Genomic DNA, 233,995 nt, shown 5'->3' with positions numbered 1-233,995 from the left:
TAAAAACTAAGGTATTGGTTTTTATATTGTATTTGGGGAGCCCCGTTTCCGGGTGTTTTTACCCTATATGGGCTGGGTGGGCGTTGTTTTTCCTCCCGGTGTGATTCCAGCAATTTGGGGGTGACCGCACAAAATCGACAGATCCTGTGGAATTTGGGATGGAAAAGGCGATTTTGGATGTGTTTTGAATCCCAGAATAAAGGTTTGGGTTGGAAGGGACCCTAAAGCCCATCCCATTCCACCCCCTGCCATGGGACCACTCCAACTATCCCAGGTTGCTCCAAGGCCCATCCAGCTTGGCCTGGGACACTTCCAGGGATCCAGAGGCAGCCACAGCTTCTCTGGGCACCCTGTACCAGGGCCTCACCACCCTCACAGGGAAGAATTTTTTCCCTAATATTCCGCCTAACCCCACCTTCTGGCAAATTTAAAACCAGTCCCCCTTGTCCACTATCTGTTTGTGTAAAAACTCCCTCTTTTTTCCAAACCTCCCTTAAGTTTCCTAAGAGGAGGAAGAAATTCCTGTTGGAGGCAAGAATCAAAAGGTGCTGCTGCCTACAGGGAAACCTGCTGCTCCCCCTTAAAAAACCATCACAGTATGCCTTAAAAATATTTATCTAAACTCTGTTTAAAAATAGAAAAAGAATAAGCATGACAGAACTATTTTGTTCAGCAGGGCATACCGTGCACACAAACTTGGCCGTGTCCCCTGGATACTGTAACTCACAGAAGTTTTTCCAGGGTAATCCTGGGAATAAATCTTCACCCCGGGGTCTGCTGGGCTGTGCAAACCCCGAGGCACAGAATTCCCACTGCCTGATCTCTCCAGAGGGAGCAGCTGCTTCGGAAGAGGAGCAGGAAACAGCCTTTGCCCCATTTCCCATTTTCTGCTTGTGTGCCTGGATCAGATCCCTCCCTGGAAATGCCTGGCAGCTCTGTGGCTTGGGATTTATACAGCCCAAGTCCTGGATACTTGTCCTGCTCCTGAGAGATTTTTTTCACATTGCTCTGTGTCAAAGTGAAAGTTCAGAGTTTCATTTTTAGGCCTTTTAGCCCTCTTCTGGAATAATTTGATGCAGTATTCAGTTTGGCAGGTTGGCATAAATAAAGGACTTTCTGCTTTATTGCTGTTTTCTTACTTTTTCTCTTCTTTTCCTTTACCTTTTCATTTCTTTTCTTTTTCCTTTCCATTTTTCTTATTTTCTTATTTTTTCCCTTTAATCTTCCAGGTTACCCTGCTAGCTCCAGAGATGTTCTCTGCAGCTGGAATAGCTTCCCTGCTTCTGCACTCTCAGCAGGACTCATTTCCCTCCAGCTGCTCTTCAATCCACCCCTTCCCTGTGATTTGTTGGACATTTCTTGTTTTCATTAGCGGAGAAAGCTCAAAGAATGAACAGAGAAAGCCTTTGGTGTGCCCCTGGCATTCTATTTCTATTTCTATTTCTATTTCTATTTCTATTTCTACTTCTATTTCAATTTCTAATTTATATTTCTAATTTATATTTATATTTATATTTATATTTATACTTATACTTATATTTATATTTAAAGGTGTAGTTATATTTATAGCTATAGTTATACTTATAGTATGTAATAGTTATTGTTTGTATTTATAATATTTTATGTTTAAATTTATATTTATAATGTTGTGTGTTTGTGTTTATAATATTTAATGTTTGTATTTTGTTTTTGTTGTTGGTTTTTTTTTAATGGGCATATTATCCACTGAGGATCTAAACTGGCTGAAGGAATCCATGTATGTCCCTAAAGGAAATATGATTTATCCCATATAAATTGCCAGAACCCGTTTCAAGATTTCACTTCTGTGATATTTTTTCTCTCTCTGCAGCAGGCAGAATATTAAATCCAGCAATGGACACTCTGTGTGCTCCACTGCAGGTAAAATATAGGTGGGAAAAATAAATTATGGGTGCAAAGCTCCCTGTGAGTACAACACAGAGCAGGTACCAGGGTGGGATTCAGGCACATTTATGCAGATTGCACAAGATCTCACTCATTTTTGGGTGGTCAGAAGGAATCCCAGCCATGGACACGTTGTGGATGGCTGCAGTTTTCCTCCTGAGGGAGCAGGCAGGGCCCCACCCTCTCCTGGCGAAAGGTAACAGGAGTGAGGGATAAAAATAGCGCTGTTGTTATTCATGACAGCACCTATAGCAACTGCTGCCTGAATAATTCATGGAGCAGGCAGGACAGAGGGATGGAGAGAGGTGGAGAAGGCTGGGAAGAAGGCAGAAGCCTTCCCTGGTTTTTGGGACTCCCCAGGATTGTGCCCAAGGTCTCCTGGTTTCACCTCCCTGCTGCATTCTGGAGGTTACGGGGTGAAAAGGCAGCACAGGCTCACGGGGACATTGAGCACTTCCTATCCACTGGAAAAAACAGGAATTGAGCACTTAGCACAGGGCTGGGGTCTGGAGGGCTTGCAGAGACACAGAAGGATCAAGGGTGGATGCAGAAGAATCCATGGGTGAATTGCACTTGGAGCTCTTTAACAGCACTCAACGTGGATTTTCTCATCCCTTCCTCACACTTCTGTGTGTCAGCATCCACCTGTACTTGGGTTTTCTGAGGTTTAAGGGTACTCTGTGATCCTTCTGAGATTCTGGGATGTTGTGGGGTTTTGTTGTTGTTGCTGTTGTTTTTGTTGTTTCCTTTTTTTGGGTTTTTTTTTGTTTTTTTTTTTTTTGTTTGTTTGTTTGGTTAGTTAGTTGGTTTTTCTTGTTGGATTTTTTTTCCCTCTTAGTTCATCTAAATGTCAATTTTAAAGCCACAGTGCCATTATGAAGTTGCCATTTATTCACTTTCCTGGCTGCTGAGTAGCCTTGCCTCACCCATGAAGGGCAAGGGAGAGGCTTGTGGCTCATTCACAGCTCCAAAAATGGGTGGAGAGGATCCCAAATTCGATGGGGTGTCACCTGATCATCAAGCAACAGAGTGGAGTGGAGGTTTCAAATCTATTTCTATTAAAAAAGAAGGATAATAACATGGAATGCAATGTTTGGAATGGAAAAAAGTCACTTTTTAGAACTGAAATTATGTGGAGAAGTGAGACCACCTATGAGATGATTTTATCAGGGTAAATTCTACGTTTTCCAGGGAATTAAAAGGATTTGTATTTACTGCGCTCTCCTGAAGCTGCAGTTGCAGGAGCTGAACCCTAACCAGGGAGTGAATTCACTCTCACAAGCAGAGTGTTTTCCTGATTCTCATCACAAATAATTTAATGCTGAAGGAACCCTTCTTAATCCTCTCTCCTGACCTTTTCCCTAACATAGGCTGGAGAATTTCACCCCTTGCATCTTCACCCAGCTCAGGCATTTCTGACATTGTTTTCTTGAAATATTTGCTATCCCCACACACTCTGGTAAATCTTTAAACAGTTCTAGCTCTTGTGGGTTTTTTCCTAATTGTGGAGAAGAATAACATGGAAAACTACTATCAGGGTGTATAAATGGAATTTCTTTACTGAAAGACACAGGCGGCTGCTGGTATCTCACCAGGAGAGCCCAGGAAAGTGGGTAAGGAGTTAAAGGTCTGACCTTCAGTGTGTTTGGATGGGCTGTAACCACCTCCTTTCTTCCCAGAGTAGCAGCCCAGAGCATATGGATTTGTTTTTCCTCCCAGCTGCCTCTAGCATGGCCCTAGCACAGTGATGGGAACATAAAATCTTGTTGTGGTCCTGCTCCTGAGATGCACAGCTACTCCAGATCCCACGGGGATTCATCCTGTTTTCCTGCTGTGCAGGAGGAAAATTCAGCAATTAATAGAAAACCAAAACAAACCCACACAGGCCCTGCCTGCAGGCAGAAGGAAAACTGAATTCCAAATGAAACCAGAGGAGTGGCTGAATCAACAACAAAGCTCTGCAATGGAGCAACCCAACCACATTTGCAGGGAAATCCGAAGGGCCCAGACACAGAGCTGAGGTTTTGATGTTGCTATTTTGGTCTCCTCATCTGCTCTCATGACTTCTGGCTGTTACTAAAGTCAGTGACAGCTGGTTCTTTTTTTTTTTTTTTTTCCTATTCTCTCATTTTCTCCACCCTTAAACCTGGAAATCATCCATTTGTATGCAAAACATCTCTGCCTCTTCCTCAGGATCTCTGGGAGCTGCTTTCAGCCCTGGGGCAGGATCCACTGGTCACATCAACAAGTGATGTCCAGCTTTAGAATCACAGAATCACAGAATTGTTTGGGCTGGAAGGGACCTAAAAGAACATCCAGTTCCACCCTCTGCCATGGGCAGGGACACCTTCCACTATCCCAGGCTGCTCCAAGTCCTGTCCACTACCAGGAAAGTGTACATCACCCTTATTATAAAGAATTTTTTCCAAGTATCTAATCTAACCCTGCCCTTTTTCATCCATTCCACCTTGTCCTGTCCCTCCATCCCTTGCCCCCAGTCCCTCTCCAGCTCTCCTGGAGCCGCTTTAGGCTCTGGAAGGGCTCTGAGCTCTCCCTGGAGCCTTCTTCTCTCCATGTGAGCACCCCCAGCTCTCCCAGCCTGGCTCCAGCCCTTGGAGCATCTCTGTGGCCTCCTCTGATCTCTTTCCAGCAGCTCCACATCCTTCTGCTGTTGGGAGTCCCAGATCTGGAGCAGCTCTGCAGCTCACCTGAGTGGGACAGAGAGGCAGAATCTCCCCTCCCCTGCTGCCGTAGGACATGGGGGGTTTCAGGGATGGGTCATGTCCAGCTCTCACCCATCAGCACCCCCAAATCCTTCTCCCCAGGGCTGCTCTGGATCCATTCCCTGAGTTGACGGGGAGCTGGGAAGTTGCAGCACTCCGTGTAAGGCACATTAGTAACCCCCATCAGACTGTCACAATGTCACTGCTGCGGGCAAACCGCGAGGAGCCAGGAAAGTCCCGACCCCAAATTGCTACACAATCCTTGTGCAGCACGTGGGGAACAGCTGATGGTGCCCAAATTAACTGTATCAAGTGCTTCCTTCTGACTGCAGAGGGTGAACCCAAGTTAGCCTTGGTAACCCAAGGCTTTTATGGATTTTTTTTCCCCCTGAATTATTAGTTAAAGAAAGCCTTAGTGTTCCAATGTCTTCTTAGTGTTCTAATTCTGCATCTGCAGAATTTTTATGTAAAACTTGCCAAATGTATGATGAGCATAAATTCTTGCCCCATGGGAAGGAGTTCCATATGGGCACAGACAGGGCAAAAAATTTTCTCTTTTACCCCACTACAATAACAACAAGTCATTATTCTTTATTACAGGAAAAGGTAACTCCTACTTCCTGGATTACCTTTGGTGCTTGTAATAACTCAGCTGTCTTTGGTGCAAAGCTGCTACATTGCTTCTCAGCAGCACAGGGTGGACATGGTGTGTGTGGAGGCTTTTTGGTGGAGGGAGACCCTGATCCACAAAAGAAAATCCTTTTTTTGAGTAATAACTCTGCGCACCTGAAAATAACAGGACAACCTTTTGCAGGTCCCTTCCAAGGTCCCCTCCAACCCAAACCACTCTATGATGCACATTTGGGTGGGGAATTAAGGCATTCAGGACATGTTTGAGGGCACAAAGTGTGTTTGAATCATCAGATGACTCTAGAGGGTAGGGAGAACTCAGCCTGGTACAACCCAGTCCTGACTCTGGGACTAATCTTCTGGGCAAACACAACCACACCTGGGCTTTGACTTGGAGGGAGCTGGGTGATTCATTTCAGGGTTTAAATTGTCAATGCTAGGGAGTAAAAGCAGGGTGAGTTTGAGCACAGCAGGGTAAGTTTGAGATGAACTACAGAGCATGGCTTGGTACCACTCACCTGAGAGCCAGGGATCAAAGAGCTCTCACTGTGCAGCATCCACAGGCTTGGGGTGCAGAACAGGCTGTCAGCACCCTCCAAGAGAGCAGTTATCCCACACAGAGCTGCCCTTTGCCCTTCCCATGGCTGCCCTGGGGCATCCCTTGAGGATAAATGAGGTAAAAACCTTTCACTGGGGTAAAATAGGTGCAGGTGGCCTGGCAGCATTGCAGTGTCCGTGTTGCAGCAGGGATGTCACCCCCCACCATCCCCATCTGCCTGGGTTGTATTTTATGTCCCACCTCCTACATTGCCCCTTGTCCTGTCCCTCCATCCCTTGTCCCCAGTCCCTCTCCAGCTCTCCTGGAGTCCCTTTAGGCTCTGGAAGGGGCTCTGAGCTCTCTCTGGATCCTTCTCTTCTCCAGGTGAGCACCCCCAGCTCTCCCAGCCTGGCTCCAGAGCAGAGGGGCTCCAGCCCTTGGAGCATCTCTGTGGCCTCCTCTGGTCTCTCTCCAGCAGCTCCTTGTCCTTCTGCTTTTGGGGTTCTCAGATCTGCAGGTGGGGTCTCACAAGAATGAAGCAGAGGGGCAGAATCCCCTCCCAGTTTCAGGAATGGAGGAGGAGGAGGGTGCAGTGTTATGGGTCTTTCAGGAGATGTCTTAGAGGGACAGAAAATGAGTGCAAGATGTCATTGAGGGGGTTGGTAGCTGCCAGTTGTATCTCTTTCACATCCCTGAGTGCAATGGCAGAGAAAAATTGAGGTTCCTTCCCACCTTCTTCACCCTGGATGTTTTCCCTCCTCATTTTGGGGTCATTTGCTCTCCCATGTGGTGTGAGATTTGTGCTGGGATGTGCTGAACCTTCACCCAGGCTGCAGAGATCTTATCAGAGCCACAGAGTCACATTCCTGGGCTGCCTCTCTGTGGATGCTCTCCCTGCAGAACAAGCAGTCCTTCTGTTTTCCTCATAAACCCATCAGAAACCAGCGGTTCTGACAGGCTGGAGCAGCAGAACCTGCATGAACCAGCTGAGGCAGAGCCTGGAGAGGGCAAACTCTGTAACTCATAAATTAACCTGCTCCTGGGGTCATGGTGACCCTACAGCTGAACCCACCACTGTGCCTTTGGCACAGCTCCATCCAGGATCCATCAGCCTCTCCCACACATTTCCCTGAGGCATTGCTCAGGAGCCCAGAAGCTGTTCCTGAAAGGCCATTTGGGTGAAAATGCCTGGTTTTTGGAGCCCAAAGATTTTGGTGCTGGCAGCTGGCTTGAGGCCATACTGCCTTTAGCTTGGAAATCTTGTGGAAAATCATCTTCTCCTCCACACTTGCATGTCCACAGCACTGAAATCAGGGGGTTCCCCCCCACTCCATGGAAGTCATCTGGTCCAGCCCTCTTGCTCATTTAGGGCCACACAGAGCAGGTTGCCCAGGTCCATGTCCAGATGGATTTTAAATATCTCAAAGGGTGGAGGTACCTCTTGCTGGGCAACCTGTGCCAGTTCTTGGCCTCACAGTGAAAAAGTGTTTCCTGGTGTTCAGAGGAATCTCCTGTGCTTCAGTGGGTGCCCATAGCCCTGGTCCTGTGATTTTTACTTTAAATGTAGAATCTCCATCTTTGAGGGTGATCTCTGGGGCTGAACCAGGTGACCTCCAAAGGTCGCTTCCCATCCCAAACCACCTTGCAGTGACTTGTAAATCCTGTGAGGAGCATCTGAGGGAGCTGGAGGGCTCAGCCTGGAGAAAAGGAGGCTCAGGGGGGACCTTGTGGCTCTGCACAAGTCCCTGACAGGAGGGGACAGCCAGGGGAGGGTGGGCTCTGCTCCCAGGGAACAAGGGACAGGACAAGGGACAGAACCTCAAGCTATGGCCAGAGGAGGTTCTGGCTGCACATGAGGCAGAACTTCTTCATGGAAGGGGTGGTCAGGCATTGGAAGGGCTGCCCAGGAGGCGCTGGAATCTCCATCCCTGGAGGTGCCAAGGAGCAGCAGGACGCGGCACTCAGCTCCGCGCTCGGTCACAGGTTGGACTCGATGACCTCGTAGGAACGACTCTGTGATTCCGTGACTTTGCACCCCTCTCACGGATGTGTCACTGAGCTCTGTCCTGCACCTACCCCTGGGGTGACGGGATCAGGGTGGTGCCGCAGGGTTGAGCCCCGCTTTGTCCGGCCGGGCCGGGCCGGGCTGGGCTGGGCTGGGCTCGGCCCGCGGGGCCACCCCGGGGCGGGGCGGGGCGCGCATGCGCGGGGCGGCCGCGGGGGCTCCCGGAGGCGGCAGCGCCGGGACTCGGCGGCGGCAGCGGGACAGGGGAGGGGAGAGCGGACACCGAGGGGACACCGAGAGCGGGCACTGAGAGCGGGCACTGAGAGCGGTGAGTGCGGGACGGGAGAGCCCACACTGAGTGCAGGGGGTGAGTGCGGCCACTGAGTGCAGGGGATGAGTGTGGACATGGAGTGCGGGAGATGGAGAGCAGGCACTGAGTGCGGGCACTGAGAGCGGACACTGCGGGCGATCCCCTCCCTGCGGTCCCCTCCTCTCCCGCCGGAACACCCGAGGGTCCCCGGGGAGTTCCCGGTGCGCTCCTGCATCCCCGCGGCGCCGGGAGCATCGTTCCCATCGGGGGAAGCGGGATGCGGGATGGGTGCGGGGGTGGGCGGTGTGCGGTGCCTGGTGCTTGCAGACACCCCTGGGATGCGGGGGGATGCGGGATCTTCCCTCTGTGCCACGCACAGTTGTGGTTCATCCAGCCAGGGTTGGTTCAGGTGGGTGCTGGGGAAGACCTTAAGGAGGGCAGGGATGAGCAGGGAGACGCGGATTTTGCCTTAAATTCCCCCGCTACCGGTATCTCAAGGGCTTCCTGAAGGAGAGAGGTGGGCAGTGGTTTTCCTGCGTGTTTGTTTGAAATGGCTGTGGGCGGATTTTCCTTTAACGACTTTGACACCCGGGGAGCTCTGGAGGCCACGGGAAGGAGATGCATAGTTCAGCCGTGAGCTGGGAGAAGAACCAGCTCCCGGTGTTTGCCTTGGAGCTGCCGCCCGCTCCTTGCGGGGACACGAGCTGGGGCGCGTCTCCAAAGGGTCACCGAAGGATTGTTCCCTGCTGATCTTCTCCAGAACACTTCGGGGTCATGTCCCCCCTGTATCTCATATCTCATGTGGATATTTTCCTGGCTGAAAACACCACAAGCATCTCACTTTTTTTTTCTCTTTTTTTTTTTTTTTTTCCCTAGGGGCAGGGAGGAAAATATTGTGGACAGTCTAAAGTGTTCTGGTTTTCCTGAACACAAATATATAGATATATAAGTTCAGGTAAACATTTAACAGTTGTTTGTTTGGTGCCAAACCAATTCCTCCCTGGCATGAGCAGGGTTGGGTTTGGAGCATCCCAGTAGCTGTGCCAAGGTGACACAAGGGGCACACAGGTTTTTACTGGGATGGGGAGGTGCAATTGTGGGATTGTAGCTTCAGAGCTGGGAAATTATTTAAATATTGCTAGTTGGAGGATTTTTGGGTGGGATGAGGCTTGGAGCAACCTAGTCTAATGAAAGGTGGCCTGCCCATGGCAGGGGGGTTGGAATGAGATGAGCTTTAAGGTCCTTTCCAACCCAAAATGTTTTGGGATTCTAGGATGGCTTGCTGCAGATTAGGATGAGGAGTGTAGTGTTTCCTGGCAACAGTCATTGAAAAAGAGCAAAGTTACGGAAAGGTCATGAAAAAGGATGAATCCAGCAGGTTTGAAGTGTGGTTTTGTCCTCTGCCAGGGCAGGGAGAGGACAAGCAGCCATGAATTCTGAATTGTAGCAGCAGACTGTGCTCCTGCCTTGGGATGCTGTGGTGATATGTGCTGCAAACAGTACCTAGAAAACCACTCAGGGCTCACTCACTCAGGCCAAACCACACCATTGCACATTCCCTCCCACGCAGCTGGGGAAGGTGTGGGTTAACAGCCCTGCACCCTGCAGGATTTTCTGTTTCCTGGACATTAATTGCTTTTATTTGTTTACGTTGAAGCTGCAGCCGCAGCCTGTGGCTGAACCAAGGGCTGTGTCCCTGTGGATGCAGGGAGGGATGGCAGGGAGGGATGGAAGGGAGGGATGGCCACAAGGGAGGTGCCACCACCAGGTCACATGCATGAGCTTGCAGCTACTTGCACATCTTGAGTCAGGCACCAGCTTAATTTTTTATCTGTCAGTTTACAGGGTAACCCTTGCTCATGGGGTCAGACCAGTGGCCCTTGAAGTGCATAAACAATTAATCATTAGTAAATTTCAGAAGAATAAATGCCCAGGGAGGCTGCTGGAGGCTGCAGCTGTGCAGATGCCATAAATTATAAGCTGCATCCTTCACAGCATCATGGAATGGATTGGAAGGATTGGAAGGGACATTAAAGATAGGAAGGGACATTAAAGGTAGTCCAGTTCCAGCTCCCTGCCATGGACAGGGACACCTTCTACTAGACCAGGTTGCTCCAAGCCCTATCTAACCTCGCCTTGGACACTTCCAGATAGTAAGGGGCAGATTGCTCCCATCTCCTTCCCACCCTCCAAATCCTTGGGATTGGGTAGGTTCTAAGCAAGTGAATGCAGCACAGCCTGCATGCCTTTTGTGGAGGGAATCTGCCATCTGCCCCTTCCTTGGTGCTTTATAGACTCTGGGAAGGGCATCACTTCTGTCCCTGCAAACCCAGAACCTGGCTGGGAGAGCCCATGGGGTTAAATGGGACGAGGTCCAGGATGGGGACAAAGACTTTTATTTCAGGGGAGAGGAGAGCTCCCAGCTCCATGGGGTTGGCACAGGGCTGCAGTCTCTCCCTGGCAGTGCCTCCTCTCTGCCCGCAGCAGCCGCAGGGCTCTGCATGATTTATGTACATTTTTTTCGAGTGACCAAAGCTCTAAAATCCGCAGCCTCAAAAAAAAATCAAAAGCAAGAGGCTTTTGTGGATGACAGCAAAGCTGAGCAGCCTCACCCTTGAGGTTTTTTGGGGATGATTTGAACCCACAAGCAGCACATGGCCAGTTTGGTTTGGTCGCTCTGGCCACAGATGCTTCCAGGGTTGTCCCATCATCAGATGGATCCAAATAGGGAGGGATTGGCTGGCTTATTGAGGTTTCCCTGTGCTAGCAGGAGTTCCCAGTTCTAGATCTGCACTGAAGGAAGATTAGTGCTAAAGGAAGTTCAAGAGGTGAAAGTGGGATGCTGCTGTGACAAATCCAGGCTCCTTTTTCTGTCAGTGCAGGCACTTTGCTGACACAATTCCAGTTTCTGGAAAGGGTCAGTCCCAGCCCATCAGTGATCCCTGCATGGCTGAATACAGCAGGCAGGGACTGGTGGGGGTGGCAGGACCAAAACCATGCCCAGGGGTGTGCTGACACTTGACCAACCTGATGGTTACAGTTTGGGACTGTGTGCTGGTCTGGTTTGATTCCTGGTGTACTCATCCAGGGATTTCACAGCCACCTGAAATCCAGCCCCAAAGCATTGGGTGCTGTGTTGGTTGTGTGTAGGAAAAGAAAGTGGTGAAGGGATCAGGAAAACACAAACAGCAAAGGATTAGTGAGATCAGGGAGAAAAGCTGCAGAATATTGCCTCGCCCTTGAGATAGTTTTGATACAGAGAGAGTGAATTTGACAGAGGAAGGAATCCTCAGCCAGGAGAATTTATTTTTTTTTCAGGAATTATTGGCTGTGTTATCAGTAGCATCACCAAGCTCTAACCCGGGTTAGGCATGAGGAAACTGCAGCTGTGCTATCACAGCAAACCAGAACTGTGCCATTCCCTAACGTGGTTTGGGAGATAGCAGAGTGCAGGAGTTGTTCCTGGCTGACAGTTTGTGTGTGGCTCCCCCCATTTGAGGGGTGCAGCAGCACAGGAATGGCCAAGCCAGCCCAGCTGACCTCTGAGAACCTGATGTTGTGAAAATCAACCCTCTCCTTGCACGTGAGGCTTGGATTCTCACAATAAAGCCACCAGCCTCATTCAACCTTTGGTTTCCTAACTTTGGGGTTCCATTCCCCTGCTTTGCTCCCCCAAACACCACAGGGCCTCAGGGGTGTCCCCCTTGCTGGGATGCACTTGCCAGCAGCTTTGTTTTTGCTCTGTGCCCTCCGAGCACAGCGTTCCCTGTGCTGGCTCCACTGCTCTCATCCCCTGGCCCCATCCCAAAGCTCAGGCAATGCTCAGCCCATGTCAAGAGGCACTTGGTGCCCAGCAGGGCTGAGCTGGCTGCTGGCCCAGCTGGCTGCCAGGCCAGGAATTGCAGGGGAGCTGACACTGCTGTGGCTTCCGTGGGGATCCTGCCACCTCCCACTGGCTTTCATGGCTCGTCTCCCAGCATCACGGGACACTCGTTTCCTGAGGGACACAAGCTTGGACAAGCCCTGCTTGGGCTGCACACTGTGTGTGTGTGTAAAGGGGAGAATTTGAGCTGTCTTCTTTTATTTGAAATTTATAATGAGATTATTTTGACCTTTTTTTCTGAAGAGATCAGATTGTTTTAAGTTGTGCCCTTCAGTAAATCACATGGCATCACCTTTTACCTTCCAGAGCATGCCAACCTGTGCAGGTCCCTGTTGGAGGAGTAACTGAGCTGATGCAGATCTAACAGGGTACCTAAGTGCCTTGAGGGAAATAAAATCTTCTGTGCAATTCACTGTAAAGTAGTCCCAGCACTGCCCTGTGCATTAGGAGCACAGTATCTCATTTCCATCAGGCAGATGAGGACTGATACCTCCATTTCCTAGATGGGGAAGTGTAAGCCCAATTTAGAGAAGCCCCAAGCACCTGGCCCCTCTCTGGTTGTGGGGATTTCCACTTCTTTGATGCTGGAGAGTAGATAAGTTTTTCACATCCTGCTGCCTGCCCTGGCAGGGCTGGTCCCTGGCACAGACCATCAAATCATGGAATCACAGAGTGGTTTGGGTTGGGAGGGACATTAGGCTTACCCAGTTCAACCCCCCCTGCCATGGGCAGGGACACCTTCCCCTATCCCATTTTGCTCCAAGCCGTGTCCAGCCTGGCCTTGGACCCTTCCAGAGATCCAGGGGCAGCCACAGCTCCTTTGGGGAACCTGTGCTGGTTGTAAATCCCATATAAATCCCAGTAACTCCCCACAGGAGGAATCTGAGCTCTGAGTGTTCCTGCTGCAGTCTGGAACAATGTTGGCACCTAAATCTGTGGCAGGAGAAGGAAGCAGGTAATACCAAGACTGCACAGGAACTGCTTCTTGAGTTCTCTTATTTTCTCAGCTCTGGAGGGGCCTTTCCAAAACACGGGGCAAGAATAGGATGGAGGAGCTGGCACTGTGCTCCCAGGATGGTCTTTCAAAGTTTTCTCCAGCCCTTCAGAATGGTTAAATACAGGAGGAGATGTTTGTGCTCAGGGAGGACCAGCCTTCAGACAACAGGGTTTGGGATGGGGCTTATCCAGTGCCTCTGAGCTGGGTGCAGCCCTGGTGCAGCCTCTCCCAGAGCTGGGCTGCTCCCTGCCATCCTGGTGCACTGGGAGCTGTGACACCAAAGTTAACCCCATGTAGGAATGGGTCACAGTAAAACCCCAAAAGCTTCAAAATGACCTGGAGTCCCCCCTGGGACTTTTGCTCAACTGCCAGGAGAGAGGAATTCAGGCATTGATCACCTGCAGCTCTCCAAACCAGTCTGTTGGCCACTGCTGTTATTTTCATGCTGTCCACAACCAGTACTTCTTTTTTTTCCTGTTTTAAATGCCACGCATTTATTAAAGACTTCCCCAAAGCTGAGTACCCCCAGTCCTCCCTGCTTTGTTTACCAGGATTTACTGCCTTTTTGGAAGCTTGTGTAAAACTCTGGTGCCTGAATACCAGCCTGCAAGCAAATCTATCACACTGGTCCAGCCTCAATATCCCAGACAGTGAACTCGGGGCCAGACTGGTGGGAAAATCGACCGTACTCTGTAGGAAATTTTCTCATTCAAACCCTTCCATCAGACTGTGACCAAAAAGCAAAAGAGCTGGGAAAAAGCTCGCGTTTCCAATTACCCTCTTCAAAAGGGAGAGAAAAATTGGAACAGGATCGTTCTCCTCCTGTGCGGGGAGTTTTTATTGTGGATGTCATGATCCAGCCTGGCCATCATCCACGCCCTCCTTCTCGCCTTGCTGCTCCCTCCCTGAACAAACGATACTTGGTTGCTGTTAATTGGGAGCAGCCAAAATAACTGAATCCCCCGGAGATAGGAGTGAGGACGGAATCTCAACGAGACACCCCGCCGATGAATGTGGCTTTCAGCTGCTCCTACGCCCCCGTGAAGGGAAAAGAATAGGGGCTCTGTGAAAGTGAAACAGCCAGTGCTGACCTTGGGTTTCTGGGTTGGTGTTTTTTGTTGTGTTTTTTTTCTCTTTCTCTCTCTTTTCTAACGTTAATTGCTCGTCACTTTGTCCCATCACATGATCGCTGGAAGCTGCCAACTTGTTCTCACTCACTCACATCACAAGGTTTGAAATAAGCAGGGCACCAGGTTTCTGATTTAGCATTGTTCAGCCCAGTATCAGATGTGTTTCTTGTGATTTCGGACTATTATTTTGAAAATCTCTGCCCCTCACAGCCTGTTTAAAACTGGCATTTTCCAGCTCTGAAAGCCTGCCTGGAACAATCTGTGCTGTCAGGGAGATGTGCAGTGCCCAGGCTCTCTGGGGCAATGCTCACTGCATGCACTGAGCTCTGGGGATGAGAGACCTTGGCAAAATCCTGGCATGAGTACGAGCGGTGCAAGGCGGAGCCAGGCTGTGCCTGGGACAGAAGCTGCCTGTGTCTCTCACACCCTTGTCAGCATGCAAAGCAGGCAGGCCATGGACTGCATTCCCATGCATTCCCATTCCCAGGCTCAATTGCCACTCTCCCATGTGTTGCCTTTGCTCTATATGTGCAGTTTTCAGCAGGTTTCTCCACAGGAGATGAGCATCTCTGCAGGTCTTTGCCCTCTTGCCCTGTCCTTGCAGTTGTGCCCTCTTGGAGGTTTTCAGTTCCTGCTCTGCTGAGATTCACTCTGGCATTACTCTGTTCTCTCCAAGATGTAAGGAACTTCAGCATGTCCTTTCTTCCTCTGCCTCACCATCATGATCATTGAATCATAGAATTCCAGAATGGTCTAGGTTGGAAAGATCATTTTGTTCCAACTCTTCTGCCACAGGCAGGAAAAAATCCTTCCCTGTGAGGGTGGTGGGGCCCTGGCACAGGTTACCCAGAGAAGCTGTGGTTGCTCCATCCCTGGAAGTGTCCAAGGTTGGATGGGGCTTGGAGCAAGCTGGGATAGTGGAAGGTGTCCCTGGCCGTGGCAGGAGGTTGGAATGAGGTGATCTTTAACATCCCTTCCATCCTGAAGCACTCCACAATTCCATGATTTATGAATGAACTCCACTAGCTACAAGAAGCCAGAACAGGCTGGCTGTGCATTGGAACAGGGCAGAGTGAGTGTTGTCTCCTGTTCACACCTTGCCCTCACAGGACTGCCCCAAAGTCAACATTTGCCTTGCCTGCCTAGATTTTGGCATGTAACTCCATAGGGATACACAACCTGCTGAATGAACTGCATGTCCCATCATGGATTAGGACCCTGCAGACCCTTAGGAGAGAAAAAAAGTCTTTATGAGTGAGAACAACATTAACTGCCCAGCAAGTGTGCTATCTTCAGCATTGCACACCTGTGAAACTGAAACAGCATTTCCAGGGACCATTTTGACTTTTGTGGCCAAGGCAGCTCCATCAAACACAGCAGACAAAGTCCCCTGTGGCAAACAGAGAAACAAACCTCCAGCCTTGAGAGATGCTAAGGGAGAAAGCCTAGGCAGTATAGGGCAGAAAGAATTTTCTGGAAAATGAAACCTAGTTATGGCAGCTCCCCTCTGCTAGAATACAGAAGCAACATGAAAATATTTTGTTTCTTATCAGATGCTTTGGCTTTCTACAGGAAGTGAGACTTGCTGCCTGCTTGAGAGTCTGCTCTGACTTTGCTCTTCGTGCTGTCTCACCCTGAGACTGCCAGGTCCCACCTCCTTGCTTTCAGAAACTCTCTCATGGTGTTTAACACTGTCCTGTTCTCTGTATCACAGCCTAGCAGGGGTCTCCCATCATGGAATCACAGATTGGTTTAGGTTGGAAGGGATCTTAAAGCTCTTCTAGTTCCAGCCCCCTGCCATGGGCAGGGACACCTTTTCTAGACCAGGTACCCGCACAAACTGTTGGTGTCTCACCTCTGGACACAGCTAGTAGGAGAAAAATTGAAACAAGAGAAAAATTGGCTGTTTTCCACAGTCAGGCAAAATACTTATTTGTGTTTCTTTTTTTTTTTTTTTCCTACCTCCATCCCCTGCAGCTCCAGTTGTGTGCATATAAGCTTAGGAGACAGATTCTGCTCCTGCAAATCTGTGTGTGTTGATTTCACAGGAGTAACCAGAGCCCTGCACAGTCTGATGGGGCCCCATCAGCACCAATTTCAGTTTAACAAGGGCATTTGTGATGAATTCTCCTCTATTTTGTATGACACAAACACCAGCAGGGAAGAGAGGTATCTAAGTTATTGGAAAACAGGGGGTATTGGGAATTAATTTAATGCCAGGAGTTGTTCTCCACATATCAGGATCCTGCTGTGCCCTGAATCTGAATCTTGCCAGCCAGAGCTTAGCAAGTCTGGAGGTTACCAAGGAGCAGGGCATCAGAGGAGTGCCCAGCACTGGGTTTGGCTGCTCTGAGCATCCAGGGACTTCTCTGGCAGTCCCTCAGCATTGGCTCCATGGATGCTGCCAAAGCTCTGATGCTGTACCCAAACTGCAGCCAGCTTGGATGTGAAGCCTCTCATTTCTTGAGTCCTTCTCAGTCCTGATGCTTCTTACTTGTGGAGGGATGAGGGCTGCAGGTTTGGGACTGTGGATTCCTCCACTTCTCCCTCTTCCATACTCACTACAGTAATCCATGGCCAAGTTGTGTGACAGGGGAGGTTGAATTTCTTTGCAACTGCCATGATTTGTTTGGGACCCTCTTAAATCATGTGCAGACATGCTGTTTATCCCTTAGATGAGTGATTTACATCCCAGTTTTGTCCCTGAGCATTTTGTTCTGGGGTAAGGGGTGAAAAATCACCTTCATAAATCATCAGATGCTTCCTTGCCAACTAACTGCTTCCTGCAGGCCCTTGTTGGCAGCTTGTGGCTCCTGAACACACTCCAAGCTGAGTGCGTGAGGAGGTGGGGAGGAAGGGCAGGCATGTGACATTGCTGTGCCCATCTGATGCAGGCTGACCTGCAGGGACAGGGCTCTGCCATCCCCCTCTGTGCTGAATTAGGTCAGGGAACAGATATCCCTGGGAATCTGGTGTCAGGACCCAGGACATCCCTCTGGCTGTCCTGAGCAGCCAAGACCCCTGCCAGGGGGCTCAGAGACCCTGGCACAGAGCCCAAAAATGCCTCTGGTTTTGATTATGACCCGTGGAGCAAGTGACCAACCTTAGATGAAGATCTGCAAGCCATGACAAATTCAGTACAATGATAGTGAATTTATCACAAGGTGAAAAAGCAGATTTTGGGGTTTTTAGAACGGGGATTCAGGGGGTAAGATGGAGGGATCTGGGCATGTCCAGCCTTCCTCCTTCTTCTTCTTGGGCTCCATCTTCTGCTGTGAAGTTGACTCTTTTGGATTGGTTTAGAGTAGAAGCTCACTGTCTAACATAGGTGATAGGTATTGGGAAGTTATTGTAAACACGTAGTTTTTAGTATAAAGACATAACACCACCCCGAGGGCAGGCAGAGTGCCTCTGACTGTCTTGCTGAGCAGATCTCAGCAGGCCAGGAGAAAGAATTTTATAGATAAAATACAATAAACAACTTTGAGACCGAGAAATGAAGAGCCCTGACTCCTTCAAGTACCGGGCTGGGAAAAGAGACTTTTGAACTCCTCAGGGTCACTCTGACCAGCTAGAGACCCTGAAAATCTGGTGCTGCCTCAGTTCCTTCTCTAACTCCCCAGGAGATCTGGTACCCCTAAACTTGACAATATTCATAGAATCATGGAATGGTTTGGGATAGAATGGACCTGAAAGACCATCTTGACCCAACACCCTGCCATGGGCAGGGACACCTCCCACTATCCCTGATTGCTCCAAGCCCTGTCCAGCCTGGCCTTGGACACTTCCAGGGATTCAGGGGCAAGCACAGTTTCACTGGGCAACCTGTGCCAGGGTTTCACCATCCTCACAGGCAACAACTCCTTCCCAATATTCCATCTATCCCCAACCTTGTGGCAGTGGGAAGGCAGTGCCCCTTGTCCTGTCCTTCCAGGCCCTTGTCCCAAGTCCCTCTCCAGCTCTCCTGGAGTTCCTTTAGGCACCAAAAAGGGTAGGGTCTCTAAGGGCCAGCATCTCCATGGTGCCATGGTTAATCCCACTGGGAATGGCAGCATGCTCTTCTCCCCCGTGCACCACCATTAACATTTCCTCTTTCTCCCATCCCCTCAGGGCAGGAAGAGACGTTCCCTGGAGCGGGGCTGAAGGATGACAGCCATCCTGGAGCGGCTCAGCACGCTGTCCCTCAGTGGGCAGCACCTCAGCCGGCTGCCCCGGCTGCTGGAGGACGGTCTGCCCAAGATGCCGTGCACGGTGAAGGAGTGTGAGGTGCCGCAGCTCTTCCGCGAGCCCTACATCCACAGCGGCTACCGCCCCACCGGCCAGGACTGGCGCTACTACTTCCTCAGCCTCTTCCAGAAGCACAACGAGGTGGTCAACGTGTGGACTCATCTCCTGGCGGCCTTGGCCGTGCTGCTGAGGTTCAAGACGTTCGTGGAGGCCGAGCAGTTGCTTGTGGATGCGTGGTCCTTGCCGTTGCTCATCTTTGTCCTCTCCTCTGTCACCTACCTGACCTGCAGCCTCTTGGCCCACCTGCTGCAGTCCAAGTCGGAGCTGTACCACTACACCTTCTACTTCGTGGACTATGTTGGAGTCAGCATCTACCAGTATGGCAGTGCCCTGGCTCATTTCTACTACAGCTCTGACCAAGCCTGGTATGACAAGTTCTGGCTTTTCTTCCTGCCAGCAGCAGCTTTCTGTGGCTGGTTGTCCTGTGCTGGCTGCTGCTACGCCAAATACCGGTACCGACGGCCTTACCCCATCATGAGGAAGATGTGCCAGGTGATCCCAGCAGGGCTGGCTTTCATCCTGGATATCAGTCCTGTGGCTCACCGGGTGGTTGTGTGTCACCTGGGGGGCTGTGAGGAGGATGCTGCTTGGTACCACACGTACCAGATACTGTTTTTCCTTATCAGTGCTTATTTCTTTTCCTGCCCTGTCCCTGAGAAATACTTCCCTGGCTCCTGCGATATTGTTGGCCATGCCCACCAGATCTTCCACACCTTCCTGGCCATCTGCACCCTGTCACAGCTGGAGGCCATTCTTTTGGATTACAAGAACAGGCAGGAGATTTTCCTGAAGAGACACGGGCCTTTCACAGTTTATCTCTCCTGCATCTCTTTTTTTGTCTTGGTGGCCTGCAGTGCCATCACAGCTTACATCCTGCGATGCAGGATCAAGGCCAGCCTGGCTAAAAAGGACTCCTGAGAGTCACAGATGTGACAGGCATGACATCACCAGAGAAAATCAAGGAAAAGGGCATAACATACTAGAGACATGACTGTCTTACTTGCCTAACACGCCGTGACTAACCAGGACCCTGGATTCAGATGGAGGGCTGGACACTTCATGCTGGATGCATTTTCACAGCAGGGATTGCCTTTTGCCATCCAGGGGGGGCCATGGAGTGTTTTAAGTCAGAACAAGTCACTGAACCAAGGATGCTGAAATAGGCAGAGGTTCCTTGTTCATTCTGGTAGAGCTGTGGGTGAGACCTTGCTAAGGTCAGGGAGGGCAGCCTGGAGGCTGTGGGACTGCAGAAGGGTGTGCCAGGGCTCACAACACCATGAGGAGCACAGCTGGATGTGATGACCTCTCTGAGTTTGGCCATATCTGTGTGAGAACTGTTCCTGTCAAAGGCAGTAGGAAGGTTTTGGGAAGTTTGTGTTTCTAGGATTGGGGTGTGAGGGCACATGTGGCACTGTGGCTGCTAGAATCCTTTTCCTGTTGCAGTCAGGTTCTCTCTGAGCTCCCCTTTTCAAGGGTGTCAATGCCAGGTCACTTAGATGGCTTTGGGAAAACATCTTTGGAGATCCTGGCTTGGTCTGGGGTCCTCTGGGACAAACTGGGTCTGTGTCATCTGTCAGGGAGTCTCACCAACCTCTAGCAATGTCCATGAAATGTGGACTAACTTGGATGGGATCTGTTTGATACAGGAAAGACTCTGCTCCTCCAACACTACTGTGGGTCATGGTCAACAGGGTGTAAAGGTGAAGGAGTCTTTATTCCCCTTTTAATGGTGCTTTGTATCCTTGGTGAGCATTATGGAAAAGCTGACCTTGAAGCTGCAGGGTTGCTGTTCTATGATGAGTGGGGCTGTGGCTCTGGCATGTTTTTATCAGTATTAGATGAAGGTGAAACAGCAAAAGTAAAGGAGAGTGATGACATTAGGGTCCTGGACAACTTCGGGATGGGTTTGTCCTTGGGACTTGGTGATTCCTGTGTGGAGTAGCAAAGATAGTGGTCAGGGTCACTTAATGTCCATGGGTCACTCCTATCCAAGGTAACAAAAGCTGGATTACTGTGTCCCCCTCTAGAAGAATCTATTCTGTGCTTGCCTTGGGGGAATACTGAACATGGAGCCACCAAGGAGGATTAAATCCTTGCTAAAACCAAGGAATCCATGGGATCTATCCCAGCCACGGATTTGTCTCTTTGAGCCCAAGGGCAGGCAAATGAATTGTGATTGCTGGTTCTGAGCAGGCAGAGTGTAGGGTTGGGGGTATGGTTGGTGAGGACAAGCACTGATTTCTACGCTTCATCTGTGTTTCAGCTCTTGAGGTGTGTGTGTGTATTTTCATGTTCCTTGTGTGTGCATGGGATTTGTTATCCAGAAGGGCTTTGCCGTGGGATTTTATATCTGCAGAGCCTCCTAGCTGGGTTAAGATTAACCTGAAGGACGCAGTGCTGTCCTTCTGGAGGAGCAAGGTGGGCTGGACAACAGATTTGTTAATAGATGGTGGAAAACAGACCTGGAGATTGGCACTTTGCTGGTCGTGTGTTTAGTAGGTAAATTTGGGACTCATGGCCCTATAGAGAATTAAATACAAAGGGAGAGGGAAGTAAGTTTGGAATATAGGAGAAGAAGTCATAGGAAAGCCTTCAGGAGGTCATCAACTCCACCCTTTCTCATCAGTCTCAGCTGGTCTCAGCTTAGAAATTAATTACTTGATTTTTGTAGGGTGTTTTGATGGTACAGATGGTACAGCCATGCTGACCTAGAAGAAAATCTGCCTCAGGGGAGATGCCAAGCAGGGGTGGTCCCACTTGCACCTCGTTCAACCTCTCCCCATGCACAGAAGTTCATCTCACCACAGAGTGAGCCAGTTCTGGGAGAGGGACCTTTGGGAAACCAATCCTACTGAAAAAATGTCAGTAATTTTTGGCTGGTTTTAATTCTGAGCCAACTCACTTGGACAATGCAGCTGCTGGCAGGGAAGGGCTGGAGTGGAGGCCAGCAGCAGCTCCTCCTTGCATGGCAGCTGGCTGCTCAGCTCACTCAGCTGCACTGATGGACTGCTCCTTCCATGGCCTCTGGCTTTGTTTGTGGGTCTCCTCCCAGTTTGAGAAAAGGCTTCCAGTGCAAGCAGCTTTTTCTCACAGCCTAATTTGCCTTGGTTTTGTGGTGGGTAAGGCAGAACAAGGCTCTGGGTGTGGAACTGGCTGGATGGTATCAGTGGGTTCCTGTGCTGAAACAAAGGTAAATCAAGTTGGTCCAGAGCTCATTTCTGAGATAAAATGAAGAAGGATTGGGCATGGCTGGTAATAGCAAAGTGCTCTGCTGCTACCTGGAGTTACATCGGTACCAAAGGAAGGGATCAGCCAGGTGTCCCCTTCTCTGAGGGTTTGAAAGCAGATGACATGCCCTGCCTTTGTTGAAGAAGGGTGAGTATAGTAATCTCATTCAGGGACAGGGAGAGGAGCCCACATGGCTCTTCCAAGGTACTTCTGATCATATCTGGTACTTCTGATCATATCTTCTCCTCCCTGGCTGAGGAGAAGTGGACAGTGGAGCAGTGGTGTGACAGTGGAGGTGGTTCTGCACAGTCCCACGTTTCCCCTCAGGTGAAGCTGAGCCCATCTCCGTGTGGCCCTGCACTCCCACCTGGAGCTGACTCCTGGTTACGATGATGGGTGGAGTGAGCTGGGATCTCCAATACAGATCTGTGCTGCTGTGAGGATGCGCCCTTGTGTCACAAGGGGCTCACCAACACTGGAGCTTCCTTTATCCCCGTGTCCATCCTCCTCCTCCTCCAACCAGCTTCTTTCTTTCCTTCATCCTTATGCCTTACGCACCTGGCTGCCTTCCTGGGCAGACTCCACATGCTGCAGTCTCAGCTGGGAAGTGGCTGTGGAGGCTTTGCCAGTGATCCAGAGGACACCAAGGCTGGATCTGGAAAAATCCAAAGTGCCTCTGTGATAAATGCTCAGCTTGTCTGAGCCCCCCAGGAGCTTCTCCTTGGGCTCACTGCTTGGAGCAGGTCTCCTCCATCCTGGTGTTTCTAAGGAGGCATGCCTGGGAAGAACGTACCAGTGATCAGGCTTGGTGAAGAGCTGACCACCAAGGGTTGAGCACACCTGAGATCCCTCAGGGATCCCTGAGGTCACAGTCCTCTCCCTCAGGAATATCTGGTACTGAGGTAGTGTTCCTTCAGATCTTGCAAACCAGGACAGCTCCTGAGAATTCATCCCAATGTGCCTTGTGCTATTTCTTTTGGGGATTAATCCTGAAGGAACCTGAGGATCAAGGGCAGCCTCTTTGCTGTCTGCTCCATGGTCCATGGTTGCTGTTAACAGCCAATTCCCACTGACAGGATTTGCTCCATGTACAGAGCAGGAGGGGAGGATGGAGACAGGTGCCTTCAATTTGTATTTATGCCTAATTTGTGTAACAAGGCAAGGACAGGTTCCTCATGTGCCTTGCAATTTACATCTTTTACTGACAAGATTATTTTTAAGCACTGTTTGTTACTAAACAGAAATACAAAAGAGTTTGTATTTTTTTCCTTTGGGAAACAGGGAAGGATATGAGTGCTCCTTATTAACTATCCCCTTCCCAACTCCCACCTGCTGACTTTGTATTGTTGAAAACATTGACAATATTTTAAGCTTTGTACTGTACTGATCTTTATTTAAAAACTTTAATGGAAAAAAAAATCCGTGAAAGCAAAACAATTGGTGTGGTGTGAAATTCCCAAATGCACAACTGCATAACTACAGAAGGTTATGAGTCATTAGAAAAAAATAGGGATAATAATTACAGAGAGGATATATTGGAGAGATAATAATTACAATAATGAACAATAAGGTGTGGTTTTATCTGTGCATCTCAAAGCACTCCCAAGGTTTCATGATACCTTTTGGATTTCATTCCCTTTCCACAAGGGAAGTGCAGAACAACTGCCCTGACACTGATTAGAGAAATTTTAGTTCATCATCCACAGTCACAGAAGGGTTGATTTTGGAAAAGATCTCTGGGAGCCACTTGGTCCAACCCTGAGCTCAATCAGGGCCACTCAGAGCTGGTTGCTCAGGTCCATGTCCAGATGGATTTTGAATATCTCCAAGGATGGCAACTCTGTCACCTCTCTGGACAACCTGTGCCAGTGCTCAGCCACCCTCACAGTAAAAAAGAGTTTTCCTGATGTTCAGAGGAACTTCCTGTGTTCCAGTGTGTGCCTGTGCCCTCTGGTCATGGCCCTGGGATCCAGCACAGAGCCTCGCCCTGTCCACTTTGCACCCTCCCTTCAGGGATTTATATACACCTGTAAAATCCTTTAAATATTGCCTGACCTGATCCTCATCCACCAAAGCACATGTTCCCTGCTCCAGCCCTTCCCCCTGCTCTCAGGGACCAGGGGTTCCTGAAGGCTGATCCCTCTGGTAAAGACTGAGGTGAAGAAGGCTTTTCCATGTTCTCTCTAGCCAGCTCCCATATCCTAGTGAGCAATGTGCCCACAACATTTTCCCTACTCTCCCTTTTGTCACCCTATAGAAACCCTTCTAGTTGTGTTTGACATTCCCAAGCAGATTCCAGTTGGACTTTGCCTTTCCTCATCTCCACACACTCAGATAATCTCTGTATTCCTTTCTATCCACGTCCTTGCTTTCACCTTCTCTCTGCTGCTTCTGTGTTTGAGTTTTTCCAGGAGCTCTCTGTTTATCCATGCAGGCCTGCTGGTATTTTTCCCAGCTTCCTGCTCATTGGAATAGACTTTTCTTGAACTTGGAGATGACTCCTCCCAGGCCTCCTTATCCCAGGGGACTCTACCAAGCGGATAGAGGCCTTTGAAGAGGCCAAAATCTGAAGGCCAGTGTTTGATGTTTGCCTTCCTCCCTTCCTTCAGGATCCTGAACTCCACCAGCCAGCTCTGCTTTTGACCCCTAAAAGGGGTCAAAAGCAGAGCTGGCTGGTGGAGTTCAGGATTTTTCACAGAAAAATGGCTGGTAAGTTTGATGTCCAGCAAAGCACCTCTCCTTGTCAGCTCCTCCATCACTTGGAGGAGGGAGTTACCAGCACTGCATTCCAGAAACCTCCTGGGCTGGGAATTACAGAATCATAGAAGGGTTTGGGTTGGAAGAGACCTTAAAGATCATCTCATTCTAGCCCCCTGCCATGGCCAGGGCCACCTTCCATTAGATCATGTTTCTCAGGGCTCCATCCAACTGGACCTTGAATGTTTCCACAGATAAAGCGTTCACATCTTCTCTGTCCAACCAGTGCCAAGGCCTCACCAACCCCACACTAAATAATTTCTTCCTAATACCCAATCTAAATCTACTCTCTTCACTTTGAAGCCATTCCCCTTTGTCCTGTCACTACATGTTTTTGTAAATAGCCCCTCTCCATCTTTCCTGTAGTCTCCCTTCAGGTACTGGAAAACTGCAATTAGGTTACCCCAAGGACTTCTCCAGGATGAACAATCCTAATTCTCTTGGCATTTCCTCTTAGAAGAGATGCTCCATCCCTCTTTACTTGTCCTTCCAGCAGGTACCAGGGTGGCTGAAGTCCCCCATGAGGGCCTGCAGAGAGGCAACTGGCCCAGTACAACATCACCCAAACTGGTTATCCCTTGAATCCTTCCCCTGTAAGCTGTTGGCTCATCATCCACTCAAAATTCCAGCACTCCAGCTGTTCTCTCACTGCAGGGCAGCTCCCTCTCCTCACCTTTTTGGCTTGTCTGTATCCCTCCATTGCAACATTCGGGTCATGGGAGCCATCCCACCACACCTTCCTGATCCCAACAAGATCATGGCCCTGCAGATGCACCCAGATCTCTGCCTCGTCATGCCCAGTCCTCACACTGCTGGTGTTCTCTACACGCACTCCAGAGACACACCCCAGCACATTGACTTGCCAGATTTAGGGATCCCAGTTTTAGAGATTTCTCCATCATGGTGTTTTGTTGATTTTCTGATTCCTTTCTGTCATATTGCTCCAGATCCTCAACTCCTCAACGTTATTTGGGAGGGTTGTGTGTGATCACATACATAATTAATCAGGTTTTTTTCTGAATTTCAGAACTTAAAGCCACTAGAATATATTTTATTTTTTCTTCCAATGACCAGTAATTTTAATTACTATTTCTTAATATACCACGCAGACCGAGGCTTCTGCAGGTTGTGTCTTCACCCACCAGAGGGCGAGATGTCTCCATCTGTGTCCTCCACTGCCACAAAAGCAGAGCCCGATAAAGAATTCCTTCTACCTTTCATGAGTAGATAGCAGGGATGTGGGAAGCTAAAAAGGCTCATCTTAACCTTAAAAAGGGTCATCATAACCTTGGCAAGTCAGACTTATCTGTACAGAAGTTGTCAAGGATGAAGCTTAATCTAGATCTTCACTTTAATTCCTCATTTCTCCTTTCTCCTGCTTTACAGTCACTATTACTAAAGACCTTCTGCTATGGCTTTTCTTTGACTTCCTTCTGTGGAATCCCAGAATGGTTTGGTTTGGAAGGGACACTAAAGATAATCTCATTCCAAACCCATGAGCAGGGACACCTTCCATTAAACCAGTTTGCTCAACCTGGCCTTGGACACATGGTTGCCACAGCTTCTCTGGGCAACCTGTGCCAGAGCCTCCCCACCCTCACAGGAATGAATTCCTTCCCAATATCCCATCCAACCCTGCCCTCTGGCGGTTTAAAACCACTGCCCCTTGTCCTGTCACTGCATACCCTTGTAAATGATCCCTTTTTGGCTCTCTCAGAGCCCCTTTAGAGGCACTGGAAAGGACTTCCCAGAGCCTTCTTTTCTCCAGGCTGAACATGCCTAACCTGTCATCTTTACAGGCTGTGCCACACAGCCTTGTCACAAATTTGCAGTTACTGTCCTTGTGGATGATCCTTGGCACACAGAGCTGGGTTTCCTTCTCTGAGACAGGCCCCATTCCCTGTTAAATGCTGCCTGGATATTGCAGCTTGGAAAATCAGAGCAAGGGCTTGATCAGGGTCCTGCTCCTAAGTCCAAGTCAGCCATCACACCAGCAGCTTTGCCATCTTCCAGATTCAGCTGTTCTAGCCCTTCTAGCTTGGCCTTCAGTTCATTATTTTCCTTTCTAAGCTCATCAGCCTCATTCTTTATCTCCCACCGTCTGGCTTCTTTCTCTCTCCCACACCGTGCTCAGACAGACAGTCTGGCTGCAATTCTCCCTGCTTAACTTCTGCTTACAAAACCCTCGGATCTGTAGCCTGCCCTTGAATCACAGCCTGGCTTGCCTGGTGTAGTGGTGATAAAGAGAACAAAGCAAAAATGCACAAAAACCTTCTTTTTCGTGGAATGCTAGAAGGTTTGGGTTGGAAGGGACATTCAGGATCATCTCGTTCCAACCCTCTTGCCATGGGCAGGGACACCTTCCACTAGACCAGGTATCTCCCAAATCCTGTCTAACCTGGCCCTGAACGCTTCCAGGGATGAGGAATCCACGTCTTTTGGGGAATCCACAACATCTATAGGCAACAAATAACTTCTGTTTTCCATGGTGATGGATTTAGCTGTTTTCTCTCTTGCATTTGGGAGTGACTTTTGCACAGCAGTCCAGATGCCAACACCCGTTTGGGAGGCCAAGATGTTTTAATGTGAAGGGGGTTATGAGGGGCCACGAGGGAGCCATGAGGGCGCTCTGAGGGGCTGTGAGGGGTGTGAAAAACGCCAATCACTTGTTTTGAAAATTTTAAAAATTTAATAGTAATAAAATGGTTATAAAAATAGTAATACAATTAGAGTAATAATAATTTGGACAATTTGAATTAGGACAATATGAGACAATAGAGACAAAGAGTTACAGTACCTTTTTCTGGGCAGCATGAGCCTGAAAAAGGACACAGGTTAACAAAGGATTAACCCTTAAAAACAACAGCCTGTTGCATATTCATACACTTCATACATGATGCATAAATTCCATTCAAACACAGGTTTCTGTCTGGTCATCCTCAGCTTCTTCCTCTGAATCCTGACAGCGCCTTCGAGGCGGGAAGAAGTTCATTTCTTCTGATAAGAGGGCAATACATTATTTTTCTCTGAAAGATTTAGGTGTCTTGTGGCTGCTATCTTGCTGGAAGTCTTTTCTTTAAAAAAAAAGTATCCTACATAAAATAGTTTCTATTTTAACATTTTTTATAACCTAAAACTATATTTAACACACTACTTAAGAGAATTAATACAGCATTACTTTCTAACACAGTACATATAATATTCATTTTAATATTTGCGAAAAGGCAATCATAAAATACGCATTTTTCACAGGGGAAAATCCCAAATAAAACAGGATTAACACTTTTCACGTCTTTTTTTCCACGCTGTGGGGCCGCACTCTCCTCACGCGGGGGGGGGGCGGTTCGACCCCCTCAGAGCCCTCCCCGTTGCCATGGTAACCGCGCGCCCCTCGGCGCTCAGTGCGCAGGCGCAGAGAGAGAGAGGGAGACAGCGAGAGGCGTGAAGGGCCTTGCGCATGCGCACTGAGCGTGCGGGAGGTTGCCGTGGAGACGCGTCGGGCAGGCCGGGCCCGCAGCGCCGCCGCCGCCATGAGCTCGGGGCCGGAGCCGGGGCCGGGGCCGGGGATGCGGCCGGGTATGGGCACGGGGCCCCCGATCGTGCCCGAGCCGGGGCTGCCCTTCCTCCCCGGCTGCGCCATCAAGGACCCCACGGTGAGCGCGCCCGCCCACTGTATCCCCTTCCCACGGGAGGCCCCCCCGGGGCAAGGTGGGCCGGCCTGGAGCGTGCCCCCTGAGGGGTGACCTCAGAACGGGCCCCGCACCCGCTTCAGGTGGTACCTGGTGTCCCCTGGAGACATTCTTTGGGAATCTGGTACTCCCTCCACGGGAGTCTTGGGACCCCTAAACTCAACAGTATTCATGGAATTGTGGAATGGTTTGGGTTAGAAGACCTTGAAGCTCATCCCATTCCACCCCCTGCCATGGGCAGGGACACCTCCCACTATCCCAGGTTGCTCCAAGTCCCATCCAGCCAGGCCTTGAGCCCTTCCAGGGATGCAGGAGCAGCCACAGCTTCTCTGGGCACCCTGTGCCAGGGACTTGCCATCCTCAAAGGGAGCAATTCCTTCCCAATATCCCACCCAACCCTGCCTTCTGGCAGTGGGAAGCCATTGCCCCTTGTCTTGTCCCTCCAGGCCCTTGTCCCAAGTCCCTCTCCAGCCCTCCTGGAGTTCCTTTAGGCACCAAAAGAGGCTCTAAGGTGTCCCTGGATCCTTCCCTTCTCCATGTGAACACCCCCAGCTCTCCCAGCCTGGCTCCAGAGCAGAGGGGCTCCAGCCCTTGGAGCATCTCCATGGTTTCCTCTGGATTCACTCCAACAGGTCCCTGCATTTGTTGTGTTTTGGGCTCCCAACCTGGATGCTGCATTGCAGGTGGGGTTTCACAAGAGCAGAGTATAGGGGGAGACAGACCTGTAATTTCCACCCACACCAGGGCCTGGTACATCCTGTATTCACCAAACATCCCCCAGAAAACTTGGTGTCCTTTGAACCCATGTCCTGGGAACCTCAAACTCACCAGAACCTGGACATGACCCTCAGAGTATCCCCAAAGAACCTGGTGCTCTGTGAACTCATTTGACGCTCCCCAGAAGATTTAATATCCACTAAACTCTCCCCCAGGGACTTGGTGTTTCCCAAAAACCTGCTGGACTCACTTCTGAGGGATCTGAACCCTCTGTACCCACCTGGTATCTCCTGATCCCACCCACAGCAGACCTGGTACTCCCATAATTCTTCCACTGTTATTGAACATTGCAATCTGTTCCCAAGGGACCAAGTATCCCTGAACTAACCTTCAAGGGGACTTGGTACTTTTAATCTTCTCCCCAAGGAATCCATTGCATCATGTTCCCATCTTATAACCCTGAATTTGTCCTGATAGCTTTGGAGAGTGACACACACACCCCTCCTCCCCCTCATTTGTGAGCCTCATTTGAAATTCCAAAAGCTGTTTCCATAACTGCAGAACTCCTGTCTGCAAATTCACCCCTTTGGATATTCAGTTCCCCTGAATCCATCCAATAATTCCTCCACAGTTCATAAAATACCTCAGGGGAAATCCCCAAATCACTTTACAGTCCTGAAACCCAATTCCCTCAGGAAAGCTGCTGTTTCTCTGAACCATCTGAGTTTTCCCAGGGCAAAGTCCTCTGAACTGATACTGTCCTGAACCAAGTTCCTTAAATTCACCTGATACCTCCTCTCCTGGATATACCCAGGAGAACCAATATTGATCAAGCCTTGAGCATTCCTCCACATAAATTAATCCCCCAAATCATCCCATTATAATTTTTTTTCCTGGACATAATTTATCTATTACATGTCTATTTTCCTGGACATAATTTATCATAGGTACATCTTGAAGTCACCAATCTCATTGGCAATCAACGCCTTCCTGATACCTCTTCCTCCAAAGCTCTGTTACTTCCAAAACTGCTCTCTTGGTGTTGCTTGGAGAGCTGAATCCTTGACAGTGCAGGTCTGGAACCTGATAACCTGATGAGAGAGCTGGTATCCCACCACAGAACTGGTGTCATCACAGCTTCCAGGACCATCCCCAGGAAGTGACACATTCTCAGCTGTTCCCAGGCTCCCTGGAAGAAGCAATCTCATCCCCATCCTCCTCCTCATCCTCTGCATCTGATACCTTAATGAGGAATAACCTCTCCTTTTTCCCATCCAATGGTCCAGGCCCTAAGGATCTGATATCCCCAAATCCTCTCAACATCCTTTTGAAGAAGTGGTTCTACAGAGAAATGGTGGTTGCATTTATTTCTCTGATTTACTAAACAATTCCCCCAAAAAAGTCAAAAGGGGGGTTGTTTCATGCCTGGTTTGGGCTCACCAGGAATTTACAGCCTTCCTGGAGAGCATCTTTAACAGAAAGCATTCCTGGCTGCATTCAGCTTTTTATATGAAAATTTATTGTCACAGAATCATGGAATGGTTTGAGTTGGAAGGGATCTTAAATGTCATCTAGTTCCAACCTTCTGCCATGGGCAGGGACATCTTCCACAAACCAGATTGCTCCAAGCCCATCCAGCCTGGCCTGAAATCAGTGACAACTGAGTCCTCCAATAGTAAATAGAGTAAATTGCTCATAACAAATTCAACAATAAAGGTTATCTCAGAATCATCATCAGATAATAATATTTCCTTGAAATAATTTATATCATCTTGGAAATCTGCAGTTTTCCAGTCCATAAAACTGGCATCACAATATTTGGTTTCCAGGTGAATGTTGTGAAGTTCTGAAGAAAACCTCTGTGCTTAAGTCAAGTGTTGTTACTGCTTAGTGCTCACAGGACAGGGAAACAGACACTGGGAGAGGGAATGGTGTTTGTGTGAAGTGTTACAGACTTGGCAAAAAGAAAGACTTAATTCAGTGGAATTTCTTTAGATAAACAGTGCCAGCAACTGAGATTAGGAGTTTACATTCTGGGTTTTCCCTTTTAAATTTTCATTAGTCACCTAATCCTGGAAGATGTTATCTGGCATACAGGCTCACTTTGGGAGAGCTTATCCACTCAGGAGCCTTAGGAACCAATGAGGTGCTTTCTGTAGGCAAATGTGGGCTCTTAAAAGCCTGCACACTTCTGACAAACACTGATATTGCTCAAATTAAAGACAAACTTCCTGGTTTTCCTTGAATATTTTTCCCCACAACATTCCCTTGGTGTTTATTTAACAGAAGGAAGTGGCAGTCCTGTGGATGTTCTGCTAAAATGTCTTCAGACAAATCTTGTTTTTACCTGTTTTCCTCACTGCTCTCTCCATTGCAAGATCTATAGTAGCAGTTTAAAAAGAAAACAGGGAATTCTAGTGGGGCCTTGAAGGTATAAATAAGATTAGAGGCTTAACCATGAGCAGCAAGGGAGGGAGTACAGTTTGCATGCCGGAGGTTGGACTGACTGCGAGCCTGGGGCTGGAAAAGGAGCTGGAGCTTGTTCTCTCAGCACTAGAAATGCTTACAACTCTGTTTTACTTGGCAAAAGTCAAGAGATTTTATTATCAGGGACTCATAATTTCCCCTGCTTTCTCTGGAGCTGTAAGTGCTGAAAGCCCAGTGGAACCAGGCAGGCTCCTGCAGTGCAGGTGAGGTGCCACGTGTGCAGGAGTGTGCAGCAAGCGGGACAGTTTGGTCACTCCAGTGTGACCCTGCTCTTCAGTGGTGAAGAACAAGAGTGGCTGGCAGAGATCAGGTCCTGTGCACAGCTCTGGTTGAAGGCAGCACTGGGAGAAGGACTTGGAGCTGCTGATGGATGAGAGGCTGGGAGCCAGAAACCCCCACAATGTGCTGGGGTGATCCCCTTGTGGGGAGCAGGGGATGGGACAATTCTGCCCCTCTCAGGTGAGACTCCGCCTGCAGAGCTGCCTCCAGATCTGGGGTCCTCAGCATAAACAGGACATGGAGCTGCTGGAGCAAATCCAGAGGAGGCCACAGAGATGTTCCAAGGGCTGGTGCCCCTCTGCTCTCGAGGCTGGGAGAGCTGGGGGTGTTCTCCTGGAGAAGAGAAGGATCCAGGGAGAGCTCAGAGCCCCTTCCAGGACCTAAAGGGTCTTCATGAAAGATGGGACACACTTTTTAGCAGGGCCTGTAGCAGCAGGACAAGGAATGATGGTTTTAAACTCTAAGAGGCTTAATTGAGATTAGATACAAGGAGGAAGTTTTTTACAAAGAGGGTGGTGAGATATTGGCACGGGTTGCCCAGAGAAACTGTGGCTGTTTCATCCCTGCAAGTGTCCAAGTCCAGGTTGGATGGGGCTTGGAGCAACCAGGGATAGTGGAAGGTGTCCCTGCCCAAGGACACCTCCCATTGGATAATCTTTAATGTCCCTTCCAACCCAGGCTGTTCTATCAGTCTACAACCATGTAGAGAGGTGATAAAACAACTAATGTGCAATTTCATAATTGCAGTTTTGTGAGCATGGCATGCCTTGATTTAACCCAGCAAAGAAAATCCTGTATTATGCCCAAGGGAGGGTTAAGAAAATAAATAACAACGAAATACAGAGAGGGTGCACAAGAGTGAAGGGAGCACCATAAGGCAGTAACTGAGGTCCCATGGTGCTCTGTACTGCTGACAAATAGGGTAGGGAACAAAGAGCTGGTGAGATAAATGCCAGGGCAGATAAAGTGCTGATACATTGTTCTAGGCACTGACTATGGTGGCAGTCAGGAAATTCAGTGATTTAAGTTCTTCCAGAGCCTGTGGCTGTGCAAGGATCTGAGTTCACTCTTGTGCCTTGTACATCCACCACTCCCTGGTTTTTTCCACTGTTTTTTTCCCTAAGTACAAAATCTGATTTTAAATAACTGCTGCAGTAGTTTATAATAAAATGCTGGGGATGTGTGTGGGGTGAGACATTCTTGATAATGCACTCTCTTACTGGGGTTTTTTTGTGCTTCCAGTAGCTATATCTGCTAAATTCATGCAGTATTTTGATAGCTGGATTTCCTTCCAACAGAAAACATCTTTTCATCGGTGCCAGACAATGGACTTCAAAAATGGATATGCCTTTTTCCGGCTGCCAAGAGAGGGGGTTGGTGGGGAAACACTCTTTGCAAATCAGCTCTCTCAAGATGAATTAGATGATTTATGCACCAAGGGAGCCACACTGACCTATGGGCAAGTCAAGAGGCCTGCACCTTCCCGCTTCACTCCAGCATTCGTGGCTTATGACAAAAAGGTATAAAGAAGCTGATTCCAGGAATATCACTGGCCAAATTCGGAGACATAAACAGTCAGCTCCAGGGTTCACGGGACTGCATGCAGCAGTTTTCAGATGCCAGAGCCCTTAGTCAGAGACAGCTGAATCCCAGACTGAAAGAGGCTTTCTTTGCTCAGGAGGAGGATTATAATACGTAAACGATATAAGACATTCCCTGCAAGTTACACTTGAGCATTTCCAGCAGATGTTGAAAAAGAGGTTTGATTAGCTCTGGAAAGCTCCAGCTTGAAAGTATTGCTCTGTAAGCCACAGCCTGGAGTTCTGTGTTTCCAAAACTATCTTGAGGTTGTAACTGAGCTTTAACTGGAAAAGTCAGTCTGCAGTGGGAACCCTGGTAGCCTGTTTGACTGTGTTTTATCTATTTGTGCTTGTGTTGTCACCCCAGCATGTCACAACCTGAACTGCTCCATTAGTGCTTCCCATGTTACATCTTGGTCATCCTACCAGACTGGGTGCTGGCTCTGTGTCTGCTTAGATCAGCCCTGAGCTCCCCTTGGTTTTCAGTGTGCCAATGGCCCAAGCTGCAACCCGCAGCCGTGCATGGAGCAGCTGCTGCAGTGGGAGCTGCAGGGCTCGGGAGCTCAGCACGTGCAGGCTCCACACGCTGGCAGCCCTGCCAGAGCAGTGTGCAGCCAGCCAGCCCTCAGCCTGGCTGTGGCGCAGGCTGGGGAACAGATGTGCTCTGTTAATTGCTGAGGCTGTTCCTTCAGAGCAATGTAAATGTTGCTGGTTAATCTGTCAGATCCTTCTCTGCCCCTTCCTTCAAGCCACAGGAGCAGCAGGGGCCCCAGTGCTGCTGGGGATGTCACAATCCCTTGTGGGACACTTTGCTGACTGAGAGGAACTTGCTGGCTTTATCATCTCTTAATTATCCAGGCCTCTGGGCTGGTGTAGGCTGGGTATGCAAGGCATGATTGGCCACCTGCACCTTCTTAAGGTCATTGAATAATCTTGGAGGGAATATTTCTCCTACTGCTGCCAAGCAGAGAGACTGGCTGATTAGTTTTCTTGTTTCCCCAGCACAAATCAGTTTTTGCTGTCAGTGCTGAATAAATGTGACTTCAGATCATGGAAAGGGACCTTAAAGATCATCTTGTTCCAGCCTCCCTGCCATGGGTAGGAACACCTTCTGCCATCCCAGGTTGCTGAGAGCCCCTCCAGCCTGGCCTTAAAATGATGAGTCCTTTCAGATTTTAAAATTCTCAGATGTGGTTGAACTCTTTACTAAAATCTGTGGATAACTTCACTAAATCAGAAATCAGGGCTGTAAAGCTGACAAATAAACAGTTGTGTGTCAGTAAAGTAGATTACAGTCAGCAGCCAAGCACCTGGCAGTAGGTGAAACAGCAGGTGATCAAGAAGTAGGGAAAAGGCTGTATTTTTGTACTTGTCTCAGGCACACCAAAGTTGCAAAAGACACATCTTAATAAAAGCACTCCTTGTGCCTCTGCTGTCACTCACAGATTAGACCACAGTTGTCTCTGAAGACTTTTAGAATCTAATCCAGTAATTTTACACCACCAAAGCAAATTACAAATAAATTATTTGCCTTAATAGACTAATCATGGTGTTCAAATTGTTTCTTTCTCTCTCCCTTTGCTATATTGTGCCTTGGGCAGGTTTTGAAATTCGATGCCTACTTCATGGAGGAAGTTGCTATCTCCCCAGAGGAGAATTACCGGATCCGCCAGGTGTGCATCTACTACTACCTGGAGGATGACAGCATGTGCATCATCGAGCCCAAGGTGAAGAACTCAGGGCTGGTCCAAGGCAAACTCATGAGGCGCCACCGAGTGCCCAAGAATGTGCACGGGGATTATTACCACTGGAAGGATCTGAACGTGGGCATCGACCTCACCATCTACGGCCGGACCTACCGCCTGGTCAACTGCGACTCCTTCACCAAGGTGTGTGCTGGGGAGAGCACTGGCAGAAACACTCCCAGATCCTGGGAATGCAGGGGTTTCATTACCTCTGAGAGTCCAGCAGTTTGCAGCTGTAGCTTTTGTCATATGGGTGCTCTCAGTCTTTCATTTTGCTTTTTGTGGAGATTTCTTTTTTCAGGCCAAAAGGAACTTCAGGGTATGACATCTGCTGAGGGCAAGTAAGGTGCTCAGGATTTTTGCCCCAGGACTGCTGGGAGTCCATCTTTTGTCCTCAGGACTTCTCTTTACAATACAAATTCTAAGTACCTGTCTGGGCAGTTTAACTGCTTGGAGTCCAGGTGAAACATTGTGCATACATTAGAGGGAAATTAGTGATCCTGACTCTTTTCTGATTTAATATTCCTTTGCTAGGAATATTAAATTCCTAGTGGAAAGGAATACAGGCAGTAACTCTGCACACATTCACAGCCAATTCATGATCCATGGGTTGAGAATCATGGTATGAACTGACCTTTCTAAGAAAGCTTACTCATTGCCTGTTTTTCTATTTCTGGCTATTTCTGTACCAGTAAATGAGATAATGCAGATCCAATAACAAGAAATAAAAATTACCAGTATGCTGGTATCCTGCTAGGTTGTCCCCAGTAAAATCTCAGCCCTAGTCAGCTACTATTCTTCCAGGCCAGGAGTTAGACTGCTCCAGGGGCCATTCCCAATAGGTGAGTTACATGCAGTCACCCTGTCCTGGAGGCTGGAAGAGTTTAGATCCAGGCTTTTCCTTGTCAGTTGGCCTCAGTGCCTGGAAATGTTCCTAACGTGTAATATATTGGTATAAATGTGGCTGTGGGGCCAGCTCTGCTGGAACTGGTGACTGTTCAAGTCAGTCCACATCAAATAAAGAGCTGGTCCTCATTAAATATTGATGGAAAACATGGAATGAGCTACATGGGTCTACATCTCAAGGCCAATAGTGTATTTCTCATTTACTGACATCTTCCAGACCAGGAAATAGTGAGTCTGAAAGTGAGCTTGCCTTGTGAGTCTCCAGGGAGATCTCATATTCCTGTGGGAGATGTTTGTGTAGGTGCTTCCTGGGCTAAATGTTTTCACGGACCACTTCCCAAAGTGGGAACAAGTCCCTTGACTTCAGAGATTGTTTTGGGTGACTGATGCAAGTCCACAAGTAACACTCTGGATTTTGTTCATGGTCCACGGTAAGCAAAAAATCCCTTTATAAGCAAGCACATTGCACTCTCTCTGTGGGAAAAGTACTGTAGAAAGATGGAATGAAGCTGCCACTGACACATCTCCTTGTGCCTGAAGGGTCTTAATATGCCTAGTGTGGGTCACACTAGCTCCTTCTAACTATCTGACACAGCCCTGAATTATTGCAAACTCAGGCTGACTACATCTGTGTTTATACAGCAATTTAATCTTTTCCATTTACATAAAAGAGACCAACTGACAGCTATCTTCCATTTAAAGCCCTAAGGCCAAGGAAAACTGTGCTCAAGTGAAATCTGAGTTAGGATGTTCAGGACAGAGCTACTCTGATTAATTAAAGGGTAAGCAAAGATAAAAAGCAGCTTAAACAAATGTATTTGTCATCTGTTGTATTTTGCTGTTGCTGTAGAATTCTCTGTGAGGAGTGAACTTGCAGAATTCTGACCTCACTCTAGTCACCTCTTACCTTCAGAACTCCTGGCAGCACTAACACCTCAGATGACCTTCCTAGGTGTTCCTGGAGAGCCAAGGGATTGTAGTGAACCCTCCCGAGGAGCTGGTTTCGGATCCTTACACGGAGCAGCGTCAGATGCCTGTGCAAAAACGCATCATGCCCACAAGTCCCGACCCCTTCAGGCAGTTCCTGGCCTATGATACAAAGGTGAGAGAGCTGGGGATTGCCCTAATTAGTGTATAATTACCCACACCACTGGTGAGGGGCCTCCAGTCCTGGTTCTGGGTCTGAAGGTCTGGGTCCTTCACTTTAGGAAAGACATTGAGAATCTGGAGTATCCAGGGAAGGGGCTGCAGCACCAGGAGTGGCTGAGGGAGCTGGGAAAGGGAGCCTGGAGAAAAGGAGGCTCAGGGGGGTCCTTCAGGCTCTGCACAACTCCCTGACAGGAGGGGACAGCCAGGTGAGGGTCAGTATCTTCTCCCAGGCAACCAGAGAGAGGACTGGAAATGGCCTCAAGTTGTGCAAGGGGAGGTTTGGGTTGAATTAGGAAGAATTTCTTCACAGAAAGGGTGATTAGACATTGAAACAGGCTGCCCAGGGAGGTGGTGGAGTCCACATCCCTGGAAGTGTCCAAGGAATGACTGGAAATGTCACTCAGTGCTCTGGGAAGGGTGACAGGGTGGTGGTCAGTCAGAGGTTGGACTCAATGATCTTCCAACCTAGAAGATTCTGTTATTACAGTGAATATGTGCTATTGAAACCCAGGTCTTGTGAGAGTCTGCAATCTCACTTATTCTAAATTGTCTCAGTCTACTGAACAGACTCCAGATTTGTTCCTTTCTTGACTTTAGTGAGAAACAAAACCTTTTATGCTTTTTTCTGGGCTTTGTGCCTTGTAAACAGCTCCTCTTTGGATTGCAGAGCCTGTGCTCAATATCATCCATTACTCTCTTGCTTTCTGTTGGGATGAGATAAGCCACCTGCCTCTGGAATTCAGCAGCCAGATGCAGTTCTATTAGGAATGGTGTTGCTGCATCCACTCCTCTGCTCCCCCAAAATATTGATGCCAGCTGCCAGAGCAGACAATTTCAGGCAAACAGAAATGCCCCTTGCTCTGATTAAATTCTCCCTGAGTCTCTCCTCTGTCTTCAGGAGGTGAACCTTGGGGAACTCCTGTGCATCTCAGTGTGATGAGTTTGATTTCTGTGGCACCAAAAGATGATTCTGATCCATGTTTGACTGCTTTCTTTTTCTCCACCCCAGGTTCTTCGCTTCTATGCCATATGGGATGACACCAACTGTGCCTTTGGTGATCACCATCCCTGCATCATCCATTACTTCTTGGCAGATGACACAGTGGAGGTTCGGGAAGTGCACAAGAGAAATGATGGGAGGGACCCGTTCCCGGTACTGATGAGACGCCAGCGCTTGCCCAAAATCTTTGTGGACAAGAACAGTAAGTTTAGATTGTCACACCCATCTGTGCTCCAGTGTCATTATTTCTTGGTCAAAAAAAAGTTCTTCAAATGGTCACTAAATTCTTTATCTTTTGGGAAACAGTGGCAGGACAGCAGTGCCAGCATCTCCCTGTAGCTATTTATGCACCTTTATTTTATATCCATTTTCACTTGGAAACATTAACCTCTCCCTGATTAATTTATTTTTCCTTCTGCTCCCTTGTCCTCAGAGAACTTCCCCAGCTGTGTGCTGGAGATCACTGACCACGAGGTACAAGAGTGGTTCTCACCCAAAGATTTTGCTATTGGCAAAACTGTCACACTCCTCGGACGCACCTTCTTCATCTATGATTGTGACAAGTTCACCCAGGACTTCTATCGTGAAAAATATGGCATCACAGACTTCCAGCCAGTGGATGTAAATAAGAAACCACTTGAAAAGGTTCCACAGGTACTGCAATTTCTCAAAAGAAGGGAGGAAAGGAAGCAGTTGGTGTAAGCTCTTATAGTAAAGTAGAGGTTCAGCTTAGTAAGTACCTGTAGAAAACATGTTCAGCTTAAAGAAAAAAATCAATTTGAAAAAGACAAGCAAGAATGGTCATAATGAATATAAAAATGAAAGTCTGGCTGCACTTATACTACTGAACTCTCCCTCACTCTTCACAACAGTGTTGCCAAGTCCAAACTGCCTACTGGGGATAGTCACAGCCCTTGTTACCTCCCAAACTGAGCTCAGAAATTGTTTGGAGTTGTGGCTTAGACCACAGGCATGATGGAGATTAGGTTACCAGTGTAACCATTTGATGGCTGAGTTCCTGTGCATGGGAAGGATTAAGTGGTACCAGATGATTTTAAGGTCCTTTTCAACCCAAACCATTCTATGGTTCTTTAATATATACGTCTTTAATAGGCTGTGGCTTTCTGAGTTTCAGATTTGCTTAATCCTTTTATATTTTCATTAAATACAACACATGGCCAGGCTGGTATCAACCATCTCTACTGGGTAGAATGTCACAGCTCTTCCTACCTGGTGGCAGAATATTCCCTTCCAAATCTGATGGGCTTTGCTAAGTCTTATAAACTTTGTCTTGTTCTTAGTTGCAGCTGTTTATGATTGATATCTCCTCTGCATGCAGGTAATTCCTCCCTACAATGGTTTTGGCATCCCTGAAGACTCTCTCCAGAACTGCCTTAGTCTGTTTCCAAAGCCTCCACGGAAAGATGTCATTAAGATGCTGGAGAATAATCTCAAGGTCCTGCGGTACCAGGTGGCCCTGGTAAGTGTTTTCCTTGGTGGAATAGTGCCAGGAGGATGGGAGGAGCAGCCTGCCCAGACAAGGCTGTTGGCAAACTCTCCTTTGTGCCAGTGGGAAAAGAGAGCTCTCCAAGCCAACAGGAGTGTCCCTGAGGGGATGCCATGGGGTTGTTGTGTGCTTGCTGTGACAATTGACAGCTCAAAAAACTAGAAAAAAAATAAAAATAAGGCAAAAAAGTACAAACCAAACCTGCTACAAACCCACAGCCATTTATGGGAAAACTCCCTCTGCCAGTGCTGCATGGCAGATGGCCCTGGCTGAAGCAGCCTGCACTGGGCACTGTGCCTCTGCCTGCCTGCCACCACTGCCACCAGCCAGTTCTTGATGTCTCTGCTGCTGGCCCAGCCCCTGTCCTTCTCCAGGCTAGTCCTGGATGCAGCAGTCTGCAAGGAGCTGTCCTAGCAGAGCAGCAATGCCAGTGTAGAAGCTGGAAAATCCATGAGAATGGTGTTTTCCACCCATTGCAGCACTCCAGGCCCTGGCCCTTTGCAGCTGGTTTATGCAAGGAGCCTCTGGCACATCCAGCAGCAGCGATGGCATTTCCTGTGCTGCCTTGTGCCTGCCCTCTCCAAACACTCTGGTTTCTTTTCTCTATTGTGCAGGAGTTCCCTAAAGGTCACAGCTGAGGAGTTAAGATCCACTTAGCTTTAAGCTAAGCAAGTAAATCCACTGGTGTGTCAGGGGAGTGACTTCCTGTGACTAAGGGCTGAAACAGCACCAGCCTCTCTCAGGCACTCAGCATAATGAAAAAATGTAATTTAAAACTGAATTTTACAGCCTCTCTGGGATGAATCATTCCATATAGGATAGAGAAAGGATTTCTCTCGGATTACTCAGGCTGTGGAAACACTGAATATATTTGGTAACTTCAACCCAGATTCTGCTTCAGTGGCTTGAGTAAAGCAAGTAACCTTTGAAATTCAGATCCTGAGTGCTGTCTAGTGCTTTGTTATGCTATGTCAGCACAAGTGCTTTGTTTAGTCAGCTGTAAAAAAAGTTCTGGGTGCTTATGAGTGAGTTACTAGGTACTCCTAAGCACCCCAGGCAAGGAAAACCTGGTTCAAATGTTCAAACCTGTTCAAATGCTGTGTTCCAAACCTGCTACCTTTCCTGTAGGAATCACCAGTGCCTGAGGACAAAAATCGTCGTTTCATCCTTTCTTATTTCCTTGCCGATGACACAATCAGCATCTATGAACCCCCAGTCAGAAACTCTGGCATCACTGGGGGCAAATACTTAAGAAGGACCAAAGTTACCAAGCCAGGATCTACTCCAGAGAATCCCATATACTATGAGGCCTCTGACTTCACCATTGGTTCTACAATTGAAGGTAAAATCCAGCCTGGATTTATAATACTCTGCTCTGAAATGTCATTTATTGCATATCTCTTCCTTCACTTGAAAGATCTGCTGCTTCTGGGTCTCCTCACATTTGAATTTCCAGATTAGCAGCTGGTGTACATTGATACAACTTTGTTACTGTCAGTTACTGAACCTTTCAATCAGTGAAATTGTTCTTGCTTCATGAAGTGAAACAAGTAGCAGGGCTGGCTCAAAGTTGAGCCCAGCCACAGCAGAAGAATCTTGCTCCCTCCTGGATGATGAAATTACTTTAACCCATGCTAAACCACAAGTAACACTACTTCTTTAATGTTCCTCCCCTAGTGTTTGGCCACAGGTTTATCATCACTGATGCTGATGAATATGTGCTTAACTATTTGGAGAGAAATGCACAGAGTTTCCCTGCAGCCACAGTGCAATCCATAAGGGATCATTTCCTCCCACGGAAGGTGGTGGTGGAGACTACCAGCAGGTAGGCTACAAAGAATGGGGTGGTGGGGCTAAATAAGGCTCAATAAGGCAAAGGGCATTTTCAGCAGCCTCCCTGGGCTCCAGCCTCCTGCTCTGCTGGTGGTTCTGATACTCCAAGGGGCTGTTTGGGCACATCCAGAGGGTGTGAGGTGTGTACAGTAAAATGCTGTGGCTGCTGCCAGCCCCAAAACCTCCTGGGACAGCTCTGGCTCAGCAGCACAGACAGAGAAGTGGTCACAGCACCAAGGCTGAATTCAGTAAGTGTTTGGACTTCCAGCCAAAATCACAGAAGCACAAAATGGCTTGGGTTGGAAGGACCTTAAAGATCAGCTCAGTCCAACCTCTACCATGGGCTGGGACATCTTCCACTACCCCAGGTTGCTCCAAGCAACACTTCAACACTTTCATTTTGTGGGGGGACATAATTTTCAGATGGTGGACACATATTTTCCAAAAAAAGCATCACTTCACTGTAACAGATGCTGCCAACTTGAGCTGCTTGATGGTTGCAGGCTTAGCAGGTGGTGGGGAGAGGCTTTTTTAGGGCATTTATTCCTTCTTTGCTTATCAGCCCATCAGAGCCTAGACCACATCCTCCTTGTAGCTGTCTGGACCCAGTTTTTGTGACCCAGTAATACTCTGTTATCTCAGAACATGGTTTGGAGGCAGTTATATCATGACTCTGGTTGAAACTCAAGTTTCCCACAGTTTCTGACACTGTGGAGCAGGCAGGGAAATGCTCTGTTTTTTACTCAAATGTCACAGTAAGGCTGCCAAAATGAGTTTTTACATGAAATCCTATTATTCTTTTCTTCTGCAGTGGCTTCCCCAAGAAGGAGCTGGATGATTTAATTGTGGAAGTTCAGAAAGAACTGAAACTCCAAGAGCCTTTCGACACCAGGCAGTTTCATGAGGCATTTTATCATTGTGACACAGAGGGCTCTGGCTTCCTGGATAAAACAAGATTTTTAACTCTTTGTGACAGGTTCAATGTGCCAACCAGCACCATTCTTCTTAAAAAGGTCAGATGGAAGGGGTGCTGTGCATGTGGAATTCCCCTCCTGTGGCTCTTCCAAAAGATCTCTTCTAAAACCAACCCTAACCAGCTGCTCTAGCCTTCAAAGGGGAACAAATTCAAGAAAAGGGCAAGAGAGTCCCAGTTCCAGTTTAAAAAAACTCCTGAGCTGTTGGACTGAGCATGTGTGTTAGAAGAGATAATAATTGCTGTCCTCTAAGGAAAAGGGAAAAATGTTATCCAGGTTGCCCCCCATGTTTGGCTGCACTGTAATGTGTGAAAATTCCTGCTGGTTCAGGTCTTGGATGAGTAAAGGATCATGATAGAGATCAGGAATTATGACAGGGATCAGGGATAGGCTCCTGCAGAGCTTGGAGTGTCTGTGATGGCTTAAGCACAGCTGGGATTGAGTAGACACTGAGGTGTTCAAGGAATGTGCCTTAGGAAAGCTTAGAGACATTCTGGATTCAACAGCAATTGAACTGAAGGTCTAAGAACTAAGTACTTTTCAAAACAATATTAATAACTATAACATACAAAATTAATATATATTACTATATTAATATAATAACAAAGTATATAATATATGATAAATATACAATATAATCTCAAATTATAATATAATGTATAATAATATAATGATGAGTTATTATTTTGTTATTAAACATAGTTTATAATTTTAATTGTTATTAATTTATAATTATAGTTGTTATTAAAATTGCAATAAATAATAATGATATTATTATAATATATAAAAATATATAATATATAATAATATAATATAAAATAAATTGTTTCAATATAATAATAATAATTCATCGTTATATTATATTTGTAATATATAATGTATAGTAAATATATTATATATAATATAACAATGAATTTTTGTTTTTACTTTTATTTTTATTTTTATTTTTATTTTTATTTTTATTATTTTAGAATCATAACACCCTGGTTAACACTTGCTGGGTGCTATGAGCAACAAGCAGCACATGGAGATCACAGTCTTTGCATAGTCTGCAAAGCAAAAAATGTGAGGGAAACTGAGGGAAAATTCCTGCAGTGAGGAGGGAGGAGGAATCTGACTGGCAAGGATGTTTCCTCAGCATCATGTGATAGGCAGTAGATTAGTGGCCAAAAAAGGGGGATCGGACTTTAGAAGAATCTAGAAACCAGAGGGAGTTATTTCCCCTACTAAAATAAAAACTTTTCTAAAGCAGTCCACTGTGAGCATCACAGGCATGGTTAGAAAGGTGCATGGGCAGGGGATTTGTATCTCTGAATGTAGGATGAATGAAGGCCCTGACAAACACCCGGGGCTTTGCTGTACCAGAGTTCATCAGAGCTCACTCTGCCCTGAGGAATTTATAGTGTGGTGACCATCCCTGCTCCATTCTGAGAGTGGGAGAGAACATTCTTAAAATTATGTGGAGAACCTGTGACAATTGAAGCTAAACTCCCATGTTTGAGCCCCGCTCTAGGAGCTATGCACTAAAAACATCCATGTCCTTTCCTGAAATCTTAATCCCAGTGTTCCCAGAGCCCAGGGCAGTGTGGCAGGGCTATAAATTAAACATAGACAGAGTTCAGTGCCTGGAGAGGAGCACAGCTGTCAGTCACAGAAGCAAAGCCCAGAGAATCTGTCTCCAGGCGACAAGGGAAGAGGAATCCTTTCAAGGAATTGTGATATTAGACCTTTTCCATCTTGCTGGGTGTCAGAAGGAGATTAGTTATGCAATTAAAGAAACAAAAGCCTTCTTTCTTCCCCTGAAGCACACAAAGGCTGTGGCTCTGTAACACAATGCAGGGTCAGGCACGGACACCAGAACTGGGTCATTAGTGGGGCTGTCACCAAGCTCAATTATCTGTGTCTCCCCTTTATGCCATGTGCACACACCGAAGTGACACCAGGGAACAGTGACTGTTCACATACATTGCCTTCACCCCACTTTTGGCAGGGATTTCTGCAAAATTTCCTGTGGCCCATCTCAGCCTGTGGCCATGCTTTGTATTTTTGTGGCTCTCTTGCCACTCTGGTGAGGCCCAGAAGGAAATCAGGATTAAACACCAACACTTTTTCTCCTTGCATAGATTAGTGTCATTTATAGGCATTTAAAGTTGGACTTGAACTTTTAGATCATGAAGTCCAACCTTTAGATCATCAAGTTCAATCCTTAAATGGTTGGACTTGATGATCTAAAGGTTGGGCTCAATGATCTTGTAGGTCTTTTCAATCCTCAATGGTTCTATGATTCCAAGTTTACCTGGGATTCAGGATTACCAGGATGGGGAAATCCACATGGGGGAATGACATCTTCTGCTCAAGAACTCTGGGCAGTTTCCCTTAAAAACAACCCCAATTTTGCAGCTTTTTCCAACTCTTTATGATGTTTGCTGTGTGTTTTGTCCCCACAGCTGATTGACTACTGTTCCTGTGATGAAGACAAGGTAAACTACCGTGACTTCCTTCGAGCCTTCCCTAGTGACCTCTTCCCAGAAGCTGAAGGACAGGGTCAGCAATTGAATTCTCAGCTGACTTGAATATATTGTACTTCAAAAAGGATGTTCTGGTTTTCCCCCTTGCTTCACTCTCCACCTCCCCCTTTTACAGACCCAGCTGATTCCACCTTCATGTTAACTTTTTTTTCCTTCCTAACCTTCCCCTGTCCTTTTAGCTACTCCTAAACTCAAACCCCACAACTGCTGGATGTTGAAATGAAACTTATAGGAGAGAAAAAAATAATTCTGAGAACCAAAGTCAGGTTCTGTTGTTTCCTCAACCTTTTAGTGCAGTACTTTAGAGAGCTAAAGCTCTCTGAAACCTGGAGTGAAAACCACTCCAGGTTTCTCTCAAATGGGCCTTTCACCTCCAAGTAGTGAAGACTGCCAGTTTGTTATTAAAATTGCAATAAAACTGCAGTTGTTATAAACGTGTCCAAAAGTCTGTTTTAAATAGAATGGCTGGAATAGCTAAGGGTTAAAATAAAAGTGAGGGGGGAAACTCACAAATTGTCATTCTGGGTCTACTCAAAGTAGGGTAGTGATGGTGAGTTTAGTTATCTGGAGGTAACAAGGGTATGGACACAAATCTGCTGACAGCAGCTCTGCATTTTTCAACAAGAAGTTGGGAGAATGGTTTTAGGACTGAGATCCCATCTAAACCCACCTTATCCACCTGTCATCTCACCAGACAGGTCTCCAAGGAGAAGGGAGCACGGGCAGTTGGCATGGCAATAGTTATGACACCCGTGCTCTGTTACTCATCTCCCCGTGAAGGTAACGAGGCAGAAGCCTTCTCACCCCGAGTGACACCTGCCAGGTGTTGCCATGGAGCACCCAGAAAAGGCAGCTGTCACACACACAGAGAACAAAGCTCTCTGGAACAAAATGCTGCCTTAAATCAGCTTTTGTGCCATGGATTCCCACTTCCCCTCAGACAGCTGAGAGTCTCCATGTGACAGCTCCCTCCTGTCTCCCTTGTTTGGAAAGGTCACTGCTCTTCCCTTCTGGGCCTGTTTTGTGCTGCTGCTCACCAGACCAAGCATCCTTCCAGGGATCTCTGGTCCACCTCAGATTTCAAGAGACCAAAAACTTACAGATGAAATTACTTGAGCTGTAGAAAATCAGAAACTATTTTCTGCACAGGCTATGAAACCATAACCTAACCCTCAGCCAAGTGATGTTGTGTGCCTGGGGCCAGCTGCACAAAATATACAATATAGCTCACCAAAAATATGTGCCTAAACCACATCAGATAAATCATCTCCTACAAATACCCTTATCCTCCACTCCCTCTGATGAAAGCAGCCACGAATAATGAACTCTGGAGCAGCTGCCTGTGCTGTGGACATGGGAAATGTGGGAAGATGAATCCCAGCTGCAAGGGCTTGGGGTGACAGGGTAAGGGGGCATGGCTTTTAACTGAAAGAGGATTTAGATTGAATATTGGGGAAAAAATTGTTCCCTGTGAGGGTGGTGAGGCCCTGGCACAGGGTGCCCAGAGAAGCTGTGGCTGCCCCTGGATCCCTGGAAGTGTCCAAGGCCAGGCTGGACGGGGCTTGGAGCAATCTGGGATGGTGGAAGGTGTCCCTGCCACATGCACAGCTTAGCAATAATAAAGCATCAATGGAAACAGCACTGGAAGAATCTATGCTTTTTATTTATTTCAGAAAAATACTTCTGCTGAGTTTATCACAAAAGTCATTGAACAACGAACAACAACAAACAAAATCTGTACAAAAACGGAAGTGACAGGAAGAATGAAACAAATGGGATAAAATACCAGAGACTGTTAATTCCCCCCCACCCCCTCCAAAATCAGGAAATTTGCACTAAAGCATAAATATGGAAGAACAGAATTTTTCCTCAAGTTCCTTTGCTGAAGTTTGATCAGTTGAGTTCAACATTTTGGAGGAAAAACTACACACCTCTCCCTGGCTTTTCCAACAGCCATTCTTCCCAGAAAAACCCCACACACAGCTCCAAGGAGCAGGAATCTACCTTACTGCTGTCATAAAACCTTCTAAACCAACCTTTCATCCCCCATGAAGTTTCCTGGAAGGCTGTAAATCAAACCAAATCATCTCCACCCACTGCTGACACAACCTGGGCTCCATCTACCCAAGGCAAGAGCCTGAGGCTGCTGTAAAGCCCCAGGAGCAAAGGCAGGATGGCTCCAAGCTCCCAGAGTCACTTGGAGGCAAGGAGGAGACATCCCAGAGTGACCACACTTCCCTCCAACCAGGAAGCCTACCAAAAATACCTTTTTGTTAAGTTAAAACTCTGAGTTGAAGGTAAAGAGACCTACAGGGGAACTGGAACTTGGCTACTAATAACCCAAACATGATGAGTAAGAAGAAAGAATCCTAAATAACAACAACAACAACATAAAATGCAACTGTAATGCCCCATAATGTAAGAGTCACTCAAAAACTGTATGTGAAATGCTACATCTGTTTTTTCCTCTACCCCTTTCTCTTCCCAAGCCCATTCTCCAACTACCTAAGACAAAAAAGAGAACTAGTGCTGGTATTTCACAGCTCTTCTAGGCTAGGACAGGAAAACACTACACTTCACCCCAAAAACCACAGGCTACTCAATTCCTGACCTCCACATGTTGGATAATGGACACAGACTACCAAAGCAGCCTCAAGCCCATGGGAAGAGTGCAATGAATCATGTCTCACTGGAAGTTTGGGATAATCTCCATCACCTTCTGCACTGTGGTGGACAAGAGCTCCTGTTCGGGGTTGGATCTTGGTGTTGGATTAAAGGTTGGACTTCGACGAGTTTGGAGGCATTTTCCAACCTCAGCCAACAATTCTATGATGTTTTCTGCAGATGACACAGATGGGGCATGAGAAGAGCATCCAGTAAAGGGAAGTGAGCTCGTGGCATTTCATAGGCAGAGAGGCCAAGGACAGACTGACCATTAAGGGCTTGCAATGACAATGCTCCAAGAAAAAGCTCTTTGGGCTGAAAGGAAGGCTGGATCTGCTGAGAAATGACACGGACACAGGAACAACAGCAGCAGTTACTGCAGGCTTGCAGCCCAGGGATTGTGCTTGCACTACAACACAGGGATGGGGAGCCCAAGGCAGCCCCTCTGATGGAGATGGGATTGCAAACCTCCAGGATGACAGTGGATATCGCCTCACAACAAAGGCTCAGCTCAAAAAAAAAAACAACCTGCCAGAAGGATGGGGATTTCTGAGGACTAAATATAGGGGAGGGCTAGAAAAAAAAAAAGCGCCCCATCATCTATAGGTTTAAAAAACTAAAATAATAAAAAGAACACATGGAAATGCTTCAAAAACAAATGTCCCTTTTCCTGGTAGCTCTATCAAAAAGGAAACAGAAAACACATAAATGTAGCATATGTTGTACATACGTAGTAACAAAGGAGGGTGTTCAGCTACTGCTATAGTGCACAGAGAGGCTACAACATAAGGCACTTGGGATACAAAGCATCACCAGCTACTGTACAGAGATAGGATTGTGCAAGTGGAAAAGCTGCCTGAAGCCAAGCAGGCAGGAGGAGGAATCATTCAGCAGCTGTGTTCTTGGGGGGCTCTATGTGTCACCTGCTAACAGAGTCAGCAGCTCGCTGCTGCAAGGCACTGGTGCTGCAGAAAGGCCTGGCAGAGGCTCTGGGAGGTGCCAGCCAGCAGTCGCTCCTGGAGGGCACTGGCAGGGGATGGGAAGAGGCAGGAGAAAGGAAGAACCTCTCACACTCGACCTTTTCCATGTCCTCCCTAACATAAAGCTCTTTTTCCCCCTGATCATGCTGCACTGCGGGTCCTGTCGCTGCCTCTGAGGCAAAAAGTGTCTTATCCTCCCAGCAAAGGTGACAAGGAGCAATGGTAAGGAGCCACCAGGGGCTCTGCTCCAGCCTCCTTCCCCAGCTCCCCTGAAAACAGGGAGAGCCCTCTCCTGCCAAAATCTCTCACTTGACACTCAAATGTTGCGGGGATTGAGGAACAAGTGGAATTTGACCAACTGTCCTCATGTCCCTGCATGTCTTCTCCCTCCAGTGCCTCCTCAACAAGGAGAGGGGCAGGAAAGGACAAAAGACACCCAGATAAATGGGGAAAAAACCCCAACTCAGCTCCAAGAGGGGCAGAAAATCAACTGTCACCCATTCCTCAAAACACCAAGGATCAGTCCTGGACTGCACATGGACACAGCCCAGCTCTGTGTCCCTCTCCTCACCCAGCCAAGGGGACACACCACTGAGTCCCCTGCTCCTGCTGTGTCAAGCAGAACTAAAGCTACGGCCGACTTCACTGCACAAGAGGCACCAACAGCAAAGCCCAGCTCAGGAACTGCCCCAGAGGACAGTGTGGGGACAGAGGTGCCACTACTGCTCACCTGCCAAACCTAGCGTGGCGTGGCACCCCAAAAAAGAAGCCCAGAGAGATGGCACTGATCCATGAAACCCCAAGCAGATGCTGCTCCCCAGCAGACTCAGCGAGGGATGAAGCTGGTGGGATCTGGCTTTCCATAAAACCTCTTGCCAGCACGTGGAGGTGGCAGTGGGCAGAAGCAAGAGGGGAAAGTGGTGTGCAGCAACAGATGGCCTCTGAGGTAGATTTGAGACAACTCCATCTGCTAACAGCTACGTGTCACAAGCCAGGCTTTTCCTAAAATGCAAGCTGCTCCTTGCAGCCCCGGCCTCCTTCGCCTTCCTTCCCTGTCATCTCATTCACAGCTCAGAAAGGGATGAAGGGGCTAGGATTTTTGGAAGAAACCCTGGATTTGATAGCACCTTGGGTGGATACAAGCACTGTATCCTTTGGAAACAGAGTGAAGCGGGTGGCTGCCGATGGCATGGCTGGACTGGTACGGTAGGGACGAGGAAGGCTGAGGTGACAGCATGAGGGGCACAGTCCCTACTGATGCAAAAACCCTTTGCAGCAACCCATCTGTCACCTGGACGTGGTCACAAGCAACAAGAACACCAGGTTCGTGAGGCACAGAGAAGCTGGCAAAAGGTTGGGCTGACAAAAGCCAGGCCAACACTCAGAGCAGGGCAGGCCTCAAGGATTCATATGGAACTGAGGATGCTGCTGCCCCTTAACAAAACACTGAGAGCTGCAGAGCCCTGGGCTCAGAACAACCACAGGGCAGCCAAGAGAAACCCAGCTGGGGCAAGCAGAGGCTGGGAGGTGGACCTTCAATATGAAGAGGGAAGTTCTCTCCCTTCTCTGCTGGCCAGCTCTCAAAAATTCTCAAAAGCAGGGTTCAGAAAACCCCAGTTAACCAGAGGTCCACCAGGAGACAAGACAGGGTTGAGCTTCCTCCATCAGACCCTGGTCTCTCTCGGCAGCATCACCATCCTGCTGAGTGCTGGCCAGTTGTGCCCCATCTCACCTGAGAGCACCCCTGAGCCTCAGATCTCACAGCCCCAGCACATTCCCCCAGGAATCTGATCCCATAACACACATTTGGTGCCTTCAAGCTGTCGTGGCCCTGTCCCAGGGGCTCAGGGAAGCACCAAGAAGAGAGGGGAGGAACATGCTGTAGGAGAAAAAAGGATTGTTTGGAACCATCTATGATACATTTGTAACCATTTAACCAAAATAACTGAACATTAAAATAGAAAAGGAAAAAAAAAAAAAAATTGCATGCTGGTTTATGATCAGAAGCAAAACCAGGAGGGCTGGAGAAGGTTCCTATGAGGGGGATGGGAGAAGGGGAATGGGGCCTTTTTGGTTTTATTGCAAACGGTTCATGAGAGCAAGAAAGGAAGGGAGGAGAGCGAGAGACACCTTGGGAAGATGATCCCGAGCCTTTTGTGAGGAGCAGGAGGAGGGGCAGCTCAGTCCTGGTATCTCGCCCTCCTCCCCAGGAGACAACCCTTGGCTTCTATGGAGACTTGAGCTTCTTGGTGCGGGGTGAGGTTCCGTTCTCTGCTTTCACCACTCCGTTTTCATGGTAACCTGGGGGTGGCAACAAAGGGACACGGAGCTGGTGAGGGGTCTGGAGTGTGATCTGAGGGAGCTGGGGGTGTTTAACCTGGAGAAAAGGAGGCTCAGCAGGGACCTTCTCGCTTGCCACAAGTGCCTGACAGGAGGGTGCAGCCAGGTGGGGCTTCGCTCCCAGGGAACAAGGGACAGGACAAGATGAAATGGCTTCAGGCTGCCACAAGGGAGGCTCAGGTTGGACATTAGAAGGAATTTCCTCACAGAAAGGGTGATTAAACATTGGAATGGGCTGCTCAGAGAGGTTTGGAGTCACTACCCCTGGAGGTATCTAAAGAATGACTTAACATGGTACTCAGTGCTCTAGTCTGGTTGACACCCTGGTGATTGGTCAAAGGTTGGACTCCATGACCTCAGAGGTCTTTTCCAATCTAAACCATTCTGTGATTCTACAGAGAAAGCAACTTTGTCCCTTGCACAAGCCAAACGCTTTAATCTCTCACAACTGTCCCCCAGACATGGGGAAACCCCCATGACATTAGGACACAGCTGGGGACACCCTGCACTGTCAGCACCATGCTGGGAGGATGCTGAACCCCAGGGCTGCCCCCTCCACAGTGCCACCCTTGCAGCACTCACCCGAGTCCCTCTTGAGCAGCTTGGTTTGCTGCCTGGTGCCGGTGGCGGCGGCGGTCGCTCGCTTCCGACTGCTCTGCTCGTTCCAGTACTCCCTCCAGCGCCGCAGCTGGAAGTGGATGAAGCGCCACATCACCGAGGCCTGGAAGAGGCACACCAACAGCAGCACACTCATTCTGCCAGGGGCGGAGAAGAGGCAGGCTGAGAACACAGCAGCGAGGCCACCCCCAGCCCGGCCGTCCCCCCACGCTGGGGCTGGTGGCCGAGGTCCCCCCCCGTGGCAGATGCCATCCCTCCAGCCACCATCTCTCCTTTCTGCCACCACTGAGCCCAGAGCAGCCACCTTCCTTTCCCTCCATGCCATAAAGCTCTCAGGTTTTGATTCATTGATTCTTTCAACTTTAGGGCAGGAATGGATGTATCGCTGGTCAGGGGTCTCTGTACAAATTATAAACGGGATGGGACTGCTGGGAACGTGCTTTGAGCTGTTTTATTTTTCAGCATCAGTCTCATTACATGGTTATGACAATGGGAAGATGCCATCAGCTCACATCTCAGGCAGCAGACAAAGAACTTAATGTTACAACTTTATAAGTTTTTTGACCAATCACACAAAGCAAAAGCACATTGACAGTGGTTCTATCCAATCACCATAAGTACACATACCTTTGGTCAAAACAATGCTTGCCCACTTCGAACACAATACCTACTTGTAAGCCTGCTAGCTTAGCTCTAATCACAGTTCTACTGTCTCTGAAGCCTGCCTTTTGCAGCTTTCCCAAAACCCTCTAATTTTGTAGATTCCCACAGGATGAACAGGATCATCTCAACCAGCACTGCCCAAAACAAAGTGGCACAGTAAAGATACGATGTCCCTGCATGATCTAAAGGATCATCCATCATTACCACCTGGAAGGGAGGTAAGAAGGACCCTCAAATCCTCAGGTGTGCCAGCAGTCCTTGGCTTCAAAAAGCTTGAGAATGACCATGCCTGGCAGATTCTGAACTCAATCCACAGCTGCTGCAAGGGTGAGAAAGGCTCCCAGACTTGACAGACTGCAAGGCATGAGGACCCCATTCCACTCTGTGCTTCCCACATCAACAAGCAGCAAAACATGGCCAAGCAGGAGGAAAATGCCTTTTCCTTGATCACATCCATGTAAATGCACTTACAGGTACAACAGGGAAAGCCTGCAAGCATTTCTCCAAGATAGGCTTGCACTTTATAATTTCACTTGATTAACACTTAATTTCCTGACTTTTCCCCTCCGTTTTGGCTCTCTGTAGCCTTTAAACCCCTCCTTGCTTCCTTCACGCTCCCTTCAGCTCACTAAGACCTTCCCTAAATGGAATCAGGATCAACTCATCACTGTCCGGATCCCATCTGGATGGAACTTGGAGCAACCCGATCCAGTGATGGTATCTATGTCCATGGCAAGGGCTGGAACAAAGTGATCTTTAAGGTGCCCTCCAACCCACACCATTCTGGTATTCCATCATATCCAAACTCAGAAAAACCCATGCTGGGATAACACAGCCAAGGAAGACACAGAGGACATTCCTACCTGAAGAGAATATTGTTGAAGAGGAAGCTGAAGAAGTTCCCTCTCTCAGGGTCCAGGGCCTGGCTCTCCACGCGCGGCAGCCCGAAGCCGATGACCAGGATGTACAAGGTGAGGGTGAAGAGCCTGGTGACCACAAACACCACGGCCCAGACATTAAACCTGCAGGAGGGAAAGCAGAGGTGTGGGCAGGAGCAGCTCCAGTGCTGACCCAGGAGGGGAGAGCAAGATCCAAGCTCTCCTGGGCTCCAGAGGAGGACGGGAGGCACAGGCAGCTCCCCTGCTTACAGCTTCTCATTGTTCTCGTCCGTGAAGTAAACCAGCCGCGCCATGTGGAAGAAGAACTCAGCCAAGTACTGCAACAGCAAGAGGATCAGCCCCAGGCGGGTTAAACTGGCAGAGAAGAGGAAAAAAAAGCATCACTGAGCTGGTCAGACTTCATCCTTCTACCTTCATCCTTCAACTTCACCCTTCAAACCCAGCTGCAGCCTCAGCCCTGCTGTCCATGAGCTGCAGCCCCAGCCCAAAGCCAGACCTCAGTGCAGCAGTGGGGGCTGCAACAGGGGAAATTCCTGTCTACAAACCATCAACAACATCCAAAACACTGGCAGAGCTGGCATAAATCCAACACAAAACCCTATGGCTGGCAAGGCTGCTCTGCTTTTTATTAGAGAATGGTTTGGGTGAGAAGGGACCTTAAATATCATGTCACTCCAACCCCCTGCCCTGGACATCTTCCACTGTCTCCGATTGCTCCAGTGCCTGTACAACCTGGCCTTGAACACTTCCAGGGATGAGAAACCCTCTGGACAACCTGTGCCAAGTGCCTCACCACTTTCCCAGGCAAGAATTTGTTCCCAATATCCAAATCTCTCCTCTTAGTTTAACACCATTCCCTTTGTCCTATATAACTGCTTAGGTAAAAAGTCACTCTCCACTGAAACAATCCCATTTTTTCCTTCTAAGCCCCTCACCCCTGAGGATTCCCAGGTGCTCCCCAGGGCAGAAGCATTTGCTCAGCCCCATCTCTGGTGTGGGAGGGGATGCTGGGGCAGGGACTCACTTGAGCAGGTAGGCGCCGGCGATGTGCAGCAGGTAGAGTGCGATGCAGCGCAGCTGCCGGGGAATCTCCTCCTGGCAGGGGCAGAAAAGCCAAATCAACCTCTCAGCCCTCTCCAGCCACTCTGCCTCTCCCAAAACCTCCACCTGGCTCTCACCTTGCGGACTTTTTGGAAGTAGAGCTCGGGCAGGGCGTGCAGCCAGTAGGCCAGCTGGCACAGGTAGAAAAACTTCACCTGGTACCTGAAATGCAGGGAGGAGCCACGTGAGCCAGCCCAGGCCAAGGCAGGACCTCAAGAACCTGAGTGCCAGGGCAGCATTAGGCAATCCTTCCATTGTTTTGGAGCTATGGGATTTAGGAGAAATCATTTCAGGGCTGAAATTATTTGTTGAGCCGAGAGAGGCACGCATGGAGTTTATCCAGGTGCTTGTGCTGTGGTCTCTGTGCCCTCAGCAAACTTCACTTTTGTAAAAAACCAAGAAGAAAGGGTCATCTCCCACTACATTTCTGCTGTGAAAAATTAATAGCAAAGAGACTTCACCTTGGGAAAGGCAGGATGAGTAACCAAGCCCACAGAGCCTTCCTCATGAAACCCTCTGGAACATCCCTCCCCAGGCTCACAAATGAGATATCCCCACTCCCTATGGTCTCACTGCAGCATCCTTGCTGCAGGGTGCATGCAGAGGGTGCTGTGCTGTCAGCACCCCACTCCCAGCAGGCAAAACCATGGAGAGGAAGGAAGTGGCCAGCCCCAGAACAAAATGCCCTCCCAAGTGCTTACGGCAGATAAACATGCGGGTAGTTTTCCCACAGACTCCGGGGGTTTGAAATGTATCCTTCCTGAAAAAGAGAAGAGAGGCAAAGCTTCAGCAAAACAAAACAGGTTATGAGAGGGTGAGCTGATGGTACAGTGAAAGGAGGAACTGGGGATGACACCCAAGTCTCATCACAGCCTGCAGGAAAAATCATGTTCCCTGTGAGGGCCAGGGCTGAGCTCTGCATCTGTGGGTCTCCAGCACCCCTCTAAAATTTCACCAGGCCCCTTGTTTGGGGGCTGAGCGCTGCTTGCTCAGATGTACAGAGGGTCTCAAGTTCAGGAGAGGATATTTTGGGGTTTGGAATGCTCTGGAAGTGTAGGGGTGAGATTCCTGAGTGCATGGTCCAGAGGCTTCTTGCCCACTGGCATTTCCAACCCCAGCAGCACTTCAGCAACAAGAAATGCTTCTGAAGAGAAAGAGGAACAGAAAACACCAACAAAAATAACTGGATATGAATTGGATAGTTTCATTTTCCAACTCTTGCCTTACAGGATGGGACTCCCATCTCACTCCTGCCACACAGATGCTGCCCTGGACTTTGCAAGGAGATGCTGGCATGGGAAATTTGTCCTGCCCAGTCACCATCATCCATTCCCTGTCTGTCCCAAAACCTTTTTTTCAGCTGGAGAAGGCCAGGGAAGTACAAGAGTGACCTGCTCTACGTGTGTTGGGTGTTTGGGGAGCAAATCACACCAATGTGGGTTGTATAGGATGCTCCAGCCCCACAGCTGCTGAGGGATCAGTCTGGCACTGGGTAAGGGGAGCCCAAAACCAGCAGCATCAACTGTTTTGCCAATGTTTCCTTCCGCAGAGCCTTATGAGGCAGAGGCAGTGCCAGCAGATCTCTAGAGATGCTGGCCTTGAAGGGAAAAGTAGTTCTCTCAGAAGGGTTGGCAGGATTCTCTGAGCAGTGGGGAGGGAATCTGTCCCCAGGGATCCATCCCCAGAGCCACTGCAGACCAAAGCTGGACCCCAATGGCTGCAGGCAGCAAAGCATCATCATTTTACACTGCCAAAACAGTCAGATCTCTCCCAGACCACCTGTTCTTCCCTCTTCCTTCCTTCCCAAAATGACAGTTTTCCCTCTGAATTCTTTGGGTTGACACCCATAGGAACAGCAAGGTTTCCTTGTTTGCAAAGATTCCCTCACCATCAGCTTGCCAAATAAGGAACCACAAAGAGGGATCCCAAAATTCTGCCCATAAGCCCCATGACCCCACAAAAGGCACCCGGAAACCTCAAAGTACTGAATGTACATAAGGAGGAAAATAAGCTGAGGAAGGCATCAGGTCCTGGAGCAGAGGATGGAGATGATGGGGCCAGGCAGGATTTCTAGGGCCCAAAAATATTTCACAGCCCATTTACCTGTGCCTTGTACAATACAGGAGAAAGATCTCCCAAAACTGCCTTAAGGAAAGATCCACCACAGCTGAAAACAAAACTGAAATGTGCCTGTTTTGGCCCAGAAGCTGGCTGGACACTCTGCTGCCAGTGGGATTTTGTGCTCCAGAAGCCACAGCTCCCCCTGGAAACCCAAATGCCAGGCAGCCCCGTGCCTTACCGTCACCACGACGTACAAGCACCAGATGACAGAGGTGAGGTGGAAGGCAACCAGCTGCCCTGACTCATTGAACTTGCTGTGCTTGACCTTGGAAAGGTGCAGACGCCTGTTGATTTTCTGGGAAGGAGCAGAGGGAGAGACCAACAACAAGAAAACATCAGCCACCATCAACTCTGTCTTTCCTCCCCATCCTGCGCAGCCTCCACAGATGAAGGCTCACTCATCATCACCTCAGCCCCCAGACCACCCCCAGAAGAGCATTTAAGTGCAGAGCCCCCATGGGATTTGAGGTATTTTGAGGACACAGGGCAGGGAATGGTGCTCACGTCCAGGGCGTATTCCTGCACCACCGCGTGCAGGATGATGGCGATGAAGATGTAGAAGAGGATGGTGACCAGGTCCTTCAGCCCATAGTGATACTGGACCAGCTCCCCATCTGCAAAGACACCAGAGCGTGGGTCAGACCCCTGTGGCCCAAAGGATTTCCAGGGCACAGCTTAGTGGGGAGCAGCTTGGATGGGGACACCAGAGAGAGGTCACGACTATGGCAGTGGCCTAAGGGCTCTCTCCAGGGTTAGCTCATGGCACACGTGGGTGGTTTCCCCTCTGACAGGTACACACCTCAAGGGAGGGGACACTGGGGACACTAAAAGCATCCCCCTGCCACTGGGGACAGCTCAGCTGTGGAGATGGGAATTTATCACCTGGAGGGATGAAAACATGGGAAGCAGAAGCAAGTGATGGGATCAGGGATGCCCCGCTAGGAACATCAGGGCTTGGGATAGGATTTCCACCCCCTTAGTTATGATTTAACATTTCCTTATGATCTCCCACTCCTCCCTAAAAACCGCTGGAGCAGGATTCAGCTGCCTACATGCAGATGCCTTCTGCTATTCAGAGATCTGAGGCAGCAGCACAGGGCTGGTGAATTAGAAATAGGACCCACAGGAGGCTGTGCTCTTCTGGAGCAATAGGAGACCCAGCAGCACCCAAAATACCCCAGACATCTGCATTTAGGTGACTATTTTCAGCCCTGAAGCTTATGGGAAGAAGCAGAGTTGGGAAGGCAGCAGGAAATATCACCACACAAAGCTCAGCCCACTCCTGGCTGCTGCTCTCCCTCACCCTGATCCAGCCTCTCCTCTCCTGGTACCAGTGCTGGGAAGGGACTGCTCTGTCACCAGCCCTGCCTACCCTAAACAAAGCTTCATTCCAGGTTTCTAAGAACAGGATTTATGAACACACCTGGCTCAAGGATATGAAAACATCCTTAGGAGCCCCCAGTGCTGTGCAGACCTAGAGGTAAAAATGGTGCCTGCATCCCAGAGCAAGGTAAAAGACAGTACTGCAAGGCCAAAAAAAATAATATAATGTACATGTGCTGTGCCTTCTCTCTCCAGGGCACCTCTAGCAGGAGCTGTGGGGGATGTGGGAAAGCCATGGAAAAATTTAGATTCCTCCCAAGAAGCTGCTGCACTAAGATCTCTCTCCCCACTAGCTCATGCCCTATATTGATACCCCAATACCTGGTCCTGGGGAGGTGTTTCTGTGCCCCTGGGACTTCTCATACCAGGAAAGAATAAATCCCTTAAAAACGAGCAGCAGAAGTTGTCTGGACTGTGCCACAGGGCAGAAGGGACCACAATTTAATCTGGAAGCTGGACGATTCCTTCAGCCATAACCAAAGCCTTTAAGGGCAGAGCTTTTGTCTTCCACATGTCTGCCTCTCTGCAGCTCCCCTAATCCCAACCCTGCTCTTTCTCTGGATGATTACTCAAACACTCCCAATTAACTGCAGTTTTCTGCCACCAGGCCAAGCTTTGTGCCCCGGGCATTTGGCTCATCCCAAGCCCAGGCCTTTACCCAAAGCACCTCCTGCTGTCTCCAGGCCAGTGCCCAGATCCCTGCCAGATCCAGAGGGGCTCTGAGCCAGGAAGGCGGCAACCAGCAGCCAAAATAGGAATAACAGAGGCTGAGCCTCCTGGCTGCTGCTGGGACACCTCCTCTGGTCCATTTGGTTCTGAGCTGCACCAGCTCAGAGCCTCCTGGAATTTACTCCCTGTGAATCAGGGATGCTGTGCACTGTCACAGGCATCTTTTATGAAAAATCCTTTCCTTAAGATGTTTCCTCCTGAGAAGCTGAGAGGCCTCAGGAACAAAATGTAAACATTCATTATCTGCTGCTGTGGAATGCAACAGGTGGATTTTTGATTGGCCCATGTTGGATGTTCCTAATTAATGGCCAATCACAGCCCAGCTGGCTCGGACAGAGAGTCTGAGACAGAGCCTTTGTTCTCATTCTTGCTTATTCTATTCTATTCTGTTCTATTCTGTTCTGTTCTATTCTTAGCTAGCCTTCTGATGAAATCCTTTCTTCTACTCTTTTAGTATAGTTTTAATGTAATATATATCACAAAATAATAAATCAAGCCTGCTGAAACATGGAGTCAAATCCTCGTCTCTTCCCTCAACCTGAGACCCCTGTGAACGCTGTCACAGTGCACCATGTCCATCTCCACACCTTCTTCTTCAGGTGCCATCCCCAAAAATCAGCAGGACAGGGATGACATGCACAGCCCCTGCTGCTTGGCAGAGAGGTAAATCCCTCCTGCTCCCCAGAGGGACAAGGAGCTGCTCCAGACAGGCAATCCCACAGCTGGACCCTGCCTGGCCAGGCTTGGAGCAGCACCCTCATCCTGCAGGGAGCAGAGTGGCCTGGCCTTGGCAGGAAGAGAGAGGAAGCCCCCAGACTCCCTGGAAAGATTTCTTCCCAACCCTGGCTGCATGAGACATGATCAGAGTGGTCTGAGACACTCAAACTTTGCCTCTTCCCAAAATTTCTTATTTTTAACATCTCTGCCAGACTGCATTTACTGCCAGACAAGACCCTGAGCAGCTGATCAGTGAGCCCAAGGCAGCTGGAAGTGAAGATGTGGGGCAAACCAGACTCCTCCCTCTTCTTGGGAGGAATCCAAGCTTCTTTGTGGAGCAGAGGCATCTCTCACCTGCTGTAGGCACACTAACATTGTACTGAGGTAAGATGAACAGGAAGGCAGTCTTGGCTGTGACCTGTCAAAGACACAGAGGGGAGAAGCAGCAAATCAGTTGTTAAATCCAGTCCTCTGGACCAGTTTTTTTCCCATCACGATGGGAAAGGCAAACCACTCAGGGAGATGTGCCAGCACCAGCTTCACTTGCAGAAACACAGAAACTCTCACTGGTCACCCACAAGATTCCAGATGCATGGCCAAAAAGAGAAAAAAAAAGCTTGGGATGAGATATCAAGACATCCAAAACCCAGGGCTGTGCTGCTCACTTTTTATTTATTGAATCATAGAATCAAATCATGGAACATCCTGAGCTGGAAGGGACCAAAAGGATCATTGAAATTCCACTCCTGTCCCTGCACAGGACACCCCAAGAATCCCATCCTGTGCCTGAGAGCATTGTCAAAACCCTTCCTGAGCTCTGTCAGGCTTGGGGCTGTGATCATTTCCTGGGGAGCCTGTTCAGTACCCAGCACCCTCTGGGGTGGAAAGAACCTTTTCCTAATATTCAACCTGAACCTTTCCTGACACAGCTCCAGCCATTCCCTCTGATCCTGTCACTGATCACCAGAGAGGTGGCCATTGATTAAACTGCTTTAAATTCAAAGAAATTTAATTTTGCTGATCCTCCCCAGCAGTAAAGCAGGAGGCTTTGTGGGGATGGGGCAGAGCATCCACCCCATAGGACACCCCAAAACTGCATCTCTGAGACCAAAGCACCCTCAAACTGGGGCCACAGCAAAATCCATTGCACAGACATCCAACACTAAACATGCCTTCATCCCATCCAACCCCACACTGGCAGCAGGTCACCAGATTTTCCCTTTCCTGTGGCTCCCAGCCAACCCTCCAAGGCTTCACAAGCACCTACCCTTAAACAAAGCCATTCCCAAAAAATCCTGTGTCCGTCAAACACTGACAGAGATGAGCTGCATTTCACACAGACATGGCTGCCTGCTTCAGAGCTGCAGGATATTAAAATCCCAGCTGGAAATTGCTCCACAGCTTGCGGGGCAGGCTTTGCCAAGAGTTCCCATCCTGCCACCACCAGCATTGAGCAACTGGTGCAGGCAGCCCCGGCTCAGGGACAGCAAACTCCATGGTGTGTTTTTGTGATGTCTGGGGATTTTATTGCTTTTTCCACTGAGAAAAAAAAAAGAAAAAAAAAAAAAAAAAGGAAATCCCACATGTTGTGCTGTTGTGCTCTGTTTGTGGAGGAGTAGATGCAGGAGATGGAGACCATGGGCAGAGTTTGGGGTGGGAATGGAAAAAGTGCATCGCCTGGCCTCAAGCTGGCTGAGGGAGACACTTCTGGCTCCTGCAGACCTTGCTGGCTGGGAAAGCCAAGTTGCTTCATCCCAGAGCTGTAAAGCACATTCAGGACTAGAGTTTACATCCAAATCTTGCCGCAGACTGGCACAGGGCATGAAACAAAGGCATGGAGCCAGTGGTGGCTGTGGTGCTGCAGGGATGGGCGGCCGTGTCATGGATGTGCTAAAGGCAGCAGGCACTGATGGATTTACAGCTCCCCGAGTACCTGGCTGACATCCATTGCTATAAACAGCTGGAAACAAGACATCATCTCCAGGTGAAGCCTCCTAACCTGCTGGAGAGGACACAGGCCAGAGCTGTGAGTCCAGGAAAAAAGCCCCAGAGTATCTCCAGGGTGGGAAGCAATGCCTGGATAGAGCTCAGCCTCAGCACAGTTTCCAATCCTGATCTTCTTTTTCTTTTTCCTGATCTTCTTTCCCAGAGTACCTGGTAGGAAGGTTCCTCCATCAAGCAATGCTTTGTCCCATCTCCACACCTGCCTTTTCTTCCTGTGGGCTGAAGAACCACCAGCAGCTTTGGAGCCATCCCAGCACCCGAACCTTTCCTTACAGAGGGGTAGCAGGTTGCTTCCTAAAGCCTCAGTGAAATATTTTAACAACCAAAGACAAATTGGTTGTTAAAATATTGTAACCTCCTAGATGCAGGCACCTGCAAGGCAAAAACCAGGTTTCCTTGGCTTGGGAAATAGGGATGAGCACCAGGGATGGCAAAACCCTTCAGAGCCTGCCTTGAGCATTTCACAGGCAGCCAAGGAAAGCAGAAGTTTGGAGTGGGAAGAGCAATGTGAGGATTATTCAGAGGCACAAGACTTGCTGTCTGTTTGCTCTGAAACAAGATTCTGATATGGGAAAAGAAGTGCTGGGAACACTTCTGCCCTGCAGGGCAGAGAGCAGAGCCAGAGCTGCCACTAAACTGCTACTGGCAGGGGCACAATTCATGGAATCATAGAATAATTCAGGTTGGAAAAGTCCTCTAAGATTATGGAATCCAGCTGCTCCCCCAGCACTGCCAAGCCCACCACAAAACCATGGCCACAGGTGCCACATCTGCACCATTTCTGAACAATTCCAGGGATGGTGATTCCATTACTTCCAGCCTATTCCAATCCCTGACTGCCTTTGCAGCTTTCCTCATATCCAACCTAATCCTTCCTGGCACAACTTTTTAGAGGGTGGGAGAGGGATTTGTCTCCAAGGGACACACAGAGCAGGGACCATGTAGCAAACACTGTATATTTATTTCTCATCCACTCCCTGGCCTGCATTAAGGGCACCTCTCTGCAGAGGGAGATGTTCCTCATCCCAGCCTCATCCTGCCTTATGAGGGATGTGGCAATTGGGGACATGGATTAGTGGTGGCCTTGGCAGTGCTGGGGGAGCGGTTGGACTCGATGACCTTAGAGGGCTTTCCCTACATTAATGATTTTATGGTTCTGTGTGTCTGAACCAGAAAAATTTGGGAAGCAGCTGTCCTGGGAGCTCTCTACAGCCATGAAGGAACAACATCCTCAGCAGTGAGTGGCTTTCTGCTGGCTAAAGCCACTAACTCAAGGACCAAAGTGCAGATGGATGATAAAAAGGTAAAACTCAATGTGTCCAACATGACCAGAGTTTCCTGAGCTGCCTGGATCAGCCAGGACAGGGATGAGATTGTTTCTCATGGCCAGAAACCAAATCAGCACATCCACCTTGCAGCCCTGGGTGGCAGAGCAAAAGATAAAGCCAAGCAATCCCAGCACCACCACACATTCACTGTCTACCACCAGGCATTTACTCCCTCATAATGCGGTGACTGGAAAAATCCACATCCCACCCCCTAGCCTGGAGATTGCTGCCTAACACAGAGCAGCAAAGCTCTCCCCATCCTTTTTTAGATCCCAGAATGGTTTGGGTTGATAGGGACCTCAAAGATCATGTTCCAACCCCCTGCCATGGGAAGGGAGACCTTTCACAGAGCAGGGTGCTCAGAGCCCCACCCAGCAATTTAGAAGATGCTGTTTTTACCCCTGCCGTGAAAAGCTCCACATCAAAATCTCAACTCCACTTGTGTCTAAGCACACGCATGCAGGCAGTTTAGCACCTCGCTCAGAAATTACCCACTGCAACTCTCAAACACTAATATTTTTAGGAATGAGGGATAATTTTTGAGCATCCTTCCCCAGCACATTCTATTAATTCCTAGAACAGCTTGCCCAGATTGGTTGTGGACTCCCCATCCCTGGAAGTGTTCAAGGCCAAGTAGGAACAGAGCTCTGAGCAATCTGGTCTAGTGGAAGTTGTCCTGTCCATGGCACAGGGTTAGAATGAGTTTTAAGGTCCCTTCCAACTCAAACAATTCCAGGATTCTATGAAACACATTTCCCTTCTCCAAAGCCTCATCCCAGTGGGATTTGTTTTCACCACAGCCAGGAACCCCCAGGCATGCCACCATCCCCATGGTCCTGCTTGAGTTAAAACCATTCTAGAAGAAAGCAGCAGCTCCAAACCTCTGGCGGGGGAGGCTGGGGGAGTTTTCTGCAGTCTGAGCTGGGAAAATATTTCCAGGGCTTGAAAAACAACTCAAACTAATTACATACAAAATGCTGTCCAAAGGCTTTTCTCACAACTTTGGGTTTCTTTTTCCCAGTTTATTGAAAGACAAATTTGCTGATGCACAGTATGGATTGACACGGGCCCTATATGTAAACTGAAGCCCAAACTTTGGACCAAAGCCTCTCAAAGTAAACATCTGGCTTTGACAAAAAGCCCTTCCCAAGGGCGGTGCAGCCCCTCTGCCCCCACAGACAAACTCATCCCCCAGCATGACACTATTTCTACTGCCTCACTCTCCCTCCTGTTTATTCTCTTTTTAAAAGTAAACCTAAATACTGCACTTTTTTACCTTTTTTCCACTCTTCCCAGCACTCAACCCTTACATCCCCCACATGCCTCGGTTCCCACATCTGGCAAAGACCAGGGGAGGCAGGAATGCATTTTGTTTTCCCTCATTAACAATAGAAAGGCCTCAATTTTTAGAGTACTATAGAGGGGACTGGGAAGGGGAAAGTATATTTAGCAGGAAGCCTGGAAATAGCAGCTCATTCGTCAGCTGCCTTCTCTGAGTGTCACAACTCTGAGCCTGGGAGCCCGTGACTCACATCCCACGATCTGCACAGGGGGAAAGCCCTGCAAGGGCATGGAACCACTGCTAAAACAATGGTTTACAGCTTTATTTCATCACCCCAGGCATAAGACTGAGCCTCAGTTTCCCCACATTGGAGATTACAATAGCAGCCCTCATCTAATACAGAAATTTCTCCAAAATCTGGCAAGTTTTCCCCAAACCTGACTAAACACCACTCACAGGAGCCAGCCCTGATGGGACACAGGTTAAACCCAGCCTGGCCTTTGCTTCATTTTTCTGCAAAGCAGGGTGAAAAAAGATATGCAAAGTAATTTCTGCATGAGGATGGGAAGCACCTGTTTCGCATTTCTGTACAGACTCACTAAAAATAGTTTTACACCAAAAAAAAACAAGGGGGAGGTTTTTCTTTCTGGTCTGCAGCAGCCACACACACGTGGCAAAATCCCTCTCAGGCATCAGACAGCTGCACAACCAAGTGTGTTTTCACACCCTGAAGGCTTAGGGCTGGCTGGGAAATAAAAACCCTTTGTAGTGCCCAGCTCAGGACAGCTCTTAATGGGGAAACTCCCTCCAAGCCTGGGGATTCCCTCCCTGAGCAATGCAATGATCCCCCAAAACACACACACAACACTGGAATAATCAAATCACCTGGAACACCAATGAGCAGCCTCATGCCACCAAATCCCATCATGACCAGCACCTGCTCCCTGCCACAGAGGAATTACCAGCTTGGTGAATCCATGTGGATGGGGAAAGGTTGTGCACCCAAAAAGATGCTCAAGGTGCAGCTTATGCTGTGCTTGAGCAGTGGGAGACCCATGGCAGCCCCACAGTATCACCCCGAGCAGGGTGCTGGAGCAAGGAAGCAGTCAGCTCCTGAAGGATGCCTGGGAAAAGGTTAAAAACCTTATTTGTGTCTTCCCAAAAAAACCTTCCCTGCAGGAAACGGCCTATTGTGAGCAGGATTCGGCCTTTTCCGCTGGGCCTGAGCTTGGGGAAGGTGCAAGCCTGGCTGCAGGGTGGGAAGCAGGGATGACAGGAGAAGGAGGGGAAGGGACAGTGACAGGTCCTCCTCATTATGGCAAGGGATCAGAGCTGCCACCAAAACTCACCACAGAGGTGGCACAAACAGGCACGGATGGTTTGGAGGGCTGGGCAAGAGCAGAGGCTGATCTCCCCTCCAGTGGAAAAGAAAGCAGAAGGAATAAATGTAATAATAAAATAAAAGTAAACTGAAATGCCCACAAGGACAAAGAGCTGTCCCAAAGCCCATGCCCAGGGATGATGCTGCCAGCCACAGGGAGCACTGGAAGCTACCCTGGCATGGCAAGCTGTCACCCTGAGGTCTGCTGGACAGTCGCAAACTGCTGCCTTCAGCATCTGAGGGAGATTTCATTAAAATACATTAAAAAAACCACAGATACACCACAAATCCCTCCCTGCTGCCACCACCATGGGGGAAGGTTCATCATATTTTAGACCTGCCCTCACAGCACCATATCAACCAAAACCAAAATCTATCAAATCATAGCAGCAAGCCCAGGTTCAACCTCAACAGGACAGGGCTCCCAATATGCAACAAACCCATCTGCAGGGAGAAACCCTGAGACAGAGACACAACTTCAGTGGCATTTTCTTTTTAAAGTACGAGTACGAAACTTGCAGCCCAACTTTGCAGCATTTGCATGTGGCTTTGGAATACAGCTGGCCCTCCTGGGTCGGTTTTGAAACCCTTAAATAAATATACATACATGCACAAGGACGTCGAAAAGGTTTCGAGTGCTGTAAGAGGCTCGTTCATTCAATGAGTTCGCAGTAAAAAAAAAAAAAAAAAAAAAGAGGGGGATAGAAAAGCAAGGGGGTGCCAGCGGGGAGGAATTAAGGAAATGGATTTCCTCCTCCTGCGATTTGCTACAGAAGGAGCCTTTCCTCCCTCGCCAGGCCCCCCGGCCACCCCTTTCCCATCCGGATTTGCTTTGAAACGTGGCAGTGCCGAAGGGGAGGGTTCAGCGGGGGAGGCGGGGGGATCCCGGCCGGCCGTGCCGCTGACCAGGGCCCGCTGCTCGGGGCGGGATGCCCGGAGCCAGGCACGGGCAAGGAAAGCAGGCGGACAGGGAAGGAGCCGGAGCAGCGGCAGGGACAGAGCGGCGTTCCCGGCATGGCGGGGGTGGGACAGCGGCCTTGAGGGGGTCTGCGGCCGCCCAGGCAGGGCGAGGAATGCCGGGGATGCCTTCCCGTGCCTCAGCGGGATGGGAAAGGCCCGGGAGCCGCTGCCCCAGGCCCGGGAGCCTCCGGTGCTCGTCCCACGGGCTGCGGAGAAAACACCTGGAAAACGGCTACTGTTAGAGAAAAAAAAAGGGGGGGAAAAAGGCAAAAAAAATTTCTTCCATTTCCAAGAGATAGGAATATCAGACGAGGCTTGGCTTCTCGCTGGATGTGCCCCTCAGCGCTCGGGACGTCCCGGCAGATGCGGTGGGTTTGGGGCAAGGGTTTTGATACCGCCTGTGCTCCCCCTCCGCATGCAGGGACCCCTGGCAGAGCTGGAGCGGGGGCAGAAGGATGTGAAGGATGTGCCACCCCTAAAGCCAGCAGCAGGCTGGGTCCCCGTGGCAATGTGGGGACCCGCTCCGGTGCTGGGTGAGCGATGGGGAATGAATGGGGCGGCACTCTGAGCCCACACCGAGGGGTCCCGCACCCCACAGCCCCCTCCCCGGACGGGATGGGGGCACCTGGGCCGGCTGGGGACCGCCCCGAGCTGGAACAGCCCCAGGAGGGGACACCCCATGCAGACCAAGGGGGGGGTCACCTCGCCCACGAGGTGGGGACACTCGGAGAGCCGGTCCCGGGGGGGGGCGATGGCGGGGGCGTCTCACCTCGAACATGAGGGCGATGAGGACGCTGAGCACCAGGCAGAAGCCGATGTCGGCGTGGTTGTGGATGAGGAACTCCTGGCTGAAGAGCGGGTGGCTCTTGGCCCGCCGGCGGAAGGCCATGGCCGGGGCCGAGCCGAGCCCAAACTTCCCCGGGCCCCGCGGAACTTCGCGGAGCGCCGCGATGGCCCCGCGCAGGCGCCGCCGCCTGAGCCCTCCCCGCGCCCGCCCGGCTCCGCTCGGCCCCGGCGGCGACCCCGCCCCGGCCCGCACCGGGACCGGGACCGGGACCGGCACCGCCCCGGCCCGCACCGGGAACGGGAACGGGAACGGCACCGGCACCGCCCCGGCCCACACCGGGACCGGACCCGGCCCGCACCGGGAACGGGAACGGCACCGGCACCGCCCCGGCCCACACCGGGACTGGACCCGGCACCGCCCCGGCCCGCACCGGGACCGCACCCGGCACCGCCCCGGACCCGGCACCGCCCCGGCCCACACCGGGAACGCGAACGGCACCGGCACCGCCCCGGCCCGCACCGGGACCGGCACCGCCCCGATCCACACCGGGACCGGATCCGGCACCGCCCCGGGCCGCACCGGGACCAACACCGGCACCGCCCCGGCTCGCACCGGAACCGACACCGGCATCGCCCCGGCCCGCATCGGGAACGAGACCGGTACCTCCTCGGCCCGCACCGGGAACAGCACTGGGACCGGCACCGCCCCGGCCCGCACCAAGAACGGCACCGGCACCGCTCCGACCAGCACCAGGACCGGGGCCGGCACTGGCACCGAGCAGCACCGGGACCAGGTCACAGAGCCGGACCCGCACCCAGCCACGGGCCCGCACCCAAACCGAGACCCAGCACCCGAGCCCGCCCCCGAGCCGGACCGGACCTGGGCACGGACACGGACCTGGACCCAGCCCCAGTACCGGCACGGGACCTCAGCCCAGCCCTGGACACGGACCCGGCACCGGGCCCGCCCCGGGACCTGGACCCAGCACACGATGAAAAGCTCGGATGTGGATCCAGACCGAGAGCCGAGACCTGGCACGGGCTGTGGGCACGGGCACGGACCTGGACCAAGCCCCAGACCTGGATTCAGCCTGCTCCAGCAAAGCACAGCCCTGGAGCTGACACTGAACCAGGACCCAGCACCCATCCCGGCACCAGACAGAGAACCCAGCTCTGGTCACGGCTCCCGCTTGCCCCACACACACCCTAGCACTCCACAGCGGGTGGAGGCAGACACTGGTTTTGGCACCCACCTCACATCTGTGCCCTGGTGCTGTGCACATCTGGACAGCCACCCACGCTTGAACCCACCTGTTGTGAATGTGGGGACGCACACCTGCATCTGCACCTGGCGACTGTTTGAGTGCACACAGCCTCCCACCTCTGCACCCACCGACTGTTTGTGCACCACCAACCTCCCACCTCTGCACCCACATCTGCACCCACCTACCGTGCACACCTGGGCTCCCATTCACCCAGCACCCACCTGTGTCCCAGCACCCACCCGCCTGTGCACACCCTGCAACCCCCTGACACCGTGCTCTGCATCCCAAAGTCCCCGTGCTGAACCCCAAATCTCCCTCGTTAACCAGGGAAGGGCCTGAGGTGCCTTCCCTATCCCACCCCCTTCCCAAAACCACACCCCAGCTCGATCTGGGGGTGTAGCAGTGGGGACAGAGACAATCTGAGCAGGTCTCCATGGCAAAACAGTGGAACATTTGGTGTTATTTATTGAAGTCAATCCCTAAAATCCCCCCAAAGCTCCTCAGGGAGCTCCAAGGACGTGAGGGGACCAGACAGGGGTCTTTGGTGGCTTTGCTTAGGAAAATCAAAGTATAAACAGTGTTTTGATTTAAAAGATCTCCCTTCAAGCAAAACATGGATCCTTTTGCTCCCAGGGTCTTGTTCAGCTCCTCCAGCATCCCGGGATGTGGGGATCCCTCACAGATCTGTCTTGTGTCCAGTGAGGATGGATTCACAGGAGGGAGAAAACACTGCTCCAGCATATGTGAGAGCTCTGAGCCGTCTCAAACCTGGTGTTGAGAGCACAAAGCATTTTCCTCCCGCCAAATCCAGCTGGGGAAGCAGAGTCCCTGGGTTCTCATTAAGCACTCAGTCCTATTAGGCAAGTCCTGATTAGCTGGGCTTACCCTCTGCTCCCCCCCTCTGTGGTATTGTTTAGCCTTGGAGCCATGGGCACAGAGCTGCAGCCTGGGCCCTGCCTTTTACAGGAACACTGAAGGCACCAGAAAGGGATTAGCAGCAAACCCAATTTAATTAAAGGGGGGAAAAAATATCCAAAGTTTCAGCTTGGAAAAAAACCAGACAAATAACAACAGCCCCAGGGCAAATAATTCTATTTTCTGTAAGGTCCAAGTATTGTGGTTCAATGTTGTTGGAAGTGAAAAGATGGTTTTTCTGGGGAAATCTTTTTGGATGAGGGGGGTGGGGAGTGGGGTAGTGTTACATCATTTTGGAGCTGGAGGGAATGTTTTTCTCAAAACCAAGCACCCATGGACAATGCTCAGAAATTGGGCTGCTGGAAGGTGAGATCCCAGCAGGGCTGGGGCAAGGCTGCTGCCCCACACTCTTGGTACAACTCCATCCTGTTTTATTTTATTTCACCTTGAAAGAGGGACAAGAGTGACAAGCCAAGGGACAGTGCCAGCAGTCAGGACAGCCACATTCCCAAGCCCAGGCACTCTCCTGGGTATTGTTTAATTTCTTAGGGACGTAGCCTCTGTCCCTGCCTGATTGCTCCTTTTTCCAGATCACCAGAGTGGCACAGCCAGTTCTCCTGGGGAGCCCTTGGGTCACTCCCTGCATTGTCAAAATTCATGCTTGGTTCCTGCTCCCATGTTGCCCTTGAGAGCTTCTCTCACCTGTGGCATTGAGTTCTCCTGGGCTGGGGCATGACCCTCCACCTCTCTAAAATGATGGAGAGGGTTTCCTTAAGAAACAAAATGGAAAAGAAAAGGTTGACAGGAGGCAAGTGAGCAGAAATTTTCTATTCCAGAGCAGGCAAAAGCGCTGGACAGTTGTCCAAGTGCAGTGGGATGGAGATATCCCCTTGCTCCAGCCCTTCTGGAGAGTGGTTGAAGCCCAAACTTTGGTGATGAGACCCCCAAAAGCTGGGCAGATCCTGGTCTAGCTCAGGATCATTCCTCATCCAAAAACAGCTTCATGGGAGATGCTGCAGAAGGAGCAGATGATCTGCCCAGGTCTCCTCAAGCATTTGGGACATCTGGAAGATAAACATCAGCAGGTTCACAGGAGCAGTTGGTCCATTGCCCCTCTGCCAGCTTTTCCATCCTGGGTTTGGACTGGCCCAGGCCTCCATGTTACTCCACACAGAGCAGTGACTGGGATTTGTGGGATTTGTGCACCCCAAGGGTTGATCTGAGGACAGAGCAGAGTGTGGCATGATCAGGTCACCCCCCTGGGCACAGCTCCAAGGATACAGCACCAAAATCAGGACTCAGCACCATGGTGGTGACAGCTGGAGCCACTTCCACCAAACCCCCAGGGTCCCCCTGTGCATCCACTGTGATCTGGGGCATCTCCCCTTACACACACACCTTTGGACATGAAGGCACCATGGGATATTTACAGGTCAGTGACTCTTCTCCTGAAGAGGGCAAGACCCTGACAGTGATTTTCAAACATTCCCCATGGCCCAGTGATGCCTGGGAAGGAAAAGGAGATGCCCACAGCCACGGTCTCATTCCTTCAGGAGCTCACTGTGCACTCCACCACCAGTATCCCAGAGCTCCCCATTTCATTCCCACTGGCTCCCAGAGCAATGCCACAGCAGCATCAGTCCTGTACCTCCCTCACCTCTCCAGTCATCATCCCTGGAGGGACTCAAAAGTCTTGTGCATGTGGCACGTGGGGACATGGGTTAGTGGTGGCCTTGGCAGTGCTGGGGAATGGTTGGACTGGATGAGCTCAGAGCTTTTCCAGCCTGAATGATTCCATAACACAGGCACTGGAGGATATCTGGAGCTTGAGCAGCATCTCCCTCTGGTGGCAAAGGGACAAGAAGTTTTGGGGAGAAACTCCTCCCCACTGTGATTTTCCCAGTCTGGCAGCATTGGGAAAGATCTGGAAGTGCACCAGATCTTTGGGCCACAGAAAATGGAAAGGGTGGGGAATCTGAAGCTGTGATTTGCTGCTGGAGTCCTCCTACTTCAAACAGGGCTTTAGAATTCACTAAAGAATAGGTTTAGATGGGATATAGGGAAGAGATCTTTCCCTGTGAGGGTGGGGAGGCCCTGGCACAGGATGCCCAGAGAAGCTGTAGTTGTCCCATCTCTGGAAGTGTCCCAGACCAGGCTGGATGGGACTTGGAGCAACCTGGAATGGTGGAAGGTGTCCCTGCCCATGGCAGGGGATTAGAATGAGATGATTAAGCTCTCTTCCAACCCAACCCATTCTGGGATTCTTTGATTGAATACAGGTTATTTCTACAGGCAGAGACCTGTGGCTCAGTGCTGGGACTGTACCAGCAGGCAGGACCCTGGGTGCAACAGGGCTCTCCTTTAAGGACAGACCATCCCTATTATCCCACCTGATTTCACACTGCTCCCAAGGAGAAAGTGGAGCATGGCTCACCAATGACCAACTCTCATAATCAGGGAGCAAAGCTGTGGGAGCACAGCCCTCACACAAACACCCTCATCCCTACCCAGTCCTCATGCACCCTCTGTCCCCAGATTCCCCCCTTCTTTTGCCATTCATTGATCTATCCAGGATTTCCCCAACCACCTCATCTGAGGTCAGAGGTATCAGCTCATGGTGCACCCCTGCATTGTGGATGTGCTCTGAGAAATCAAAAGTCCACATTTATTCCTGACTCTCATGCACAAAAGTATTCTTTACTTTCTCAAAATTGTCTGTTTCCCTTCTGACTGACCTGTGGGACAGTTTCATGCTGGCTGAATCTTTTTCTAATACCCAGCCTTAACCTTCCCTGACACATTTTCATGTCATTCCCCCAGATCCTGTTGCCCATGTCCCTTCTCCACCCTCCCACTGGAAATCCTGACAGGCAACTCATCCTGGGGCTGCAAGAGCCAAGAGTTGGAAGAGAGACTCCTCCACACTTACTTTCACCCCCAACACAAGACACAGATACAGCAAAGGCTGGTTTGGGGTATTTTCAAGCATAATTATATATTATCAAAAGTAGAAAACCAAGCTAGATAAAAACTCCTGCAATGGCCTGGCAGCACTGCTGCCTTCTCTGTGATCCACACAATGAGAAGGGCTCTGGAAAAGCCACTGGAACTGCTCCTGCCTGCAGAGCACAGGCACAGCACAGAGGGCTGGAGTCCAGATGGAGACAGGGAGCCTTCATCCCCTTGGAATGTGGCTTCACTCCATACTCAGCACCAACTGGGTTTTCTGTGCCCCAAGGGAACATCTGGCTGGGTCAGCCCTGAGCAGTGAATGCATCATGGAAGCTTTTTTTAAATAATTCATCACATGCCTGTGCCCTCCCTGCTGTCTTTCCTGCCCTGTGGCAGTAGCAGAGTCCTGCCCACAGCAGGACAACATCTGGAGAGCACAGCCAGATGTGCTCCAGATGGCACTCAGGAGCCTGGTGGTGAATCCAGCTGATCACACCTCAATGAACATGTTAAGCCATGTCCTGGGCACAAACCTGTGCCCTGGGCACAAATCCATGCCCAGCCAGCCTGGTGGGAAGCACTGGCTATTTCTGAGACCTGGTATTGATGTTTTTAGCTCCTGACACAAATAAACCCTGCCTGTAATGTGGGTTTTATGGTGGGGGTAGAACTGGTTTGAGATTTGACCTAAATTTAGATGAAAGCATCCAGTCAAATGTGGATTATAACCTGGTGACCTGGTCTAGTGGAAGGTGTCCCTGCATGTGGCAGGGGTTGCAACTGGATGAGCTTTAAGGTCCCTTCCAACCCAAATAATTCTGGGGTCCTGTGATCTTCAGCTGGAAGGAGGCTGGAGAGAAAAAACCACTTGAGGAGGCAAGACAGTGGGCAAGCAGCAGGACATGGCTTTTGGTTATAATTCCAGGTTCTGAGGTTCTGGTCTGCAGCAGGAAGAGAATCTGCAATCCTATGTGATCCCGAAAACTGGAGTTGGCAAAGGCCTCAAGATAAACCTGGTGGGGAAAAACAATCAAGCAATGCTGAGCCTTTCTTGAGGCCTTATTCTGCCCAGAAAGGACATACAAGAGTAAAACCCATCATTTTTCTGATTTAGGCACTTATTTGTCCTGAGAAAACTGCTTTGGCCAGCACTGCAGCCCCTGGAGACAGCAACCAGATCTCCACACTGGGTCAGGCCAGCAGCTTGTGCAGGCACTGGTTTAGGGACAGACCTCAAGTCATTGTCACAAATACACCAAAGACAGGAGGTTCCAGCCTCCTGGCAGGTCTGTGACATAAATTACTCAATAAATAACCAGCCCTGGACTTTTAGGGCTTTTTAAGGCTTTTGAAGTTCTTCAAGACTGCCTCTAGAAGATGTACTGAGAGGAAAGGTGATGTCCCAGTGATGGAGGGGCACATCTGCCCCATGGCAGGGGCACTGTGGGGACAGTCTTTGTCCCACCACCTCCTGTTATGCCCTGTTGATGAGACAGCCACCCCAAGGCTGGCCCAAGGTGACATTTACAGGGTCACTCTGGTCACCCAGACTGGTCTGTCCCCTCTCCCAGCTCCCCCAGTCCTCGCTGGGAGTATTTAGGGCCGGCCTTGGGGGTGGAGGTGAAGCACGGTGACCTCAGCTTGCTCCTCACCACAGTCCCCTGCGGGCCACAAGGGTGGGTGTCCCAAAGGTGCTGGCACCCCACAAGGGCACCCTCTGTCCCCGTGAGCTCTGAGCCCTCTTTGGGGAGACCTGCCACCCCACAGCTGCCCGTGTTGCCAAAGGAAGAGCTTCTCTGCAGACACTTGTGGGCACAAGCGCCCAGGATTGGGCTGATGCTGGGCATCCCAAGGGATGAATCCCCTCCTCTTCCTCCTCCTCCTTCTCCCAGGCAGCCTGGGGGAGGCTGAGCTTTGCTGTCCCGTTGCACCAGGGCCATGCTTGCGGCTGTCCCTGTCCCAGGTGAGATGATGCCTCCTGCACTTGCACTGAAATACACAGAGGAGCTCTCGGTGGAATCCGGGGAGAAGCCACTGGGGTGGGATGTGGATGGGGGAAAATCAGGCTCCTGCCCTGCTCCATCCTCCTGTGCCATTCCCAGAGCACCAGCACTGGCTTTGATGCCTCCTCCATTCCCCACTGCCAGTCCAGAGGGAGGGATGTCCCTCATGGGGAGGGAAAGGTTTGCCCCAGGCTCAGCTCCAGGGGCTTTCCCCATCATCCATCCTCCAGGAAAAGCCTCTCCCACGCCGCCATCCCCGAAAGCTGCGTTGATCACAGACACATCTCCTGTCTTCAAGGCCAGCTTCACCAGCAGCCAGTGGTGATGGTCTGTCCAGCTGTCCTCCAAACCCCCCTTGGACTGCAGCAGTGATGAGCTGGTCTCCTTTTTGGGCTCCGTCTTGGTCCCTTCCACTGGCAAGGACTCCTCATCTGCCAAAGTCCCTGAACTCTGCTCAGCTTGGGAGCTCTCTCCAGACCCCTCCTCATCCCCAGCTGCTGCAGGACTGCACATTGTCTCCAGGAATCCCTGCCAGATCTCTGTGGACTTGGGGTGGAGCAGGCTGTAGTAAATCACCAGAGCTGTGACACCTGGAAAGGAGCAGAAAAGTGTCACTGAGGAGTCCCAGCAGCATTTTGGTCAGCTGTGGAGAAGAGGCCAGACCTTGAGGCACCTCCAGATCAACAGGAACTCTGCAAAGATGCTGCTGAGAATCAGGTGTATGAGCAGCACATCTTTCCAGCATTTATGGGATGCAAGAATCCCACTTGAGCAGATTTTGGCTAAGGAAGTGCACACTCAACCCCAAATTTAATCTGGATTAATTTGCAGACTGAAAGCAGAGAGATGTGTGATGAAAGAAACCTTCCATGTACAGCATCCCCATCCTCTGGCCTTTAAACCAGCCAGTTTCTAAGACAGCTTCCTACTTTTACCCTAAACTCATCCAAGACCACAGGAATTGCTCCTTTTCCATCCCATTTTTTAACATGGTTGAGCTGAGGGTCTGGGGAGTTGCACAACTTCCCTCTGCCCCCATCCCTCTGGGAAAATATGACGCTGCTTGGCACAAAAATGCTCCAAGGACTGGAGCCCCTCTGCTCTGGAGCCAGGCTGGGAGAGCTGGGGGTGCTTTCCTGGAGAAGAGAAGGATCCAGGGAGAGCTCAGAGCCCCTTCAGGGCCTAAAGTGGCTCCAGAAGAGCTGGAGAGGGACTGGGGACAGAAGTCTGGATGTTCATTTCCTGAAACTACTCTCAAAATGTGCAATCCAGGCTCTAAAATCAATGTTCTTACCTATTAAGGACCCTGACATGACAGCCCCAGTCACAGTCAGGCTGCTCCTCAGCTCTACCTGCAGGAACCGGGTGCCCAACAGCAGCAGGAGCGTGTTCTCCATCAGCATTATCTGCAAGGCAGAGGGAAGATACTCATCATTATATCCTTCTGATGGTTTTAGATGTGCCTCTCACAACAGACAACACACATTTTCTAGATTTTAATGGATTCTTAGAATCACAAAATGGTTTGGGTCAGAAGGGACCTTAAAGCTCATCTTATTGCACTCCCTGCCATGAGCAGGGACACTTTCCACCATCCCAGGTTGCTCCCAGCCCCATCCAACCTGGCCTTGAGCACTTCTCCTGTTACATTTTGCACTAATTTGTCACTTAAAACATAAAAGCTGTCAAACCATGAACTTTCTGCAAGGTCTTCACCTACTTTTTACCATTGACAGGAATCAAACCCAGTGCAGAAGACACCTTGGGGACCACGCGGCTTTGTCAGGACACAGCAAAACTCTGCATTCTGAGCAAGTGGTGATGTGAGAGATGAAAATGGAGAGTCTGAAGCTGTTGCTCATCCCCATCAGCTTCATCCATGCAGAATACAAAACAATTTCAGGTACTCACTGCATAAAACACGGCCACCCTGGTCCTGGAGGGGCCGGGGCGGACGTTGATGTAGCAGAAGATGTAGACAGCTCCCAGCAGGCAGTTGAAGAGCCTCCAGCGGCACGGCTGGGCCACAATATCTGTCTGCTGGGCCCCCAGCCAGAAGGACATGAGCAGCCAGTGCACCCCTGCAGGGAGAAAGGACTGGATTTGCAAAGCCATGCCCAGGAGAGGCTGCAAACAGCAGCATGGCAGGGCTGACATTGTGTCAGAACCCAGGACATTCCTCTGGCTGCCCTGGATGGCTCAAGACCATGGCAGGGGGCTCAGAGACCTTGGCATGGAGTAAAAAACACCTGTGCCTTCGATTTTAACCCATGGAAGCAATTATCAACTTTGTGTGAAGATTTCCAAGCCACAAGGGTTTGAGTAGAATGTTAGTGAATTCATCACAGGGTGAAAAAGGAGAATTTTGGGATTTTTAAAATGAGGGTTCAAGAGGTAAGATGGAGGAATCTGGGTGTGTCCTGTCCTTCTTCTCCTTCTTCTTGCCCTCCATTTTCTGCTGTGATGGTGACACTTTTGGATTGGTTTAGAGACAGACTGTCTAACATAGGTGATAGGCATTGGAAAATTATTGTAAATAAAGTACACATAGTTTTTAGTATAAAAAGATAACACTGCCCTGAGGGCAGTCAGTGTGCCTCAACCTGATCTGCCAGAGAGACCTCAGCAGAATGTAATAAATGTAATAAATAGAATGTAATAAATAAGAGAAAAATAATGTAATAAATAAGAGAAAATAAACAACCCTAAAAACCAGAGCTGAGGAATCTCGACTTCTTCTTTGGTCATGGGGCTTGGAAAAAAAGACTCTTTAATACCTCAGGAGCCATTCCAGCAACAACAAACCCGAGAACATTGGGGTGGGATGTGGGGAACAGGATCTCAGGCCTTACCTGCCACAGCAAAAACCCAGAAGGAATAGAGCCTGGCAAAGAGCACCAGGGCCAGCACCCGGGTGCCCAGCATCCCTGTCCTCCAGAGCAGCAGGCACAGGATGACAGCAGCTGGTGGGCTCAGGTGTCCAGGCTTCATCAGGAAGGTGAAGTGGCTGTAGGAGACCAAAGCCCAGGCCAGGGACAGCAGGGACAGCCCTGCACTGACACCTGTGTGGGGACAGGGGCAGTCAGGGCTCTGATGGAGGCCCAAATGCACAGCAGGGACAATTCTCTGTGTTAAGGAGGTGTTGGCAGCACAGCACCCCCATACAAGCCAGACACCCCTCGATCCTGCCAAGTGAATCACAGAATCAAGGAATGACTGAAGGGACCTTAAAGGCCATCTAGCCCAGTCCCTTGCAATGAGCAGGGACCCCTTCCACCAGACCAGGTTGCTCAGAGCCCTGTCCTGTGGTTGTGACAGTTTGGTCAGAGAGAGAAAACCAGATAAACTTTCCCAGGAATTGTTCTGGGGACTTTTGAGAAGGCTGAGAGAAAGAACTAAAACAATCTTGCAGCTGGTGTTTTAAACAGTTGTTTTCTCATAAGATGTTTACCAAAGGGTGTCTTCCTAATTAACCAATGGTGATGGGGTGTTGATTAAACAACCAATCAGGTCCACCTGTATCAGAACAGTGTATAAAAAGGAATGAGTTTCCAATAAACTTGGGATTAGCCGGAGTTAGAGTTTATGTGTGAGTTTATGTTAAAGTAGAGAGTTAATGTGTCACTTCATTTCGTTCCTGACTCAACAGTGACACTGCAACCTGACTTGAATGTTACCAGGGATGAAACTAGAGCATTTCAACTAAGTCCTCCTAAATCTGGTCTCTCCATGCTCAGCATCTCCCTGTGGATACTCTCTGAGCACCCAGAGTACTCTCTGAGTATCTCCCTGTGGATACCCTCTGTCTCCATGGACAGAGCTCTGCCCCAGGGCAGCTCCAGCCCAGTCACTGCCATCAGACCACAGATGGACAATGAGCAAGTGTGACATTGCACATGCTGTGACTCCACACTGCAACCTCCCTCTTTGCACATCTGAAAATTCACCTTTGGGGCAAAGCAGCCACCTTTGCATTCAGCCACAGCACATCTGTCAGCCAGGCATTTCCCTGCTACTATTCATTGAGGCTTCCCAGTCCCTCTGCAGCACATCCCTCCAGGGAGGGCACACACATCCCTCACCCCTGAACCATCCCCCTGAGAACTCACCAGGGATGAAGCCTGCTGGGTCCACGGCCACCACCACGTAGGTCTGGAGCAGGAGGTGAGGCAGGGTCTGCAGCAGGGCCTCCAGGAGCCGCAGCACACAAACATCCCCGAGCTGAGCCAGCAGCTCCCCGGCACCGCCGCCCGCCTTGGCCGCCGCCCGCAGAACATCCCAGTACCTGCAAGAGCCACCGTGACGGGATGCCCACGCTGCTTGGAGGAAATCTGGGGCTGCAGCCGGGTTGTGGGGGGTGGGTGGATGGCGGAGAGTGTCTCTCACCGCTTCCAGAGGCCCAGCTGCAGGAGGTGGAGCGCCAGGAGGCAGCAGCCGGGTGCGTGTCCGTCTGCCCGGAACCAGAGGATGCTGAGGAGCTGAGCGGCGTAGCCGGGCACCAGGCAGGCCATGGTGAGCCCGAACCAGCCCAGCTGGCCCCGGACAAGGTAGTGGATGATGGCACAGAGCCCTGGAGAAGGGCAGAGAGGCGGTGATGAGGGATGACACAGCCACACCCCCCCCAGCAACTGAGCGGTGCAATTCATAGCCAGAGAATCCCAGATTGGTTTGGGTGGGAAGGGACCTTAAAGCTCCTCTCATTCCACCCCTGCCATGGGCAGGGACACCCTCTACTATCCCAGGGTGCTCCAAGCCCCATCCAGCATGGCCTTGTACACTTCCAGGGATCCAGGGGCAGCCACAGCTTCTCTGGGCACCCTGTGCCAGGGCCTCCCCACCCTCACAGGGAAGAATTTCCTCCTAATATCCAATGTAAACCTGCTCTCTGTCAGTTTAAAGCCATTCCCGCCAGAACTCCATCTCCCAGCCCTTGTCCTGGGCTTATCTCCAGCTGCCGGCTCCCGGTGGCGTTGTCAGCTGAGGCGCAGCCACCGCCACCGAGGGGCCCGGCCCCCAGGAAAGCTCTGATAAAAAGCTCGGGCTCCAAAATAAACAAATAAATAAATTTTAAAAAATGTCCATTTTTCAAATATGAAAAAAAAAAACCCAAGAGGAGGGCCGGGCCCGTGGGGATGGCGGGAGCAGAACTGCGGATCTCCCCAAGCGCGGGCGCAGGGATGAACCCCCCCCCCTCCCCGGTACACGGAGGGGATTCGGTATCCCCGGGATGGCCGCAAAGGCGTCACTGCCAGCATCCCACCCGCCTTTCCAGCATCCCACCCACCTTTCCAGCATCCCACCCGCCCTTCCAGCATCCCATCCGCCTTCCCCCTCCCCTCCGCCCGAGCGCAGCCCCGCACGCCCCCGCGCATCCCCCGCGCATCCTGCGCGCTCACTCACGGGCGCCGCTCTCCGCCGCCAGCAGCGTCAGGCTGAGGCTGGGCACGGCCCCGCGCATCCTGGGAGCAGGACGGGGAGGAGGAGGAGGAGGAGGAGGAGGAGGAGGAGGAGGAAGAAGGAGCCGCCGGGGCCGGTCCCGCTCCGCCCGCCCTCACCGGGCACCTCCCCCAGTGTCCCCTCCCCGGGCAGTGTGACATCACGGTGCTTGCGCCACCCCCGGGGGCTTGGGGACACAGAGACCGAGCATCCGAGACCCCTGGAGCTGCTGTGCTCTGCCACAAGCCCATCCCGTACCCCCCAAATTGTTGTGCGGTGTCACAAACCCTCACCGATGTCCCCCGGGCTCTTGAGCGGTGCCACAAACCCACCCCGATGTCCCCCGTGCGGTGGCACAAGCCCATCCCGATGTCCCCCGGCTCTTGTGCACTGTCACAAACCCACCCTGATGTCCCCTGAATTCTTCAGCACCGTCTCAAGCCCATCCCATTGCTCCCTGTGCTGTTGTTCGCTGGCACAAGCCCACCCCGATGTGCCCCAAATTGTTGTGCACCGGTCAGGCCCACCCCGATGTCCCCCGTGCGATGTCCCCCGTGCGATGTCCCCGTGTCGCGGGGATGACACTAGGTGGCAGCTGGGACATGGCGTGCACAGAGCCATGAACTAATCCCGCTGTTTTCCCGCCTCACCACAGAGATGAAACCGCTGTGAAATGGGATCCCGAGCATCCGAGCTTGCAGGAGCCCTCTGGTGTGCATTTGCTTTTTATCCCAATTTCCAGCCCGGCAGCCTCCAGCCCTGATATCTTTATAGAAAATAAATTCCCAGCAGGTCGCTACAGGAAAAGCCACAAAAAGGGGTTTAATTAAGGCAAAATATCACCTCTGGTTTTGGTGGTTTTTGCAATATGCTGCAGGAAGCTCCCAAAACTTTGTACATCAGCTGGGCTGTTGGATGTACCTGTGTTCTGGGACTTTCATACATTTCTTGTTTTTTTTTTTTGTTTTTTTTTTTGGTTTTTTTTTTTTTTTTTTTTTTATATTTTATTGATTTTTATGGCAATAAAGCCCAGGCTCTGCTATATAACAGTAGCCAGCAAACTGCTCAGAAATGTCCTTGCCTGGTTTCCCTGCTCATGGGAGCATCCCCAGGCTCTCTGTGGGTCTCCAACACTGCTTTTTACCAGGAATTTGGCATCTTTGCAGCCTCAACTCCATCTGATTGGGTTTGGGGGCCCTTTGGGTGTAACGGACAACCCAATTTTCCTGTCCCACTGCCCTGCCCCTATTTGTGTTTCATTAATTAATGATGTTGGGCTGCTGGGCCCATCTCCAGCGAAGCATTTTAACAAAGTCAGGGGTGTAATGAGGGCTCTGGAGCCAAGTGAAGCTCAGCCTTGGCTGTCTCTGTCCTCCACAGCCGCAAATACCACGTGGCCCATTCCTAGAAAACCCAATTTTCAGCATACAAAGCACAACTCAGCCTCTAATGGGCACCAAAGCCTCTTCCAGACCGGAGAGTGGGATGGGGAAGAACCCTTTTTGCAAATTCGGCAGTGAGGAATCTGCCAGGGTCCATGCAGGCACAATGTGACCTTTCTTGTCACCCACAGAAGATGTGAACCCCATCATCTCATCCCCCCTGCCCTCCATCACCATCATTCCCACCCTGAGGAGTCTCAGCTGTCTCTCCTCAGTCTCTCCTCCTGTGTTCCAAGCCAGGAATAAATCCTGTGCCATCATCACCCCGGAGCTTTGCCAGGCAGAGAAAGAGGAAGCCAGAAGGCTTTCCAGAAGATATTCCCAGAGCTAGACACCCTCCCCAGCTCCTCTGCCAGCTCCCAGTTGCTCTGGCTGCCTCCCAGCCACCGGTTTGGCTGCACTTTTCTCTGCTGGATTGCAGCACTCAGGAGCCTCTTTTGCTAAAAAACTCCTCGTGTCTCCAAAAAAGCAACATCCTGGAGAAGAGAACGATTCAGGGAGACCTCAGAGCCTCTTCCAGGGCCTAAAGGGAGAGCTGGAGAAGGATTTGGGACAAGGCAAGTGTCCTGGTTTGAAAAGGAAGTGAGTTTTTTGGTTTGACCACAGCATCCCAAAAACTCAATTCCTTTTCAAACCAGGACAGCGTGGAGGGACAGGACACAAGGAATGGCTTCCCACTGGCAGAGGGCAGGAATAGATGGGAATTTGGGAAGGAATTCTTGGCTGTGAGGGTGGTGAGGCCCTGGCACAGGGTGCCCAGAGAAACTGTGGCTGCCCCTGGATCCCTGGAAGTGTCCAAGGCCAGGCTGGACAGGGCTTGGAGGAATCTGACATGCTGAAAGCTGTCCCTGGCCATGGCTCCAGCCCTTGGACCATCTCCATGGCCTCCTCTGGACTCTCTCCAGCAGCTCAAAGTCTTTCTTGTGCTGGGGACCCCAAGACCTGGGCTTGGTGCCATCACACAGAGCCGGCTGTTCCTCATGTGCTGAGCCATTTTTCAGCCCAGATGTTTGGCTGCACATCTGTCTGCAAACACCTCACAACACCTCAGGGAAGGGTTTCAGCAACAGCCCTGCCCTAAAGGATTTGGGGACCTGGGCACACTTTCTGCAGGTCCTTCCCTTGCCTGAGGCAATGCAGCAGAGCAGATCTGACAGGTGATTGTGGATGACGCCAGGCAGTGCAGACATTAGATTTTCCCCCTGAAAAATGTACATTTTTCTTGCTGTACAGTGGTGATTCTTAGAGCAGCTGGTCCTGGCATGCATAAGAACATTTGCCTTCCTGGATTAAGTGCAAATTCCAATTCCAATGCTGTTTGTGGGAGCTGCTGTGTAAAAGTGACCACAGCACAATTATGTGTAACCACGTTGTGGGACCACCAAGCAGGTTCAACATGTATTTGACCTCAAAAAAAAAAGTAAAAATGAGGAAAGAAAAGCACCCAAAGGAGCAGCCCAAAGAAACAAGAAGCCTGAGGGCAGCCTGAAAGCTGCTGACAGGGCTGTGCTGGAAGCCTCCGTGAAATAGTTGCTTTGATTGGGAAAGAAAACAAAGAGATCTAAGAAAAATCCCTGCAGGGCACGAAGGGCGAGCCCAGAAATGAGCTCAGCTCCAGAGAACTGCACCTCCCACGGAATGGGGCCGATTCAAGGAGGAAAGAGGGATAAAAGGGAAGTGAAGATCCCTTTGCAACAGGCACCTGAACTTGTAGAAATGTCTGTAAAAAGCAGGAAGCCATTGGAGAAATCCTTGGTGAGAAAGGAGGATGCTGTTCTCAGAGAACTCTTCTGCCCATGGCAAGAGAATAAAGATGATAAAACTAAAATTGCTGGGCATGGGCTGTGATAATTTCCATAAATAGAGATGGCATAAAATATCTTATGTGCCATGCAGGTAACCTGGTGATGAAAATGTTTTGGTGCAAAAATGTGAAAAAACCCCAAACCACTTTTTCCTTTTTCATTCTTAACTCTTTCAATTTCTCTTTTCCTCTCTCATTTTTTCCCTACCATTCCCTAGTGCAGATCTTTTCCATGGTCTTAATTGCCCAGATTTTCCCTCCCAACAGCAGTGATAATGTAGAATTAATGACAGCCCATTAATCCTCTTCCTGAACTTCCAAAGAAGAACTTATTTTCCATTTAACATAGGTTTGGTGGAGTTTTATTTTAACATTTCAGCTGATGATTATTTTACTTCTATGATGATATATTGTTCATGCTTGTAAGGAAATATATAACCTCTGAAAACAGATGGAAACAGAGACCTTGAGTGAGCTGCTGTGGCCAAAGGGTTGCTCAAAGGGAGGAGGCCCAGGGTGGTTTTTCTCATCTTGACACATTTCCTATGGCCATGCCGCAATGGTTTGAAAGCCAGACCTTGGTTCCTCTTAGGACAACAGCAAAGAGGATTCATTGGGTGCCCCCAGAGCTCCCCAAAGCCTCATTGGCCACCAGAAGGCTGTGAAGGTCAAACATCCCTCAGCATCCTCCAGAAACAGCACAAACCCACACTCTACTCCTTCATCTTCATCTTCATCCAGGTGGCTGACACTGGTCCTGATTCCAGCCTAGAGCTCCTCTTACCTGGTAACAACCAAAATATTCTCATTATTCAGCTTCTCTCAAAAGGTTTTGTCCTTAAATGGGATGGAGACTTCATTTCTTTCTTGTTTATCTGCATTTTGTTTTACAGCCTTAACTGTGCAGTGGCTCCAGTCTGTCATGAGCCAGTTCTAGAGGTGTCAAATGTTGATAAGGAAAAGGAGGTTTTGTTGGCTGCAGGAAATGCAAATACTCAAAAATTTATCCTGGAAATAATGTAATTCTTTAGGGGATGAATAAACAACAGCCTCTAAGCAAGAATAAGGAGAAGCTGGATTTTGAGTTAATCGGGAAGAAAACTGCTTTTTCTGCTCTTTTTTTTTTAGTAGAAAAGCTTGAGAAAACCCATGGGGTTGTTTTGTATAAATCTAGCAAAAATTGTCTTATTTTCTGAATTAACATTAATTAATTAATTGATTAATTAAATTCTGAATTTATCTTCTATAAGGCAAATCAAATTTATTGCAATGTATCACAAGTTATCGAGAAATTCAGGATAAATTTCTGGTCACTAGGTGCATTAATTAAAAGGGGATATAGAATTGAATATTTTGCATGGAAGATTGAATTTTTTGCATCATATGCCATGATCCTATATATGCTCCAGGAAAATCTTAGGACAATAGACACAATCATGACAAAAATGTGTAATAACCTCATTTAGGTAACTTCCAGCTCTTGAAGAACATTTCTCTGTGTCACTTCTGGGACTATGGAGGGACAAGGCTCTAACCAATGTCCTGGTCTCCTTTCTCTGCAGTGACCCAGGATCCCAGCCCACCCTCTGTCATGAAAATCCTTCCTTTGCTCCTTGTTCTCCTCTTGGTGGCATTTCAGGGAGCTGCAGGTAAGGTGAGGGACTAGGGAGAAGGTGTTGGTGTCTTGCAAATGTCTCCTGTCCCCTTTGTGACCAAGTTGCCTTCTGCAAAGAATCCTCACATAAATCATCAAAACTCATTGGAGATTACAGATGAAAAGTGAAATTAGCAGGCAAATATTCCAAACATCAATTCAAAAGGGGCAGCACCAAAATTACCATTCAGCACCAGTGTTTTCCCCATTAAACCCTGCAGGCTTGTACTTAAATCTCTTTGCCTCTGAGTCACCCAACAAACAAATTAAATCATGATCAAGTATTTTTAAACCACACAGAAAAAAAAAAAAAAGAAAAAGGAATCTGGACCCATGTTCTTCAAATATCCTTTGCTTTAGGAGCTGGGACAAAAGATGGAGAGGCACAAAATCATGATGCCTATTGGGGGGTGCAAAGGAGTCTGAAACCCCAAACCAACTCTATTATCCGGAAAAAAGGGATTGTATTTAAATATCAGCCCTGAAAATGGCACAGCCACATTTGCAGGGTGCTCTGTGCACAAGCAGGGGCTGGTGGTGTTTTGATCTCTGTGGGAACACGATGGAAAGTGTCCTCTAGGGATGTAAGGATGGGAAAAGACTGTGAAGAACTGCAGCAGACCAGAAATTTGGGAAAAGTGTCATAGATATATCCCTGGAGGGATTTAAAAGCCATCTGGATGTGGCACCTGAGGACATGGATTAATGGTGGGCTTGGCAGTGCTGGGTTAACAATCGGACTTGATGATGTTAAAGGTCTTTTCCAACCTAAAGGAGTCTGTGATTCTAGGATTTTATGTGGTAATCTGGTGTTATTCTTACCTGGGCCTCTTCCTGTGCCAGTTCCCAGAGGCAAAGAGTTCCTTTGGTCTGATTTATGTCCTTATTTAACACACAGGAGATGTTTGGCTTGTTTTCAGTAGGACCTTCTGGGTATATTAAAGCCAGAAATTTATCTGTATCTGGGAAGAAAAGTGTTCCTGAGAGCTCAGACTGCTCACAATGCCTCATAGACTGCTAGTTTGAGACCAGGAGTGTTTTATTCACCCTTTAAACCAGTCCTTTATTACTCCCTGGGATTTTCTGCGTGTGTATGTATCACTCTACTCACATGCTGGGAATCCAGCCCAGCAGGGATGTGCTGGATGCACTGTCCATATTTAATATCCATTTCCTGTTGGCTGGAACAAGCTCCCCTCTCTCTGAATATTTTGCAATGTTCCATGGATGAGCTGGAAACTGGAATTAATTGGTTCATGTGCACTCAGTCAGGTGCATCCAGAACACTTTGGCTGCCAGGCTTGCATTTTTATTAATTGACCAAACAGGGCCAGGCAACCTCCTGCCTAATTGCTGGTCTGCTCCCTGGGGTTGTTTTGATCCCTGACTATTAGCACCTTCATGGATAAAACCTGTTCTGGGAATAGCACAGGCTGCTGGCCGTTCCCAAAAGGCAGTTTGAATGTGGGAATCCTATTTTGGCAGGGAAGAAGGAATTAAAGTGTTTGCTTGGTCGTTGTGCCCACAGACTCCTCCTCTGAGGAGTGAACTGTCACGTCCTTGTCAGCTCACAGGGATTAAGCAAAATGCAAATCCCTGCAGGAAATAAAATGTCTCCCATCTTTGTTTGTTTGTTCTTTTTTAAGGTAGAAGCTTGGCAAGACCCAGGAGGCCTTACATGGAGTGTGGCTATCGTGGGACCTTCTGCCACAGGGGGAAATGCCCTCGTGGCAATGATTACCTGGGCTCCTGTCGTTCCGGGTACAGCTGCTGTAGGTGGTAAGTTTAGGATTTGTCTGGGGCAAAGATGACTTCCCAAATCATCATGTGAATCCCAAGCAGCAGGATTTTCCTGATAATCATAATTCTGAAGATCCTTTCCTTTCTGTAGGTTGTAGTGTGGCTAACTGTGGAGAATCCCCAGGAGTGATTGCTTTTGCCATCATTGGATTCAAGGAATTGTTGCAGTAGCCACCAAGGATTTGTCACTCTCCTTTCAATAAAAGCAAGATGTGGGGAGGTTGCATGGCTGCCCTGTGTGGTGTTGTCGTTCATTTCCAAAAGTAATTCATTCCCCATGTCTTATTTCCATTAAGAATTTTAAACAAGAATTCTGAAATGAATCTAAACCTGGCAGGAATGTGTAGTTCACAAACAAATTTTAAACATGAGTTCTGACATTAATTTAAACCTGCCAGGAATGTGTAGTTCACCAAAATATTTACCCCTCTTGGACTGCTGATTTAGTGAGTGCTGGCAAGTTCTCCACACATGCCTGCTGGGGAATTCTCTGTCATGACTGAGATCAGTCACCATTTCCACTGGGAGCACAAAAGTCTTCTCCAGTGTGACACTTCACAGCACCTCTGCTCTGAAAACTTTGGGTTCCCACCTTCTGATCCAGAGCTTTCAGACCTGGGAACAGCATATTGTTTTATTATGGGAACTAAAGTCACACTGAGCAGGACAAATTGGTAATCTGAGGTCTGATTTTACCCTTGCCATTTCTGTCTGTCATAAATTTGGAGTGAATCTGCAAAATTTATATTGGCTGCAGTTGCAAATCAGGAGATCACAGTTCGACCTGTGACATTGCTTGAGGCAATTATAGAAACATTTGAGAGACCAACCCCACTGTGCCTCTGATCACTGCTCTTCCAAGAGATTCAGCCTGAACTGTCCTGGACCACAACAGAAAACCTAGAAGGTGCAGGCTGCTCAGAGAACTCGTCTCTGCACAGTCAGGAGCATCCTTGTCCTGGCAAGGAATCCTTGGTGTCCAGAGAAGCTGTGGCTGCCCCATCCCTGGAAATGTCCAAGGCCAGGTTGGATGGGGCTTAGAACAACCTGGGATAGTGGAAGGTGTCCCTGCCCATGGCAGGGAGTTGGAATTAGATGATTTTTAAGATCCCTTCCCATCCAAACCATTCTGTGTTTCTGTGAAGGGAGGAGCAGTAGTGGCTGAGTTTTTAAGGGAAGCAACCAATCCAAGTGCAAAGGACTGACTGGAAGCCCTGAACTGCCCCAAAACATTTGCCCACCCTCACAGAATCACAGAATTTTTAGGGTTGGAAGGCCCTCTGGAGATCATCCAGTCCAACTTCCCTGCCAAGGCAGGGTCACCTGGAGCATGTGACACAGGAACACATCCAGGTGTGTTTGGAATGTCTCCAAAGAGGAAACTCCACACCCTCCCTGGGCAGCTGTTCAGTGCTCTGCCACCCTCAACATAAAGAAGTTCCTCCTTAAGTAGAAGTGGAATTTCTTGTGTTTCAGTTTATGGCCATTGCTCCTCGTCCTGTGGCTGGGCACCACTGAAGAGTCAGTCACCATCGTCTGAAACCCCTTGGGGATGTTTATATGGATTGTTGAGATTCCCTCTCAGTATTCTCCAGACTGAACAGGCCCAGCTCCCTCAGTCTGTGGGTCTGTTCAAAGCAGGTATTTCTGCAAATGCCTCTGGCACCATTGAAACCACAGCCTTGTGCAGGGCAGGAAGCTGGGCCAACAGCCTCCTCCAAGGGATCTCCCTGGATGGAAACCTCAGGAAGTTGCCAAGTGGAGCCAAACCAGCAATTTACAGTTGATGTCCTAAGAGATTTTTGCACAATCCACGCTAGGAGAATGTTTTACAAACTGGAATGGCACAAGATTTATGCTCAAGGACTGAGGACTTTGCAGGGAGAGTTCAGCCCCTGTAATTTTAGATTCATCTGCCTGTAGCCAGCATCATGCAGAATCCAGGCTTATCATGCTTTAACTCACCACCACAAAGATCTGTCCTTGCCTTTATGGCTGGGGAATGGCTTCAAGAGCCAGTTTAGGGTGAAACAGGCTGAAACCCTCTAGGATCCATGCTCCACATCTCCTCCCTGCTTCTTATCCCAGTCCCATCTCCCCAGCACTCTACACATTCAAACTCATAGAATCCAAGAATCATAAAATGGTTTGGGTTGGAACGGGCCTTAAAATAATATAGAACCAACCTACCCACCATGACCAGGGACACTTTCCACTATCCTAGATTGCTCCAAGCCCTGTCCAGGCTGGCCTTGGACACTTCCAGGGATTAAGCTGATGCCTGTGCTAAAGAGCAATAGCACAGAGATGCAGCTAATTGCCCCCTTAATGAAGCCCGTAAGGAACCTGACTACTGGACATAGCTGCTCCCGCTCCCTTCTCTCCTGGGTTTTGATGCCAAGACAGCTCAGCAGATATTAAAAAAGAATTGGGGCATGGCCTTTTCCCTTTTTCTGGCTGCAGCTGTAGGATCAGGATTTCCTTCAGTGGTGAAGGAAATAAGAAACTGCCCTGAGTGCTCTGTCTACCAGGGCAGAATAGTAGTGATCTCCCTGGGTACAGATCTGCAAATAGTTTGTACAATACTTTGTAGAGTTGTTTGTCACTGGGGAGTGACAAAACAATGAAATATGGTGAGTTTTTTGGATCAAAGGCATATTCATGTATTGCCCAGAGGAGCTGTGGCTGCCCCATATCAGAAATAAGGTATTTCCAATGAAGGAAGGAATGATGAGGAGGACTCTATTTTATTAGAAGGCTAAATATTATATAATATAATATAATATAATATAATATAATATAATATTATATTATATTATATTACATTACATTACATTATATTACATTACATTATATTACATTACATTATATTTAAATTGAATTTCTTAAGTATTTAACTGTGCACTCAACTGCACAGTATCTTGTGACTGTCAGCTGACAGTCCCAACACACACATACTTGGATTTAATTGGTTAGTGAATTAAAACACTCACACTAAAATTTAATTACTAATATTTTTTAAGTAAACGAATTTCTACAATGTATTTCCCTTGTGAACAACACTGATGCAGAAAATCAGATAAGGATTTTTTTTTCTCTGAGGTTCAGAGAATATGAATCTCAGAATATTTTTGGGAGGTTGTGCTTTGCTTTTCTCTGCAAAGAAAAATGTGGTGACAGCCCCATCCCTGGAAGTGTTCAAAGACAGATTGGATGGGGCTTGGAACACCTACTGGAAGATGTCCCTGCCCATGGCAGCTGGCTGGAGCCTCCTGGTCCCTTCCAAACCAAATCATTGCGTGATTCCATTATTCATGTGAGCGCTCACGAGTGTGTTTTTAACATCCACCCCCACACATATAACATGTCAGGACCCAGGACATCCCTCTGGCTGTCCAGGATGGCCAATACCCCTGCCAGGGGGCTCAGAGACCCTGGCACAGAGCCCAAAAGGCCTGTGGTTTTGATTATGATCCATGGAGCAAGTTACCAGCCTTGTATGAAGATCTGCAAGCCAGACAAATTAAGTAGAACGATAGTGAATTTATCACAAGGTGAAAAAGCAGATTTTGGGGTTTTTAGAATGGGGGTTCAGGGGGGCAAGATGAAGGGATCTCTGCGTGTCCAGCCTTCCTCCTTCTTCTCAGCCTCCATCTTCTGCTGTGATGTTGGCACTTACAGATTGGTTTAGAGTAGAAGCTCACTGTCTAACATAGGTGATAGGTATTGGAAAGTAATTGTAAACATTGTACACGTAGTTTTTAGTATAAAGACATAACACTGCCCCAGGGGCAGGCAGAGTGCCTGGAACTGTCCTGCTGGATGGACCTCGGCAGGACAGGAGAAAGAATTTTATAGATAAGATACAATAAAAAACCTTGAGACCAAGAAATGAAGAGCCCTGACTCTTTCTTCGAGTGCCAGGCTGGGAAAAGAGACTTTCTAACTTTTGTCAGGGTCATTCTGACCAGCTAGAGACCCCAACAGTAGCACTTGATGAAACTGCAGCAAGAATGAACACGTTTATGAAGATGCTCCATCAAACAGCAAAGGGTTACACACAGCAAACTCCACCAAACAAAGCCACAATTAAAGCTTGTCCTTCCTAGGGCTGTGGATGTCATCCCAAGTGGCGTCTTCCCAGTTATTTTCAAGTGAAGCATAGAGAGCTCGCTTCCCGCGGGGGGAGGAGGACAGAGCTCCTTTGTGTGGTGAAAGCTGAGTGTTTGCCAAGGCCCAACGAACAGGGATGCTCTGTGTCTGTGTCCCCAGAGCTGTCCAGCAAACCACAGCACTGAGAAGTGCTTATGCAAGGCAGGATGACACAAGATCCTGGGCTGGAGGCCTGAGAATCCTTCTCAGGTGTCAGATGAGGAAAGCTCTGCTTGTTTTTCTGTCAGGGCAAGGAACAGAAAAAGGAGCTTTGGGGCTGGACATTTGGAGGACTCAGCCATCCCAAGGGATATTGTGAGACGTGGAGGGACCAAACTGCTGCTGCTGGTGCCAGGAAGCTCCGAATCCCAGGCTGCTGAGCGCATCCTCCCACCAGTGACTGGTCACATCCCCTCTGCTCGGTTCTGTCCCCTGCACGACCTGCAGGAAGGGACCCTCCCACTCACCTCTGCCTCCTTTCTCTTCCCCACAGAGCTGCGACTCTGCAGGCGACTCCCAGGCATGCGGATCCTGCCCGTCCTCTGTGCTCTGCTCCTCCTGGTGCTCCAGGGAGTGACAGGTAAGAAATGTGGAGGGTTTGTCTCCTCTGTCGGTGCTTTTTAGGGAGGATTTGTCACCGGAGCTGATGAGTCAGGTGTCAGTTCTCCTGGTGGCTGTGCCATCCCTGCTGGAGGCCCTCTGACCCCACATCTTTAAGGAAAGACTCCAGGTGCAGGTTGTGCTGTTGGGACCAGAGCTGGGGCATTGTATTAAAGCTCTCATCCTTCCAAACCTGGGATTTGACCCCTCTCCATGCCTCCTGACCCTTGCATTTATGAGTCAGCAGTACTGGGCACAGCAGATCTGCTGGAGAGGAGGAGGAGAAGGGAGGAAGGGAAATCCTGCTTCTACCCTTGGAGTTCTTCCTTGCTCCAGGAAGAAGGCAGCAGGCACGATGGAGACCTCTCCCAGAGTCTGCTTAGGGGTGTAGTGACTGTCTCCCATCCAAATGCCACAAACTCACCTGGATTTCTGCTGCAGGCACCTGCTCAGCAGCTGTGGCAGGGGACAAGCAGGGCTGGGCTAACTCTGGCCACGCAGGGACCAGGGGCAGTGCTCAGCATCTCGGCTGAAAGTCTCCTTGTGACCATGTTCACAGGGGTCTCAGGATGAGGGAAGAGATGAGGATCTGACTCCATGTTTCAGAAGGCTTGATTTATTATTTTATGATATATATTATATTAAAACTATACTAAAAGAATAGAAGAAAGGATTTCATCAGAAGGCTGGCTAAGAATAGAAAAAGAAAGAATGATAACAAAGGCTTGTGGCTCGGACTCTGTCCGAGCCAGCTCACTGTGACTGGCCATTAATTACAAACAACCACATGAGACCAATCACAGATCCACCTATTGCATTCCACAGCAGCAGATAATCAATGTTCACATTTTGCTCCTGAGGCCTCTCAGCTTCTCAGGAGGAAAAATCCTAAGGAAAAGATTTTTCATAAAAGATGTCTGTGACATCTCCTCTCTCCGTGTCCTGCAGGGCTGTCCCCGGTTGGAGCATCAGCCCAGGAGTGCGAGCGCCGCGGGGGATTCTGCTCCCACCGCTCCTGCCCGCCGGGGATCGGCCGCATCGGCCTCTGCTCCGAGCGGGAATTCTGCTGTCGGATGTGAGTTCGGGGCTGCTGCTGCTGTTGGGGTTCGGGGTGAGGCTGTTGGGGGAAAACCAGGGATTCTGCAGCCTGAGCGTACAGGGCACTGCTGAGCCTCACTGCTGCCCTGGTGAGACAGGCACTGCCAGACCTTTCCGTTCCACAGGCGCTGGTATTCCTGATGGGCTCCTGGATCCCTGAGCAGGACACCAGCCCGTCGGGATGATGCTGCCCGGAGGCACCAAGCACAGCCAGACCTGGATCCCATGGGAATCCCATCCCCTAGTGTCCCCAATACAAGGTGGTGGTCATTGCCACTGCCAAGATGTGTATCCTGGGTGTGCATCTCTTTCCTCTGTGTGTAGGGAAGGGCAGAGGGGATGGGGTGAATTCCTGACAGATATGGACACACAAACACCGTCCCACCATCCTCCCTCTCTCCTTGGTGGCCTCAGCCACACCAGCATCTCCACCTGTGGTGGGAAAGGGGACACGGGTGACACTCACAGGGACCCCACTGCCAGCCTTGTTGTTCAGAAAGAGGGCCCCAGCACCTCTCACACAGGGTGGAGGGGTGGCTGTGACCACCCTAATTTCACTGGGGTCCTGCTGGTTGAACACTGGCTCCCAGGCTGGGTCAGGAGTCCTTGTGGGGCTGTTCCATGGGACACACACTGGCCTGGTGTCCTTGGGTCCATCCCCAGCTCTGTGGCACAAGGGGTGTTGTAGGGTCCAGGGGTGTCTGGGGGATAGGAGAAGTCATTCTGTTCCAGAGGAAATAGGGATGGCTGTGCCATGGGGCTTCTAAAGAGCTTGGGATTGAGTTGGGGGTCAGTGCTGGGAGGGTTTCAAGGCCTGGGGGCTCAGTTAGGAGCTCAGGTGGGTCATTGTGGATGGCTGGTGTGCAGATCCAGGATGCTCAGCTCATGGGGGCCATGGGGGTGGCCCCTGCACTGCCATGGGGCAGTGACCATGGGGATGCTGGGGACACCCAGTGCTCCCCTCCATGGAACAGGGCAGCCAGGGGTGGGAGCAGCCTCTCCTGGGGTATTGAGCATTGCTGTGGGGACAGGGTAGATCAGATCAGGGTGCCAGCTGTGGGTCCAAGTCTGGGTCTGGATCAGCAAGGCCAAGCTGAAGCTCTGATGGGGTTGAGCTCAAGATTCCCAGGTCAGAGCAGCTTCCCACGGCAGGGCTGGCCCCAGCCATGGCCTCCCTGCAGTGGGGATTACAGAAGCTGTTTCCACACCATAAGCAGCAATCCCTGGCTGTGCTGGCTCTGGGCAGGTCCTGAGTCTGGTTCCAAACCTCCAGGAGCAAAGATATTCCAAGGACCCAGCAATGGACTCCCAGTCCTACTTCTACAGATTGATGCTCAAGGAATGTCCCCATCATGCATCAAGGCCAGGTTGGATGGGGCTTGGAGCATCCTGGGATAGTGGAAGGTGTCCCTGCCCATGGCAGAGGTTGCAATGAGATGAATTCTGAAGTTCCTTCCAACCCAAACCATTCCATGATTCCGTGCATCTCTCTGAGAGAAGACACGAGCCCCTGTGTCCCTGATGTATCCAACCTCAATTTCCATTCCCCTCTCCAGGATCCAGCTCCAAGAGCTTTGGCGTCTCTGAGCAATGGACCAGCACCCTGGAGACACAGCACAGACTGTTTGTACAAAAAGAGGTACAAATAAAGTTCACTAGGAATGCAGGACAGGTAATAAGACGGATGTACGGCGTGGCCAGGAAGCAGCCATGGATACATTGCTTCTTTCTCTCTCATGATCTTTCCTCCATGAGCCACCTTGATCTTTATCTTTCTGAAATACCACAGAATTCCTGTAAATCCAAAACCTCTCCTGATCAAGTCCACACCTCTAAGGCCTGATAGGGCCCTGTGCACCTTCCTTCACCAAATCTCCCATAGATTGCCCATTTTTATACAGCATTTTGCCATAGTTTTATATAGCATTTTGCTGCTAGTTGAACCACATTTGTAAATTTTGTACCAAGTAGGGCAGTTTCAGAAGCAGTGAGTGGATTCAGACAGAATGAGGTAAAGTGTGGTCTCCCCTGAGCAGATTTCCTCTTTGCACTGCTTGACTATTTGAATAGACATCAGAAAGGCATCCTTAGGCTTATCACTTCCTGGCAAGTGGAATGCAAGTCACCTTGGCAAGGATGAAGCTGTTCTTGTGATGCTAAAAAAGAAGGAAACCAAAATTTTTTGAATGTTTCTATGTGTCACAGAGCACCAGCTCCCTAAGCAAACTGACAGGACAGGAAGAGACAGATATTTTATCAGAGAATCTCAGAATGGTTTGAGGAAGAAGGGGCTTTTAAGGTCATCCAGTTCCAACTCCCACCATGATCAGGGACACCTTCCACTATCCCGGGTTGCTCCAAGCCCTGTCCAACCTGGCCTTGGACACTTCCAGGGATGGGGCAGCAACCTCTGGGCAACTTGTTCCAGGGCTTCACTACTCTCACAGGAGAGACTGGTTGAGACTGGTTCCTACTTCTGCCTGCACCCACCAGCCTGTTTTTCGTCCATCTCAGGCAGTTCATGCCATGCCACCACAGCCCGGTGATGCTGTGCCACAGGTGTCACAAGAGGTGTTGCATGGGGACAACGGTGCCTTTGATTGCAACAGCCCCAGGAGGCACCTCAGCCTCTGCTGTTGCATCAGAGAGGGAAAAGGAGAAGCCCCAGCATCCCCACATGGATGGGTGGCTTTCTGATTGGCCAAGGGAAAATGTGTCGGCAAAAATCAGGGAATGTCCTCAGGGCTTGCAACAATATAAAATCAGAGTGTTTTGGCCAAAAGAGTGCTCCTTGAACCCGAGGTCCGCTGGACACACCTGGGTTTGTGGCTGCCTGCACACCCAGACCTTCATCAGGTAGGTAACTGTGGGGTCTCCTGGAAAAGGATCAGATCAGGTAATGGATTTCCCAGAGACTGAAACATCATAGAATGCTCCTGAGGTTGTCAGGGTGGCACAAACCTAAGAATTGTTTTTAAGAGGAAAGTAGAAGAAACATCATCCACTGTACCTGGAGGCAGCACCTTTGCAGTTTGGTGAACCACAGAGCTCAGGCTCCTGCCCCACCTGGGGTCCTGCTGATAGTGGAACCCTGGAAAAAGTTAAAGATAGAATCTAAAATGTTAGGCTTTGTGCTTTCCCAGATCAACTGCACCTGCGTAAGCAGTATGATAAATTATATAATTGTTAGATGTGATGATTGTTTAGTAATTAAATGTAATTATTATATAACTATAAGAAGAATAGCGAGAAACTATGTTGGAAATTCAGAGAGGGACTAAATTTATGTATACAATAGAACAATATAAGTTTAATAATTAACATGAAAATTATGTAACGATAGAGTATAAAACATGATCATTTCGGATGTATGGTCGGAGTCAGATTTGGGTTGAATATAGCCCGATTCCTAGAGCTCTCAATAAAAAGCACCGCATATAATCGCTCCGTGATTATGTGTTTTTGAACGCTAACACTGCCTGTCCCCATTGCCTTGGTGTCCCCTCTGTGAAGACCAAGGAGGAGCAGCAGCCATGAAGATCCTGTTCCTGCTCTTCCCCCTGATCCTCCTGTTGGTGAGAGGGGGGGCTTCAGGTGAGAGGCAAAGTAGGGAGACGGGGAGAGGTGTGATCCTCCATTACTGGGGTTTCCATGTCCTGAGAAGTGACCACTTTAGTGGGAGTGATGCAAAGGTAAGGGGGGATTGAGGAGAAAGGTGTTTCTCCAGTGATAGTTCTATAGGACACAGACTTGGGGTGGAAAGAGCCCATGGAAATAGAATATTCGTTTCTTTGGTGGGTTAGGAAAGGGGTTTGGTTTCAGAATTCCACACCGAACCCAGCTGTTTCTCTTTGGGTGTCTCTGAATGTTCTTTTGCCTTGTGTGTGATCTTTGCTGTGGGGAGGTTGGAGCTGAATCATCCACTGCCCAGAAATGCACAAACTCCACCAGCTTTTTGCAACCACACACTGCTCTTACAGATGACCCCTTTAACTGTTCTGTATGTTTCTTTCCCCATGGAAACCCAAAATGCAGCTGGATGCAGGCAAAGAGGGGGATTCTGCACTTATGGGAGATGCAACTTCCCTGCAAGACCCATTGGAAGATGCACACTGTATAGTGTGTGCTGCAAGAGATAAGGTCTGGAATCCTGCCTGAGCACAGAGTTCCCGCTTTTGTCCACAATGAAATATGTAGCAAATGTATTTCCTGTGAATGTCTGATACATAATCTCTTTATCTGTTCCTTGTGGGAGAGATGCCCATAAGGGAGGGAAAAGTCTTTTCTTTGGGGGTTTGGAGCTGTCCTGAGAGTAGAGTTGCAGCAGCCCCAGATCAGCCAGGGCCTCCCCACTCACCAAAGCCACCAAGGACTGAAACATTCCCTGTCCTTGGGCAGCACTGAGGACATGATCCAGGTGTGGCTGCATCTGCACAGCCCTGGAGCCAGGGCTGCCAGCACTGAGAGAGCCCAGGCCCAACCTGGCTGCACTAAGGACGGCACCTCACCTGCCCTGAGCCTGACTCTGCTGCACCTCACCCTGGGCATTGCAGGGCAGGGGACAGAGTGGCAGGGAAAGTTACAACAGCTGATGTGCTTGTTTTCCCTCTTCTTGCAGTGTCTGGGGCTGAGACCCTGAAATTCCCAAGCAGGACATGACCCTCGCTTCTGGCTGCTGGACCCATCTGCTGATGTCCCCAAGTGATGAAGTCCCCATGTGCTGATGTCCCCACCTGCTGATGTCCCCATGTGCTGATGTCCCCATGTGCTGATGTCCCCTGGCCTCAGTGGCTGTGCCGTGCCCAGCTGGGCTGGCAGCAGCAGTGGCAGCTGCTCCTGCTGGGTGCTGCTGGGCTGGAGCCCTGTGGTGCCAGCCCCGGTGTCTTTGGGGCAGGGGCTGCTTTTCCTGCCTTGAATAAAGACGAGCACTTTGGCATTGCAGGGCTGGGCCGTGTCTGTGTGTCCTGCTGCTGCTGCAGGGCTGCTGTGCCTGCTGGCCCTGGGGCTGCCACTGCCTTGGTGACAGCAGAAGGCCCTGGGCATGGAGCTGGGGCTGAGCAGCGCCTGTGTCCCTGGGGATGCTCCTGCCTGGCCGTGCTTTGGGGACGCTGAGCCTGGCACTGCCTGCTGGGCCAGCCTGGCTGGGCTGCCTGTGCTGGGGCTGCCCTGCAGATGCCCCCTCTAGGGAGCAGGATCCTTATCCTGATCCTGCTGATTATGAGTGTCCCTTGTCCTTGGCAGCCTCAGCTCCATGTGCAGAGCTGTGCTGGCGGCTGTGTCCCTTGAGTGGCCATGACCTTGGTCCTCCACAGGAGCTGTCCCTGCTGCTCATCCTTGTCCTGTTCATGTGACACAGCCCTCCCTGCTGTGGCTGCGCTGCTCCACACCCCATGCCACCAGGCAGGAGGAGGAGATTATGTAGCTCCTGTAGCTCATGGGTTAGGGTGACCTGTGAAATGGCTCCAAATTGAGCATGGCCAGAAAATGTCCAAAATTTTACACACAGGTAATAAGTGTGTTGTCTTTTCTCTGCTCATCTCAGGCAGTCTAGGGTGACAACACTGGTCCATCAAGAGCAGTGACTTGTCCATGTCTGCAAAGCAAACCTCAGGCATTAGGATTTGATTGGCTCAATATCTGTGTGTGTCCATGCCCACATGCCCAGGGAGCAACTTATGTCCCTGCCTGTTGCAGTGAAGACTTTCCTTCTCAAGAGTCCAAGAGTCATAGACTCAGAGAATTAATTACTAAAGTTTGTATTATAATTTTTTTGATGAAATTTTTTTGATTATATGTATTATAATTTTTTTTTTTATTACTAATGTTTGGAAAGCCCTTTGAGATCATTGGGTCCCACTCTTCCCCCAGCACTAACACATGTCCCCAAGGGCCACATCTAATAGGCTGTGAAATTCTATCAGCGATGGTTACTCCTTCAGTGCCCTGGGCAGCCTGATCCAATGTTTGACCTCACTTTTTTCCAAGAAATTGTTCCTAATATCCAGTCTAAACCTTCCCTAGCGCTAATTGAGCCATTTCCCCTGGTGGTCTCAATTATGACTTTAGAGAAGACAGTAACCCCCAAAGGCTTCTGCTGCCATTGCTTTCCAGAAGTGGACATTTTGGTGAGGGATGTTCAGATCATCCCTGCCTGCCATGGCCCTTCCTCCCCCTGTGCTCACCTCTCCTGGCACTGACCCTGCGGCTGTCACCACAAGCTCCCCTCACCCCTGCAGTGCAGATCTGTTCCACCCCATGCCAGCCCGGTGCCGCTGTGCCGCGGGTGTCACAAGAGGTGTTGCATGGGGACAACGGTGCCATTGATTGCAACAGCCCCAGGAGGCCCCTCAGCCTCTGGCCCTGCAGCAGGGAGGGAGCAGGGCCAGCCCCAGCACCCCCACAGCCATGGGGCCCTCCCGCCTTGGCCCAGGCCACTTGTGCCAGCAGCACCTGGGGCCTGTCCCACCCACCAGCACTGCTATAAACCCAGCCTGCTTGGGCCACTGCAGCATTGCCTGGCCCCAAGGCCATCTGCACACACCCATTCCTCTTGGCTCTGCTGCTGCCTCAACACCAAGATCTTTCTCAGGAAGGTGAATGCACGGCCCCTTTCTGGAATCTTGCCCATTTAGGGTCCCAGCTCAAAGCCCTGCACCACAGAGTCTCTGAAAAGACAAAGTGTTGGAAGCATCCAGGTGGAATATGTGGCCATCAGAGATGGCTGGGTGCAGTGGGTCTAATGCTGGCCAAATGCCCATGCACCCACTAGAATTATTTACTCATTTTCTGCTGCTAAAACTTTAAAGAGAATAAAGAAAAATGTATCAACAGAATATAATTAAATAATATTAGGAAATCAGAAGAAATTTTCAGAACACTTCTCGTCCCCACACCTTCTTTTCTTTCCCACTGACATTGTAACAAGACAAAACCTGTGACTTTCAGTCAGTTCACCACCTCTAAAATAGTGTTTCTTCAGTTCTCTTAGGGAGCGGAATCTCTCTTGCCATGTCATGGAGAGCTTTCCACAAGAAACAGCTCTCTCATGGCTTCAATGTCACAGTGAATCAGCCACCCAGAAAAGGAAAATCTGTTTGCAGTGTGAAAGTCCCTCCCAATGCCTTGCAGCTCTCCCACCGCTGCTTTCATGGGCTATGTCAGCTTATTGGGGTGATATTTTAAGGATGAGCTGTTCTTGCATAAAAGCAAAAGTTCTCTTCATCCACCTCTGGGAAAACAAAGGTTTTCTTTTTTTATTCCTGGGGCAAAACTTCTCATCTCTCTCATCTCTCTCTGTTCAAGATTCTCATTGGATCACAGGTACTGCAACATCTGCTTATTTCACACTGGTGCTTCTGCTCATGGCTGTAGCTAAAATGATACATCCCCCAATGCATTCCATGAATTACAGGGAAAAAGCAAAGTCTGATATATCAATTATATCTTCACCATAGCCCCACAAGAGAATTTCAGCCCAGAAACTAAGACATCTCCTCAATCCCCTCCCATGCGAAATGTCAAAAACAAAAAAAGCTGGGCTGGTGGTTTTGTCCTTCTGTCTGCAGCATGGCTGGCTAAAAGCAGTGTTCCAGATTGCAAGGCAAGATGTATTCTATCACCTTCTGTATGGCAGCTGTCTTTGTCAAGTGGGCAGTTTGCCTTATCTCTCTCTGAGTGATCACAATCACTCCTTCCTCAGGAGGGGACATCTGCTGATAACAGCTATTGAATGTCACTGCATGGCTGATAAGAACTACAGCATCCCATTGGGAGATGCTCCACCTGGAAGGAGGAGCCAAACATTCCTACCCAGATATGATCTGGAGATTCTGGAACACCAGCACAGCTTCTCCACTGGATTTCCCAGAAGAATAGCAGCTGCCTCTTCTTCCACGGGATTTTCAGAGGAAGACTACAGCCTTTTCTACAGGATCTCTGCTCCAGCAGAACCCCACCTGACACCCGAGGAGGACTGCAGCCACATTTCCAATTGGACTGCTGCCAACACCCTGACCAACAGAGCGTCAGGTTGGGTTCTGACTCTGTCAGTGTTGTCTTAGTTTACTGCATTGTTTATTTTATCCTTTTATTTTCTTCCCTATTAAAGAACTGTTATTTCCTGCTCCCATAATTTTTGCTGCCTGAGAGCCCCTTAATTTAAAATTTATAGCAGTTCGGAGTGGGGAAGGGGTTCATTTTCTCCATTTCAGGGGAAGTTCCTGACTTCCTTAGCAGGCACCTGTCTTTCCAAACCAAGACAAGCAGCTAAAAAAAGTTCATGGGGAGTCATGTCGAGGCAGCCATGGCCATGCACCGTTGTCCTGGTTGTGCTGATTTCAGCTGCACAGTCCTGTCCACGTGGCTGCTTCCAGTCCAGGATAGCAGTGGCCATGTGGCTCTGGCTGCTCCTGGCCTCAAGGCCATCCCCAGTGCCGATGGCAGCTGGTGCTGGTCCTGGCTGCATGGTTGCTTCAAGTGCCTGTAATAGCCTATTGTATTTGCCCCGATCTCCGACAAAGGAAGGAATGATGAACCTGACTCCATGTTCTCAGAAGGCTAATTTATTACTTTATGAAACTATATTATATTAAAGAATACTAAACTATTCTATACTAAAGAATGCAGAAAGGATACTTACAGAATGCTAGAAAGATAATAATGAAAACTCATGACTTTCTCCACAGTCCCAACACAGCTTGGCACTGATTGGCCAATGAGTGAAAACAACCCACCAGAATCCAATGGAACAATCACCTCTGGATAAACAATCTCCAAACACATTCCACGTGTGAGCACAACACAGGAGAAGCAAATGAGATAAGAATGGTTTCCCTTTTCTCTGAGGCTTCTCAGCTTCCCAGGAGAAAAAATCCTGGGCAAAGGGATTTTTCCAGAGAATGTGAATGCCACAACAGCCCCCAGCCAGCATGGCCTAGCAGTGCTGCTGGAAAAAAAGGACCTGGGGGCTCCGCCGTTGTTAAAAATGTGTATTTAAGGTTGGCTTTTCACAAATATTAAAATGAATATTACATGTGTTATGTTAGAAAGTTATGCTGTATTAATTTTCTTAAGTACTGTGTTAAATATAGTTTTAGGTTATAACATAATGTTAAAATAGAAACTATGCTAAGTAAGATATTTTTTAAAGAAAGGACTTGCACTGAGATAGCAGCCACAGGACAACTAAATCTTTCACAGAAAGAGAATTTATTGCCCCATTATCAGAAGAAACAAATTTCTTCCCGCCTCGCTTAGCCATGAAGATGCCATCAGGATTAAGAGGAAGAAGCTAACACTGACCAGACAGAATTCTGTGTTTGAATGGAATTTATGCATCATATATGAGGTGTATAAATATGCAACAGGCTGTTGTATCTAAGGGTTAATCCTCTGTTAATGTGGGTCCTTTTTCGGGCTTCTGTTGCCCAGAAAAAAGTACCCGGATATCCTCTTTATTTCTGTTGTCTCATATTGTCCTAATCCAAATTGTTCAAGTTATTATTACTCTAATTATATTACTATTTTCATAACCATTTTATTACTATTAAAATTTTAAAATTTTAAAAACAAGTGATTGGTGTTTTTAACTGCTGGGAAAGAGGCCCAGTCCTGCTGGGAAGGGGCCCGAGCTGCCCCATCAGGACAGGGCCTGGTGGGCTCCATGATGAGGGGCTCAGCAGCTGCTCACCACCCCTCAGAGGGCAGAAACCTCAGCCTGCTCACCACCCCTCAGAGGGCAGAAACCTTAGCCTGCTCACCACCCCTCAGAGGGCAGAAATCTCAGCAGCAGCTCACCACCCCTCAGAGGGCAGAAATCTCAGCAGCTGCTCACCACCCCTCAGAGGGCAGAAATCTCAGCAGCAGCTCACCACCCCTCAGAGGGCAGAAATCTCAGCAGCTGCTCACCACCCCTCAGAGGGCAGAAATCTCAGCCATGCCAAGTCCTGCTGCAGGCCAAGCCGGCCTGGCCACACAGGGCCAGCCCCACACAAGGCCTGCCCAGCCTGGCCAGTTTCCTATTCAAAGGCCAGAAGCCAAAAGACTTCTCCAGCCCTTTGTTCGTTTTTATATGTGTCTTCATGGAGGCGTGTTCAACTCTTTTAAGTGGTTGAACCGGGTGTCAATCTTCAAAACTAGCCAGCTGATTGGCTCAGCTGGGTCCCCCACAGGGAACCACCCCCGCGGCCTGTGGACCGCACCCCAACTGAAAACCAGACTTCGTTAAACTGCGACACTGGAAAGAGAATAAAAGCCTTCAGGTGAGTATAGGTGGCCAGAACTTGTGGGAAGTAGACCTGAAGTTTCCTAAGTACGGGAGACACTGGAATGGTGCCTTGATGGTGGAGGAGGGAGACAAAATCATTGCTGGGGGAATGGGGACTTTACCTTGGAAAGGAAGGAGATTCTGTTCTCACAGCAGTAGAGAGATTTCCCACAATTTCAGGTTTTCAGCAATTCCAAAAGCAATTTTATCTCCCTCTCCCCAGTTTCACTGGTAATTTATTTGGTTTGAATTGGCAACTGTTGACCTCAAGTCAGTGCTCTAGGGAAAGGTTTTTGGAAGAGCTCTGAGGGAGGTCATGGGAATGAATCCTCTTAGGTCACTGATTTCCTATAGACCAAGACACAGTGTAATACCCCAGGTGTTGAAGGGTGGCACAGACCTAAGTATTGTTTTAAAGACAAAGGTAGAGGAAATGTCATCTGCTGTGACTGGAAGCAGCCACAGTTTGGTGAATCACAGAGCCCAGGTTTCTGCACCCAGGGTCCTGCATGTCCCCATTGCCTTGGTGACCCCTCTGCAGCTCTCTGAAGACACAGGAGAGGCAGCAGCCATGAAGATCCTGTTCCTGCTCTTCTCCCTGCTCCTCCTGTTGGTCCGGGGTGCTGCAGGTGAGATGGGAAGAGGGGAAATGGGAGAAAGTGTGAGCCTGTACCAGTGGGAATTCAGTGTCCCCGGAAGTGACTGAGTTTGTGGGAGTGATGAGAAGGTAATGGGGTATCAAGGTCAAAGCTGGTTTTTGAGTGAGTTCCCAACTGGACACTGATGTGGGGTGGAGAGACCCCATGGGAAAAAAACCTGGCTTGTTCCATGGCTTAAGAAGGGGTTTGGTTTTGAGACTCCACGCCTGCACCCAGCTGTTCCTCTTTAGAAATCTCTTGCCCTGCAGAGGGATGGCAGAGGACCCCATGGGGTGTTTGGTTGGGGGGGGTTTCTTGGGGCACAAAGGTGACACTTCTTATCCAGTGGTTCATCCACTGAGTGTCCCAAATCCTCATCTCCCCAAGGGATGATCCCTGCAATGGCTGGACAAGGACTATTCATCAGAGGCCCCATGAATCATGGCGCAGGCAGGACTGCAAGCACAACCCGCTCTGCCAGATTATTGCTGTAATTATTCTCTGTGTGTCTTTCCCCATGGAAACAGGGAGTAGAATTCAATGCAATCAGAGAGGAGGATTTTGTTCTTCTGTAAGATGTCGCCCCCCTCTAAGAACTATTGGAAGATGTTCAGACATGTCCGTGTGCTGCAAAAGGTAAGACCTGGATTTCCTGGCTAAGGACAGGTTTGCCTTTTTCCCACAGAAGAATCTGTTTAATATTTCTTTCTTGAAAACTCATGATAAATATTCTCCTGCATTTATGCTTTGAAAGAGATGCTGAAGAAGGAAGGGAAAAGTCTTTTCCTTGGGGGTTTGGAGCTGCTGTGAGTGGGGCTGAAGGAGACAAACGAGTGCCAAGGCCTACCCACACACCAAAGCCACCAAAGAGGGAAACATTCCCTGTCCCTGGGCAGCACTGAGGACACGATCCCAAACTTGCTGCATTTGTACAGCCCTGGAGCCAGGGCTGCCAGCACTGAGATAGCCCAGGCCCAACCTGGCTGCACTAAGGACTGCACCTCACCTGCCCTGAGCCTGACTCTGCTGCACCTCACTCTGGGCATTGCAGGGCAGAGGAGACAGTGGCAGGGAAAGTTACAACAGCTGATGTGCTTGTCTCTTTTCTTCTTACAGTGACTGGATTTGAAACCCTGAAATTGCCAAGCAGGACATGACCCTCGCTTCTGGCTGATGTCCCCATGTGCTGATGTCCCCATGTGCTGATGTCCCCATGTGCTGATGTCCCCTGCCCTCGGTGGCTGTGCCGTGCCCAGCTGGGCTGGCAGCAGCAGTGGCAGCTGCTCCTGCTGGGTGCTGCTGGGCTGGAGCCCTGTGGTGCCAGCCCCGGTGTCTTTGGGGCAGGGGCTGCTTTTCCTGCCTTGAATAAAGACGAGCACTTTGGCATTGCAGGGCTGGGCCGTGTCTGTGTGTCCTGGTGCTGCTGCTGCAGGGCTTGGTTGGGAGCAGCTGGGGACCCTGCCTGGTTCGGTGGAGACTTTCCCTTTCAAGAATCAGTCCCATAACATTTCTGAAGTTGGAATAGTCCTCTAAGAAAATTGACTCCAACTCTCCAACCATTCTCCCAGGACTGCCAACCCCAACACTAAACCATGAGCACAAGTGCCACATCCACAGAGTTTTTAAATTCCCTGCAGGAATGGTGACACCACCAGTGCCCTGTGCAGCATGTCCTAAACAACCATCACCCATTCTGCAAACAAATTATTTCTAATGCCAACTCTAGTCCTTCCCTGGTACTTTTCCAGACCATATCCTCTCACCCTGCCAATTGTTACGTGGGAGAAGAAACTGACCCCAAAACTGACTGCACTGCCATTGCTTGTTAGACCTGGAGAATTTGGTGAGGGATGTTCAGAACATCCCTGCCTGCCTTGGCTTTTCCTTCAGCTGTGCTCACCTGTCCTGGCACTGACTCTGGGGCTGTTCCCTCAAGCTCCCTTTCCCTCTGCACTCAAGTGCTGCTCCCCCAGCCCAGGGGCTCCTTGGCCCAGAACATCTGGAGCCACACTGATGGAGGTGTAGAAAACGAGCTCAGGGCTCACCAAGGGCACACAGGGGGAAGCAAAGGGCAAGAGGGCATGCAGGAAATTTTATTTTCTCCATCTCATTTCCAAACTCCTCAAAAGAGCTGTTGGTGTGAAATGATTGGCAAACCTTTCCCCTCACTGTACAAAGCTGAGCATGATTGCAATATTCAGTCAGATTTTCCACATCCCACTACGGGTATAGAAGAGTTAAAACCAGAGACCACAAGGAGGGGAAGCATTTCCTCATTTCTACTCTTCCCAACACCAACCCACCTCTCTTGTCCATCCCATCTCTCTCGTGCCGAGCCCGGTGCCGCTGTGCCGCGGGTGTCACAAGAGGTGTTGCATGGGGACAACGGTGCCATTGATTGCAACAGCCCCAGGAGGCCCCTCAGCCTCTGGCCCTGCAGCAGGGAGGGAGCAGGGCCAGCCCCAGCACCCCCACAGCCATGGGGCCCTCCCGCCTTGGCCCAGGCCACTTGTGCCAGCCCCACCCACTGGAAATGGGGAAAAACCGGCGTGCTTGGGGCACAGGGACACTCCCTGAGCTGGACTCTTCACACAAGACATTCCAGCTTGGTTTGTTACAGACAGACCTTGGTGTGCTCTGAAACAACACCTTTCTCAGGTAGGTCACTGGGGACTCACTTCCAGCCCACCAAGACCCTTCCCTGCCCTCTTGCTCCTCCCTGGGTCAGTGCTGCACAGGGATGGGGACTGGGCTGGCTGGGAATCCTGGGAATGCTCTGGAGTTGGGGATGGATATTTGCCAGCAGAGCTGAGATGACTTTTCACACTTTTGGAAAGCAAAGGGGATTTTGCAGGGTGTTTGTGCAGCAAGCTTTGGGCTGGCTTGGGCAATGGGCAACATTGGATAAGACCTCATTTAGCTTGGCCTCTCCAGGCACAAAGATTCCCCTCAATCCTTGACCCTGCTTTGCTTCTTGGTGTGTTCCCTCTGCAGCCCCAAGAAGACCCAGGACAGGCATCAGCCATGAGGATCCTCTACCTGCTCTTGCCCTTGTTCCTCCTGCTGGTGCACAGTGCTGCAGGTGAGAGGGACAGAGGGGACATGACTGAGTTGGGAACCCTCACCTGATGGGTTTTCCTGGTCCTGTTATGTGACCAGAATTCTTAGGTATTTATAACATTTGGGAGGGACTTGCTGTGACGAAGGTCTGGGCAGCTGAAGGGCCAGCATAGCAAGTCCTGTGGATCCTGCTGATCTTTCCCTCTGTCTTTCCCCACATGAACATATTGCTGAGGAAAAAAATTAACCTTGACTGGAGAGTTTAAAACGTTGGTTTTGTTGTTCAGTTCCCATATAAGACTGGGACTCAGAGCCAGCAGCAGCTACTCTGGAACCAGGCATATTTTGACTTTCATGCCAAACTCACTTAGACCTGTTTCACTGAGCAGGATCCTCCTTGGCGCCAACAAACAAGAAAGAGTGTCAGAAAGAAAATGGCTACTGTGGATTTTTGAGCTGCAAATACCCCTGGGTCATCAAAGGAAAATGTTCCAGGTTCTTCTATTGCTGCAAAAAGTAAGTTTTGGAATTACAAATGTTGCTGACATGGCAGAAAGTGTTTAAGGGCCCTGAGTCACTAAAGGTTCCGGGCTCTTTGGGACAGAAGGCAGAGCTGAGGGGAGGGATGGGAAGGTGCTTGGAGATACCCTGAGAGGAGCCGCAGCAGCCCCAGGTCAGCCAGGGCCTCCCACTCAACAAAGCCACCAAAGTGTGAATCCTTCACTGTCCTTGGGCAGCACTGAGGACATGATCCAGGTGTGGCTGCATCTGCACAGCCCTGGAGCCAGGGCTGCCAGCACTGAGATAGCCCAGGCCCAACCTGGCTGCACTAAGGACGGCACCTCACCTGCCCTGAGCCTGACTCTGCTGCACCTCACCCTGGGCATTGCAGGGCAGGGGACAGAGTGGCAGGGAAAGTTACAAGAGCTGATGTGCTTGTTTCTTCTCTTCTGGCAGTGTCTGGGGCTGAGACCCTGAAATTGCCAAGCAGGACATGGGCCTTGCTTCTGGCTGCTGCACCCATCTGCTGATGTCCCCAAGTGCTGATGTCCCCAAGTGCTGATGTCCCCATGTGCTGATGTCCCCTGCCCTCGGTGGCTGTGCCGTGCCCAGCTGGGCTGGCAGCAGCAGTGGCAGCTGCTCCTGCTGGGTGCTGCTGGGCTGGAGCCCTGTGGTGCCAGCCCCGGTGTCTTTGGGGCAGGGGCTGCTTTTCCCACCTTGAATAAAGACGAGCACTTTGGCATTGCAGGGCTGGGCCGTGTCTGTGTGTCCTGCTGCTGCTGCAGGGTTGGTTGGGAGCAGCTGGGGACCCTGCCTGGTTCGGTGGAGACTTTCCCTCTCAAGACTCAGTCCCATAATATTTCTGAAGTTGGAATAGACCTCTAAGAATATTGAGTCCAACCATTCCCCCAGGAACTCCAACCCCAACACTAAACCATGAGCACAAGTGCCACATCCACAGAGTTTTTAAATTCCCTGCAGGAATGGTGACATCACCAGTGCCCTGTGCAGCATGTCCTAAACAACTATCACCCTTTCTGCAAACAAATTGTTTCTAATGCCAACTCTAATCCTTCCCTGGTGCTTTTTCAGACCATTTCCTCTGCTCCTTGTATCCTGGGGGAAGAGACTGAACACAAAAATATTTGTAATGCCATTGCTTTCCAGACCTGGAGGATTTGGTGAGGGATGTTCAGAACATCCTTGTCTGCCTTGGCTTTTCCTTCAGCTGTGCTCACCTGTCCTGGCACTGACTCTGGGGCTGTTCCCTCAAGCTCCCTTTCCCTCTGCACTCAAGTGCTGCTCCCCCAGCCCAGGGGCTCCTTGGCCCAGAACATCTGGAGCCACACTGATGGAGGTGTGGGAAACGAGCTCAGGGCTCACCAAGGGCACACGGGGGGAAGCAAAGGGCAAGAGGGATTGCAGGAAATTTAATTTTCTCCATCTCATTTCCAAACTCCCCAAAAGAGTTGTTGGTGTAAAATTAGTGGCGAACATTTCCCCTCACTGTACAAAGCTGAGCACGATTGCAATATTCAGTCAGATCTTCCACATCCCACTATGGATATAGAAGAGTTAAAACCAGAGACCACAAGGAGGGGAAGCATTTCCTCATTTCTACTCTTCCCAACACCAACCCACCTCTCTTGTCCATCCTATCCCTCTCCTGCCCAGCCCGGTGCCGCTGTGCCGCGGGTGTCACAAGAGGTGTTGCATGGGGACAACGGTGCCATTGATTGCAACAGCCCCAGGAGGCCCCTCAGCCTCTGGCCCTGCAGCAGGGAGGGAGCAGGGCCAGCCCCAGCACCCCCACAGCCATGGGGCACTCCCGCCTTGGCCCAGGCCACTTGTGCCAGCAGCACCTGGGGCCTGTCCCACCCACCAGCACTGCTATAAACCCAGCCTGCTTGGGCCACTGCAGCATTGCCTGGCCCCAAGGCCATCTGCACACACCCATTCCTCTTGCCTTTGCTGCTGCCTCAACACCCAGACCTTCTCCAAGCAGGTGAGTGTGGGTTCTCTCTCTGGATTCCTGCCCACTCAGGGTCTCCTACCTGTCCCCATTGCCTTGTTCTTCCTTTGCAGCTCTGTGAAGACCGAAGAGGAGCAGCAGCCATGAAGATCCTGTTCCTACTTCTCCCTCTGATCCTCCTGTTTGTCCATGGTGCTGCAGGTGAGAATGAAAGAGGGGAAATGGGGGAAAGAGTGAGAACCCAGCAGTGGGAATTCAGTGTCCCTGGAAGTTACTGTGTTTGTGGGGATGATGAAAAGGGAAGAGGTGACTGGGGTCAAAGGTGTTTCCTGAGTGAGTTTATAAATGGACACTGACTTGGGGAGGAGGGAGCCCATGGAAACAGAATCCTGGCTTGTTCTGTGGGTCAGGCAGTTGGAATGTGACAAATCCCTGCCTGCCAGCTCTGCTGGTCCAGGCAGAGGTGGGAACACAGCTGGCAGATAGCCTGGCTCTTGCTCAGCCTCACACTGGTCCTTTCTACTCTCTGCTCTACTGTGCCTCCAATTTAGGGGCACAGGGACCTTCCGGGTGAGACAAATTGCAATTGGAGATGTGGCTGGGGAGGGATTGGATATGAGCCCTTCTCCTGGTCTGAAATTCACCAGCATCAGGGAGCATCAGCCTGTCTATAGCTTCAGTCTGACCTCTCAGGTTATTCCTTTAATTGCTTTGTGTGTGTCTTTTCCCATGGGAACAGGCAATGCACTTGTGTGCCGGCGACAAGGGGGCTTCTGCTCCAGGCGTTCTTGTCCCTTTGGTACGCGTTTTGTTGGAAGATGTGCTGGAGAATATGTGTGCTGCAAAAGGTAAGGGCCAGTCCTTGGCTGATGAAAGTTCTTTCTCCTTTTTTTCCCCCAGAAAGATCTGTTACCTGTACCTTTCTTGACAACACATAATAAATATTTTCCTGCAATTGAGCTTTGAGAGAAATGCTGAGGAAGGGAGAGAATAGTTCTTGAATGTTTGATCTCCCCTGACTGGGGCTGCAGCAGCCCCAGTTCACCCAGGGCCTTCACACTCTGCCGCAGTGCCCAGGGCCTCATTCAGACTCTGCAGAGGACTCACCAAAACCAAAAAAGAGTGAAACGTTCCCGGTCCTTGGGCAGCACTGGGGACATGATCCAGGTGTGGCTGCAACTGCACAGCCCTGGAGCCAGGGCTGCCAGCACTGAGATAGCCCAGGCCCAACCCGGCTGCACTAAGGACTGCACCTCACCTGCCCTGAGCCTGACTCTGCTGCACCTCATCCTGGGCACTGCAGGGCAGGGGAGACAGTGGCAGGGAAAGTTACAACAGCTGATGTGCTTGTTTGTTGTCTTCTTATAGTCCCAGGGGCTGAGACCCGGAAATTCCCAAGCAGGACACGGCCCTCGCTTCTGGCTGCTTCACCCATCTGCTGATGTCCCCATGTGCTGATGTCCCCTGGCCTCGGTGGCTGTGCCATGCCCAGCTGGGCTGGCAGCAGCAGTGGCAGCTGCTCCTGCTGGGTGCTGCTGGGCTGGAGCCCTGTGGTGCCAGCCCCGGTGTCTTTGGGGCAGGGGCTGCTTTTACTGCCTTGAATAAAGACGAGCACTTTGGCATTGCAGGGCTGGGCCGAGTCTGTGTGTCCTGCTGCTGCTGCAGGGGTTGCTTGGGAGCAGCTGGGGACCCTGCCTGGTTCACTGGAGACTTTCTCTCTCAAGAATCACACCCATAACATTTCAGATATTGGAGAAGTCCTCTTAGAATATTGAGCCCAACCATTCCCCCGGGAACTCCTATCCCAACACTAAACCATGAGCACAAGTGTCACATCCACATAGCTTTTAAATTCCCTGCAGGAATGGTGACATCACAACTGCTCTGAGCAGCATGTCCCATAAAGCCATTACGATTTCTTCAAAGAAATTTTTCCTAATACCCAGTCTAATCCTTACCTGGTGCTATTTGAGACCATTTCCACTCATTCTGCCAATTGTTAGGGGGGCGAAGAGACTGACCCTAAAACTGTCTGCACTGCCATTGCTTGTCAGACCTGGGGAATTTGGTGAAGGATATTCAGACCATCCCTGCCTGCCTTGGCTTTTCCTTCAGCTGTGCTCACCTGTCCTGGCACTGACTCTGGGGCTGTTCCCTCAAGCTCCCTTTCCCTCTGCACTCAAGTGCTGCTCCCCCAGCCCAGGGGCTCCTTGGCCCAGAACATCTGGAGCCACACTGATGGAGGTGTGGGAAACGAGCTCATGGCTCACCAAGGGCACACGGGGGGAAGTAAAGGGCAAGAGGGACTGCAGGAATTGTTATTTTCTCCATCTCATTTCCAAACTCCCTAAAAGAGCTGTTGGTGTGAAATGAGTGGCAAACATTTCCCCTCACTGTACAAAGCTGAGCACGATTGCAATATTCAGTCAGATCTTCCACATCCCACTCTGAGTTTAGAACAGAAAAAGTGGGAGACCAAAAGGAGGGGAAGCATTTCCTCATTTCTACTCTTCCCAACACCAACTCACCTCTCTTGTCCATCCCATCCCATCCCATCCCATCCCATCCCATCCCATCCCATCCCATCCCTCTTGTGCCCAGCCCGGTGCCGCTGTGCCGCGGGTGTCACAAGAGGTGTTGCATGGGGACAACGGTGCCATTGATTGCAACAGCCCCAGGAGGCCCCTCAGCCTCTGGCCCTGCAGCAGGGAGGGAGCAGGGCCAGCCCCAGCACCCCACAGCCATGGGGCACTCCCGCCTTGGCCCAGGCCACTTGTGCCAGCAGCACCTGGGGCCTGTCCCACCCACCAGCAGTGCTATAAACCCAGCCTGCTTGGGCCACTGCAGCATTGCCTGGCCCCAAGGCCATCTGCACACACCCATTCCTCTTGCCTTTGCTGCTGCCTCAACAGCCAGACCTTCTCCAGGCAGGTGAGTGTGGGGTTTTTCCCTGGATTTCTGCCCACTCAGGGTCTCAGCTCAAAGCCCAGCAGAGCAGCATCTCCTGAAGCACAAACTGCTGGAATTATCCAGGTGTAAAACTTGGCTATCAGAGATGCCTGGGAAAGAGAATAAAAGACTTAATAGAAGTCTGTGAGTCCAGAACATGTGGAAAGATAATTTTGGGTTTCCTAAGTGCAGGAGAAACTTGGGTGGAGCCTTTTTTGCAAGAGGGAGATGAGATCTTTGTTGGGAGAATGGGGACTTCCTTAGCAAAACAGGGATGGCACTTTCCCCAAATCAGTATGGAGATTTCCCATAATTTCAGGCTTTCAGTAGCTGCAAAAGTTGATTTCTGTTCCCATTTCTGATATTTCCCTGCCCTCTGGCTACTCCCTGGGTCAGTGCTGCCCAGGGCAGGGGCAGTAAGTGTGGGGCTGGGGAATGTCCTTGCTGGGAACCCTGAGAATGCTCTGGAATTGGGGATGGGCACTGCCAAGCTGAGCTGGGAGAATATTCTGGTTACCAGAGAAGCAGAGGGGATTGGTCGGGGTGTTTGGGGCGTGTGTTTGATACATAAAGCCCAAAGGAGGAACAGCCCTCTATTGCTATAACTTTCAATAACAATTTTTTCTCTGCATTTCCCAAATTTCACTGGCCATTTATTTTGATTTTGTCAGCAAGAGTGGGTCCCAGATCTGCAGTCTGTGCTCTGGGAAAAGCTTTTAGAAGATCTCTGAGGAAGGTAATTGAATCAGTGTAGGTTATTGATTTCCCAGAGACTGAGACAGTGGAATACTCCCAAGGTTTGAAAGCTAGCACACGCCTGAGAATTGTTTTTAGAGAAAGGTAGAGGAAACATGATCAGATGTGGCTGGAGGCAGCCCCTCTGCACTTTGCTGAGCCACAGGCTCCTGTCCCACCTGGGGTCCTGCCTGTCCCCATTGCCTTGGTGTCCCCTCTGCAGCTCTGTACAGATCCAGGAGGAGCAGCAGCCATGAAGATCCTGTTCCTGCTCTTCCCCCTGATCCTCCTGTTGGTCCAGGGTGCTGCAGGTGAGAGGGGAAGAGGGGAGATGGGAGAAAATGTGAGCACCCTGCAGTGGGAATTCAGTGTCCCTAGAATGTCTGTGTTTGTGGAGGTGATGAAAAGGTAACAGGGGATTGAGATCAAAGGGGTTTTTCAAGTGAGTTTCCAGCTAGGCACCACTTTGTGTTGGAGAGAGCCCATGGAGACAGAATCCTGGCTTGTTCTGTGGGTTCAGAAGGGGTGTGGTTTCAGGCTCCAAGCCTGCACCCAGCTGTTCCGATTTGGGACTCTCTGGATGTTCTCTTGCCCTGCACAGGGATGGCAGAGGGCTCCATGGGGTGTTTGGATTGGGGAGGTTTCCAGGGCTACAGAGGTGACACTTCTTACCCAGGGGTTCATCCACTGAGTGTCCCAAAACCTCATTGCCCCAAGGGATGATCCTTGTAAGGGTTGGACAAGGACTTTACATCAGAGGTCACACAAATCATGGCCCAGGCACAGGGATGTGGGATGTGAGCAATCCCTTCCTGCCTGGCAGCTGTGCTGGTCCAGGCAGAGGTGGGACCACAGCTGGAGCCAGCCCAGCTCTTCCTCAACCTCACACTGGTCCATTCCACTCTCTGTCCGACTGTGTCTCCAGTTTAGGGGCACAGGCACCTTCCAGGTGAGACACATTGCAGTTGGAGATGTGACTGTGGGGGGCTGGAGCTGAGCCCTTGGCCTGAAATGCATGGGGAGCATCAGTCTGTCTATAATAAAACTGCTGTCCCTGATTGTTGCTTTAATGGTTCCATGTGTGCCTTTCCCTCTGGAAATAGGAAGTGAACTGCGATGCAGACAGCAAAGAGGATACTGTTCCTTTGGGAGATGCGTCCCCCCAGCAAGGCCCATTGGTAGATGTACAGGACAGACCATATGCTGCAGAGGGTAAGCTCTGCAATCCTGGCTGGGGAAAGTTTCCTTCTTTTTCCCTAGAAAAATCTGTTACAAATTTCCTTCTTGCCAACAGCTGAAAATACTCTCCTGCAGTTATGCTCTCTGAAAGATGCCAAAAACCAAAAAAAAGGGAAAAGTCCTTGATGGGTTTGGAGCTGCCCTGAGTGGGGCTGCTAGCCTAGGTCAGCCATGGATGCCCCACTCACCAAGGCCACCAAGAACTGAAATATTCTCTGTCCTTGGGCTGCACTGAGGACATGATCCAGGTGTGGCTGCATCTGCACAGCCCTGGAGCCAGGGCTGCCAGCACTGAGATAGCCCAGGCCCAACCTGGCTGCACTAAGGACTGCACCTCACCTGCCCTGAGCCTGACTCTGCTGCACCTCACCCTGGGCATTGCAGGGCAGGGGACAGAGTGGCAGGGAAAGCTACAACAGCTGATGTGCTTGTTTACTTTCTTCATACACACTATGGGGTTGAGACCCTGAAATTGCCAAGCAGGACAAGGCCCTCGCTTCTGGCTGCTGGACCAACCTGCTGATGTCCCGACCTGCTGATGTCCCCATGTGCTGATGCCCCCATGTGCTGATGTCCCCTGGCCTCGGTGGCTGTGCCGTGCCCAGCTGGGCTGGCAGCAGCAGTGGCAGCTGCTCCTGCTGGGTGCTGCTGGGCTGGAGCCCTGTGGTGCCAGCCCCGGTGTCTTTGGGGCAGGGGCTGCTTTTCCCACCTTGAATAAAGACGAGCACTTTGGCATTGCAGGGCTGGGCTGTGTCTGTGTGTCCTGCTGCTGCTGCAGGGTTGGTTGGGAGCAGCTGGGGACCCTGCCTGGTTCGGTGGAGACTTTCCCTTTCAAGAATCAGTCCCATAACATTTCTGAAGTTGGAATAGACCTCTAAGAATATTGAGTCCAACCATTCCTCCAGGACTGCCAACCCCAACACTAAACCATGAGCACAAGTGCCACATCCAACAGCTTTTTAGTTCCCTGCAGGAATGGTGACTGTACCACTGCTCACGGCAGCAAATCCCAAAAAACCATCACCGTTTCTGCCAAGAAATTATTCCTAATTCCCAGTCTAATCCTTCCCTGGTGCTTTTTCAGACCATTACCTCTGCTCCGTGTATCGTGAGGAAGGGACTGAACACAACAATTTTTGTTATGGCATTGCTTTCCTGTTGCGGGGGACTTGATGAGGGACGTTGAGACCATCCCTGCCTGCCTTGGCTTTTCCTTCAGCTGTGCTCACTGGCACTGACGGTCCTGGCGCTGACTCTGGGGCTGTTCCCTCAAGCTCCCTTTGCCTCTGCACTCAAGTGCTGCTCCCCCAGCCCAGGGGCTCCTTGGCCCAGAACATCTGGAGCCACACTGATGGAGGTGTGGGAAACGAGCTCAGGGCTCACCAAGGGCAAACAGGGTGAAGTAGAAGGCAAGAGGGAGTGCAGGAATTGTTATTTTCTCCATCTCATGTCCAAACTCCCCAAAAGAGATGTTGGTGCAAAATGAGTGGCAAACATTTCCCCTCACTGTTCAAAGCTCAGCACGACTGAAATATTCAGTCAGATCTTCCAAATCCCACTCTGAGTATAGAACAGATAAAACCAGAGAGGAAAAGGACAGAAACCGTTTCATTATTTCTACTCTTCCCAACACCAACCCACCTCTCCTGTCCATCCCATCCGTCTCCTGCCCAGCCTGGTGCCGCTGTGCCGTGGGTGTCACAAGAGGTGTTGCATGGGGACAACGGTGCCATTGATTGCAACAGCCCCAGGAGGCCCCTCAGCCTCTGGCCCTGCAGCAGGGAGGGAGCAGGGCCAGCCCCAGCACCCCCACAGCCATGGGGCCCTCCCGCCTTGGCCCAGGCCACTTGTGCCAGCAGCACCTGGGGCCTGTCCCACCCACCAGCACTGCTATAAACCCAGCCTGCTTGGGCCACTGCAGCATTGCCTGGCCCCAAGGCCATCTGCACACAGCCATTCCTCTTGCCTTTGCTGCTGCCTCAACACCCAGACCTTCTCCAGGCAGGTGAGTGTGGGTTCTCTCTCTGGAATCCTGCCCCACTCAGGGTCCTGCCTGTCCCCATTACCTTGGTCTTCCTTTGCAGCCTTGTGCAGACTGAGGAGGAGCAGCAGCCATGAAGTTCCTGTTCCTGCTTCTCCCCCTGATCCTCCTGTTGGTGCAGGGTGCTGCAGGTGAGAAGGGGAGAGGGGAAATGGGGGAAAGTGTGAGCACCCAGCAGCGGGAATTCTGTGTCCCTGGAAGTGACTGTGTTTGTGGGAATGATGAGAAGGTATCAGGGTCAGAGGAGTTTCTTGAAATTCCAGCTGGACACCATGTTTGGATGAAGAGATTCCAGGGAACGAGACACAGATGTGAGATTTGAGTAGTCCCTGCCTGACAGCAGGACTGCAAGCACACCCTGCTCTCCTGGATTTTTACTGCAATAGCTGTGTGTGCTTTTGTCTGTGGAAACAGGGAATGCAGCTCGATGCAGGCGCCGAGGGGGATTCTGCAGCTTTGACGGCTGCATCTCCCAGACAAAACCAATTGGAAGATGTTCATCAGTCAGTCTGTGCTGCAAAAGGTAAGGACCCAATCCCTGCCTAAATAAGACATTCCTCTATTCTTTTCCAGAGTGACCCCACACAAATTTCATTCTAATATAGAATTAGTGGATGTAACCTAAAAGAGAATGTACAAGATATTGAGAGGTTTGGAATTGCCCTGAGTGAGGCTGCAGCAGCCCCAGATCAGCCAGGGCCTCCCCAGTCATCAATGCCAACAGGGACTGAAGCCTTCACAGTCCTTGGGCAGCATCAGGGACATGATCCAGGTGTGGCTGCATCTGCACAGCCCTGGAGCCAGGGCTGCCAGCACTGAGATAGCCCAGGCCCAACCTGGCTGCACTAAGGACTGCACCTCACCTCAACTGAGCCTGACTCTGCTGCACCTCACCCTGAGCATTGCAGGGCAGGGGACAGTGTGGCAGGGAAAGTTACACCAGCTGATGTGCTTGTCTGTTTTCTTGTTGCAGTCGCTGGGTTTGAAACCCTGAAATTCCCAAGCAGGACATGGCTCTTGAATCTGGCACCTGAAAATCAACCCCCGATGTCCCCATGTGCTGGTGTCCCCATGTGCTGATGTCCCCTGCCCTCGGTGGCTGTGCCGTGCCCAGCTGGGCTGGCAGCAGCAGTGGCAGCTGCTCCTGCTGGGTGCTGCTGGGCTGGAGCCCTGTGGTGCCAGCCCCGGTGTCTTTGGGGCAGGGGCTGCTTTTCCCGCCTTGAATAAAGACGAGCACTTTGGCATTGCAGGGCTGGGCCGTGTCTGTGTGTCCTGCTGCTGCTGCAGGGCTTGGTTGGGAGCAGCTGGGGACCCTGCCTGGTTCGGTGGAGACTCTCCCTCTCAAGAATCAGACTCATAATATTTCTGAAGTTGGAATAGACCTCTAAGAATATTGAGTCCAACCATTCTCCCAGGACTGCCAATCCCAACACTAAACCATCAGCACAAGTGCCACATCCACACAGCTTTTTAGTTCCCTGCAGGAATGGCGACTGCACCACTGCTCACGGCAGGAAATCCCAAAAAATCATCACTATTTCTGCCAAGAAATTATTTCTAATACCCAGTCTAATCCTTCCCTGGTGCTTTTTGAGACCATTTCCTCTGCTCCTTGTATCCTGGGGGAAGAGACAGAATGCAAAAATATGTGTAATGCCATTGCTTTCCTATTGTGGGGGACTTGGTGAAGGACGTTCAGAGCATCCCTGCCTGCCTTGGCTTTCCCTTCAGCTGTGCTCACCTGTCCTGGCACTGACTCTGGGGCTGTTCCCTCAAGCTCCCTTTCCCTCTGCACTCAAGTGCTGCTCCCCCAGCCCAGGGGCTCCTTGGCCCAGAACATCTGGAGCCACACTGATGGAGGTGTGGAAAACGAGCTCATGGCTCACCAAGGGCACACGGGGGGAAGTAAAGGGCAAGAGGGATTGCAGGAATTGTTATTTTCTCCATCTCATTTCCAAACTCCCCAAAAGAGCTGTTGGTGTGAAATGATTGGCAAACCTTTCCCCTCACTGTACAAAACTGAGCACAATTGCAATATTCAGTCAGATTTTCCACATCCCACGCTGAGTTTAGAACAGAAAAAGTGAGAGACCAAAAGGAGGGGAAGCATTTCCTCATTTCTACTCTTCCCAACACCAACCCACCTCTCTTGTCCATCCCATCCCTCTCGTGCCGAGCCTGGTGCCGCTGTGCCGCGGGTGTCACAAGAGTTGTTGCATGGGGACAACGGTGCCATTGATTGCAACAGCCCCAGGAGGCCCCTCAGCCTCTGGCCCTGCAGCAGGGAGGGAGCAGGGCCAGCCCCAGCACCCCCACAGCCATGGGGCACTCCCGCCTTGGCCCAGGCCACTTGTGCCAGCAGCACCTGGGGCCTGTCCCACCCACCAGCACTGCTATAAACCCAGCCTGCTTGGGCCACTGCAGCATTGCCTGGCCCCAAGCCCATCTGCACACAGCCATTCCTCTTGGCTCTGCTGCTGCCTCAACACCAAAGCCTTTCTCACGGAGGTGAGTGTGGGTTCTCTCTCTGGAATTTTCCCCACTCAGGGTCCTGCCTGTCCCCATTGCCTTGGTGTCTCCTTTGCAGCTCTGTGAAGACCCAGGAGGAGCAGCAACCATGAAGATCCTGTTCCTGCTCTTCCCCCTGATCCTCCTGTTGGTCCAGGGTGCTGTAGGTGAGAAGGGAAGAGAGGAAATTGGGAAAGTGTGTGCCTGTTCCAGGGGAAATTTAAGGTCCATGAAAGTGTCTGTGTTTGCAGGAATGATGAGAAGGTAACAGGGGATTGAGGTGAAAGGGTTTTTTTGAGTGAGTTTCCAGATGGATACTGATTTGGGGTGGAGAGAGCCCATGGAAACAGAATTCTGGCTGGGTCTGTGGAATATGACAAATCCCAGCCTGCCAGCTCTCCTGGTCCAGGCAGAGGTGGGAACATAGCTAGGCACAAGGAGGGCTCCTCCACGACCTCACATTGGTCCTTTCTACTCTCTGCTCTGCTGTGCCTCAAGTTTAGGGGCACAGGGACCTTCCAGGTGAGACACATTGCAATTGGAGATGTGGCTGTGGGGGGATTGGATCTGAGCCCTTCTCTTGGTCTGGAATTCACCAGCACCAGGGAGCATCAGTCTGTCTGGAACCACAGTCTGACCTTTCAGGGTATTCCTTTAATTGCTCTTTGTGTCTTTCTCCATGGGAACAGGCAATAGACACGTATGTAGGAAACTACAGGGATTCTGCTCCAGGCATTCTTGCCCTATTGGTACACGTGTTATGGGAAGATGTGCAGGAGAATTTTTGTGCTGCAGAAGGTAAGGCCAAGATCCTTGGCTGCATAAAGATTTTCCTCCTTTGTCCTCTGAAAGATCTGTTACCTGTGCCTTTCATGACAACAGATGATAGATATTCTCCTGAATTTATGCTTTGAGAGATGCAGAAGAATGGAGAGAATATTCCTTGAGTGTTTGAAATCCCCTCACTGGGTCTGCAGGAGCCCCAGGTCAGCCAGGGCCTCCCCATTCTCCTCCAGTCTCAGGGTGCTCATCCTGGCATTGCAGAGGCATGACCAAAGCCAACGCGGATGGAAACATTCCCTGTCCTTGGGCAGCACTGGGGACATGATCCAGGTGTGGCTGCATCTGCACAGCCCTGGAGCCAGGGCTGCCAGCACTGAGATAGCCCAGGCCCAACCTGGCTGCACTAAGGACTGCACCTCACCTGCCCTGAGCCTGACTCTGCTGCACCTCACCCTGGGCATTGCAGGGCAGGGGAGACAGTGGAAGGGAAAGTTACACCAGCTGATGTGCTTGTCTGTTTTCTTCTTAGACGCCCAGGGATTGACATGGCGAAATTGCCAAGCAGGACATGACCCTCACTTCTGGCTGCTGGAACAATGTGCTGATGTCCCCATGTGCTGATGCCCCCATGTGCTGATGTCCCCTGGCCTCGGTGGCTGTGCCGTGCCCAGCTGGGCTGGCAGCAGCAGTGGCAGCTGCTCCTGCTGGGTGCTGCTGGGCTGGAGCCCTGTGGTGCCAGCCCCGGTGTCTTTGGGGCAGGGGCTGCTTTTCCCGCCTTGAATAAAGACGAGCACTTTAGCATTGCAGGGCTGGGCCGTGTCTGTGTGTCCTGCTGCTGCTGCAGGGTTGGTTGGGAGCTGCTGGGGACCCTGCCTGGTTCACTGCAGACTTTCCCTCTCAAGAATCGGACCCATAACACTTCAGATGTTGGAATAGACCTCTAAGAATATTGAGTCCAATCATTCTCCAAGGACTGCCAACAGCATAACTAAAACATGAGTACAAGTGTTGTTATTATATTGTTGTTATCATATTTCTAGAGTCCCATACCTTCTGGGTGGTTTTCCCGTACACAGCCCTTCAGAGGAGTGCTGTTCCAGCCTCCTTATCACAGCTCCTCTTTATCACAGCTCCCCCTAACCAGCCAGCCCTCCCACTTTTATCCCAGTTATCTTCATTAGCTGCAGCTGCCATGCAATTAAGTGTTGGATTTCTCGGCTGTTTAGATGGTCTGGGGAAAAGCCCAAAGATGGCCTTGGGCCCCCGGGTTCGAAAGGACGAGAGGAAGCTTCAGATTTGTTCTTGGTCTTGGTGTTTATTAATTGCTTATCTAAAAGATTTTCTCTTGGCCTGACAGAGTTCTGCTCAGCAGTCAGCCATGGGCACACACTGAAAGCCCCTGGGGCGGTCACCTATCTTTATACCCGGGGTTACGTATACAATATTTATCATTTTTCTCCAATACCCTCTACCCATATTAACCAGTGTTCCCCTAGTAAGGTCCAATCCCGGAGTGCCAACATCACCACAGAAGATGGAGGCCTAGAGGAAGAAGAAGAAGGAGAAGGGCACGCCCCAATCCCTCCATCTTGCCTCTCTAGACCCCCCTGTACAGGGATCTTAAACCCTGTATCTCACACTCCAATTAACTTGTCCCTTCACCATTCACCCCAGTGAAATCCTCCCGTCCTCATACTGATGTCATCTCCCATGTGGGATCAAAGTCCAGCCACCAGACATTTCTGGCAGCATTCCAGGACTCCCGAGCCCCCCAGGGGGGGTCTGGTTCACCCTGCGCCCCAGTTCTGAGAGACTGAGATCCCACAATTAAGGACATCACAGCTGCAGCCCATTTGGAACAATAAGTATGGGGACAATGCCACTTATACAATACATTGATTTTACTATGGCTCAACGGCCACTTGTACAATACATACTAAGATTCGATGGCCACCTATACACAAGTGCAACATCCACTCAGATTTTCAATTCCCTGCAGGAATTGTGACTCCACCACTGCTCACGGCAGCAAATCCCAAAAAACCATCACTGTTTCTGCCAAGAAATTATTCCTAATACCCAGTCTAATCCTTACCTGGTGCTTTTTGAGGCCATTTCCTCTGGTGGTCTCAATTGTTATTTGGAGGAAGAGACTGACCGCAAAACTGTCTGCACTCCCACTGCTTAGACCTGGAGGATTTGGTGAGGGATATTCAGACCACCACAGCCCACCTTGGCTTTTCCTTCAGCTGTGCTCACCTGTCCTGGCACTGACTCTGGGGCTGTTCCCTCAAGCTCCCTTTCCCTCTGCACTCAAGTGCTGCTCCCCCAGCCCAGGGGCTCCTTGGCCCAGAACATCTGGAGCCACACTGATGGAGGTGTGGAAAACGAGCTCAGGGCTCACCAAGGGCACACGGGGGGAAGTAAAGGGCAAGAGGGACTGCAGGAAGTTTTATTTTCTCCATGTCATTTCCAAACTCCCCCAGACAACTGTTGGTGTTAAATGAGTGGCAAACCTTTCCCCTCACTGTTCAAAGCTGAGCACGACTGAAATATTCAGTCAGATCATCCATATCCCACTCTAAGTATAGAACAGATAAAACCAGAGACCACAAGAAGGGAAACCATTTCCTCATTTCTCCTCTTCCCAACACCAACCCACCTCTCTTGTCCATCCCATCCCTCTCGTGCCCAGCCTGGTGCCGCTGTGCCGCGGGTGTCACAAGAGTTGTTGCATGGGGACAACGGTGCCATTGATTGCAACAGCCCCAGGAGGCCCCTCAGCCTCTGGCCCTGCAGCAGGGAGGGAGCAGGGCCAGCCCCAGCACCCCCACAGCCATGGGGCCCTCCCGCCTTGGCCCAGGCCACTTGTGCCAGCAGCACCTGGGGCCTGTCCCACCCACCAGCACTGCTATAAACCCAGCCTGCTTGGGCCACTGCAGCATTGCCTGGCCCCAAGGCCATCTGCACACAGCCATTCCTCTTGGCTCTGCTGCTGCCTCAACAGCCAGACCTTCTCCAGGCAGGTGAGTCTGGGTTCTCTCTCTGGATTCCTGCCCACTCAGGGTCCTGCCTGTCCCCATTACCTTGGTGTCTCCTTTACAGCTCTGTGCCGACCCAGGAGGAGCAGCAACCATGAAGATCCTGTTCCTGCTTCTCCCCCTGATCCTCCTGTTGGTCCAGGGTGCTGCAGGTGAGAAGGGAAGAGGGGAAATGGGGAAAGTGTGAGCACCCAGCAGTGGGAATTCAGTGTCCCTGGAAGTGATTTTGTTTGTGGGAATGATGAGACAGTAACACGGGATTGAGGTTTCCTGAGTTAGTTTCCAAATGGACGCTGATTTGGTGTGGAGACAGCCCATGGAAACAGAATCCTGTTTTGTTTTGAGGGTCATGGTCATGGAATGTGACAAATCCCTGCCTGCCAGCTCTGCTGGTCCAGGCAGAGGTGGGAACACAGCTGACAGATAGCCTGGCTCTTGCTCAGCCTCACACTGCTCCTTTCTATTCTCTGCTCTGCTGTGCCTCCAGTTTAGGGGGACAGGCACCTTCCAGGTGAGACACATTGCAATTGAAGATGTGGCTGTGGGGGGATTGGATCTGAGCCCTTCTCTTGGTCTGAAATTCACCAGCACCTGGGAGCATCAGCCTGCCAATAAATGCAATCTGACCTCTTAGATTATATCTTTAATTGTTCCCCGTGTCTTTCCCCATGGGAACAGGCAATGCAGTTGTGTGCTTGCGGTCACGGAGGGGATTCTGCTTCAGGGGTTCTTGCCCTCCTGGTACACATTTAGTGGGAAGATGCTCACCAGGCCGTGTGTGCTGCAGAAGGTAAGGCCCAGATCCTTGGCTGAAGTAATATTTTCCTCATTTTTCTCAGAAATATCTGTCACTACCTTCTTTCTTGACAATGTGGGAATCCTTAAAATTAGATGATTTGGTAAAGCTGTAAAAGGCAGTCCTCAGGAACAGAAGAACCAAAATTTAGAGCTAAGCAGTTTCCATAATAGTTCTCAGGTGAAAAGTTATATGAGAATTAGTTAGGACAAATAAAACAATGGTCTATGTATTAACTCTTGGATAGAATAACTTCCTAAGCTTCAGAAAGTGTATTGAGGAAGATATTAGGAAGTTCTAATCTTAATAATGGAGCTCTGTGCATTGTATTTTAAGGATTACAAGCAGGTATTGTATTCAAAATAAGCAAGCATTGTTTTAACAAAAGACATATGTGCTTATAGTGGTTGGAAAAAACTACTGTCAATATGGTTCTGCTTTGTGTGATTGGTCACAAAACTTTTAAATGTGTTGTAACATTGTGTTCTTTGTCTGCTGCTGGGGACATGAGCTGCTGGAATCTTCCCACAGTCATGACCGTGCAATGAGACTGGTGCTGGAAAGTAAACCAGCTCGAGAGGCGTTCCTCAGAAGTCCCATCCCATTCGTGATTTTGTACCTAAACCTGACACAGGCAATAGACACCTCATGATAAATACTCTGCAGCATTTAGGCTTTGAGAGAGATGCTCAAGGAGGGAGAGAATAGTCCTGGAGGGTGTGATCTCCCCTCACTGGGGTTGCAGCAGCCCCAGGTCAGCCAGGGCCTCCCGACTCTCCCCCAGAGCCCAGGGCCTAATTCAGGCTCTGCAGAGGAATCACCAAAGCCACCAAAGAGTGAAGCCTCCTTGTGCAGCACTGAGGACATGATCCAGGTGTGGCTGCATCTGCACAGCCCTGGAGCCAGGGCTGCCAGCACTGACAGAGCCCAGGCCCAACCTGGCTGCACTAAGGACGGCACCTCACCTGCCCTGAGCCTGACTCTGCTGCACCTCACCCTGGGCATTGCAGGGCAGGGGAGACAGTGGAAGGGAAAGTTACACCAGCTGATGTGCTTGTCTGTTTTCTTCCTACAGAATCCGGGCTTGAGACCCTGAAATTCCTAAGCAATTCATGACCCTTGCTTATGGCATTTGGACCCATGTGCTGATGTCTCCATGTGCTGATGTCCCCATGTGCTGATGTCCCCTGGCCTCGGTGGCTGTGCCGTGCCCAGCTGGGCTGGCAGCAGCAGTGGCAGCTGCTTCTGCTGGGTGCTGCTGGGCTGGAGCCCTGTGGTGCCAGCCCCGGTGTCTTTGGGGCAGGGGCTGCTTTTCCTGCCTTGAATAAAGACGAGCACTTTGGCATTGCAGGGCTGGGCCGTGTCTGTGTGTCCTGCTGCTGCTGCAGGGCTGCTGTGCCTGCTGGCCCTGGGGCTGCCACTGCCTTGGTGGCGGCAGAAGGCCCTGGGCATGGAGCTGGGGCTGAGCAGCGCCTGTGTCCCTGGGGATGCTCCTGCCTGGCCATGCTTTGGGGATGCTGAGCCTGGCACTGCCTGCTGGGCCAGCCTGGCTGGGCTGCCTGTGCTGGGGCTGCCCTGCAGATGCTCCCTCTGGGGGAATAGGAACATTGTCCTGCTGTTTATAGGCCCTGGTGTCATTCTGTTCTCTGGTCCCTACTGCCATGGCAGAGGGACATGGACTGGGAACTGGGGTCATAGTGGCAAAGTCTCATCCATAAAATAGCCTCAGCTTTGTTCCAAAGTCCCAGATTCAGCCCCAGTTGCAAAACCTGCAGCAGGAGCCATTCCTTAAAGAAATGTCAGTGAAGAACCTCAGGGAGCAAGGCATAGCCACCAGGAGGACTCACACTGGACTCATGATCTTGAGGTGTATAAATGCCTGAACTAAAAGATTTGCTGTGCTTTCTTTCATTTGCATTATTTCCATATAGAATATTCAGTATCCATATCACAGCTTCACTGTAGCATCACGTAAATTCTCCAGTATTCCATACATTCAATTCATTATTATCTTTCTGCTGATGTCTGCAGATTTTGGAGGGAAAGACCAGAGAGGCCAGGCTGGAGTCAGCAGTCACCTAAACGTTCCTTATCTCTTTCTTCCCCTGCACCAGAGAAAGGGAGGCTTTGGTTTCCTCTTTTGAAACTTCTGACAAGGACTCCCAACCCAGGACCTTGTGTAAGGACCCTACGGTGCTGTGGTTTGCTGGACACATTCAGGGACACAGGGCCACATGCAGGGGCACACACACAGACCCTGCTCACTGGAAACCAGCACCAATCTGCTCCTCTGGCATAAAATGGAACCTTTTCTGAGTCTCTTCAAGAAACCCTCCCAGTAAAGCCACCATCAGTAAGGTTGGCATTAGAAAGATGCATAGTTTTGTTGGACCACCTTGATTTACAGAACTTGTCATCTGTCCAGAGGTTGCTCTCATTTTATCTGAACAGTCACTCAAGAGAACCCTGCTTATCACCCTGACATAGCAGGTGTACAGACCTGTTGTCTAATCAGATGTTATTGCAGTGTCCAAAGTTGTTTTCCATATTGTTTGATGTTTTGCACATCCCATGCCAATTGGTTCTTCAATCAGAGGAGGAGAGACATAGGAAGAGGACAGGAGAACAGGGAATGGTTTCACACAGACAGGGAGCAGGGTTAGATGGGATATTGGGAAGAAATCCTTCCCTGTGAGGGTGGTCACACCCAGGCACTGTTTGGCCAGAGAAGCTGTGGCTGCCTCATCCCTGTAACTGTTCAAGGTTGGATGGGGCCTGGAGCAACTGTGGATAGTGGAAGGTGTCCCTGTCCATGGTAGGGGGTGGAAGGAGATGATCTTTCAGGTGCCTTACAACCCAAACCATTGCAGAGTAGATCCTGTGAGCCCATGCAAGAGGAATTCTGCTCCCCCAGGACTGCCCTGGTTCCTGTGCCTGCACCCACCAGTTCCTGTGCCAAACCCAAGGATTTCCCTGCTGGCCCCACAGCCCGGTGCCGCTGTGCCGTGGGTGTCACAAGAGGTGTTGCATGGGGACAACGGTGCCATTGATTGCAACAGCCCCAGGAGGCCCCTCAGCCTCTGGCCCTGCAGCAGGGAGGGAGCAGGGCCAGCCCCAGCACCCCCACAGCCATGGGGCCCTCCCGCCTTGGCCCAGGCCACTTGTGCCAGCAGCACCTGGGGCCTGTCCCACCCACCAGCACTGCTATAAACCCAGCCTGCTTGGGCCACTGCAGCATTGCCTGGCCCCAAGGCCATCTGCACACAGCCATTCCTCTTGCCTTTGCTGCTGCCTCAACAGCCAGACCTTCTCCAGGCAGGTGAGTGTGGGGTTTTTCCCTGGTATTCTGCCCACTCAGGCTCTCAGCTCAAAGCCCAGCAGAGCAGCATCTCCTAAATGAAAAATTACTCGAAGTGTCTAGGGGTAAACTTTGGCTATCAGAGATTTTTTTGGGAAAGACAACAAAAGCCTTCATGTGAGTCTAAGAACATGTGGAAGGTGAAACTGAAGTTTCCTAAGTACAGGATGGTCTGGAGTAGTGCCTTGATGCTGCAGGAGGGACCCAGGGTCTTCTTTTCTGGGGGAATGAGGGCTTTCCTTGGAAACTAAGAAGAATCTTTTCCCAAATCAGTACAGAACTTTCCCATTATTTCTAGCTTTCAGTAGCTGCAAAGGTTGATTTCCGTTCTCATTTCTGGGCATTTCCCTGCCCTCTGGCTGCTCCCTGGGTCAGTGCTGCCCAGGGCAGGGGCAGCAAGAGTGGGGCTGGGGAATCTCCTTGCCAGGAATGCTGAGAATGCTCTGGAACTGGGGATGGGCACTGCCAGGTTGGGCTGGGAGGATTTTCTTGATCCCAGTGAAGCAGAGTTGCTTGGGCAGGGTGTTTGGGGCACATGTTTGATACATGAAACATGAAGGACTGAAAGCCAGCTTGTTCCATAATTTCCAGTAGCAATTTTTTTTCTGTTATCCCCCACATTTCTCTGGCCAGGTGTTTTCAATGGATGGGAAACCATTGGCCCCAGGTCTGTTGCCCCTTCTCTGGGGAAAGATCTTTGGAAAACCTTCATGGAAATGAATTCAAAAAAATCAATTGAGGTAATCTATCTCCAAAAGGCATGAAACATTCCCAAAGCCATGAAACACAGACTTGAAACACGCTCAAAGTCTGGATAGTGGCAAAAAACTAAGAATTGTTTTTAAAGAGAAATGCAGGGGAAATATCTGCTGTGTTTGGGAAGCAGCCTCTCTGCAGTTTGATGAATCACAAAGCCCAGGTTTCTGCCCCACCTGGGGTCCTCCTTGTCCCCATTGTCTTGGTGTCCCCTCTGCAGCTCTGTGCCGACCCAGGAGGAGCAGCAGCCATGAAGATCCTGTTCCTGCTCTTCCCACTGATCCTCCTGTTGGTCCAGGGTGCTGCAGGTGAGAGGGGAAGAGGGGAAATGGGGGAAAGTGTGAGCACCCTGCAGTGGGAATTCAGTGTCCCTGGATGCGGCAGTGTTTGTAGGAGTGTTGAAAAGATAATGGAGGACTGAGTTCAAAGGGGTTTCTCAAATGCGTTTCCAACTCAACAGCAATTTAGAGGGGAGAAATGTCATGGAGACAGAATCCTGCCTTGTTCTGTAGGTCAGGAAGATTTTGGGACCCAAGCCTGCATCCAGAACGTCCTATTTGGGAGTCTCTTGCCCTTTTCAGAGACGGCTGAGAGCCACAGGGTTTTTTGAGTGGAGACATTTCCTGGGGCACAAATGTGACACTAACTATCCATCACCTGAGTGTACTACTACTACTACTACTACTACTACTACTATTATTATTATTATTATTAATATTATTTTTATTATTGCTGCTCTAATTGGTGTGTGTGTGCTTTTGTCCATGGAAACAGGAGATATAATTACATGTAGGCGCAAAGGGGGATCCTGCAGCTTTTTGCCTTGCCGCTACCCCACAAGAACTGTTGGGAGATGTTCATCAGTCCAAGTGTGCTGCATTAGGTAAGGACCAGATCTCTCCCTGAAGGAAGAGTTTCCTCTTTTTTCCCCAGAGGATAGATTATGATTTTCTTTCTGGCCAGCATCTGATAAAATCTCTCCTGCTTTGCTAATTAGTCAAAGAGGCCCAAAAGAGAAGGGAAAAGCCATTGTGTGGTTTTGGGGCTACCCTGAGTGGGACTGCAGGAGCCCCAGGTCAGCCACGGCTTCCCCACTCACCAAAGCCACCAAAGAGTGAAGCCTTCACAGTCCATGGGCAGCACTGAGGACATGATGAAGGGTTTGCTCAATCTATGCAGGTGTGCCAGCACTGAGATAGACCAGGCCCAACCTGACTGCACTAAGGACTGCACCTCACCTGCCCTGAGCCTGACTCTGCTGCACCTCACTCTGGGCATTGCAGGGCAGGGGAGAGACTGGCAGGGAAAGTTACAACAGCTGATGTGCTTGTCTCTTTTCTTCTTGCAGTCGCTTTGGATGAAATCCTCAAGCAGGACCTGGCCCTCAGTCCTGGCGTTTGGACCCATGTGCTGATGTCTCGACCTGCTGATGTCCCCATGTGCTGATGTCCCCATGTGCTGATGTCCCCTGGCCTCGGTGGCTGTGCCGTGCCCAGCTGGGCTGGCAGCAGCAGTGGCAGCTGCTCCTGCTGGGTGCTGCTGGGCTGGAGCCCTGTGGTGCCAGCCCCGGTGTCTTTGGGGCAGGGGCTGCTTTTCCTGCCTTGAATAAAGACGAGCACTTTGGCATTGCAGGGCTGGGCTGTGTCTGTGTGTCCTGCTGCTGCTGCAGGGCTGCTGTGCCTGCTGGCCCTGGGGCTGCCACTGCTTTGGTGGTGGCAGAAGGCCCTGGGCATGGAGCTGGGGCTGAGCAGCGCCTGTGTCCCTGGGGATGCTCCTGCCTGGCCGTGCTTTGGGGACGCTGAGCCTGGCACTGCCTGCTGGGCCAGCCTGGCTGGGCTGCCTGTGCTGGGGCTGCCCTGCAGATGCTCCCTCTGGGGGAACAGGAACATTGTCCTGCTGTTCACAGGCCCAGATATCATCCTGTTCTCTGGGCCCTACTCCAATGCCCGGAGGACATGGACCGGGAAATGTGGCCATAGTGGCAGACCCTCATCCGTAAAATAGCCTCAGCTTTGTTCCAAGGTCCCAGCCCCAGCCCCAGCTGCAAAACCTGCACCAAGAGCCATTCTTTAATATGGATGTTGTGTTGTGGTTGCTATGGAGAACAACATAGACATTCAGAGAGCCCGCAGGTGATTCATGAACTTGGTAGGAATAAAATAATTACTTGAACCAAAAGTTTTGCTTATTCCTCTTCCATCTGTATTATGCCTATATGGAATACTCAGTATCCACATGAAAGTTTCACTGTAGCATCACTTCAATCCTCATTTTTTCCATACATTCAATTTAATTCATTACTATTTTTCCGACTGCTCCTTGCAGCATCAGAAGTTGAAGACCACAGAGGCCAGGCTTGAGTCACCAGCAGCCCAAAAATTCCTTTTTCATTTCTCCCCCTGCACCAGAGAAAAGGAGGCTTTGGTTTCCTCTTCTGACACCTCTGACAAGGATTCCCAACCCAGAGTCTTTTGTCAGCCTGCCTTGTGTAAGGACCCTGCAGTGCTGTGGTTTGCTGGACACATGCAGGAACACAGGGACACATGCAGGGACACACACACAGACCCTGCTCACTGGAAACCAGCATCCATCTGCTGCTCTGGCACAGAATGGAACATTTTCTGAGTCCCTTCAAGAAACCCTCCCAGTGAACCCTCCATCAGTAATGAGTGCAGGTGGTGCCTCTGCTTCTGCTCAGCATCCAGAATCCATCTCCTACATTTTTTATGATTGTCACCTTGTCACTGTCACTTCACATCTCATGGTTGTGAAGCAGAAAATGCCAAGATGTTTCTCTTGCAAATCTGCAGCACCTCACCCATTGTAGTTTGAGGGGACCAGATTGTTCTGCCAAACCCCTGGGCTGCCAACTTGGGCACATGGCACAGACTCTCCTGCCTGGCAAGGACTGTCACATCTCCCAGTGGCATGGCTGCCATCAAACTCGCTGGATTCACAAGTGATGGCTGCATCCAGCTTGTATTTCTTCACCTTGGTTGGCATTAGAAGGCGGCACAGTTCTGTCGGACCACCTGGTTTAAAGAACTTGTCATCTATCCTGGTGTTGTTCTCATTTTATCTGAGGAGTCACGAGAGAGAACCATGCTTATCCCCCTGACATGACAGGTGCACAGATCTGTTTACTCTTAAGGTATTCTTGAATTTTCCAAATTATTTCCTTTCATAGTCTGTGAATATTTACATATCCCACACCAGCTGGTTCTACGATTCGTGCTAGAAATACAAAGGATAGGAGAGGATGATATATTTTAGCATTTAGAGAGTTTAAATAAGACATTAGGAAAGAATACTTCCCTGTGAGAGTGGTGAGGCTGTGGCAGAGGTTACCCAAAGGAGCTATGGCTGCCGCTGGATCCCTGGAAGTGTCCGAGGCCAGGTTGGATGGTTCTTGGACCAAACTGGGATGGTGGAAGGTGTTCCTGCCCATGGTGGACAGTGGAATGAGGTGATCTTTCAGGTCCCTTCCCACCCCAACCATTCCAGTGCTGATCCTGTGAGCCCATGCAAGAAGGATTCTGATCCCGCAGGACTGCCCTGGTTCCTGTGCCTGCACCCACCAGTTCCTGTGCCAAACCCAAGGATTTCCCTGCTGGCCCCGAAGCCCGGAGCCGCTGTGCCGCGGGTGTCACAAGAGGTGTTGCATGGGGACAACGGTGCCATTGATTGCAACAGCCTCAGGAGGCCCCTCAGCCTCTGGCCCTGCAGCAGGGAGGGAGCAGGGCCAGCCCCAGCACCCCCACAGCCATGGGGCACTCCCGCCTTGGCCCAGGCCACTTGTGCCAGCCCCACCCACTGGAAAATGGGAAAAAACCGGCGTGCTTGGGGCACAGGGACACTCCCTGAGCTGGACTCTGCACACAAGACATTCCAGCTTGGTGTGTTGCAGACAGACCTTGGTGTGCTCTGAACCAACACCTTTCTCAGGTAGGTCACTGGGGACTCACTTCCAGCCCACCAAGACCCTTCCCTGCCCTCTTGCTCCTCCCTGGGTCAGTGCAGCACAGGGATGGGGACTGGGCTGGCTGGGAATCCTGGGAATGCTCTGGAGTTGGGGATGGATATTTGCCAGCAGAGCTGAGAAGAAATTCCTGACTTCAGGAAAGCAGAGTGGGTTGTGCAGTGTGTTTGTGCAGCAAGCTTTGGGCTGGCTTGGGGGATGGAGTGCATTGGATAAGACCTCATTTAGCTTGGCCTCTCCAGGCACAAGGATTCCCCTCAATCCTTGACCCTGCTTTGCTTCTTGGTGTGTTCCCTCTGCAGCCCCAAGAAGACCCAGGACAGGCATCAGCCATGAGGATCCTCTACCTGCTCTTGCCCTTGTTCCTCCTGCTGGTGCACAGTGCTGCAGGTGAGAGGGACAGAGGGGACATGACTGAGGTGGGAACCCTCACCTGATGGGTTTTCCTGGTCCTGGTATGTGACCAGAATTCTCAGGTATTTATAACATTTGGGAGGGACTTGCTGTGACGAAGGTCTGGGCAGCTGAGGATCCAGAACAGCAGCTCTTGTAGATCCTGCTGATCTTTCCCTCTGTCTTTCCCCACATGCACATGTTGCTGTAGAAAAATGAGCTCTTGACTGGAGAGTTTAAGACGTTGGTTTTGGTGTTCAGTTCTCATACAAGACTGGTACTCAGAGCCAGCAGCAGCTGCTCTGGAACCAGACACATTTTTGACATTTACACTACACTCATTTTGACCTGTTTCACTGTGCAGGATCCTCCTTGGAGCCAACAAACAGGGAACAGTGTGAGAGAGAAAGTGGGTTCTGTGGCTTTTTGAAGTGCAGGTTCCCCTTTGTCCTTATAGGAAGATGTTCCACGTTCTCCGTTTGCTGCAAAAAGTAAGTTTTGGAATTACAAAAGCTGCTGTAGTGGAAGAAGGAGTTTAAGAGCCCTTCAGTGCTAGAGACTTGGTGCCCCTGCGGACTGAAGGCAGAAAGGAGGGGAGGGAAGGCAAGGTCCTTGGAGATACCCTGAGAGAGGCAGCAACAGCTCCAGGTCTGCCAGTGCCTCCCCACTCTCCCCCAGTCCCAGAGGGCTCATTCAAGTTCTGCAGGGGACTGACCAAAGCCACCAAAGAGAGAAACATTCCCTGTCCATGGCCAGCACTGAGAACAGGAGCCAGGGCTGCCAGCACTGAGATAGCCCAGGCCCAACCTGGCTGCACTAAGGACTGCACCTCACCTGCCCTGAGCCTGACTCTGCTGCACCTCACCCTGGGCATTGCAGGGCAGGGGACAGAGTGGCAGAGAAATGTTATACCTGGTGATGTGCTTGTCTGTTTATTCTTACAGTCGCTGGGGATGAAACCCTGAGATTGCCAAGCAGGACATGGCCCTCGCTTCAGGCTGCTGGACCCACCTGCTGATGTCCCCATGTGTTGATGTCCCCATGTGCTGGTGTCCCCATGTGCTGATGTCCCCTGGCCTCGGTGGCTGTGCCGTGCCCAGCTGGGCTGGCAGCAGCAGTGGCAGCTGCTCCTGCTGGGTGCTGCTGGGCTGGAGCCCTGTGGTGCCAGCCCCGGTGTCTTTGGGGCAGGGGCTGCTTTTCCCGCCTTGAATAAAGACGAGCACTTTGGCATTGCAGGGCTGGGACGTGTCTGTGTGTCCTGCTGCTGCTGCAGGGGTTGCTTGGGAGCAGCTGGGGACCCTGCCTGGTTCACTGGAGACTTTCTCTATCGAGAATCAGACCCATAACATTTCTGATGTTGGAAAAGTCCTTTGAGAATATTGAGTCCAACCATTTCCCTAGGACTGCCAACCTCAACACTAAACCATCAGCACAAGTGCACATCCAACAGCTTTTAAATTCCCTGCAGGAATGGTAACACCACCAGTGCCCTGTGCAGCATTTCCTAAACAACCATCACCCTTTCTGTAAAAAAATTATTTCTAATGCCCAGTCTAATCCTTCCCTGGTGCTTCTTCAGACCATTTCCTCTGATTCTTGTATTCTGGGGGAAGTGACTGAATACAAAAATATTTGTAATGCCATTGCTTTCCTGTTTTGGGGGACTTGGTGAGGGATGTTCAGAGCATCCCTGCCTACCTTGGCTTTTCCTTCAGCTGTGCTCACCTGTCCTGGCACTGACTCTGGGGCTGTTCCCTCAAGCTCCCTTTCCCTCTGCACTCAAGTGCTGCTCCCCCAGCCCAGGGGCTCCTTGGCCCAGAACATCTGGAGCCACACTGATGGAGGTGTGGAAAACAAGCTCAGGGCTCACCAAGGGCACATGGGGGGAAGTAAAAGGCAAGAGGGACTGCAGGAAGTTTTATTTTCTCCATGTCATTTCCAAACTCCCCCAGACAACTGTTGGTGTTAAATGAGTGGCAAACCTTTCCCCTCACTGTTCAAAGCTGAGCACGACTGAAATATTCAGTCAGATCATCCATATCCCACTCTAAGTATAGAACAGATAAAACCAGAGACCACAAGGAGGGAAACCATTTCCTCATTTCTCCTCTTCCCAACACCAACCCACCTCTCTTGTCCATCCCATCCCTCTCGTGCCCAGCCCGGTGCTGCTGTGCCGCGGGTGTCACAAGAGGTGTTGCATGGGGACAACGGTGCCATTGATTGCAACAGCCCCAGGAGGCCCCTCAGCCTCTGGCCCTGCAGCAGGGAGGGAGCAGGGCCAGCCCCAGCACCCCCACAGCCATGGGGCACTCCCGCCTTGGCCCAGGCCACTTGTGCCAGCAGCACCTGGGGCCTGTCCCACCCACCAGCACTGCTATAAACCCAGCCTGCTTGGGCCACTGCAGCATTGCCTGGCCCCAAGGCCATCTGCACACAGCCATTCCTCTTGCCTTTGCTGCTGCCTCAACACCAAAGCCTTTCTCACGGAGGTGTGTGTGGGGTCTCTCTCTGGAATCCTGCCCACTCAGAGTTCTGCCTGTTCTCATTGCCTTGGTGTCTCCTTTGCAGCCTTGTGCAGACTGAGGAGGATCAGCAGCCATGAAGATCCTGTTCCTGCTTTTCCCCCTGATCCTCCTGTTGGTCCAGGGATCCTCAGGTGGGAAGGGAAGAGAGGAAATTGGGAAAGTGTGAGCCTGTGCCAGGAGAAATTTGTGTTCATCAAAGTGGCTGTGTTTGTGGGAATGATGAGAAGGTAACAGGGGACTGGGGTGAAAGGTGTTTCCTGAGTGAGTTTCCAAATGGACACTGATTTGAGGTGAAGAGAGCCCATGGAAACACAATCCTGGCTTAATCTGTGGGTCTGAGAGGTGGAATGTGAGGGATCCCTGCCTGCCAGCTCTGCTGGTCCAGGCAGAGTTGGGAACACAGCTGGACACAAGGAGAGCTCCTCCTCCACCTCATGTTTGTCCTTTCTTCTCTCTGCTCTGCTTTGCCTCCAGTTTATGGTCACAGGGACCTACTGGGTGAGACACATTGCAATTGGAGATGTGGCTGTGGGGGGATTGGATTTGAGCCCTTCTCTTGGTCTGAAATGCACCAGCACCAGGGAGCATCAGCCTGTCTATAAACACAATCTGACCTCTCAGGTTTTTACTTTAATTGTGTATGTCTTTCTCATGAGAACAGGCAGTCCAATTCTATGCAGGATAAAAGAGGGATTTTGCATCAAGCATTTTTGCCCTCGTGGTACACGTATTGTGGGCCTATGTGTTCGAGGCTATGCATGCTGCAAAAGGTAAGGCCCCGTTCCTTGGCTGAAGAAAAATTTTCCTCATTTTTTCCTCTGAAAGATTGTTTACCAATGCCTATCTTGACAACTCATGATAAATATTCTCCTGCACTGCTGCTTTGATAGAGATGCTCAAGAAGGGAGGGAATAGTTCTTCTGGATTTGATCTCCCCTCACTGGGGCTGCAGCATGTCCAGGTCAGCCAGGGTGTCCCCACTCTCCCTCAGTCCCCAGGGCCTCATTCAGGCTCTGCAGAGGAATCACCAAAGCCACCAAAACTGAAGACTTCACAGTCCATGGGCAGCACTGGGGACATGATCCAGGTGTGGCTGCATCTGCACAGCCCTGGAGCCAGGGTTGCCAGCACTGAGATAGCCCAGGCCCAACCTGGCTGCACTAAGGACTGCACCTCACCTGCCCTGAGCCTGACTCTGCTGCACCTCACCCTGGGCATTGCAGGGCAGGGGAGAGACTGGCAGGGAAAGTTACACCAGCTGATATGCTTCTCTGTTTATTCTTACAGTCGCTTTGGATGAAACCCTGTAATTCCCAAGTAGAACATGGCCCTCGCTTCTGGCTCCTGAAAATCACCTCCTGATGTTCCCATGTGCTGATGCCCCCATGTGCTGATGTCCCCTGGCCTCGGTGACTGTGCCGTGCCCAGCTGGGCTGGCAGCAGCAGTGGCAGCTGCTCCTGCTGGGTGCTGCTGGGCTGGAGCCCTGTGGTGCCAGCCCCGGTGTCTTTGGGGCAGGGGCTGCTTTTCCCACCTTGAATAAAGACGAGCACTTTGGCATTGCAGGGCTGGGCCGTGTCTGTGTGTCCTGCTGCTGCTGCAGGGCTGCTGTGCCTGCTGGCCCTGGGGCTGCCACTGCCTTGGTGGCGGCAGAAGGCCCTGGGCATGGAGCTGGGGCTGAGCAGCGCCTGTGTCCCTGGGGATGCTCCTGCCTGGCCGTGCTTTGGGGACGCTGAGCCTGGCACTGCCTGCTGGGCCAGCCTGGCTGGGCTGCCTGTGCTGGGGCTGCCCTGCAGATGCTCACTCCTGTGAAGCACAATCCATGTCCTGCTTTTTATAGGCCCAGACTTCTTTATTTTCTCACACCCTTTCTTCCCTGTCACTCACTTAGAGGTTGGTGATCATCCTTTCTCATGGGGGATCCTCAGCCGAAGTGAGGATGAGCTCAAGGGAAACACAGTCCTGCTGCTAGTGGGAAATGAGCTCCCTGGGTTTTCTGCAGGGATGTTCCATATGTCCACATCGAGCAGGACATGGCTCCTACTGGGAATCTCAAGCTACACATGTGTGTTTGTGTGTTCATTGTGCACACCCTGAGAATCCCCTCTGTTGTCTGGGCACACCTGAGACTGGCTGGAGCCCAGGCAGGGCCTTGCCCTCTGTTCTGAGTCCACCTGGGCTCTGCAGATTTCTGGGAGCTGTTTGAGCATCCCTGCAGTCCTAGGTATGCCTCTGGGCTGGGAAAGGCAGCAGATCTAGCCCAGGGTTGTCCCCATGTCCCTGGACTGCCAATTGTTCCCTGTCTCCAACATGCAGGGGAACTTTTCTGGTGGAAGTTGGGTGATGTTTATAGCGCTTGATTGGGACACACTCAGGACCCCCTCTCTGCAGCCTTCGGCAGGGATTCTCCAACATGTCTGATGCCTCCATCCCTGCACAAGGCAGGACTCTGAGGGTGGAGCAGGATTTCCCTTCCCCCCTTTTTCTCCTCCTCTCCAGCCAGGCTCCTGTGTAGTGTGCAGTGGACTCAGAAAGACATGGAGTAGGAGCCATGGTGATAGGGGCAAAGCCTCATCTCTAAAATAGCCACAGCTTTGTTCCAAGGTCCCAGCTCCAGTCCCAGCTGTGAAACCTGCAGCAGGAGCCATTCCTTAAAGCTATGGGTTGGTGAGGAACGTCTGCACAGCCAGGAGAACTCACATGTGACTCATTATCTCGGTAGAGGAAAAAAAATACGTGTATCGAAAGGCTTGACTTCTGTCTTTTTTCATCTTCATTCTGTTTATAGGAAAATTCAACATCCACAGCACAGTTTCACTGTAGTATCACTTAAATCCTCTATTTTTTCATCCATTTAATTCATTACTGTTGTGCCTGCTGCTCTCTGAACATATACATGAGGAGAGCACATGGGACAGGCTGGAGTCACTTGAGTACTTGAGATGTCCAGCCCAAGAGTTCCTTTTTCTGTTTCCCCTCTGCACTGAAGGAAAGGAGGTTTTGGGTTCCTCTTCTGACACCTCTGGGAAGGATTCCCAACCCAAGGTCTTGTGTCATCCTGCCTTGTGTAAGAACTCCTTGTGGTTCTGTGGTGTGCTGGATACATCCAGGGACACAGACTCATTGGAAACCAGCACCAACCTGCTGCTCTGGCAGAGACCAGAACCTTTTCCACTTATCTTCAGAAAACCTTCCCAGTAAACCATCAGTAATCAGAGCAGTTGGGCCCTCTTTTTCTGCGGAGGATGCAGAATGCATTCCCATGTTTTTCTTAATTGTCACCTTGTCACTGTGACTTCATATCTCAAGGTTATGCAGGGAAAAATGTTGAGGTACTGTTGAGGCACCAGGATCTAAATCTCCAGAAACTCAGGCTCTGCAATTTGGGGGCAACCAGATTGCTCTGCCAAACCCCTGGAGAGGGAGTTGCTAACTTGGGCACATGGCACAGACCCTCCTACACAGCAAGGGCACCAGAACTGGGGTTGGTGCTGGTGCCTGCACCCACCAGTTCCTGTGCCCATCCCAAGATTTCCCTGCTGGCCCCACAGCCTGGTGCCACTGTGCCACGGGTGTCACAAGAGGTGTTGCACAGGGACAACGGTGCCATTGGTTGCAACAGCCCCAGGAGGCCCCTCAGCCTCTGGCCCTGCAGCAGGGAGGGAGCAGGGCCAGCCCCAAAACCCATTAATTGACTCTGCAAGGCTGGGTCTGCACTCATAGGAATGCTGAGACCACTGGCCTTAGGAAGTGAAGGACGTGGTAAAACCTATCTGAGCTGCCAGAAAGGAGAAGATACCTGGCTTTTGCCCTGATGGGAGAAACTTATGGACTTTTTCAGGCTGTAGGCCAAGGGACCATTTGGAGAGATCATATCCTGGAGGAGCTGTACAGCCAGCCTGAGAGACCTGTTTCCCTTGAAGGTGTGCTGAGGTCTGCTGGATCTGCAGGATCAGGCACATCCAGAAGGGATGAGGGAAGGACAGAGGCTGTGGGCTGGTAGAGGAGTTGGTGCTGTGGGCCTGGGAGACGGGGGAGAACTGATCAGGGACTGCAATGCAGACCTCAGCTCAAGGGCAGATGAGAAAGATGGAGACCTTACACCACAGTGTGGAGGGAACTCCAGGATATCTGGGATGGGTTTGGTGGGAACCAAGGCCGGGCACAGCAGACAGCCCCCAGCAGAGCCATGCCCACAAAGCCATGGCTATTGGAGACAAGGGACACCCATAACCATCAGGACCAGGATAAGGATCCTGCTCCCCAGAGGGAGCATCTGCAGGGCAGCCCCAGCACAGGCAGCCCAGCCAGGCTGGCCCTGCAGGCAGTGCCAGGCTCAGCGTCCCCAAAGCACGGCCAGGCAGGAGCATCCCCAGGGACACAGGCGCTGCTCAGCCCCAGCTCCATGCCCAGGGCCTTCTGCCGCCACCAAGGCAGTGGCAGCCCCAGGGCCAGCAGGCACAGCAGCCCTGCAGCAGCAGCAGGACACACAGACACGGCCCAGCCCTGCAATGCCAAAGCGCTCGTCTTTATTCAAGGCGGGAAAAGCAGCCCCTGCCCCAAAGACACTGGGGCTGGTACCACAGGGCTCCAGCCCAGCAGCACCCAGCAGGAGCAGCTGCCACTGCTGCTGCCAGCCCAGCTGGGCACGGCACAGCCACCCAGGGCAGGGGATAAAAGGAGTTGATTTTCAGGAACCAGAAGCGATGGCCATGTCCTGTTTGGGAATTTCAGGGTTTAACCCCAAATACTGTAAGAAGACAGGAAAAAAGCACATCACCTGGGGAACTTTTCTTGCCCTTCTTTATCCCCTCCCCCTGCAATGAAAACAAGCACAGGGAGATAACTCTCATCCTACAGAGGCCAACTCCAGGTGTTACAGATACAAGGAGGAGGATCCTCACACAATTCCAGGAACAGCCTTCTCATTTGGGCAACAGAGCTGAGCTTTCTGCATTGCCAGTGAATAAACTTTGTGGTCCTAAAGGATTGTAGGGTACAACTGCTTGACCTGGGGCTAATTCAGCCCAAATCAGTGCATGTCCAAACCCAAAAAGACTTTTCCTTTCCTTTCTTGGCTTTTGCCTCAGAGCATGAACAAATGAAGATGTGAAAGAGGAGCTAGCTGAAAGACAATAATACCTTTATCCATGAGCAGGAAGAAACCATTTCCAGAACTTACGTTTTGCAGCAGTGGCTCAGTGTTGAACACACTCCGATGTATTTATAGGGGAAACGACAGCCCCCCAGAGCACAGAATCCTCCTCGCCGGATGCACTTGTCATGTTTTCCTGCTGCCAGGGAAAATCATACACAGGGAAAGAGTTAAAACAACAGCCTGGGAGAAGAGTGTGTGACTGTACTTCTCCCTCTTCCCCTCTTACCTGCAGCACCCTGGACCAACAAGACGAACAAGAGGAAGAGCAGAAACAGGATCCTCATGGCTGATGCTTCTCGCAGGACTTCAGAGTTGCAGAGTGGACACACCAAAGGTCCTGAACATTACCACACACAGAAATGTTCTAAATTGCAGAGGGACTATCACAAGTGACCTGTTCTGAATAATGGATTTTAGATGCTTTAGGATTTCCTGGGAGCAGCTGGAGAATTGCAGGCCTGTTGGGCAATTTCCATCTCCTTATTCTCTATGAATTCTCTTAAGGGACATGTGGGACAAGCAATGCCTGATTCTTCCACGAGTACCCAAATCAGAATTCAAAGACTTGTGGAAAACAAGCAGAATATTAACCCCTGGAAGCTGTGCTGCCTCAGGTCTTTTGCATCCAACACTTCTGTTTCGAGCAGAAATACATGTTTCTGCTGAGACAGAGCCAAGGGTGGAACAAGAAAGACTTTCAAATGCAGTTACCAGATGAAACGTGTTGCTGCTGCTTTTATTCTCACAATTATGCCTCTCCTTCCCCAAGAGACAAAGCAGAGTTTGCCTCTCAGGTGGTGCTCATGCCAACACTCAAGACAAAGCCAACAGTCAAACAAGAATTGGGAACTGACCTGAGTTGTGGAGTTGAGGGAAATTCATGTCCCTGGAGAGGTCCAGAACTTTGTGAAGGACGTTCCTGCCTATCACTGTGGTCAATGGAACCATAGACCCTAGGTAATGGGGAGGGGCAGAACCCTGAGTGAGCAGAATTCAGGAAAGAGAACGCAAACTCACCTGCCTGGAGAAGGTCTGGGTGTTGCGGCAGCAGCAAAGGCAAGAGGAATGGCTGTGTGCAGATGGCCTTGGGGCCAGGCAATGCTGCAGTGGCCCAAGCAGGCTGGGTTTATAGCAGTGCTGGTGGGTGGGACAGGCCCCAGGTGCTGCTGGCACAAGTGGCCTGGGCCAAGGCGGGAGGGCCCCATGGCTGTGGGGGTGCTGGGGCTGGCCCTGCTCCCTCCCTGCTGCAGGGCCAGAGGCTGAGGGGCCTCCTGGGGCTGTTGCAATCAATGGCACCGTTGTCCCCATGCAACAACTCTTGTGACACCCACGGCACAGCGGCACCGGGCTGGGCACGAGAGGGATGGGATGGACAAGAGAGGTGGGTGGGTGTTGGGAAGAGTAGAAATGAGGAAATGGTTTCCCTCCTTGTGGTCTCCCATTTTATCTCTTCCATAGTGAGAGAGGGATGTGGAAGATCTGACTGAATATTGCAACCATGCTCAGTTTTGTACATTGAGGGGAAATGTTTGCCAATCATTTCACACCAACAGCTCTTTTGGGTAGTTTGGAAATGAGATAGAGAAAACAACATTTCCTGCACTCCCTCTTGCCCTTTATTTCCCCCCATTTGCCCTTGGTGAGCCCTGAGCTCGTTTTCCACACCTCCATCAGTGTGGCTCCAGATGTTCTGGGCCAAGGAGCCCCTGGGCTGGGGGAGCAGCACTTGAGTGCAGAGGGAAAGGGAGCTTGAGGGAACAGCCCCAGAGTCAGTGCCAGGACAGGTGAGCACTGCTGAAGGGAAAGCCAAGGTAGGCAGGGATGGTCTGAATATCCCTCACCAAATCCTCCAGGTCTGGAAAGCAATGGCAGTGCAGACAGTTTTGGAGTCAGTCTCTTCTCCCTGGTAACAATTAACAGGACAAGAGGAAATGGTCTCAAATAGCACCAGGAATAGATTAGTCTGGGCATTAGTAATAATTTTATTGTTGGAAGAATGATGGTTGTTCGGGACATGCTGCCCAGAGCAGTGGTGGTGTCATCATTCCTTCAGGGAATTTAAAAGCTGAGTGCATTTGGCACTTGTGCTCAAGGTTTAGTTTTGTGTTGGCAGTCATGAGGGAATGGTTGGACTCAATATTCTAAGACATCTTTTCCAACATCAATGCTTTTATGGGTCAGATTCTTGAGAGGGAAAGTCTCCAGTGAACCAGGCAGGGTCCCCAGCTGCTCCCATATAACTGTGTATATGGACCAATACAGGTATTGAACCAGGCCTGCAATCAAATGCGTGAGGTTTGCTTTGCAGAAAGGGAGAAGCCCCTGCCTTTGATGGAGCAGAGCATTGTTACTCCAGACCACCAGGGATGGGCAGAGACAACAGGATATTCAGCTTATTCCATGTGGGTTGACAAATTTTTATATTTCTACACCAAAACGGGATCCTTTCCACATGTAGGCCAGACCAGGACTTGCATGTTTTCCTGCTGCTCCTGCTCCTCCTATCTACAGGGATGGGATGTGGAGCAGCACAGCCACAGCAGGGAGGGCTCTGGCTCTGGAACAGAACAAGGAGCAGCAGGGACAGCCCCTGTGTGTCACCATAGCTATGCCCACTCAACGGACATTGAACGAGCAGAACTCTTCACATGGAGACATGGTTGTCAGTGAAATCTGGGACATCTGGGACTGGCAGGAGCAGCACAGGGATTCTAATTCTCCAGAGGGAGAATCTGAAGGGCAGCCCCAGCACAGGCAGCCCAGCCAGGCTGGCCCAGCAGGCAGTGGCAGGCTCAGCGTCCCCAAAGCACGGCCAGGCAGGAGCATCCCCAGGGACACAGGCGCTGCTCAGCCCCAGCCCATGCCCAGGGCCTTCTGCTGTCACCAAGGCAGTGGCAGCCCCAGGGCCAGCAGGCACAGCAGCCCTGCAGCAGCAGCAGGACACACAGACACGGCCCAGCCCTGCAATGCCAAAGTGCTCGTCTTTATTCAAGGCGGGAAAAGCAGCCCCTGCCCCAAAGACACCGGGGCTGGCACCACAGGGCTCCAGCCCAGCAGCACCCAGCAGGAGCAGCTGCCACTGCTGCTGCCAGCCCAGCTGGGCACGGCACAGCCACCGAGGCCAGGGGACATCAGCACATGGGGACATCAGCACATGGGGACGTCCGCAGGTGGGGATATCAGCAGGTGATTTTCAGGAGCCAGAAGTGAATGGGATGTCCTTATCAGGAATTTCAGGGTTTAACCCCACAAACTGTGAGAAGAAAGGAAATCAGCGCATCACTAGTGTAATTTTCCCTGCCAGTCTCTCCCCTGCCCTGCAATGCCCAGGGTGAGGTGCAGCAGAGTCAGGCTCAGGGCAGGTGAGGTGCAGTCCTTAGTGCAGCCAGGTTGGGCCTGGGCTATCTCAGTGCTGGCAGCCCTGGCTCCAGGGCTGTGCAGATGCAGCAAGTTTGGAATCGTGTCCTCAGTGCTGCCCATGGACAGTGAAGGCTTCGCTCTTTGGTGGCTTTGGTGAATAGTGAGGCCCTGGCTAACCTGGGGCTCATGCAGTCCCACTCATGGCAGCCCCAAAACCCACAAGGGCTTTTCCCTTCTCATTTGGGCCTCTTTGACTCATTATAGAAACAGGGGAGATTTTATCATTTTTTGGCTTGAAATAAATTTGTAATAGATCCCTCTAGAGGAAAAGGAGAAATCTCTTTCTTCAGGCAGAGATCTGATCCTTACCTCTTGCAGCACACTTTGAGTGTTGGACATCGCTGAACAGGTTTTATGAGGGCGCGGCAACTCCCAAAAAAGGTGCAGACTCCCCCTCTGCGCCTACAGGCATTTTCATTTCCTGTTCCCATGGACAGAAGCACACACAATAATAATAATAACACCAATATTAATACATTCTGCTGATGGCTAAGAAAGGGACACGTTTGTGCCCCAGGAAATGCCTCCATCCAAAGCATCCTCCATCCCCCTCAGGTTCTCTGCTACCCCCATGTAGGGCAGGAGACTCCCAAGCAGGAGTAGCTGGGTGCAGGCTTGGAGCCTGAATTCTTCCTGACCTACAGAACAAGGCAGGATTCTGTCTCCATGGCATTTCTCCCCTCTAAATTGTTATTCATTTGGAAACACATTTGAGAAACCCCTTGGCCCTCAGTTCTCCATTATCCTCTAAACACTCCCACAAACACGGTCACATCCAGGGACACTGAATTCCCACTGCGGAGTGCTCACACTTTCCCCCATCTCCTCTCTTCCCTTCTCACCTGCAGCCCCCTGGACCAGCAGGAGGATCAGGGGGAAGAGCAGGAACAGGATCTTCATGGCTGCTGCTGCTCCCAGGTCTGCACAGAGCTGCAATGGGGACACCAAGGCAATGGGGACAGCAGGACCCCAGGTGGGGCAGAAACCTGGGCTCTATGATTCACCAAACTGCAAAGGGGTTGCTTCCCAAACAAACAGATGACATTTCCTCTCAATTTCTCTTTAAAAACTGTTCTTAGTTTTGTGCCACTCTCCCAAATTCCAGAGTGTTCATGTCTCTATTTCAGGTCTTTGGAAGCGTTTCATGTTTCATGCCTTTTGGAAATTGATTACTTCAGTTGATTTTTTAAATTCATTTTCTTGAAACTCTTCCAAAGTTCTTTCCCCAGAGAATGGGCACCAGACCTGGGGCCAATGGTTTCCCATCCATTGAAAATACATGGCCAGTGAAATGTGGGGGATAACAGAAGAAAAATTGCTACTGAAAGATATGGAACAAGCTGTCTTTCAGTCCTTCATGTTTCATGTATCAAACACGTGCCCCAAACACCCTGCCCAAGCAACTCTGCTTCACTGGGATCAAGAATATTTTCCCAGTTCAGCTTGGCAGTGCCCCTCCCCAGTTCCAGAGCATTCTCAGCATTCCTGGCAAGGATATTTCCCAGCGCCACAATTCCTGCCCGTGCCCTTTGCAGCCCTGACCCAGGGAGCAACCAGAGGGCAGGAAAATGCCCAGAAATGGGAACAGAAATCAACCTTTGCAGCTACTGAAAGCCTGAAATGATGGGAAAGATCTGTACTGCTGAGGGAAAAGACCCTCCTTACTTTCCAAGGGAAAGCCCTCATTCCCCTAGAAAAGAACATCCTGAGTTCCTCCTGCAGCATCAAGCACTACTCCAGACTATCCTGTACTTAGGAAACTTCAGTTTGAGCTTCCACATATTCTTAGACTCATGAGAAGGGTTTTGTTTTCTTTCCGAAAAAATTGCTGATGACCCCTAGGTACTTCCAGCAGTTTGTGCTTCAGGAGATGCTGCTCTGCTGGGCTTTGAGCTGTGACCCTGAGTGGGCAGAATTCAGAGAGAGACCCCACACTCACCTGCCTGGAGAAGGTCTGGCTGTTGAGGCAGCAGCAAAGGCAAGAGGAATGGGTGTGTGCAGATGGCCTTGGGGCCAGGCAATGCTGCAGTGGCCCAAGCAGGCTGGGTTTATAGCAGTGCTGGTGGGTGGGACAGGCCCCAGGTGCTGCTGGCACAAGTGGCCTGGGCCAAGGCGGGAGTGCCCCATGGCTGTGGGGGTGCTGGGGCTGGCCCTGCTCCCTCCCTGCTGCAGGGCCAGAGGCTGAGGGGCCTCCTGGGGCTGTTGCAATCAATGGCACCGTTGTCTCCATGCAACACCTCTTGTGACACCTGCGGCACAGCGGCACCGGGCTGGGCACGAGAGGGATGGGATGGGATAGGGTTGACAAGAGAGGTGGATTGGTGTTGGGGAAGAGTAGAAATGAGGAAATGGTTTCCCTCCTTTTGGTCTCCCATTTTTTCTGTTCTAAACTCAGAGTGGGATGTGGAAGATCTGACTGAATATTGCAATTGTGCTCAGCTTTATATGTGGAGAGGAACGTTTTCCCCCACATTTCGCACCAACATCTCTTTTGGGGAGTTTGGAAATGAGATGGAGAAAATAACATTTCCTGCACTCCATCTTGCCCTTTATTTCCCCCCATGTGCCCTTGGTGAGCCCTGAGCTCGTTTTCCACACCTCCATCAGTGTGGCTCCAGATGTTCTGGGCCAAGGAGCCCCTGGGCTGGGGGAGCAGCACTTGAGTGCAGAGGGAAAGGGAGCTTGAGGGAACAGCCCCAGAGTCAGTGCCAGGACAGGTGAGCACAGCTGAAGGAAACCCAAGGTGGGCAGGGATGGTCTGAACATCCCTCACCAAATCCTCCAGGCCTGGAAAGCAATGGCAGTGCAGGCAGTTTTGGAGTCAGTCTCTTCTCCCACATAACAAATCGCAGGATGAGTGGAAATGGTCTCAAATAGCAGGAGGGAAGGATTAGACTGGGCATTAGGAATAATTTCTTTGCAGGAATGGTGATGGTTCTTTGAGACCTGCTGCCCAGGGCGGTTACCATTCCTCTAGGGAATTTAAAAGCTGTGTGGATGTGGCATTTGTGATCAGCGTTTAGTATTGGGGTTGGCAGTGCTGGGGGAATGGTTGGACTCAATATTCTTAGAGGCCTATTCCAACATCAGAAATGTTAAGGGTGTGATTCTTGAAAGGGAAAGTCTCCAGTGAACCAGGCAGGATCCCCAGCTGCTCCCAAGCAACTCCTGCAGCAGCAGCAGCAGGACACACAGACACGGCCCAGCCCTGCAATGCCAAAGTGCTCGTCTTTATTCAAGGCGGGAAAAGCAGCCCCTGCCCCAAAGACACCGGGGCTGGCACCACGGTGCTCCAGCCCAGCAGCACCCAGCAGGAGCAGCTGCCACTGCTGCTGCCAGCCCAGCTGGGCACGGCACAGCCACCGAGGGCAGGGGACATCAGCACATGGGGACATCAGCACATGGGGACATCAGCACATGGGTCCACCAGCCAGAAGCAAGAGCCATGTCCTGCTTGGGAATTTCAGTGTTTCAAACCCAGTTACTGTAAGAAGAAAACAGAGAAGTACATCACCTGGTATTACTCTCCCTGCCACTCTCCCCTGTCCTGCAATGCTCAGTTGAGGTGAGGTGCAGTCCTTAGTGCAGCCAGGTTGGGCCTGGGCTATCTCAGTGCTGGCAGCCCTGGCTCCAGCTCTTTACAGACGCAGCCAGACCTGGATCATGTCCTCAGTGCTCCCCAAGGATGGGGAATATTTCAGTCCTTGGTGGTTATGGTGAGTGTAGTGGGGAGGCTCACCTGGCACTGCTGAAGCCTCAGTCAGGGCATCTCCAAACCCCTCAAGGTCTTTTAGGCCACTACCCCTAATTCTTTCTTAGGAAGACATTTGAACCAGATTACACAGGGGAAAAAGGAGGAAACTCTTTCTTCAAGGCAGGGATTGGGTCCTTACATTTTGCAGCACAGACTGTTTGCTGAACATCTTCCAATGGGTTTTGCGGGTGAGCTGCAGCCAAGGAACCTGCAGAATCCCCCTAGGCGCCTGCATCGACCTGCATTCCCTGTTTCCATAAAGAAAAGCAAACACAGCTATTACAGCAATAATCCAGGAGAGCAGGGTGTGCTTGCAGTCCTGCTGTTAGGCAGGGACTCCTCACATCCCACATCACTGTCTATTTGCCTGGGATCTCTCTATCCCAACACGGTGTCCAGTTGGAATCTCGAGAAACTCCTCTGACCCCGAGACCTTCTCATCACTCCCACAAGCCCAGTCACTTCCAGGGACCCTGAATTCCTCTTTGTGCAGACTCACACTGTCCACCATTTCCCCTCTTCCCCTCTCACCTGCAGCACCCTGGACCAACAGGAGAATCAGGGGGAAGAGCAGGAACAGGATCTTCATGGCTGCTGCCTCTCCTGGGTCTTTACAGAGCTGCAGAGGAGACATCAAGGCAGTGGGGACAGGCAGGACCCCAGATTGGGCAGGAGCCTGAGCTCTGTGGTTCACCAAACTTTAGAGGGGCTACTTGCAAGCCACAGATGATGACATTTCCACTATTTTCCTCTTTCAAAGAACTCTGTGGTTTGTGCTGTCCTGCCAACATTGGGAGGATTTTAGAGTGCCTCACTCCCTTGAAAAGCAATTACACAAGTAGATGCATATAAATTATTTTTTCCAGTCTATTACGTCTTCCACAGACCTTCCTCTAAAAACAGACTGGAGACCAAGGGGCAAGTCTTGCCAATTAAACCAAAGCACTGGGGAGTGAAATTTGGGAAAATCAGAGAAAAATATTGTCATAGAAAGTTTCAGAACTAGAGTACTTTTACTCCCTCAAGCTTCCTGGTTTAAACACATGTCCCAGACACCCTGACCAAATCCCTCTGCTGCCATGAGATCAGGGAAATCCTCCCAGATCAACTTGGCAGTGTTCATCCTCACCTCCAGAGCATTCCCAGGATTCCCAGCATGGGCATCCTGCAGCACCAACCCAGGGAGCAGCCAGAGGCCTGGGAAGTGTCTTGTGCCCAGAAATGGGAACAGAAATCAATGTATGAAATTACTGAAAGCCTGAAATGATGGGAAAGTTCTGTACGGCTGAGGGAAAAGATTCTCCTTACTTTCCAAGGGAAAGCCCTCATTTATCGAGCAAAGAAGGTCCTGGGTTCCTCCTGCAGCTTCAAGGCACTTTTCCAGAATGTCCTGTACTTAGAAAACCTCAGTTTCACCTTCCACATATTCTCAGACTCACATGAAGGCTTTTGTTGTCTTTCGCAAAAAAATTGCTGATGACCCCTAGGTACTTCCAGCAGTTTGTGCTTCAGGAGATGCTGCTCTGCTGGGTTTTGAGCTGAGACCCTGAGTGGGCAGAATACCAGGGAAAAACCCCACACTCACCTGCCTGGAGAAGGTCTGGGTGTTGAGGCAGCAGCAGAGCCAAGAGGAATGGGTGTGTGCAGATGGCCTTGGGGCCAGGCAATGCTGCAGTGGCCCAAGCAGGCTGGGTTTATAGCAGTGCTGGTGGGTGGGACAGGCCCCAGGTGCTGCTGGCACAAGTGGCCTGGGCCAAGGCGGGAGGGCCCCATGGCTGTGGGGGTGCTGGGGCTGGCCCTGCTCCCTCCCTGCTGCAGGGCCAGAGGCTGAGGGGCCTCCTGGGGCTGTTGCAATCAATGGCACCGTTGTCCCCATGCAACACCTCTTGTGACACCCGCGGCACAGCGGCACCGGGCTGGGCATGAAGAGGGATGGGATGGACAAGAGAGGTGGGTTGGTGTTGGGAAGAGTAGAAATGAGGAAATGGTTTCCCTCCTTGTGGTCTCCCATTTTATCTCTTCCATAGTGAGAGAGGGATGTGGAAGATCTGACTGAACATTGCAACCATGCTCAGTTTTGTACATTGAGGGGAAATGTTTGCCAATCATTTCACACCAACAGCTCTTTTGAGGAGTTTGGAAATGCGATGGAGAAAATAACATTTCCTGCATGCCCACTTGCCCTTTACTTCCCCCCGTGTGCCCTTGGTGAGCCCTGAGCTCGTTTTCCACACCTCCATCAGTGTGGCTCCAGATGTTCTGGGCCAAGGAGCCCCTGGGCTGGGGGAGCAGCACTTGAGTGCAGAGGCAAAGGGAGCTTGAGGGAACAGCCCCAGAGTCAGTGCCAGGACAGGTGAGCACAGCTGAAGGAAAAGCCAAGGCTACAAATCCTCAAGGTCTGGAAAGCAATGGCAGTGCAGACAGTTTTGGGGCGAGTCCCTTCTCCCTGGTAACTATTGACCAGACCAGAAGCAATGGTCTCAAATAACAGCAGGGAAGGATTAGACTGGGCATTAGGAATAATTTTTTTGCTGAAAGAGTGATGGTTGTTCGGGACATGCTGCCCAGAGCAGTGGTGCAGTCACCATTCCTGCAAGGAATTTAAAAGCTGTGTGGATGTGGCACTTGTGCTGAAGATTTAGTGGTGGGGTTGGAATTCCCGGGGGAATGGTTAGACTCAATATTCTTAGAAAACTTTTCCAACTTCAGAAACGTTATGGGTCTGATTCTTGAGAGGGAAAGTCTCCACCCAATCAGGCAGGGTCCCCAGCTGCTCCCAACCAACCCTGCAGCAGCAGCAGGACACACAGACACGGCCCAGCCCTGCAATGCCAAAGTGCTCGTCTTTATTCAAGGCGGGAAAAGCAGCCCCTGCCCCAAAGACACCGGGGCTGGCACCACAGGGCTCCAGCCCAGCAGCACCCAGCAGAAGCAGCTGCCACTGCTGCTGCCAGCCCAGCTGGGCACGGCACAGCCACCCAGGGCAGGGGACATCAGCACATGGGGACATCAGCACATGGGGACATCAGCAGGTGATTTTCAGGAGCCAGAAGCGAGGGCCATGTCCTGCTTGGGATTTCAGGGTTTCATCCCCAGAGACTGCAAGAAGAAAGGAAACAAGCACATCAGCTGTTGTAGCTTTCCCTGGCACTCTGTCCCCCTGCCCTGCAATGCCCAGGATGAGGTGCAGCAGAGTCAGGCTCAGGGCAGGTGAGGTGCCGTCCTTAGTGCAGCCAGGTTGGGCCTGGGCTATCTCAGTGCTGGCAGCCCTGGCTCCAGGGCTGTGCAGATGCAGCCACACCTGGATCATGTCCTCAGTGCAGCCCATGGACTGTGAAGTCTTCACTCTTTGGTGGCTTTGGTGAGTGGGGAAGCCGTGGCTGTCCTGGGGCTGCTGCAGTCCCACTCAGGGCAGCCTTAAAGCCACAAGGGCTTTTCCCATCTCATTTGGGCCTCTTTGACTCATTATAGAAACAGGTTGACTCATTATAGAAACAGGGGAGATTTTATCATTTTTTGGCTTGAAATAAATTTGTAATAGGTCCCTCTGGGGGGAAAGAAGGATTCTCTTCCTTCAGGCAGAGATCTGATCCTTACCTCTTGCAGCACACCTTGAATGTTGAACATCTCCCAACAGGGGTTGTGGGGTAGCGACAACTCCCAAAGGTGCAGACTCCCCCTCTGCGCCTACAGGCATTTTCATTTCCTGTTCCCATGGACAGAAGCACACACAAACCAATTACAGCAATAATAATAATAATACCAATATTAATACATTCTGCTGATGGCTAAGAAAGGGACACCTTGTGGCCCAGGAAATGCCTCCAAAGCATCCTCCATCCCCCTCAGGTTCTCTGCTACCCCCTTGCATGGCAGGAGACACCCAAGCAGGAATAGGTGGGTGCAAGCTTGGACCCTGAAACCTTCTGACCTACAGAACAAGGCAGGATTCTGTCTCCATGGCATTTCTCCCTCCCAAATTGTTATTCAGTTGGAAATGCATTGGAGAAACCCCTTGGACATCAGTTCTCCATTATCTTCTAAACACTCCCACAAACACATTGAATTCCTACTGCTGGGTGCTCACACTTTCCCCCATCTCCCCTCTTCCCCTCTCACCTGCAGCCCCCTGGACCAGCAGGAGGATCAGGGGGAAGAGCAGGAACAGGATCTTCATGGCTGCTGCCTCTCCCGGGTCTTCACAGAGCTGCAGAGGGGACACCAAAGCAATGGGGACAGGCAGGACCGCAGGTGGGGCAGAAACCTGGGCTCCATGATTCACCAAACTGCAAAGGGGCTGCTTGCAAACCACAGCAGATGATATTTCCTCTCAATTTCTCTTTAAAAACAATTCTTAGTTTTGTGCCTCTCTCCCAAATTTCGTGAGTGTTCATGTCTCTGTTTCAGGTATATGGAATTGTTTCATGTTTCATGCCTTTTGAATATTTATTATGACATTTGACTTTTTGAATTAATTTCCTTGAAGGTCTTCCAAAGTCCTTTCCCCAGAGAAGGGGCACCACGAGTGAGGCTACTGTTTCCAATCAATTTAAAATACCTGGCCATTGAAATGTGGGAGATAACAGAGGAAAAATTGCTACTGAAAGATATGGAACGAGCTCTCTTTCAGTCCTTCATGTTTCATGTATCAAACACGGGCCCCAAACACCCTGCCCAACCAATTTTGTTTCCCTGAAATCAAGAATATTCTCCCAGCTCTGCTTGGCAGTGCCCATGCCCTGATCCAGAAAATTTTCAGGATTCCCCGCAAAGATATTCCCCAGCCCCACACTTGCTGTCCCTGCTCTTTGCAGCCCTGACCCAGGGAGCAACCAGAGGGCAGGAAAATGCCCAGAAATGGGAACAGAAATCAACCTTTGCAGCTACTGAAGGCCAGACGGGAAAGCTCTGTTTGCTGAGGGAAAAGACTCTCCTTACTTTCCAAGGGAAAGCACTCATTCCCCCAGCAAAGAAGATCCTGGGTACCTCCTACAGCATCAAGGCACTACTCCAGACTATCCTGTATTTAGGAAACTTCAATTTCACCTTCCACATATTCTCAGACTCACATGAAGGCTTTTGTTGTCTTTCGCAAAAAAATTGCTGATGACCCCTAGGTACTTCCAGCAGTTTGTGCTTCAGGAGATGCTGCTCTGCTGGGCTTTGAGCTGTGACCCTGAGTGGGCAGAATTCAGAGAGAGACCCCACACTCACCTGCCTGGAGAAGGTCTGGGTGTTGAGGCAGCAGCAAAGGCAAGAGGAATGGCTGTGTGCAGATGGCCTTGGGGCCAGGCAATGCTGCAGTGGCCCAAGCAGGCTGGGTTTATAGCAGTGCTGGTGGGTGGGACAGGCCCCAGGTGCTGCTGGCACAAGTGGCCTGGGCCAAGGCGGGAGGGCCCCATGGCTGTGGGGGTGCTGGGGCTGGCCCTGCTCCCTCCCTGCTGCAGGGCCAGAGGCTGAGGGGCCTCCTGGGGCTGTTGCAATCAATGGCACCGTTGTCCCCATGCAACACCTCTTGTGACACCCGCGGCACCGGGCTGTGGGGCCAGCAGGGAAGTCCTTGGGTTTGGCACAGGAACTGGTGGGTGCAGGCACAGGAACCAGGGCAGTCCTGGGGGATCAGAATCCCTCTTGCATGGGCTCACAGGATCAGCAATGGAATGGTTTGGGTGGGAAGGGACCTGAAAGATCTTCTCATTCCACCCTCTACTATAGACAGGGACACCATCCACTATCCCAGGTTGCTCCAAGCCCTGTCCAACCCAGCCTTGGAGACTTCCAGGGATCCAGGGGCAGACACAACTTCTCTGGGCATTTTGTGCCAGGGACCGTCCAACCTCACAGGGAAGAAGTTCTTCCCAATATCCCATCTAACCCTGCTCTCTCTCTCTGTGAATTCATTCCCTGTTCTCCTGTCGTTTTCCTATGTCTCTCCTTCTACTATTCAAGAACCATTTGGTATGGGATGTGCAAAAACTCACATAATATGGAAAACAACTTTGGACACTGCAATAACATCTGATTAGATAACAGGTCTGTGCACCTGCCATGTCAGGGGGATAAGCATGGTTCTCTCTCATGACTGTTCAGATAAAATGAGAGCAACACCAGGATAGATGACAAGTTCTGTAAACCAGGGGATCCAAGAAAATTGTTGCTCCTTCCAATGCCGGCCAAGGTGAGGAAATACAAGCTGGATGCAGCCATCACTTGTGAATCCAGTGTGTTTGATGGCAGCCATGCCACTGGGAGAAGTGACAGTCCTTGCCAGGCAGAAGGGTCTGTGCCATGTGCCCAAGTTGGCACCTCCTTCTCCAGGGGTTTGGCAGAACAATATGGTCTCCCCAAACTACAAGGGGCGAGGTGCTGGCTATTTGCAAGTGGAATATCTTGGCATTTTCTACTTCACAACCATGAAATGTGAAGTGACAGTGACAAGGTGACAATCATAAAAAAGTGGGAGAGGGATTCTGGATGCTCAGCAGAAGCAGAGGCACCACCTGCACTCATTACCGATGGAGGGTTCACTGGGAGGGTTTCTTGAAGGGACACTGAAAAGGTTCCATTCTATGCCAGAGCAGCAGATGGGTGCTGGTTTCCCGTGAGCAGGGTCAGTGTGTGTGTCCTTGCATGTGTTCCTGTGTCCCTGTATATGTCCCTGCATATGTCCCTGTGTCCCTGGATGTGTCCAGCAAACCACAACACCGCAGGGTCCCTACACAAGGTGGAATAACATATTGTGCTGGGTTGGAAATTTTTGTCTTTGGTGTCAGAAGAGGAAACCAAAGCCTCATTTTCTCTGGTGCAGGAGGAGAAAGAGAGAAAGAAACTTTTGGGCTACTAGTGACTCCAGCCTGGCCTCTGTGCACTTCCCCTCCTGATTTTGCAAGGAGCAGCAGGAAGAATAATAATTTCTATCATCAAAAGTAAAGAAAGGTGGAGGATTCAAGTGAAGTTACAGTGAAACTGTGCTGTGGATGTTGAGTATTCTATACGGACATAATACAGGTGAAAGAGGACAAAGGACACCTTTTGGTTCAGTTAATAATTTTACCCCTATCAAGCTCATTAATCATGTGCGCATTATCTGTAGGTCTATGTTGTCCTCAATGACATCCCCCACACCACACAACTTTAAGGAATGGATCCTGCTGCAGATTTTGCAGCAGGGACTGGAGCTGGGACCTTGGAACTAATCTGCAGATATCTTAGCGGTGAGGTTTTGCGACTATGTCCCCAGTTCCCAGTCCATGTCCCTCTGCCATGGGAGTAGGGCCCAGAGAACAGGATGATATCTGGGCCTATAAACAGCAGGACAATGTTCCTATTCCCCCAGAGGGAGCATCTGCAGGGCAGCCCCAGCACAGGCAGCCCAGCCAGGCTGGCCCAGCAGGCAGTGCCAGGCTCAGCGTCCCCAAAGCACGGCCAGGCAGGAGCATCCCCAGGGACACAGGCGCTGCTCAGCCCCAGCTCCATGCCCAGGGCCTTCTGCCGCCACCAAGGCAGTGGTAGCCCCAGGGCCAGCAGGCACAGCAGCCCTGCAGCAGCAGCAGGACACACAGACACGGCCCAGCCCTGCAATACCAAAGTGCTCGTCTTTATTCAAGGCGGGAAAAGCAGCCCCTGCCCCAAGGACACCGGGGCTGGCACCACAGGGCTCCAGCCCAGCAGCACCCAGCAGGAGCAGCTGCCACTGCTGCTGCCAGCCCAGCTGGGCACGGCACAGCCACCGAGGCCAGGGGACATCAGCACATGGGGACATCAGCACATGGGGACATCAGCACGTGGGTTGAGCAGCGAGAAGCGAGAGGCTTTTTCTGCTTGGGAATTTTCAGGGTCTCAACCCCAAACACTATAAGAAGAAAGGAGACAAGAATATCAGCTGGTGTGAGTTTCCATGCCTCTGTCTCCCCTGCCCTGCAATGCCCAGGGTGAGGTGCAGCAGAGTCAGGCTCAGGGCAGGTGAGGTGCCGTCCTTAGTGCAGCCAGGTTGGGCCTGGGCTATCTCAGTGCTGGCAGCCCTGGCTCCAGGGCTGTGCAGATGCAGCCACACCTGGATCAAGTCCTCAGTGCTGCCCAAGGACAGGGAATGTTTCAGTCCTTGGTGGCTTTGGTGAGTGGGGAGGCTCTGGCTGACCTGGGGCTGCTGCAGCTCCTCTTTGGGTATCTCCAAGCACCTTCCCTCTCCCTCCCCTCAGCTCTGTCTTCTGTCCCAAAGAGCCCGGAACCTTTAGCTACTCAGGGCTCTTAAACACCTTCTGCCATGACAGCAACATTTGTAATTCCAAAACTTACTTTTTGCAGCAATAGAAGAACCTGGAACATTTTCCTTTGACGACAAAGGGGAACTGGCATTTCAGAAATCCACAGTAACCCTTTTCTCTCTCACACTGTTTCTTGTTTGTTGGTGCCAAGGAGGATCCTGCTCAGAGAAAGAGGGCAAAGTGAGTTTGGCAAAAAAGCCAAAAATGTGCCTGGTTCAGGAGCAGGTGCTGCAGGCTCTGAGTCCCAGTCTTGAATGGGAACTGAACAACAAAACCAACATTGTAAACTCTCCAGTCAAGAGTTCATTTTTACTACAGCAACATGTTCATATGAGGAAAGACAGAGGGAAAGATCAGCAGGATTTACAGGACTTGCTGTGCTTGACTCTCAGCTGCCCAGACCTTTGTCACAGCAAGTCCCTCCAAAATGTTATAAATACCTAAAAATTGTGGTCGCTTATCTGGACCAGGAAAACCCATCAGGTGAGGGTTCCCACCTCAGCCATGTCCCCTCTGTCCCTCTCACCTGCAGCACTGTGCACCAGCAGGAGGAACAAGGGCAAGAGCAGGTAGAGGATCCTCATGGCTGATGCCTGTCCTGGGTCTTCTTGTGGCTGCAGAGGGAACACACCAAGAAGCAAAGCAGGGTCAAGGATTGAGGGGAATCCTTGTGCCTGGAGAGGCCAAGCTAAATGAGGTCTTATCCAATGCTGTCCATTGCCCAAGCCAGCCCAAGGCTTGCTGCCCAAAACACACTGCACAATCCAATGAAGTCAGGAAAGTCTTCCCAGTTCTGCTGGCAAATATCCATCCCCAGCTCCAGAGCATTCCCAGGATTCCCAGCCAGCCCAGTCCCCATCCCTGTGCTGCACTGACCCAGGGAGGAGCAAGAGGGCAGGGAAGGGTCTTGGTGGGCTGGAAGTGAGTCCCCAGTGACCTACCTGAGAAAGGTGTTGGTTCAGAGCACACCAAGGTCTGTCTGTAACAAAGCAAGCTGGAATGTCTTGTGTGAAGAGTCCAGCTCAGGGAGTGTCCCTGTGCCCCAAGCACGCTGGTTTTTCCCCATTTCCAGTGGGTGGGGCTGGCACAAGTGGCCTGGGCCAAGGCGGGAGGGCCCCATGGCTGTGGGGGTGCTGGGGCTGGCCCTGCTCCCTCCCTGCTGCAGGGCCAGAGGCTGAGGGGCCTCCTGGGGCTGTTGCAATCAATGGCACCGTTGTCCCCATGCAACACCTCTTGTGACACCCATGGCACAGCGGCACCGGGCTGGGCATGAGAGGGATGGGATGGACAAGAGAGATGGGTTGGTGTTGGGAAGTGTAGAAATGAGGAAATGGTTTGCTTATTTGTGTCCTCTCATTTTATCAATTCTGCAAATACTCAGAGTGGGATGTGGAAGATCTGACTGAATACTGCAAATGTGCTCAGGTTTGTATGGTGAGGGGAAAGGCTTATCTCCCATTTCACCTCAACAGCCTTGTCTGCATAGTTTGTATATAAGAGGGATAAAATAAAATTTCAGGTTTAGCACAGGGGAAGGAAATGCCACAGCAGGCAGTGTTGATATGAAGATCCCTCACCAAACTATCCAGTTCTAGAGAACAATGGCAACAGAAAGTTTTTAGTGTTGGTTTCTTCTCACAGGTAACAATTGACCAGAGGAAATATCCACAATCAGCACCAGGGAATGATTCAATTGAGTATTAGGAACAGTCTCTTTGCAGAATCAGTAATCAGCATTGGGACAGGCTGCCCAGGGCAGTGGTGGAATTTCCAGCTCTGGAGTACTTCAAAGCCATCTGGATGTGGCATTTAGGGACTTGGTTTAGTGGTGGATGTGGCAGTGCTGGGGCAATGGTTGCACTCAATGAGCTTGAAGGGCCTTTCCAACATCACTAATTCTATGACTCTCTGATACCTGGGAGACAAAGCTGTCCCTGAGCCAGGCAGGCCCCCTAGTAACTCTTCTACCCACAAGTACATGGACCCACACATGCAGTGAAGCATTCAAATGCCAGCACCTGAGCTTTGCTTTGCAAACAGAGAGAGGCCCCTGCCTTTCATGGACCAGAGAATTGCCATCCCAGACTGAGATGGGCAGAGAGGCCAGGACATTCTGCATACTCCCATGGGAAAAAAATGTGGTCATTTCCATAGCAATGGCACCTTTCCACCGGTCACCCAGCCCAAAATGTAAACACCTTCCTCCTGCTGCCTCTGCTGGGATGGCTTGTAGAGCAGCACAGTCACAGCAGGGAGAGCTGTGGTGCTCATAAAGGACAAGGAAGAGCAACAAAAGCAGCTCCTATGGATCACAATGGCCGTGTCCACTCAAGAGTTACATCCCATAACACACCTCTGCCCATGAAGCTGTGGCTGCCAGGGACAAGGGAAATCTGGGACTGGCAGGAGCAGCACAGGGATTCTAATTCTCCAGAGGGAGCATCTGCAGGGCAGCCCCAGCACAGGCAGCCCAGCCAGGCTGGCCCAGCAGGCAGTGGCAGGCTCAGCGTCCCCAAAGCACGGCCAGGCAGGAGCATCCCCAGGGACACAGGCGCTGCTCAGCCCCAGCTCCATGCCCAGGGCCTTCTGCTGCCACCAAGGCAGTGGCAGCCCCAGGGCCAGCAGGCACAGCAGCCCTGCAGCAGCAGCAGGACACACAGACACGGCCCAGCCCTGCAATGCCAAAGTGCTCGTCTTTATTCAAGGCGGGAAAAGCAGCCCCTGCCCCAAAGACACCGGGGCTGGCACCACAGGGCTCCAGCCCAGCAGCACCCAGCAGGAGCAGCTGCCACTGCTGCTGCCAGCCCAGCTGGGCACGGCACAGCCACTGAGGCCAGGGGACATCAGCACATGGGGACATCAGCAGATCGGGACATCAGCAGGTGGGTCCAGCAGCCTGAAGCGAGGGCCATGTCTCCTGCTTGGCAATCTCAGGGTTTCATCCCCAGCGACTGTAAGAATAAACAGACAAGCACATCACCAGGTATAACATTTTTTGCCATTCTTTCCCCTGCCCTGCAATGCCCAGGGTGAGGTGCAGCAGAGTCAGGCTCAGGGCAGGTGAGGTGCAGTCCTTAGTGCAGCCAGGTTGGGCCTGGGCTATCTCAGTGCTGGCAGCCCTGGCTCCAGGGTTGTGCAGATGCAGCAAGTTTGGGATCATGTCCTCAGTGCTGGCCATGGACAGGGAATGTTTCTCTCTTTGGTGGCTTTGGTCAGTCCCCTGCAGAACGTGAATGAGCCCTCTGGGACTGGGGGAGAGTGGGGAGGCCCTGGCTGACCTGGAGCTGTTGCTGCCTCTCTCAGGGTATCTCAAAGCACCTTGCGTTCCCTCCCCTCCTTTCTGCCTTCAGTCCTCAGGGGCACCAAGCCTCTAGCCACTCAAGGGCCCTTAAACACCTTCTTCCAATACAGCAGCTTTTGTAATTCCAAAACTTACTTTTTGCAGCAAAAGAAGAATGTGGAACATCTTCCTATAATGACAAAGGGGAACCTGCACTTCACAAAGCCACAGTAGCCATTTTCTCGCTGACATTGTTCCCTGTTTGTTGGCTCCAAGGAGGATCCTGCTCAGTGAAAGAGGGCCAAGTGAGTGTGGTATAAATGTCAAAAAAGTGTCTGGTTCCAGAGCAGCTGCTGCTGGCTCTGAGTCCCAATCATGTGTGGGAACTGAACACCAAAACCAACATCGTAAACTCTCCAATCAACAGCTCATTTTTCTACAGCAACATGTCTGTAGGGGGAAAGACAGAGGGAAACATCAGCAGGATGTACAGGACTTGCTGTGCTGGATCCTCAGCTGCCCAGACCTGCCTCATATCAAGTCCCTCCCAAACGTCAAAAATACCAGAGAATTCCGGTCACATACCAGGACCTGAAAAACCTCTCAGGTGGGGGTCCCCACCTCAGTCATGTCCCCTCTGTCCCTCTCACCTGCAGCACTGTGCACCAGCAGGAGGAACAAAGGGAAGAGCAGGTAGAGGATCCTCATGGCTGATGCCTGTCCTGGGTCTTCTTGGGGCTGCAGAGGGAACACACCAAGAAGCAAAGCAGGGTCAAGGATTGAGGGGAATCTTTGTGCCTGGAGAGGCCAAGCTAAATGAGGTCTTATCCAATGCTGCCCATTGCCCAAGCCAGCCCAAAGCTTGCTGCACAAACACCCTGCACAATCCCCTGAGGTCAGGAAAGTCTTCCCAGCTCTGCTGGCAAATATCCATCCCCAACTCCAGAGCATTCCCAGGATTCCCAGCCAGCCCAGTCCCCATCCCTGTGCTGCACTGACCCAGGGAGGAGCAAGAGGGCAGGGAAGGGTCTTGGTGGGCTGGAAGTGAGTCCCCAGTGACCTACCTGAGAAAGGTGTTGGTTCAGAGCACACCAAGGTCTGTCTGTAACAAAGCAAGCTGGAATGTCTTGTGTGAAGAGTCCAGCTCAGGGAGTGTCCCTGTGCCCCAAGCACGCCGGTTTTTCCCCATTTCCAGTGGGTGGGGCTGGCACAAGTGGCCTGGGCCAAGGCGGGAGGGCCCCATGGCTGTGGGGGTGCTGGGGCTGGCCCTGCTCCCTCCCTGCTGCGGGGCCAGAGGCTGAGGGGCCTCCTGGGGCTGTTGCAATCAATGGCACCGTTGTCCCCATGCAACACCTCTTGTGACACCCGCGGCACAGCGGCTCCGGGCTGTGGGGCCAGCAGGGAAATCCTTGGGATGGGCAGAGGAACTGGTGGGTGCAGGCACAGGAATCAGGGCAGTCCTGGGGGATCAGAATCCTTCTTGCATGGGCTCACAGGATCAGTACTGTAATGTGTGGGGTGGAAAAGGACCTGAAAGATCATCTCCTTCCACCCCCTGCCATAGTGAGGGACACCTTCCACTATCCCAGGTTGCTCCAAGCCCCTTCTATCCTGGCCTTGGACAGTTCAGGGAGCCATGGACAGCCACAGCTTCTCTGGGCAACCTGTGCCAGTTATTCATCACCCTCACAGAGAAGTATTCCTTCCTAAAATATATCTAATGTAAACTATGTCAACGTGAAAACATGTCCTTCTCTCCTATCATTTGTGTTTCGTACTTGAATTGCACAACCAGATGGGGTGGGATGTGTCAATATTCGCAGTTTATGAAGGAAAAAAAATTGGAAAATTCAAGAACATCTTAATATATAACAGGTCTGTGCATCTGCCATGTCAGGGGGTTAAGGAGGGTTGTCTCTAGTGGCTGTTCTGATAAACTCAGAGGAACACCAGGATAGATGACAAGTTCTGTAAACCAGGTGGTCCAACAAAACTGTGCCTCCTTCTAATGCCAACCAAGGTGAAGAAATACAAGCTGGAGGCAGCCATCACTTGTGAATCCAGCGAGTTTGATGGCAGCCATGCCACTGGGAGAAGTGACAGTCCTTGCCAGGCAGGAGAGTCTGTGCCATGTGCCCAAGTTGGCACCTCCTTCTCCAGGGATTTGGCAGAGCAATCTGGTCCCCCCAAGCGGAGCAGATATCCTGGGGATTTGCAAGTGGAACCCAGTGTCTCAACTTTTTCTGCTTCACAACCCTGAGATGTGAAGTGACAGTGACAAGGCGACAATCATAAAAAATGCAGGAGAGGGATTCTGGATGCTCAGCAGAAGCAGAGGTGCCACTTGCACTCATTACTGGTGGTGGGTTCACTGGGAATGTTCCATGAAGAGACTCAGAAAATGTTCCATTCTATGTCAGAGCAGCAGATTGGTGCTGGTTTCCAGTGAGCAGGGTCTGTGTGTGTGTCCCTGCATGTGCCCCAATGTCCCTGCATGTGTCCCTGGATGTGTCCAGCAAACCACAACACCGCAGGGTTCTTACACAAGGCAGGATGACACAAGGCCCTGTGTTTGGAATCCTTGTCAGAGGTGTCAGAAGAGGAAACCAAAGCCTCATTTTCTCTGGTGCAGGAGCCAAAAGAGGGAAAGGAACTTTTGGGCTACTGGTGACTCCAGCCTGGCCTCTGTGCTCTTCCCCTCCTGATGCTGCAAGAAGCAGCAGGACAAATAGTCATTTGTATCATCCAATGTATGGAAAGATGGAGGATTGAAATGTTGCTTCTGTGAAACTGTGCTGTGGATACTGAGTATTCCATATAGACATATTACTGATGAAAGAAGACAAAGGAAACCTTTTGGTTCAGGTAATTATTTACCCCTATCAAGCTCAGGATTCACCTGTCTATGATGTCTTCCATGACATCCCCCACACCATATCATTATTAAGGAATGGCTCCTGCTCCAGGTTTTACAGTTGGGACAGGATCTGGGACCTTGTAAGAATGCTGAGGCTATTTTAGCTATGAGGCTTTTCCACTATGTCCATAGTTCCCAGTCCATGTATTTCTGACATAGAAGTTGTGTCTGGAGAACAGGCTGATATTGGGCCCTATAAACAGCAGGACAATGTTCCTGTTCCCCCAGAGGGGGCATCTGCAGGGCAGCCTCAGCACAGGCAGCCCAGCCAGGCTGGCCCTGCAGGCAGTGCCAGGCTCAGCGTCCCCAAAGCACGGCCAGGCAGGAGCATCCCCAGGGACACAGGCGCTGCTCAGCCCCAGCTCCATGCCCAGGGCCTTCTGCTGCCACCAAGGCAGGGGCAGCCCCAGGGCCAGCAGGCACAGCAGCCCTGCAGCAGCAGCAGGACACACAGACACGGCCCAGCCCTGCAATGCCAAAGTGCTCGTCTTTATTCAAGGCAGGAAAAGCAGCCCCTGCCCCAAAGACACCGGGGCTGGCACCACAGGGCTCCAGCCCAGCAGCACCCAGCAGGAGCAGCTGCCACTGCTGCTGCCAGCCCAGCTGGGCACGGCACAGCCACCGAGGCCAGGAGACATCAGGAGGTGACTTTCCAGAGGAGAAGTGAGGGGGAGGTTCTTCTTTGGAATGTCAGGTTCTCATTCCCAGATCCTGCTGAAAGAAAGTAAACAAGCACATCATCTGGTGTCAAATTTCCCTGCCACTCTGTCCCCTGCCCTGCAATGCCCAGGGTGAGGTGCAGCAGAGTCAGGCTCAGGGCAGGTGAGGTGCCGTCCTTAGTGCAGCCAGGTTGGGCCTGGGCTATCTCAGTGCTGGCAGCCCTGGCTCCAGGGCTGTGCAGTTGCAGCAAAACCTGGATCATGTCCTCAGTGCTGCCCAAGGACAGGGAATATTTCCCTCTTTGGTGGCTTTGTTGAGTCCTCCGGAGAGCCTGGTTGAGGCCCTGGGCACTGGGGGAGAGTGGGGAGTCCGTGGCTGACCTGGGGCTGCTGCAGGCCCACTGAGGGGAGATCAAACCCTCAAGGACTATTCTCTCCCTCCCTGAGCATCTCTCTCAAAGCCTAAATGCTGCAGAGTATTTATCATGAGGTGTCTATTGCCTGTGTCAGGTTTAGGTACAAAATCACGAATGGGATGGGACTTCTGAGGAACGCCTCTCGAGCTGTTTTATTTTCCAGCGTCAGTCCCATTGCATTGTCATGACTGTGGGAAGATGCCAGCAGCTTATGTCCTCAGCAGCAGACAAAGAACTCAGTATAACAACTCACTTAAGTGTTTTCTGACCAATCACACAAAGCAAAAGCATATTGACAGTAGTTTTTTCCAACCACTATAAGCACATATGTCTTTGGTTAAAACAATGCTTGTTTATTTTGAATACTATACCTGCTTGAAAGCCTGAAAACACAATGCCCAGAGCTCCATTATTAAGCTGAAAGCTTCCTAATATCTTGCTCAATATACTTTTCTCTAGCTTAGGATGTTATTCCAGACAAGAGCAAATACACAGACCATTATATTATTTGTCCTAACTAATTCTAATATAACTTTTCAGCTGAGAACTCTTACAGCAACTTCTTAGGGCTACATTTTAGTTCTGCTGTTCCTGAGGACAGCCTTTTTCAGATTTCCCAAAAGCCTCGAATTTCAAGGATTCCCACATAGTCAAGAAAGAATTTAGTAACAGAGATTTCTGAGGAAAAAAGAGGAAAATATTATTTCAGCCAAAGATCTGGGCCTTACCTTCTGCAGCACACAAGGCTTGCTGAACATCTTCCCACTAAACGTGTACCACGAAAACAAGAACGTCTATAGCAGAATCCTCGTCGTCTCCTGCATGCATCTGCATTTCCTGTTCCCATGGGGACAGACACATGGAACAATTAAAGGAATATTCTGAGAAGTCAGGCTGTGGTTATAGACAGGCTGATGCTCCCTGGTGCTGGTGCATTTAAGGCCAAGAGAAGGGCTCAGGCCCAATCCCCCCACAGCCACATCTCCAATTGAAATGTATCTTACCTGAAAGGTCCCTGTCCCCTTAAACTGCAGGCGCAGCACAGCACAGAGTAGAAAGGAGCAGCAGGAGGTTGAGGAATAGCTGCGCAGTCTTCCAGCTGTGTTCCCACCTCTGCCTGGACCAGCAGAACTGGCAGGCAGGCATTTGTCAACTACTAAATCCCTGACTTACAGAATAAACCAGGGTTCTGTTTCTATGGGTTCTCTCCACCCCAAATCAGTATCCATCTGGAAACTCACTCAAGAAAACCCTTTCACCTCAATTCCCAGTTACCTTCTCATCATTCCCACAAACATGGACACTTCCAGGGACACTGAATTCCCCCTGGAGCAGGCTTACACTTCCCACAATTTTCCCCTCTTCCCCTCTCACCTTCAGCACCCTGGACCAACAGGAGGATCAGAGGGAGGAACAGGAACAGGGTCTTCATGGCTGCTGATCCTCCTGGGTCTTCACAGAGCTGCAAAGGGGACACCAAGGCAATGGGGGCAGGCAGGACCCTGAGTGGGCAGGAATCCAGAGAGAGAACCCAGACTCACCTGCCTGGAGAAGGTCTGGGTGTTGAGGCAGCAGCAAAGGCAAGAGGAATGGCTGTGTGCAGATGGCCTTGGGGCCAGGCAATGCTGCAGTGGCCCAAGCAGGCTGGGTTTATAGCAGTGCTGGTGGGTGGGACAGGCCCCAGGTGCTGCTGGCACAAGTGGCCTGGGCCAAGGCGGGAGTGCCCCATGGCTGTGGGGGTGCTGGGGCTGGCCCTGCTCCCTCCCTGCTGCAGGGCCAGAGGCTGAGGGGCCTCCTGGGGCTGTTGCAATCAATGGCACCGTTGTCCCCATGCAACACCTCTTGTGACACCCGCGGCACAGCGGCACCGGGCTGGGCACGAGAGGGATGGGATGGACAAGAGAGGTGGGTTGGTGTTGGGAAGAGTAGAAATGAGGAAATGCTTTCCCTCCTTGTGGTCTCCCATTTTATCTCTCTTATATTCAGAGTGGGATGTGGAAGATCTGACTGAATATTGCAATCGTGCTCAGCTTTGTACAGTGAGGGGAAAGTTTTCCCACTCATTTCACACCAACAGCTCTTTTGGGGAGTTTCGAAATGAGACAAAGAAAATAAAATTTCCTGCATGCCCACTTGGCCTTTACTTCCCCCCGTGTGCTCTTGGGAAACCCTGAGGTGGTTTTCCACACCACCATCAGTGTGGCTCCAGATGTTCTGGACCAAGGAGCCCCTGGGCTGGGGGAGCAGCACTTGAGTGCAGAGGGAAAGGGAGCTTGAGGGAACAGCCCCAGTGTCAGTGCCAGGACAGGCAAGCAGAGCTGAAGGAAAAGCCAAGGCAGGCAGAGATATTCTGAACATCCTTCACTAAATCTCACACTTCTGGAAAGCAATGGCATTAAAAATATTTTTGAGGTCAGTCTCTTATCCCAGATTACATGGAGCAGAGGAAATGGTCTCAAATAGCAGAAGGGAAGGATTAGACTGGGTATTAGTAATAATTTCTTTGCAGAAACGGTGATGGTTGTTTGGGACATGATGTTCAGAGCAGTGGTGGTGTCACCGTTCCTGCAGGAAATTTCAAAGCTCTGTGGATGTGGCACTTGTGCCCATGTTTTAGTATTTGTGTTGGAGTTCCTTGGGGAATGGTTGGACCCAATATTCTCAAAGGACTTTTCCAACATCAGAAAAATTATGGGTGTGATTCTTGAGAGGGAAAGTCTCCAGTGAACCAGGCAGGGTCCCCAGCTGCTCCCAACCAAGCCCTGCAGCAGCAGCACCAGGACACACAGACACGGCCCAGCCCTGCAATGCCAAAGTGCTCGTCTTTATTCAAGGCAGGAAAAGCAGCCCCTGCCCCAAGGACACCGGGGCTGGCACCACAGGGCTCCAGCCCAGCAGCACCCAGCAGGAGCAGCTGCCACTGCTGCTGCCAGCCCAGCTGGGCATGGCACAGCCACCGAGGCCAGGGGACATCAGCACATGGGGACATCAGCACATGGGGACATCAGCACTTGGGGACATCAGCAGATGAGTCCAGCAGCCAGAAGCATGGGGGACGTTCTTCTCAAGAATTTTCAGAGTCTTATCCCCAGATTCTGCAGAAAGAATGGAAACCAGCGTATCAGCTGGTGTCACATTTCCCTGCCAGTCTCTCCCCTGCCCTGCAATGCCCAGGGTGAGGTGCAGCAGAGTCAGGCTCAGTTGAGGTGAGGTGCAGTCCTTAGTGCAGCCAGGTTGGGCCTGGGCTATCTCAGTGCTGGCAGCCCTGGCTCCAGGGCTGTGCAGATGCAGCAATGTGGGGATCATGTCCTCAGAGCTGCCCAACGATAGGGAATGTTTCCCTCTTTTGTCACTTTGGTCAGTCCTCTGGAAATCCTGAAGGACACCTGGGCACTGGGGGAGAGTGGGGAGGCCCTGGCTGATCTGGGGCTGCTGCAGCTCTTCTCAGGGTATCTCCAAGCACCTTCCCTTCCCTCCCTTCTGCTCTGCCTTGAATCTTCAAGGGTGCCCTGAGCCTTTAGCTACTTGAGGGCCCTTAAATAGCTTCTGCCATGACAACAACTTTTGTAATCCAAAACTTACTTTTTGCAGCAAAAGTAAAACCTGGAACATTTTCCCGCGATGCCATAGGGGAATTTGCAGTTCAGAAGTGAGCAGTATCCCTTTTCTTTCTTACATTGTTTCTCATTAGTTGGACCCAAGGTGGATCCTGCACAAAAAGGAAAGAGGTCAAAGGGAGTGTGGCATAAATGTCAAAAATATGTCTGGTTCCAGTGCAGCTGCTGCTGGCTCTGAGTCCCAGTCTTGTATGGGAACTGAACGCCAAACCCAACATCGTAAACTCTCCAGTCAGAATTCATTTTTTCTACAGCAACATGTGCATGTGGGGAAAGACAGAGAGACGGAAAAAACAGCAGGATCTACAGGACTTGCTGCGCTGGATCCTCGGCTGCCCAGACCTTTGTCACAGCAAGTCCCTCCCAAATGTTATAAATACCTGAGGATTTTGGTCACTTACCAGGACCTGAAAACCCCTCAGGTTAGGGTCCCCACCTCAGCCATCTCCCCTCTGTCCCTCTCACCTGCAGCACTGTGCACCAGCAGGAGGAACAAGGGCAAGAGCAGGTAGAGGATCCTCATGGCTGATGCCTGTCCTGGGTCTTCTTGTGGCTGCAGAGGGAACACACCAAGAAGCAAAGCAGGGTCAAGGATTGAGGGGAATCCTTGTGCCTGGAGAGGCCAAGCTAAATGAGGTCTTATCCAATGCACTCCATCCCCCAAGCCAGCCCAAAGCTTGCTGCTCAAACACACTGCACAATCCCCTTTGCTTTCCAAAAGTGTGAAAAGTCTTCCCAGTTCTGCTGGCAAATATCCATCCCCAGCTCCAGAGCATTCCCAGGATTCCCAGCCAGCCCAGTCCCCATCCCTGTGCTGCACTGACCCAGGAAGGAGCAAGAGGGCAGGGAAGGGTCTTGGTGGCTGGAAGTGAGTCCCCAGTGACCTACCTGAGAAAGGTGTTGTTTCAGAGCACACCAAGGTCTGTCTGTAACAAAGCAAGCTGGAATGTCTTGTGTGAAGAGTCCAGCTCAGGGAGTGTCCCTGTGCCCCAAACACGCCATTTTTTCCCATTTTCCAGTGGGTGGGGCTGGCACAAGTGGCCTGGGCCAAGGCGGGAGGGCCCCATGGCTGTGGGGGTGCTGGGGCTGGCCCTGCTCCCTCCCTGCTGCGGGGCCAGAGGCTGAGGGGCCTCCTGGGGCTGTTGCAATCAATGGCACCGTTGTCCCCATGCAACACCTCTTGTGACACCCACGGCACAGCGGCACCGGGCTGTGGGGCCAGCAGGGAAATCCTTGGGATGGGCAGAGGAACTGGTGGGTGCAGGCACAGGAACCAGGGCAGTCCTGGGGGAGCAGAATCCTTCTCTCACACAATCCCGTCTGGAATGGTTTGGGTGGGAAAGGACCTGAAAGACCATCTCCTTCCACCCCCTGCCATGGCGAGGGACAACTTCCACTATCCCAGGTTTCTCCAAGCCTTGTCTAATATGGCCTTGAACACTTCCAATGATGGAGTTGCCACAGCTTCTCTGGACAACCTGTGCCAGGGCCTCACCTTCCTTAGAGCCAAGAATTTCTTCCTAATATCCACTGTAACCCTGTCCTCTGTCAGTTGGAAAGTTTCTCCCTTTTAGTGTCGCTCCAGACCCTGGCCCAAAGTCCTTCTCCAGCTCTTTTGAATCTCCTTGATGGGGATTCAAGCTCTCCCCAACCCCTTCTCTTCTCCAGGCTTGACACCCCCAGATAACTCAATCTCTGAGGTTTATGTTTTGGTATGTATGAGTCTGCTTTTTGAGTAAGGTCGAAAATGAAAAACTCCTTTGGGCCTTCTGCTCCCTAACTCCATCAGTGGGCAGAGTTTTGCTACCAAAGAGTTTTGCTCATTGTCCTGAGACAAATATGAAATATTTGATATATTAAGGATGAATGTTGAATATTGAATAATAATGAAATATTAAGGATGTCATGTGTTTTGGCGAAAGACAGTTACAAGCTAGAGGGATTTTCTTAGGAAGTGGGAGGTGGATGAAGTTCCCCAGTGAAACAGGATGGTTGTAAATGCCAGTAAGCAGCAACCTGGTGTCTCTGCCAAGTGCTTCATACCCAGCTGGAAATTTGGAACTGGCCCGGGTGGCATCCTTGGATAGAGAAATCTTTACCAGTAGAACCAGAGCCTCTCGTTATGCACACACGTGTTCATGGATCATGATCATGGAGGCATTTTCCACAGAGGGTGAGGTCAGCCTCAGCAGAGGAAAGCCATTCCAACCTCCAGTTTTGTCCAGGTGGGTGGAGAGGAGAAGACCCCCAGCTCCCACCCATCTGATCCAGAGGGCCCCTTTGGGATGTCACCTGGACAGCTCCCCTGGGAAATCTATTTTACTCCAAGGTCCACAAAGGTGTCCTTGAGGTGCCCCCGTGGGATCATCCCAAGTGCTCATGAGGGCAGGGCAGTCCCTCACTGCCATGTGGTGGGATGGGGTGTGGAGCAGCACAGCTCCCAGCTCCTGGCAAGGAGGGTTGCACTGGGCCCAGGCCCTCCAGGTGGTGAATGAGGGGTTTTAACCATTCCTGTTTTCCCAAGAAAAGATTTCTGCACAGTAAGAAATAAGGGATTTTGGCATCTGAACACATTCTGACAAAGGGAAGCTGAGTTCTTTTAGCCAGCCTTTCTCTTGGCACTGTAGGTTAAGGGCTATGTAGAACTGGAGAGCTGTATGGCTCAGAAAAACTCAAATTAAGGGGCAGCTTGCACCATAAATTGTTGCCCTCTGGGGTTTTGTGTGTCAAACCCCAGGCAGAATCATGACACAAGTTTCAATGACCAATGCTAAACAACAATTTATTTAGAAGGAGGAATAGCAATGCAGAACACAATTGGATTTACTCTATATTTTAAAGCCTTTTGCATAGGTAGTGAAAGGAGTGTGAGGCTTTGCAGCAGGATCCAGTGGGTTTAGGAGTAAGGAGATTCCAATCAAATTTGTAGGCTTAGAAGAAATTTTCATTACTCTTCAATGAACGGCTCATCAACTTCTCTTACGTTCCATGGCCTGCAGAAAGGAAAAAAGAAGTCAAATTTTCTTTCTGCTTATATTCCCTCCCCACTCACTCTCAGCCCGTGCTTTTTTTCCTCCTGGACACAAATTTTTCCCAAAATAGTTCATGTCATTTTTAGTCATGTTGCGACATGCTCTATGCAATCATACCTGTGAGTAAGGAGACTGTTTCCCTATTGTTTAGGAAAAGCAGTCAATTAAATTGATATCCCCAGATCTTGAGGTGAGCTCATTCACTCCTGAGTAAAAACAGGAGGCTGTTTTTCACATGATAATTCAATTTTACAAAAAATTTTACAACAGAAACCTCACCCTGTGCCTGAGAGCATTCTCCAAATGCTTCTTGGGCAACATGTAACACTTGAGTCAACACAGAACACCTGACTGTGCTCATGGCATAATAGCTTTTTTTTTCCTTATAACCTCATGTAAATATTCAAGAACACCTTGGGGTTTAGGGGACAGGCAAACTATTTACTACTTCTCTGCTCATCCTGCAGATGAGCCTTGGTGAACTCACTGTTTGCAGCAGGAGCGGAACCCAAAGCAACTTCCAACTTTAACCAGGTGGAAGGGACAGCCTCCAAAATGACAGCTCCCTCCTCTGCAGAAAAGCATTTCCCTCCGGGGTGAAGACAAACCTGCAACAAGAACAAAACCTTTCCTTCCCCCTTGCTCTGCAGGGCAGGGAATTGCAGTGGAAGGGTTTCTCATTCCTTGAGCTATTTTTGTCACAACCTTGGCTGGTTTCTCTTTTTGTTTTCAAATTCCTTGAGCTGTCTTTGTCACAACCTTGGCTGTGGGCAGTGACGTTACAAAGCAGGTCTAGCACAAGCACTGGGCTGATTGATTAATTCCTGACTGGCTTCTAGCAATTTGGAACAGAAGTAGTTAAAACATGCTGGGGATTTTTCTTCAGGTGCACAAAAATCCCTTTCTAGCATCCCTTCCCCATCTTACCTGGAGAGACCTGGAGAACCAAGAAGAGGAGAGAAAAGAGCAGGCAAAGGGTCTTCATGGCTGAGGATGCGCTGTGGCACTGTTGGAAAAGGACCAAGGAAGATGTAAGAGACAGTCCCTGGGATTAATAACAATTACATTTATATTAATTTTATCTTCAAGTTTTCAAAAAAATCAGTAAATCCCTGACTATTGTGTGGGGCAAAATGTTTTCAGGACATGGGATCATTAAGTTACTTTAATAGTTTTGTTGCTCAAACTTTTTTTTTTCATTTTGCAAAACTTCCTTAGCCAGAACAGAATCATGGAATCCCAGAATGGTTTGGATTGGGAGGACCATTGAAATTCATCTTGTTCCAACCCCTGGGGCTGAAACACCTTCCACTAGACCAGGTTATTCAAAGTCCCATCCAACCTGGTCTTAAATTTTTCCATAACTTTATTTTTAGCTAAATTAATTTATCTAGTAAATAAGCACATAAAGCAAAATTAGGTGATAATAATAAAAATATTAAAAATTACAAACTTCAGGGAAAAAAAAGTTCATTTTGTAATGTTTAAATTTATCAAGAGGTCAATTTGCTCAGCATCTCCAGTCTTGGTCTACAGCAGCAGTTCTAGAATGGAAATGTACAATCAAATAAATTCCCATTTGAAAAGAAATTTTTAAAAGTACATATATGATACTTTCATTGGAAGAGTTTCAACTAATATTAGGATTAACTTTATAGGATAAGATAGTCTAGAAGGGTGCTTATGGATAAAGAAGTGGCAGTTAATGTTTCATATTAGGAATTAATAGGAATTAGGAATGTTCTGATCTGTCACAAATGACGGTCTCTTAAGCAAGGAATGGAAATGGCATTGTGTTGAAATGTCCTATTGCTGAGAACAGAATTGATAGAGGGTGAACCAAAACTGTTTCAAAATTAGTATTAGAAGTTTACACAAGCTTCTATATATTTGAAAATATCAGGAGAAATAAGGAGACAAAGTGAACAGTTCTGAAATTGAAATAAGGGTTTAACATAGAGATATAAATAAAAAATACAATAAATAAAATATGTATTATATACCATATATAAATATATAAATATATAAATAATATAACTATTATGCACTACAGAAATATTATATAACTATTTATAATATGTTTATATTCAAAGGCTATATATTTAATGGAAATGTATAGATATAGACATGTAGATTTCCACTGAGAGGTCACCAATTTCTCTGGACCACAGACCTCTCTAAAGCAACTTGAACCAATCAAACATTTATTTTTCCTAGCACTTAGGAGGCAGAAAAATGTATTAAAGCATTCTAGGTATTAGCATATATTTGAACCACTTATTTAACATGCTCAATTTTCTGAAATCTTAGTTTTACCATTTAAATTACGTACAAATTAAAGCTAATAACACAGAGGTTTGGGAGTTGGATTTTTGAGAAAAAAACCCAAAAGCTGACATTGAAAGAAACGAACTGAGACATTACCAGGTACCAGGTGAGCCCTGAAGCCAAACAAGGCTTGCTCTTGGACCCTTCCCTCCTGAAGACTTTGGCTCTGGCATTGGGATGCCCTTTTATAAGGTGAGTCCCAAAAGAGACTGACAAGGGCTTTCTCTTCTTAGCCATTAATTGAGCCAATCCAAAAATTGCTGGTTTTCTCCTGATGGTTTCTAATCCAACCAGAAACCAGCTGCTTTTCATTTCTCAATGATAAAATAGGGTTTGAGCTTTTTTCCTGGAAAATCCCATGTTTTTCATGCAATACCTCTTGTGACACTCCAGTTTGTGTAAGATACGTTAACCCACCATGGTATGTCTCAAACATCTTGCACATAGGTTGAACTGTCCCTGCCTAGGAGCAACGTAAAACCTTGCAAAGATAAAGCATCTGTGTGTTCCCTGCAATCCCAGTTCATTTTCTGTTCCATAAATACAGAATATAAGAGCACAGAATGGATATATGGAACTAAAACAAATGTCCATTGGCTTCCTGGCCAGTGGCCACTGGAGATGACAGAGTGAAGCAAGATGTACCCAATTAAAGTGAATACATTATGGTTATGTCCCTGGACACCCTTCCAGCTGGTGGAAAATATGTAAATTTAGGCAAATGCAGTGGTAGAAGATGTCTTTGGGCCCTTGGGCCCCAGAACTCTTGCTTTGGGCTTGAGTTTTTCGCCCAGGACTCTGGTTGATTTTTTTGATTCTTCTGCCTTCCACAGGGCCTTCAGCTGATCATTCTAAAACCAGATTACGTCTTAGATGAGCATTCAGGTTTTGGTTATCGGCTCTCAGTCTGCCAGCTGTTGACCTCTGCTTCTTCTTTTCTGCCGTGGGAAGCAGCACTCAGCTTCTGCATGGATGGAGCACCTCTGCTGTGAAGAGATGGAGAGAGCTGGGGCTGTTCATCCTGGAAAAGAGAAGGCTCCAGAGCGACCTTAGACTCCATGTTAGTATCTAAAGTAGTATCTAAAGGGGTATTATGAAAAGGAGGGAGAGGGATTTTTTTATAAGGAAAAAAAGTTACAAGACAGGGGGAAATGGTTTTAATCTGACAAAAGCAGGTTTGCATTAGATGTTAAGAAGAAATTGTTCCCTGTGAGGGTGGTGAGGCCCTGGCACTGCCCAGATAAGCAGTGACTGCCCCATCCCTGGAAGTGTTCAAAACCAGGTTGGATGGAGCTTGGAGCAATGTGAGATGGTGGAAGGTGTCCCTGTCTGCATTGGGGAGGTTGGAATGAAATAGTCTTTAAGGTCTCTTAGAATCTAAACCATGCTATGTTTCTATGATTCTAGGATATGAAATGCTTTCTCAGATCATATTTTACTTTAAACCTCCATTCAATCAGAAAAAAAATATTGTTCATGCAGTATTTTAAAATAATACATGAAGCACATCATAATAGGTAATGATACATTTGCTAATTTGAATGAATGGTGTTTCTAATTGACCAAGATCTCTGTAAATTACATCATATCTTACAGACACTTCAATGCCATTTACAGAGGTCTTGGTCAATTGGAGGTCTTGGTCAACTAGTGTCTAAAGGTAATACCAAAATTAAACTGAAATATTTCCATTGCTGACTGGCAGTTTACCTCCTATTCATGTAATTTTTTCATTACTTTGATATGAAGTTCTTAAGTAGAACCATAGAATAGTCTGAATTTGAAGGGACTTTTGAAAGGTGAATAAGTCCAAGATCTCTGCAATGAGCAGGGACATCTTCAACTGGATCAGGTCACCCCGAGCTAGCTCAGAGCCCTGTCCAAGTAAACACGTGCACAGGAGTGTATAGAAATTACCTATAAGCATGTGAAAACATGACTACAAACCATTTCCCTTACAAGCATACCCTGTCACATCTTTCTATTCTCTAGATAATTTCGTATGTGAACTGTTTCTGCAATAGGAAAAAATGGTAATTGGATTTCTGGTGTGTCTGCCAACATCTGGCCACAAAACTGAAAAATGGGGAGAATAAGATTGCAAAAGTTGCAGTTGCTTCACCTCTTGCCAAGTGTTGGTGGTTAACTTGCCAACTGTTACTCTTACCCAACACAATTCCTCAAGGAAACAAAGGTGCATCATTAATTTTTATGGTCTGTAAGATTTTATGTGCAAGTACTCTCAAGGGCTTGGCTTTAACACTGGGAATTCTTGGCCCTGTTTAATATAAATTTCACATGGTCACAGTCCCATCCAGGCCATCAGAGAAACTCTGCCTGGACAAGGGGAAGGGAGAAGCAGAGGAGGGGTGGAGCACCTTTGGCAGAACTCAGAAAGATTTTTGGGTTGTGGCTCTTAGGGTGGGCAAATTTTTCATCCCCATCCTCAGCTCCTGTTCTTTTGAGCAAGAGGCAAACAAACACTTTCAATTATTATGGTGGGGTCAGCATTTTGTGCAATAATCCAGTGCTGAGGAGCTGCTGCGCCTGAAGCAGGTGGGATATATTTCAAAGGGAAATGTCCTCAAAGGAGTCTGCATAGTGTCTGGAGCAGAAATGTCTTTCACCTTTTTAAAATCACGATGTTTGAGTGATTTTACCAAGTTCACCTTCCAGAGAAGATAGAGGATCTTATCTCCACCTTAGGAGTTTGTATCTAGCACAGAGGATGAAGCAATTGGAGCAAAAAGGAGAACCTCAAACTCTGCTCCTAACAGTTTTCTCTTGAAAATGAAAAAGGAAATATTAGGCACGTTTTTCACTAGTGTTACCTTTAATTAAAGTGCTTCAAAATGTTCACAAAATGCATTTAATCAAGCTCAATATTTCATTGATTATGCAGTTATCTTGAGTAAATGATGAGATTAACATCTGCATGAACAATTCTGGCTCCATCTTTTGACATGACAGCTAATTAAAAGTACTGGGGTACACGCAGAGTCCCCTTTCTTTTTTGAGAACCACGATATGACTGGCAGTGATATGTGTGTGATCAAAGCTCCTTGGCATAGGCCAGGTACCCCAAAGTTTCTCAAATTCAAAGAACTTTTGTAAACCAAATGAAATTTTCTAGAGAAAAATGGCAGGAGTAATCTCACCAAATTTCAGATATTCTAAAAGGAAATATCCAAGTACCAACTATTTTCACTGCTCTTCCTTTATGGATAATGGAAAGAGACTGTTCTACAGACTTTTAATAGACATTTGCAAAAAGATTGTTAGAAATAAAACATAGAAGTAACAGTAGGGATAGAAGAAACCCAGAAACTTTGCAGGAGGTGGTATTTTGCAACAAGAGCCATGAGCACTAATTCTGCAGAACAACATAAGTGGCAGCTGTGTCTCTCACAGAGCCAGAATTTGCTCTTCAGAGGGTTTTTGAAAATACATTGTCACCTCTCCAAATCCACCCAGAAAGTCATTAGGAGTCCAAACCATCCAAGTTTGGTAACACATTTCACTGGGCACTGTTGTGACTGTTCAGCAACTGCTTTTGAAGAGATAACAACCAAATCACTGCATTGAACACCCATAAGTCTGGGGAATATATTTTTTTACTCTTTCCCTTTTTTAATACTTTCCCCCCCCTGTTTTGTGTTGCTGATAGGATTCCAAATGTTCCTGGTTTTCCTTTGCATAAGGTCCACTCAGAAAATTTCCCAGATGCCTCCAGGCCTTCTGAAGGAAACATCTGGAGGTGTCTTGGCTTTATCTACACTGCTGGACCATGAGGGCAAGGAAAAGAGACAGAAGCACACATTCCAGCCTGTATTTTGTTTCTTGCAATGAGAAAGGAAGGATCACTTTGCAACTGCAATGACTGCTCCTTTTGGTATTGAGAGCCCCTTATTTGTTTAATTGCAGAGTGGTTTGGGTTGGAAGGGACCTTAAAAATCATCTCAACCCAAGAGCAAGGATACCTTTCACTATCCCAGGTTGCTCCAAGCCCTGTCCAGCCTGGCCTTGGACACTTTTAGGAATGGAACAGCCAGAGCTTCTCTGAGAAACCAGTGCCAGGACCTTACCACCCTCACTGGGAAAATGTTTCCCTCTTTCCCTACAAAGAATCACCAGAAGCTCAACCACATGAATGCCACCATAACTGATTTTATTAAAGGAAAGGAAAGAAATAGTTTCCACAGTGTTGCCTGCTTCATATTTGTGGTGTTTGCTTCACTGCAATGGAGGATTGTGACAGCTTTTCATTGGAGCAGGAGCTGGTGCCACCAGGAGCGATGGGATCAGGGTGACTCCCAGGAACATTCCAATGGAAGCAGGAAGGATTTCCAAGGTGAATCCAGGGACTCTTCAGCTACTCCACCCCCTGTATGAAGAAGAGAGAGTCTCACTACCCACCTGTAGGTTTTCTGCAGAGATGTTCTCTTCGTCTCATGACATCAGAGCAGAGGCTGCCATGGGATGTGAATTCCCCCTCCATGCCAGCAGGTTTGGCACCAGAGAAGTGAGACAGGTGGAAGGAGCTGTGCCATGTTTCTCTGGAGAAAAAACAATGAGGATATGAGCCATTCCCATAGAGATTCCTGCATTTCTACTCACATTCTGCAGCAAGAATATCCATTGCTGCATGTTCCAATCCAGTAATAAGGGCGACGACAAATCCCTGGGAAGCAGCGTCCGTTTTGGATCAAACAAGAATTGTCTGGCCTAGGAAACACTTGTCCTGCACAGCACAAAGAGAAGAGTCATTTACCATGAAAGTGATCAAAAGAAAATACAGTCTTCTTCTTTACTCCCCTCTCTCCTTACCTACAACCCCTTGGAGCATCAGGAAGAGGACAGCCAGGAGCACATGAAGGATCCTCATGGCCACAGCTGGATGCGGATTCTTTACCTGCACTGAGCAGAGAGCACAAGGTTGAACAACACTGGACAGAGGATTCCCTCCTGACCAGGAGATGATGATTAAAAAATGTGCCTGGAAACACCAAAGCCAAAATTTTTGTCCAGTGGATTTGGACAAAGAACAGAGTGAAAACCTCATCCTTGGAGGTATTAGTAATTTCAAGGAATGCATCTCTAAAAAACCTGATCTAATCTAATTAGTACTACTTTAAGCACAGATTCAGACTAGAAGCTCCTGGATTAGCACAAAACCTAAGTTATTCTGGGTTTCTATGCTGTTTTGGTGCTGGTTTTCCTTTTTTTTTTTTTTTTCTTCTTTTAATTTTGGTATTACTGCAGTGAAAAAAAGATATCCCAGATCTCTTCAGCACCAGGCAAGCTACTCTTGTACCAGCATAGGCCCACAAATTATCCCCCTTGAAGTACAAAAGGATTCAAAGAATGAGCTAGTCTTAATCCTTAGGAAAGTCTAAAAACAGACATCTCTATCTTTTCAATATTAATTAAGGTAGCAACTCAAAATGTTACTGCATTCAGGCAAGACATGTGGCTCAAAATGCAAAGCTCAGCTGCTGTGCTGGCTGAGTGTCTGCTTCTGGAGTAAAACAGACATTTCTGTCTCTGATGTCTCAAGGGAAGGTTCCCAGGTCTCTGTTCCTCTTGGAGAGCAGCAAACCCAGTGCCCTCCTGGAACCCCTGCAAGCAACCAATTCATTGTTCTATGTATACACAGGAGGCACTTGCTGGACCAAAGAGAGGGAAGGGGTTAATCAAAGCAGAAACCTGAGACTGATGAAAGGAAAGGTTAATAAAAATGGAGAGGTGAGAGTGACTCTCCAGAACCAGGCTGAGTTACCCGAGGAGAAGGTGGAGGATCGCTGCCGCTTCTGTTCTCCTGTAGATACACCAAGACCCAAACACGGCTATAAAGAGTTGGGGATGAGCCAATGCAGTCACTGGCCAATGAAAAAAAAGCCTTTTCCAGCCTGTATTTTGTTTCTTCCAATGAGAAAGGAAGGCCCGGTTTGAAACTGCTTTCACCACAGAGCCCCTGATCTTTGTGCAACCCATCCCAGTTTGTGTAAGGCACGTTAAACCACAGGGTGATGTAAAATACTTGGGACATGCAGTGAGTGCTCCTGATCCTGAGGGCTCCTCAGCTGTAGAATCCCAGAATGGTTTGGTCTGGAAGGAACCTTCAAAATCATCCAGTTCCACCCCCTGCCATGGGCAGGGACACCTTCCATTATCCCAGGTTGCTCAGAGCCCTTTCCATCCCAGCCTTGAACACCATCAGCGATGGGGCAGCCACAGCTTCTCTGGACAACCTGTGCCAGGGCCTCACCACCCTCACTTGGAAACATTTCCTCTCCTTCCTTGGCAAATAATCACTGGCAATGTCACCAGCTTCTCCTGGTGATGGCTGTGATGCTTTACAGATCTTCTGGACCAAATCTTCTGGGCCAAGGAGCCAGGACAACCAGAAACCTTGATACCTAGGAGGGATCTCAAAATTACATAAGGAAGAGGACAAGGGTGGACTGTGGAAATCTATGTAGATTTTAAGAAATCTCAGTGCTAATAATGTCTTCCTCAAGGTATATCTACTTTACAGCTGCTTGAGTGTCCTGAAGGAAAAGGCAGCTCAGATGTTCACCTTCACGTTAGCAAAATTTAGGGTTTGTTCCCAGATGGGCCAACTCCACATGGGATAAATGTCAGCTTTACAATGCGGTAAGGGAAGCACAGATAAATATTACTGATGCTTTAGTGATATAAAACTCAATTTCTCCTCTCTGGATCCCAAGCAGCACTTTTATCCTCATATTTCCAGGGTTTTGGAAGCAGCTGGCAAGCCCTGTTTGCTTGTGCCTTCCCTGGGCTGAGGGGTCTTTGCTGTGGGAGAGGTGCAATTCCCAAAAGGAGCAGGGGCAGCTCACTCCACATCACTGCTCAAAATCCCCAGCAGCAGATGGGATTTCCAGGCAGGGTTTGGCCAAGTCAGACCTGGGCAGTTTTCCACAGGGCTGTCCAAGGTCAGTGCATGCACAGCAGCGCTGTTCCCACATGGATTTTGTGCCATTTTTTGCCCGGTGTGGAGGTGCTGTGAGGACAAACGTTGGGCAATCGTACCAAAGGTCTGTCATCCTTGCTGTCATTTGCACAGAGGACACTGGAGGAAGAGGATGGCAGAGAGAAGGTGAAGGATCCTCATTGCTTCAAGTGTCTGGGGACATCCCATTGTCACAGGTAAGCTGAGGTGACATGTGGACACACAGGGGTTAATCCAGTGCCCTTTACACCAGCTCCTACAGTGATTTAAGGTGCTCTGGGCTGGCTGAGATCTCCTCCTGGAATTCATGGAAAAGGGTCAGGAGAGAGGAGAGCAAGCCAGGGAGGAGGGATGGGACACAGGGACATCTCAGACAACACTGGTCTAAGTGTGGGCAAAGTAACTGAGACCAGAATGTTTACTGGGAACAAAGTCTGTGGTGTGCTGAGTGATAAAAAATCAGCTGGGATTTGGATGACTTCTTCCACATACTCATTTTAACAATATTTTATGTATAAATATATCTATGGTAGTGTGGATTTGCTAGGAGGGCTGTAGAGAAACAGGAGAGTAAGAAATATCATTACAAAATTTGTCTATGTTTAAATAAACAATTACCAAAATTAATATCCCGACTGTCCTGAGTAAATTATAGGGTAGAATATCCAGATTATTCTTCTCTACTTGCATGTTCTTCAGCAAAAATAAAATATAAAGCAGTTGAATAAATTTGGCCTTTGTTTCTCTTGGAGTATTTAAAGGTTATATGCACAGGCATACAAATATACATTTATGCTTGGAGAACATAATTTTGGGGGGTTCACACAATGTCCTTTGCAGTACCCCAAGAAGAGCGAACTGAGTAAGACATTTAGCCATCAAAATGCTTTCAGGATTAATTGATTTGCAATAATCATTCTTTAATTGCATGTGTTTAACTGCCAGGAAACAGGTGAAATGTATTACTTTTGTAATCATGAGTGGCCAAAACAATGCTTACAGAAAATAACAGTATGTTGGAGAGTTAAATTATAACTCTTAAATTAATAAGAGTTAAATTATAGTAATTAAGATATTTAAAGGAGGTTTTCCATCAATCATAAGAACAAATAAAATTAATTAGTTAAGATCTTATCCAAACTCTGATATTTGAGCTTGGCTCTGTTTTGTTCCACTTTGGGTAGGTGGTACATGCACAAAGTGGAAAAATAGGAAGAAAGAATAATTTTATCCTAATTTAACCACCTTTTCAGAAGGCTACCCCAAAATCTCAGTGCTCTATATCTCTAAAAACTCATTTATACATTTAATATTCACAGTGTCTATTTCTGCTTCTTTACATTTCATCACTTGAGTTATTTAAAAAAAAAACAAAATTTTTGAGTTGTTTAAAAAACAAAATCAAAATCCAAATAACAGAAACAAATGGTCTTCCACATTGTAAAGCAAACATACACATTCTTCCAATTAAATTATACAGGAATGGGATTTTAGATAGCTGTCTTTTTCTGGGGAGCCTGTTCTGTGCCCAGCCACCCTCTGGGTGAAGAACTTTTTCTGATATCCAACCTAAACCTCCCCCAACTCAGCTTCATTCCATTTCCTCGAGTCCTGTCAATTTGATTTTGAGAGCAGTGAGTGGTTTCTTGTCCATCACAGGGCTCCACAGCAGACTGCAGAGCAGGGAGAGCTTTCAGTCTGGCTTGTCAGAAAACATCATTCACTCACATATCAGCACTGGGAATCAAAAGACATCAGTATAATTAAGGAGAAAAAAAAAAAATCCATAAACCCCCGCTGTCAGAATAATTTCTGTACTCTTCACTGAAGAAGGTTGCTGGAGGGGAATTTCAGCTTTAGCTCTTCAGTGCCATCTTCTGGGAGAGACCCGAGTTGGCAAATCATCTTTGAAGTATACAAATGTTGGGGTTTTTTTCCTGGTTTCTCAGTGATATGACAATGAAAACACAATATCTGGGCTCACAGGTGCCTTCAGGGTTCAGGTCAAACCAGTGCTGCCCCAGTCTCTGTAGTCCAGATCTTCTGAGGGCACGTCTTTGACCAAAATATTTTTGTGAAAGTTGTTTCCTTTGGCCACTTGGAATCAGAAAGGCTGTGTGGAGATGGGCGGTTCTCTTGTATTTGTGAGGTTCCCAGAGGAAGGAGGGAATGATTAATCTGATTCCATGTTCTCAGAAGCTAATTTATTATTTTATTATATGATACTATATTATATTAAAGAATACTAAACTATACTATACTAAAGAATACAGAAAGGATAGTTACAGAAGGCTGAAAAGATAATGAAAACTCGTGACTCTTTCCAGAGCCTCAACACAGCTTGACCTTGATTAGCAAATAAGTCAGAGCAATTCACATGAATCCAATGAAACAACCACATGTTGGATAAACAATCTCCAAACACATTCCAAAGCAGCAAAACACAGGAGAAGCAAATCAGATAATTATTGTTTTCCTTCTTCTCCGAGGCTTCCCAGGAGAAGAATCCTGGGCAAAGGGATTTTTCCAGAAAACATGACTGTGACATGCTTCCCTGGAATTAATTATTCAGACATAAATATTTTCTTTTGGACAAGCAGAACACAGATGTGGCAAATCCATGAGAATGAAAGAGGGACCAACAGGTCAAGGGAGGGCAATTTGCTCTTGTGATTTCCTACCTGGTGTCCCCAACATAAGGACATGGAGCTCCTGGAGAGAGTCCTGAGGAGACCAAGGAGATGCTCCAAGAGCTGGACCCCCTCTGCTCTGGAGCCAGGCTGGGAGAGCTGGGGTTGTTCATCTGGAGAAGGTTCCAGGAAGACCTTAGAGACCCTTCCAGGACCTAAAGGGCTCCAGCAGAGCTGGAGAGGGACTTGGGACGAGGACCTGGAGGGACAGGACACAGGGAATGGCTTCCCACTGCCAGAGGGCAGGGTCAGATGGGATATTGGAATCCTCCCCAGTGAGGATGGTGAGGCCCCGGCACAGGGTGCCCAGAGAAGCTGTGGATTCCCCTGGATCCCTGGAAGTGTCCAAGGCCAGGCTGGACAGGGTTTGGAGCAACCTGGGATAGTGGAAGTTGTCCCTGCCCATGGCAGGGGGTGGAACTGGATGAGTTTTAAGGTCCCTTCCAACCCAAACCATTCTGGGATTCTATGAACACAGAGGGCATTCACCTGTATTTCACACAGGAGAGTCATTGCAAAATCTGAGCTTCCCCAGTTCAGCTGTTCTGGGGCTGTGGATGCATTTCCAGGCTCCAGACAGAGCCCTGCAGGGTGAGGTCCCCCTTGGATCCCAACCTGTGTGTCCCAGGCCATCGTTTTCTGTGGGAAATGGATCTGTAGAGAGTTCTTAGGGCCTCACAGAAGGCCTACACAGTCTGCATCCATATGCAAACTTTGAGATAAGAAATGCTGACTTAGAAATGCAATGGAATGGGACAGATATTATTGAGAGAGAAGTGGAGCTAGAAAAAAATTTCAAAAGATGGCCTTGCAAATAAGACTAGATACTTTGGAGAAATAGAACTATGAAAGGTGCATTGTAGTAGGACCCACAAGGGGTAATTTTAGATGATTGGCTTTAAGGCATCTACAGCATGGTGTGGCAAAAAGCTGATAGGCCAAGAAACACTTATAGTGTATTGTAATTAGGAAATGAATGGTTTCTGATTGTGATGTCATGAATAACAACATCTGTATTGTCTCACCCTTCACATGAGACTGAAAATTGAATATAAGTTTTTTAAAAGCCTCTCAGTTTCCCCTTTTCTGGGTCAGAAAAGGAGATTGTCTGACAGTTTCCCACTGCCCACAAGGGATTGATGTGTTGGGCACACACTGGGGCGGTGTGAGGCGTTTTTGGGAAGGGTCAACTCATGTCCCAGGGAAAGGGGAGGGAGCTCACAAGAGGTCACTGTCCCCCACCAGCTGCTGGGAAGTGACATTTCAGCTGCTGGGAATTGCTGTGGCAAGTCCATGTCCTTGGCCAGCTGGTCTGTGGCAGCTCCGTCACCCACAGAATGTATAAAAACAGCTGTCCTGGGGTGAGGCATCACTCTGTGAAGATCCCCTGGAGTGGAACCAGGTAGGACCCACTGGCCCCTCTCTCCTCAGGTCCTCTTGGATGAGCTAAAGGTGCAGTTTTCACACCAATTTCAACCAAAGAGGAGAAAAACACCTAATTTTTGATAAAATGTGTTGCTTCTCTAAAAAGAAATTAATCATACAAGATGTAGAATATTGCAGCTTAATTAAATCCCCATGAAAATCTGAAATGGTCAGTGCTTGGTGTTTCAGTAATGCATTTGGTTGATTGTTCTATTCAGTGATGGTGATTCTTAATTATTAAATTAGTTGGTATTATTTTCCAAAGGTAGCTGGAATCTTCAGTGAGAAATGACGGTGGAGAGACAGCCCAGGGCCTCCAGGATGGATAGATGGCTGTTTAGATTTTCTGTAAAGATATTTCAAGGAGTAATGACTGGCTTGTCATCTAAAAATTACCATTATTTGAGTAATTAAAGCTTTTGAGTGTTTATATTCAAATAAATAGGAAAGGCTTAATTTGTTAATTAAATAAAATGGATATTTTAGTCTTGAAGTAACTTGCTTTGAACATGAAGCACTGCACTGTATGGGCTGCCATGATTAAAATTAACTCCATCCCAGCCAGATTCAGTAAAATAGCTCAAATAAAAAAATTGATAAAAAATTTATAGTCATAAATACATTTTATCAATTTTATACAGGATGCTTTCAAATTTACCTTTCCTTAAAAACTGTTATTTCAATAGATTCATTCTAGAACATTTACTCTATTACATAAATGCCAATTTTATTTAAAAATTGAAGATAATTTGTCATTAATGCTGTTTGGGGTGGGTGATGACAAATGCAGGTTAAATGCATGACTTCTTTCTGTTTTTTTCTTAGCATCTGTAGTATTTGGTGGCACTGAATTTGGACATGAAGATCTTTTCTTTTTTCTTTGCTGTTCTCCTCTTAATGCTCCAGGGCACTTCAGGTAAGAGTTAAATAAACTTTAAGGCAATGCAGAGGAAAAATTGTGAGAATGAAAAAAAATAGGAATAAAAATAAAAACAGAAATAAGAGGAATAGGAATAAGAAGAAATAGAAAGAAATAGAAATAGAAATAGAAATAGAAATAGAAATAGAAATAGAAATAGAAATAGAAATGGGTTTAGTCCCTTTTGCCTAAAGTGCTGCTAGGGTGTTGGGCACATTTTTAGCAGTGACCAGACACCAAATGGGTCCATTGGATGCATTGAACCCTCCCAGTTTGGAAAATAAGGGAATTTAACAGTATGGAAGTGGCCAGCCTGCAGGTGAACTTCAAGACTGCTGCCATGCTATAACCTGTATTGCTCTTGGTCTTTGGGAAGGAAATCACGACTCTGTGTGTTTTATTTTCCATTCTGCCCAGGTTTCCTGCGTGCCCCCAGCACCGAGGTGCAGTGCAGACAGGCTGGGGGCGTCTGTTCCAGCCCCCGCTGCCCCCCGCCCCACACGAGACCCTTTGGAAGCTGCCAGCAGGGAATTCCCTGCTGCAGGACCGTGGTGAGTCCAGCATGTGATGGATCACACAGCCACAGAAGGGCTTGGGTTGGACAGGGCCTGTCAAGGTCATCTGTTCCACCTCCATTGTCATGGCCACCTTCAACAAGATCCGGTTGCTCCAAGCCACGACCATCCTGTCCTTGAACATTTCCAGGGATATCTTGGGGTTTATTACTCATTTATTACTCATTTTTGGACATCTGCTCTAGCCTTTAGATGGAAAATTCCTCCAGCACAAGCTGGCAAAGAGCAGAGATTCTGCACACTCAGATATAGGATTTCCTGAGGATTTCCTCACTGCTTCCCTCTGTAGCATTAATGGTGCAGCTCAAGTGCCTCATGGGGAAGATCACAGTGAAACCTCTTTGGCAGAGAGAATTAATTAGCCAGAAATGAATTATTTTTGCTGCTGTGCCCATTGGCTGGTTCAAGCTGCTCATGATGAGTAGTACTGGCTTCAAAGGACACATCTCATGATGTGGTTGCTGTCTTGAAACCTGGGATTTTTGGGTCAGATTCATAGAAAACCTGCTTCTTCCACCTTGCAAAGGCTGCCTGGTCCCATATTCAGAATAACAGCCTGAAAATCATGTTGTTCTCCGAGATTTTTTTCCTCCAGTTCCATAAACTTTCTCTTCTAGACAAAAATCAAAATATCTGGTCTAGTGAAAGGTGTCCCTGCTCATGGCAGGGAGTTGGAACCAGATGGTCTTTTAGGTCCCTTCAAATCAAAATCATTCTTTAATTCTGTGATTAAAAATTTATTCTTTTTCGCCTCAAATTCCTTACTGGAATCCTAAAGTTTGCCCCATATCTTTATTCCAGTGTGAAACTGCAGCAACAAATATCCCTGAATATTTGCACTCTGCCTCCACTGATTCTAACATTTCATTTTCAGTTTCTTTTTTTCCCTGTAAAATGCTGCAGACAATTTTCTTTTTGGAGGTTCTTACTTAAATTCTGTTCAATATTAGTAGCAAGAGATGTTAAAAACAAAACTTTATCAGCAGAAACTCTTTTCTGTGCTAAAAATTCCAAGAGGAGGAGGAGGAAGCTTCAGGCAAAGATTGTGGTCAGTTCATCATTAATTAAAATAGAAAAGCAATTCATGATTAAAATTCAGCAGCAGCAGGACTGTGAATATCCTGAAGAGTTAGATTCAGGAATGTCAGCCCTTGGTGCTCATTCAGTCCCTTCTGTGCATTTTATTTAATTTCTTTCCTGGTTGTAAATACAAAATCTGAAAGTTTCTTCCCTTGTTTTTTTTTTTGCAGTATGATTAGTGACCACTGACAGATGGGCTAACCAGAGCTTCTGGCAATTTAAGGGATATATCATCTCACTGGAAAATCTGGAATTCTGAGCAGAAAATATTCATTTGACACAAGCAGGCACATGCCACAATGTGAATAACAGAAAGAGAACCAACCCCTCCACAAACAGCCTTAATGACATGAAGAAACTCCCAAAAATTAATAAAAATACCAATATTTTTAATTTTAAAAAATATTTTACTGCTGAAATTTTATTGTGTCAACCAACATCTGTCCCAGAGAGGTCACCAGCATGCAGGAGTCTGTGCCTGTGAGGGGATGCAAAGTTCTTCCTTTGGCCCTCAGAAGAGCTATTTTATTATTGCTATTATTATTTTATTTTCCTTTTGGAGTCAGCAATAATGTGAGTAATGCCAGAATGCTCAGCTAAGGTGTTTATATTTCATAGTCTATACATCTCAATAAATTTTAATACACTTGCCCTGGAAGATCTGCATTTGATCCTTATCCCTGTGAGGAGGAACAATCTCCTTATTCCTGTGAGGAATTCTCTTGCTGTGAGCTTTTGTTGGAGGGTCTCACCTGGAATCAGTGTGAGATGTGCCTTGTGGTAAACTTATTCAAGAAAAGGGGAGGAAACCAAACCCATGTGACAGGAATATGTCCTTGTCCTAATCATTATTAATTTGACCAAGAATAACTTCAAGGCCAGGTTGGGCAGGACTTGGAACAACCTGGGACAGTGGAAGGTGTCCCTGCCCATGGGTGGGGTGCAATTGGATATCTTGAAAGTCCTTTCCCACCCAAACCATTCCACGATTCTGTGACTCTCCAGACCCAGTGTGATGAGGCCAGTGCAGAGCTGGCACAAACTGATCAGGCTGAGCACCCATGGAAGCCCTGAATCCCTCCAGGAGCTCCTGGCATGGAGAGCAGGGACACCTTGAGTCACCCCCTGTCCCAAATCCTTGTGGCCTTTGCACTGGGGGTGTTGGGGATGGGGAAGGGAAGGAGGGGATGAGTCCTGGTGATGAGAATCCAGGCTGATGGACACACAGCCCACTGTTTGGGGTACAGAGAAATTAAATTCCATGGACATGATGCTTGTCTACACTAAATAGAGACAGCAGGAGCAGAATTTTGTGAATGTGGTCACGCAGCTTCAAGCCCTTCTGCCACCCTGAAATTCCAAATATTTCAGGTTGGGCTGGCAGATGCAGCCCTGGACAGGAGTAGAGGACTGATCCTGTCTCCTGAATCCCAGCTCTGGGCTGGAATGGCAGCTGGAATGGGCTCTAATGCTTTTCCAATTATTAATATAACTGTTGCCACATAAATCATTGCAACACAGGGTGATTTAACAGGACTCGATGACACATGAACTTAAGGTAGTTAAATAAAATTCATTTATAGGCTGATTTTTACAGACAACGAAACCAACAAAATCCACCCTGACATACATGAGTAAGTATCAGCAACATGGTTTCACAAGAACTTGTTTTTATTAGAATTGAAACTGCAAATATCTTTATTGGACAAGAACTCCTCCTCAGATGTTGTTGTGCTCCTGAGGGCCTCCACCCCCATGGGAAAAGCTCCCCAGGGCACTGAGGAGAGGATCCATCGATGTCCAGATATGGGAGATGTCCCAGATGTCCGGAGCTCTTGTCTGAGTGGTCAGTGAGGTGTCAGATTTAGGAGCTGGGGGTCCTGCAGAGAAAATTCAGGTGCTTAGCTCATCCACCAAACAAATAAATTACACCTCAACACCTCAGACTGATGGAGACATCAGGGACCACATGAGGGTAAAGACAGCTGGAGACTGAGCTGGACCTGTGTTTCTGGCCATAAGACAACCCAGATAAAGTAGAGAATGGAGTCACCTCTCAGCACACCCCACAGCTGCTCACTTGTGGCTGCTGATGCCCCAGAATACCAGGGACACCTTCCACTGTCCCAGAATACCAGGGACACCTTCCACTATCCCAGGTTGCTCCAAGCCCCATCCAACCTGGCCTTGAACATTTCCAGGGATGAGGCAGACACAGCTTCTCTGAGCACCCTGTGCCAGGGCCTCACCACCCTCACAGGGACAAATTTCTTCCTAACATCTAATCCAGATCTGTTCTCTGCCGGATTGAAACCATTGCCCCTTGTCCTGTCACTCTTGCAAACAATTTCTCTTTTTCTCTGGAATATTCCAACACCACAAAAACTCTATTTTGGTTTCACCACACACCAACCCCAGCAATTAGCAGGTACTTTTTGGATATTGTAGGGGGCTGGAGAAGGGGCTTTGATGCTGAAAAGGGGAAAAGCTCAGTGATTCTTCTTGTTTTTGGTGCAGCAGCCCTTCCCTGGAGGAATTTCTCTTACCATTTGCAGCATTTTAGCTTCCCACCGCGGCAGGTCCCGATGTCAACCAGAGGAGCAGAGCAGGGAACGAAGGAGCAGGAGCCCCGGCTCTGCCTGCAGGCCAGAGTGTCAGCGGCTTCCTGGCTGTAAGCTGCAGAAAAATAGGGAAAATTCATGTTTGTTTGTCCTGGCAGAGGGCTGGGGACTTGAGGCATGACATTTACCTGGCACTGTGTTAAGGTTTTGTCATCAAATTGGATTCCATCCCTAATTTGGAAGGCATCACAGCTTTATTCTAAATCAGGGCTCTAACATTTCAACCTCTTTGTCCCAGCGGTTCTTGAGTCCTTGTTCTTAATCACATATTGTTCAAGGATTACACGTTTTGGATGACACTCAGCTGATTTTACCTTGTTTTCCCTTATCTCTTAAATTAAAAAGCCCTGTAGTGTTTTATATAATCTTATGAAGATTATAGTGTTTTATATAATCTATTATTATAAAATATATATAATATAATATAATATAATATAATATAATATAATATTATATTATATTATATTATATTATATTATATATCATATTATATTATATATAATTATTAATATAATAATTTTATTGTTAAATATACTTATATATTTTATATATTTATATTTTATAATTACATTTAGACATTATATATTTATATATATTATACATTTTATATCTTTTTATATAATATATTTTCTATTTTCTATTATATATTATATTTCATTATTAATATAATAATATATACACTATTATTGTGGTTAATATAATCTTTATGAAGAGATAGAAAATAACTGGTGGCCCTTCCCACAAAGATTCTACTGGAACTGTGCCATTTCTGCAGCCATCTCAGGGGTCACAAGCTGTTTTGATATAAATAATACATTTTGTGGTCTATGAAGTAGGAAAAGCCCAAGAAGGCAATCCCAAAACATGTAGTAGAGATTTTGTCTCAATGGTTCTACATTTTTTTCTTTCTTGATGGTCTAAGAAAGATGGTGCAAATTTGAGACTACTGCAAATCAAACTGAGACAACTTGAGCTGATTCAAAGACACCCAAATAGCCTGGAATGATACAGGGGCTCCAAAACCACTTAATGCATGTGGCCAATATGAAATTCAGGCAAGAGACAACAGTCAAGATAAGATTTTCCCCAAAACCAGATGAGGTTTCCTAATCTAGAGTACACAGTCAAGGACATGTGGGTCAGAATGTGAGAATAGAAAGCTCTTATGTTGCTGGGTTACATCTTTAGTATTATTCTAACAATTGCCTCGATAAAATCCTCAGGGAATTGTTCAGGTTGGAAAAGGGTCCTTCGATCCTCCATGACCAGTGAGTCCAACCATCCCCAGCACTGCCAAGGCCCTCACTGACCCATGTCCCCAAGTGCCACATCCACATGGCTTTTAAATCCCTGCAGGGATGGGGACTCCACCACTGCCCCAGACAGCTGTGCCAGGGTTGGAGAACTTCTGGTGAACAAATGTTTCCTAATATCCAATCTAAACCTCCCCAGGTACAACTTGGTGTCATTTTATCTTGTCCTGTCCCTGTTCCCTGGGAGCAGAGCCTGACCCCCCTGGCTGTCCCCTCCTGTCAGGGAGTTGTGCAGAGCCACAAGGTTCCCCCTGAGCCTCCTTTTCTCCAGGCTGAGCCCCTTTCCAGCTCCCTCAGCCCCTCCTGGTGCTCCAGCCCCTTCCTCAGCTCCATTCCCTTCCCTGGAGATGCTCTGTCCCCTCAGTGTCCCTCTTGTCCCAGAGCTGTCCCCAGCACTGGAGGTGCCCCAGCAGTGCCAGCACAGGGGACAGCACTGCCCTGGCCCTGCTGCCACCCCAGAGTTGGCACAGCCCAGGTGCCTTTGGCCTCTTGCCCACCTGGGCACACCTGGCTCATGTCCAGTTGCTGCCTCAGCACCCCCAGGGCCTTTTCCAGTTTTTGAGCCACTCTGCCCCAGTTTGGAGCTGCAGGAGTTGATCTGAACAGCACTTGGCCTTCTTGACCCTCACACAATTTGCCTCATCCCACGGATCCAGCCTGTCCAGATCCCTCTGCAGAGCCTTCCTGCCCTCCAGCAGATCAGCACTCCCACCTGACTTTGTGTAATCTGCAAATTTGCTGAAGTTTCCCTCACTCCCCTCATCTGGATCATTAATTAAGATCTTAAATAGGACCAGCCCCAGTACTGAGCCCTGGGGAGCACCACTGGTGTCAGCCTCAGTTGGACTTAACTCCATTCCCCACGCCTCTCTAGGCCTGGCCATCCTGACAGTTTTTAACCCAGTGAACAGTGCCCCCATCCAAGCCAGGAGCAGCCAATTTCTCCAAGAAAACTCTGTAGGAAATCATGTCAAGGATTTAACAAAATTCAGCTAGGTATCTAAACCACTAAATGGGACACCTTGTCATAGAGGAGATCAAGTTGGTCAAGCAGGATCAGCTTTTCATGGACCAACACTGGCTGTGCCAAACTCCCTGCCCAGGAGCAGCCAGTTTCTCCAAGAAAACTCTGTGGGAAATGGTGTCAAGGATTTAACAAAATTCAGCTAGATATCTAATCCACTAAATGGGACACCTTGTCATGGAGGTCAAGCAGGATCAGCTTTCCATAGAGCAACTCTGGCTGTGCCCTGGGTGTTCTGTATGTGCCACATGAAGCCACTTGAGTTGCTCCAAAACCTTTTCTGGCACCAAGGTCAATACAGAACCATCCTTTTTTCTCATTTTGTCATCACATACTAGAAACCATCAGTAAGACTATCAAGAACCTTGAATTGATAGCTTGAAAATTAGGACAATGACCAGGGAAAGGGAATTCTAACAGGAAAGTGATGGATTCCAGGAGCAGAGAGGTAATCTGACCCTGAGCACTGGGATCTAATGAACTTCTCTGCATCCTCGCCCTTTGAGCCTCCGTCTCATCTCTCTTCAGCCTTACCTGGAGCAGCCTGGAAGAGGAAGAAGAGAACAGCAACGAGGAAGAAGAGGATTCTCATGACTGGCAGCTGGCAGCAAGGCAGCTTTGGCAGGGATGGAGACAACACCAGTGTGAACAGAAGCTGTCCGAGACCGAGCACAGGTGGTGCCTCTGCATATAAAGGCTCTGGGACAGAACAGGGGGGTGGAGGAGTGGCTGCCTGGGGAACAGAGAGTTCACTGCCCTGTTCCCATGGAGACTGGTGAGGTAGGGAGGTGTTGCAACTCTCACGTTAGGAGATGCCCGACCTGAGCCGTGACCACGTCTGGCTGGCTGACCCGTGCCAGCTGGTGGGCTGTGCCCTGGGAGGGCAGGGGATTGGAGCAGGAGGGAGGTGGGTTCCTGGGATCTGCAGGGCTGTAAGCCATGCAGAACTGATGGTGCCCTGTGGCTCCTGACCATGGTCTTGTGCCAGCTTGTCCTCCCCCTCAGCCACCAGGCAGGGTGAGCAAAGAAGAAAACGCCTTCTTGGAGGCAAGAGCATGGAGTGGCAGGGCAAGGGGCAATGGGTTCTAGCTGAAAGAGCAGGTTTAGGTGAAATATTGGGGAAAACTCCTTCACTGTGAGGGTGGTGAGACAATGGAACAGGTTGTTCTGAAAAACTGTGGCTGCCCCATCCCTGGAAGTGTTCAAGTACAGGTTAGACAGGGCTTGGATCAACCTGGGATAGTGAAAAATATTCCTACCCAGGCAGAGGCCTGGAATGGGATGATCTTTAAAGTCCTTTCCAACCCAAACCATTCTGTGATGATGGCGACAAATGCAGGAAAGGATCAGAGATTTAATCCTTGCTTGGGTTGGAGTTGTAGGGCTGCAACAGAAGGAGACAGAGCAGGGCTCAAAGAGTCATGGATATTCCTCATCCTGGCTATGAAACTGGCACTTCCAGGAGTTTTCCAACATTGTTCACTCAGCTCAGTCACTCTCTGTACCTTTTATTTGTGATTTTAGCCATGGATTGGTACCAAATGCCACAGAAGTCATTAAACAGAAAGGACTGGAAGAGACACTGCTGTGTGTTGTGCCACGCTATCATAGGAGACTGGTCCTAATTCCCTCCAGCAACCCCTAAGATCTGTCTGAAATCAATGATAGCATAGTCTGAACCTTCTTCCCATATCTAGTCTGCATGGAATGTCTAAAATTACTCATTCTTGCCCAAATGGTCTTGGTTTAATGACATTTTCCCTTGCTGTCAATCACTTTGCTGAATGGGGTATGAAGAGACTCACATCTCTGATTTCACAGATTCAACATATCAAATCCACTTCTGTGCGGTATCTCCATCTCTCTTATCACCTTGTAACTTATTTCTGTATCTGAAAATGAAATCTAATCTTTTTTTTTCATGCATGTGAAGGTCCAGCCTTATCTAAAATGGATCAGAAGAAGTGTCACCAGAACTCTGTAAAGGTCTCTTAAACCCTTGTACCTGTCACTAAAAAATGCCACTCCTGTGACATACAGGAACTTCAAGTGAACTTTTTTTTTTTCAGGCAAACAAGACAAACCACAAATCATCAGTGAAACAAAGTCACGAGGGTGATTAATTATTTACAGCTTCAGCCAGAGCAGCAAACTGAAACGAGGGAGGGCAAGAACAGGGGTCAGCTCTGACTGCTCACAGAGGGCAGAGAGGTCTGTGCCTGCTGAACCAGCTGCTGCAAGTTGCTGCAAGTTGGAAAGGGCTTCAGGTTTATTAAGAAACCCCATTAATTCAGTATATCAGGGCTAGAAACAAGCAAAAATCTTCTTGTGGATGGATGAGGAGGTTGAGGAGGGTTGGTCTGTATCCAACAGGATACAGATGGCAAAGAAAACGAATTCCCACTCATACTTCATTGAGCCCACATCCTTGGGGAGCATGATGAGGAAATTATCTTTCAGACCTCTGCCAGGAGCTGTGAGAGCTGGGGTGGGCAGTGATGGGTTAGGGAAAGGCCCTGTATTTTCAAACACATGAAAATACATATTTGTATTTTCACACACACATTTAGAGCCTGAGCCAGAGGCACAAGATGAGGCTGTTGCTATCACTTCTCCTCCATTTCCCTCCTGGATATAGAAGTTTAAAGGAACCAGTCATTTATATTAAATCACTCTGTGTCCCTGTGTGCCTGGAATTTTATTTAAAGGGAGTCATAGGGAACACTGACCATCTCCCTGATGCCTGATTTGTGATCCAGGACATGGACACAACCCCACAACCCAAACCACTCTGAGCACCTGCACAAGGTTTCATACAGGCAGCACAGTCACAGACATGTTTTATGAAAAATCCTTTCCTTAGGATTTTTTCCTCCTGAGAAGCTGAGAGACCTCAGGAACAAAATGTAAACAATGATTATCTGCTGCTGTGGAATGGAACAGGTGGATCTGTGATTGGTCTCATGTGGTTGTTTCTAATTAAGGCCAATCACAGACCAGCTGGCTTAGACTCTGTCTGAGACACAAGCTTTTGTTATCATTCTTTTTTCTATTCTAAGCTAGCCTTCTGATGAAAACCTTTTCTTCTATTCTTTTACTATAGTTTTAATGTAAAATATATCATAAAATAATAAATCAAGCCTTCTGAAACATGGAGTCAGATCCTTGTCTCTTCCCTCATCCAAGAACCCCTGTGAACACCAACACATAGCACATCCACCTGCACCCTCAATTTCACTTCTGGAAAGACAAAAAGAAAGAAAAAAACAGTGGAATCCATGATCTTAAAACACAGCCAACTGTAAGGAAACCATCAAGTGTGAAACTTGTAGAAATAACAGAATTTATTGGAAAAGAGAAAAGTGCTTTTCTATTCCTTGCATAATTCCCCTCCTGCCTGTCCCAGGCAGCACAAGGGGCAGGGGTATTTAATTTGGGGAGTGAGGCTGCTGAGCAAACCCTGCTGGGCCATGATGTCACAGATGGCTCAATGCTCTTTGGAAGCACACAATGCCAGGGAGTGGGAAGGAAAGGGGGAATGGCTCCAGCCTCCTCCACACCCTCCTCCAGCTCCAGCTGGAGAGTGGCAGCAGTGCCTGTCCCAGGTCCAGGCTCCCTCCATGGAAACATAAATTTACCTGGGGTGATAACAGCCTGCTTGAGGACTGCTTGGCACCAGGGAAAGGGAGCTTGGACACAGTGCTCCACTTCTTTCTTCTTCTTGAGGACCAGGAAAAGATGATCCCAACAGTCTCCAGTGAACAGAGAAATCATTGAGGCTGTGACTAACAGGAAGCTGTTGATCTTGAGGTCTCTGTTAGAGATAATATTGTAATATTTGACCTGGCAGCCAGGTAGTGGGTGGTGGATTTTGTATGGGACTTGTCCTTTTGAAGGAAAATAATTTTGCCACTCAGAAAGAGAAAATTCATCTGTTTGGCTTGTTGGTTCTTCAGGGAGCTTGGGAAATTCATCTTTATACCTTGGGAAATCACCACCTGTGGTCTGTATTGTGGACTGTGGGGAAACCAGTGCAAATACCTTTGACTCTGAAAGAATTTCCCTGCTTTTAATTACGACTGATGAGCAGCTAATCTGCCTGATGAGAAAAGGAAGATTAATTTAGTGACAATCTCCTCTGTTCCAGCAGTAAATAAGAAGATGCAAGAGGTGGTGTTGGGTTCCCCTGTCCTGAAGTTAAGGGCATGGAACAAGTGACAGAGAGAGGGACAAGTGTTTGCAGCCACAGTGAAGGTGGCAGTGGGCAGAGGGTACACGATGTTTGTTCTCCTTGACAGAGCACTCAATAAAGGCTGCTCATGCATAAAACTGATTTTCAGTGGGAAACTCCAGTCCTAGTGACTGAAGCGTCTGTCCAAGGCCAGTCATGGGACCACCTCCAGTCTGTGTCCTGCCCATGGACCAGAGCAGAGAGGGGGATAAGTCACTGATAGCAGAATTTTGGAAAGCTCTGTTCCAATCATCATTTTGAAAACTGATCTGTTCTTCAGGTCACCAAGGATGAGTTTTTCTGAGGTCCAGCATCAGCTTTGGAAGAGGAATATCAACCAAATATCAATCCTTTTCTTCCATAATTTGAACACCATAAAAGAGTTTGGTTTGAGCTGCCAGCCCTCCATGGGAAAACACCAATGGTGTCCTAGGACACAAGTTCTGAATAGACATGGAATGAGGAAATCCTTGGGAAGTCTCAGTGGTCACTGCAGGAGAGAAACAGTGCAGGGAACTGGGATGGGAGAAGCAGATCCCTGTAGGGCCATCAGGAGAGGAGAGCAGTGGGAGCTGTCTCACATGAGGCCAAGGCCAGGCTCCACTCAGGCTCATGGAGGATGCCGAGGTGAGATGGGCACTCAGGGGGCTCCATAGAAATTGGGCACAAAAGGAAGAATGCGCCTGGAGTGAGGGTGGCTGTCGGAACCCAGAAAATTCCTCTGGCTGCCCTGGAGGATTCGAGCCCCTGCCCAGGGGGGCTCAGAGACCTTGGCACAGAGCACAAGACCCCTGTGCCTTTGATTTAACCCTTGGAAAAAACAATCACCAACCTTTATATGAAGAATTACAAGCCACGAAAGTTTCAGTAGAACGATAGTGAATTTATCACAGGGTGAAAAATAGATTTTTGGGGATTTTAGAATAGGGACTCAGGGGACCAGATGGAGGAATCTGGGCATGTCCAGCCTTTCTCCTTCTTCTTCTTCTTGGCCTCCATCTTCTGCTGTGATGTTGGCACTTTTGGATTGGTTTAGAGTAGAAGCTCACTGCCTAACATAGGTGATAGGTATTGGGAAGTAATTGTAAATAATGTACACATAGTTTTTAGTATAAAAAGATAACACCACCCTGAGGGCAGGCAGAGTGCCTCTGACTGTCTTGCTGAGTGGACCTTGGCAGATCAGGAGAAAGAATTTTATAGATAAGAAACAATAAACAACCTTGAGACCGAGAGATGAAGAGCTCTGACTCCTTCTTTAACCACTGGGCTGGGAAAAGAGACTTTCTGTCGTATCTCGGGGTCACTCTGACCAGCTAGAGATCCTGAGAGGTGGCAGCTGGGCTGAAATGAGACCTTGATGGGCATAAGGTCCAGTACTCAGAGACAGAAATGGAGACAATCCCTTTTGGAATAACACCTCTGTGATTTACGCACCAGAGATGCTTTTCATTGAAGTAACAGGGAAATCTGAGGCTCAGTCTGTTCTGAATTTATCCAGATTTAATAGCACAGATTTTCTTCAGGATGTTGTGGCTTCACCCAAGCCAGAAATTCAGCTTCAGGCAGCTCTTGCTCACTTCTGCCCTGGTGGAATGGGAAGGAATTCAGAAGAATGAAAGTGAAAATACTTGTGGGTTGAGATAGAGACAGATTAACAGCCAAAACAAAATCTGTGCAAGCAAAGCAGGACAAGGAATTTATTCACCGCTTCCCATGGGCCGGCAGGTGTCCAGCCATCCCCCAGAATCACCACAGGTAACAGTGTCTTGAGAAGAAAAACTCCATCACTCCAAGTGTTCCTTCCTTCCTTGTTCTTCCTGCAAGTTTTATTGCTGAGCATGACCCCACATGGTCTGGAAGATCCCTTGGGTCACCTGGAGCCAGCTGTCCTGGCTCTGTCCCCTCAAAAATCCTTGTCACCCCCAGCCCTGTCCTTGGTGGGGTGAGGAGCAGAAAAGGCCTCCACTGAGCTCTGCTGAGCCATAACAAAAAATATCCCTAAATTATCAGCGCCATTCCCAGCACAAACCCAAATCACCATTCCATACTGGGAAGTAAATTAAATCCATCCCAGCTAAAACCAGCACGCAGAAGGAACTCGAGGGATGTAGAACAAATCATCAATGTCTGTTTTGTAAGTTGGATGTGTCCAGGCTGTGGGCACAGGCTGTAACTGAGATGTCCTTGCTACAGTGTGGTTTTAAATTAAAAACTGAATTTTGTGACTGTTGTTAAAAACAGGTCTGATGTTTTAAAACCCAGTCTACACGTCACCCAAAATCTTGTCTCTATGGAGGGATAGTTCAGACCCCATCATTGTGTTAATTAATTCAGGGGTGTGTGTGTGTGTATTTTTAATGCTTATATATTATTATATATTACATATTGTATATTGTATATTGTATATTACATATTACATATTGTATATTATGTATTGTATATTATGTCTGTGTATATATATATATATATATATATATATATATATATATGTATGTATGTATATATATAAAAATTGCAATACTGCTGGTGTTTATTGGTTGCCATACAATTATCCTCTGTGTCAAGAGTTGCCTGTGGAGTTCTTCCCACTCAGCTTTCATTCCTGTCATTCTAAATTTTATTACCCATTTTTATCACCATCACCAAAACTGGTCGCTTCTTTAGTCATTCCCTTTCCCAAATCCTTTGGGAATATGTGAGACTGCACAGACTCCCTTCTTTAAAAAAAATACTTTTAAAGAATTTAAAATTCTTTTAAAAAATCACTCTGAGCCTTGAGTCAAAACCAGAGAGGAAATTACTGTGAGTAACAACAAAGATCACGGGTTTTGGTTTAAGAAAACCTTTATTTTCATGTGTGAATAAAATAATAATATATATATTGCTTCACATCCTCCAAGAGCTGCATGAACCTGAAGTGATTGAACCTCCAAACACCCCTGTGAGGTAGGCTGGAATAGGTGGCCAAGGAGCCAAAGTGGCTTGAGCATTAAAAGCAAAAAGGGAGTGACTTCAGCGAGGAAAAACCCGGATCTCCAGAAGCAGTGTGCTAACAGGACATGCCCTCTGGAAGCTTCTTTTAAAGCTCATTTGCAGGAGGCTTTAGACAGAGGAGGAATCCATGAAAATCAGCTCCTCAAGGCAGTGGAAATGTTGTTGGTCCAAGGGCTCTGGTCCAGGAAAGCCTTTCTCCTTATTCTGCCAAAATCCTGCAAGGATACAAAAGGTCCTGTTACTGCGCTGCAGTTCCACCTCGGTTCATTCCCCAAAAGCCCCAACACCTTCTAATTACCTTTCAAAATGAACCTACAGGGCGAGTCCAGCCTGCAGATTTAAAAACCTACATCTCTGTATGTGTTGGGTGTCCAGGTCTGCAGATTACCAGGGTATAAAATTGTGGCCACTGGGAAATTAGTTATGTGAACCACTTATAATAATTTTTTTTTATTCAGTTTGCACCAAAATAAAAACTGGGGATTTGATGTAATTGCTGAACACACAAGTTTAGTGCCATCTGAAGTGGTCTGGGGTATCTGCTTGGCCTCCAAACATCTCTCTTTTCTGAAAATCAATGTTTTCCCTCAGAGTTAACTCAGCCAGATACATTGATATGGTTTAAATACTCCAAGGCACCTCAAATGCCACTAAACATCTCAGTGTATCCTGCTGAATCAAGCCCTTCATGTCTAAATTCAAAGATTTGTTTTCAAGAAACCTGACCTGGAAAAAAATATTTATATTGTACTTCAGAATACCCTGTTGGTTTTAACTTCTACTCTTGTATTGGTCAGCTCAGCTGAAAATCTGCCAAAATAAGAACTTTAACCCTGAACACTAACATCCATTAGTATCAGATACACTTTTAAAGAAAGGGTACTTCTGTAGGAAAATTACATCTGAAACCAGACTTGAGAGGTCTTATTCCTTTCCCAGGCTCAGTTTTCTTTGTGTCAGGTCTAGCAGATGGTCTGACAGAAATTTGATGTTGGAGTTCTCCCATCTGCTTCTCCCAGTCCATTTGCTATCAGTGGAAATTGATTCCCAAGGAGCATGAGTGATCACAGAAACTGAGGGATCACATCACTGCTTTGTAAAATCATCTAATATCAGGTTCCTTCTGTTCCATTTACTTCCCTGAATTCCCAAATGCATCCTTAGCATCTTATTCCTTAACATCTTATTCTCCCAGCAACAAACCTGCCCTATTATTGGAATTACTTGGGCTCCCTGAAACCACTGAGGATCCCCATTTGCTGAATAAATGTATTAAACTTTTTTCTAGAGCCACCTCATCAGATTTCTTCAGTTTCTGGGAACCTTTAAGCCTTGGCAATTCTATAAATAATGGAATCACAGAATAAGGAGTTCTGGGAAATTCAGACATCACAGTTCTGAGCTCTCCCTTTGTTTCAAGCCAAGGTCTCTCCGGTCACATCAGTGACTGGGGATCTGCCTGAACATCATGGCTGGGATGAATTTTATCTTCACACTAAGAATTAAGTAGATGGAGAATGTGTTTTATTTTAAGCTGAAAAGCATTCCCCAAAAGCATGTCCAAAACCTTAAGGAAATAAAAAATATCTGGCTATCAGGGAAACTCCAGACATTATTAGAAAGTGGTTTCCAAGGTCAAAGTGAAATGCACACCTAAGTCTCCACTCACTGACAAATTCACTCCTCTTCACCTTTCTAAGAGTTGTGCAGTGATAGAAGGAAGGAGAGATGGGGAGAGATTGAGAAGCAAAGTTCTGTGAACACTTTCCCGCCTTTAAATGTACATTTGCTAGGTAAATTTTAAAATAAAACCAGAGGGATGATAAAAAGCTTCCCCTGATGGGTATAAATGCTGTGAAGCATTTTCCTAATAATTTCTTGAAAAAAATTCTTTCTTTTCCCATAAAGATTCAAAATAAAGTGAAAAATACTTGGAATTCTTGGACATTTTGACCATTCTGAATTCTTTCTGAATTCTGAATTCTTTCTCCCATACACAATTTCCATTCAAAGGAATTTTCTCCCCAAACACACATCAACATTATACATGTGTTCCTCCTCTCTCTGGACCTTCCCACTGAGGGTTGCCCTGCAAGCCCCCCTGGAGTTTTGCTGATTATTCAGAGAAACAGAGGATAAAGCAGGGGACCTTCTGAGGCCCCTGAGATGTTTTGTCACCTACTTGGAGCAGCAGTTCATCAGCCCCCCGTGGCAGGTCCCCGTGGCAGCGAAGGTGGGTGGGCACGCCCCGGCGCGGCAGAAGCTTCCCTGTGCGCTCCGGCACGCGGTGGTGTCAGCAAAAAGAGGGTCTGCAGAACCTGTGGGGAGTGGCAGGAGTTAAAATCTCAGCTTTCTGCCTGAAATGATGAGAGGCAAGTGCTCAACACGTCATGTGTTGTCTTTTTTAGCAAGAGGGGCACCCTGAGCAGAGATGCTCCTGGTCCCACCACCGCACCATCCCCGTGGCATCGGATTTTGCCTTTCAGCTGATGGTGGCTTTTTGCCCCCCTGTGAACACTCTTCTGCTTACAAACCCTTTTGCTCTTTATAGGAGTTTTGCTTCTCACCTGAAGTGGCCTGGAAGAGGAGGAGGAAGACAGCGAAGAGCAGGCAGAGGATCTTCATGGCTGTCAGCTGCTTGTGGATTGTGAGGTCCTGCAGAGCACCTGAAAGGCCAATGGTGGCTGCAGCTGGCTTGAGCAAGGGCTGGGACAGACACCGGGATTTATAGGGCCCTTGGGGTTGTGCAAGTGTGACAAGTCAATGAGTAACTGCCATGAACTTTCTGGAGAGGGACTGGACCCCTTATCACAGGTGGCAGTGAATGTGTTGCAATCCCCCAAGGGTGAATTTCCACCCCATGGGTCAGTTATATAATCTGACCATCAGCCAAGCCTGACTGAGCTGCACCAATTTTCATGGCTTTTGAAAACCTCTTCCCAACACAGGCACCAGGATGGGTCAGGGGGACTTGAAAGTCACAGAATCACAGAATGATGAGGTTGGAAGAGACCTTTAAGATCATCGAGTCCAACCTATGCCCTAATGTCTCAACTAGACTATAGCACCAAGTGCCATGTCTAGTCTTTTTTTAAACACACCCAGAGATGGTGATTCTATCACCTCCCTGGGAAGAGCATTCCAGCACTTTATTATTCTTTCAGTGAAAAATTTCTTCCTAATATCCAACCTATACCTTCCCTGACATAGCTTGACCATTGGAGTGGAGACCCAGCTTTGACCCTGGGTTTGTCACTCGCTGGCAGTTCATGTAACATTTTGTCTCCATCTCCCCATCCCTGTAGCCAGGTGGATGATGTCAAAGGCAGAGGAAAGCATTGGGAAAGACTTGAGGTGATGCAACTGTTCTCTGTCACTTTTTAAGCAGCTCTCAGGACAGCCTCACCCACTGCAGGGGGCTGACACAAAGCTCTTCCCCTCCTTCACTCCTTACTTGTATCACAGAATCACAGAACAGTTTGGGTTGGAAGGGACCCTAAAAATCATCTCATTCCAACGCCCCTGCCATGGAAAGGGACATTTCCACTGGAACAGGTTGCTCCAAGCCCCATTCAGCCTGGCATTTCATCCCACATCATTGCCACTGCTCTACCTTCAGCCTTAGGGGGCAAATTCTGACCTCTTTGCATTCAGTTTGTTTGTCCAGATTAAAAACCGCAGGAGTCAAGAGTTCTAACACTCACTAATATATCTAATTTCCTTTAAAGGAAATAAACTACTTCATATACATGCACAAGTTTGTGATGCAATGCCAACTATTTCCCCTCTTTTTGCCCTGAAAGGTCGGGAGAATGTGCTGATTCCACAAGAATTGTGTCTGACACAATGCTTTGAAGGGCAGCATCTTCTGGGGCTTCACTTCAGAGCATGATCCCTGTGGCTGTAAATTTTCTTAAAAGGAGATCAATGCAGGAAGGTTCTTCTTCACAAAATCCTGGGCTAATAAACAGCTTAAACACTGTCACAGCCCAAGTGTTTCTGCAGTTCCTACCTCTGACATTCTGGTTCAGTGGTTTGCTTCCTTATTACCTCATTCATTATATTTAACTCGGAGTTAATGGCATTTTTGTTCCAAGAATTGTTAGAAGGATGAAAACATTACCAAGGTTTATGTTTAATTTGCACAGTAATGGGCCAGATCGAGCAGCTGAGGGAGAGGCAACAAGGTGAGTTTATGCAGCAAAAACCAGCAAGATAAACAGTGATTTCCCTCTTCCACTCATAAAATCTAATTAACCAAGAAATGCCAAGTGCTCCTTTTTTGTCCCTCGTTTTTTCTGTACCCTTGCCTTAAAAATGATCTTTTCCTTTGCCAGCAACTCTTCAGCTTTCCCCATTTCTAATGGAGAAGAAATTTAATTTGCCACCCCTCTCTTTTCTCTTTAGTGGGATACAGAGGGGCAAATGCCTGACCTGCAAAAGCAGCATGAATAAACCAAAAAATAAACCCTTTTTTTTTTTTTTTTTCTCAAGACCCTTTGAAATGTGAATTCCTCTCACCTGTCTTTCACACAGACAGGACAGTGTGGGAATGTTGTGCAAATGGAAGCACTTATCCATAAGACATCCAAGTTGGGGAGGAGGAGTGTTTTTCCCAAATAAAATCAGAGTGTGTCACTGGGGAAGGCTGTAATTACATTTTGTTATTTGAAAAAGCTCCACTCACTTCCATGGCTTTATTTTCCCTCCTCTGGAACAGAGTCAATCTATTATTAAAGTTAAATTATATAATTTCATTTATATGGATTGCCACAGCACTCAGATTTTGCTGAACAGATTTTGCAGAAGGAGAACAGCCCTCTAGGAAACAGAGAAGAAGATTTTTGCAATGAGGGTGGCAAAACCCTGGCACAGGTTGCCCAGGGAGGGAGGTGGTGGATGTCTCTGGAAACAACCAAAGATGGGGCTTGGAACAATCTGGCCCAGTGGAAGGTGTCCCTGCCCATGGCCGGGGGTTGAAATGAGATGGGCTTTAAGGTCCTTTCCAACCCAGACTCTTCAAGGATTCCATGATTCTATGGAAGTGACCAACTCTTTGAGCCCTGCTAGCACAGGCAACCTGAAAATGTCACTCAGAGCAAGAGCAAAATTCCATGACTTTGAGTGCTAACAAAAACAAAGACAGGAGTAAACTGGTTTGCTTAAAACCGGGCAAAACTCGTATAAAACAGGCAAGGAGCAGAACAATTCGTGCAGCACAGCAGTGACCTGGGGCTGGAACGTGGAAGTGTGTGCATGGAACTCTATTCCACAGTACCCAGGGTCAGGATGAAGTCCTGGAGATCTCTGTTGAACATTAACTCCCACACAAGAGCTGGGAGTTCAAGGAGCTGCAAGTACCTAGCCCAGAGAAATCCAGCTCTCTAAGCAAAGAGGAGCTGGGGGGATTTTGCAATTCAATTTTCCTGAATTTTGCCCCAGCAGCCCCTTTGCAAAGGTGATACTGCAAGGAAAATCTGAAATGTTGAGTGGCGAAAACCTTTGCAAAGAGCATCTCAAGCTGATTTTTTCAGTCTTCTGCAAAACAGGGGTTTTACTTCTCTTGTTCCCTCCTTGGGTAACAAACTCCCCCCATAATAATTCACAGCAAGCACCATACATGATGTTATATAGGAGGAGTTTGCCTCAGTGTTTTCTCTTAAGTGTGACTCATCAGCTAATGGCAAATGCAAAGAAGTGTAAGAACTACTATGATTTTGAGAAAGGTTGTTTAAAATAGGGTACAAGTATTTGGATGGTGACAAAACTTCATTTTACTATTGTAAATATAAATATGCCTTTAAAATCTTATAGGCACATGGTTATTTAAGAAATCATGTGCTTATCTTCCATTAAAACCAAGTGCATGTTCAAACATAATCCAGTATTCTCCTGGCTTCCTAATGATAGCACAAATCATTATAATAGAATCATAGAATCATGAAAAGATTTGGGTTGGACAGGACCTTTAAAATCATCCAGTTCCACCTCTGCCATGGGGAGGCACACCTTCCACTACCCCAGGTTGCTCCACCTGGAACAGCCTGCTCTAATGGAAGGTGGAACATCCTTGGAGCTGTTCAAAACCAGGCTGGATGAGGCTTTGAGGAGCTTGGGATAGTGGAAGGTGTCCCTGCCCATGGTAGGGGGTGAAACTGGATTATCTTTAAGCTCCCTTCCAGCCCAAACCATTCTGTGATTCCATGTTTCTACCCTTTGACATCATCCTGCTAAGGGCATTTAGAAGAGGTTTTACAGTGACTCTGTGAGCCAGAGAGAAGTTTGATAAGAAGATCCATATTTACCCCTGAAAGAATTTTCTACCAAGGTCATTGACGTAGAAACCAAGAAAGACAGATAAATAAGAGAAACCTGTAAGTGCCTGTTCCAATGAGCACTTTGTCTTTCAAGACCAATGAGTAAAGTGTAAACTTATGAGTTTTGTAAGAATGTATAAAAAACATTCATGCTATAATAAATCAGTTTGAAGCCTTCTGAAAATGGAGTGTGTTGCTTTGTATTGTCTCTGTCTCAACTATGACAAGGGCACAATGAGAATGGGAAAACGAGGGCCAAGGTTGCTTCATCCATGAAAATTTATTAGTGGGCATCCTCTAATGGATACATTTGGCTTTCACACACACTCTTCCTACACATCACTTGTCATTAGAGTGGTTTGTGCCATTTCCCATGGGCTAAATGGGTGCACAGGGCAGGTTTTACCTCTGTTTCTCCATCAGTCCTCACTGCGCTTGGCAACAACCACAAAGGTCTCTTATTAAAGAAATATCCTAAAATTTTCAGATGAGGAGAAATACAGCTGATGAGTTAATGAATCCTGGTGTGTGAGACATTGGCTGGTGTCACTGAAAGGGCACAAGGGGAGGCCCCTGTACATTTCAGGTTCAGGGATGGTGCTGTGCTGAGGTCTGGGAGCCTGGTCAATCATTACCTGCCCTTGGCTGCTTCAATCTCAGCTGCTTGTGCCCTCCTGCTGCAATCCAGACACTGAGTCAACATTAAACAGAAATTCAAATGACAGCTGGGAGAATGTACTGTCCTCTGTGCCTCTCAGCTGAAGGGGAATTCCTCTGTGGAGGGGAGGGTGAGAAGGAATAATAATGAGTGTTTGAGAGGAAGGAGGAAGGCAGGATCTCCTGTAGGCTGTGGAGAACACACTGGTGCTTCTTTGGTCCTGATGAGGAATTCCTTGATCTGTCACACAGCCCTAGTGCTGATGCTTTTCCTGCAAAATACTGAGACTTCTGTGTGGATGGTATCGTACAGAATACCACAGAAGCCTTATTTTTTAAGAGTTTTTGTACAGCTAATGACAAATTAACACCAGAAGTGTCTTCATTAGACAGTGAGCAGGGTCTAAATGCTTCTGTCTGTGCATCATTTAAATGTCTACTCCTGTGGTGTATTGGGTAGGTTCTGTTGCCTTTGGCACCATCATCATCATCATAATCAAAAACAGAATCATGAAACTCCACTTGTTCTTGTTTGTCACCATGATATTTTATGAAAAATCCCTTTGCCAAGATTTCTTCTCCTGGGAAGCTGGGAAGCTTCAGCTTCTCCCTGTTTTGCTGCTATGGAATTGGAGATTTGTTGTGATTTGGAGAATTGTTTACCCAGCATGTGAATTGTTTTTAAATAATGACCAATCACAGCCAGCTGTGTCAGACTCTCTGAGTCTGACACAGGTTTTTATTATCATTCTTGTCTAGTCTTCTGATGTATCCTTTCTCTTTCTTTAGTATTGTTTTAGTATATCATTTCTTATAACATCATATCATATCATAATCAGTGTTCTGAGAACATGGAGTCAAATTCTCATCTCTCACCTTGTCCTGGGGACCCCTCACAACACCACAACACTTTTTAGGTAGAAGCTGCTACTGCTGCAGCCACAAGAATTGGATTAATATAAATTTATATCTGTAATCACTCAGGTCAGCATGATATTGACCTTCTGCTTGTTCTCATCTGTAATAGACAACTTCCTTGTGCCTGCCACATCCAAGACCACATTACAATTTATTGAGCTGCAGCTAATTCAGGCAGCAGAGTGTGAGCAGTGATTCAGCATGCAACCACTGAAAACTCATCATCAGCAATATTCAATTATTAGAACAGCCCTGGCAGATCTGTCCTCTGCTAGCCCTGTGCCAAAAATTCCTGGGCTGTTTCAAGGATTAGTCCTGGCTAGGAACTATTCCAGCAGGCACCTGGTGTGGTCACCTTGGACTGGAAGCCAAGAATTGCACAATATGAGTATGGTCAAATGATGTAATATCAGAACCCAGAGAAAGGCACTGCTATGAGTCCAGAAGGTTTCCAGACTGTATTTGCAGCTAATCATATTATAATTAGTACATATTGCAATTGAGAGAATGAGAGGACACAGTCTCAAGCTGCACCAAGGAAAATATAGGTTTGATATTAGGAAAAAGTTTTTTACAGAAATAGTGATCAAGTTGTGGAATGGGCTGCCCAGGGATGTGGTAGAGTCACCATCCCTGGATGTGTTTAAAAAAGATTGGATGTGGCCCTTGGTGCCATGGTTTAGTTGAGGTGTTGGGGCATGGGTTGGACTTGATGATCTTGAAGGTCTCTTCCAACATAATGATTCTGTAATTCTGTGAATTATTCATGTTTGTCTGGTTTGGTACCAGCTGCAAATGAGCCTTTTATAAGATGCTTCATCAAGTGTCCTTCTCCCCTTCCTTGTGGATCAGTTGTCTTGAATTCCTCTGTTCTGCCACTGGCAATCCTTCTTCTGCTATAAATGAGAAATAATAACAATAATTTTTTTTGAGATCTAAATATCTGTCTTCTACATAGGTGAGTGTCCTGATCAAAATTTGGAATTGCACAGAGTTTCATTCCTGTCTCTGCTTGGATGCCACTGTCCCCAAGAGAAATCACAGTGATTATGGATGTGTAAATCTCACTCTGAGTCAACCACTGCAGATCTCCACTTGTACAGATGGCACAGAAAAGAAAAGTTATCACTAATCAAAAAAAAAATTGTGTCCATTCAGTTATGGCTTGAAATATCATATCACAGGATGATGTGGGTGGGAAGGATTAAAGAACATCCAGTTCCACCCCCTGCCATGAGCAGGGACACCTTCCACTATTCCAGGTTGCTCCAAGCCCCATCCAACCTGGCCTTTGACACTTTTAAAGAACTGAGAAAACCAGCTGGAGGAGTCACCCAAAATAATTGGATACTTTGATTTACTCAGTTACCTCATTTCTAGCCCTCTGTAAAGCAGCCCACAGCTTCAAAGGTCAACATCAGGGACAAAACCCAGTTGTGCAAGCCATGACATCATCAAGCACGTCACCAATTTCCAATGAGCCAATCAGGGCATTGTGTAATGCAGGGGCCAGAGCTGGGAGTGGAGTTTGCTTTCTGCCACCCAATGGGCCACATCTGCTGGGGATGAGAAGTGGCAGTGCCTGGCTCTTCACTTGTTCCTACATCACCCAGTTGTTTGTTTCCCATGTTCTAGTTTAAATTTTACTTGATGTTTTTTCTTACACTTTTCTCCCTGAAATTAGTATTTCCTGGAACTATACCATTTGTTGATTGAAAGCACTTTTTAGATGGCTATAATATTTCTTAGGAGTCATAGAGACAGGACTCTGAGCATTTCCTTGATAATTGATGCTCTTTAAATATCTCCTTGAGATAAAAATGAGGGTGGGGAGGTCCTGGCACAGGGTGCCCAGAGAAGCTGTGGCTGCCCCTGGATCCCTGGAAGTGTCCAAAGCAACTGATGGGGTTTGGAGCAGCCTGGGATAGTGGAAGGTGTCCCTGCCCATGGCACAGGATGGAACTGGATGATCTTTAAGGTCCCATCCAACCCAAAAATTCCATTCTGTGGTCTATCTGGGAGCACCACATAAATATACTTTCTGCCTCTCCTTTCATTTCATCTCTTTTATTTCATCTCTTTAATTTCATCTCTCTATTCACAGATATTTCTCCCCACCATGCTGGTGTCCATGCTCCAACCTCAGCTGGGAGGATAGGATTTCAGGGCTGACATTGCAGCAGCTGTACAGTTCCAGCATGGAAAAATCCCTCAAAAAACAGGGAAGCCACTGAGTTGTTAACTTTTAATCTCCCTTCCTCACAGACATGTTGACATGGCATAAACCATCCTGACTCTCATCTGCTGAAGTTTACAAAATGTTTGAGATTATATTAATGACCCCAAGCCCCCTCTGCACAGAGGTCTCCACAGACCCACGCAGGGCCAATATTTCCTGCTCCCCTGTGCATGACTTTCCTGGGAAACCACATCTTGAGCAGCAGCACTTCACCCCCTCCTTCAAGGATGGGATTCCTCCTGGGTAATGAGCCACACACTTCTAGGAACCTTTGGAAAGGCCAAGATTTCCTAGCAGCATTAAGGGCTGCATTTCTCAAGTCATCTGCACATTTTCACTCCCACGTCTTTTCTGGGGGGATAAAACATTTTAACCCACCTTTTACCCCCATCTCCAGCCCTCCAGAGGGGCAGTGAGGTTGAGTTTGTGGGTGTGGGTGCAAAGGTCCTTTCCAGCCCAAACCATTCTGTGATTCTGAGGCAGCAAGGGTGGCTGGCCACATCCGTACTGTTAAATTCCTTCAGCTTCAGGAACAGGTGGCTGGATTAAAACTATCCACAGGGAGTGGTTCCTAACCCACACCAGCCCCCCTATAGAGTTGTTCTGGGCCCAAACTGAGCCAGTTTAGCCAATATTACAGAGCCAGGCCCTATACCTCTGTCCCTACACTGCTTTAATGCCAGCATGGACATGGTGCTGCTCCAGGACATTTTGAGATGCATGTTCCCACAGGAGAAGGTAGACAGAGCTTTTCCTTCCCTCCTTCCCCTCCACTCACTCCTCCTGCCCCAGGACACTCAGCAGTTTTGCTGATACGTTATTTGGACCAAAGCTGTTGCAATCACACCACAAGTAAGTGAAATCTCTGGCTTTTACCCTAAAATTTAATTTGCCTTTCAGATTACAGCAGTACTGTATCTAACCAGCCTTTTCCACCATGTAAAGGGCATAGGTCTTGTACAGTGACTTAGTTGCATAAACAGTTTTGGTTGCAGGAATATGATATAAAATCTCAGAGGAAGGAAGGAAGGAAGGAAGGAAGGAAGGAAGGAAGGAAGGAAGGAAGGAAGGAAGGAAGGAAGGAAGGAGCCAAGCGTTGGATCAAATCCCATTTGCAGACAGCTCCTTACATAAGGGACAGTTCTTACATAAGGGACAAAATCCCAAGGGAAAATTCAGGGAAAGGAAAGAAATTTGGTTGATTTTCCATGCTCAAAAGTCTTAGAGCTATATTATTTCTCTATCAACCTTGAAGATGAGGAGTGATTTGCTCAGCAAGGCCATCTGCTCCAGCCTCATCTTGCCTTTTTTTTCCTAGGGAAAAATTCCCATCATGACCTTTGCACTGCAAATATAAGGCACAAAAATTGTCTAACACACTTTTGGGGCTTTGAAAAGCAAATGGACTTTGATAGAGCAGGGAATGAAATTAGAATGGTGGGTACTGATGAGCTCTGGCTTTCATTCATTTAGACATTTATTCGTTTTTAAAATCTACTCTTGATTACATCTCACTGCCAGCATTGGTGTCTGCTCACAAGGGTGGTCCCTGTGCTTTATCCAGGTTTTCTTGGAATTTGTTCTAATATTCACCCAGTTTCTAAGACAACAAACTGAAAATCATTCATGAGTACATTCTGGGTCTGCACCTGGCAAAACAGCTGAAAAACTAGAAAAAAAGAGTTTACAAGAAATTAATTATGAATTAAAGTCTGAAATATGATGGCAAAGAAGCTTGATGATTTTCAGGCTTGGGTATTGCAACAGAGATAGAGATAAGAAATTGCTTTGAGCCTTTTTCTATTGTTGTTTTCCCATGAAATAAATCCAAGGAAATATTTCTCTCTTGAAGATTCTTAGCTGATAATCCATCCCATACTGGTTTATGGCCTGATTTAAAAGATATCAGTGTACAAACTGAAAACCCTTCTGCCTCCTGATTGCAGAGAAAGATAAATATCAACCACATGCTGTCAACAAAATGTACGTTGGGAAATAAATTACCCAGTGTCACAACCTGGGTTATTTTCCCCTAAATCCATTACCCCTGACTACTTCTGTTATATATGTTCCCACTTTCTCCATTTTATGAAGTTCCCTGCTGTCAGTGGGGCTTTTAAATAGATGGAATAAAATTGCCAAAACCCTACTCTTTGGGGTTTTTTTCCATGCCATTGCTGAAGATATTTACAAAAATTCATCCCCACATGGAAGACTGAACAATCACAGCCCTGACACCCCCATCCTGCTGCACACTAAGGCAGGAGTGAGATGAAGATGTAAACAGGGAAGGGATGACAGCACCAGGGACAGGCTTGGCCAGAGGAAATGGGAGACACAAAATCTGTTAGAATCACAGAATTACTGAATTATTTAGGTTGGAAAAGATCTCCCAGACCACCGCGTCCAACCGGTGACCGATCCCCACCTTGTCAGAGCACTGAGTTCCATGTCCAGTAATTCCATGGACACTTCCAGGGATGGAAACTCCACCACCTCCCTGGGCAGCCCATCCCAACTCCTGAGCATCCTTTCCATGAAGAAATTCCTCCTGGTGTCTAAATGTTAATAGGTTCCTCCATCACTTCTCCATCAGTCTCTTCATTGATTGGTTCAAGTGCTGAGGGAATAAAGGCTAAAGATCTCTCTTTTGGCATGAAATTATCCTCTCTCCACAAACAGGAGGACCTACAAGTTGCCCAGAGAAGAGGTGGAATCTCCCTCACTAGAGATATTCCAGAATTGTCTGGACACAATCCTGAGCAATGTCTTCTAGGATGAGCCTGCTGGAGCAGGAAGGTTGGGCCAAATGACCTCCAGTGGTGCCTTCCAACCATTTCCTTTCAGTGTTTCTGTGGTCTTTCTCCTTAGGAAGGTCAGCAGACCAAAAACAACCTTTCCTTGGTCACTCACAGGGAGATGTGGCCTTGTCCTCAACCTGGACACTGAGACTTGAACCAACAGGGTGGAGAGAAATAAAAACAAAACTTCAGCTTCCAAAACAGTCATGGGATCATTCTAGAAGGAAGCCAGGTGATACAAGAGTGACACTGTTGCTTATACAGACAGAAAAAAAAAGCAAAAGAAAACAAACCAACCTTGCTGCCTAACAAAATACACTTCAAGTTTCTACAGATAAACATTTCCACCAGACACAAGAAGTCCAGAATTGAACCCAATCTGTCACTGTGTGGAGTGCCAGCTTCAGGTTTCACATCCTCCTCTGGTCAAGCTATCTCTAAGACAATATTCAGAGTAAACTACTTTGTGTAACAGACCTCGATAGGGCTGATCATAATTCCCTGAGAACTGGATTTTCACTGGAAAATAAAGTTATATAGGAAAGAGGACTTGTTACAGGAATTTACAGCAATATGGAATATTTTAAGCTTTTCTCCCTCACATTTCCCATTTGATATGGCCTCAAAGATTTCCTTGTTTATGCAAGACAGAGTATTTTAACTGGAAACATTTGGAAAGTCTCAAAATTATTAAATTATCTTGGTTATTAAGTAGCTTGTGACAACTTTCCTTGAATGGGAGACACCAAGTTGTACTCTCTGTTAAAGTGTCCCTTTGATTAAATCTCATCACCAGGCTCTTCATAGAATCATCAAATGGTTTGTGTTGAAAGGGCACCTTGAAGATCCTCCTGTTCCAACCCCTCTGTCATGGGCAGGTACACCTTCCCTTGATTGTGACTCAAAATGCTCCTGCTTAAAAAAAAAAAAAAGGCTTTCAGAAGTCTTAAGAGTTTGACCCTTTGAAAAGTGAGAATAGTTGTGAACTCAGCATTTTTTATGAAATGTAAAACTGTTCCCATTGCCTGCAGTGAAAATACTTTTGATGAGAAGTCTACAAGAATAATGTTTCCTACCAAATATCCTTTCAAGAGAATGCCAGTTGTCCCAACAACAGCATCTTGAAAATTGTGCTATCTGGGGCTTTTTCATCTGTGGAAGATTTACAAAACGAAATGCCTGAGTTTCTTTACATTCTGAGAAGTCAGAGACAGAAAATCACATTATGGAGACAGAGCCATAAGGACAAGGACATTTGGTTTAATGATCTTGGAGGTCTTTTCCAACCTCTATGATTCTGTGACATTGAAAGCAGTGAGGCAGTGACATCTTGAGGAAATCCCTGCTCACTCAACCCTTTGGTTGCTCTCCAGGAGTTGTGGAATAAAGGATCTTAGGTTCTTGTCTTTCTTATTGATCCATTGTCTTATCTCAGTATTTCTCCTGTTTATATATCCTTAAATTCACCTTGAAAGAGCCCTTAAAGGAATTCAACTACTTTTTATGAATAATGACTCATATAAGGTCCTTCAAGCCTTTTTTCCAGCCCTCCATCCCCTCTGTCCATCTCACCATGGAGAATCAAGAGAAGACTAAGAAGAGAGTTAAAGCTCCTGATGGCCAGTCCTGATGGCTCATCTTAGGCTCCCCACAGCCAGATGTTTCAACAGAATCTACAAAAAAACCTCACTGACACAGTGAAGCAAGTTCAGTGAGAGCCATCAAGGTGGTGGGGAGTTGGATATGGAGTATGTGGAGAGAGATGGGGAGAAATTTGGATTATTCAATCTGAGGAAGAACGTACTAAGGGATCTTATCCCCCCTAATAGTTCCTTGCCTTTCCAAAGGGATTTGGGGAGCAGAAGAATTCATATCCAGACATGAAGCCACATCTGGGGTGCCCTCTATTATTGTCAGCTTTGCATACATAAGATAAGGGAAAGCTGAAGTGATACTTTCAAGAAGCATAACTTTGAAGATACTTTGAACACTCATCCAGCAAGGAAAGACCACTCTGCCATGGCTCATCCCCTGCCCTTCTGAAGGGATTCGGGGTACAGAGTTATGGAGGGGGAGGGCAAAAGGAAGTGTCCGGCAGATGACGGGACGTTCTGACCCCGGTGTGATTTGAACACACAGCCTTCTGATCTGGAGTCAGACGCGCTACCATTGCGCCACGAGGTCAGGGTGGAGCATTCTTGGCTCAAATGTCATCCTGGAATGTGGGGCATTCTTTGAGGGAATGGGAGTTTTGCTTCACCTGGCAGAGGAGTGGCACCATTGTTGCCTGCCTTGCCTTGCTAAACAAAATATTCTAGATATTTAAAATATCTACATGAGATACTTCAGAGGAAGAAGGCTGAAAATGGCCCCTGCCCAGAGCAGCCCTGCAGAGCTTCTCCCAGGAAAAACACTCCTAGATGTGGTGTCTCCAGAGGGACAGAAAAAATGGTTGCCTAGTGTTGGAATCCTGGTTACTAAGGATTCTAGACTTTCTGTGCTGTCAGGCACTGACCCCCAAGAGAACACCGCATTTGACCTGAAGCTGTGGAGAAAGCTTCCAAAATTTCCATAGAACTGGGATTATGGGTGTGGACTTTGAATAGAAGAGTGTAATATCACATAGTAGAAAACTTAGAGTTTAAAGTCCTAGAATATAGTAATATATATGAAACAAAATAGAAGTTTTAGACCAGAAGCTAGTCCTTCTTCTTCACCTTCTTCTTTGTAAGTTTGAGTAGTATTGTGTAATTGATTTTAAAAATTCCCATTGCAAGCCACAAGTAGTTAGTTATTAAGTCAAAAATAAAATAATTTGTGTCATTTCTTAATTAAACAGTTTATCCTTAAAAAAAAAACTTATATAGGGAGAGATACATCTCCATTTTTATTTTGTTAAAATAAAATACTGTAGAACTCACAGTTTGTGAGTAATATAACATAATATAGATAAGAACTAATAAACATCTGAATCCAAACATGAAATTCCATCTCATCCATTTAAGCCCAGGCTTAACAAAAAAAGGGCAAAAACTCTGCAGCTCAGCACCTCCCTGGGGACTGAAACCCCATTCACCTGGAAGATGTATGAATATCAAACCCATAATTCACAGGCAACAGGCCATAACCAAAGTGCAGGACAAAGCAGGGAGGTGTGGTGGGTGGGTGTCTGCTGCACTTTGCCTCATGAGGAAGCTGAAGGGAGGGAAGGCTTTCTCTGAAAAGAGGAAAAAGCTTCACCACTGCAGACTCAGTTGCTCCTGGGGGATCTGGACTTATCTCCATGCGATATTTCCCTGGAACACCAGTGTGGGCTGGTACAGTCAATCAGGGGACTGTTTAAGGACAATGGTTCAGTGTAAGATGATGGAAATAGAGAGAGGTTTCTGATGAACACCATGACGAGTTTTTCTCAAGAAAAAAGTAAAAAAGAAGAGTCTGGTCCATCCCACCTCAGAGGCCAGGTGAAAATATTCCTGAAATGAAGGAAAAATGTGATGATGGCTGGAGATAGGGACCATGGACTTGCCAAGGGCAGAACACTCTGGGATGATACAATTCCTTCCTTGATGGCCGAATGGACACTGAGGAACATCATTTATCTTGACTTTGGTTTCACCTCTGACAAGGTTTCCCAGACAGTCCCTGCAGCAGGACACGCACACAGAGTAGCTGAGCTCAATCCAAAGGCAAAGCAAAGGGCCAGGACCAGGCACTGAGCTGGTTGGGGTCAGGGGCTGGGGGTCCAGGGGACCCTTCACTGCTGGATGCTGAACTGGATGTGCTTTGGGGTCTCTGTGGTGGGAGCAGAGGCTGTTCCACACAAGGAAGGACATGGCCAGCCTGGCAGGGACATGGGGGGTGACCAGGGGACAGGGCCAGTGGCGCAATGGACAACGCGCCTGACTACGGATCAGGAGATTGCAGGTTCGACTCCTGCCTGGCTCAACACTTTTAGCCCAGGCAAATTCCTCATGCTCCCTTCTTTCTGAGCACCTTCCTTCTCCTGACCATCATCCATCCTCCCTCAAGCTCCTCATGTCCTGTCCCACACTCCAAAAGGGGCAGGGATGGAGCCAACACCAGAACCAGGGACACCACAGCAAATCCCACAGAAAAATGCAGGTGCCTCCTGGCAATGCAGGTGCCTCCTGAACTGCTCTCCCAAAGCCAGGACAGAGCCAGCACTCCCAGGATGTCCTGGTAGCTCATGAGCCCAGGTACTAAGCCCCCTCCAAGGCTCACACTGGTCCTGCTGCCCTTTGTCAGTGCCTTGACAAGTTCTGCTCTGGGAGCAGTGCCCTGCTCACAGCTTTGGTGTCACAAAATGATGTTCCTGTGATGGTGATGTTGGAGAGGTGGAAAAAAAGCCTGGAAGGTTAAGGACCTCAGGAAGACAGCTGTCCCTTGTCGCCTCTGCCACCAGTTTCAAGGCAATCCAGACAGGGTTTAAACCTGCTGACTCCCGATCAATGTGTTCAATGTGTTCATGGTCCATTGAGAAACTGGCCCCAGCCTCTGATTCACCTGCTGTCCTCACTTCAGAACCACTTGGATTTATTGGTGGTTAAAGGCAAGTGGCAGGATCTTACCTTGCTCCCACCTGCCCATTCCATTCAGCCTTGTCCTCCTCACCTGTGGTCCCACAGGTTCCACCACCCAGGAGAGGAGGTGCCTGTAATGAGCTCCAGGCTCAGCTCAGCTGCTCTGGAGGGTTGGAGGGCACATCCTGCCTTCCTATGGGATGTGAATTAAACTTCCCAGGCCTTATAGAACACTCTGGAGCTGTGGTGCCCAGTGGAAGGGAAAGCTTAGCCCAAGGACACCTCCCTCAAGCTCCAGCCTGGTGGCAGAAGGGTGGGCACGTGAGCTGTAGCAAGATTTTGCTTGAGGGCCAATTGCTCTGGGCTTCCCTGCACATGAACAACTTCAACCTTCCTGGCCCAAACCACAGACACAGTAAAGGTACAAAATAGTGATGACAGCACCACGAATGTGCAAATGCAGGATGAACCAAAAAAGTACATGGAAATGGGAATTTTACATCAAATAACACTGATCCATGTGTAAATGATATATGGTGGTCTCCAGTCCAGACTTCTGCTTAATTTATGAGAAATTCAGTCCAGTCTTCTGTTTAATTTATGACATGCAGATCAGGACTGCATGCTCAGACTCTGAATACCTCCAAGGATGTAGAGGCCACAGACTCTCTGGGCTCCTCTCTTGGTGATTTGCCATCTCACAGAGAATTTTTTTCACCAGTATGTCCAGTCAGAGCCTGCCCTGATGAGAGGGAAGTTTTGCTGTGCAGGAAGGGACAACACCAGGGAGAGGCAGGGCACCATGGGGGAAGATGTCCCATGTCACCATCAATGTGACAGCCAGGCTGTGGGCAGGAAAATTGCGAGCCAGGCAGGAGTCGAACCTGCAATCTCCTGATCCGTAGTCAGGCGCGTTGTCCATTGCGCCACTGGCCCGGCCCTCATGGAGCCCTGGGTGGGCTTTGTGACAGAATTAATCAAGTATAGGAAAAAATATATTTTAGGAGATCCCTGGGAAGCAGGTGATCTAATCCCTGCTCAGAGCACAACGGTCTTTGACATCAGGTTGTAGCCAAATTTTAAATAACTCCAAGACTGGAAACTCCAAAGCTTCTCTGAGATCTTCTCCTACTCTGAGATCATTGCTGTCACATGGAGAACTTGGCAAGAAAGGGCAGAAGGACTAGGGTGACCCGTGGAGGGGGCTGGGACCAGAGCACACAAGTGTCAGAACATCCTGGGAGTGCTGGCCCTGTCCTGGCTGTGGGACAGCCGTTCAGGAGGCACCTGCATTCCACTGTGGGATTTTCTGTGGTGTCCCTGGTTCTGGTGTGGACTCCATTTCTGTCACCAGGCTGGAGCTTGAAGGAGGCGGCCTTGGGCTAAGCTTTCCCTTCCACTGGGCACCACAGCTCCAGACAGTTCTATAAGGCCTGGGAAGTTTAATTCACATCCCATAGGAAGGCAGAATGTGCCCTCCAACCCTCCAGAGCAGCTGAGCTGAGCCTGGAGCTCATTACAGGCACCTCCTCTCCTGGGTGGTGGAACCTGTGGGACCACAGGTGAGGAGGGCAAGGCTGACATGGAATGGGCAGGTGGGAGTAAGGTAAGATCCTGCCACTTGCCTTTAACCACCAATAAATCCAGGTGTTCCTGAAGTGAGGACAGCAGGTGAATCAGAGGCTGGGGCCAGTTTCTCAATGAACACATCTAACTATGGATCAGGAGTGTGCAGGTTTAAGCCTTGCCTTGATCACCCTGAAACTAGTGATGGAGGCAACAAGGGACAGCTGTCTTCCTGAGGTCCTTAACCTTCCAGGCTTTTTTTCCACCTCTCCAACATCACCATCACAGGAACATCATTTTGTGACACCAAAGCTGTGAGCAGGGCACTGCTCCCAGAGCAGAACTTGTCAAGGCACTGACAAAGGGCAGCAGGACCAGTGTGAGCCTTGGAGGGGGCTTAGTACCTGGGCTCATGAGCTACCAGGACATCCTGGGAGTGCTGGCTCTGTCCTGGCTTTGGGAGAGCAGTTCAGGAGGCACCTGCATTGCCAGGAGGCACCTGCATTTTTCTGTGGGATTTGCTGTGGTGTCCCTGGTTCTGGTGTTGGCTCCATCCCTGCCCCTTTTGGAGTGTGGGACAGGACATGAGGAGCTTGAGGGAGGATGGATGATGGTCAGGAGAAGGAAGGTGCTCAGAAAGAAGGGAGCATGAGGAATTTGCCTGGGCTAAAAGTGTTGAGCCAGGCAGGAGTCGAACCTGCAATCTCCTGATCCGTAGTCAGGCGCGTTGTCCATTGCGCCACTGGCCCTGTCCCCTGGTCACCCCCCATGTCCCTGCCAGGCTGGCCATGTCCTTCCTTGTGTGGAACAGCCTCTGCTCCCACCACAGAGACCCCAAAGCACATCCAGTTCAGCATCCAGCAGTGAAGGGTCCCCTGGACCCCCAGCCCCTGACCCCAACCAGCTCAGTGCCTGGTCCTGGCCCTTTGCTTTGCCTTTGGATTGAGCTCAGCTACTCTGTGTGCGTGTCCTGCTGCAAGGACACATCTGGGAGACCTTGTCAGAGGTGAAACCAAAGTCGGGATAAATGGTGTTCCTCAGTGTCCACCTGAGTACCAAAGAAATAATCTCTTCAAAGAAATCTATTATTTTGGTCTAGGGTGGTCTGCCTTTGGTAAATCCTTGGCCTTCCAGTCATTTTCACATCTTTCCTTCTTTTGGGCATGGATAATTAGGGATTGTTTCCATAGTGTTCAGGCAGACCCCAAGCTGTGATTGCCCAGACTGGAGCTTTCCAGATGGTCTTCCTTAATACTCTTGAAAAAAATCTTTCCATGTTGTTCATCAGAAACTTGTCCCTTTTTCCATAGTCCTACACAGAGTAATTGCTCTTGATTTCCCTCCAGATACCCCCTGGACTGACCCTACCACCCCATGTTACCCTGCCAGGCAAGCATGTCCAGGTCCTGCAGAAGTAACTGAGCCTGGAGATAAAAAGTTTCCTGCATTTTCCTGAGGAAAGTATTAACTCGTTCTCGAGGTAAATTATGGCAAATACCCACCATAACACAACCTCAGTGCTTGCATCCTGACCCATAATTTCCATCCAACACAGCTCCCCGCTCAAAGGAGAGCTCTGGGCATCATGTTGCCCGCATAGTCCAGTCCATGCCCCTACACCCTGAGCCCTGCCCCTCTGTCTTGGTTTGAACAGACAGGTATCTGCTAAGGAAGGCAGGAGCCTTCCTTGAAATGGAAAATGCGAACACCCTCCCTCTGAATTTTTATAATTTTGGAATTAAGGGGCTCTCAGGAAAAGATATGGGAGTAGGAATAACAGTTCTTTACTAGGAAAACTAAAAATACAAATACAATAGTTCAAAAAGAAAACAAACCACTGACACAGTCAGAATATGCCCTGACCCCCTGTGGGTCAGGGTGTTGGCAGCAGTCCCACTAAATGGTGGTTGCAGCCCTCCAGCAGTGCCAGCTGTGGTTCTTTTGGAGCAGGGATCCTTTAGAAGGGTAGAGTTTTCCTCTGGAGGCCCAGTAGTGGTGTGGATGAGCCTGGTCTTGCTCTGGGAATCCAGTGCGAAAAGCTACCTGTGGTGTTTCAAATCTCAGACTATATCCAGGTAGGAAATGGAAAACGTAAACCCTCTCCCTCCAAATTTTTATAGTTTTGAAATTAAGGGGCTCTCAGGCAAAGATATGGGAATAGCAGTAACAGTTCTTTACTAGGAAAATGAAAAATATAAATGCAATATTACAAAAAAAGGAAACAAACCACTGTCCGAGTCAGAATATGTCCTGATACCGTGTGGGTCAGGGAGCTGGTGGCAGTCCCATTAAATGGTGGCTCAGCCCTCCTGGAGTGCTGCGCGAGGGCGTACGCGGCCCTAAGTCCGGCTAGCTGAAGGGGAAGACGGCCGACGCCCCTACGCATCTGAAGCCAACCCCCCTTGGCGTCGTGGCCTCGGGCTGGGCTGGGTCGCGGACTTGGAATATTCACGCTGGCGAGACGAAGAAAGGGAGAGACCACTTGCTGGGGGTTGAAGTCGGTTTATTGGAAGATGGCAGGTCACCCACAGAGGGAAAACCAACCGGCAAAAGACAACCAACAGGTGGAAGGGACCCCAGCAAATGGCCAGGAACAAGGGGAGAGGCAAGGTTTTAAAGGGAAGGGGTGGAGTAGGGAGGGATGCCCAGCTAACCAATGAGGAAAAGCATTAGGAGGTACATAACTTAACTGACGTACAGAGTAACCAATAAAAACAAAGTAAAGGAGGGGCCCTGGGACCACAGCCAACCACAACCCCCAGAGAGAAGAAGGTTCTCGAAAGCTGGGAGGAGTGGGGGGTGATTGACTGGGCCCAGGGAGGAGAAAGAACTTACTTATATGGCAGAAGAGGGGAGGAGAAGTTACATAACTTAAGCGATTGACAACTGAGGGGGGCAGGGGTAACCATGGTAACATAACTGTAAGGAGAGCTGTGGAGGGAAAACTGGGGAGGGAAGAACCATTTTGCAAAGAACAGGGGGGAACAATACATAAACTAGGGGAGCAAAACAAGAAATTTAAAAACACACTACAACAGAGTGCCAGGTGTGGTTCTCCTGTAGAAAGGTGTAGTTTTCCTCTGAAGTTCCAGTGGTGGTGTAGATGGGCCTGGTCTTCCTCTGGGAATCCAGTGCAAAAGGCTACTGTGGCGTTCCAACCTCAGATTATATCCAGGTAGGAATGTTCGGCTCCTCCCCCTGGGTGGATCATCTCACAATGGGATGATGTAATTTTATCAGTCATGCAGTGACACTCACTGGCCCATTGTTGATTGTGGAAGAGATAAAGAAAACTGCCCAATTAACAGATGATAACTGCCCCACCTCCAACAGATAGAAACAGAATACACACCCCCAGGCTAAGACACCCTCACACAGAGGGGCCCCCCAGAAAAGCAGAGGGGCACCAGTGGTGCCCCAGCCTGACCCCGGTGTGATTTGAACACACAACCTTCTGATCTGGAGTCAGACGCGCTGCCCTTGCGCCACGAGGCCGGGGTGAAGAGGGCCTGAGGCCTGGGATTGCCCCCTGGGAATGTCCTTTCCATGGGGACCACCTTGGGGTGCCCCTGCACCTCTGGAGTAGGGCTGTGGCTATGGAGGTGCAGCCTGAGGGGAGGGTGGCTGCAGAGACCAGCCCAGGCTGCAGGATGGACATGTGGGGTGGGATGAGGGGAACTACGGGGTCAGTGAAGGCTGGAACCAGGCTCAGGGATGCTGAGCTGGATGCTGGATGCTGGATGGGAACCAAGGGAGGATGGTTGTGACGGTGTTCACAGGGGTCTTAGGATGAGGGAAGAGATAGAGATCTGACTCAGAAGGCTTGATTTATTATTTTATGATATATATTACATTAAAACTATACTAAAAGAATAGAAGAAAAGGTTTCATCTCAGAAGGCTAGCTAAGCTAAGAATAGAATAGAATAGAATAGAATAGAATAGAATAGAATAGTAACAAAGGCAGTTGCTTCAGACTCTGTCCAAGCTATCTGAGCTGTGATTAGCCATTAATTATAAACATCTAAGATGGGCCAATCAAAGATCTTTCTGTTGACTTCTACAGCAACAGATAACTATTATTTACATTTTGTTCCTGAAGCCTCTCAGCTTCTCAAAGGGAAAAAATCCTAAAGAAAGGATTTTCAAGAAAAGATGTCTGCAACAGATGGTGGCTCGAGGGGGGAACACAGGACAGCCCAAGGTGGGTTTTGGCTGTGGACTCAGAAATGGTTTTGGCTGTGAACTGAGAAATGGTTTTGGTAGAATGGAGCACCCATGGGCTCAGGCCACTCACAGCTCCTGACGTCCTGCCCCACCCACAGCCCTGTGCTGGCTGGGAGTGGCACCTGGAGCTCCTGCAAGGGGGGCAGGATGCTCCCTGGTCCCCCTTGTCCCACCAGCTCCAGCTGCCCAGTCCTTTCCTCATGGATACTGAAAGCAAGACTGCCATGGACAGCTGTATCAGTAAGGAGGTGAAGCCTTCCTTAGCCCTCTCCAACTCCATTCCCAGCTTCATTCCCACCCCATGGAGACATGCTGGAGACAGCCTGCTGGGCACCAGGGTCTGGACAGGGGCAATGCAGGCAGGGGCTGGGGCAGCAGTGCAATGGGCAAAGCACCAGGAAACTCCTCCCTGGCTCAGCCTAATCCTGGTAAGAGCAGAGCTGTCAGTATTGCTATAGTTACAGAGATTTTTAAAGTTATAGAAATGCTATAAAATTATATGAAGTTAGGAAACATTAACTTTGTAGTTAAACACTTACCCTGAATGTGACTCCCTCCAAAAATTCAATTCCTCTGTAAAATCTGGTGCCTGAAACCAAATCCCATCCCTGCTGTCCAAGCATATGAATAATCACCATGCATTTTCCCTGTGGATTACCAGTGCTGAGGATGGAGCATTTCCTCTTGCTTTTACCTTTTCACCAGAGCAAATTCTGCACCACGAGGTCCCTTCCTCCTCCAGCACCTTTTCCCACAAGAGGGAGCCAGGAACCAGCTCATGGGCTCCATGAGCTGTAAATGAGGCTCGAGATTAATTTTGTTCAGTGAAGAATCCTCCATCCCAAGACCAGACTGGAAATTCAGCTTGTTTCCTTCCTGGAAATACAGTGTTTTTTCCTCCACAGCCCAAAGTTTTTGCCTGTTCAACCCCAATGGCTGCTATTAGATTTTTTCCCCCCATATTTTTCCCTGCTGACCACCCCCAGTGGCAGCTCTCCTCATCCATGCCACTCTGTCACGTGCTCTTCACAATGTTGTAAATAAAGTCATGTTTTCAGCCAGCTTCAGGACCACTTCAGCCCAACTGCAGTCAAATCCTGCTGATTTACATTGCCATAACACAAATCTGGTTAAGCGCTTTGGGACAGCAGATGTTTCCCATAAATTTAGTGTCCCAGGTATTATTTTCAGAGCTATCCCATGACTTAAAACTTCAAAATGAATAAGTCTTCCCTTCTCATAAAAACTCCCTTACTCAAAGGGATGTGAGTCCCAGGCCAAATCAGCAAAACCCTCCAGGGACAGGGACTCCACCAGTGCCCTGGGCAGCTGTGCCAGGGCTGGACAGAGCTTTCTGTGAAGGGATTGTTCCTAATTTCCAATATAAACCTCCCCTGGTGCAATTTGAGGTGCTCTGTCCCTTGTTTCTTGGGAGAAAATCCCGACCCACCCCTGGTTGTCCCCTCCTGTCAGGGAGTTGTGCAGAGCCACAAGGTCCCCCCTGAGCCTCCTTTTCTCCAGGCTGAGCCCCCTTTCCCAGCTGCCTCACCAGCTTCTTACAAGAGATCCTGAGGCAAGGGGCAGAACTTCCACTGTGTGTGAACATTTATTTTGTGATCCATATAAAACATGTCTCTGACCTGGAATAACCTGGGAAAATAACCTGGGAAAGGAGGAGAACAAAAAAAGAGCAAAGTGCAGAGGCATCAAGGAAGACTGAGATGGTACTTGAATTTCAGAGTTGGGGTTTTTTTGGGATAATTTCTGATCCTAATTTGAAGGGGACTGTGATTGTATCAGCATTTGTGGTGTGATAGTGACGACATTCTGGAAATTATGGGGAGGGATTTTGAATGTGAGAGAATGTGAGATTACTGGGCAGTCACTCCTCTTCCACTATTGTTAACACACTTAAGGTTTTAAATTTGTACTTCACCTCCCATGGAAATAAAATTTTAAAAGGCAAACATTTCTAGGCCATCACAACAGAATATGACCGTTTTTTAATGATTTAAGGAATAATTGTTGAAAAAGCTGAGTGTCTGCTCCAGTCTGACAAAGAACAACAACAGATCCTGTCACAGAGCTGAGATGAATATCTCAGCTAGGATATCCTTGGATTCAGAGGGAACCTGAGCCAGCTGAAGGGTTCTTGTTGCAGCCTTTGTTTCATCCTTGTCCCTGGAGTACCTGGAAATGGACACAAACACCTCTCCTTCAGGACTGGATGGCACCTGCGAATTTGCAATGGAGAGCAAACAACGAAAGCAGGGAGGCAGACAGAGAACAATGCACATGGCTGAGGAGGAGGTTTTATTGTTGATATCAAGGCTGCTGGGTCAGAACAACATCAAAAAATACCTTGTACAGAAAGAGGCTGAAGTAAATGGTGGAGGGAGAGCCTGAGCTGTCAGCTGCCACCTCCATGTGTCTGTTGGTATCATCCATACTCTGTACAGAAAAATGCTGAGGAAAACTCATTAATCTCACTTGTCACGTGCTCTTTGTGCACCTGCAAAGTTGAAGGTGCTGCTGGTGACACCTGAAAACTGATAATCTGCACTTCATGTATCATAGAAACATGGAATGGCAGAAGGGTTTGGGATGAAAGGAATTGGAAAATCATTTCATTCCATGGACAGGAAGACCTTCCACTAGGCCAGATATTTTTTTTCTTCACAGCACCTTTCACAGAAAAAAATACAACTATTTTATATGCTTGTGTATGAGATTATTATTATAATTTTTTTTTTTTTTTGAGAACAGCTGTTGCATCACAGGTCAAGCAGTAGGATCAGATATTTTCTGTTGTCCAGAGAAGCTGTGGCTGTCCCTGGATCCCTGGAAGGGTCCAAGGCTAGGTTGGATGGGGCTTGGAATAACTTGGGATAGTGAAAGTTGTCCCTGCCCATGGCAGTTGGACTGGATGATCTCTAATGTCCTTTCCAACCCAAATTATTCTATTCCATGATGATTCTATGATATTCCAGCTGTCTTCTCCCCACCAAACAATGGCTAATTTCCTCCAGACAATCCATTACCAACCACTTTGACATTTCAAGTTAATGATGCTCTCTGGGTGGACCCATATTGATAAGGAGCCCTCCCAGCAGCCTTCCCAGTGGTCAGACAGGCAGGCACAGCTATTTGTCCCCTTGTTTTTGTGCCCCTGAGCCATTGTTCAGGTTTAGCCACGTGCAGAGGTCAGGTTGTACCTGCTGCCTTCCCCTGCCAAGGTTCCCCAGTCAGCCCCAGCTGTTCCCACTGCCCTATAAATGCCAGAGTGCTCCTTCCTCCCCTGCCCAAAGGCTCTGGCATTGTGGCCCTGTCTCCAGGCTGCAGCTGAGACCTTCCACCATGAAGCTCTTCTCCTGCCTCATGGCTCTCCTGCTTTTCCTCCTCCAGGCTGTTCCAGGTAAGGGCCAAGCCCCACGCTGGGGTTTGCCTGTGCAGGAGGCACAGCTCGCTCGTGTGGTGGTGCAGAACGTTCTCCTCAGCTCCTTTCCTTAGAGCAGCTCCCTTTATCTAAAAGCAGAAGTGAAAAGATAACCTGAGGTGAGCAGGTGTCACACCAGAACCTCCCCACACAAGCTTCTGTCAGGTGTTGGGTCCTATGACTCTTTGAAATGTTTTTATGCTATTTTGTGGCACTATTGGAAGGTGGCACCATGTAAACCACCTCCTCTTCTAACCCCTGGGTTAAAAATTGTCCTCTCTGTGTAGGTAGAAGAGAGCAGAGGTGCTCCCTGGTATTGTTCAGGTTGAACTGCTCCACTGACTTCAGCTGTCTGAATATTCTGGTTCCCCTTCCTCACACAAGCTTCTGCCAGGTGTTGGGTCTTACAACCCTTTGAAATGTCTTTTGTGGCACTATTGGATGGTGGCACCATGGAAATCACCTCCTCTTCTAACCCCAGGGTTAAAAATTGTCCTCTCTGTGTGGGTAGAAGAGAGCAGAGGTGCTCCCTGGTATTGTTCAGGTTGAACTGCACCACTGACTTCAGCTGAATATTCTGTTTCCCCTTCCTCAGCCCTTCAGCTGCACTGACTCATGTTCTGATTGTGTTTTTATCCTACCTGTTCTTCATGTTAAATGAAACTCCTCACCTTGGAGAAAGGCTTCCAGAGAAAGAAGAGACTGGGCAAACTGCTTGTTCCTGTTAATTGAGCCAGATCTTGCTTTTGGGTGTTTTTAAAAGTCATAATTTTATATCCAGGGCATGTGATGACCTTGCATGTCCCTGCAGCACTGCAGTCACAGAACTCAGAACCTTCCAAGACTGGGCTGTCCCTTCCCATTACAGCACAAATTGCCAGGATATGTTCAGAAAATTGCCATCAACCTCTATGTTTCACTCCAGTTGTACAAAAAACTTCCTTTAAATGCTCTGAGGTTCCATGAGTTCCTCCAAACTTATGGGTTTAGGGGTATTTGTGTCAGATCCCTAACTGGGGTCTGTGGGGTTTCAGCAGGAGGAATGGAGATGAGAATGGACTGATCCTGCAGCACGACTGGGAATCCCATTCCCCCTGTGTTGGGAAGGATGAAAGTTTGAGAAGAAAGTCTCACAGATATGTGTGCTTAGCAGAAAGATTTTTGAATGCAGAATCTGTCGAAGGAATAGAGATGGAAGCAAGTTTTGATATAGAAGAAAAGAATTGCTGAGTCTTACTGGATAACCAAGGAGGCAAAATGTATGTTAGTTAGAAGGGTTTTCATGACTTAGAGCAAAGGATAAACCCACCTCAAACAAGAAGATATTTTTACCAAGCAGAAAGATAGAACAGGCAAACAAGTCAGCAAATGTTGCAAGTGGAAAAAAGGTCTCAGAATTTTCCACTGCAAGAAAACTGAAAAACAACTTCTAGCTTAATCTGTAATACAATAACTTTTAGTGACTGAAGAATAATAACATGAATATGGTAATTATAGTAGTTATGATAGGCTATAGGTAAAAGTTAAGGTATAGATTGCCTCTACTGTATTAAGATGCTCAGCAAAGAAAAGTATATAATGCAATGTAACCAAAACCAAAGGCCTGCCTGCAGCTGGAGCTGACAGCTCTAGGTGCAGGCTCTGTCACCCACCACCCTGGACTGCTGTAACCTCTTGGAATAGAATAAACTGCATTTTGGAGAGCTCCTGGAATCCCATATCCCTCATTTAGGCTCTTACACCCCTGTAGGTCTCAGCTTGCCCAGGGACACCTCCCGTTGTCTGGAATACCACGGGTACTGCTTCCACCTGAAATCCTGCCCAGAGCCCTTCGCTGCCTTTGGGACCTGCTACCGGCGCCGCAGGACCTGCTGTGTTGGTGCGTGTGGGAACCTGTACAGGAGGGAAATTAATTAATTTGGGGGGAAAATGGCTGAACTCAGCCAAACAGACTTTGCCTCCAAATCACAGAATCACAGAATGGATTGGTTCGGAAGGAAGTTCAAAGTTCATTTCATTCCACCCCCTGCCATGGCAGGGACACCTTCCACCATCCCAGGTTGCTCCAAGGCCCATCCAACCTGGCCCTGGACACTTCCAGGTGTGGGTCTAAGCCATCTCTTTCCATGTACAAAGAGGGACCTGTGTGTTCCTCCACTGACCCCAGTGTGGAGCCTTTGGGGCTGGTCAAAATAACCCAAACCTCTATGTCCAGCTGGGGAGATAAAATAAAAGTTTTGGCCCATAGAGAGTTCTCTTTCCCTGGTAAATCTTCCTATGATTATCTGTTGGGGGACTGCTGGCTGCGCCCACCCTGCTGTGCTTAACTGGTGCCAGCTGACCCTGTCATTTTATCTGAATCTTCCCAGAATTGCTTGTTTTTTGTGCTCCTCAACAGATAATCCTCAACATAAATCATCCATGAATATATACTTTAGAAACAATATATACTTTAGAAACTGTGCTAATCCTGAAGTTCCTCATCAGGATTCCTGATCCAGCATCCTGGCCACAAGTGGATATTTCCTTGCAGTTACTCTATGTGTGTGAAGTGACCACAACCACATAATTATATTATATTATATTATATTATATTATATTATATTATATTATATTATATTATATTGTATTTATATTATCCTGGATTTTGTGAAATTGCAGCTCAGGATTTTTAGATTCAGGCATCCTTGTGTTTAAAAGTCCTTACTGGATTTTTCTCCCCAGGTTAGGAATTCCTTCCATTTCTTTTAAAACCTCATCCTTCACAATTTTATTAAGTACCACCTACTGGAAATGTACTCATTCTGCATCCATCTTTTTCACAGCTTTACAATATCCCTCCCTCAGTTAATTCTTTTCCAAGCTGGTGGGTCATAAATTCCTTCTTTTACAGAAGTGCTGTGATAAGCCCTGAAGTTCCTCTTTGTGTCTTTGCTTTTGGAGACACAGTAAACACAACCTCCCAACAATTTTTGTGTATGAGATAGTTTGGATGGCCGTGTCAGGTTTCCTGGTTTGACTCAACCCCTCTGAATTGCAGACACCACATCCAACTTCCACATCTGCCAGGATGAGGGGGGCCATTGCGTGCCCCCAGAAATCAGATGTCTGCAGGAGCAGGAGGGGCTCTGCCCTCGCAGGGGATGGAAGTGCTGCACAGAAGCGTGACAAGGACCTCGTGGGACTGCAGAAAACCATGGGAAGGAACAGCCAAGAAAGCAAACCAGTTTTACTCCAAGTGTTGTAGATGTGCCTGCTGTTCTCAACATGCAAAGTATGTAATTAACTAGAGGTGACATGTGTCTTTATGTAAAGAAGGCAATAAATGCTAAATAAACAGGTTTAACAGTCATTTATTTATGGAAAGAGGCAAAATGTCTCTATTACACCCACATGCAGAATTGCACAAAAATTTGCTGTTGTATCCTTGGAAACCCCATCCCCTAATCCTTCTTACCAGCATAATCTTATTTATGTTTGATTTTACACTTGGATGCTATAGAGGACTGAGGACACTTAATCACAGAATCATTGAGGTTGGAAAAGATTTCCAAGGTCATCGAGTCCAACGTGTGACTGATTCCCATCTTGTCACACAGCCCAGAGCATTGTGTGCCATATCCTTGGACACTTCAGGAAGCAGCTGAGGGAGCTGGGAAAGGGGCTGGAGCACCAGGAGGGGCTGAGGGAGCTGGGAAAGGGGCTCAGCCTGGAGAAAAGGAGGCTCAGGGGGGACCTTGTGGCTCTGCACAACTCCCTGACAGGAGGGGACAGCCAGGGGGGTCTGCTCTGCTCCCAGGGAACAGGGACAGGATGAGAGGGAATGGCCTCAAACTGTGACAGGAGAGGGTCAGGTTGGACATCAGGAGGAATTTCTGCATAGAAAGGGTGGTCAGGCATTAAAACAGGGTGCCCAGGACAGTGATGGAGTCCCCATCCCTGAGGGATTTAAAAGAGAGATAGATGTGGCATTTGGGGACATGATTTAGTGGTGGCTTGGGAGAGCTGGGGAATGGTTGGACTCGATGACCTTGGAGGCCTTTTCCAATTTAAATGACTGTATTACTCTAATTACATTGTTCTGTTTGGGTATTTTTCAGGTAGAAAGGGGCTTTTAATTTTACTCTTTAGCCTGTCAGTTTAAGATGTGTTCACAGAGCAGTTTTATTGCCACAGCTGAAGGGACAGCAAACAGCAGGGCCAGGCAGGGCAGCTGGAACATCACATTTTACAGCCAGAGCTGCTGCACACCCACCACAGATTTACCTCCATGAGGGGCACTGCTGAACTAACAGCTCTTCCACCAGCACTGTGTGCTCATCACACTCAGGAACGAAGCCTCCCAAATTCCTTGGAAGCCAAAGCTGGGGAAAAAAAAAAATAACACCCAGGTTTCAGCTGGAGAAAATATTCACACGAGCTCAGGTTAAAAATTAATCACTCCCAGCCTGCATCCTTCTTCTCCTTGCAGATCCTCAGAACTCTTCCCTTGCAGGTTGCTTCCCTCCTCCCTGTTACTTCCAAGGGATTTTGCTCCAGGCAAAGAGCAGAGGATCTCCCTGAGCTTCTTTTTTTCCTGCTGGAATTCTACCAGCTGCCAAGGAGAGGAATCAGGAAAGCCAGTAACCAGTGAATGTGAAAAAAGTCAACATTGTTTGGAGCAGCAGAGCTGGGTCAGAATGACACAAAAGGGTTTCTCAGCACCAAATGTTACTCCAGGGACTGGAATATAATTAACTCCTGCCTACTCCTCCCCTCTTCCAGGATGCCATCCAGCATGCCAGCAGCACACAGAGGCTCCTGTGAAATGTCACTCCCAGCCCTGGGATTTTCCAGCAGAGCCAAAGGAATGGGGATCCTCGTGCTTGTTTTCATACTCATCTCCCTGACCCAGCACGGTAAGACCAGGAAGGCCTGGGGTGGTGAACAGGATATCTGGGAACAGGGATAATCTTTCTTTACTGTGTCATAGGCACTGAGGAAAGGTTTTTTGGGTGAGAGAGTGGGTGAGGTACTTTGGGAAAATTCATTATTTAATCCCTTGGGGGAATACAAAAAAATGAGCAGGGAGGAGGCTGTGAAAATGGGGCACACCACTGAGTTAGGAGAAGCCCTGTGGTCTGGGAAAATGTTCCTGCCTTTTCTCAGGCTGCAGTGGCCTCCTTGGCAGGGAGAGGACAGCCCCTCTGACCTCCCATGCACAGCCTTTGCCAACATCCTGAAAAAACAACTCCATGATAAAACACTCCTTGAGGGAGGTTGGCTCAGCAGCTTGGGATTTCTAACATGGATATCCGAACCTGTCCCTGGGTGTGCTCAAGGTGCCCAGGCTCTCTGTGTGCTCCCAGTGCTGGCTTGGCTAGCTGGGAACATGGGAAAAAGGAACCCCACTAATTTTATCCATGAATTTGCTGCTCCCTTGTCCAGGAGATGCCCATGGACCAGACAGCTGTAACCAGGGAGGGGGCCTGTGCAGAGTGGGAAGCTGTGCTTCTGGGGAATACCTGGCTCAGTTCTGCTTTGAACCCGTCATTCTCTGCTGCAAAAATCTGTCGCCTGCCACCACAGAGAGCTGAAGGTTTCCAGAGGAGCTAGGGCAGCACATGGAGAGCTGCAGGTTCCACTGGCACGGCATGAGCAGCTGCTGGGAAGGAGATTTTGTGGTTTCTGTGGCTGTGGATTCAGTCATGGACTCCTGAACGCTTTGGTTTTGCTGTAACTTTTCTAGGAATCAGTGTGTGACAAGAACAAACTGGGGCCACTCATATCTGTGGTCCTTTAGGGACTCTAATTGTTATCTGCCCAGGTGAAAAATTGCCTTTCTGCCTTACCTGAAACCAATAAACCTGAGGTTTAACAAAGCAGCAAGTGCCCACCTGTGAGTCAGCAATGCTGCCAGTGGTGGGATGGCACTGAGCAGGAGTGACCACAGCATTCCTCACCTCCCCAGAACACCAGGGGGACTCTGTGCCTCTATTTCCCTTCCCAGACAAAACAGCTGCAATGGGGAAAGTCGTTTTGGCATCACTTTTGGTGCAAAAGGCACCTGGTTTGACATAAAGGTGAGTGTGGTCTGGGCTTCTCAGGCAGGATCCACCCCCATCCACTTCTCCTTTCCAGGCTGTGCCAGGTTCTCAAGGCAGTCATGGAATCCCAGAATGGATTGGGTTGGAAGGGACATTAAAGATCATCTCATTGCCATGGGCAGGGACACCTTCCACTATCCCAGGTTGCTCCAAGCCCTGTCCAGCCTGGCCTTGGACACTCCCAGGCATGGGGTCTAAGCCGTGTCTTTCCATGTGCAAAGAGGAACCTGTGTGTTCCTCCTCCGACATCAGTGTAGAGCCTTTGGGGCTGGCCAAAATAACCCAAAGCTCTACCTCCAACTGGGGAAATAAAATAAAAGTTTTGGCCCATAGAGAGTTCTCTTTCTGTGGTAAATTGTCCTATGATTATCTGTTGGGGGACTGCTTGCTGGACCCACCCTGCTGTGCTTCATAGGTGCCAACTGACCCTTCTATTTTACCTGAATTGCTTGTTTTTGGTGCTCCTCAATAGATAATCCTCAGCATAAATCATTAGAGATCACCCAGTCCAACCCTCTGCCATGGGCAGGAACACCTTCCACTATCCCTGGTTGATCCAAGCCCTGTCCAGCCTGGCCTTGGACACTTCCAGGGATCCAGGGGCAGCCACAGCTTCTCTGGGCACCCTGTGCCAGGGCCTCACCACCCTCACAGGGAATAATTTTTTCCCCTAAGATCCTAGTTTTACTTGTTTTAAACATGGTGGGGAGAGGATCTGAAAGCTGTGTCCCATTGCCCTGACAGGCTGCCCTCTCCACCCATGGACTGCATTTCTGGTGCAACTCCTTTCCCTTTTGGTCACCCAGCTCCAAGAAAATCAGCCTCTTTGTCCCTCACATCTTTCTTCCTACAAGCTCCCTCAACCTAAATTGATTTTCTGTCCAAATCCCCTCTCAGCCCTTCTGTGTCTTTTCAACACAAAATTCTGACGCTTCCCTGCCTTTGCCAGCTCCTGGTCTCCCTTTCCAGGTAAAATATTTCTCTCTGGGTCAATCATTTCTGTGAAAGCAAGGAAACAATGATGTAATCAGAGAGCTGTGCCAACCAGCTGAAGCACTGGTCAGACAGAGCCAGGGAAAAGTCCTCTCTGGGAGATGAAATTCTTGTTCTGATGAATCAAACAGGAAAATTTCCACTGACCTCAGCAGGATCAGGCCCCACTGCCAGAGGGATGACAATTCATTCATCCAAGAGCCTCCATTTATCCAAGAGTCTCCATTCACTGATGAGCAGCCCAGTTACTCTCCTCGAGTCATCACTGGCACTCCAGTGATGCCAGTGCTCCCCTGCAGCTGGATGAACCCTCAGGAGAGCCAGATAACCCAGAGCAGGCTGTTGGATTGATAGTGGAACCCTGGAAAAAGTTAAAGATAGAATCTAAAATGTTAGGCTTTGTGTTTTCCCAGATCAACTGCACCTGCGTAAGCAGTATGATAAATTATATAAATGTTAGATGTGATGATTGTTTAGTAATTAAATATAATTATTATATAACCATAAGAAGAATAATGAGAAACTATGTTAGAAATTCAGAGAGGGGATAAATTTATGTATACAATAGAACAATATAAGCTTAATAATTAACATGAAAGTTATACAATGATAGAGTATAAAAACATGATCATTTCAGATGTATGGTCGGAGTCAGATTTGGGTTGGATATACCCCGATTCTCAGAGCTCTTTAATAAAAAGCACTGCATATAATCGCCCATGATTATGTGTTTTTGAATGCTAACAGGATTGGGAATTGATTCTGAAAAGAGGGACAGGGCTGAATCCAGAGGCAAATTCCTGCCCGTGTCCTGCCCATGCCTCTGACACATGTGGACGAATGAGGACAGCACGGGAAGAGCTTGGGATCAAGGCACCTCTCCAAAGCAAACAGTTTATTTCTCACATTCATCCACACGGTTCATTGTTCTGCCCCTCATCTGGGACTGCTCAGCCATCCTGGTTACAGCCTGGTTTTCCAGCAAAGTGAGGAGTGGGCTCTTGCAGCTCACCTTGCACGTTTCTCTGATAATCACTGAGCATCCTGACCCTGATATGCTTCAGACCTACTGGCCAGTCCACCAGGAAAGGCGGAAAAGCTCAGTTTATAGGGAATATTGTCCCTCTGGCACTGGTCTGTCCCTCACAGGCATGGTCCCACAGTCCCACTGCTGAGTGTTCCCTTGTTTGCTGATCTGGATGGAAATAACCTTAAACAAAACCCAAATCACAACCCAACAACAACCAAAAAAAAAGAAACAAAATTCCATCATTATTTCTGCCCAATGGATAAGATGAACTGAATTCCCTTCCAGTCTCACAGAGAGGGAGGAGAGAGAAAGCACCAAGGACAGGGTGGATGAATGGCACTTCCAGACTTTATAAAACTGTTTCTTGATGTGGTTTCTTTACCCCTGAACTCACCTGGGGCAAAGCAGCCAGCTCAGCTCATGGGGAGTTGTCACTATATGACACAAAACAACACAATGTGGACACACTGCTGTTTTTAAGGTAAAAAAGGAAAGTTTATTTTCTAACTCTAACATTTATAGATTTCCAAAAGTGACAGTGGATTGAAGGGTGAAAGTGCCACCTCTCCAATGACACTGGATGAACCAGCAGCCCATCAAATTTCTCCTCCTCCATAAAAGAATGCAAAACAATGAGTTATTTACAGAAAGTGTGTGAGAAAGTTCGTTACAAGAATGTAAACATCAGAAGGCTTAGAAAATCTTAAAAAATCAGGGTGACAGGATGTTGCTTGAACAGCAGCATGAGCTGCTTTGGTGTAAGTGTATCACAGGGAATGCTGCTCAAATTAATTAAACCCTAGTTGGAGTACCCTGTAACCCTGGGGAGGAGGAAGAATCATAAAATCATCACAGAATCCCAGAATGGTTTGGATTGGAAGGGACCTTAAAGATCATCCAGTTCCCACACCCTGCCATGGTCAGGGGAAAGCCAAATGAAGAAGAAGATTTTAGTAAGAAATTCTTGATTGAGCTTTGAACTCCAGCTTTCTGTGCCTGATAGAGCTCAGAAAAGAGTTCTTTAGTACTACCTCAGCACACCTATACCTAAAGGAGGTGCAAAAATCATCCAGACATTTTGGGATGTTTACTTGGGATCTCTGCAGCCACACAGAGCCAGGACAGAGCTCTACCCTCGTGCCAGCTCTGTCAGCCAGCACAACCCTCCTGCATAACTGGGGATTTCAGTCCATCAAAGCATGGCATGGATTCCCTCAGCAGGATTTGTTTGCTGTTCCCAGGCAACAGGCCAGTGTTTGTTTGGCAGAGAGAGCCAAATCCTCCTCTCCTGCCCTAAAAACGTCCCTGCGATGTGCAGTCAGGAGCAGGATGGGGCTGGGTGGGCTCCTGCTTGGGGAAGCTGAGGCGCCACAGCCGTGGGCAGCCCCTTGGATCCAGGGTGTCCCTCACATCCCTGGCAATCTCACACAAACCAGTGCAAACCCCTGCGTGTCTGGATCTTCCTACATAAAGAGAAAAGGGGTCACATTCCAACATTCCACCTGCTCACCTGGAGCTCTTCCCAATCCTGTGGGGTGAAAGGAATCACCTGAGCACGGCCCAGCTCCAGGGTGTGCTGGGGAGATAAAACAGGCCAGGATTCTGAAGCTGTAGCTGCACGAGTAAGTAAAATCACGTGAGGCTCAGAAGTCAGTGGCTGCTCAAATGTGCTGCCAAAAATGAATTGTTTTCCCCTCTGTTCCTTGGCACAGTTTGGAGGTGGGCACACGCCAGGAATTATCAATAATTCACACCTGGATGTGGTCCTGCACTGGAAAGGAGAAGTTGATTTCACAAGGTGTGCTCTGACCATTTCTGTGGGGCAAAAAACATAATTTCTTGTTATGTCCAGCTCTGGGGCCTCTACTTGAGACAGACATGGACCTGTTGAAGAGAGTTCTGACAAGGCCATGAAGAGTGGTCTGGAACAAGAGCCATGGGGGGTTTCTGGACCAGGGCTGAGCCCAGAGCTGACCCCAGAATCATTTCTTCACAGGTTGAATTGCAGCGCTCTATCAGCGCTTGCTTGTTTGGCAAAATGCTGTCAGTGGGATTGGGAGTAGGAGGTGGCATCACAAGCTGGAAAAAGGGTTCATTCACCCCAGCAATTGCTCCTGATGGCAAAAAACCTTATCCCAGTTTGCATTTAAAATAAAAACTTATCCCAGATGCACTTAAAAATCAGCCTGCTCAGATCCTGGACTGAAGGCAATGAAGTCAGTGGAAACATCCCTCCCATTTGGAGCCAGGGAGCAGATATAGATTGATTCAGCTCCTCCCAGCCCCAAAACCTCTCAAGCACCCAGGAGCCCATTCCTGTGCCACGTGTCTGAGCACAGATCAGCCTTTGTGCATGGTGAGCTCTGAGAAAAGACATCTGCTGGCAGGTTGGGGAGCAGGGGAGGCTGGGAGGCTGCCGGGCCAGCCCCAGTGGGCTCACCAGAGGCTGAGGCCAACACAGCAGCAGGACCATGCCAAGGGGAGCCAGACCAGCTGTTGGACAAGCAGTTGCCCATGGGACAGAGATTTCCTGCCCCTAATTTCTGGAGGAAATCTGTTTTTTGTTGGTACTGGATAGTCCTGGATTTCTTTCCCAAGGCACGTTCTGCAGCTCAACCCATTTGTAGTGATGTGGAGGATGCAGCCTGGTCCCCATGGAGCCTGCAGCATCCAAACAGCTCCAGGCACAAATCCCCCTCTGCAGTGGTGCTGCTCCCAGCACGGGAGAGCAGCTGAGCTGGAGACAAATAAACACCTGGAGCTTTGCCATCCAACACGGAGAACACCGTGGCCACGTGGTACCCTGGCCCCGTGCTCCACATCCTCTCTGGAGAGCCCCAAGCCATCTGCACACACATGTTCAGACACTGCAGGTCACACACTCAGAGCAGGACACTCACAGGAGCATCCACACGCTCCTTCCTCCTTGGGCTGCAGCTCCAGGAGTGCTGTCTCCTGTTCTGCTGGATGAGCTCTGCCCAAATTCTTTGCTTTGGAACTTCTTCCCTGAGAGGGTGGGGAGGCCCTGGCAGAGGTTTCACACAGAAGCTGTGGCTACTCCATCC

The 233,995-nt window shown here is 49.1% G+C and overlaps 9 protein-coding genes and 5 non-coding genes across 21 annotated transcripts; 6 read left to right on the top strand and 8 right to left on the bottom strand.

The window, feature by feature from the left end:
• The first annotated feature begins 8,063 nt into the window (after positions 1–8,063).
• Positions 8,064–177,204, top strand: PAQR8 (progestin and adipoQ receptor family member 8). 6 transcript variants are annotated; one of them, XR_008484050.1, is made up of 3 exons: positions 8,064–8,186; positions 18,250–19,959; positions 177,195–177,204. XR_008484050.1 is itself a non-coding variant. In XM_054291789.1 (2 exons), exon 2 carries the CDS (start codon positions 18,286–18,288, stop codon positions 19,342–19,344), a length of 1,059 nt encoding a protein of 352 aa, XP_054147764.1. In that variant the 5' UTR covers positions 8,064–8,186; positions 18,250–18,285; the 3' UTR covers positions 19,345–19,981. The 6 variants fall into 6 exon arrangements, 5 of the variants coding, with proteins under 5 accessions (XP_054147764.1, XP_054147765.1, XP_054147766.1 ...); XM_054291789.1 differs by lacking the exon at positions 177,195–177,204 and having other exon boundaries at positions 18,250–19,981; XM_054291790.1 differs by lacking the exon at positions 177,195–177,204 and having other exon boundaries at positions 8,089–8,147; positions 18,250–19,981.
• Positions 27,942–45,084, top strand: EFHC1 (EF-hand domain containing 1). The gene is made up of 11 exons (XM_054291785.1): positions 27,942–28,064; positions 32,882–33,103; positions 34,765–35,052; positions 36,767–36,916; positions 37,973–38,165; positions 38,397–38,617; positions 39,303–39,443; positions 40,599–40,812; positions 41,148–41,295; positions 42,115–42,316; positions 44,725–45,084. The coding sequence occupies exons 1-11, from the start codon at positions 27,942–27,944 to the stop codon at positions 44,848–44,850; spliced, it is 2,028 nt and encodes a 675-aa protein (XP_054147760.1). The 3' UTR covers positions 44,851–45,084.
• TRAM2 (translocation associated membrane protein 2) lies at positions 50,637–66,864 on the bottom strand. The gene is made up of 11 exons (XM_054291788.1): positions 66,745–66,864; positions 59,375–59,438; positions 56,696–56,805; positions 56,370–56,486; positions 54,772–54,830; positions 54,148–54,232; positions 53,994–54,064; positions 53,219–53,323; positions 52,934–53,092; positions 51,372–51,544; positions 50,637–50,750 (listed from the first exon to the last, which is right to left on the bottom strand). The coding sequence occupies exons 1-11, from the start codon at positions 66,862–66,864 to the stop codon at positions 50,677–50,679; spliced, it is 1,137 nt and encodes a 378-aa protein (XP_054147763.1). The 3' UTR covers positions 50,637–50,676.
• Positions 71,629–79,403, bottom strand: XKR5 (XK related 5). Its single transcript, XM_054291786.1, has 7 exons — positions 79,297–79,403; positions 78,283–78,466; positions 78,006–78,181; positions 76,749–76,958; positions 75,808–75,977; positions 75,191–75,302; positions 71,629–74,486 (listed from the first exon to the last, which is right to left on the bottom strand). The coding sequence occupies exons 1-7, from the start codon at positions 79,352–79,354 to the stop codon at positions 73,435–73,437; spliced, it is 1,962 nt and encodes a 653-aa protein (XP_054147761.1). The 5' UTR covers positions 79,355–79,403; the 3' UTR covers positions 71,629–73,434.
• On the top strand, positions 78,387–96,581 carry LOC128947516 (gallinacin-5-like). Of its 2 annotated transcripts, XM_054291797.1 has the most exons (6): positions 78,387–78,443; positions 84,141–84,227; positions 91,733–91,859; positions 92,008–92,142; positions 95,918–96,022; positions 96,501–96,581. In XM_054291797.1, exons 2-4 carry the CDS (start codon positions 84,170–84,172, stop codon positions 92,021–92,023), a joined length of 201 nt encoding a protein of 66 aa, XP_054147772.1. In that variant the 5' UTR covers positions 78,387–78,443; positions 84,141–84,169; the 3' UTR covers positions 92,024–92,142; positions 95,918–96,022; positions 96,501–96,581. The 2 variants fall into 2 exon arrangements, with proteins under 2 accessions (XP_054147772.1, XP_054147771.1); XM_054291796.1 differs by lacking the exons at positions 91,733–91,859; positions 92,008–92,142; positions 95,918–96,022; positions 96,501–96,581 and adding an exon at positions 85,879–86,015.
• Positions 103,347–109,767, top strand: LOC128947513 (gallinacin-1 alpha-like). Its single transcript, XM_054291794.1, has 4 exons — positions 103,347–103,420; positions 105,779–105,866; positions 106,234–106,360; positions 109,686–109,767. The coding sequence occupies exons 1-4, from the start codon at positions 103,361–103,363 to the stop codon at positions 109,696–109,698; spliced, it is 288 nt and encodes a 95-aa protein (XP_054147769.1). The 5' UTR covers positions 103,347–103,360; the 3' UTR covers positions 109,699–109,767.
• On the bottom strand, positions 138,600–142,899 carry LOC128947449 (antimicrobial peptide THP1-like). Its single transcript, XM_054291708.1, has 2 exons — positions 142,842–142,899; positions 138,600–138,715 (listed from the first exon to the last, which is right to left on the bottom strand). Exons 1-2 carry the CDS (start codon positions 142,897–142,899, stop codon positions 138,600–138,602), a joined length of 174 nt encoding a protein of 57 aa, XP_054147683.1.
• On the bottom strand, positions 156,935–162,120 carry LOC128947514 (antimicrobial peptide THP1-like). Of its 2 annotated transcripts, XM_054291795.1 has the most exons (4): positions 162,018–162,120; positions 157,948–158,035; positions 157,454–157,580; positions 156,935–156,968 (listed from the first exon to the last, which is right to left on the bottom strand). In XM_054291795.1, exons 1-4 carry the CDS (start codon positions 162,045–162,047, stop codon positions 156,956–156,958), a joined length of 258 nt encoding a protein of 85 aa, XP_054147770.1. In that variant the 5' UTR covers positions 162,048–162,120; the 3' UTR covers positions 156,935–156,955. The 2 variants fall into 2 exon arrangements, 1 of the variants encoding a protein (XP_054147770.1); XR_008484051.1 differs by lacking the exons at positions 156,935–156,968; positions 157,454–157,580; positions 157,948–158,035 and adding an exon at positions 160,874–160,928 and having other exon boundaries at positions 162,018–162,105.
• A 33,957-nt stretch (positions 177,205–211,161) lies between the features above and the next one.
• On the bottom strand, positions 211,162–211,233 carry TRNAW-CCA (transfer RNA tryptophan (anticodon CCA)). Its single transcript has one exon. It is a non-coding gene; the product is annotated as a tRNA-Trp (tRNA).
• A 1,691-nt stretch (positions 211,234–212,924) lies between these two features.
• On the top strand, positions 212,925–212,997 carry TRNAR-ACG (transfer RNA arginine (anticodon ACG)). Its single transcript has one exon. It is a non-coding gene; the product is annotated as a tRNA-Arg (tRNA).
• Positions 212,998–214,456: 1,459 nt separating this feature from the next.
• On the bottom strand, positions 214,457–214,529 carry TRNAR-ACG (transfer RNA arginine (anticodon ACG)). The gene has a single exon. It is a non-coding gene; the product is annotated as a tRNA-Arg (tRNA).
• Positions 214,530–215,835: 1,306 nt separating this feature from the next.
• On the bottom strand, positions 215,836–215,908 carry TRNAR-ACG (transfer RNA arginine (anticodon ACG)). Its single transcript has one exon. It is a non-coding gene; the product is annotated as a tRNA-Arg (tRNA).
• A 2,674-nt stretch (positions 215,909–218,582) lies between these two features.
• On the bottom strand, positions 218,583–218,654 carry TRNAW-CCA (transfer RNA tryptophan (anticodon CCA)). Its single transcript has one exon. It is a non-coding gene; the product is annotated as a tRNA-Trp (tRNA).
• A 4,088-nt stretch (positions 218,655–222,742) lies between these two features.
• LOC128947448 (gallinacin-11-like) lies at positions 222,743–225,989 on the top strand. The gene is made up of 3 exons (XM_054291707.1): positions 222,743–222,800; positions 224,572–224,700; positions 225,862–225,989. The coding sequence occupies exons 1-3, from the start codon at positions 222,743–222,745 to the stop codon at positions 225,987–225,989; spliced, it is 315 nt and encodes a 104-aa protein (XP_054147682.1).
• The last annotated feature ends 8,006 nt before the right edge of the window (positions 225,990–233,995 follow it).

This window comes from Melozone crissalis, unplaced genomic scaffold (genome assembly GCF_028551555.1).
Source record: "Melozone crissalis strain CALT ecotype California unplaced genomic scaffold, PUWL_Pcris_2 ptg000106l_1, whole genome shotgun sequence".
Taxonomy (NCBI): Eukaryota; Metazoa; Chordata; class Aves; order Passeriformes; family Passerellidae; genus Melozone; species Melozone crissalis.
Note: the sequence above shows the minus strand (reverse complement) of the source record. Positions and strands in the feature narration are given on the sequence as shown.

What these genes read in the sequence shown, in the direction of transcription:
- PAQR8 (XM_054291789.1), top strand. Translation starts at nt 18,286, where the DNA reads ATGACAGCCATCCTGGAGCGGCTCAGCACGCTGTCCCTCAGTGGGCAG.
- EFHC1 (XM_054291785.1), top strand. Translation starts at nt 27,942, where the DNA reads ATGAGCTCGGGGCCGGAGCCGGGGCCGGGGCCGGGGATGCGGCCGGGT. An exon ending in GCGCCATCAAGGACCCCACG is followed by an intron (nt 28,065 to 32,881) that starts GTGAGCGCGCCC and finishes TCCTTCCAACAG; the next exon opens with AAAACATCTTTTCATCGGTG. An exon ending in CACTTGAAAAGGTTCCACAG is followed by an intron (nt 38,618 to 39,302) that starts GTACTGCAATTT and finishes CTCTGCATGCAG; the next exon opens with GTAATTCCTCCCTACAATGG.
- TRAM2 (XM_054291788.1), bottom strand. Translation starts at nt 66,864, where the DNA reads ATGGCCTTCCGCCGGCGGGCCAAGAGCCACCCGCTCTTCAGCCAGGAG. An exon ending in TGTTAGTGTGCCTACAGCAG is followed by an intron (nt 56,806 to 59,374) that starts GTGAGAGATGCC and finishes GTGTCTTTGCAG; the next exon opens with ATGGGGAGCTGGTCCAGTAT. An exon ending in GACGAGAACAATGAGAAGCT is followed by an intron (nt 53,093 to 53,218) that starts GTAAGCAGGGGA and finishes TCCCTCCTGCAG; the next exon opens with GTTTAATGTCTGGGCCGTGG.
- XKR5 (XM_054291786.1), bottom strand. Translation starts at nt 79,354, where the DNA reads ATGCGCGGGGCCGTGCCCAGCCTCAGCCTGACGCTGCTGGCGGCGGAG. An exon ending in CCCAGCAGGCTTCATCCCTG is followed by an intron (nt 76,959 to 78,005) that starts GTGAGTTCTCAG and finishes GTCCCCACACAG; the next exon opens with GTGTCAGTGCAGGGCTGTCC. An exon ending in CATGTCAGGGTCCTTAATAG is followed by an intron (nt 74,487 to 75,190) that starts GTAAGAACATTG and finishes GCTCCTTTCCAG; the next exon opens with GTGTCACAGCTCTGGTGATT.
- LOC128947516 (XM_054291797.1), top strand. Translation starts at nt 84,170, where the DNA reads ATGAAAATCCTTCCTTTGCTCCTTGTTCTCCTCTTGGTGGCATTTCAG. An exon ending in GGCATTTCAGGGAGCTGCAG is followed by an intron (nt 84,228 to 91,732) that starts GTAAGGTGAGGG and finishes CGTGTCCTGCAG; the next exon opens with GGCTGTCCCCGGTTGGAGCA.
- LOC128947513 (XM_054291794.1), top strand. Translation starts at nt 103,361, where the DNA reads ATGTCGCCCCCCTCTAAGAACTATTGGAAGATGTTCAGACATGTCCGT. An exon ending in ATGTCCGTGTGCTGCAAAAG is followed by an intron (nt 103,421 to 105,778) that starts GTAAGACCTGGA and finishes TTCCCTCTGCAG; the next exon opens with CCCCAAGAAGACCCAGGACA. An exon ending in GCTGGTGCACAGTGCTGCAG is followed by an intron (nt 105,867 to 106,233) that starts GTGAGAGGGACA and finishes TTCACTGAGCAG; the next exon opens with GATCCTCCTTGGCGCCAACA.
- LOC128947449 (XM_054291708.1), bottom strand. Translation starts at nt 142,899, where the DNA reads ATGAAGATCCTGTTCCTGCTCTTCCCCCTGATCCTCCTGCTGGTCCAG. An exon ending in GCTGGTCCAGGGGGCTGCAG is followed by an intron (nt 138,716 to 142,841) that starts GTGAGAAGGGAA and finishes TTTCCCTGGCAG; the next exon opens with CAGGAAAACATGACAAGTGC.
- LOC128947514 (XM_054291795.1), bottom strand. Translation starts at nt 162,047, where the DNA reads ATGTTCAGCAAGCCTTGTGTGCTGCAGAAG. An exon ending in AGCCTTGTGTGCTGCAGAAG is followed by an intron (nt 158,036 to 162,017) that starts GTAAGGCCCAGA and finishes TTCCCTCTGCAG; the next exon opens with CCCCAAGAAGACCCAGGACA. An exon ending in GCTGGTGCACAGTGCTGCAG is followed by an intron (nt 157,581 to 157,947) that starts GTGAGAGGGACA and finishes TTCACTGAGCAG; the next exon opens with GATCCTCCTTGGAGCCAACA.
- LOC128947448 (XM_054291707.1), top strand. Translation starts at nt 222,743, where the DNA reads ATGAAGCTCTTCTCCTGCCTCATGGCTCTCCTGCTTTTCCTCCTCCAG. An exon ending in CCTCCTCCAGGCTGTTCCAG is followed by an intron (nt 222,801 to 224,571) that starts GTAAGGGCCAAG and finishes ACACCCCTGTAG; the next exon opens with GTCTCAGCTTGCCCAGGGAC. An exon ending in CCGCAGGACCTGCTGTGTTG is followed by an intron (nt 224,701 to 225,861) that starts GTGCGTGTGGGA and finishes TCTGAATTGCAG; the next exon opens with ACACCACATCCAACTTCCAC.